The sequence below is a fragment of the Coffea arabica genome, chromosome 7c, assembly GCF_036785885.1.
Source record: "Coffea arabica cultivar ET-39 chromosome 7c, Coffea Arabica ET-39 HiFi, whole genome shotgun sequence".
In the NCBI taxonomy this organism is placed as follows: Eukaryota; Viridiplantae; Streptophyta; class Magnoliopsida; order Gentianales; family Rubiaceae; genus Coffea; species Coffea arabica.
Genome location: NC_092322.1, coordinates 10376028 through 10658013, shown reverse-complemented (window position 1 = coordinate 10658013; position 281986 = coordinate 10376028). Strand labels below are relative to the sequence as shown.

The following is a 281986-nucleotide window of genomic DNA, read 5'->3' as shown; positions in this document are numbered from 1 at the left end:
AGACAGAAATGAAAAACAAAATTTGGAAAATAATGCTAGTAGTAAGAGTAATGGTATAGTAAATGAGAATATTAATAGCAATAAATTCGATAATAATGACAGCGAGAATAATGAGAGTGGTGGCGGAAGTGGAAGCGATAAATCCCCGAGTCCGTTAAATAGCAAGTTGAAGAAATCGGTGCGGTGGAGCGAGGATTTGGTGTCGGATTCGCCGAGGCCGAGGTCCAGTACGCCGTCGTATTCTGAAGAACGTAGCGGATCCAATCCCTACGTCGCTTATTCCGCCGCTCCTTCCGATAGTAATTTGTCCTCCATTGATATCAAAAGTAAGATCTGTTATCTTTATCTTTTTCCTTTTTAATGTAATGTATATTACCTTTTATCATTTTTAGCGATTTGGATAGGAATATTTGTATTTATGTTAAATTGATGTACTTGAATATGTATTTCAGGAACCTGATCCTGGAAATGCAATAACTAGGGTTAATTAGGATGGAGAAGTTATTTTTTTAATGAATTTTTGGTTAAATTAATTGCTCAACAAGCAATTAATTGATTACGTATGGTGTTGATTTTGTTGAATTTGTGTACAGGTAAAATGGAGAGTGCAAAAGATGTGTTGGGGAGATGGGCGAGGAATGTTAAGGAAGCAACAAAGAAGGCGGAAGACCTGGCGGGAAACACTTGGCAACATTGTAAGTAGCTTGTCAGCTTTGTTGATCTTGTTCTAGGTTTTATTTTTGTATTGTACCACTAATTGTGTTGTTTAATTATATCTTTTTGTATGGGTTCATGTTGGTTTTTCTCTGGTAAATAAAAATTCATTTTCTATACGATTTATCAAATAGCCCTAGAGCCAGAGGTATTGAGGTTTATGCTGACGCATGTGCCCATGCAAATGCATGATGGATGCTAATGCAAACATGTTTAAATCTGTGAAGTATGTTAAAAAAGAAAAAAAAAACTCTGGAAAATTAAAAAGATGGTGGACTTTTTTGAGAGAGAAAATAATGCACACAAGGCAACCTGAATGGTGAGACGTGATTCTTGTGCAGGAAAAACATGTTACAATAATTAATGAAAATGAAAAGAGATGAGAAAAAATATCTAAGCCTTTTTTGTAGATAATTTACTAAAGTTTTATTAAAATATTAGTTAATGGTTAATTACTTGAGAGAGTTATCTACTTTTGTTTTGTACTATTATGCTCTCTGCCTTGATAGACATGGCTTTTCATTGGAACTAAGATGCCAAGCTTATCTCATATGGTGAATGTTTTGTTGATTTATTTCTTTTCCACTGATCATAGGAAAGAAAGTAACTTCAGAAAATGGAAAAGATATTCAATTCCATTTTATTGGTCAGATAGGTATCTCAATGAAATTATGCATGTTTATCACATTACCTTACTTATTATGTTTCAAATTTTAATGGTCTCTAGGACCATTTTGGGCCAACTATAAGGGTTCTGAGTTGATTTTCTACTGTCTCTGTTTATTTTTTATACAAGCAAAATTGAAATAATAGCATAGAAGTGCTTCCTCTCATTTCTATGGTATGACTTTTCTTGATTTTTTCACCTTGAAGTGGGTTTCCGGAAAGAAAAGGTAACTAAAAGCACTGCCTTGGAAAAAAATCCAAGTTGCAAAAATGTTAATAAGACGTTCAAGTAGTCCATTAGATAAATCATTGTTTGCGCTCATAAAATATTAACAGTGAAACTATTCTCGTTACCCTGAAGTTGTTAGGTTTTTGACATGGAAGATGATTATATATATAAGACATTCAACCAGTCCATTAATAAATCATTGTTTATGCTCATAAAATATTAATAGTGAAACTATTCTAGTTTCAAGTACGTGCCCTGAAGTTAGGTTTTTGACATGGAAGATGATTACATATATAAGACATTCAACTAGTCCATTAATAAATCATTGTTTATGCTCATAAAATATTAATAGTGAAACTATTCTACTTTCAAGTATATACCCTGAAGTTGTTAGGTTTTTTACATGGATGATGATTATATATATATACAAGGACAAAGGCCTCTAGGTTTTACCGCTCAAACTGCTAAAGTATGTTTTTCTTTTTTAATTAGTGAAAACTGGCCCCAGTCTTGCTGATGCTGCCCTGGGAAGAATTGCACAGGGAACTAAGGTTCTGGCTGAAGGTGGCTATGAGAAGATATTTCGTCAAACTTTTGAGACAGTTCCTGAAGAGCAACTTCAGAATTCATTTGCTTGTTATTTGTCCACATCAGCGGGGCCAGTGATGGGTATTTTATATGTGTCTACTGCAAAGCTTGCATTTTGTAGTGACAATCCTCTATCTTATAAGTCTGATGATAAGACTGAGTGGAGCTATTACAAGGTACAATAAAACCAGTTTTTTAGCAGAAAACAGTTTCTCTGTGTAATTCTATATGTAAAATCCGAATGAACCTCATTTAATATGATTTATTAGATCATCTCTGCTTTGCCTTAGTGGATATTCTCCTGCAATCTGACTGTGTTTTACCATGAAGATCAAGTTTATCACCCACTATCTTGGTCAGTTGGTATTTGTAACAGACTAGTATTTCAGATTCTTTTGCATGGTCATAGAAAATATTGGTCATAAAGAGTTTAAATCACAAAACTCAACCTTGGATATCCAATATGAGGGGAGAATCTATTAATTTCTGCTGCACTTCCTGTGTTCCTGTATGGGTAAAAATGCTTAGTAGCATCTTTCAACAGGTGATAAAAGACTTGATGAATAGTAGTATTTTCCTAAAACACTGAGTTTGTTTGGATGATTCATTTTAGATAATTACTGTAGCACTTTTTATGATATGATGTATGTGAGATAAAAAGATGATTGGAAAGATAAAAAGGTGATTGGGATTTGTGAAGTAAATTATTTTTTTTCAAATCATTTCAATCCAAACACACTCACTATCTCAATGATATATTTTGGTTTAGCTGCTAAAACACCCCAAAAAATTTTTAAAAAAAAATGTTGAGTATGGTTTATCTCAAGAGTAAGTCAAGCTTTAGATAAAAGTCAAAAGGTATAATGATGTGTTCAGAGCGTATTCGTTGTTACTTTCAGCACCTTTGATACTTGTTGAGTTTCACAGTGTATGTCATTGGATCATTTTATAGTTGTTTTCTGTCTTCCTGGCATAGTAATGCATTATGGAGCACAAAGTGGTCACTATTTATCTAAGCCAGTAGAACTTCAGGATAACTCTGAGGCTTGGCACATTACTTTTGGTCTGTGTATGACAGCATCCAATTTGAGATTATTATTGTTATTCGAGGTTTTCTGATCTTGGCAGAACTGTTTGTGTACCATGAATTCTTCGTGTAGCAAAGGGTTTTTCATTAAAAAGCATGACATAGTTGCTGATGTAAATTTTGGCAAGTTATTTGAATTCCGGATATTTTTCAATAGCCTTGCCTTCTCATGACTTTACATAAATTCACTATAAATTAAGATGCTGTTGGATATATTAGATATGATCTCTCAAGTATCAAGTAAATAACACTTGTATTATAGATTCCCAGATAAAGCAGGCTAATTGAAATAGAAAAATGACTATCTAGGGTGATGTTATAGTTGTTAAGTGGAAATTGGGATTTTGAGTTGCATGTTGTTTTAGATGCTAGTGGAAATGGGAAATGGATATATCAACTCAACAAAAACTATCTCCTATACCATAAATGGTTGTCTTCTGATTATGCTCATATAGTTCTGTCTAACATGCTGATCATTAGTCACTTGACAATGCTCCATATGACTTATTAACCTTTGGTCATCCTCTTCCATATTTTGACCACTGATAGCTATCAATTCGATCATGTCATGTCTGCACCAATCTTCAATCCATCTTCCTTTGAAGTCTGCAGTCCATTGCAGCATTGTTGATCTTTAGCCAAAATATTAATGTTCCAAAACATTTTTGCCTATCATTGCCTAGGTAAAGCATATTTTAAGACTCTGAGGGTGCTTCGATGTTCATTTTTGAATTGGTTTTGTATCAGAGTACTTCAAGGTGCATGTATTGGATTTTGCCTTTACTCATTCGCTTACATCTTATGCTTTGTCATATGGAAAATTATGAAGATACTGGTCTTCATTGGTTTTTGACCTGAACACAGTTCTTTTTGGAAACATTTTTTTTAAGAAATCCTAATATTATGGGAATTCTATTTAAGTGCATAAATCTTTTAAGGTGCCTACTGTTAGTAGGTAGTGCTTCTTTATTAGGAATGGTGTTGTTCTACAAAATCTCAGGTGCTTAATCTATTAGATTAGTAAAGAATATTTGCTGATCGTTTCCTGTCTCTTTGATCTTCATGTCTAGGTGGTGATACCATTACATCAACTTAAAGCAGTTAACCCTTCATCAAGCAGAAATAATCCTTCAGAGAAGTATATCCAGATTATATCTGTTGACAACCACGAATTCTGGTTCATGGGCTTTCTAAACTATGATAGAGCTGTGAAGTGTTTGCAGGAGGTATTACAAACGCACCAGTTACAAGTTGTATGATACAAGCTGTATGAATTCTGCTAATTCTGTCAATTTTGAACTACCTTAAAGGATGTAGTCCATATATTCGGTTTCATTCTCAACTTGAAGTGGCTTTAAGAGACAAAAAGCTTAGTGTCCTTCAGAGGATGGACTCGTCTGGTAAATTAGAAGTGAAAAGCAGTAGCTACAGAACTTTTTTCATGGAATATTTTGTGAGGAATGAAACATCTGAGGTACATGAACCATATATTGTTTGCTTCTGGTCCGCATGACTCCAGCTGCATGGAACTACTCGTTTGGCAATCACTTTAATAGTATCAGGAAGAAACAGATATCAACCTCACAATCATTTAAAGGACTTCTAAGTTTTCAGAACTTCGATTTTGCAATTCTTGATGCGGTTTTGAAGCTCGACTGATTTTTCTTTTCTAAGTTGTTAGATGTCACATGTACCAAAAGCGACGTTGTCATCACACAAGAGGTTAGTGCATATATGTGGCAGAGAAGTAAAGCAGAGCATTGCATCCCATCAATGCTCAGTTGTTGCCATCTCTAAACCCAAACTCGTTGGTGCCACTTCCGAAGGTAAACGATAATCAAGGATTCGCGGGGTACTTCCACTGCAGTGCAATTGTAGCTTTAGATTGTATTTCAGATGAAATTGTTCCTACTGTGTGAGGCATATAGGATTATCAATTCTGACATCTCGCAGACGGCCCACCAGCGTGTTGTCCGTCCTCTGTTCTTTATCATGAGTTTTCACTTGAAGAGATAGCCCACCTAAATTCTGTGCCTCCAGAAATCTGGGATAGGTCCCGTTGGGATTGCTCGGCAAAAAAAAACACAATTCTCTCGGGAAAAAAATAAATGACATGTTGAGTTCTGTCAGGGCTTTGGTGACTCATTTTATCAGTTCTTCATTATTTGTCTCTTTACACTAGCCTTTCTTACCCCCAATAATTAATCTGCAGAATCCTGGCGTGTGGATTCTCAAGTGTACGTGGTCCATAAATTTAAAGCGGTTTTTATCTCATGAACGTTGCACATCTAACTCTTAGCTATCCGTGATAATATATTACATCATTTAGGGAATACATGAAACCAGGGACAGTGGACATTTTAGTCGTTGTTTCTTCTGTCCACTAAACTCCACTCCTCATTTCTTCATCTTTCCATAGAAACCTCCAGACCCAATACTCAATTGAGATGGTTCGCAAGTTGTCTAATCCTAAAGGATTTAGAATTGAATTTGTTTGCTCTAAAGCATGGTTTGACGTTTTGGATTGTTTATAGGGGCATGAAGTCATGGAGTCCTAAGTAGAACACAAAGCGTGCTTTAGGTGATTTGCCCTTATCTTTTATTTGCACGCCTGATTGTCCATCAAAGCTCTGTGTCTACCTTTGTCTCTACCTACTTTTTAACGTTTCTAAGCGTATCTCTTTTTTTTTTTTTTTTTCTTTTTTTAGGGGGGTGGGGTGCTTGAACTTACATCCGAAAAATAGTCTCCTTTTTATGCCCTTTTGGTGTATGAAGTGACGTCATCCCACTTCCTCCATTTTTTTTTTTTTTTGTACTCCACATTAACAAGAAAATTGTAAAGAGGTTACGACAGAGAAGAAACACCGGAAAAAATTCCAAAAAAAGGGTTTTGGTGTATTTCAGAATTTCTTGTCTTTACAAAAAAAATCATTTCCTTATCCTTGGATTGTTAAAAGTTCGTGGTCAAAAATTCAAAACTGATGACCACAGCAAATGAGGTAGTATATTTCTAGACGAATCAATTTATTTTGTTTTTTGGTAAAAAAAAAATAAAAGGAGACAGGCTGGTATTATAAATATGTAGGTGAAAGTTATGCTAATGAACTACAATAATGATAAAAAAGGTGGGATGGGCAAATTATCGTGCGAATTGCAAGCAAAGATTTGTTGTATGTATATGGTCTGTGAGGATGACAAAGACTAGTTTCTGTTCGAGTGAAAGGTGGATGGTAGTGGAGGAAGCATTTGAGACTGTCAGCCCAAACATAGAAGTGTTTGATTCCTTGGCTTTGTGTGTAGCTTCCTCAAAACCCACACACATCACAAAATAATGATGGGGCCATACTATGCTAGACCACTGCAACTAACAAAATCTGATCTGACTGAAGCCTTCCTTGCTGCTACCCTGCAACACTCACATGCACCAATTATTTAGACCTGCATCAAGTCAAATGTCACCCTCACCTTTGAAAAAGTTCTATTTTTTAGGAGCAAGATTGTTGTGATACAGTATTATTGATGCATTATTTTCATTCGTCTAATACTCTACTAATTGTTTCAGAAATTGCAGGCGCGCATAGAGAAGTTATTAACAATTTTGATGATGTTTAACGACCAAGGAATTGGTTCAGTGATCTAAAAGGGCCAAAAAATGAAAAAAAAGAAAAAAGAAGGGTTTTGTTCAATGGCTAAGAAGAGCTAGGGCTCAAGCTGCTCGGTATGGGCCAAACCTACTGACTCCTATTGCTACTAAAGTCAATTGCTACTAAGGTCATTTCCTTTGGACTACTGATTCCAATTGCTACTAAGGTCAATTCCAGAAGTACTCTTTGCCAGGGGCAAACATTTCCTGCACATGTTTTGTAACCTATCTTGTGCCCAGTTGAAGGCCAGAGAGAGCTACCTAATAATAGGCTAATATTCACTACTATTTTGGCATTCTTTAAACAACTAGGTGAAAACCTAGCAGGTTCTCAAAGGCAGTGTTGAATGTCACCATGCCAAGTCTCTTGAGATTGTACCCTCCATTCCATAAACCTCCAGAAAAAAAAATATATATTTGCCATAGCAGGCGGGCAATTTATTTGTTTAATCTGCTGATGCACTTGTTTGTGTTGACGCAGTATCTCAAATGTGCTTGGAGATAAAATAGATAAAGTGCATTCGTCGAACGAGTTCGGCTTGATTGTAACTCAGCTTTCGCGAGATATAAAGTAATGCTACTTGTTTGTTAGCTTGCTTTGATTCAAACAATCAGAATTACTACTGTTTTTCTAGCTAGCTACCTTAGATATGGAGACCTGAGATCTAAAAATAAAAAGAGAAGAACATATAACACGAGCAATGATGAATAGAAGCTTTCTGGAATAAAGCAATGCAGCTTTGTCCTCGTTACATGCATCGTCAACCAAGCCACTGTCATTGGTGGGCCATTAAATCTCTCTCATTTTCCCTGTTATCTCCACCATATGGGATTGCATGCCAAGTGCCCCCTGATCTGGTATGAAAAATCAACCATGTAGGGTTATTTATGTTAACATCCATCCCGTTTGAGATTTTTCATGATTACGGTTTATAATCTTTATTACCCTTTGCTGTTTCTATTTGTGCTGTCAATTTTCCCCGTAACACTACTATTGTTACACTGCACCCAAAATTTTATTTCAGAGACATTACATGTTAAAGTTGCGTGTATTCCAATCTATTATTTTAGATGTTGGCCAGAAAGATCTTTTTAAAGTCCTAATTGTGTACCAGTTTGAGGGTTCAAGCCTCACCTGACGCATATACGAGAAGGTTTGTTTGGATTGAAATTTTTCAAGAGTTTTTGAAAAGAAATCATTTTAATACTTTTTAGGATGTGATGGTACAGGAGACGCAGATATGTGATTTAGAAACGTATTATAAATATCATGTGATGGTACAGGAGACGCAGGATATTGATATTTTTCCTTCATAAATATCATGTTTTAGTTCTTTTTTGTTTCCTTAAGACCCAATAACTACTAATTCAGTAATACACAAAATTTAACAAACTCAAAAAATCAAAATGCATAAAAAAAATGAGATCTTTTATGCATTTTCTGCTGTATTTTTTAATTTTCTATTATATATTGCTTTTTTTAAGCTGTTGTATTTATTTTTTACTGAATTAATAGTTATTGAATCGTAAGAAAATAAAAAAGAACTAAAACATGATATTTATGAAGGAAAAATAGTAATATAATAAAAAATGGGACAGAAAATAACACAAAATGTAGGACAGAAGATCCGTCGCGCAAAAGATATAAAGGTAAAAATAGTAAACTAAGGGTGCCTGGAATTTCATATTAGTCGTTTAACAGTTGTTACCAGTCATTTTTGTGGCAATAGTGATGAATAAAAAAAAGTTACATGTAGAAACAAGCAAATGGAGACAAGGACAAGAGCATATGATGGAGATGATGGTGAAAGAGGAGAGAATTGTGGGGACGGAGGCTGTGCCTGGGAATGGAAGAAGGATTGGAAATGGAAATCAGGGTCGCCCCCACTGATTTCTCGTCTTGTCACGATCATATATTGCCCTTTTTTCCCCTTATTCTCTCACTTTCTATCCTTTATCAACTGAGAGAAGGAAAAAAACACAGCACACACTGCTCCGATCTTTGTCTTTCAATTTACTGACTTATACCTGATGAACAACGAAACCCTGAAATCATCAAGAGTATAATTGCTCCAAACAAAAGATTTAAGCCCCTGAAGTATCGAATAAGATGGTTTTTGTGTCATCTTTCTTGTAAGCAAGTATGCATGCATGGAATTTGGTCAAGAACGATAAAGGAAACAAAAGTAACAGAAATGGGAATTGGGTCCTTGCGTGGTGCCCTTTAATATTTACTTTTGTCTCTGTGGACAATATGATGAACAGAATTGTATGCTACATTGGTTTCCCTCCAGCTGACAGAGTAGTGTGTGTCCGTCTGTTGGGGTAGTGTGTGCTGTGATTGCGTGTGTGTGTGTGTGTCTGTGTGTTTGGTTGAGGGGCTGTGTATGTATGTCAGCATGTCTAGTCATGTGTCTTTCATCCATCTCTGTGGTTGGCAGTTCAAGGAAACACATGAACCCCATTCTTTCTGTCTGAAAACAGGATAAAATTAGCTTCACTTTTTTAGGACCAAAAAAGATCTGTTTCATTGCTGAATATAATCACCTCTTTTCAGTTTTAACTCCACATTTTTTTTGGATGGCCATTTTGGTTGCTATTTTTTAGAGTTTTTGTAGAAAAAAACATATTATAGCAATTTGATACATATGAGATAAAATAATTATTGATAAATATATTCACGAAAAATATAAAAATTTTTGAAAAAAAAATTGGCTTTCCAAATAAGGTTACGAAAATGAACAATCAATTTTCTTGTTTTTTGTGTGTTTTACTTAATGACTTTGCCTTTTACTCAGCTGAAGGAATACAAGAGTCTTAGAGCCTATTCCAAAGTGTGTCTTACCGTCTATCTATTTGAGACTGCTGTATTTTTTTTTTATTAAAAACATACTATTGGATGATAGAGGTGCTTTTGAGATATTTGATGAACATCATTTCATAAATTTATGAGTAAAAATTAAAACACTGAAAGTGCTTTTAACAAAAACTCATATTTGGAACTTTTAAAAGTACTTGTTCAAAAATTTTGGGTCATTTTTTTTTTTATCATAAATTACGAACTGGATAAGGACATAAATGCATCTCAAAAATTAAAAATTACACATTCTCTAAGAATATAAGCACTTACCTGAGTGGGCATCCAAATAACATGCTTAAGTGCTTAATTAGTACCACCATTCAAAGTTCTATGACGTTAGTATTTTTCCATAAGTCACTGCAACCTCATAATGAGTAAATATTTTGATTGGTCGACTAAAAGTAGTAGTATTTTTAGTTATAAGGTGCAACAAACTTATGTGTGATTTAATGTGCTTGTGCTCCAAAGATCAGGAGGGTTTCGGATTTCTATTGTTTTTTTTTTTCTTTTGTTGGTACTTTTTTGTTTTTAATGTTTGAGAAGTTTTGGGTATTGGTTATTACATATATAGGTCAGAAGTTGTAGTAACTACAAGTCCATCTTTTCTCCTTTGAAGGAGACCTCAAGCATTAATACTCACATAATTTGCTCTAATCAACCCCATGGCATCTGCAAACCCTAGTGGGTACCCCTCTCATCATATTGTCATATCGTGAAAGCACATAAAAACAAAACATGCTGCATGATTGACTGATTGAGCATTGGGCAACCATTTAATACATAAAGCATATTATTGTACATTCACGATAACAAATCATCAGTGTAATATGTTCAACTTAGGCAATGGAAGTGACAACTTAGCAAATTGTTACTTCCTTTAGACAACGGGTGTCTAGATAAAGAGATTATTTGAAATAATTTTTCAAAATAATACTACTGTGATACTTTTTTTTTTTTGATGTAATATATATGAAAAAAAATTGTTAAAAATACTTTTATGATTTAAGTAAATAAATTTGTGTGAGAAAATGAAAATTTATTTTCTCACAATTCATCAGGAAACTACGATACAATAATGACTAGTAGTTGATTCTATACCATTAAACGCTTGTTCCTTGCTTCCTCGTACTAAATTCTCTTTCCAATAATCTGATAAAATTGCTCCCCTTAGGAGTTGTCCCGCATCGAAATTTATGGTTTGTTTGGATTGAGCATTATTTTCTTAATTTTATTTGCTTACATCATCATTACAATTTCCAATACACATTTTTATCTTCTCAATTATCTTTTTATCTCACATACATTACATCACAAAAAGTGCTACAGTAAAAATATCCCAAATAACTTATAATCCAAACAAACCCAATATGGGTGAGTAGCAACACTTAAAGGTCCTCAGAACTTTCCTCCAGTCAGCAATTGCCTGGATGATGAAGTTCCGTGAATCCCCTCTTAGGTTGAGTGAGACTCTCTTTGGTGTGCCTTTAAGTGTAGTTCAGCTTTTTCCCTGTTAAATGTTTATTGTTGAAAAAAAACAATAATCTGATAAAATCCTTAGCGCGTGAAAAACACCCTGACCATCACAACGCGTGAAATTTATCAACCAAACCTTGTATCGCACAGTATGTTTGCACCGAACAACATTAAATACACATATTTTTCAGCAAAAACGCATCTGTTTCTGTTGACGTCTTCTACTCGTCTTCCTCTCATTTTTTAACAGTGCAGAAAATTCCCACTTTTCAACCTTTAGACGCAACCTCGGAACACAAATTCCAGCCACCCATTTTCACCCCATTACTCACAATCACAAAATTGTAGGCTTCATTTTAATTAACACGGGTGATATTAAAGATGGTTGGTGACGTTATTGTCACAGTCTGGATTTTAATTTCTCAGTGATTTTTAAATAAATAAAAATCGTTCAAAACGTCATTTATTTTTAAAATGTTAATGTTATGTTTCTTACAAATTCAAATTAGTAAAATTATGTTTTAAACAAAATTTTCGACCATCTTTAAACATTAAATCAACTTGTGACCTACATGCAGTTATTTTTATGCACAAAAAGTTGTATCCCATTATTTGTTGCAAAAATAAATATGGATTGGATTTGATCCCACATTTTTAAGAGAAAAATATGGATATGGTTCGAGTTAGACGTTACCTTTTTAGAGCTAAAAATAAATATAGATTGAGTCATAAATGGAATCTAAATTTTTTGCCCTTAAATATAGATGATCATGTGCACAACACGTAATGAATTCCAGGCAAAAAGTGACAAAAAAAATTTACGTTTGAACCAAATTTTATTGACTTAATTTTGTAAGATAAGTAAAGTTACCATTTTTATGTGAATGATGAAAGAATTCATTTGGCAAAATATGAGAAACGTTTTGAACTATTTTTCCTTTAAATAATGAAAATTTGCCTTTCTTTAGTTCAAATGCAAGCTAGACTTAGGTCCCGTTTGATAACACAGTTCAACACTTAAATTTAATGGATTCAGATCTTTAATATGTTTAGACATGTTTAATACCAAAAATAAAACATCTAAATTAATTAGGTGGCATTGAATTGTTTAGGCAAAACTTGTCTCCAAAATTAAGTGATAAACTATTCACTTATTATTGAATGTGATATACACTCAAATGTATCAGATTTAGTATTTAACAATTCAATAATTTAATAGATTCAGACTTTAGATTTCAGTTTTCAAGCTTCAGTTTTATCAAACGCATCCTTGGACCTGTTGCACAATTGATTTTGCTTTTTATAATAGTTGATTTTTGAAAATTCAAAATTAATTAAAATTTGAAAAACAAATGTCTTGTGACTTCTAATTTTGATTTTTTTTGAACTTAAAACAAGTCAAAGTTGAAAGGAAAAGCACATCATATAACAAATTTTTTAACATCACATGAAAATTTTGTTGAGAACATGTCCTTAAAAGGAATAATTTTTCCATTTTATCACAAATTGCTGTGCAAAATAGAATGTGGGCAAATACATATTCATTTGCCAATAAAATGCATATAAAAAACAACTCTTGATTTCTTTACATTATTGTTCTAATTTTTAAATCTATTGTTCCTATGGTTCTAATATTCAATTTTAGTATTATAGTATTTATGTATGACTTAATAGTGCATTTTTTTGGGTAGTAAATAATGCGTATATTCTCTTGTATAATTATCTTGGATAAAAAATAAAAAAAATTCCTGTGGTAAACCTAATACACAGAAAAGCCCCCCTATAATTTCAAAATATACAATACGACACCTCATGCTTTGAATTAAATTGTAAAGGTGGCGGAATCCGATAAACTTAACGGAAATGACTTTTTGGAATCTAAAAAAAAAAATTTATACCTAATTTTTATCAAATATATCTATTCTAACCCTTAACCCTCAATTCTCTCTATTTAGAAAATAAAACAAATGATTTTTTTTGAGCTGTCTTTTACTTAATTATATTAGGGCATTTTGGTCATTTCGTCTATTTCCATTAAATTTAATGGATTCCGTTACCTTTAAATTTAGTTCAAAACATGAGGGGTCGTGTTGTATATTTTGAAATCATGGGGGATTTTTCTATGTATTAGATTTACCACAGGGGATTTTTTCATTTTTTACCCAATTCTCTTACATCTAAGAATTTATGATACCCATAGTTTCAAAAATAGGAGCAATAAAATTTGACATTTTTATTATTATTGAGAGGTTAATTTAAAACTTAAAATAAATAAAGAATTAAAAGCTAATGATTATATTTTATACTTTAGGAAATTTCTTGGGTAATTTAACCTAACTTTTTTTATAATACAACACCACTCCCTTAAATTCCAACAAAGTTTTACTGGGTAAATCCTGAGTTGGCTTCCTTGGTAACCCACCATGACTAGAGACACTATCACTAGGGTGTAAATGACCATAATGAATTTTATTATTTTAACGAAGTTAAAATTTTGTTCAATGACCATAATCACTAGAGCAATTTTATTATTTTAAAAAAATTGAAATTTTGTTCAATTTTAATTTTTTTTGTTGAATCAAATCTAAATGAATTTTTTTATGGAATTTGAATGTTATCAACCATAAAATATTATTCTTCATCTTTGATTTGAGTAATTAACAAACCAAACGCAAAATAAATTCTTATCAAATTGAACTCGACTTGAGTATTAAAGTAATTTGTTGCATCTCTCAACCCAACTTACCACCCTCTTCTTCCACGGCTTACTATGTATTTTGTTAACGCGCCGCTATCCACGCGCCTCCTTCTCCTGACTCCTGATTGTAGCAGTGTGGACCCATGCAGACGTCACTTCAATCGTTTGGTACGGAAATGCGTGCGCATCAGTTATGAACTTTGTGATGAATGATGACGCGAGAATGAGGAAAAGCGCGTGGCTTAAATTTCTTTTGTGAATTTTTTTTTTTTTTTTTGGGCTGCTTTTCTCTGCAAAACTGATAGTACTGTACTGCACCACATACTCTGTGTCTGCACTAGGTACTATTTTACACTTCGCTGGAAAGTGAGAAAAACAAAATGACTGAGAGATTAAAACAGTGTGGCAATTTTACTCCCTAATTCCCTACCGGCAGTAGCCGGTGACCATGGAATTCTTTCTGGAAGGAAAGACAGAAAGAATTAATTTCTAAGTGCTGGTTTGTGAAACAACCCAAAAAAAAAAAAAAAAAGAAGGAAGATTGAAGTAAGCTCATCCATGATCTATTATAAGGAAATATTAGATATTCCATTTGCATCACTTGATATGAGTATATGGTACATCGTAATGTTTAAAACGGTTAGATACGCTAAACAATCCATATATATTGATATATCAATATGATCTTCCGTAACGGTTGCATATATTAAACCAAATAATAGTTGTGTGATATTGATAATCTTTGTTCAAGTGAAGGTGAGAGCCTATCAGGTGAAAGATGACTTTATCATTTTTATTTGATAATCAATGACTGGTACTGGTACATCGGAGTACTATGTAGTGCACATAGTGTGTTTTCATGCACTAATAGTAGATTTTGTAATTTTTTTGGGGTGAAAGTAGAATCTGTAGTTCAATTTTCAATCTTCGATCTCGAATAGCATATTGGTCCGAACTCCTAAGCAAATGTTGAATTAGAGACATTTTGGTCAGAAGGCCCATGATTTTGATTGGCCGAATTTTGAAATTTAAAAATGTGATGTACATTATTTTCAACGTCAAATATGAAACTCGCAAATAAGTGTTTATGCTTAAATTGTGGATGGCCCCGTTTGATAAGTGAGTTTTTTGGATGTTTGTCTAAAAATTTGCTGTAGAAGTTTTTAAAAAATTTTTAAATGTGTGTTTTTTTTTAATATTTTGAAGTGTATAGTTCAAAAATTTTTAAAGATTGCTGTAATTAAAGTTTTTGAAAAATTTGTAGCAGACAAACTTGGTAAAAAACTTGTCTGCCAAATAAGGCCTATGTTTAAGATAATTTATACTATTAATGAAATAGAGTTACAATTTGTTCAAATGAATATAATCGCGCTGTATAGAACGTTTAAAACTGCAAAATATGCTTTTCATCTTACATTAAATACACTTGAAATAGTAAAAAAAAAAAAAAAAGAATACTGAATACTTGCATTACTTTTCATTTAAAACTAACTAGTATTATTCTATTACAGATCCCAATACATATGCGTGCTTTTCTTTTATTATATAACAGGATAAATACAAAGGCATTTAATTTAAAATACATTTAATGTAGGATAAACAGATTAGATAAGTTGAGCCCATGATGAAGAAGATTTTTGTCCACAATTTCTCATTTGTCTTATCATCCTAATTCCATGAGTTAAAAGATAAGGCATTTTCAGGTAGACGGTAACTCTCTCTCCTAGGGTTTAAGTTAGAGTAAGTACTGTCAACTATTTATACAGATACAAAAAAGTAGTGACTTGGGAGATAATTAGGTAGTCAATTTAGCTAAGAAAACATGGAGTTTGAGGATCAAGAAGAGAATGAAGGAGTTGAGATGGAGCTGGGTCCGAGTTACGACTCACTGGGCAACTCGAACTCCACTCGGGTCTCCAACAAAGTACCAAGCCCAGTGGAAATGTCAGCTGAGCCAACCTCCCAGAGAAAGCCCAGGTACCGAGAATGCTTAAAGAACCATGCCGTCGGCATTGGCGGCCACGCCGTCGATGGCTGCGGCGAGTTCTTAGCTGCTGGAGCTGAAGGAACACTCGACGCACTCAAATGCGCCGCCTGCAACTGCCATCGTAACTTCCACCGCAAAGAAGCCCTCCCCGGCCTGCCCCCCCACGACCCTTTTCATTTATACCACCACCACTACCACCAGCAACCGCCGCCGCCTCCGCCGCAACTTTTAACTTACCGTACCCCATCGGGGTACCTCCACGTGTCACCTCCCCAGCAGAATAGGCCGCTAGCCCTGCCTTCGATTTCCGGTGGAGGGGAGCACGAGGACATGTCAAACATGAACACCAGCGGCGGCGGCGGGAGTGGCGGTGGTGGTGGAGGGTTTGTGGGGTCGTCGAAAAAGCGGTTTCGGACCAAATTTAGCCAGGAGCAGAAGGAGAAGATGTCAGATTTAGCTGAAAAGTTGGGGTGGAAGATTCAAAAGCAAGACGAAGAAGTGGTGCAGCAATTATGCAATGAGCTTGGAATCAAAAGGCAGGTGCTTAAAGTTTGGATGCATAATAACAAGCATACCCTTGGTAAGAAACCCTAGTTAAAGAAAAGGAAAAAAAATGGTAGCTGAAGAGGGGAAGAATCATTATGGTTATCTATTTCTAGTTGGCCACTATAATGGAGGGTTTATTTTGTTACTCATATGTTATATATTACATATTGCTTGTAAGTAGAAGGAGAAGGTTTAAGAAGAGTTGAGATGGGGTTGTGAGGGAAATTTCAGTTCTAGTTTTAGTCTTTAATCAGTTTAACTAAGTCAGGACTTTCTTTAGATTTCATGTTGTATTCTAAGACTTGGTATCGTTTTAATTTGCTATTTCAGTTTTTTCTTTTTTGTTGGATTCTTTTTTTGTTTGATGTGTCTGGGTACATATATTACTAGCTATTATTGAGTTAAATGTTGGTGCAATCCTAATGAATCTAGTTGAAGTATTGAGCATTGGAAGACAAGTTTGCTTGTTCCGCCACAGGCAAAATGTGCTTTGATTGAAGCATGGAATGAATATAGTTGAAGTGTTGAGTATTGGAAAAGAAGTTTGCTTGCGCCACCACTGGCACAGTGTGCTTTGATTGTGCCATGGAAGGTGGTTCGGAAGCTTTAAGGTTAGGGAGGACGAGTCCTGAATTCCAAACTGGCAAACTCATGAGATGTTGGCCTGGGGTTTTATGGAATTCAATGTATGCACTTTTTTCTTCCCATCTTCAGACGCCGATCGTATGCTTGCATTCATTGTCGTGCTTCCTCGTTCTCCACTCTCAATCCCTTTCTTTTCTGTGATAATATAATGATTCATGAGAATGGCGTTGGAGCATTGGTTTGCTTGACTAAGTACAATGCCCATAAGGACCAGTGGGAGGTGGTACATCATCTCTAGCTAGTTCAATTCAGTGCACCATTAAATATCAAACCTGCCTTTCTTGACTGTTTCACTTGCAATGCTAGAGTTCTTGTAACATTTTTTCTTTCTTTCTTTTTTCAGTTGAATTGAATTTCATTGTGCAAGAATGCAAGTACTTATTTTTTCCTTAGTACACATTTTGTCCTAGCTAGCATAATATTAGTCCCGTTTGACGAATAAGTTTTTTTGGGTGATTGTCTAAAATTTTACTGTAGTTTATTGTAGAAGTTATAAAAAATTTTGAATATTTTGAAGTGTATATTTTTTAAAATTTTGATAAATTTTTTAAAGTTACTGTGACTAAAGTTGTTAAAAAACTTGTAATAGACAAATTTGATCAAAAATTTGCTTGTCAAATAGGCCCATTATTTTTTCCTTAGTAAGCATTCTTTCCTTGCTAGTATAATATATATATTTTTCCTTAGTACACGTTTTTTCAACTTATTTCTTTATCTTTATAAATAAATGTGCAAGTCAGAGAAGGTAGTTAATTATGTTTTTGAGGATGAAAATGGTGGTAGCACATGTAGTCCGATCCGAAGGATAAAGATATCATGATGATAATTGACTAATATGAAATGGCATTACATGTCTTTCGAGTGTATTTTAAACTGGTGTTTTCTTTTGTTTTTGTCGACACAATAATTTTTATTTCACTTCTACTCCTATTTTATACTAAGAGAAGGGGTGGATCAAAAAAATTAACGGAGAATTCAAGGAAAATTGAACTATCATCGTATCAGACGACGGGTGCTGCGCACTTGTTGGTTAAATTTTCAAAAAATCTAAAAAATATATATATAAGTCAAAGTATTTGATCCCTAACTTACGTCAAGGAGAGTTTTTAAATCTACTCCGTGGTGCCCAACTAGGTTCTTATGATTGAGTAACCTTCGATTCTGAGGAAGAAAGTAGAATCAATTAATTCTACTAGAAAACGTCTGGTGTTGGATCATGGATGGACGTGCATCTCGGGAAGGAAAGAGCTGAACCAGATTTTTGTACTATTAATTAGTTGGGAGAGCAATTAAAATAATGTTGTTGTCGAATCATCTCTGAGATTACCTGTTTGTTGCATCACTTGATTCTTTTCATTGGGAAAGAGAATAGCGTTGTCTAGTGTGTTGTGACCAGTGCATGGATACGTAATGTAACAGTAGTGTTTGTGCGTGTTCTTACAGAAAAATGCAGACTTTTTTTTTTTTTTGGGGGGTAAATAATCCAGAATTATTATAGGATAAGCTTCGTGTTCGAGAAAGTCGATAGATCCAAAGCTTGGATCGAAATTCCAATAATATTTCTTCTTCTTCCTCCCTTGTTTCTTTTCGATGTTCCAAAGGAAACATGCTGTGAAGTTATTTTCCTATTACCTATGCATATTAAAATGGCAAGGATTTGTCTTTACAAGAATTGTTAAAACCCCGGGTCCTAGATTTTCAACATATAATCAGATTTTTAAATAAATTTTCATATAGTTCTTGTGAGATTGAATAAGGCGGTCGGATTGTGCCCCGTGACAATGACAGTATCATAAATTATTCAGAAAAGAATTGGCATTGAATCCTAGCTGCTACTTCTTTGAGTTTAAGGGGAACATGACCACCATTAGGCTGGACCAAGTGTCAATTAGATAAGTAGCAGGGTGGTTGTGTGAGTTCTAGTCCCACATCGGGGAAGGGTGGTTGGGGTGAGTTCTAGTACCACCATTAGCTAATGCTACTTCTTAGTAGCAGGGTGGTTGTGTGAGTTCTAGTCCCACATCGGGGAAGGGGTTGGGGTTTGCTGGGTAGATAAGTCTCCTGGGGCTGCTCCAAGAGTTGCCGGCTTTTGAAGTATGCTCTGGGGTTAAAGTTTGTTGAGTCAGTAAGTGTCAATGACCGGTGGAGAAAAAGGTTTTATTTATTGTGCCTTCAAAGCTATGCTGGGCCCTGTGTTCAGTAGTATCTGTATGGGCTATTGTAGATTAACGGTGAAATGCACTTGTATATTTACGCACTCCTCGCTAGCTATCCACATTGACTTGGGGGCAATTTTACACTGCAATATCAGAGAATTTGGGGTGAAGGAATTTGGGCTTCATTTCGCAAGGCATTGAATGATGTCCATTTGATGAAGCCCATATCCGAATCAAGATATTTCTTAGATTATACTCATCATGCTTGAAATGTTCGTATTCTGCAAACTTTTCGTGCTTGAAGTTATTTATAATAACTATATATGATATTCATAATTCGCAGGCTCGATCCACCCAAAATTCTCCAAGTCAAGGTAGTTTATAAGCTTTTTCTTTTTGTATGTGGGGAGAGAACCCGAAGGGGCAAAGTTTTACCGGACAATAAGAAAACAGGAGCAATTTTCCGCCCTTGTTCTCTTACAATTGTTGATTGTTGCCCTAAAATTAAGAGCTTAAAAATTGAGAGCTTGAAGGAGAAAAGAAATGGCACCGGCCAATATATTCTTGCAATCAAAATCTTTACATAAAGGGCAACGACAAAATCACACTCTTAAGCAAAATATGCCAAGTTTCGACTCTCATTCCTTCCTGAAAATGTAGCACTCCATTCTCCTAGCTGTTTGGATAGTGAAATGATTTTCTTAATACTATATCACGCACGCACACACAAAGTTCCTCCAAACAATTACGTTATTTTCAAGTCAAGAAACTCTCAGAAAAACCAAAATCAGCTCAAAAGACATCTCATTTTTTCAAATTTTGCTCCAGCATTTTTGTCCTGACACCCATATTCAGCTTATGCTGCTGCTGAGAAGCACTTATTTTAGCTTTATTACCAAGTACTCTAGATTGATTAGAACAATCAACTCTAGAACCCGGACCAGCTGATCGAAGACTCTTGGCCCAGTCAAATTTCTTGGCAGAATTAGTAGCAGGCATGAATCCTCCTCGGGCAGTACTCTCAGTTTTCAGAGTGCTCATGCGATTTTCGCCAGGTTGTTTCTTGATTTCTTTTATCTCAATCTTTGTTCCACCTTCCATTCTGATATTGATGTTAACCTCAGACAGAATTCTGCTACTCACGTTACCTTGTTGATGACCTTTAATGCCAAGCTTAGATAATTCTTTGGCATGCCTTTCTTTTTGCTGCTGATATAGCCTCTGCAGCCTAAAAGCAAGATGGCATATTCCTTCTTTGATTTCTTCCTCTAGCTCTCTTTCGACATCCATCTCCAGCTCGCCGCGAATCTTGAGCTCCTCAGCAGACATTATGCCCGTCAAGCTTTATTGGTGCAGTTCTATGATCTCTGCAAAAACACTGATCAAAATCTTAAGAAATTTATAGGAAGAGATTGAACCATCTATAATGGACTAACTTTTTGATGCTACCTTTTGGAGATTATTCTGGGATTTGTTTGCATCATATGTCACTGAGCAGCTCCTTTTATATCTCGAAGGATGATGGAGACTTACTGGGAATTTTGGACCCCTCAAATGTTGTCTACTAGGATTGAAGATGACATAAATTGGAATGTTTAAGAAACAACTTGACCGTTAGGTCGTTATTTCAGTTGTCTGATTTAAACTTAGGCGCCAAATGTATGTGCCCAGAAAGTGAAATTAAATTGGGAACTGAATAGGGATTAATTGAAGAAAATTAGAGTTGTGTTTATCCGTGCTTTACGTGGAAGGCAGAAAATTTTTGGGTTGCCCTTAAAGCACAATCAACATAAGGCCTATTGGAAAGCATTTTCACTTGCTGATGTGATCGTCCATGGCAAATGGACTTTTGAACAAGACTGTGTTCGGATTATAAATGATCATTTTTGGTATCAAAACCAATAAACTTATGAATCCAAAATGGATATTCCGTTTCTTTTCTCATCGACAAAATGGATTCCCATTTATCCATTATATAACTCGATTATCAAAGATATAAGATTCTTGATGAGCAATTGTTCGAGACTTCATTGTCATTTTTACGATGACTAGAACGTTTGGATTGCATTTTCTATGATTTTTCATGAAAAATTTACTGTAACGATTTGAGTATGTGAGAAAAAAAGGTAATATGAAAATGTGATCACGAAAAATAACGCAATTTTCCGTCAGAAAATGACAATCCAAACAGGGCTACAAGAGGAAAGTTTTAAGTGTTTAGACATCAAAATCCTAACCTGTTGAAAAGATGCTCATTACTAGTATAATCGTACTTTCAAGGGTATGACTCTTTTCATCAAAAGTAAGCAGTAATCACTAATCAACGAATGAGTGGGATTAATTTCTTCCACCAACCCTTGCCCGCTTTTCCTTCCGGCTGTGACCGTTTTCTGGAGGCTAAAACCATGTGTCAATTACAATTCAATTGGTTAAGTAAATTTCTTCTAAGATTTTGCAATTCGAAATTTATACTTTTATACTTGCAAATAATTTGCTTAACATCGTTTTTTTAACCATTTCTTCAATTACCTTTTCTTCTAAATGTTTTCAACAAAAGTCTCATGGGTTTTGAAAAATCTTCAGCTTATAAGATGTGTAATGTGTATTTTTAATTTGTTTTTCTTCTTTTTTATTTTTATTTTTATTTTTTGTTTTTTTAGTATATAACAATCAAAATTATCATAGTATCCATGTTCCTTGCAAGAATTGCTTATATTTCGGCATTTATATGTAACCCCATTGGAGGTTTTGGCTGTTAATTAAACAGTATACCAAATTTATGCATCATCGGATGTTCTTTTGGCAGTTTTTCAGTTTCTTTTATAGGATGCATATATATTATGTTGAAATGATGAAATTATTTATGTAGTAACACCCTTGAAGTACATATGATCTCTAACTGTATTACGTAACTTGATTGGTTTCATGAATTTATTATTGTTTAAAGATCTTGATGCAGTACAAATTATTAAAAACAACATGCAGTGAATTTTTCAAAAATTAGGAAAATAATTGAAAGAATAGTGTTATGGCAAATTGTTTTCATTGTATGAAATAATAATTTTGAAGTGTTAAAAGTTATAAGTGAAAGTCATTAAGTGACAGGGACTTAATTGTCATATTGATTGTTAGGGTGTGGATTTAGGATATAAGGATGCGGATTTAGCCCCTCCCAATCTAGTTATATAACTCATCCAAATTTGCTTATTAATAAGTGAATTTGGCTACGTAATGAATTTTCAATGGGTTTAAATAGATGACTCCACTAAACCTATTTAATTGGTGAGTAATGGATTGACTTGCATTATCAATTTATATCCATGTAAAATAAATTGCACATTTGGATGTTAAGCTGATAAATTTCAATTTCTTACCAATCCAATAACAATAAAATGCTATTATTTTTTTGTCAAATAACATATGGAAAAACAAAAAAAAAGCAAATAAAATTTCAGGTTGGTCATAAATAGGTAGTTGAGTATATTCATATTGACTCATTTTGATATATTTATTAAATAGGTATAAATGGATTGATAAATTTGAATTTCTCATCAGCCCAATAAGAGTAAAATAATATTATTATTCTTTGTCAAATAACATTCGAAAAACAAAAAAATGCAAATAGAATTTCAAATGGGTCATAAATGGATATTCCCATATTCATTTATGTATACATGGGTTGACTCATTTTAATTCATTTATTAAATGGATATAAATATATTAACTTAATTATACCTATGATGCATTTTACGACCAACTGAAACCGCACAACTTACTCTTTTTTTTTTTTTTTTTTTGCCGCAACAATAACATTCATATAACATAATCTATCTTATTCTACAAAATGGGGTTAGCAAGTATTCAGATTTGATTAGACAAAATGGGTGTTTTGACACTTCTTTTGAATTTTTTTCATTACAGGTAATGTTCGAAATCCCGACCAACAATCCAAAGAGGGATTTGGCCCCCTTTGTGGTGGTCACTAAACTTTAGCTCAGTGTTTGCGCGAATTACTCATTTTAACACCTCTAGTTGGAGCAATAATAAGTTAGGAGCTTCGTATGGTCAACACTTTTCGACATGAACCCAAAGTTACAAAAAACCAAAAAAAAGCTCGTGAACACTAATGAAACTAGCAAACCATATTCGTTACTAGATTACTATTTACTAACGATCATCACAAAAAGAATAAGATGGGTCATTCCATAATTGGTTTCTTGGCGCTGAATGGTGGGTTGCCTAGTTAATATGAAGCGCATGCACGTGCCTGTTTGTCAACTTAATTAGCAGCTCTACTTGCAAAGCTTTGGTTGACAGCCCACTGAATCTAAACGGCTATATGTATGGTCCACTGTGCATGAAATAAATATATTGTTAGAATGCTTTTAAATCAGAAGAAGTATTTCATTTAATATTTTTATCTTTATTTTATTTGCTAAAGTGGCATTCATAATTTGTGTCACATAACATGATGCTTTCGTGTGATCAACAGCAGGCAACAGTTCTTTGTGGAAAAATATGAAGAGAATTAGTCAGTTTCTGCCAATACAGGGAAAGGGGTCCTATAATAATTCATTTTTGCGAATGCCGTGTAACTCGATAGACGCAATTGAAGAAGATGCGAATCTTTAGTTTTGTGGTTCCAAAATGTGCTTTTGCAGACATCGCCTTTCAATGCTATGAACAAGTCGGCCACGGCTTTACTTTGTGAGAAAATTTGGAAACTTCAATCCGCTAAATGTTGACAGAAGTATCAAACAAAAGGTCAACAACTCTTTTTGAAGGGAAACAAAATGCTGAACGGGGAGAAATCAAATTTGATGATGGTCCGTATCTTGATTTTAAAAGGCTAAAGTAATAATATATAGCATGGCCCTTCGAATTCGATACGAGAAATTTTTGCATTGTCATAAAAATTGGATTATGTATCAAAACGGTGGTATGAGAGAAAGGATATTTTCTAATTTTCTCTTATTTATCGGGAGTCCTCTTCAACTTCATAAACCTTTTTGTTAATTCCATTTTCACTCTCAATGTCTCTAACAATTCTCACTTTGTACTATGAATTTTTTTTTAAAACATTTTTCAATGTAAATTTATCAAATATCAGTTCTGATAAATACTTTTTTTTAAACACTTTGCGTACCAAAGTTACCAATTCCTCCCACATTACCATAATCTCATACGTAATTATTGAAAGAGTACGAGCGCTATGTACCTGTACAACTATGATAGAAATTAGCATCAACACTTAATTTTGGGCAAATTTGTATAGCGTCGAGTACTTCCATTCACAATATCAGTGGTTGGACATATATAATTTCAATTTTTTTTTAAAAACTTTAAGATTTAAATGGAAGATTAAATCAATGAAAGAAAATCCAAATTCTCTTGGGATGTTCCTCTAACACAAATTAATCTTACTTTCCCACCATAAAGATTTTGCCCTCTCGCTAAATTACTTTTCTTGAATTCTTTATTTTAAATTGGCCGGTATTGTTAATAAATTTTATGATAAACTTGCTCTTGTAATTAAGCATGCAGAGTGTAAGATCATCTGATCATTGTGATTTGTGACCAACTTCGAGTTATAAAGACATTTACCTACCAAAGTCCCAATTTACCAGATCATGTAGTCAAAATAGTTTAATATGGCCTAGTTTAGAATTTGATGTCTTACTTGGGGTACATATTAGACTTCAAGACACAAGTAATCCTTGACCATATGGCAAAAGAAAAAGAAAAGAAAGGGTTTGATAGATGAAAATTGTTAGGCAAAATGAATAAATGGGGTTGCTGAAAAAAGGAGTTCTCATTATTTTCTAAAATTTATTGTAAAAAAATATAATATAACGATTTGATATATGTGAAATAAAAAGATAATTAAAAAATATTTATATTAAAAATGTAAAAATTTGTTTTTGAGCTTTCTAAACAAGGCTGCCAAAGAATGAAAAAGAACAAGGAGAATTTTATAATGGAAACAAATAAGGAGCCCGCACGAGGGCAGGCGAGCGCTACTTTGGTTTCAAAAATCCGCTTTTAGAACTCCTGTTTAAACCCAAAAGGATACTGAAACCGAGAGAGAGCGAGAGACAGGGAGTCTGAGAGGGGAGGGGGGGGGGGGGGGGGGTTGGGGGGTATTGATTGGAAACGGTTCCTTAAAATAATAAAATGTGTTTTGATTTCTGGTACGCTACCTACCTATCAATATTATCACTTATGACCATGTACTATCAATTATGCAACTTAACACCCTCTACTCTAGCCTCCCTATTTCTTGTGCGCTCTTCCCCTTGTGCCAACGAGTATTTCTGCTCTCCTTTCAACCAACCAATCTAGAAGTACACACTACGAATTACAAGGGATTACACAAAGTTTTAAAGTAGAAGTTTCATTGGTATTAGTTAACTTTCAATTTTTTTATAGTAAATGTGCATGTGCATGTTCTATAATAATACTAATAGTAACAAAATTTTCAAGATATTGATTTTATAAAACAAATATAGACTTTTTGAACTTCCGAAATTCAATAAAAAAAAAAAACTCTGATTTCACTAGTCATTTACTATGGTCATTATTTGTATATTATGAAATTTATATTTTTTTCTCTTTAAATTTTTTTTTTTGTAACATGGATGCCATCTCAAAAAATTGAAAACCAAATTTAACCATAGAATTCAAATCCAAACGAAGGGGTGAGTATTAGTTAAGAACGGAAGATTGATCATTTCGATTCCCTTTATTCTGATAGTTTAGGCGCACACATACCATATGATGATACTTGAAGGATTGTTTTGCAATTAACCTAAAATCAAGGTGAAAACGACAGCTCGGTCAGCTCCCTCTTTTTCCCTCATTTTTCTTTTATAATTTTTATTTCTTTTCCCTTTTTTTCAATTTGTTTTTTGTACACAGTACAAAAATTTCCCCCCTCTCTTTCTCCGTCGCCACTCCGATCTCTCCTCCGACTTCTCTTGTTCCCTTATTTTAAATAACCATTTCGTCTCTTCTGATTATTTTCCCAACGTTACAGCGCATTTTCCAATGGACTCGCTCTCGCCGGTGATCGGACAGAGGCTGACACTTCCGGCGAGAGCTTCCGCTACTCCTCGTCTCTGTGATCGTTCATTTTTGTTCCGGTCGATCATTATCGGGGGAGCTTCCAGAAAATTCCCAAGAATTCGAGTAAAAGCAGTGACTAATAAATTAGGAAGTTATTCTTCGAGTATTGATTTTAGTGATCCGGATTGGAAGTCAAAGTATCAGAAGGACTTCGAAGCTCGCTTTAACATTCCTCACTTGACCGATGTCTTCCCCAACGCCGTTTCGTATCCTTCAACTTTCTGTCTCAAAATGAGGTGAGCTTTAACAATTTACCATTTAAGAAAATAAATTGGTCTGCATTTTTTTGGTGGTTTTGGTATTGAATTTAATCTAAATTTTGTGATCAGTGAAGAATTTTGCTTAGAGAATTCGTTTAGCAGTTTTGTAACTTGTTGCAGTACTATTGACGTTTGATGGAGCAAGTTATTGGAGATTCTATGAAAATCGAAAATAAAGTTGGAATCTTTTGGCATGCTGACATTATTTGTAAAAGGAAGCACATGTGGCCTTGTTTCTGAAGCTTGGGCTGAAAAGACGAACTAAGCAACTCAATGTTGGAATCGAGCTTGGATTCTTTAAGAGCTCGTATTAGATTGGTCAATAGTTTAATTATGATTGACTAAGATTCTAAGCTCTACTCAAGCTTAAAAAAAGATGCATACATAAACAAACTTGAAATTTACATGTAATTAAGTTGAGCTACTCGGTTCTGAAATTGTATAAAAGCTCAGTATTAATGCATAAATATCAAAGTAGGATTGACTTCTTGGCAGTTGCTCTGAGTATGAAGCCAAGCACTTAATTTTATGATAGTGTGCCTCTAACTATGAAGGAGAAAAATGGTCAGAAGGGAAGTTAAGATGGGCTTTTATAATCTTTTGAATTTGAATCTTTTGTCACAGGACTCCGGTGACTGAGGAATTTGCAGGAGGTTATCCATCTGATGAGGCATGGCATGGATACATTAATAATAATGATAGGGTGCTTCTTAAGGTATGTGTTGCTATTTCACTGACCTTTCCAAATCAGCTTCCCTCTAATTGTATGGCTTGTGGATGATATTGCATGCAATCAAAGAATAGTTTTTTTTTTTTTTAAATTGTTTTCCTCTCATATTAGGGGTAGCGTTCTTAGCAATTAATGATTTTTTCAGACTGGTGTAAGAAGGTGTACAAAACTGCTCAAATAATAAAAGGGTTGTACTGGAGATCTGGCTTAGCTTGCATTTAGAAGATTAGTTATTTTCATCTTTTCTCAGTACTTATTTTGTTAGGTTCTTTACTTAACTAACAGTTATCTGTTGAATATGCTAAAACTGAAAATTGACATATTTGGGTAAGGAACTAATTTTGTCCTGCAATTTCCACACATAGTAGTAAGAATTGGAAAAATGTATATTTGCAAGACAATGTTTTCCAAACAATTCAATTTCTGCAACATAACTTTGAAAATGCTAGTGCTAGTTTATTACCACCATTAGTTTAGTACTGCTATTGTCATTATATTGCTGCTCGCCAGGGATAAACCTTGAGTCAAATTCAATTAAGAGTATTTCAAAGGTCTTTTTTTTCCCCTTTCTGTTTTCGGGTGCGGATTGTGGAAGAGTTGCTGCTAGTGTTATAGACCCATAACAAGTGAGTTGTGTGTTTCAGATAAATTGGTAAGGGATAATGCACATTAAATGTATTTAATATACTAAGTTGACACAATTTCGTATCAAATAAGTTATTCTTGAGGCCAGATTTCAAAATCTAACATGGTAAATAATGCATATGCAATTGTTTTGTCAGATGCAAACTCATTGTGACAGGAAGCACAAAAAAAAACATAGAGAAGTTTCTGAACTAGGTGCAAGCTTTCTCACAAGTGCCTTGTTCAGAAGCACGTAGGTGCAACAAGTTTTTTGCTGTGCCTCAGTGCCTATGCATGCACCTTGTTAAACCTTTAATAGCTATTGTTGCATACCTTGCCTAATCATGTTAATTTTGATACAAGTGTATTTTTTTGGGGTCTACTTTAATCCTTGGGGGATATAGTAAATGAAGAAATTAGAATATACATGCATGTACCTGTACTTATACATCTGAGCCAATGGTTTGATTCTGTTAGTAAAAGTACTTAGATATGTTACTGTACAAAATTTTCAGGTGATACATTTTTCCTCTCCCACATCTGCTGGTGCAGAGTGCATTGATCCTGGCTGCACATGGGTGGAGCAATGGTAAATTTCTGGCATTTCCAGATTAAGAGGGCGTATAGTTGTTAAGATCTCTAGATATAAACTTTTACTATCTTTCATCGATGGAGATGTTGTCTACTTATAAAGCTTGGTGATTTAAGGATAGATTGCTGACAAACATGAATACTAGGCTCTCAATTTGTATTTCTTGAAACCTGTTTGGTCAGAAGGTGAAGTGGATGGGATTTGTCAGCAAAGATGGTGGTGCTTTTGAGGATAGGAACCCTCCGTTAGCACATCAGCAAGAGGATTCTAATTGTCTTCTTTGTGTGTTCTATGATAGTTGTGTAAAGTCTCAGTCTTGTCAACACAGAACTTCCTTGCATTCCATCTGGTTAGTAGCCATGCATAAAGTGGATGGAATTTGGTACTTCAAGTGAAACCAGTCATTGGTTCTGTCTCACCCAATTCCCAGTGCATTTTTAATTTCTCTTTGATGCATGTTAAGTTGAAAATCATCAATGGTCAAAGGGTACAATATTTTTCTGCACATTAGCAAAAACATTGGTAATGCTCTCCAGTCGAAGAAAGCTAGAAAGAAGCAATAACTTGATTGAAGAATGGATTTATAAAGAAGACACAAGTTTAGTTTTTTCCTTGTTTTTCTTTTTCAGCTTTATATGTCTTGGGCTAGTAGTCACAAACAGAAGAAAATTTAAGAGAATTAAGTTTTTTGCATGTAACACTGAAGGTGTTTATCCCGTTTATCCATTTTATTAATTTTTCTGGGAAATCAGTTGGGCAGCTTGATTTTCATCCTCTGCTGTCCATCAACCTTAATTGGTATTCTGGAGCATCATTCAGGATAGATATCTTACACATTTATGATCCTGTTTGACATTTTTTTTTTGTTGACATATTTGTGTTTTAAACTGATCTTTATCTCTATATAGTTGTTGGCTCTTGTATACTGGACAGGTGAAATGAGCATTGACCATATTATATGTTATGAATCTGGATTAAGATTCTTTTTGGTTTCTTTTCTCTATATAGTTGTTGGCTCTTGTATACTGGATAGGTGAAATGAGCATTGACCATATTATATGTTATGAATCTGGATTAAGATTCTTTTTGGTTTCTTTTCTTTTTGATCCCAATAAATACCTCTGTCATTTTGATGCAACGGATCATTATTCTACGGTAGAATCTTATCGTGTGGTTGGCACTGACTTATTTTCAGGGTGCACCGTGCTGGTCCTCGAGAGAAAATATACTTTAAGCCAGAAGAAGTAAAAGCAGCTATTGTAACTTGTGGGGGACTTTGTCCTGGGCTTAATGATGTCATCCGACAGGTAACAGGATCTTAAGTTCTCATTAAGTTTACTATGTCTGCTGAGATTATAGTGTCTTCATGCACATTAAATTGTACTAGAGCTGTGCAGCTGGCAAGACAACATCAAACCAAGAACATGTCCAATTTTGAAGATCAATTTTTTGGAGAAGTCAAATTCGTTACTTGTGTCCATAGTTAATTTATTCCTTTGAGATGTTTAGACAACTTTCCACCTTAATTACGGGACCTTTGAGAAACATTGATTGTAGACAGTTGCCAAAAGCTTTTTGTGAAGTCCTTTAAACCGTATAATGCTTCTTTATATGCAGCATAAGAACTTTGGAATTAATGCATGACTTCTTAGCATCTAACCTTTCTTTGCTCTAATGGTCTTAGGTTGTAATCACTCTTGAAATATATGGTGTGAAAAAGATCGTGGGAATCCCTTTTGGTTATCGCGGCTTTTCAGACCAAGATCTAGCTGAAATGCCTGTAAGTTCTTATGTTATTATCTCTCTTTTTTTTGTTGTCTTTATTTTTTTCCCTTCCCAGCAAGTAGCTCTTTCAATATGAGGAGAGATCTCAAAGAATATTTATAAGCAATTATAATTATGCAATGATTTCTTCTTATAACATGGATGTGGTTCATTCTTGTTAATCATTCTTTTATTTACAGACATTTGATGTGACAAGAACCTGGGAAGGGATGTGATGGTTGGGAATAATCCTCAATTTGCATATTTCTGTACCATTCCTAGATTTATTTCACTGGCTACTACATGTTTGCTAGAATGCTAGAAGTTACATGTCAGCCAGAAATGTGATTGCAGTTGTCAGTACAGACTGTGCATGTGCAGATGTGGCCTTGAAGAACCTTAGTACACTGACTCTAGTTTGTAGTCTGTAGAGTATTGTTTTAGGTCCTAAATTAGTGTGTGGTGTCAGATATTGATTGTGCCTGTGCTGTAATTTACTGGGACCTTGAGTTTTTGTTAATATGCTTTTACTGTCTGAGACATTTCTTGGGCTAACAAAATGCTTTTTCAATTGTGATTTTGTCATGTACCCATGCATAATGATGCTATAATGATGCTTTTATGTTATTATCTCGCTTGCTTCTCTGAATATGCTTCTCTAGTTTGGAATTGTCTTTGACTCTTTATTTACCTGTTTAGATATTTTTGTGAATTGTCAGTTATCCAGGAAAGTCGTTCAAAATGTTCATCTTTCTGGGGGAAGTTTGTTGGGAGTGTCACGTGGTGGACCTACTGTTAGCGAAATTGTGGACAGGATGGAGGTTCTCAATCAGACTTTGTTTTACTCGCATTACTATTTCACTTCATATTGCTTATACCAAATTGAGTTTGTAAGCAACATTTGCTGGTATTATCTCCAAATTAATTTCAGGACAGAGGGATCAACATGCTTTTTGTGCTAGGTGGAAATGGTACTCATGCTGGTGCCAATGCGATACATGACGAGGTTGTTAAACTTGTGACCTTTGTGCTGAGATGGGGTGTCTGCTATTACTTTGGTCTCTGTAAGATAGCAAATACGAGAAAACCTAAAGTTAACTAGCTAATAAGTTTTTGAAAACAAAATTCCAGTATAACTTTTGCTTGCCATTGTATGATAGATTCCCTCTGTTTGGATTCTCCATTTTTTGAAAAGCAAGTTTTCTATGTACAATGCTACAGTAATACATAAATAAAAACAACTCCAAAAACACCACATCCATATAATATATCAACAAGAACTCCAAATATACAAAAAAATTAAAAAATATACAAAAAATCTACACCATCTTCTTCTTTCATCTATCACCACCACTGCTGCCACCATCCCCTCCCTTCTCTTTCCTCTCCCTCCCTTTTCCTTCTCCCTCTCTTTCCTCGTCCCCTACTCCCCTCCCCTTTCCTGCCACACCCATTGAGGCCATGTACTAGAGGAGGGGAGGGGAGAGAGGGAAGAGGAAGAGGGAGGAGAAAGAAAGAGAGAGAGGGAGGGAGGGAGGGAGGGGGTGGTGATGGGTGGTAGTGTTAATTTTTAAAAAATATCCTAAAAATTTTTAAACTTTAAAAATATCCCAAAATATATCCCAAAAATGTCTTCAAAAACATCACCAAAAATATCTACAGTAAAAGTCTTTCATATACATTGCTACAGTAAAATATTTCAAAAACACCCCCAAAAACAATTAATCCAAACAGATTAAATAAAAACTGAAAGTGAAGTGTCTGCAGATATGCAAACCTATCTCTATTTTACTTTTTCAATCTTCTTAAAACTTGTAACTGTTGAGTAATATAAGTGTAAGCATTGACATATATCCATGTTTACTGTGTTCAGTGTCCTTACTTTTGTTTGGTGGCCTATTTTTTCAGTTACTTTTAGCATGTTAAGATTTAATATTGAGATTTTGTCTTTATCTGTGCTCTAGTGCCGGAGAAGAAAGATGAAGGTGGCTGTAGTTGGTGTGCCTAAAACCATAGACAATGATATCATGCTGATGGATAAAACATTTGGTTTCGATACTGCTGTCGAAGAAGCGCAGCGAGCAATCAATTCTGCTTATATTGAGGTATATATTTTAACTCGTTCTTTATGCATTTTAATTTCTGTTAGATTGCGATTGTGTTAACTTTTACCTTTATTTATTTATTTGGTTCTTAGATGAATTATGTATTTGAACTTGTTTAGTTTACCCTGTCCCAGTTACAATCATCTTCTTGTTCTTCTTGACAGGCTCATAGTGCTTATCGTGGTATTGGAGTTGTGAAGCTGATGGGGCGTAGTAGTGGATTTATAGCTATGCAAGCGTCTCTTGCTAGTGGACAAATTGACATATGTTTGATCCCAGAGGTATTTCTCCCACTGACAGTGAATTAACATATATTTTTGGGCCTTTAAATTGGAACCATCTGTTTTTGCATTCGTAAGGTTCCTTTTAATTTGCACGGACCTCATGGTGTCCTGACACATCTGAAGTATCTCCTCGCCACCAAAGGATCAGCTGTAGTGTGTGTGGCAGAGGGAGCTGGACAGGTGAGTTTAAGTTCTAGTTTCCTTTTAATACATTGGGACACATATTGCACTCGCATACAATTTTTGTCATAGCCTTTTGGGTATCCTCACTTGATGTTAGTTTAATATCTTGGAGGAATCTCTTCCCACTAGACTGCCAGGAATTTCTTGCATTTCTGTAGCATCACTACAGCGTTGGTGTGGCACGCAACTAATATACATGACGAAACATATACACTGTTTTCTTCCCTTCTATATTTTGGCAAAATAAGGTTTGTTGAATTCGACCTCATTGATCCAGGAAGCTCATAGTAGCTTTTAGGACATCAATGCCTTTTATTTTGATCTGATACTGACCTTCATATTAATTTTATACCTTGCTAAAAACAGTTGTATTTATATCCCTGCATCACGAAACATTGCAGAATCATCTGGAGAAAACTAATGCCAAAGATGCATCCGGCAACATTGTTCTTGGTGATATTGGTGTCCATATTCAACAGGAGGTCTGCTGCTTGATTTACTTTTATATGATTATTGGTTTTTGTATAATGCCTATAGTCCTTATTGACATCAATTAGGCGATCGAATCTAATATTCAAAATTTCCCTTGAATTTTCTCTTCCTGATATCTGTACGTGGGTATGTCCGTGCTCTCTTATTGCCAATAAAGCAGACGTGAATTAGGTTTAATGCTAACTAGGATATTTAAGAGTAATTAGTACTAAGTTAGAATCTTTGTTCCATCTGTCTGTACTAATTCCCAGATTAATTCAATTAATTGTCAGTGGAATATATGCTAAAGGATTCTTATCATGAAATGATATTTGTATATCCCAGAAAAGTTTTAAAGATGTGAGGAGCATAGTTAAGCCCATACTTGTTCATTCCTCATTGGGATGACTGCCTGTTGTCAAATATAGAGTACTTCATTTGGAAGACTTCCTTGCAGATAAAAAAATACTTTAAGGAGATGGGTGCTCCAGCTGACGTGAAGTACATAGATCCTACATACATGATTCGTGCATGTCGTGCAAATGCCTCGGATGGAATCCTCTGCACTGTACTTGGCCAAAATGCTGTAAGCCTATCTTAGCACCTTTTGGATTAGTGAAAACAACTCCTGGGAAGATAATATTTAGCTTCCTTGTCTACTTTTGGTGCAATGTATCCCTACTAGAACAAGTACAAACAGGAAAATGCCCTTTATGCTGCCACAATTGTTTGACAAAGAAGTCTTCCTGAAATGAAAATAATCTTGGGCTCATTTTTGGGCACTTCCTTTTTCTAACATCTACTTTCCTTATGTTACCCAATTAAAAATGTTTATGTCAAATTTGTACACTTGACTGGACCAAAAATGTCAATCATGAAATGTTTACTTGAGCTGTCCTTTCCAAGTGGGCAAATTGTTGTCAAACTTTTGCTCACATACAAAAGCGAATTTTATTTTTTTCAGCTGTCTCCTTCCTGAATAACAGTTTTCTTTTATTTCCTTTGTTGAAGCAAGTATTGTTCTTCCCCTTTTCTGGTTTGTGGCTAGTAATGGCTGTCTACCTGCAACTAATAGGAGATTTAATATCACTCTGATATTTGGGACAATAACCTTATGGTATACATATCCATGGATTACATCCAGGTTCATGGTGCATTTGCTGGATACAGTGGCATCACTGTGGGTATATGCAATACTCACTACGTGTACTTTCCCATTCCTGAAGTCATTTCTCAACCCAGGACTGTCGACCCCAACAGCCGTATGTGGCATCGTTGCTTGACGTCAACAGGCCAACCGGACTTTCTTTGAAGAGAACGAGGCCAATTACATTTTTAGGAGATGTAAGCATTGATTTTTCTGTAGCTTAGAGGTACAGAAAGCCAGTTCCAAATTTTCCCTGGCTAAAATCTGTTCACGGCCTTTTATTTATTTAGGTAATAAGAAGAGAAACAGTCCAAATTCTTTTTTCAGATATAGAAAATGACAGTGCCAGTTCTGAAGAGGCATGTGGATATATTACTCCAAATGTACTTAAGCCAAAGCTGATACACTTTGCTACTGTAGAACCCTGTTTATTTACGATAACACTTCTACTTGACCCAAGTAAGATCCATCCCTAGATTGGGAGCAGTATATCAATAATACTATTTCTTTGGGTATTTTCTCTATCAATATTGCTTGGTTTTGGAGTTAGCATTGATATCTGTATCACGCTGAATTGTATCCCCCACCTCCCGTCCCCCAGCCAATGGGGTATAGAAACTGTTTTAAACTGAATAGCTGCACGAAACTTCCATATCTAGTGCCAAATGTAAAATTTTCACAGTGAACAAGGTAAATATTGGCCTCCAAGCAGAGGTTTATCCATTGCAGTCTCTATTATAAACTGTTAAGCTTTAAGGTGCAGGAAACTTAATTATGTTTGTTTTATATACATTATGTAGATTGCCGGTGAATTGAAAAGAAAAAAAAAGAAGAAGAAGAAGGATTGAACGCCATAACTACTTGTTAGTTCCTAGGTTTGTGCTCTGGTCAAAGGGATGCACCAATCTCCTTGACAAATTATTATTATTTTATTTTCTCGATTTTATACTAAACGAGAGAGATTAAATAAGCACCTTTCATCCTAAATCTAAACTTCTAATACATTGATGACTTGTACCATTAGCATAGATAATTTATATTGCTAGTGTTAGAACTTTTAACTTGTACAAAGGGTTGATTTAGGATGCACATAACTCTAGTCTGTCCCTTTAGTTTATGTTCAAAGTGTGACAGACCAGGAAAGGAAGGGAGTACTCCAGGGGACATATATCATAAATGAGAACGTTGGCTTCACTGCTGAGGATCATATTGTAGGGTAGCAAAAGCTGGAAAGTGGAAACAAACTCTGTCAACAGATTTCTCAATAATTGCATGTCACTGACAAGTTATTGAATTTATAACATTCCTTTGCACTCCAAGCAGAAGAAAACTGGTGCATCATTAAGAAAATTCACCAACTCCAATTATGATGATCTAATATCAACTTGTGAAAAGAAACTGGTTTTACTTGGAATTGAAAAGTGATCAAGTTTTGCTTGTATGCGAAACCGAGGGGGAGGGTTAGGATGTGGGAACACTGCCTTATTCCAAATTTCGATATCCCACTTAGTTATGAATTTTCTGTAGCACTAATCAACTTCAAAGGTAATAAAAATGTATGTATGAACGTATATATTACTTCTTGATTATAATTACATTATCATCCATTGATATGCTCAGTGAAATGCAAACCATATCTACGCAACCTGATAAAAGTAAACTCACATTTTCCATGGCAATTGGATATGTTGTTAGCAGTTCAACTTGTGAAAATAATTCGTGTTTCTCGACTTATCAAACCATTTTTTTTAATTTCATATTTTTATTTGAGTTGTGAGTTGTCTCTTTAGCTGTTAATTTTTCACCAACCAAGACTGGATTGCGATGAAGTGACTACGACTACTATTTCTTTGCTTAGAAATGATTGAACAATTGAGTGATGGGCAAGAGAAAGAGAAAAGGACAACTGAGCTATACAAAGATCGCATTACTTGATACGCTGTCCTGGAAATAGACTCTTCATTCTTCACGAAAAGGGTTACGTCCATTCACTGTTTGTCTGTTCCCATGCATAATTGCATGGGGAAAAATGCTTACAATTGCTTTTGATGATCGACATGATATAAGTCAATGCTTAAAGCGGGAGCAGCGGACAACCATTTTGGCAATGTCTAAAACTTCACCAATGCGGTCAAGAGTCCCACCATTGGAATTTTCCAAAAGGGTTAGTTTTAGGTTAGTCTTTGTTTTAATTTTGTTTCATACCAAAAGTAAAAAGTTTAGATAAAATTTTTCCAATTATTGATTTACTACTACATGCACATTATTTTAGATGAGTTAAATTACTTTAATCGCAGCTTAGCTAGTAAGAACATTAGTCAGGTGGTAAAATCTGTGAAGTAACTCTTAAACTCTATGCTTTGGAGTTTCCCTTAGATGAAAAGGAAAAAGAAAATGTGATTGTTATCATCTTCGGTAACATATGACGTGTGACAACTAGTGAAATTGAACTTTGTTCTAACAACAAAAGGCCAAAACCGTTAATTCTGAATAAAATTTTATTGTTTTTGTTAACGGGAAATGGCATGAGACTAATTGAATATCAAAGTATCATTTATAGTAGTCGCAAACAAGGATTACCTAAACAAAAAAAATTAAAGAATAATAAGAAGAAATGTTCTATGATGGAGAACTAGATATAGCAAAGTCGGTAAAGTTTTTTTTTTTTTTTTCCTTTCTGTGCCTTAAATGAGGATCGAATTCTTATCATCTCCATATTCCCTCGCTTCCCAAGTTTTTCCTTCCAGTACCGTCCCTTCGAATTATTATTGTTAAAGACAACAAATTAAAAGGTTCCATAAGAACCTAATGGTTTTGAATGGGAAAACAGTAACTATTTGTTTCAAGTCAAGTAACATATTGGCCATTCCCACGCAACAGATGAATATTACAATCACAAAGGGAGGTTGTACAAATTTTTCTAAAGGCCTTTCTTGCTATTTCACTGGTGGCTTTGGTCACTGAAATCATTGCTTATTCCGAGAATTGGATTGGAGTTTGGTTCTTCCTTGGGAGGTTTATGGCGCCGTACAATGGCCTTATATAGCCTGGTTGTCCTTAAGAGTTGATTATGCTGCTGCTCCCTTGCTGTTAATACTTTCCAAGTTATGCATTGTACCTTCAAGATTGCGTCATTGGATCAACTGGTGCTTTGTCTTGGATCCTTCTGGATAAAGGTCGAGAAGTTGATACTAATAAAATATAGTATGAGAAACATATGACATTAAGGATGACTCTAGTTTTCCAATGGTTCTTGCACGGAATCCATGTGCAATGGCAAAAAAACAACCTTAAATCGGAATTAAATAGTTGCAGTAAAGCCTTTGAAAGTTATAATTAAGAACTACCAAATGAATGATTGACTAGTTCAATCTGATGCTTCCTTCTTGCTGTGGGAAAATGTGCTAATCCATTAGGAACCCTGGTAAAGTTTTTGAAAAACACCTCTAAAAATAACTAATCCATATGAAATCCTAGTATTTTCAATCTCTTGACATGATGTAAGCAGGACTTCATATGGGAAGGTAGTGAATTTTTTGTTTATCAATTAGCAAAAAGGTGCCAGATTCTTTAAAGGTTTAAACAGAACATCTGAACAGAAAAGGAATGGGAAGTTCAGGAAAAGTCAATTGAATACAAGACCATATGCAGTCGGAACTTTTATTGGCTAATAGACGAAGTATGAACAAATCCGTTGATCCTTGTAATCAAGTTAGTGACCTTAGATCTAGTAGTCACAACTCACATAAACTGACCAAACACATATAGCAAGCAAGAATTCAATAGTTGAAACCGACAAACGATGCCTGATTTTCTGGATTAATATTTTCCAGAAATACTCCTGTGCCACCTCTGTTGTTCAACTTGGGGATTTTTGGCCAGAACTTTGCGCATGTCAGCCACAATGCTCTGCCAAAAATTCAAAGTTTTGATCCATTCCAAGGTAAGTATAACCAGAATTTGGCCTTACGCTGATTTTGTTCACATCCAAGTGACTGATGGCTAAATGAGTTTTTATCCACCAATGAGTTCTTTGACTTAAATTTCTGACAACATTGACAGTAAACTCGTGGTTTGGAATGTGAACAGTTCGCAACCTTCACCCATTACAACTGTTGGTGACCACCGCGCTACATGCAAAGACATAAATACATATAGTAAGAAAATACTAAAGTCAGCTAAAAGAAAAGCAAGAAAGTTCTGAGAGTACTCTCTCTTCCCAAAAAAAACAATTTCATAAATCAACGTAGGAAAAATTCAAGGTGCATCTACAACACTCCACAGTCCATACATAAATGGTTCTCAGACCAGAAATATTCTCTCTCTCTCTCTCTCTCTATTCTCTCCTTCAGCCCTTCTTCACCTAGAAGAAGTAGAATACAGTGGGAGAAGTTGCGGAGAACCAAAATACCAACCTCGACAGTACAAGAATAGCCTTCAATCTTTTGTCTGAATCGATTCATTCACACAAATGGCTGTGTTGCATGAATCATTGCACTTAAAAAGAAAATTGGTAAAGATCTAAGCATAATAACAGCAGAAACAATTCAAATGAACTAAAAAACAGGCATAAAATCATGTTTTAAATGTGTAAATCTACCACGATCACTGGACCAAGTAAAGAAATTGCAACTAGAAGAAGGGTAAACACTTCAGCAGAAAAGACATATAAATCATACCTCACGACCAGCAAGTGTAAGCAAGACAGTACCAAGCCCTCCAGCAGTGAGCCATTTCTGGGTCGAGAAACCCGGCAATTCCATGAACAATGAGGCAGCAGCAACCCACACTGCAGTGTATACTGCTTTTCCCGCAAACTGGAAGCCCATCTGATGTTGGAAATATAGTAAATAACTAATCTAAACAAGACAAATGCAAAGACTTTGAGGCATGAAAACACTTTCCTTAAGATGTTATTTGCCTTTATATTAGACAAATTACCTCTAGAATATAACCAAATCTAAGAACTATCAATGAAAAAGTGATTTAATTCTGTCAAAATCCTACTATTTTAAAGAATAGAAACACCTCTCCAAGACATTATCAAAGAATGCAATCCTTATTGAATAAGTGTACAGGTAGTTAACCATTTAATAGGTATGTCTGTTAAATGTAACTGTTATTAACCACCTCTAATTAATTATCTAAAATAAATATTTTAGATAATTAATTAACACCCTACCCTAATCAGAAAGCCCCAAGGTCCAAGGTGTCCTCTTTCAATGTGGGACAATAAACTTCAACTTTTTTATTACAAACTATTACCAACAATCCCCCACTTAGTTTGTAATGAAATTAAATCAGCACTCATATTATCTTGCATAGAGAAAGGTGTTTGTGAACTTAAACCCTTCTCTTAGTGTAAATATTTCACTTGTTCTAACAAGTTAAGGTGACTACATTGCTTAAACCATAACTTTAAAGTTAAAACAGAAATAGCACACACAAGGTTATATCCTTTTCGGAGAATAGTTCACGAAATGATTTTTGCACTTTTACCGGTCATGTGCTCCACTTTAGATTCATGATCACTTACAAAAGAAAACCCCCACTTTTCCTAGGAGCGGCACCACTCCCATGATCATATAGGTGAAGTACTTTCAAGCCTTTATTACCAAGGCACTATGAAACCATATTTAACTTCATTAAGATTATGATACTCAGCCTCTTAAGTATCAAACTGCACTAGTACCTTGGAATGGTATAATACAATTTCTAGTGCTCACAACCACTTATTAGAAGCTTGTTATTACCCTTTAAACCTTTCATCTAGTGTTAGTGCTAGAAGAGAGGTTGGGTTACCATTACTAGTGGTTCTAGACAAAGGGTTTTAACCCCATTCCTAATGACATTGTTTTCACTATATCTCTTGAGAAAGTTTCAGTGATTGGATCCGCCAAGTTGTTGAATGATCTAACATACACCACTGTGACTATGCCATCATTCAATACTTGTCTGACATATTTGTGTCTTAGGCTTATATGTCTAGATTTGCCGTTATATATATATTCTATTGAAAGCTCTAGACATAGTGGCTTCGCTATCACAATGCAAAGAAATGGCTGGCATTTGTTTTGGCGACAACTCGATATCTAACAGTAAGTTTCTTAGCCATTCGGCCTCTTTGCATGCAGCTGCTAAGGCTACAAGTTCAGCCTCTATGGTGGAATAAGTTATAACAGTTTGTTTCTTTGATGCCCAATAAACAGCTCCTCTACCTAACGTAAAAATCCATCCAAAAGTAGACACTTTGTCACATACACTGGTTACCCAACTTGCATCAGTATAACCTTCAAGTACAGCCAAAAATTTGTTATAGGAAAGCTCTAAATCTTTGGTCCTTTTAAGATGTCCAAGCACTGTACCTATAGCTTTCCAATGTTCTATACCAGGACTCTCAGTGTACCTAGCGAGCCTACAAACTGCATATGAAATATCTGACTTAGTACAATGCATAGCATATATTAGACTACCAATTGCACTAGTGTACTCTAATTGAGCAATCGGCTTTCCAGAATTTTCAAACAACTTGAAGTTAGGATCATAAGGAGTGCTTACTTCTTCACTTTCAAATGTTGATACTTCAAAACTTTCTCAACATAATGAGATTGACTTAAAGAATAGCCCACACTATGTTTCTTAACTTTAATTCCTAAGATAGTATCTACTTCTCCAAGATCTTTCATATTGAATGTAGAAGATAAATACTTCTTAGTTTCTTCAACGCCTTTGTAATTGGTACCAACAATTAGCATGTCATCTACATATAGACAGATTATCACACCACATTCTCTAGTAAACTTGGAATAAATGCACTTATTAGCATTATTATATTTAAAACCATTAGAGAGTATAGCAGATTCAAACTTTTGATGCCACTGTTTAGGTACTTGCTTTAAACCATACAGAGATCTTATCAGTTTGTAAACTTTCTTTTCATTTTCTGGTAGAACAAAAGCTTTTGGTTGATCCATATGCACCTCTTCATTTAAGTCACCATTTAAAAAGGCCATTTTTACATCCATCTAAAAACGCCATTTTTACATCCATCTAATGTACACACAAATCAAACATTGAAGCCAATGTTAATAGTACTCTTATAGATGTAATTCTGGCCACTGGTGCATAAGTATCAAAATAATTAGTTCTCTCTTTTTGCCTAAATCCTTTTGCTACTAATCTTGCCTTAAAAGTTTGTACAGATCCATCAGTAGCATATTTCTTTCCAAATACCCAGTTACAGCCAATTGGCTTAGAACCCGGAGGCAAATTGACTAGGATCCAAGTATGATTACTTAATAATGAATCCATTTTATCATTAATTGCCTCTCTCCAAAACGATGCATCTCTTGATTCCATAGCTTCATTAAAAGTTTTAGGGTCATCTTCTACATTCAACAAGACAGGAATCTTGTCAAGTAGAAATTGTTTATCGCCTTCAACTAAGAAAACAATAGCTTGTGAATCTATAAAATCAGAGGATAAATGTTTTTCCTTTTACTGCCTTTGACTCCTCCTCAATTAACTTGGAACGTCCCCTGCATTCCTTTTATTATTATTAGAGAGTCTAGCATTGGAAATGGGCGGTGGCTCTTGGCTTGAATTCATACTCATTGTTGAATTATAAAAAAATTTATTTTCTAAAAATTTGACATCTCTATATTCCATAATGATGTTAGAATCTAAATCTAGCAATTTATATGCTTTTGAATTTTCAGCATAGCCTACAAACACACTTTTAAATACTCGATGTCTCTATTTAGTTCTTTTATGATCAGGGACTCTATAAAAGGCTATACAACCCCAAACTCGAAAATACTTCAAGTTTGATTTTTTACCTTTCCATAATTCATATGGTGATATCTTGGATTAAACGAAGTTACTCGATTATGTATATGACAAGCAGCCAGTAAAGTCTCTCTCCATAAATTTTTAGGCAGTCTAAAACTTATAATCATGGCATTTACCATATTTTCCAAAGTCCTATTTTTCTTTCTACCAAACCATTTTGCTGCGGAGTAAAAGGTGCGTTAGTTTGGTGTATAATCCCATTTTCTTCACAAAATTGAGAAAAATCAGTAGGCAAATATTCTCCACCTCTATCACTTCTCAAAATTTTAATTTTCTTTCCTAGTTGATTTTTCACAAGATTTTTGTAACACTTAAACATATGAAATGACTCATCTTTCGTTTTCATCATGTAAACATACACATATCTTGAATAATCATCAATGAATATGATGGAATACCTTTTTTCTCCCCTTGTTAGAAAGCCATTTAATTCACAAATGTCAGAATGAGCAAGATCTAACAAATCATTGTTTATTTCTGCTTTAGGAAAAGGTAATCTGGTCATTTTTACTTGTATGCACATTTCACATTTTTTCTCAGCATTATCTTTAAATGAAATCAGCCCATGTTTAGACATAAACTACAAAGTTTTATGATTAACATGTGCTAATCTACCATGCCAAAGAGAATATGAAACATCTACAACATATACAGAAATATTATCTTTATTGATACGTAACTTGAACATTCCATCACAAGAGTATCCCTTGCCTATAAATACACCATTCATAGAGAAGATAATCTTATTAGACTTTAGTACAACCTTTAGCCCCTTTTTGTTTAAGGCATCGGCCGATACAGGATTTTTCCTAATTTCTGGAATATGAAGTACATTGACCAATATAAGTTTCTTTTCAGAAGTAAACTGCAAGTCTACACTTTCTTTGCCAAGAACATTTGCTGTATTATGGTTTCCTCTCAATACTTCATGATCATCAGGAACTTCTTCATAAGTCTTGAATTGGGACTTATTATTACAAACGTGCACGGTGGCACCAGAATCATACCACAAGTCACACGATTTGGTTGCAACAGCTATATGTAACTCAGAAATCATGCCAATGTTCCAATGTGAAATCATTGCAACAGTCTTAGCAACTTCTTGTTCAACTAGATTTGCATTTTTGGCATTGTTTTTCTTTTGTTTTTTGTTGCAATCTACCTTGCATTCGCGCTCGTAATGTCCCTTCTTGCCGTACTTATAGCAGACTCTATTCTTCTTCTTGTCCTTAGATGTACTTGCTTCTGGAGACTTTCTTTTAGAACCAGAAAAATTATGTGAATTCTTCTCACTTAAGGTATTCACTTTAATATCATATTCTGTTTGCTTCTTTTGAAGATTTCTGGTATCTTCTTCAATACGCAAATGTTTCAAAATTTGATCTATAATGAATGTTTTATAGTTTGGAGCAATTTTTCTTATAGTCATTCCAACTGGTTGGAAGTTTCGCTATTATTGCTCCAACTTGCAAAGATTTAGATACCTCCACTTTCAGATCATGTAATTTAGACACAATCACTTGGAGATCATGAATCCGATCCATAAGAGAAGAATTCTCAGTGATATGAAAATCAAAATATTGCATAATCAGAAATTTGTCCGCACCTTATTTCATCGTATTATACTTGTACTCCAGCACATTCCAGATTTCCTTTGGCGACTTGACTGTAGTATACATATCATACAAGCAATCAGAAAGAGTATTCATGACGTGTCCTCTGCACAGCAACTCGTCATCTTCACGTTTCTTGCGTTGCACCTTGACTTCATTAGAATTATTATCTTTAGGCATTGGAATTTCAGGAAGTGAAGGATCCAGAACATAAGCAATCTTCAAAGCTGTCAGGAAAAATATCATCTTATCCTTCCAATGGGAGTAGTTAGTGCCGTCGAATTTGTCCAACTTGACGAAATCCTGATTCATCACTTTGAAAGAGGATTCAGACTTGACTCCATTGTTGAGAATATCACCTTAAGATTGTTGGAAATATTGTAAATAACTAATCTAAATTGAACAAACGCAAAAACTTTGAGGTGTGAAAACACTTTTCTTAAGGTATTATTTGCCTCTGTATTAGATAAATTACCTCTAGAATACAACAAAGTCTAAGAACTATCAATGAAAAAGTGATTTAATTCTATCAAAATCCTACTATTTTAAAGAATTGAATCACCTATCCAAGACACTATCAAAGGATACAATTCTTATTGAATAGGTATATAGACAGTTAACCATTTAACAAGTATGTCTGTTAAATGTAACTGTCATTAACCACCTCTAATTAATTATCTAAAATAAATATTTTAGACAATTAATTAATATTCTACCCAATCAGAAAGCCCCAAGGTCCAAGGTGCCCTCTTTCAATGTGGGACAATGAATTTCAACTTTCTCATTACAAACTATTACCAACATATGAAAATAAGCAAGAGATCCTCATTTGAGTGAAAAAACTAGTTTACATCACTAAGACAACTACAAATGCTTCCGTTTGTCTTTGGTTCCAGTATTTTCCATTAAAAATTATTATAAGTAGACATTAGAAAAGCTCATTCCATCTCCTTGAACAAAAATAATAGACCAAGAGGATAAAGCACACGATACAATAGGCAAATGATAAAATGATTAAGAAAATTTTTTGATGAACTATAGCTGCAACGAACATCGCTCACCTTGATAAACAATACCAAATGCCAAAACTATCGACAATGATCTTACAAAATTAACAGCCGTTGCTTGACAATTTGACTAGCTTCAGTTGGAAGAACAGCTGGATCCAATGCTCTGGAGACAAAGTCAGTATTTTCAGGATATTGCAGGTCATAATGTCACATGATTGTTTATTTCATCAAATGACAGTTATCTTCCAAGTGAATATCTTAACCTGCAAACTAGTAATACCCCTGTCCATAGCAGCAATGGTTGAAAATAAGAGGTCAAAATAGAATGTGTGCTACTCTTTTGCCGACTGTTATCACTCTTCCGCAAGATCATGGAATTTATAATTAACAATAGCCTGGCACAAATAGAAGAAAGAATATTGTGAAAAAGGAAGTAGAGATGAGTACATACGTCAGGAAATATATTTCTGCTTTGCTGCATAAGTGGCCTAAGACCTCATAATGCAAAAATGGCTAAACCAACTGCAGGAAACAACTTATTCACTAAAGGACTACCCTGTAAGTTGTTGCATGATATGCTTGTCAAGATCAAACAAAAATAGTTTGCCAAGTTTAACAACAATGAGAAAAAAAAGCAGTAAAAGACGTTGGCAAACTAACAGCCATTTATAAGTGTAATGACATTTGTCAAACTTTTTTCCAGTATGCAATATCCAACTTTTCAATTTCATCCAAATATACTTTGAACCAAACTGTCGCTTATGAATCTTCGAGAACTTCAAAGCACTTTTTTAGAAACACACAACTATCCAGAGGCACTAACCGTAAAAAGCAACAGTTCAAGTCAAAAATCAACACAATGGGATATGAGATAAACTAAGTCTAATAGACTAAAAGGAACATTTCTCTATCAAATTTTACTCAATATGTTTCAAGAACAATTGTTGGTCACAGCTAGCTATAGATCTGGTACCATAGCTAAAATTTTTGCAATTGAGCCTGAAGTACTGCTAGCGCTACAAACATACAAAGGAAAGTTGAGAATTTGCATCCGACTCTCTTTCTATTTGAATTTTACAAATTTCTTTGCTCTTTTACCGAACGGATGATACCATATGGATGCAAAGAGTTATAAATTGTCAAATAATTTCCTAAATAGATAATAGCATAAGCATGCCCCCAAGAGAAAAAACTAAACTACAACAAGTGCATCAATTTGGACTTTGAGGCAAAATGAAACAAAGTCCAAAACCAACAATTACATTGCTAGTGTTAAGGTGACATTCCTAACAGTAGAAGGAGTAGCCAGGATTTAATGAAAAGAACACTCGAACTGATGGTATTTGTAAGGGAGAGAGTTAGTCTGCCAACATAAACTAGTCAAAAGTTGAGGAGCCCAAGAATTCTGCTTCTATAAGGCAAAAAAGGTTAACTATTAGGTTTGCTCATGGCACAGAAAACTATCTCAATTTCATAATACAAATAAACAAAACCATGCAAGCCACAAAGATAGAATGCTGTGCCAAAAATTAATTATAGCAGATCATAACCCCAAAATTCAAATTGCATATAGCATAGGTTGCAATGAAATATCGAACAAAACCACCCCTCGAGTTATAAAGAATATATCCCCGCGAGAAGGAGGATACTACAAAGCAGAATTAGGGTTATGCCTCTAGTTGTTGGGCATTTATGGCTGCCAATTTGATCGCAACAAAGTATTATTTGAAGAATGGAGGGACCAAAAAATTGGTCCTTCTCTCGCATCAATATTTAGTTGACAAGGTGGTGGGTTCTGATCTCCCTTGGGAAAAGGATCACTATAGGGGCAGATCGCTCAGCTATGAAAATGCCTTTAAGTTTGTACAAAAACATGGATTGTAGGTACAATCCGTGTATCGTACAGGTTTAAGAGGGACAAAATAGAGAGATAGTTGGTGTGGCTTCCGCTGTTTTGAGGGTCAAAACATCAAGATATAGAAGTCTTAACCTTGAGGAAGCATATGACATTGTAGGGCAGGAGCCAGTAGCTAGAGTATTGTGTTATGGGAGTGTTTGCGCACAGTGGGAGGGCGAGGTATTCATGTCCTTTTTAATTGTGCATATTTAAATTGTTAATTCAATTTATTATTTTTTTGTAGGATATTATGAATGTACCCACTGGGAAACATAAGGAGAAATTGAGACATTCAAACATTCATAAAACGAATTATCACACTGTCCTTTTGGTAGCATCCGGGGAGTAAGACAGTATCAGATTTTTTGTGCCAAAGGGTTCCTATAGGTCTAATGGGAGAGAGTTTCAGGGATTTTATCCAATTTCAGTTGCCTTATTGGCTGGATTTCACCTAATCCATCTAAGTGTAATGAAGTTGCAAAAGAAAAGCTGTGCGATTTTGAATTTGTAACTCTAAGTTAGCTTTTGACCTATTATCAGCTTTAATACTTTTTCCACGTGATTTGTATCTGACTGCGAATTCGTAATTCTTGAGTCATTTGTTCTTTATAGCTTTTTCCCAGGTTAGCCTTATTTCTATGCCTGATCAATCTTGCATCTTAAAGCTGGAGAAGGAATAAGAAAATCAAAGGCAAAGGGTATGCAATATGAAGAAATCTTTAAGTTTCTTCCTACTGCATGCATCACCATATCAAACCAGTTCTAAAGATTCGGTTATAAAGATTCAGTTTGCATGCATCACCATGTCACGTACCCTTTCATTTGCAACTTCATTACACTCGTGCGAACTAACGACAACCCAAAATTCGGCCAACAAGCTAATTGAAATTCGATAAAACTCCTGAAACCCCCATTAGGCCCATAGGAACTCTTTGCCACAAAAATCTGACACCATCTTGCTTCCCAGATGCTACCAAAAGGACAATGTGATAATCCATCTATGAAAGTTCGAACGCCTCAATTTCTCTTTACGCGTCCCAGTAGGAATTTTCATAATATCTTATCGAAAAATTAACTAATGAATTAAGCTAACAATTTAAAAATGTAAAACTAAAACAAATGAATACCTTGCTCTCCCACCATGCAAAAATGCTCCCATAACACAACACTCCAGCTACCAGCTCTTGCCTTACAATGTCATATGCTTTCTCGAGATTAAAACTTCTATTTTTTGATATTTTGACCTTCGAAACAACGAAAGCTGCACCACCTATCTCCCTATTCTGGTTCTTCTTAAACCCGTACAGATACAGGATTGTGATACAATCTGTGTTTCTGTACAAACTAACGTCTTCATAGTTGAGCGATCTACCCCCATAGTGATCCTCTTCTCAAGGGACATTGGAACCCACTAACTTGTCAACTAAATGTTGATGCGAGAGAGGAATCAATTCTTTGGTCACTCTATTCTTCAAGTAATACTTTGCCGTAACCAAATCAACAATCACGAATACCCAACAACTAGAGGCTTAACCCTGGTTCCCAACCCGAGTAATACAAATTGGGAGGTGCCGCAAAATGCCATTAACCATCTTAGTCTGATGATTATTCCAAGGAAATTATATATCATTTAAAGAATTATTAGAGGAAAAAAAAGAAAGTAAAAAAAGGAGAGTTAATATGGCCAACTATGTAGATGTTTTTTTAAGTTCTCAGTTAATCAATACTATTGATGAGGCTTCCCAACACTAAAAACATTGACCCAGAAAAAACTAAGAATCTGCCTAGGAGATTAAATGCAGAATATCAAGTTCCAAGAAGGTCAATAACATTATTTTGAGCTAAAAAATAAAAGAAAACTAAAAAATAACTGATGGCCTTAAAATACACCAATAAAACGAAAATGAAGCTTAGTCTTTACCAGTATAAATGCAAGGTGCCGTTTAATCCTCTCTTTTTTCCTCTTTCTTCACCTTACACTTCCTTCAATGGATTGCTATAGAAACATTTGTTCTCCAATTGCACATCAAAATTATTAGAAGTTTCTTTTTAATAGTGAGCATCTTCTTAATCCCAATACACACCAATCCTCAGTAAACCTTCAAATTAAGACATCCTTAAGTTTATTCAAGAATTACGCTTTAGCGAAGCTCAATTTGGCAAGCACAAACTGAAAAAAATTACATTACATTCAAGAATTTACCATTCAATGAATTTAAAAAAGAAAAGAAAAGGTTTCCATATTGAAGATGGCTTTAACATAACTTTGAACATAGCTTAACATAAAAGGAGATAAACTAATACATCGTAATACTGAATCCAAAGGAAAGCATGGAGGGCGGGTAAGAGGGCCAAATTCATCCAAACTACGCAAATGTCACTTTATAGAATGATATTTACATAATAGTGATGCAGATTCCCTTAAAAAAGATAGTGGATAATTGATTTCATTAAAATATCTAACCTCAAAAAATGGTACTGTGAAGTCTGGGAATGGTGCACAAAAATCCACAGTTCATTTCCTACCACCTCGGGAGCTGGAGGATTTGCGGAACGCTGGAGCATTTTCAAAGATCATAAGATTTTATTGTTATTTGGATGGAAGCCAAAGAAAAACTTCCTCCCATGAGATAAGAAGAGATAAGATTTTGGATGGAGAGTAGGAAAACAAATACTATAAGATGAGAGTAGATGATGAATTGTTGGGATGGAAGGGCAGTAAAGCAACGTTAAGATGAGAATAGATGACGAACTATCGGCATGGAAACCAAAGGTTGTGAATTAAAACATAGATATGTTGGAAAACCATCACAAGATTTGCAACATCTAAGAATCTCTTCTTTGGAAAGAAGCCAGATGGGTAGAGGAAAACTTGCAGAAGAGAAGACTTTGACCCCAGAAAGGAAAAAAAAACAAAGAGAGAGAGGAAAAGAAAAGACGGGATTTATAGGAATGGCAACGGGCCCGTCTCCCCCACCCCGTCCCATTTTCTTTGCAGGAGCATTTGCGAGATTAATAAAAATTTGTCATATAATTTTATTGTAGTCAAATTTTAGCAAATAATTAAGTATTAAAATATCAATACATTAACAAATTATTATTCATTATAATTTCATAATTGAAATCATAAAAATAATCAAATAAAAACTATTTGAATACAATCCAACATGATAAAACAAATACAACTAAAGCAATCAAATTTTCACTTTTGAAATAAATACAATCACTAAATTATTATTGTATTTTTTTGAGAAAAAAGTATTATTGTGTTAAGTTTAATTAGAAATTAAGTATAAATGTATTAGTAAATTTAGTATAATTAATTGAATTAAATATTATATATACATATAAATATATATAAATATAACTATATACATATTTTAAAGGGTGTCCTAGCTCCGTTTCTTAACGGGAGAATTCGGCCCGTCCCAACTCCTATCCCATTAGTAGGCCTATCAATGGGCCGAGTCCGGGTCAAAATTAATAAATCCTGACTCGGACCTGCCATACTGTATTAATTTCGGACCTGATCCAAATACTTGACGGGTTTCCTAATCTCTCTACCAGACCCACACCTAACGGGTCCCGGATCCGGGTCGGGTCTACTCGAAAAAAGGCCGTCAAAAACTTGTTATTACTGCAACTTTAGCACCTGAAAATGCAATCTGATTTGTATCACATTTTGCGGACTGCGCAAGCCTTTGCGAAATCAGGGAAGCTAGTTAATTTGCCAAAGAAGCAGAATCAAACTTTTCTTGCCGAAAATTACAAATGAAAGATGTTTTGAAGTAAATTACAAAGTTATTCAAAACCAATCACAAACTTAAATCACAAACCACTCATAATAACCATTCTAAAGCCAACCACAAATCAATCTACAAACTACAAAGTCATATGTTAACAACAAAGCCAATATGACATCCAACAAACTACAATTTCTAAAAAATCCAATCAAACATTAAATATCAAATATATCAACCAACAAATGAAGTCTCACTGCCTTGTCGATTACAATAGTCTTCATGGCTCTCAAGTTTCACAATCTTCTGCAACAAAACAAGGATACAATATATTTGTAAACTAATTACTAAGTAAAACAACAAAAAATCAGATAAGAAAAGAAATCAAATTGGCCTTATTCAAATACATCACCCTAACTTGAGAACTTTAGAAGAATCACCCAAATCTTCTCCAAATAACTCTAAGAAAACAAAGAGAAAGAAAGTAGATTAGTCTTACTAGAGTAACTCAACCAAACAAACTTGTCATAACAATTCCTTGGAGTTCATCAGATGAAGCCTGTCCATGAGATCTCTCAGCAGTCACTCTTGATACCGCTAGTCAATCAACCACAACTTATTAGTTGAGCAAGTGTTGCTATAGAAAATTGTTATTTTTTTTTCCAAGAGGATCATACCATAACTGACTCGGTTAGGCTCCTTAACATCTCCTGATACCATTATGCTAAATTTCAAGTCCATCTTCAAGGAGCAAATTACATCTTATAATAACACATTTCCATATTGAGAGGACAGGAAAGAGGGAAGCTAATCTAAATTAGTTACCACGCAATATTGTTCAATGAAGGCTGTATGTCTTATGTATAATGCATTATGCTCCTTTAACCTTTAGGCAACCTAGCTAGACGACAATATCAAAGTCAAGATCTAGTGCTTAGACAAAGACAAAGTTCATAAAATACACTAGAGGTGAGAAAAAGGGGAGGACATTCAAATGGAGTAATTAAATGGGGAATATGTTCTGCTGAATTTAATAACATACAATATGAACAGAAGAGAGAAAAATCACTCAACATTTATTGTGCCTTAACATCAGAACCGATCAACCGTGACATTTTCCCTCAATTCGTCCATTTGTTCCCAGGAATTTCACAATTCAGAAGGAGAATCAAAACCCATCACTGAAGTTTCAATATTTAGCTCAATTTAGTAGACACAAATAACAAACTGCTACTCACATTCACGGTCCTTAAATTCACGGTCTTTGACAAAGACAAAATACCAGAATTCCGGCCTTCATCTCACCATGTTTTTTACAAACTCTTACAGTATTCAAAAATGTTTAAAAAATACTTGTGACTGTGAGAAAGAAAGCTGGGCTGCTAGAAGCTTGGAAGAGTTAGGCTTCTCTGGAGCTGCAACCGTCAGGCGTCAGAGATGGAGAGAGCTCTTTGGTTTCACGGTGGACTGGCGGAGGCAGAGCAAAAGAGAAGAGAGTGAGACTGGAACTGGAAGAGCTGGAACTGGAGGCAGGCAACGGGCTTCTCTGGAGCTGGGCTTCTTTAGAGCTGGAGATGGAGAGATCGTTGCCGGTTTCACGGCGGACTGGCCACTGGCGGAGGCGGGAGGCAGAGCAAAAGAGAAAATTCTAAAAGGGGAAAAAGGGATGTGCGGCGGTGGGTATTAGGGTTGGAAAAATTTGAGAATGAAAAAAGTAGAAATGTAGTATTGATATGAATAATTATGATAGATTGATATATATTTTTTAAGTATTAATTAATTAAAACGGGTTCGGGTCAAATACGGGTCGAAATGATATATTCTGTATTCGACTCGTAAATTTATTAGATAAAATGGGTTCGGATCGCGGATCTATATACCTATCCATACCCGAAAAATATTAATGGATCCGGGTCTATTGACATCTCTATCCATTAGCCCTCCGCGAGAGTACCTACCCTAATTGTCATCCCTAGACGGGAAAGCTGTTTACTGTAACGGGTCTAATCCAGGAACAGGATCCAAAAACAGTCGGATTTGGAAACTGTTCGAATCCGGGCTAAATTTGGTAATTGTGGACCTAGATCCAATTCCAGAAATTGACCGGTTCCAGGTTAGGATTGGTAATTGCAGACCCAAACTCGACTTGCCATGAAACTGTCTGGATCTGAATCCAGATTTGGCCAGAATCCAAATTTGGTCAAGTTTCAATCAATCGAATTCGGGTACATCGATTTTTTAGAATTAATTAAATACGATAAAATTTTTAAATAGTTTAGAAGTTTTATTTGTAAATAAACTTTATCAACACTACAATTAAATTATCTTTTTAAATTAAAATTAAGTATATTATCAATAAATTTTAATGATATATACATTTTTATTAAAATATTTATGCTAATTAGATCCAAGTCCAAAATGGGTTAAAACATATAAATTCATATCCGACTCGTTTTATCTTATATAAAAAATGGATTCAAGTGAACAGGCCTACTATTTATCCTAAATCCAGAAATCAAAAAAGAATCGGGTTCGAGTTAGGTTCGGGTCTGAAGCTGGTACATTGACAGTCCTACTCTCCGGAGACACATGGCTCACTTTTAGTATGGCACTTGGCCACATATGGAAAAAATTTTGCGTTATTTTCTCCCTTCTTGCATGTTAGGAATGAAACACTCATCAGCCGGTAATTAAAGCATTCAGTATAAAATTTCAAAAATTTGGAAATTAATTTTTCAAAACTAATATCTGATTACCGTTCAAACTTTAATTTGGTAAATTAAATATTGGTTTGTTTATCATATAGCTTTCGTGGATTTTAAATATTAAATATTTCGTTGATCAATTTGGATTTGTTGGAAAGCCATTGAATTGCTTGTCCTCGGGGTGCTGCAGTTTTTCATTTGATTTGTGGCTTTTATAAAACGGATCGGATTTGAGTTGGGCTTGGGTCTGAAGTCATGCCGTTGACAGCCTATTATCAGGAGCCTAAAATATTTTCAAGGGATCCTTCTACCATGTGGTATGCTATATCTGAGGTATCTTATCTCATGGATTTTTTCTTTTTCACCCTCTTGTTCCGACAAGGGGTCAGATTTATCCCGACGGGAGCAAGAGTAACAATACAGTTTATAATGCTACAGGAGGAGCAGGTATAGTAAGCAAAATTATACGTGTTGCAGAATTTCCTATTATATATTTTCAAGTGTTTTAGAACCACAAGAAATTTCTTTGCATTACTATTCTTTTTTTGGTGTAAATCAAGATAGCTTATGTAGCTAAGAAGCAAAAGCAAATATGTTGATTGGTCATACACACGTAAAATCATGTATGACAATGAACCTAACTAGCATCGAGGCCCTGAATGACCGTTTCGAATTCTTTTCAAAAGAAGACAGACGAGTAATTATTACTCAGGAACATGATAAACGACACCGCATTTGTCATTATCTTTGAAGAAACGGCAATTTCCACCCCAGATGGAAATGGAAATCTTTGAATCATGTAAATTGGCCTGAGGTCTTTATTAAATGCTCATAAAAATTCATCTTAACATGATTTTTTTCTTTTTTTTGGGTTAATTTAGGGGCACAATTGCAATTTCGCTCCCAATCGTTTTTGTAAGCTGATTAATAAATGTACAATTAAGAATAGTAGTAACATAAGATCTTGGTTTACTAGGAAGGGCAAATTGTACATTTTATTTCAATAGTTTACTGGATAAATAAATATCAATATAACAAATATATTGCCATCTGTATACTATACTGCTCTCCTCCTACTCTCTATCTCTCTCTCTCTCTCCTCTTTTTTTTTTTTTTATATATATTTGAAGCTACAAACAAAATGTATTATCCCTTGCCAATTACTGTATTGCCCTTCCAAAACTTTTTGTCATCCACATTTGCTATTCTGTAGTAGTTGACAGCTCCTGATTAATTCACAGCTGGTGACTATTCTTTTCATGCTAAAAGGATGAAAGTTGGGAGCTGTCTCTTCCCAACTCTTCCCTCATATTCTCTCTCTCTCTCTCTCTCTCTCTCTCTCTCTCTCTCTCTCTCTCTCTCTCTCTGGCATGGAAACCTTTTTCTTTTTTTTTTTTTTGGGTTTTTTTATAAGACCTCACACACCAAAGCTTCCATTCAACCAAAGTGATTGGACTGAAGGGACCTGGGTGTGAAGCCAAAATTCACATCTCATGACTTTTTTTTTCTTTCACTTTTGAGAGTTGTTGCCAAAAGGAGAAGTTTCTGTGTCCAATTTTATCCTATTAGCATCATCTGGAGTATTATTTGAAGAACTTGGACATGACCCAACTGTTCCTTCATCACTTCTAAAGTTCAAGGAAGCAGCTTCAAGTACCCCATTTGGGCTGTGGGGCACTAATGGGACAGAGGCATTAGCCATATTAGTATCTGTAGACCCACTCATCATCATCATCAATGTCAAATCTTTCAGCAGTTTATGGCACTTGAGCACTCTTTCCTGCAAATTTTCACCAGCAAACAAATAATTAATAGTAAATATCAATGATGCATAAATTTGAACAGAGTTGACAGGTGCAATATTATAAATTTATAAATTATAGCAGATTCTTGTATTTTTTTTTTCTGGTGGGCACCACAAATAATACCTTCTCTATTAGGATCAAACCAGACATTGCCTTCTCAGTATCTATTGCTTGTATGTTTTCTTCTGCAACAAATATTGCCACTGCTGCAGCAATCTCAGAAGGCTTGAATTCCAAGAAGTCAATGCCTGCATTCAATTCCCCCACCAGAACTGAATCAAACCCTCTAAAGATTTTAGGACCAATGAAGGTACAAGAGAATCAATTCCACAGCAGAACAAAAGATAGACCTTTTATGGTGCTCAAGATGAGATTGACTGCTTTTCCAATCAAAGCATCAAAGGCAAGCTCTTGATCATTACCATCACCACCACCAACATTTATCTTCCTAAGAAAATAGTCTATGTATGCATAAGGAGTATAAGAATGCATCCTCCAGTTCAGAGTGGTCAACACAATAAGCTCCATTCTTTCTATAGTATTGGCTTCAAAAACATATTTGGGGTCTCCAACCTATATTTTTAGTTTTAACAAAAATTTTACAAGGTTTGGTTAACATCTAAATGAGAAACAACCAATGATTAACAAATGAATTAACACAACCAGTCTTCCCCCCTTCCACCTGTAAATACTCAATTGGAGGGAGTCTGATTTCGGCCATTTTTGCTCCTATTGAGAAGCAAGCTACAGCTAACAGCTGCGCTGCCCAAGTAGTGCCTTCCTGCATATCCAATGGCAAAAATGAGATCAGTTACAGAAATGTCATAACAACACTAGAAAAAAAAGTGCTGCTGCATATGAATATCACTTGGCCCCTGTAGTGGACTTACAGGCAAATCAAACAGGGAAAGGAAGCGATCCAAATAATTCATAGCCAGATAAATTGTAAGTTCTCCAAAACCATAATGGGAATGAGCCTGTTAATGACAAAAACAATGTATCAGAAATCAGCACAGCAGAAAAAGAAGAAAAAAATAAAGACGAAGAAAAGAATGAAATTGATTAAGCTTCTATAAACGCATGATCGTTAAGGAATCATCATTAAAAGGGAATGGATGAAGACAAGCCAAAGAAGGAAATAAGATTCCGGTTAACCACTCCAGAAATGAGGCTTTGAATGACCAAAGACACCATCAATGCCTACTGATACCTTCAATTATGGCAACACAGTCGAAGTCATTAAAACTATTCAGACAAGAAAAAAGCTAATTTAAGAAGGTCAAATGAAGGGAAAACATTTAAGGAATTGATTACAACTCGATGCCGAAGACCAACATTTCCCAAAAAAGAGCAGAATAATTAAGAAAAACGATTTAAAATAAGAATGCTGATGAAAACAATATGAAATGTTAAAAGATATTACAATCATAGGAAAATCAGAGCAACTCTTTATCCTTTTTTCTGAAAATGAGGGGAAAAAATTCTTTTTCCAACTATTTAAAAAGCAAAAACCCAAAAACACCATTTGAAGAAATTAATTCATAGACCTTCAAAATCCAATCAAGGGCCAGTCTTCTCACGCTCATATCCAACTCCCCTGTCCTCAATCTCACGAGATAATCATCTTTTGGCAAATGGGATTTCTCTTCCTCAACCATCAAAACAAAGTTCTCTTCAGTCAGGGAAGGCAAATCAATAGGTACTGATCTGCGATAGCCAAAGCTTAAAGCTTCATCATTCCATGGATGGTCCATTTCCTCTGTAAGTACAGAGGCAATTTCAGGATCATCAATGGACAAGCCATTGCCCTCTGAGGAGTCAAAGCTGTTATCAGCCATTCTCAAAGCAACAAAGAACGTACTTTGGTTGATAAATGAGTCAAGACCTCATAAAGAATGGATTTTTATCTCAAAAAAATGGGATTTTTAGGCAAGAAAGCATTGCTGGTTGTTGATTGTATATAGTACCATCTAGATTTTTATTAAAAACCCTTTGTAGAAAAAGATTGACAGACTGTCTAGGGAGGGAGAGGACGAGGGGGTTCTTGTGTTGGAGAAACTGTGCCCGAGAGAGGGGCTTTATGTAGGAAGGCTCCATCAGTGCCTAGGGTAAAAGGGAGAAAGAGGGAGGAGGCTGTGGCTGGCGGCCCTGTGGTCTATTAGCAAAAAAAATTTAAAAAATTTTTAAAAAAAAGACAAACAACAGAAAAAATTAATTCAGACCATATCCTGGTATGAAACCGATGTATTAGAGATTTTATTGTAATTTTTGGGAAGGAAATTAGTGATATTCTTCTGAGAAATCGCAAAGGAAGAAGCAAAGTGATGAGCGCACTCTGAATGGATTGGCACAAAATGTGTGGAAAAATAAAGATCATAACGCCAACATTAAACCCTTTTGTAATTTGGGAAGATTTTGGTCAATTTGTGGGACAGTCAAAGGTGATTATATGGAAAGGTATTGCCCACAGCACAGCGAGGACTGAGGACAGAGATGATGCAATAATGATTTAATCGATGGATTCTGTCTTCATATGTTTGCTTAAATTGCAGCCTTACCAAAAAGTTTGTTTGAGAAAATTACTGCACAATCTCTTATTTACTAAACACTAAAGTCAAGTAACTTTTATGACAATTAAGAGTTATTGTTTTGCAATAAATTTGCAAGTGTCCTAATAAGTTTACATTTGTATTTTGTATTTTCTATTATCAGGATTTATATTGATTATTGGATTGTACATTATAAAAATACTTCTACATTTTTTATTATATATTTTTGTTAATATTTGTTTTTTTAAAAAATTTTTAGTCACGCTTTGATTGGATTTTAACATTATAGATGAAATTTTTTACATGAATAACAAGTAACTTTAAAGAATGTAAAAAATCTATTAAGAAAATATTTAATTGTTGATTCTCTATACCTAAAAAACCTATATTAGTTTAATTATGAGTTTATTAAAAAAAATCTTCTTATTACATGTCAAAATATAAATATAATACCATTATCGTTGAAGCATTAATTGTTCAGAAAACTTAGACTAATTATTTTGACTAATTAGTTATCAATCGTTTTATCCTTAACAATAGTGCAAGCATTTTCAAAATATAGTGAGGGAAAATAATAAACTTTTTGTTGATTATGGTCCAAATAGGGTTCAATAATGATTTTCTCTCAATAATAGGTGCGACAATATTGAAAAGTAGTCAGGCGAGTAATAAATTTCATGTGTCGATTCATTGGCTGAACAATCATAATTACCGATCACTTTTCCTAATAATAATTGTAGGAAAATTCCATATGAACTAGGAAACAGATTAATTTCATTTTATCAAGTTATGGACTAGACAAACTTAGTTACAAATTTTATTTGGGCGTATCAGGAAGTAATAAGAAAACCAAATGCTTAATTTGGTTAATTTTATATTCTTTTTTGTCGGTTTATAGTCCAATAAGACTTATTTACCCATTTTATTTGGGCATATTAGCTACAACAACAAGGAACAGTCAAAATATTTAATTTTGTAAATTTACGTTGTAGATACACTTATTAATGATCAATTTTCTTATTTATAGTGTTAGAAATATCTAAAAGCAACGAGAAAGATGAATAAATATTTTGTTGTCGTTTTATTGTCCAAACTACTTAATTGTTGATTACAATTAGACATTGTAGCAAAAATTATTAGGGGACTAATAAATTTAATTTTCTCTATTGATGGTACTCTAGATAGACTTAGTTAGCAATAATTTTTCTTAATTACAACATAGATCATATCAAGAAATGTATCACAAAAAAAATAAAACAATATCTTCTTGCCAGTTTTTGTTAAAAAAAAAAAAGAATTGTATTTGTATCAAAAAAAAAAAAAAAAAAAAGAGCAGAAGAACCAGAATTATGGTATTTACATTATAGAAGAGACAAATTTTCCATAGAAAATAGTTTATTATCTAGACATCCAAAGACTAAGCTACTTGATTTCTAGACATAAAGCATAGTTTATCATCTAGACATCCGATGTTTAATCTACTTGAATTGAATCTATGTGATTAATGAGATTGTTGCATGTTGATACTACGTTTACTAAATAAACATAGAAGTAGAAAAGCAAGAACATACGCTTCTTTTGATAGATGGAAACCATGTGACGTAACTTCAGTTGCTAAGATAAAAAAAAACAAAATTAGTTGCTCAATGTAATATTCTTTTCGGTAAATAAGCCAAAAACTGGCATTAATTCTAATGTTTCATCTTTAGAGATACTTATCATGCTATTTTGAAAATTGATCTAAAATATATGTAAATATGTCACGTGCATATACAATGGTCCCATTTTCATAGAGTATGTCAATGTATAAAAATTAAATGTTAAGTTGACCACTATCAGAACGAATACTCACTAAAATAGGTTTTTTATAAATATCAATTATTCTCATATTGAATCGCAAAACTAAAGCATCTTATTCTGTTATTCATAGATTCCATATCATTCGTTCCCTTTTGGCTCATCAGATCTAAAATTAGAGCTGGCAAATTGAGAAAAGCATACAGATTGAGTTAGAGGAAATTGACATCAATTTCTTACCTCCTAAATTGGATGACATAACTAGTAAAGGTAAGCCATAAGGTACCTTTAAGCACCTCCAAATCCTAAGATTGAAAGATAAAACCAACCAATCACAAAAAAAAAGGGGGTGGGGGGGGGGGGGGGGGGGGGGCGGGGACGATGGTGCATAGGAGTTCAATCTTCCAATTAAGGGTTAGCCCCAAAAATTCTGGTAAGACCAGAAAATAGAGTATTAACATGTTTGGTCACTTTTGCTACAAACATGGCATTACCAGTTTATCACGTGCAGATCAACCCAAAGAAAAAGGAAAAAAAAAAAAATCAACAGCAGCCTTCTCTCAGCTTTGTTTTTTTTGGTAATTAAAGGGACTATATATTAAACAAACTTAAGGTATAGGTACAAAACGCGGGAAACAAATTCCCTTAAGATCTGCATCTACTAGACCTCTCAAAGCATAAGGGATACTTTCATAGCATACAAAATTCCCGTCTTGTTGAGCACTCAGTTTCGCCAATCTGTCAGCACACTAGTTTGCTTCTCGGTAAACATGTCTAAGTGTGACTTTCGGCAGAGCAGAGATCAGGAACCTGCAATCAAAGATAATTGAAGCATACTCATGAGTTGAGGTATCTGCAGATTTAAGCAAGTGTAGAGCAGTTTTAGCGTCAACTTCTAATTCAACATTTTGCAAGTTTAGAGAGGAAGCTAAGGATAGTCAATCCCTTATCCCTTCTCTCAGCTTTGTGTTGTAGCAAATAAATGGTTTCTTGTCTTGGGTGCATGCACAAAAGAAAAAAGCTCTGCATGGACGTGCATGCATTAACCTGAATTGCAGTGGTCCAAACCAACTCTTGAAATTTTTAATCAGAGACCAAACAAGAAGAAAATAAGACCATATTCTTTTATACGCATTTCTGGGTCGAGATTCGAGCTCTTGAAGGAAGCCCCTTTTCTCTCCCTATCCGTTCCCAGTTCCCACCCAACAAATCAAATTTATTTTAGTGTCTATAAAACATTTATGTATCTCCATTCAACGCCGTGCCTCGGCATCAAAAGCATCCAGAACATCAGCCACGGTCTCTGCGACTCCACATTAAGCGCTGAGATTTTTGCGTGTAGCACATATATAGTACTTATATAATACTGAAATATGTCTCTTCCTGAGCTTTTCTGGCTCCATTTGTCTCCCTCACGATTCGGCATAGATACTCTTTGAGTCCAAAAATATTTTGTTATGACCATTGGTGTTTGTGCACGGTCAAGTACTCAGAAGTACAGATTTCTAGCAACTTTGCTTCATTCAAACACTCGATCTGTATATATATTTCCATTTCTTGCTAGTTGGGCTGTTGTTCTTTAAAAAAGAAAAGAAATTGGTTAGGAAGAGAAGTAATTTTTCCATGTCATTTAGAAGAAATTAGCTGTGGTACTTGAGCAAATTTAGTAATTAGAACATTAATTGTATTATTTTGATTTTTCGTTTTGTTTTCCTAGTCTCACATTGCAAACTAGTTTGTATGGGAAAATATATTATTAATTTGGAGGCAAATGTTGCGATAACAAAAATGATGTAAAATATGAATTACCCAAAAATAAAAAGCGATTAAGAATAGGATTAATCTTTTTATACACTAACAACGTATATACCATCACCATTGGATGTATGACAACTCATTTAAATTTAAAACTAAAATCTAAATTTTGCTCATATGTCATACATTCAATCGTGATAATATATGCACTATCATTATATGTAAAATTTACTTTTAAAGATTGTACTTCAAAGCGTGCATGGAGGAATTGCATAAGTGTTGTCGGCTTTAGGACTTGGTTGATGGTCCTTGATGGGCAAACCTCAATGGCATCCATAGTCATGAGCTCATGGTCAAAACATGATTGCTTGTTTGTTGCTCGTTAGAGGAAATGTTGGACTTGGACCATGACAGGGCTTTGTAATGTTTCAGTTACATTTGCCTTTTTGAGGAGTTTTGGCAATGCCTTTTTTTTTTTTTTTTTTTTCTGGTTTTTAGCATTTGACTATTCATATTTTGTTAATTTCTTGGTACTTGGGCCAACTAAATTTAGGATCCAGATTTAAGTTTAAGGTCGACCTTCGCCATGATAACTTGGCAGAAGATTAGTGTTAGAGCCAATTATTCCCCGCATCCCCATTGTTGCCTGAAAAATCCTACAAGCGCCTACTGTCATTTGGAAACATGGATTGGTGATTTTCACTATTTTCTTCATCAAACTGATGATAAAGTAAACAACTCCATAGTATTCCCGTGAACAATTAGAAAATATGAAGAAGATTAACTCAAAAAGGGTATTAGGGTCTCAATCTTGGAAAACCTTTCTGCTTCTCTCTAATATATGTGTTTTAAGTTTTCAGAACTCTCAGGTTTGCATAAATTTAACTATTCTGCACAACCCGAAAGCTTAAGCATTTCTTTTCTCTTCTTTTTTGGGCTATCAAAAGTTCAACAAGTAACTCTGATCAACTCTACAATCGTATATACAATGTCCAGCAGCAAGATTAACAGAAACTTAATCCTACAAATTGGAATCTCTGCATCTGATATTTTTACATAAGGTAGAAGCCAAAATATCATAATAAAACACTTTGTTTTCTGCCAAAGCAAAGGACGCCTGTTTTGTCTATACAGAAGTGCGTGGTATCCAGGCAATGATCACCCAAGAATTTATTTGCTTTTTTAATTCTGGGTCCATGAATCAAGGTTGGTATTAGAATGCTAATGTCAGCTGATAATATACATCGGCACCACTGCCTTTTGTCATCGTTCTACCTATCATCACATCCCATTCCCTGTGGAATTCAAGATTCCTGCTTGTCCTCTGCAACAATTTCCCATCCCTAAGGTACAATGTACTCTTAGTTAAGCATTCCGTGACTTCTCAACCTCCTTGCTGCGTGGCTGAAGTAAGGCAAATTATATGTACTTTGTAAGGACTCATGCAAAGCTGTAGAGAGAAGACCTTGCTAGGAGAGATCATATCCCATTCCCCTCCCTCCCTCTGTTGAGGCCATCTAATTTGGTAATCACAGACTGGCTACTGCTGATACGGTCGTGCTTTTCCCTCTGTTGAGGCCATCTAATTTAATAATCACAGACTGGCTACTGATACAGTCTGTGCTGCGTGCGGTTCAGTCCGATTATTTTACGTGTTCAAATTTTGTATATACAATAACATTTTACTTATATACATTATTTTTTTTTACGAATGCAATAAAACAATGTAACTATATGTCTATCATGAACAATAATTGAATCGAACTGCACAGATTCGTGATCGTATCAGCTCCATCCTGTAATCACTTTGACGAGGACCTCTCTAACCTATTGCTGTGCCATTGACTTGAATTCCTGTGATATGTTCGTCGTTAACTCCTTGGATAGTAGGGGGGGGGGGGGGGTGTTAAAAAGCACTTTGAAATTCCCCAACCGCCAAAAGCCTGCATCCATACGTGGATCAAATTGTCATATTTTGACAAGTCACTGCCATGAATACTAGGGTTAAAGTGACATTGGCAATTAAGATCTTTTGTCATCAAGATCAAGAGATGCATCGACCTGAAATATCATTGCACAGCCATTTTTGTAAAACTATGGAGCTTCCATCGACTACTCCTTGATAGTCAGAATGGTAACCTTCTCTATTATAGACCACAATACTTGCTTAAATATTTTCTGTAGATTGCCAAAATCTAGTCTGTGGAATTTGTTCTCTTTGTTGGAATTTCAAGCTTGTGTTTATCTACTGCTGGTTTTACTCAATTTCCATCTGTCTGTTGTACTTGTTTACTTAGTAGTGCTACAGAAATCGTTGGCGGAAACTTTTTTCATGCAAATATTGTTTGCTGTAACTTGTCATCCGTTCAAATACCAATTTATGCAATCTTGGCACGAAAATCATGCACAACATAAGCAATTCTAACATATATAAAAATGTATGCAAAGAGAAGGAAAATAAACATACAAATAAATACTCAACAATTTTATTAATACAAAACTGAACAATAATAATATCAAATTGTAACCTTTCACTCACGGTAACTCACAGCACTCAACTTAGAGACTTTTCCTCAACTCAACAAGAATCGACTCAGCTCAACTCTCTAAAACTCGGTTCAACTCTTTAAAACTCCACTCAACTCTTTCCAAAAATAATGTATTAGACTAATAGTATTTGTAGATTACAAAACTTTCTAAATAGACACAACTATAAATCGAAACTTTCTTGAAATTGATTTGAAATTTCCTAAACTAATATAGAAACTAAATAAACAAGACCAAAACAAGAAATTAAAAGAATTTGGAAACTAAATATTAAGATAGATTGGTTTAATTTCCTTTATTATCTCCTTTAAATCAAGATCGTTATTATGGTCACTTCCAACATCATATCAAGTTTGAATCTATCACAGTAAACACAATATTCAACCTGAACTTATGATTGGTCTTCAACTTCATCTAAACATGTGGCAGTAGATGAAACTTATACTTCTCAAACAATTCTTGGATTGATCACTTCTGTCGAAAAATTCAAACATATCCACCCTTTCTTCATCCAGTTCTCTATAATTCAATTGATCCATATCACTAATAAAATCTCCCAAAATCACAAAATCATAATTGCCACCACTAATATTTTTAAAATTCCCAAACTTGTTGACATGAACAATCCTATCACTTAAAGTAGTGTCACAATTTTCAATTGATTTATCCACTCTACAATTAATCTCAACCAACTCCGATGTTTGATTTGTCTTTTCAAACAAATTATCAATTCAAGTCAATATTTTTTTACCTTGCCACGATCTTCTCACAATTTCAATTTCTCGAGTAAATTTGTTTCTTCCTCATTTACTTGCAAATTTTTTTTGAACAAATTTCTCATCTTCATGTGCACCCACAATTTTTTATGTTTTTTTCTTTATTTGACTCATCCAAAAATTCATTTTCTTCTTCCTCATTACAAATTTCTTCCTATCATGACCACAATAATAATTTATCAAAAATTTTCAAGTCTTCTTTGCCGTCTTTGCATGCATGAATTTTTTCATCATATGCAACTGGACTTGGGTGCTGAGATATGAAATGTTTTGTAATCCAACTGTCTATTCCTTTCAAAGTGCTTTCTACAGGTTCCATGAAACCCTTTTTGGATAATATCACAAAGTCCAATAGTTTGAAAAACATCTTCATCATTCAACCCCAAACATCAAAATCATTTTATTATTAAAGATAAATGTAAAACCCACGATTTTTGGCACCGGTTTTATTATTTTATTTTTCCAATTAATTAAAAAGATAAAATTTGCTAGGTAAAAGAAAAAAATAAAATACAATAAAATGACCGTAGGATGGGATAAGGGTTCCTAATAAACTATAACTCTTACCCAAGTCACCTACTAGTAAGCAGTGCTAGGTTGAGGATTTTATTGAAACCCTAGACAGAAAAATAACCCTAGCCTTACTTTCTTTCATTTGCCTCCCTAGAATAAGAGCCGTCAGAGAGGAGAAAAGGAGGAGCAGGCGACACTGTCAATCGATCCGACGACTAGGCATCTAAACCTGTAAGTCTCGAGTTTACACAAGAAAACTTCTCTTTTAAGGTTTGATAGTGGTATTAGTTGTTCTAGTAATTATATGGACATCTATTGTTGCTATATAGGTATATATGTTTTGATAAGATTCGTATCTGGGTTAATAGAAATAGGGAGTTGATTTTAATCTAAGATTATAGGGTGATTGAATATATTTAAGGCAAAAAAAAAAAAAAAAAAGAGAAAGGGAAGAGCAGCGCTCTGTCTTGGTTGACGTTGCAGAAGCAGCCAACCCAAGACTAAAAAATAAAAAATAAAAAAAGGAGCAAATTCATGGTTGGCCGAATTGAAGTTTGGGTCGCCAGACCCTCTGGCAACCATGGTCAGACGTGGTTGGCCTTTGGCCAACCATGGGTCCCACTCGAGAAAAATAAAAAAATAAATATAATAAAAATAAAAATAAATAATAATAGTAAACACAAAAAAAATAAATAAGTAAAAAGGGATGCAATGTAAACTTGGATCAAACTATAGTATAAAAATTTAGTAAATGTTTAATAAATAAATTTTAAATATAACTAGCCCATTTTTATAATATATCGTGAATATTAAAATGCAAGACCCAATTTAAGACAATTGTTAGGATGGAAGGGTTAGTCATGTAAAGTTATACTTAGTTAATTATGTATAAGATATTTTAATGGAAACCTAAAAACATCTTAATCTAGTTGTATTAAGTCAAAGTAGACAAGGTAAGATAAGTGCTAAATTCTTAACCGAAATGTTTAAAGTCACAATAATAATAATAATAATAATAATAATAATAATAATAGTAATACTAATAATAATACAATAAGGATAACAATAATAATAGTAAATAATAAGGTTGACGATAACATTAATAATAATAATAATAAGAGTAATAAATAATTATCTTCTTTTAAATTAGGAAACTTTACAAAAAGAAGAACCTTCTCAATTAAGGAATGTTCTAAATTAGGAAACCTTACGCTTTCCAAATTAAGAACTTTCTAAAAATAGAAACTTTCCAAAAATAGAAATCATCCGATTTGAGGGAAATGCTATTAGGGTCCATACAATGGTCTAGGTATGAATCTTGTACTTACTTAGAGGTTGTATATTTATGCATCTATAGGAAATAACAACTAATTAGGGAACTCATGCATTTGATAGGTATGGTACAAGAATCTAAGGTAGTTTCACTCGAGCAGCTAAACAAAGGTAGGTGGTACTTACCCTTCTGAGATTTTAAAGGTGCAAAATGAAATGTTTGTTTTCAATCCTATTTTGTGGTGTTGACTCGAAAGGTGTTTGATTAAATGTTTTGCTTGGATATTTATGAAAGTTATATTCTACTATACAAAAATGGACCATGTGACTTATTTGAAATGTGTTGAGATGTTTCTTATATACAAAATGAACTGAATCTTTTATGAAAGCAAAGATTTATGTATACGATAGATGAAATGTATTTTGACAAGTAAAGCTCAGAGCAGTCATGGAATAGACGATAGGGGTTATATGTGAGGCCCCAGTTCGTACTACATTGATATATTCATTAATTTGGCGGTAACGTTTGGTTTTGGGAGTATTTCGAAAACCCTAAGTAGGGATTAAGATTTAAACCCTAAGTTCCGGTTAAGATTGAAAACCCGTTTTTTTTCTACATTTTCTTTATTAGAAAATTCCCCAGATAATTTTTATGAGTAAATATAGTTTTTAGATGATTTTTCTAGTATTGGTTAGATTTTGAGAAATTAAGAACGTATATTGGACGTGGGACCCACTAGTGCGAAAAGTTCGGAAAAATTCGGCCAATTAGGTTAAATTCCGGATACTGTGTAAAATTTATCGGGTGTTAAGAGATAAGTAGAGAGTGAGATATGATTGATGTGAGAGAGAAAAGAAAGGATAGGAATGCATTAATGGTGGTGACAAGTGTCACCATTTCATTGGAGAAGACTTAAGAATTACTATTCACTTTCTTGACTTTTTTGACCAAAAGATTAAATATCCAAAAATTGCTCAAAAATCACCATTTTTCTTGCACCTTGTGGCCGGCTCTCTCCTCTCTCTCTTTCTCTCTCTCTTGCTCCAAGTACAAAGAAGAAACACTTCAATCTTGTTCCAAATCATCAAACCAACCATCCAACCTTGATTTTGCTCCATAAAACATCTTCAAGTGGTGGTTGTGAGTTGTTTTGTGGATTTGTTTGGAAGAGCTAAGGTGGTCTACAACTCCTCTTCCCTTGTATACTCGGTAAGTGATGATTTAACATACTCTTGCACTTAATGAAGCTTAAGTTATGCTTATTAGTGATTAAAGTGCGGAAATTTCTGGTTTTTATCTTGGTTTGGAGTGATTTGGTGAAGTTTTCCATTTTATGATGAATTTCCTGGTTTAATATGAATGGGATGTTGTGGCCTTGTATGATGAATGGTAATGGACTATAATGACTCTAGTAGGTGTGTTTGATAAGAATTTGCAATCAATTTTGGGTTTGGAATGAATTGAGAAAAGTTAGGGTTTGATAATCCCCAATTCTGTCCGGTTTTGGATCATAGGGTTAGAGGCCGAATTTGACTTTGCTCAAAACATGAAAGTTGTAGGTATTGATGTGTTTGAGGTGCCTATAAAATTTCAGGTCATTTGGTTTAGTGTAGAGTGAGTTATGACGGAATTACTGTAGCTGTTCTGCTTTGGACAGAATGCGAAAACTGCGATAGTAATTGTCCATTTTGACTGATTTTGGTTTGGATTTTGAAGTTGGTTTCTTCTGATGAAATGTAGCTGGATGTCTTAGCTAACATATGCCTTTGGAATTTCGGCATTTGGACCTGTATAGACTGAGTTGTGTTCATTACAGCATTGTGTGATTTGTAAACCTGTTTTTGGTGGTTCTGGTGTAGTATTTGGCATATTTGACCTAGTTGTGCTAGGATTTGGATTGAGTGCCCTTCTACATTGTTGTAGCCCTGTTTCGTAGCTTCGAAACGGTGGGTCTTGCACCTTCATCCGACAATCATAGCGCATTTGGTACCATTACCGCAAAATGACGTCAAAACTGTTTTTCTGGTTTTGAGTTTAACCTTCATTTCCGGACTTTTCCCTAGCTTGACTTGTATTAGTACTACTTGGAGCTTGCTGAATGGCTATGGATGAACTTGTTGTTGTGTGTGTACCTTTGGGACTGGCTGAGGAAATAATGAAGCCATGATGGCTGGAAAAGTTAGCAAATGTAGGGGAAGTGCTGTCCGAACTTTTAAAGGATTTGTTTGCATTGAGTTTGTGATCTAAGACTTGGGTTTGAGCAAGGCAATGATACATGATGGATGATTTCTGAGCCATTGAGGTGAGTGACCCTAAACTGTTTCCAAAGTTACTTTTGAAATGTTCCTTGCATTGTTTCTTTGGTTTGCATATCATGTGTGCGCGCGTACGAGTTCTTGACATGGTTTGGCTTTAATGAGTTCTTGAGGAGTCTTGTGCTGGACACCAACGTCTCCACCACTTTCGTGAGTTTGTGATATGATCTGGAGCACCGATGCTGCTTCCCTTTAATGTTTATGGTTTCGTGATCTGTTTGAGCGTTGGATGTTTAGTTTCAATGATTTCACTGGCTCACGAGAGCAAAAATACGTGCATTTGATACTTGAATCATGACATCAGGACATCATCGAAATGAATTATTGTGAAAGATATTTGATTACTGGTTTTATTTGGTTACTCGCTGAGCTTCTAACTCACCCCAAAAATATTTTATTCCCCTCCACAGGGCTCAAGGCGAAGGCAGGACTTGTTGTGCTTATTCATGTGACTGGATGGCTTATATCGTGTACAGTTTAAGTTTGGATCTATTTTATGTACGAGTTGGTCTTGTATAAATATTTGAAATTGATATGGATGTAAGTATACGTTCCACGATTGGAATCAGTTTCCGCTGCATTTGTGATATGTAATCATTGGAGAATTTGATGTAATTTTGAGATTTATATTGTAATTGGGTTCAGGACTGTAGTGTGCGACTGAGTCCCGGCTAGAGCTGGGCAGGCGGTCCGCCGAACCCTCTGGTTCGCCTTAGGGGGAGGTGGGGCCGTCACATTATAGTCCTGTTTAATCGCCATGGTAGCCTGGTATAAACCCAACCGATTGGTGAGGTCATGGTAGCCTGGTATAGAGTCCAGCCGATTGACCCAAGAATGAAATAAGACCAATCGGTAGTCATGAAACCAATTGGTCGCCCACCTAGAATGGGTAAAATCTCTAGGCTGAGTACTCAGTAGCCGGTCATTGCATGTACTTGTTATAAGCTGAACTGAAAGAAGCTTTACGAATGGATATGAAACGATTTATGTACTGCTTTGAAATGATCTATGAACGGATATGCGACATTTTATGGGATGATTCATGAATGGATATGAAGAGACTTATGAATTGTTATAAAGTGGTTTATGACATTGCGATTTCTCATGTATGGGCATCAATAAAGTGCTTTTAAATTCCTTGTCATTCTTTACTGCTAATTGTTTTATAAATGACGTTACTTTTAAAACTATGGATGTGAATGATTTGCAAATGATTTGAATTATACTTACATATATATATATATATATATATATATATATATATATATATATGTATAAAACTAAGAGTGCATGGTCCAACAGAGGGGTAAATATTACCTACTGAGCGATGTGTCGCTCAACCTACTTCTTACCATTTTTGCAGATTCGGAAGAGTATGAATTGGTTTACATAGAAGACCATGAGAACGACTTTTATTAGTTTAGGTGCATAGAAGTTGGCAGGCTAGCTACTTCTAGTTATTAGTCTTATTTACTTTTGTTTCCGTGTTTCAATTGGAGAATAAATGTACGAACGTCTTGAATATTCGTAGACTTCTTTTTATATGTAATTCGTACCGCATTTTATTTAGTTGAATTATTTAGCGCTGTTATTAATGTAACCTTGTATTCTTGAGTGAGACTTGGGAGTACGGCGAATGTCATGTGACGGGCATATGCGGGTTCGGGGCGTGACAATAAAAACGTCAGAACATTGTAAATAATACGAACCCATACTTTAATTTCATGAACAAACATTAGGACCAAAGTCTAGAATATTGATATCACTTGTTGGCTCAAAAAAACATGCATAGCGGAAACAATTCTAACACATATAAAAATATGTGAGAAGAGGAGGAGAACAAACACACAAATAAGTACTTAATAATAATATCAAGTCGTTACCTTTCGCTTAAGACAATTTCATTTAAGGCAATTCACAACTCTCAACTTAGAGACTTTTCTCTCAACTCAACTTAACAAGACTCAACTCAATTCTTGGAAACTCCACTCAACTCTTCAAAAAATAATGTACTAGACTCCTAATATTTATACATTGCAAAACTTCCTAAATAGAAACAATTGTAAATCGAAACTTACTTGAAATTGATTTAAAATTTCTTAAATTAATATGAAAACTAAACAAAGAAGATACCAAAACAAGAAATTAAAAGAATTAGGAAACTAAATACTAAAATAACTTGGTTTAATTTCCTTCATGCCAGCATATACCATTGCTGAGAAATTCGTTACTGCAATTGAACTGCCTTGTCTCAAAAGGAAAAAATAAAGAAAAAAGTGTGAAAATGAAAGAAAAAAAAGCTTTGTTGTTAACTCTTCCTATTAAAAAACTGTAACTCACAATCCTCAATATCTAAGAAGAAGTTCAAGGCTCCTTCCAAAGATCGAGATTATCTTGGAGTTGTTGCATCATATGTGTGCTTTCCTGGTAGAGTTCTTCAGGCAATGAATTTATGTCTGCAAGAGCATCCCTTAAGGCCTGCAAAAAAAGAGCGAACAAATTCAACTAGCTCATGTGAAGAAGCAAGTACGTTCAATATGTATAGAAGCCTAAAAAGAGCAAGTAAATGCATGTCACATTCTCAAAACTCAAGTGTGTATTATTGCATTTAAGAAGACACAGCTTATTTTCTACCAGTTACTTGTGCATATTTGATATTTTGCTGTGTGTGATTATCTGCAGGTAGAGTTATGATATTAGTTTGTTCAAGAAGAGATCAAATACAAATATCCAGCAATGTCATCGACTGCATATGGTTATAATTAAGACTTCTTGGACGCTTCCATCACAAACACTGAGATTAAACTGACCTTTATTTTTCAGAAAATTTTTTGAGCAACAATTTATAAACAGTAAATTTAAAAGATTGCAATGTTATATGTTTTTGGATCGGATTGCATATTTAGCTCTAAAAACTAAAGCAAACTTTTATCGAAAAAAAGGTCTTAAGTAACTCTTTTATGGTACTTCCAATGGCTGCATATTATTGGAACAGTGGGGAATAAACTTACCAAACTGGCCGTGCTAAGAGCAGCTTGCGATGATTCCAGGACATCATAGTAGAAAACCGACAAGTTGATAGCCAGACCCAACCTTACAGGATGCGATGGACGAATGCCAGCCAACGCAGTTCTCTGTTCCAAAGAACGAAAAAAGTGAATAAAGCAATTTATCAACTTGAAAATATTATTATAAACAATAATTAGGCCCCTAAAAATGATACATTAAATGCTTAAATCTTTTCATACAATTTGCCCTCTTTTACTACTCTAATTGAAATAGTGCAGAACATAAACATAAGAAACATCCATATGAGCAACATTGTGCATGTCAGCCTCCACATTGCCTTGATCGATTGGGAGATAATTTACTTGTTTAAAACTTAAGCCCAGTAATTTGGACTCCAGCGAGCAATCAAGTCTGCCATGCAACCCTAATAATCTTTTTTTTTTCTCTAGCAAAAAAAAAATCTATATAGGGAAGGGATGCCAATTCTAATTCTCCTAATAATAAGAAAAAGTTACTAGGGGACACAAGTCAAACCCTAATAATCTCATTCCCCAAACAAAAACATCAAGAAAAAGGGACCTGTACTATTTAGCTTGCCTTTTAATATTACCAAAAAATATGTGTATGTATGAAAAATTAGACAACTTTGCGAGTTCTTAATTAATTCGGACATAAGTAATTTTTGCATGCATAAGTTTGTGAAAACTACCTCTGCAGCATTATAAGATTCCATGGCTTTTTCAGAAGCCAAGTTAAAATCATCACCATCCTTAATTTCAGCCGAGTACCTCTCGTAATCTCCCTTCTTTGTGAGGTAAAAAACCTGCGACTCACTCGAGGAGGCTGAAGGAATCAAGGATTTATCCAACAACTCCAAAATCCCATCACAAAACTTCGAAATTTCGGCTTCAATGCTGACTCGATACTGTTCAACCAGTTCCTTCTCTTCCACGGAAGCCACAGATCGCCATGCAGAACGAAGGGAGCCAATCACCTTCGTGCAAGCCAAGAAAAGTAGCCTTCGCTCCTCCAGGGTTAAATCGGAAGATGGAGAAACCTCTGTACATGCAAGATTTTTCATGTAATTCATCATGTCATTGTAACGCTCGGATTCATGGGCTAGTTTTGCCATGTACTGGTTTTGCTTTTGAGTTAAAATTTGGGAATCAGCCATTTTTGATGCAATTAAAGTAAGCTAAGCTCGTACACAAAAATTGTCTCAAGAGTTTCAGGTATGCAGGGTATAAACAAGGGGCCTGTTTGGAATCTGAGTTTTTTGAGAGTTTGTCTAAAACTTTACTGTAGTGCACTGTAGAAGTTTTTGAAAAAATTTTGTAGAAAATTTTGAAAGGTGAAAAAATTTTTTATAGAAGTTTTTGTAAGGTAAAATTTTTGTAGAAGTTTTTGTAAGGTGAAATTTTTTTTCCTTTTCTTTTTTTCTTTCTTTTTCTTTTTCTTTTTCTTTCTTTCCTTTTTCTTTTCTTTCCTCTCTTTCTTCTTCTTCTTCTTCCTTCCCCCTCCCGCCACCCCTCTCCTCCCTTTCCCCCCCTCCTCTCCTCTGCCTTTCCCCTCCCCTCTGCATGCCAACCCCTCCCACCGCTGCCCCTTCCCTCACTGCTCCGCCACCCCCTCCCCCTCTTCCCCCTCCCCTCTGCACAACCCCTTCCCCTGCTACCCCGCCTTCCCCTCCCTTCTGCACGCAACCTCTTCCCCCGCTGCCCCGCCACCTCCTCTGCCCTACCACCCCCTCCTCCACTGCCCCTTCCCCCCTCTCCCTCCCCTTGTTTCTTGGAGCGCCGACCACCACCTCCGGCGCCTCTTTGATCAGAAACGCAGGTGCGCCAGAGAGCCTGGTGCGCCGCCGACCTCCTCCGCAAGCGCATCAGCCAGCCCAGCTCCTGGTGCACCTTCTTCATAGCGCGACCACAGCGCACTCCAGTCATAATGCGCGCGCAGTCGTTCGACCTCCATGCCCCTGCTTGGTTATGTTTTTTTTTTTTTTTTTTTGGCTCCTCTCCTCTCCCCCCCTCTGAGACTGAGACACCTCCTCCTCCTCCCCCTATTCCACTTCTACTTCTAATTCCAGTTCCTCCCGCCGCTGCAATTCCTTCCATGCCCGCCATGGAAATAACGGATCCCCCAACCCTAACTCCACTTTGGGTGATTTGTAAAAAAAAAAAAAACAATAAATAAAGAAAGACAGTCGGGCCAACCCCCGGCATAAACGACAGCGTTACTCCTCTTTCTGCAAAGGAGAGGGGGTGAGGGTGAAGGACAGAAAAAAAAAATTTTTAGATGACCGGCGCCGGTACAGGTGGTGGAGGTGGTGGCTGGCATGGTGGGTTGGATGAGGGAGGAAAAAAGAGAAAAATTTTTGGAAAATTTTTTGTTTATTAGATTTTTGAAGTGTGTAGGGAAAAAACTTTAAGAAGTTTTTTGGGATTCCTGTAGTAAAAGTTGTTAAAAAACTAGTAGGTAAAAAACTTGGTCAAAAAACTCACTTCCAAACAGGCCCAAGGTTTTTGAGGGTTGACAGTTGTCGTATTTGGATTGAAATTTGGAAGTTTGGAATTTGTTACGGAAGGAGGTCTACTGCAAAACTTTTGGGCTTTGAAATTTAGAAAAAGAGTTCACAAAGTGATTAATTATTGGTTTTGGGCTTTTAGCCCGTGCATTAGTACATGATTTTTTTTTTTCAAAATTTGGATTAGTTATAAGCCAGGGGATATATTCCAAGAAAGAAATATCAATGACACTTTTACATATTTATTCATATTTAATTCAAAAAATTGTTGTATTCTAAATACTTAACTAATATACCAATGCTTAAAATTTTTTATATTGTCGTGAAGTAATATTCAACAAATATATAAAAATGAAATTATAGATTTTCTTTGAGATGGCCATTCAAACTTTTACAATGATTATACACCTAGAATACATATTTATTTTTAGTTAAACACAAAAAATTACAGCAATCTATTTTCTCACGAACAAACAGTTTAGTTTCTAACGAAATTAATAAATATCCAATCTAAGAATCAAACAATCCACTAAACTAAGGAACTATATATGGATTTAGCAAAGTTATTTAACTTTTTAATAGGCAATAAATATTATTAGAAGAGAGAAGAATTACAAAACTTTTTCGAAGAAGGTTAAATATTAAATTAGAATCCAAGTATCTATTGATCTATTCACTCTCTTCAATTAGAAGCCTCTACACACACACACACACACATATATATATATATATATACACAAGAGGGGGGGTGGGGGTGGAGGGAGTTAGTGATTGAAATTTGAGAATCAATGAATTTTCAAAACCACAAAAATAGAAGATGGCAATCAATGAATTATTCTATTTTCAACCTTTTTGAAGGACTCCCTCCCATGGCCCCTTTTTCCTATTTTTTTTGACCTCAGAATTATGGAAGAAAACATATTAGTAATATCTTTCAAATCCAACTCATTTTCGTTTTTGTTTTCCTTTAACGACAAGCTTACTTTTCAAAAAAAAAAAAAAACCCACACCATTTATTATTTTATTTTCCCCTCTTTATCTAGTAAACCAACGGTCCACCAATTACGTAACACGTGTTGCTATGTTCTTCCCCGCCGCTAAACCCTAGCGTTCCACATTTTCACTAACATTCCTCCATAAATTCCCCCAGTCTGAAAATCCCTAATCATATTTAGGGCTTAATCGAGTTAAATTAGCTGAAAGAGGGAAAAAAATGGAGCTTTGCACAGCTCGATCAATCTCGAATCATCCATATTGCAGGCTCTTCACTGCCGGTGCTTCCCCAATAGGTCGATTTCGGAAACTTAATCCCAAATTCCCTGCTTCAAGAATCTCTCCGTCCCATTTCAACCCTTCAGGTAATTGTTTCAATCCCAAGTCTTATTTATTGTTAATCCGTGGATCATTTCTCGATGTTTATTGTGAATTTATCAGGCGTTTTTTGTGAATGGAACAATGGGATTATTGGGTTTAGCTTGGTGCAACGGGTTTCTCAGCAATGAGGAGATTTTGTTTGTTTTGTTGTTGTGCAATGGCATGGGGTTGGATTTAGAATAAGAAATGAGATTATAAACCATGTTATCAGGGGATTTGGGCAGGTTGAGTTCATTGTTTATGGGTTACTGATAATCAAATTATTAAACTTTTTCATAAAAAATACACAACATTGATGATTTAATGGGAATTTGAAAAATCGAGAAATTGAATCCTTAAAAAAAATAGGGAGGCGATTTGCAGCTGCAAAATTCATGGTAGGCCTGAAAGTACTGCCGCCATCACCTTATAAATATTAGTGACCACCTTCTCCCCACTGACTTGTGAGCATGACCACTACAAGGCTGGAGGAGAGAAGGGTACAGTAACTTTCATATGGAAGAACGTAGGAAGAGCAGGAACCTTGACAAGAGGCGAGAAAATAAAGAAGAAGTCAAGAAATTGATTTTCTATGCTTTGAATCCAAATTAAAGTATTAAAATTTATTTAATATCGTGAAAAAAACCTTCGATATTTATGTAAATAACCCCGTTGTTTTTTCTGGTTTGGTCAGTACAGATATGGTTTAGCTGAACTGTGATTGGTTGCTTTAAAGAATCAATAAGTTGATTAGAAATGGTGTTGAAAATAACACCTATGTGATGTCTGTTTACCCTTTTATTATAACGTGAATAGTCAAATGGAATGTGTTTTTGTAAACACTTCCTATAGTAGCATTAGGAAACTAATTTAGAAATTTTTTGTAAGGGTTAAAGAAAGAAAAAGAAAGAAATTCAGGAACAGTTGCGACTGATTTTTATGTGTTCGCTTCAGGATTGCGATATTGCACCAACTTGTCTCTCAGATCATCACTCTCTGATGAAATTTCAACTGGGGCTAGTAAATATACCAAAGATGGACCAGATGGTGTGGTGACGTTGGAAGAGTCCAGGTCAGTTGAAAAGAATGTGTATGGAGAAAAATTTCCGAACGAAGCACCAAAAGAAGATTCTTCTGAAGAAAAACAAGTGCAGGCATTTGAGTATGGAGAAAAATTTCCAAACGAAGAACCAAAACAAGATTCTCCTGAAGAAAATCAAGTGCTGGCATTTGAGTTTTTAGAGAAGCTCAACATAAAGGTTTGTGTCTAGTTCTTTGTATTTGCTTATTGTGTTTGAGCTGCTTTTGATCATCCTCATTTTCCTTTTAGGATGTTCTTGTAAACAATAATATTGTGTGGTCTTTGTTGCACAAATAACTATCTTTAATGAACTCAATTGAAAGTGAAGAACTCCACTATGACTCCATAGATAGTTTTGCTCCTAGCAGCTTACATTTTTAGTGTTGCCCTCTCTGTTAGTCTTAATTCTTTTTCAGGACAAATTCTGCCAAACTGTTTATCTGTAGTTTAGAGGCTGAAGCCATGTCAGAAGGCTATTTACAAATTTTTTACTTGGTCAGTTTGAAAGATAGGATGCTGATTGCTTGGAGTGTCATCCTATTTTAAGCCATTTCCGTTTGGAGAATAAAGGACCCTTTTTGTTTAAATGAGGATTCACTTTGTCCATTCTTTTGATCTAATAACTCGTGGTCTGCATGAATTGGAAATTTCTGTCCAAATGTTGACAAATTTCCACCTTTATTAGTTTGAATTTTTTTACCTTAGCATTTTTTATTCTTCTAGACCTGAATACAGAGGACTGAAACAGGTGGTTTCTTCTTCATGTGACACCAGCTGCAAACTTTTTCCTTTCCTTTATGGATGATCCATCTTCCTTGGTGCTCAGCCAAGTTTTATAGGCATCAGCTGTATGAACTTGCTTTTTGTAATTATCTTACATCTTTTATTTTGCAAGAATTACTTGGTTGCTATGATGAAAATCAAAACTTATTGAAAGTTTCTTGATGAGACTTCGACAATTTGTGTCGATCCTGAGCGGTTACCTGAGCAGCCTTTCATCATTTTAAATCAATTTTGTCCAACACCCGTATTTTCCTGTTCTTAGTAAATGTTTTTGTGAATATTCTGTTTTCCAACTCTTCCTAATTTTTTGTCTGTGCATTTTTCTTTTTCATCAAGGAACAATCAATAACTAAGCAGGTTGCTATGATGACTTTTTTTTGTTATGATATTTGGAAAGTTATAGATGCTTGATGATATGTCGGCAATTACGTCGATCCTGAGCGGTTACCTGAGCAACCTCAATCTTGTAACTTTGATTTGCATTCTTCTACTTTCTCACTGTCTCTATCTTATGAATCCCATGGTATATCTTATGATGCTCCAATTGAAGTTCTCTTTGCTAATTTTCCTTTCTGTGGCCTTCCGTGCCTTTGGTTTAAGTTTCAAGCTTTAATGTAGTCCAAGGTAGCTGGGTGTATGGGGGTAGTAATGCAGTTTTGAAAGAGGGGAGAGGTAGAATTGTTGTGTCAGTGGTTTTGACTGAGTCAGAAACTTTTGTTATCATGATCAAATAAAGTTTCTGCATTATTTTGGTTCCTTTTCCTTTTGCTCCGTCTTTTTGCTGTATTCGTTTTGAAGAACTTTCTCTGTTTACTTTTTTTTTCTCACTGAAGGTTTGTGTGCTGATGGTGATCTAATTTTTGTTCCTGATTTCTTGTTTCGTGATTTGTTGACACTGGTAATTAAGTGGGGTGGCCTGTCAAAAAGTTACTTGTGTTCATCTGCGAGGAAGAAGAGTGAACTGATTAATATGTACTGTTTCTTTTGAACGTGGCAAGCACTTTTATCAGAAGACTTCTTCGCCCACCTGAAAAAAACAAAAAAGCTTAAATATGCTAAAAGAGGTCAATTCAAAAATAAAAAAGGGAACAAAGTCTCGTGAATGAAAAGTAACAAGAAATTAAGCATGAATTCTCCAGATGTAGTCCTTTCTTATTGGAATTGTTTGTTGATTATTTTGCAGTTTGATTCGGACGATAAATACCCAATCCTCTTATTTGGCGGTGGTGCGCTGGTTGCCGTCTATATAGCAACTGCAGTGGTTGGCGCAATTGATTCGATTCCTTTGGTATGTACGAGCGTTAATTTTCTCAAACTCATTTAGTCATGTTTTGAGAATCGTTTGGGGCTTTATTACTGACACAAGGGACTCTATCATTTCAGGTTCCAAAGTTGATGCAAGTCGTGGGACTTTCCTACACAGTATGGTTCGGTACCCGCTATCTACTTTTCAAGGTAGTTTCCCTGTCAAATTGGCGCCCCATTCTTCATTACCTTCCTAGTTAGCAATCATAAATTATTTTTGTTTACCTTGGTTTCTGCAGAAAAGTAGGGAGGAGTTGGCTGCTAAAATTGAAGATATTAAGCAACAAGTCCTTGGTTCAGATGATGATTGACGTGGACTCATGGATATGGCTATGATTTTGTTGCAATTAGATATATAAATTGAGTAAGGTTTGTCAGAAGAGATGGTCAAAGTTTAATGACTCAGTTTTGGTTGTCAATATGTGGATAGTAGGATCTTAGGTCGATGTATAATCTGAAATAGAAGATCAAAATCTTTATTTACTGATAATATTTTCCTACTTGCCAGTTTTTGGACTTTCATTTGTTTAGGCAGATGTGGCCTAGATGAATCTGCCCTTTTGAAACTTTAACTAAAGAAAGCAATATAGAAGCTGTTGGCGCTCTTCCAACAGAATATTGAAGACACCCCTTAAGCCTGGTTTGGTTTCTTGCACGGTTTTATATTCACAAAAGGATTCATTCCTGAAGAACTGTTTTGTGTCCGAAGACCAGCACGGTGCGTGCTGTTCGGCAGCCGTGTAAAGCTGTTCCAGTGAAATGATTCCAATGAGAAAGGAGACTGTTTAACATCTTTTAGCATAATTACCCCCAGATTTTTTGTCCTCTAATTGAAGGATGATGCGCCCAAGTATCCTTTTAACCAATATAGTTTACTATCTATCATAAACTGTTAACCAAATCTTTTTGTAGTCCTCAATTACTCTCATGTCTTCTTCTTTTTTTTTGTTTTTTTTTGACTCACGCAAGGAATATCTTAATTTATATCAGACTAATTTCTCTGCGACTATGCAAAGGTCGCCCCCATAGGTGCACCACACGGTAGACAAGCTAATTGAATCAATTATCCTGTCTTCTTGTTTTTTTTTTTTTTTTTTTTGTCGACGGAGTGGGTGTCCGGGTCAAGTCCATAAAGGCGGTCCGACTAATCCCACTTCGGCCCCGGTCCAGCGCCCCAACTTAGACCTAGCATGATAACAGCACGGAGAAGCCGATGTTGTTGCGGAGATTCGACCCCAGGATCTAACGGTCCCGAGGAAGAGACGCCAACCACCAGTCCATTCACGTGGGGCTCTTGTCTTCTTGTTCAAGTGGCCCACATTTGCCAATTGTGTTAATCATTTGCCTGCTTGGATGGTGATAGATTACTGTTATTTATTATACTAATAATAATGATATGGTTCTTGAATTATTTTCACATGCTCCTCTGTTTTGTTGCTTTTGCTTTGCTTCGAGTACCCTTCAACATGTTCATTTGGAAGATGGCGGTGGACAATTTTGTCAGCCAGTGGAAAGAGATGCTAGTTGTAAACAACTACTAGTCTACTACTTAACAGCTAACGCTTTAGAATTCTAGGGCTTCTACTTTAGACCCCCAAAACCAAGAAAATAAACCCTTTTTCAACGTTGTCAAGGTCATATGGTATGGTGCACTTTTGGGAACCATCACAGTCAAAAAGTGTTAACTAGCGCCTAGGAGACCAGTTACTGGGCCAAAAGCATAGCCGATTAGATTTTGACATCGTCATTTGACCGAAAACACTACTAAGTAATTATGAAAATTTTTAAGGAAGGCTTACATTTAATAGAAGTTCATGCACTTCTTCAATTGTTTACTTTAAAAAGGCAATTTCATCCAAGATATCAAAACTTTTACTCGGTATTGTTTAGAAGATTAGATTGTCAAGTGAGAAGAAATTCAAAGAATCTGCTTTGATCATTAACTTAGCCCTCAAGCTATAAATTGTTTATATACGGAAGTAAAATACAAAATCAAAATGAAGCAATTAAGGGTCTGTTTGGATTGTAAGTTATTTGGGATTATTTGAGATATTTTTACTGTAGCACTTTTTGTGATGTGATGTATGCGAGATAAAAAGATATTGGGAAGATAAAAAGGTGTATTGGAAATTGTAAAGATGATGTAAGCAAATAAAATTGGGAAAATATGAAGCAACCCAAACAAACCCAAAGTACGAGTAAATTTTATATATATTATTGTCAGTATATACATTATCACGATCGGATGAATGATATGTGACTCTGATATCAATATTATTTGAGAAAGGCTTTTTCACACCAAAATCTTGTTTAACCAAATCAAGGATGGAAGTGAATATATATTATAGTACAATACCAAATCTTTCCATTTCAAGATTAACATATTTTTTGCCCCTTTTTTGCACCTTACACATCACTTTCTTAGTGATTAAGCAGTGCAATTAACAAAGGACACAGCAGGCTCCCACTTAGGTTAGATTTCCAAGATGGCACACAAACAATTTTCTCTCTCACATACAAACGTGTCTAGAGAGAGAGAGAGAGAGAGAGAGAGTGCCTACAAGCAATGAAGCAAAGGCAGAAAGGAGGCAACAAAATGAGTGTGCACCAACTGGTAATCCAAAAAGAAACGCCCCAAAGACGCGCCACTAACGACCGGCCGTTATCAAAAGACAGAACATGCGGGTGCCACGTCATCCCCTCGCGTTAATTTCTGCCATGCGAACTTTTGATTTTTAACGTCTCCTTTTTAGTGCTAATCCATCCTTTGCTCATTAAACCTTAAAAAAAAAAAAAAAAAACCTCCAAACCCGAATTCAAGAACTCCATACTATATTAATTTCCCCAAAATGCTAAGCCACATTTGTTAACTAGCATGTTTGGGACTATAATCCAGATTAAGGAAACCAAGGCTAGTTTAAGCCAAGTAACTGTGAAAACCCATTGAGAAGACTGCAGAAAAAGTGCAGCCTCTACAGCTTCTTCTCACACACTGGTAAGTGCATTTTTACATTTGGTAGCGTGTGTCACTACTGTTGCATAGCAAAAGTTGCCAAGAATTCCTTTTCTTTTTCCTTGTTTCATTTGTGGGTTCAATGTATATGGAGAGTGATCTTTTTTTGTTCTCTTTAACGAATTATTGGATCAAAATCGTATCTTTCTGGTTGCATTGAATTGGGATGGGAAAAAAAATGGAAGCTGATTACAATCTTTCTCAGATTCTTTAAAAAAGACAATTTAGGAAAATATTGAAAGAAAATAAAAGTGGAATCCTTCTAATTTGATTTCCAAATTAATCCCAATAAGGAAAAGGGTGTTTCATTTGCTATCTTCCTGCTGCATTGTGTATTAATAGTGGGCCTTCTGCTATATTAATCTCTCACACCATTGAATTCAAGTAAGGTTCTTTTTTTTTTTCCCTTCGTTTTTCTTCTTGGTTTTAGGCAACTGATGTTCTGATTTTTTTTTTTGATGGATTAGGATATTATACTGCAAGGAAGCGGAAAAGTTGATTTCATCAATGCCGACTCAGGCTGATCATGTTGTCGGTTTGAGGAACCAAAGCCGGGGAGGTCGAGGCTTTGGATTGCCTTCTGCAACTAGATTTCAAAGTGGACACCTGCCATCTGGGATTATCCCGGTGTCCAGAGGCATGCCTGTCAAAAATGGCGCTGGAATCGGTTCAGAGTCGGACATGGATACCAGCTCTGACTCGGATAGTGAGGCTTACGGTGGACGTTATTCGGTTGAAACATCGCCCCAAGATGATAAATTTGTGAACGGTGTGTTGTTTTCAAAAGCAGTGAATTCTTTTTACGGAGAAGATAATGTAACTGTTGGTGCTTTCATTCTGAATATTGTACATTTTGCAGGCAAACATCAGAGTAATTTTCGAAGTTTAGGAGCACAAGGTATCAGAAGTATCGATGCTAGTGTGCCAGACCTCAGGAATGGAACTTCAGAGGTTTACTACTTCAATGGAAATCTACAACCAAATGCTAAGACACCAAGACAGGTTTTTCGTCTGAACTTACCTCTGTATGCTACATTAAAGCCGTTGGATGGCTGCTAAATTAAGTCCTAGCGCAGTCACCTACCTACGTTGCCTTTTCCTCCTCCATGCTCAAGAGGCACCTGCAATAATTGATGTCTATCAAGTGGTAGTAGTGCACAAAACTGCTTGTAGTGCTGCTATGTGCTGCGATTGTTATTTTCCTTTCTTGAATCAAATTTTATATGCTACTATTTTTCTCTTACAGGTTCTTCAAGGTGCAGGAGTCCAGAATTATAAGTTACCTGATGATGTTCCAAGTGCACCACCACTGGCTGGTTCTGTCTCAGAAACAAACCAAGTTTCGGGGCAACCTAGAGCAGATTTTTTCCCTCACCCTACAAAATTGGATGGTTCTGCAACCGCAGATATGCCAAATACTGGCAATGGAACCCCATTAAACTCTACTGCCAAGACAGCTTGTGATGCATCTCTTAGGTATATTATTTTGGCAAGTTTTGTTTTTGGTGAGCTGTTTGTGCAACTGCATGTGTTTTAAATTATCTCTATGTAAATTCATGGGAGAATTTCAAGTGTGATGGTTATATATCTAATTGATGACAGGGCTGCTGGTGTGTCTTTGCATTCCTTACCTGCAAAAATCCCTACTTTCCATGCAAGGTAGCTGAAATCTGCAAGTTTTTACATTTATTTTCCCTGATACATCTATGTTTATAACTCTTGTGGTGACAATAAAAATTGTAACACCATTGAACCTTTTCTGTCTGTTATCTGAAACAATACAGTGGTCTAGGCTCTTGGAATGCTTTCATTTCTTATGATGCATGTATTCGGCTATGCCTTCACGCTTGGGCCAGCGAATGCATGGAAGCTCCCATCTTCCTAGAGAATGAGTGTGCAGTTCTGAGAGATGCTTTTGGGTAAGATATTGTAAAACTCCTTTCCCTTTATGCATGTAGTTGTATCTCTGTTGTGTTAGTTCCATGCATTCTGATACATTTTACATCCAAAATTGAGGACTTTATGTGGACGTGTGTAATTTTTTTCTAATTCGTTGTTCACGAAAAACAAATGTATGAGGGGTAATTTAATTGATGCTAAAAGAGTGTATATTTTGTGGGCAACTACATATTTAGTCTCCACTACCGTGGTGTGGTAATGATCAGAAACCAGTTTTTAATTAGATCAGCAAGCAAGAGAAGTTCATGGCTGTTTTAGTGAACTGAATTGTGTCCTGGTGGTTTTGCAGAAGCATTAACACACAATCCAATCAAAATTAGTGTAATAATGTGATTACTTTCCTTTTGTTGTCAGTATGCCCAATGCAGTGACCTGTTGACTAATGATTTTTGTTTATTATGCAAAAAACCACGTATGACATGACCACTGTTTTGTTGTAGATTGAAGCATGTGCTGTTACAATCGGAAGAAGAACTCTTGAGGAAAAGGTCAGCAGAACTCATCAGCGAGGGAGCTTGTGTAAAACCTAAGAAAATTATTGGCAAGATGAAAGTGCAAGGTATTCTTCTTGATCCTTGTCCACAGTAGGTTCTCTATCTTGGAAATATGTTTGAATATTAAATCTACCTAGATTTTTCCAATCACAGTTCGTAAAGTAAAAATGGTTCTGGAGCCACCAACAGGCTGTAGCCTTTCATCTTTGAAACCACCCCTAAAGAAGCTGGAGCCTTTTCGAGTACGGTTGTCCAGCATAAAATCAGCTCTCTCGTCTGAGTGGGAAACTTACAAAAAAGTACGTGTGAGCCCACGTATGCCATCAAATGGATCTCTTTCACGCCAGAGCTTGGCTTATGTTAATGCTGGAACTCAGTATGTAAAAGAATTGCCTGAATTGGTAAAAATTGGCATTACTGCTTTGCGCAACCATTCGACATCCTATGAAATGGTGCAAGGTATGTATGCCCTCACAGCGTTTTAAAAAAAGGTTAAAATCAAAAGTTGTACATTTGTTTTACCTTCTTAATTTTGCATATTCTTTCCCTTAATTTACCAAAATCAGTTCCTCATTATAGTGTCATCCATACTACATGTCACTTGTACTGTTCATCAAGATACTTGAATGGACACATATAAGAATGTTAAAGGTTGTTGAACCTTTTATTGTTAATTATTTGCTAGGAATCGTAAAAGAAACATGACACCACATTTACCAAATTGAATCCAGTACCTGAAACTCATTTTTAGCACACTGCAACTTCTTTCTGGTCCTTGTACTTATTTTGTCTTTTGTCACTAACCACATTATTAATCAGGTTGTTTTGTAACCTTTGTGCAAGAGGATACAACTTACCATGGGTGCTTGGCTAGGCATAGCTAAGACACCCATAGGAAGCTTCTAGCACCTCAAGGTCTTAAAATGCTAATAGCTCAGTGTGTTCTGTTTTAGACTGTGATCCTATTCAAGGAATAAGTTAGTAGGAAATTCTCTTGGAAGTTCTTCTGAAGATGTTTGGTCTAAACTGAAATAGCAACTTTGATGGTTGTGAAATTCTCGGCTGTAAATACTTTTAGTGATAGCTAAAAAGTGGAGCTCCGAAACTTGAAAAACCACTTATAACTGAAAAGCAACCACATTACCCATCACTAAAATCTTTGAGAGATCTTAATGTTGCTATGTTCTCACTACATTTAGTTTTTCCATTAGATAGTGAAAATTAAGCCAGAAAAGTTGAACTCTAGCAAACATGGTACAATACCCTTTTGGATATTTTAGTTTCAGTGTTTATAAGTGTATCATATTTTAGTTTGCTTGCTAAGGTAAACTTTTTTTCAGTGATTGCATCCTCAGACCGCAGTAGATACATTGAAACATTCTGTTCAGACATATTACTGAAATGATTCATTATCCATCTACAGAAACATATTCTTGTTCATTGAGATTGAAAAATTCATCTGAAGAGGACACAGTTAAAATGCAGCCTGCATCTGGAGAGACTCATGTGTTGTAAGTTTTTGTGTTCTTCTTTTCTCAGTCTCCTATCGAATAGAAGAATAAACTGATTCTTTTGCTTCTGGAGTATAGCTTGCCGGATGGGTTAGGAGATGATCTAATTATTGAAGTCCATGATTCAAAGGGGAAGTATTGTGGGAGGGCAATGGCTCAGGTGGCTGAAATTGCTGATAATCCGGTAGGATATTCAGATTACTATTTGTTTCTCAAATTCTAGATACAGATTTCTTTGCTAGATACATGAAGTATTGGTTGGATGCAGGCTGACAAGCTTCGCTGGTGGTCTATATATCAAGAGCCAGAGCATGAACTTGTGGGGAGAATACAATTGTATATCAATTATTCAAGTCAAGAAGAGAATAGTCATCTTAAGGTCAGTAAGATCCTTGCAATAGATCTTTTCTAAATTTTTGTTATCTCACTGTTGATACACCAACATTCTGGTGCAGTCTTAGTCCGGCAAATGATTTTTTTTATTTTAATTTTGACTGAAATGGTTGAACTCTGTTGTTTAGTTGTGACATGTCTTTTAATTTTTCATGTCCACAACTTAACTCTAAGTTGCAGGCGTGCATTGTCATAGTGTTAGAAATTACAATCTTAAGGTTCTATGTTCAAATGTGAGAGCAGCCAGTTTGCCATAACTGGTTTTTTTTGCTGTTCACTAGCTTTCAATAGATGTTTAAGTGATCCTATTTGAATCTTTTAATGTTTTATGATTTGAATTGTTATCGGTTCTTTCTTCTCCATTTTCTTCATTTTTTCCCCACATTAATTGTTCTTTGATGTAGAATCAGAAAAGGGATCAGTAGTTTTAGCTACATATTTAATGTCTCGCTTTCTTTCTAAAGATCATCTGATGGTATTTTCAGCTATCATGTAAGCTTAAGGAATTTTCTTTGTGGTTCAGTAGATGTGCAATACAATAATGGTGAACAAAGGAAAAAAAGGGATTTTATATTATTTTGACTATCATATGAACTCTGCTATGCATTGTGAATTCAGACTTCATTGGTTTATTGAATGACTTTAGTTCTACTTTTCATTTCTATGTAACATTTATCCATTTAAATGTTAAAATGAGGTAGTTTCATGGTAAGGTGTATCCTTATTTTGTTCTTTATTTCAGTATGGTTCTGTTGCTGAGACTGTTGCATATGACTTCGTTTTGGAGACCGCAATGAAAGCTCAACAGTTTCAACAGAGAAAGCTTTTGCTGCATGGTTCATGGAAGTGGCTAGTGACTCAATTTGCTTCATACTATGGAGTTTCAGATGCATACACTAAGCTGAGGTATTCAAATTCGTTTAAATGCCTATTTACAGATAAATTGTTTCAAGGTGTGGTGTGAAATTACTGTGTAGGTCTATAATGTTTGATTACTTTGCAGATATCTTTCCTATGTTATGGATGTTGCTACACCAACTGCAGATTGTCTAGATTTGGTGCATGATCTGCTCTTTCCTGTTGTGATGAAAGGCAAAAGTAAAGAGGCATTGAGTCACCAAGAGGTAGGAGGGATTTAACTTTAAAAAACGTGAACATTTATTGTCCTGCTCAATTTTGCACAGTATCTTATGCATAAAAATGAGACAGTAAAAGTATCCCACCTTTAACATGGACAATCTTATTTGATTTATCTGCACTTGTCCTTCAGCAGTTATATTCAATGATACCATGTTTCATGGACTTTTTTTGACTTTTTCAGTTATGCTGAGGTCGTGTTGTACACATCTTGCGCCTTTTCATCTAGCATCTTCCATTAGCTTCATATGCATTTAGTGCTTTCTTCTGTTATGATTCTTTGAAGTTTTTATACCAAATTTTCAACTAACATACTGTTCTTTCTTATGCGTTCCCCACCAGAATCGTATGCTGGGAGATGTTTCTGATCAAATTGAGCAGACCATTGCGGTGGTTTTTGAGAATTACAAGTCACTTGATGAGTCATCTCCATCAGGGGTCGCTGATGTGTTTACACCAGCTACTGGATTTGCTGCTTCTGCTCTGATACCAGCCCTAAAGCTGTACAAACTTTTGCATGATAGTCTCTCTTCTGAGGCACAGTTGAAGCTTTGCAGATATTTTCAGGTATTGAATGCATACATACTTTCTTTCCCTGCTGCACTCCATTTCATTAACCATTTCTTTTTGGTAGACTGCAGTGAAGAAGAGATCCAAGAGGCATCTGTCAGAAACAGATGAGATTGTTTCTAACAATAATGGGAACGTACTAATGGACCCAGTAACTATTTCTGCAGCATATCAGAAAATAAAATCTCTTTGTTTGAACATCAGACGAGAAATCTTCACAGACATAGAAATTCACGATCAGCATGTACTCCCCAGGTAAAAAGGAAAGGAAGAAAATGAAAAAAAAAAGACCCATTTTTGCTGAAGTGTAGATAGCTTGATTGTGCCATATTAGATAATTAGAGATGTTTGTAGTTCCTATAATCTGGTTTATGCAAGTCTTATTTGCATTCATTTCATGCAATGGCTTCTCTGTTATTTATTCGAGCATGATCTCTTCCAAGGATAGGATTTTTGTTCATAGAAGTCTCTAACTCTGGTTTTTCTCTTATCTGTCTTTGCATAGTTTCATAGACCTTCCAAATCTATCCTCATCCATATATAGCACCGAACTCAACAGTAGATTGCAGACATTTCTTGTTGCTTGTCCTCCTCCTAGTCCATTGCCACCTGTGACAGAACTCGTTGTTGCAACAGCTGATTTTCAAAGGGATCTTGCCTCCTGGAATATTAAGTAAGTCTGATATGTGCTTAGTTTACACTTTAGTCTTTTCTAGCATGCCTTAATCATATCATGACCTTTTGCAGAGCTGTTAAAGGTGGAGTTGATGCAAAACAATTGTTCCACTCATATATAACCTTCTGGATCCAGGAAAAGCGTCTTACCTTGCTGGAACTATGCAAACCTGATAAGGTACTCTTTTGTCTACATGGACTCACTGGGTCAAGTTCATGGTCTATGTTATATTTCTTCAATTTCCATCAAGCATTGTTCAGTGGAAGTCAGCACCATCTTGTGTTGGATATGCACATAAAATTACCTGGTCTGAATTCTTCTGAGCTATTAGGCTGAACTGGTTATGTGCACATGAAAACTTATTTGGTAGTTGCCTCAGTTGATTTCTTGAGGAGATCATTCCAATGGGAAGAAAGTTTATTTGACTTCAAAATACAACGTAGGTCGTAGCTTTTCTGCTATAGACTAATATCTGATCTGTCCCAGTTTTACTACCCTTACCTTTGTAGATGAGAAGCCTGATCCTTACTTTTCTAAATACAAGCTTTAGGTTCAACAAGATTTCACCTTATTTGTCTGCTCATCCGCAGCTTAAACACTGAGCAAAGCAATAGAAAGAGATACTTTACCTTAAGTTTTTTCTTTGTTTCAATAATATATCTATGGACCATTGAACCTTTTATAATGTGGCACTTGCATCTTAGGCATTACTTGATAAGAGTGGGTTGCACTGGAGGCTGATAAAATAACTGGCTCTTAAGGCATCTTATATTGATATAGAAAGGTAAAATTGTTCCTATGGAATTAAAATAGGGAACAAGAAACTCTTATTTCAAAAAACATCAGGTTACTCATCTGTGTAGGTTTTACTGTTTGTTTGTAGTACATATATACATAATTAATATGATTTGACATATCTGTTCTTCTTGCTTCATTTTATGTTTGGCCAAATACTGATGCTTTGGATGAATTTGTCAGCATTTGCTGGTGTGTTTGTAATTTCCCTATTGCTGATTAGTAGAATTTACATGCCTCCAGGTAAAATGGTCCAGCTTCCAAGCACTGGATCTCACAACCCCTTTCGTGGATGATATTTATGATCAACTGAAGGAGACACTAAAGGAATATGATGTTATTATAAGTCATTGGCCAGAGTATACCATCCAGTTGGAAAGTGTAAGTAAAGTCTGAATTTTTTAATTTCTATTGCCTTCATCATTTTAACTCTTATTGGGGTTGGCAGAAACCGGCTAGTATTCTATATGTTACTTTCCAGTTTGAAATTTTCCTTGTATGCATTTGGGAAAGGTTTTAGCTAAGTGGGGTATAGAATCCCAATCTTCTGCTATGATTCGATTAGAAGGTCTTCATTTGGTATTACTGCATCAATGGATAGACATTTAATGATTAGTTTGTATGATAATGGTACTTCTTGATGACACAGTAGGACCCAACGGATCATGGTAGCTAGTGTATTTTCTAACTTTATGGAGTAATACACACAATGCTTGACATCTAATTCTTGTTTGGATACAGGCCATAACAGATGTGGAAAAGACAGTTATAGAGACTATGGAAAAACATTATGCAGATGTTTTATATGCACTGAAGGAGAACTCAATTCCAATTAAATTAGGCCTCAAGTATGTTCAGAAATTTGCTAAGGGCACTGTATCTGCCTATTCCGTTTGCAGAGAGGTCAGATTGTTTGCTATCTTTGGATTTTTGTGAACTTGGTATCTCCCTTCTTTTGACCATAAATTAATATTTTTGCTCTAATTTTTCAGTTGGGAATTTTTCTTAATTCCTTGAAAAGGATTCTTGATGTTTTGCGGCCCCCAATAGAAGCACAGATAAAGGTATGGGGTTCTTGCATCCCTGATGGTGGGAGTACCATCCCAGGCGAGCATCTGAGTGAAGTAACGGTTATGCTCAGAGCCAAATTGAGAACTTATTTGCAAGGAGTTACAGAAAAGCTTGTGGAAAATGTAGGTGTACTAACATTTAGGTTATGAATTTGGTCCTTTAAAAAAAAAAAAAAAAAAATTCTTCCTGCATTGTGTTGTGCTGATTATCCAGCAAGATGCATTTGGATGGAAAGCATGCTTTTTTTTTTCATCTCTTGGTCATTTATTAATGCAAGGTTACAAGTTGCAGAAAAAGTCATTATGATCACCATTACAACTATACTTTGTGGTGTTCTTAATGACATTTGGATATGCACTATCAAGTATTGATTTCGTTTTTTATACTGCTTTTCTGGATTCAGACAAGATTGCAACCGTCTACAAAGTTGAAGAAAATAATTCAGGATGCAAAGGAAAATGTTGTAGAATCTGATGTTCGAAGTAGGATGCAGCCCTTGAAGGATTTGCTTGAAAAAATGATTGATCAACTTTACAATTTATTGGACCCTCAGGTGTTCATAATCGTATCAAGAGGTATTTGGGATAGGATGGCACAGGTAAGTTTCTTGGTAGAATGTTCAGCAAAATGCTTCATAATTATTTTTTCATTACGCATCTTTTATTTTCTTCTTCTTTTTTTTCCTTGTTGTTTGATGTTTTGTGACAGGATGTGCTTAGATTTCTGGCAGAGAGGAAGGAAAATCGGTCATGGTACAAAGCTTCACGGGTTGCAGTATCTGTAAGTTGAGCTAATTCTTCCAGGATTCAGATAGTCACTTTATGCAGTAGCCATTATTTGCAAATGTTTAAAAGATTAAAAGCCTGACGTTTTTAACTGAAATTCACCCTATACGAAGTTGAGTGTTAAGAAGGAAAGAGGGATAATCTGATCATCCTTTGAATCTTCTATGTGATGCAAGTCTTTCATCCTTGAAATAGTTATAGATGTTTGCAAGGTAGTGAAAAATGCAGGCTGACTTGGTAACTTGGCTCGAGTTATACTTTTGCTGGCCAAATCGTCAGTGTTTCACATTAGAGTGGTTGTGATGATTTTCTTTGTTGTTTTGAGGAGGAATTTCACAATTTTTATTCCAGTAATTGAATGGTTTCCGACTGATTTGACCTTGATTTATGGAAGTAAAGATGAGAGTCTAATAAGATCCAGTAATATGATAAATACTACCATGACAACAAAGATTCGGATTTGCAGGTTTTAGATGATATTTTTGCCTCACGGATGCAACAATTGCTCGGGAATGCACTACAACAAAAAGACGCGGAACCTCCCGGATCGATTATGGAAGTGCGGTCGATGCTATCCTAGGATGCTTCTACTAGAATTGTAAAGAAATACACAGACATAGAAGGAAAACTCCAAATGATGCCCCTTCGATTTCTCATACACCGATAACGATAGAAGAATTGAGGAATGGCTGCTTCGTTGCAGCGCATTTAGCTAAATTTACCCACACCCACCTATGAATAGTTGTATATGGGTATCTTTAAATTTTGACATATGGATATAAATGGTAATAATATCCATTTATTATCAAATCTAATTAATTCATTTAGAATTATCTTTTTCAAGCCTTCCATCCATTTAGAAGAAATTTGAGCTTGCTTTTGATTATTGAACTTATTGTTGGGGACTTTCATGCATTAATATTGCTGAAACCTTGTATGTATTGGAATGTTTTATTTTTCAGCCTTAGCAAATATTTGATGCATTTTTTGACCACCATTGCTATACCAAACCCAAGCAGCAGCTGCATTAAAGCAAAGAAATGGCAGCAACAGAAGGAGCAATTACAGCAAGACTAACTATCAGGAATAATTGTCGTCATTCATCCATACATGCAAACATATATATTCATGGCCAAACTTCTGGGTCAGACATCAAGAGCGCGGATACATGAGCCTTACTTTGATTTGTTGCTCTGCATGAATGGCTATGCAAACCAATAAAATAGAGCATAACTAACATTAAACATCTGCAAAGCACCCGTGCTCTGATGCGCAATTCACTTGCTCAATTATTTGCAGTCTAGTAGAGAACTCAATAGGAAAACGAGGAAAGGGCAAAACACTGGGCAGAGAAGCTAAGAAAAGAATAGAGAAAAAAGATTGGAGAATGAGGAACGGAAAAAACGCTGGGTAGAGAAAGTCAAGAAAAGAATAAGAGAAAGTAACGGAGACAAGGCTAAGAAAACAATAAGAAAAAGTAATGAAGATTGCAATACTTTGAAGCAGCGCTTGATGCATCCAGCTCAACTCACCGCTAAACTTGTTGCCGTCCGAGAACAACACGTGGGGACGGTGAATTTCCAGCAAAACCACTCCCACTCGACTCCAAAAGACCATAAGGTCCATAACACCCCTCAGGCTCACAAAAATCACAGCATAACCGGACCATAGGCACTGTTCACAAGCGATTCCCGGCTAAGAAAACAATAAGAAAAAGTAATGAAGATTGCAATACTTTGAAGCAGCTAAACTTGTTGCCGTCCGAGAACAACACGTGGGGACGGTGAATTTCCAGCAAAACCACTCCCACTCGACTCCAAAAGACCATAAGGTCCATAACACCCCTCAGGCTCACAAAAATCACAGCATAACCGGACCATAGGCACTGTTCACAAGCGATTCCCGGCTAAGAAAACAATAAGAAAAAGTAATGAAGATTGCAATACTTTGAAGCAGCGCTTGATGCATCCAGCTCAACTCACCGCTAAACTTGTTGCCGTCCGAGAACAACACGTGGGGACGGTGAATTTCCAGCAAAACCACTCCCACTCGACTCCAAAAGACCATAAGGTCCATAACACCCCTCAGGCTCACAAAAATCACAGCATAACCGGACCATAGGCACTGTTCACAAGCGATTCCCATTTTATATATGTATAAGATTTGTTGGTTTTATCTTATCATTTTATCTTTTCATAGTTTATTAATTTGTTCATTTTTTAGCATTACCAATTTATGATAAGTTTTAGTCTCCTCTCCTACCTTTCCAAAATGAAATTTTAAATTTACATACAAAAAAATTGTAAGCGGTTCAAAGTTTTTAGATTAAGTTTTTATATTAACTTTCATGGTAATTAGTTCAAATTTTTATATTCTTTTAGTAATTAGGCTTATTGATAATGATGGATGCAAAGAGTGGTATCAATTGATAATTTAGTTTGCAAAAATAAATTTAAATGAGTTTATAAAAAGTTAAAATAAATGGGATATAAATGGTAATTGAATTACCCAATTCATTTTTTGAATTACCCATTTATACCTATCTAATTAAATGGGTATAAATGAATTAACTTATTTATACCCATTATCTATTTCAACTCATCCAAACCCGTCCAAATCAACCATTTTGACACCTCTAATTTCTTCAAGTAAATATCAGCCACAAACAGGAGGATCAGATGGGGGATAATTTCAGAAATTTCCCTTGAAGTTTTTTATAGTTTCACTGAGTACTCTTAAAGTTTTAAAAATATCACTTTTCCCCCTTATTTTCAAATTTTTATCACATTCCCAACCCAATTCTAATTATATCATTAAAATACTATGTTTAGGAAAGAGAAAGTTATTTTATTCTAAAGTTGCTCTTTTATTGTGATCCCTTAGCTGTAATGACAAATCAATTTAAAATCCTTTTATATTTAAAAACTTGATGGATGTGTTTTTTAGTTAAAAAAAAAATTACAAGTTTAGAGTTGAGAAATCTTTAACAAATCTTATCTACAATTTGGAGGCAAAATTTTAAATTGAAAAATCATAAATAATTAACAAAGTATGTGAAAATTATTTGCAATATTGTAAAGATGTGAAAAATAACTTTTTTTTTGTCTTCTAAACAACTCAAATAAATTCTCAATGTAATTTAAAAATTTTTCCCTTTTCTAAATTTTCAAGCCATTGATTCAAATAAATAAAAATTAAAGATTCTAAATAGTTCATAAAATTTATTAGATTCAATCAAACCATTTTACATAAAAAGAAAGATTTTTCTCATTCGATAACCTAAGAGCATGTGATAAACATATGGATAAATAAGGTTGGACAAACACTGAAGTTTTTAAATTATAAATAGTCTCCTAAATTACAACACTTTTGTAGAAGAAATCTACATTTTTGTCAAAAAAAAACAATAACAATAACTCCATTTGGATTCCTCATTTTTTCAAAAAAAAAAAGTTTTTCATATACTATGTTATAATAATACACAAATAAAAATAACCTCAAAAATATCACATTCATACAATGTATTAAAAACAACTTCAAATATCAAAAAAATATATATATACCACCACCATCAACAACAACAACAACCAATAAAAACACACTACCACCCGCTGTTCCTTCTCCTTCTCTCGTCTCTCCCCTTTTTTCTCATCCTCCCTCTTCCCTTCCCCTTTCTTCCTCTTCCCTCCCCTGCCCTCTTCCTCCTCTTCCCTCCTCCTTCCTCCTCATGACTCTCTCATTGCCCCCTTCCCCCTTCCAATTGCAACCGAATTTGGTCGCAAGCAGCGTCCATTTTCTAGTTGCAACTCACGACTAGAGAGGGGGGTGGTGAGAGAGGGTAGGGAGGAGGGGAGGGATAGAGGAGAAAGAGGAAGGAGAAGAGAGGAGAAAAAAGAGGAAGAAAGAAAGACATGAAAAAGGGGAGGGGAAGAGGGGGAAGGAGGGAGGACGAAGAAGTAGAAGGAGGATAAGGGAGAAGAGAAGGGGTGGTGGGATAGTGATGGGTGATTATAAAATTTTATAAATATTCCATTAAAATTTTAAATTTTAAAAATATTTCAAAATATATTTTCAAAAACACTATTAAAAACATCTATAATAAATATTTTTCAACTACATTGGCCCCGTTTGGAACTTGACGTTCTTGAAAATTTGTCTAAAACTTCTAAACTTTACTGTAGTGCACTGTAGAAATTTTTGGAAAAATTTTTTAAGATGAAAAACTTTTTTTTCCTTTTCTTTTTCTTTTTCTCTTTCTTTTTCTTTCCTTCCTTTTTCTTTTCTTTCCTCTCTTCTTCTTCTTCCTTCCCCCTCCCCCTTCCCTCCGCCGTTACCTCTACCTTCCCAGCAGCCATGGTCCTACCATTTTTTTTTTCTTTTCATTCTTTTTCTCTTTTTTTCTTTCCTTTTTCTCGTTCTTTCCTTTCTTCTTCTTCTTCTTCCTTCCCTCTCCCTCTTCCCTCGCGGTACTAGATGAACCAGCAACCATGGTCCCAATTTTTTTTTTCTTTTTCTCTTCCCCTTTTCTCCTTCTGCTCCCCTCTCCCCCTCTACTCCCCTTCACCCTCCCCCTCTCCCTCCAGAAGCTAGAGAACCAGTAGCCATGGCGTGCACTTTTTTTTTTTTTTTTTTTGCCTTTTCTTTTCCCCTCTTCTCCATCTTCCTCTCCTCATCTCCTCCCCTTTTCTACTCTCCTTTCCTTCCCCCTCCCCTTTTGCCCAATCCGGTCGCATGACCAGATAGCAGCTAGGAAAGGGGGAGGGTAGCCAGGGAGGGGAAGGAGAGAGGGGAGGGAAGGAGAGGGGGAGAGGGAGATGGAGAGGGAGAAAGGAAGGAAAAAAAAAAGGGGAAGGCCGGCGTCGGAGTAGGTGGCCGACGCCGAAAGCAGCGGTGGAGGTGGTGGCCAGCGATGAAGGTGTGGTTGATCGGGACGGGGGAGAATGAAGAAGAAAAAATGAAGTTTTTTGTGTATTAGATATTTTGAAATATGTAGGTTAAAAATTTTAATAAGTTTTTTTGGATTCCTGTAGGTAAAGTTGTTAAAAAACTAGTAACTAAAAAACTTGGCCAAAAAATTCGATTCCAAACAGGTCCATTGTTACAGTAAAATATTTCAAAAACATCTCTAGAAATAGCTCATCCAAACGGATCATATTTCTTACCATGTGACTTTAGAGTACCAAATAGACAAACATTAAAGGGAAAAAATTACTTTATAATTTGAAAACATGTTAAACAAAATTTTATTATTTGTTTGTATTTTAAAAAAGTTTATTGTTTATGGTTGCAATTATTATATGTTGTTCCTTTAAAAAAAGAACATTTTCATTTTTTGTCCTTATTTTTAACATATGATTATTATTCTTACAATTAAAAAATTAAAAAATGAAAGGGCATTATTGGAAACAAATTATTTTCTCTTTCCTAAAATGAGTATTGTAAACATATAATTTGAATTGGTTTGAGAATGCTACAAAAATTTGAAAATAAGAGAAGTAAATGATATTTTTAAAAGTTTAAGGGTGCTAAGTGAAATTATCAAAAATCTCAAGGGAGGTTTATGAAATTACTCCATTAAATGGAGACGCTAATGTTTTCCAACTAAGAAAGGAATGCAGTAAATGGTGTTTATCAACCTGGAGCAAATATTTTCTCTAATGAAACTACAGTGTTTGGATTGTAAATTATTTGAGATAATTTTGTGAAAAAAGCATTATAGCACTTTTTTGTTTTGTGTCTCTTAACAATCAGTAACCATGATGTTTTGTTTAAAAGAATCAATGCCTGTTATAGCAACTTCACTGTTGCTTTTAGGCAGTGGCGGAGCTAGGAATTGCAATTAGGGGGGCGAGTCTCCGTTATTTGGACAAAGTCCAAATAACTTTCAAACATTATTATTTGGGTCCTTAGGAGGGGGCAAAGTGAAAATTTTTATCAATATTTTGGGGGGGCAAAACAATATAAGAAAATTTTTTTTTACTTAGAAATTTTTTTATAACAATTGGAGGGGGGGCAAAGTGAAATTTTTTATCAATATTTGGGGGGGCAAAACAATATAATAAACAAATTTTTACTTATAAATTTTTTTTTAACAATTGGACCGCCCCCCTTCCCTCCGCCCCTGCTTTTAGGCCACCTCTTGACCTTTGATGATCTCCATGAAGTGCTTTCATGGTTTACAATTTTGTCAAGTGTAACCACAAGATTGTATTACATTAATTGAAATTTTTTATTTTGCTCAAAATCTCCTTGGTTTTATTTCCTCATTTCGTATATAAAATTCCCTTTTGAGTTGAAGCATTGGAAGGACCTCAAGAGTTGCCGGCTTTTGAGGTTTCTTCTGGGATTAGGTTTATAAAAGCCGAATTTCTAGACTTCAGTTTAGAAAAGGTCAAGAGTTGAAGCATTGGTGTTAAACTAAAATGTTGCAGTTGAATAGTAGCCTATTTTAGGCATTAGACTGCTAGTGGCTTGGTGGCTCCTAGCTAGTTGACAGCCTTTCTAAGTGGAATTTGGTATTCATTCTAGTTTCTGGGTACAAACCAAACATCCAATAACAGCATACAATTTTTTTTCCAGACAGAAAAAGATGATGGGACAATCATTTGACTGGTTGAAATTATAAAAGGGACAAGACAAAGGAATTCTTTGGATGTTGTTTTCAGGATCCAGGCAGGTACATGCATCTAATATCGTGCATGACATGTATTCTTAGGTGAATGATTGCTCTGGGAATCAAGGCACCTCCCGGGAGCCATTTCCTCCATGAATTCATGGGGCTGTCTTATGCACAAAAGTTCCATTTCCCTAGAATAAATCCTCTGCGCTCCGTCCGCCACTACGCTCATTTCATGTTACTTGTCCAAACTACTTTTGAACAGCATAGAATTCCTATTAAAGAACAATTATAAAAAACCAACCCCCTCTAAAAGAGTTAGTCACCACATTAATTGTGAGGTGGGAGAACCTTACCTCCCATCAATGCACCTCTATATGAGTATTGTTCTAAATTCATACGGATGCGTGGTGTAATTTGGTCTGATGGTGGTTCAGTTTTCATTAGGTTCCCTCGACTCAGTTGAACCATCTCCTAGAATAGGCTCCCCCCAAGTAGGAATAGGACTGTAGGAGTAGATTAGGTTAGATTCGATGTGTCGTTAAGACAAAGAAAGTAACTATAAAAATTTTTTTCCAAAAATAGTAAACTATATATTAAATGTGAAGCTCAAAAATTTTTTTAATATATAAATGGTCTGTTTGACAAGTGTCTAACGGGTACTAATTAAGAGAGATCAATATCGGTTTTGTAAACAACTAAAGTTAAATAGGAAAATTATTTAAATATAAGGCAACACAATGCATATCAGCATGTGCATTCATATGTTAATTTGGTATAACACATACATTTGAAAATTTTCACTTTCACAAATAGTTTGTATGTATTGTTGCACAGAATGTTTACTCATTCGCTCTTATAGTACCCAATTACAAAGTTATCTTAAACCTTAATACAAAATGTAATTAATTGAACACCTTTGGCCAGCCCTCTCCTAACATGTTTGGATAGCCAATTATTTGTCAAGATTTATTTGCTTGTATCATTAACACATTTTCAATTACCTTTTTATCTCACATATATCACATCATTCAAAAAAATTATCCCAAATAACCAAAAATTATCTCAGAAATTTCCTATGGCACCCCTCGGAATTTCATTGGAATGAAGGTTTGATTCCCGAGGGCTGGAGCCTGGCAAAAATAGGATCCACAGGCAACAGCTTCTAGCGATTTACGACAAAAAGAAACCCTCAACGTGCAAACACGCTTTGGCCACCAAACTACGAACACTAATCAGCATTAACCCTACTATTAAATCTAATATAATGAGCTGAGCACTCTATTTTCTTTGTGATTAGCTTGATTTTTGAGACACAATATAATTTGGGTCATGGTGGCACTTCATTGTCCATAGCTATTGAATTTTGAAGAGGCAAAATCGTCCAACTCATTTTATAAGCAATGAGATGATAATTTTCTTTTTTTTTTTTTTTGATAAAAGGGTTAATTTTATTTTAATATCTGCAACGTAATTTGGATGGTTTCAGTTTGGAGATACTAAATGCACATAATCAAGGAATCTTTAGTCAAGCACATGAGAGAGAGAGAGTTTTTTCTTTTAATTGGTGGCTTGTTCTTAACTGATTTTTTGAAGTCAAGATGCTTTAAAAGAGAAAAAAAAAAAAAAAGAAGTCAATATGACAAGTTAGAAGATACATGCTTTATGGGTTTCTTTGTAAGTAAAAAAAAAAAAAAAAAAAAAATTGGTTTTTTCAAAAATTGAAAATCAAACCCAAAAATCAGAAATAGTTGACAACATGCTACAAGACCGACCCAAGGATATCGGATCATAGACAAAAATAATTAGATTAACTAATCAAGATTTAAACAGGAGTAGGCCTACATGACTTTCTACTCGTTTGCAATTAACAACTATGTCCAATAGCAGCCACTCAACCTCAATGTAATTAACCCAATTTTTAACCACTTGACGTTGGAAATCAAGCGAGTTTCTCCACTTGATACTATCTTGCCAGTCATTTTCAGCCTGACGGAAGTTCTTCAATACAGGGAACGAAGGAAAGTTGGCCACCGGTCTATTTCACCTGGAAATTTCTGAATGGCATGCATGATTCAGGTCCTTGCTTTTCCTTTGCGGCCAAAATAAGCGTATACATCCCGTATATAGTTGTTCTGTCGTTACGTAACTGGTATGCAAGTTTTCCTTTTCCATTCTGTTCTAAGATTAAACTCCTAGCATCCTGTCTCCTGCCACATACCATTTCTGTTCTCATGAATAAAGACATCTCTCTTCCACAAAATTTTTTCCAGAAATTAGAACTAACATAAAAGAATCCTCCCACCGATGTGCCTACAGTTGTGTGGCACTCCCATCTATATATGTTTTTTCTTTCTCTTGAATCAACTATTAAAGCTAAATAAATAATTTCTCATTTTACCAGATATCACATTAATCCCTCGTATTTGTCTAATGAATAGCATTTGGGTTTTTGCAAAACCAATGTGCCTGCATTTTTGCATGACTGATACAATTGTTAGATGATGTATTGTTAATACACTATCACTTAATGGAATGGTTGAGATATATATTTGGTGTTACTTTTTTTTTTTTTTTTTCAAAGTTTAAGTAGGAAGTCTCGAAATCCGATTCCTCTCGCTTACACCGTCTTCTACGACCCATCCTTCCCCTCAAAATTAGTACGTATTACTTTTTGTGAGTGACAAGTCCAGGAAAAACTTAACATAACTACTATTTACCAAATTCTTATATATAAGAAAAGAATAATACCTTCAATTTAACACCACCCAACGTGAGAATTGAATTACTTCTTGTGCTGGACCAATTGATCCTCCAACATGGTTTGTCGTAGCCACGATTACAGCCAATTCCAAGAGTTGCTGCCCGTTGAAGGTGCTAGGTTCCACATCTCCACTTTCATAAACAACAAAAAGAAATAATTCCATGGTTCATATGATTATCTCATCTTGACAGGTCGGCAGCATTTCGACATTCATCGTTTGGCCTATTGGCCATTCACATTCTCATCTTGACAAGAAATTGCAAAAAATAAATAAAAATCCATGTCCACAACCTTTCATGTTGTCCTACGTAAACGCCAAAGACTCAGGTAAAAGTTACATTTAACGTCTCTGTTTGATAATACCTTCATTGCATGTGAAGATCATGCAACCCTTTTTTTTTTTTTGTTCTTTTCCTCTTCACTTATTGAGAAAGAATTTACCTATACTTAAATACATTCGTTTTTCATAAAGTTTGTTTGAAAACATAAAAGAATAATTATTATTGATCCTTAAATAACTTCTTAGCTTGAGAAAATACATATCTTACAACGATCACTTCTAGCTAAAGAACTTTTTTTTTTTTTGGCACATAAGAGGTGAGATTCAAAAAACAAAAAAGACTTTTAATTTCTGAAGGTCTCAATTTTAGCCATAACTAAAGAATATATACATATCTTATAAGAATATACCAGCACTTTTTAGCAGCGCATATGAGCTTCGAATATTCCACTTGAGTACAAAGTCCAACTGAATTCAACAATATAATAGGTTGTGTTTGGATTGCATTTTTCTGGATTTTTTGTAAAAAAATTACTGTAGCGATTTGATTTGATGTATGTGAAGTAAAAAGATGATAGGAAAATGTGTTCACGGAAAATGTAGTAATTTTTGGACGAAAAATGTCTGTCCAAACACAACTATATACTATTGCTAATTTGGAACTGAATTTTGCTTAACAAAGAAACCAAAATCAAGCTTGGGATATAACTTTTTGCTGATATTATATGTAATTATGGGACTACAAAAACAAGAACATGAGACTAATACCGCTCATTTAGAAAAAAGGAAAAAAAGGGTAAGTAGAAGCTAGAGCCCCTAGCTCACATGAACAAACAATTAGTACTAATTGCAGCCACTCAAATTCACCTTTTGTCAAATTGCATCGACTTTGTTCGATATTCGGCCAAAAGTAAAAGTTAATTTGTTCGTCCAAGAGACAAATAAGTTTGCATTGATTTACGTATTCTCCCACGACCTTTGAAAATAATGAAAAATAGAATACTTTAATTGCGTTGGTTTCAAGTTTATAATTCAAATTAAAAAAAATTAACCATTTACTATAAATCAAAGGACATGCAGTATCTGACAGATTTCTTGCTATTCAAACTCCCAGATCTCAGGAACATAAAAGAAGAAACATAATTTTCTTTTTATTCTAATTTCTTCGTCATCATCCTCAAAAATCAAAATTCCTTGAACAATTTCCGGACTTGTTCCAGTGTGACAAAGAGCACCACTGTGAATGGTCCCTGCCTTGAGATTGTGGGAATAAACCCCTTGTAAAGGGCCAGTGGGCCCTCAGCCTTGATAGTTTTCATAGCACAATCCACGGCTCCACTGTAAGGTGGGGCCATCCCCGGCTCGACCTTCATGTTCATCACCCTAGTCTTGATCACGTCCACCGGATTCGACGCCACCGCCGCCACGAACCCCGCGGCGAAGCTGGCGGTCACGTGGGTCCCAAGCCCATCCTTCATCAGACCCGTTTCCAATATCGATTCCTTGATCTGATCATATGATGCCAGCTGTGATGCCGTCACCACCATAGCGCGGTTCACCGTAAGGGATGAACCGCGCCACAGGCTGCCAACTCCCTCGGTTTTAGCCATTTGACCAATCGCGTCAACCACGCTCTTGTAATTGCGCCGCAGATCCACCGGGAGCCGACCATCGGCTTGCATGCGGACCATGGCCACGTCAGCGGGGTTCCCGACGGCCGCTCCAACCGCGCCGGCGATGAGCCCAGCAGCGATTTTTCTATCCAGAGGCATCTTGTTGGTATGTGGGTCGGTCCATTTTTGCTTCAGAACATCATAAAGTCCCATGCGGGTGGTGGAGTAAAGAGTCTGGCGGAGGACGGTGGCGGAGACGCCGGAAAACAACGCGGCGACCCCTTCTTGCTGGACAATCTTGACTCCCACGGCAATGGGTCCCACGCGGGGCGGCGGCGGACGAAGAGATGGAGAAGGGACGTGAATGTGAGGATGAGAAACCTGACCAGCTGCAGGGTGGAAGGCTAGAGCTGGTCGGAGCGCTTGAGCAGCCGGTTTGGGGACGGGGGATTCTCCCTGAAGTTGCATTCGGACCTTGATGAGGTCCAGCGGGTGGGTGGAGCATCCAGCCACTATTGAAGCTATGCCTCCTTCAAGAAAGCCTTTCAAACCCATATTTTCTTCTTTTGTTGAACTCAGAAAAAATGAGTAGCGTTTTTCTTGATTCCTTTCTTCTCCTTGTTTGTTTGGGTTTAGTGTGTGTGTGGTTTTTAATTTTTAATTTTGTGGGGTATTTAAGGAAAAAGACTAGGTGGTGGAATAGCTACAAGGTACGAGCAGAAGAAGACCAGTTGGAATTAGAGGACATCTCACTGGAAACCAGGAGATGGGAATGGAGGCCGCAGGCGACGGAGGAGAAGTGTGGGACGTTGGGTCTCTGAGACATGTGCTGGTAAAAGGGGAAAGAAAATTGAAGTGATTGATGGTTTGAGGGGGAAGGGAGGAGAAAGGTTTACATATATATAGTGGGGGAAATTGGAACTATTTTTAGGAAAAAGGAAACGAAAGGAAAATGAAAATGGGAAATGAAGGAAGTTTCTTGCGTAGTAGTAGAATTTAGGTTGAATTTGTTTACGCGGTTATGGGGTCAGAGACTAATTGTCTAATGACCTAATAGAACGCTACCACATCCTGCGCTTTGCAAATTGGCCAACTGGCGGAGTTCTAAGGTTATTGGTTACTGTTAAAGAAGAATAAGGGGGTCAGTACGAGAATTCATGAATTCGTGTTGTTGCGGGCTGTGGCCAACAAAGTTTTTTCTTTAATGCCTTTAACACTTTTGTAACTTTTTGCTTTTTGCAATTTTTTAAGGATATATCTAACGGGTGTCCAATAGGCACATTTTAAAATATAATTCAAGTGTTAAATTTTTTAAAAAATAAAATTAATTAAAAAATATATATAAATAGGAGAAGGGAAGGCAATAATTATCAATATATACATGCACACGCGCGATATGTTAGATGAAATTTAGATGTGTTATCGAGTATCAATGAATGTCTTAGAAAACTTCAATTTTGTATTCATTTTTGTTGTTTTATTTTTTTTTATTATTATTGGAACTCGTGAATTGTGGATACAACGAGAGCTAGAAAGGTAATTAGCAAATATTTGCACCATTTGCTTTGGCAACTTACCTATTTTGGCTCTTTTTCCTTAAGATAGTTTCCTTGCAAGTTTTCGAGTAATTATGGACATGTACAAGTTTCTCAACTTGAAAAAAGTAGACCAAAAAAAAAAAAAAAGTAAACCTCTTGCTTAACAGGTAGAGAAAGTCAGAATAATTTGGATGCTTCATTTCTCTTTCATACACTAACTTCCAAGCAAAGTAAATATAATTCTCAATTTCTCTCCTAAACCCCAGAATAAAAAAGAATAAAGTGTCGCACATTCTTACCTTTAAATCCCTCTTCTATCCAAATTAATAATTTTGGATCGGAGATTATTTGAAATATTTTTTTTAAAAAAAATATTGTAGCACCTGTTATATTAGCATGTAAGGTATGTGAAATAAAAAATAATAGTTAGAAAGATAAGAAGGTAATTGAAACCACAACTTTGTTTAGCTCTCCATAATCTGGAAGGGTTGCTAATGATTACATGATGAATTACGTCCACAAAATAGAAATTGTTGTCCAACAAGTTGCTTTATTACGACTTGGAATGGTTGGAACAATACTGCGTAGTCTACACAGCGCAAATTTGACCAGAGCAGAGTTCCAGCTGAATAATGGATGCCTTTGGGAACCAAGTCAGAGCGTGACGCATTCTTCTTTTATTTTTCATCTTTTCTTTCCTCCCCAGACCCAAAGCCTGCATACCCGCTTTGTTATCATGCATACGATTCTCTGCCAAAAGAAAAGAACAGAGAGTGGAATAATATCGGATTCCCACCTTGGCCCAATCAAGATAGAAGAGCCAAGAGTCAACAGCATGTTCTTCTGACCTGCCCTAAAGATATTTTTGACCAGTCAACACACACGATCGAGTTTCTGACTGTTGAATGTATGTTTTACACGTAATAATTTCTCGAACAATTATTTTTCAATGCTGAATAAAGTTGAGATTTCAGGATTTAGAGATATTGAATTTAAATTTTTCTTTTTTCTCCGCGCTTTTTAAATTTCACCATTTATAGTAGCTAGCTGATCTTTTTTTTTTTTCTTAAGATCTTCCAGTTAATTACTAGATCGTCAAGTAATCTTCTCTACAATAGATATCTGAACCTGAAAACAATAACGTCTTAAAAGCATTTCTCTAGTAGAAGTTAAAAGTCCAATTCCTGTTCAATAACTAATTGCTACTTATGATAGCAGGCAATCCATGAAAGACTGCCCAAAGTCGCATCATAATTAAATTCATGCATCTGAATATGTTCGTTATAGACGAAAAATATACTGAGCACCATGAAGAGAACTAATTAAGGCCATTATTTGGCATCAAATTTCCATCACTGATTTAAAGTTTCTCCTCAACTCCTGCATCTAGATGACGCGCCCGGTCCTCCAGCCACTACCTAAGATATTACCTCCCTTGAGCAAACCTCCGACCTAACCTCAACGAGTCCATGCTGCAAATCAACAGCTTCAATATTCGATTCATTTTTTTTTTTTTTGGGGTACCCTAATGTCACTATAACGCGTGATTAAGGAATTTTTTTTATTGGATTTGATGAAAGAATAATATGCTTATGCACTTAATCAATATTAATCAAGAGAACTTTAATATCTACCCTTCAGTTAACCACCTTATCACAAGGATTGGAAATACTGAATACTGAAAAATGTGTCGACTGAATAGGTTGTTTATTGAAGTATTCTGAACAATTTGAGGGCATCAAAACATATGCATATAGAGTAATTCAAATAATGGTTTTGTAAAATTTCTGCTCATGTAGATACACAGATCGCTTGATGATTATTTGCCATGCTAACTTAAAAAGGTTAATTTAATAGAGACGATTTATAAATCATGTAAATAAACAAATCTTGGGTTTAAATCTCACTGAATGTGAATTTATTAGTTACCATCCCACATTTTCTAATGTTATTAGCTGTAATGTTGTTGATCAGTTTTAATCTGTGTGTGCTCAGTATTGTTGTCATTATTGTGTGTTAATTTTAATCATATAATTAAAGAAAAAAAATTCCCAAGTAATTGGCCCATGGAAGAAGAAAACGTCACTTGACCACGTTAAAGGACACCAATTCCATCAGGTAGATGAGGCTAATGGCAACTGTCAAAAAGTTTGAGAAAAAATGAGGCTGATAAAATATGTTAGTCGTTCACATTATCATTGAAATTAAATATGGTCATAGACTGACGGGGCCGTTAACCCTTTGATTGCAGCCAAATGTTAAGCTTGACTCCACCGTGTTTGCTAACCTAATTCATCACTTAAATTTAGTGTATTCAAATTTTAACTTATTTCGACACGTTTGATAACTAAAAATAAAATATTTGAACTAATTAAATGACGCTGAATTTTTTAAGACAAAATTTGGATAAAAAAAATAAGTGATAAGCTATTCACTTATCACTTAATGTGACATACACTCAAATGTACTATTAAATTTGGTACTTAATAATTTAGTAATTTGCTAAATTTAGATTTTAGATTTCAAATCTCAAATTTCAATTTTATTAAATGCACCCTTATTTTCCAATTCCCATAAGTCACTACTCCAGACTTGAAAGGAAATGCAACCTTTTTCATGAACAACAAAGGCTATGTCAACACAAGTTGGTCCAATTAATAAGAATGAATCACTTTTTTACACAAGTTGGTCCAATTAATAAGAATGAATCACTTTTTTACAAAAGATTATGTATGCGAATCCCGCCGCCAATGTGAAAACTGTGTTGGTAGGCGATCTGTAAAAATTTCTGTAAGCGATCTATGGTTCGGGAGGTATACACCAGTATTGATTGGAGCTGAATGTACCCAAACATTTTTCTTGAAAAAAAAAAAAAAGAAAATGCTACGTGTCAAGAGGGTGGACCTAATGCATTGGACTTATTGATTGGTGAGTTGTTGTTGGCTGGATTGCCCAGTTCACCAAACTGGTTGGAGGGATGGCCGAGTCACCGCGTTAGGGTCGGTCTTGAGACAATTCAAAAGTCAGAAGAGGTATATATGGGGGAGGGGGACAGAGCCACAGAGGGAGAGGTGGTCATTGACTTTCTCCGGTGAGGTCCCCTTCCAGTTCCCATTTCAGGTTCTCCGATTAATGTGGACGAAAAGTTGTCTTGACTTGAAAGCCGGAGAAAGAACAAGTGTTTAACGGTCAAAAGTGAAGAACTACTAGAAAGTAGTCGGTGAGATTGTAAGAGCAAACGGAAGCCGAAAAGGTAAAAGAGTCGTCGCCTGAGAGATTCGAACTCTCGCGGGGAAACCCCATGTACTTAGCAGGCACACGCCTTAACCACTCGGCCAAAGCGACGTTGGGGATGGAGACAGCGAAGCGAATAAAAAATTATAGTTTTCAATAGTATTAGAAAGCAAAAACAATTCCTTGCATTTGTGCTTGATTTACTAGGAAAGTGTGGTATTTTGCTTATTTTGGCTCATCAGCACATGCAAAATTTTTTTGTGAAAAATTTACTTTTTTCACATAAACTTGAATAGATCATGTTTTTATAACTTATTTCTAGTTCTATGTTTAGTACAAAATGAAGGTTCGAATGAAAAGACCATCATCTTAGTTTGTTTTTTTTTTTTTATTTTCATATTTAGTATGAGACTTTTGGATTGAAAAGGGGCATTTTTGAGGAGTGCCAATCCAATTTAATCATGAAAAAACCTTTAGTTAGCGAATCACATCTCTTAACATCATATTGATCTTTTACATTTTATTTTGCAGTAAGCCTTGATAATTTAATATTAAAATTCACAATGACATATTTCTTTGCATGGTGGTCTTCTTATTTTGGCATGGACATCATTTGAATATGTATTTTCATACTTTTGTTGTCCTTCATTAAAAAACCTAAGAATTGCTCGTTGACAGAGGAAATACTACTTGCATAACTTGAGCAAAAGGAAAAGAGAAATATTATTTGCACTCATTTTTTGTTACTTGCACTAGCATAATTTGTTTTATTATATGTTCTAACAAACAAAAATTATATGATTAAAATAATAGTGGGAGTGTAATTAACAGAAATGGCGCAAATAACATTTTCAAGGAAATTCTCAAAATGTAGGTATTTAAGCCAAATTATGCATATGTCGTTCTAGGCTAACTTCTTAAAGTTACTTTTTAATGGATGGAAGTGCATTTTCCAAATTTTGTCTATTCGAGTAACAAATCACAAATGTGGGGTAACTTTTTTTTTTTTCCCCCAAATATCCCCATCCTTTTGCGCCCTCAATCTAAAGCGTCCCATATAATACTCAAGAGTTCCACGCCTCGATGTTTCTAAAGAATATTTTGTTGCTTGCATATTTTAAAGCGTGCTCTATAATCCTAAAGACTATTTTGTTGCTTGCATATTTTTCTGTCCTCAAAATTGAGCATAAAAAACAAAGAACGAAACCTTAATCGAATTCCACCATCACGACAACGTTTTAGATGGAAAGAAATTAAGGTTTTTGCTGATGCAGGCGGCTGCTTCTATGCGGATTCTCTCAATCCCTTTCAAGAATCTGAACAAAGCCCTTCTTCTCCATCACAATCTTCAGAATCACCGTCACCGTTTTCTTCCCTCGTTCTCCGTAATTCAGACAAAACCCTGTATTTATCTAACGCCAATGGCCACCATTAGCAGCAATAGCATCACTGCGTCTGATTCTAATCCCAATAATAATAAAAAAGGTGGTGCCTTTACCACAATTAAAGAAAGGGTCACATTTCAGACAGAGATAAAGAAGAGTAAATTTATCGCCATTGCTGGCACCATCTCTAATGAACGCTCTGCTCAGGCCTTCCTCACTGAGGTATTAATAATCACTCCTTCCTCTCTTCTTTCTTGCATTTTACTTTTGGTTTTTTTTATTTTTTTATTTTTGCCATTAAAGACTTATTTTTTGTTTTGTTTGGAAATAAGGTTCGTGACCCCAAGGCTACTCATAATTGTTGGGCATATAAGGTACAAAATTTGATCTTTTCCGGTATGATAGTTATTAGTGATTCTTGGGGTACTTGAATCAATTATGAGGCTTTTATTTCTCTTTGCCCCTTTTGTTTGTTGGTTGTTTTCGACGCAAATGCAGTTATTTGTGAATTCTAGGTTGGGGATCAGTTTCGGAGTAATGATGACGGTGAACCATCTGGTACAGCAGGCAAGCCAATACTTTCTGCAATTGAATCTTCTGGGATTGATAGAGTTATGGTAGTCGTGATCAGGTAGACAAATGTTGCACATTTTTTGGGGCCATGCTATTGCTTTTTTCCCTTTGGCTCTGATTCAAATGTTTCTTTTGTGAATGAAATGTAGAGAGTGTTGTTTTTACGTAACAATTTTCATTTTTTGATACATGCATTAAGTTTTTGACATCCATTAGTCTGTTATTTGGCTTTTCTATCTAGGGAGAGAAGCTATTCAAGATGTTCATCTTTTTGCATTTCATAATTTAGGTACTTCGGAGGTATTAAACTTGGCACCGGAGGTTTAGTCAGGGCTTATGGAGGGGTTGCTGCTGATTGTTTGAGAAATGCCCCCACTTGTCTTGTCAAGTCCAAAGTAACAACTCATCCTTGCTGGCTTTTACATTCTCTAAAACTTGTGCCTATTGAATCAATAGTAGTCTAATTCTATAAGTTTCTTTTCCACTTCGTACTTTGCACATTGAAATCTGCTTCATGAATTAAATATTGTGACAAGGATCTTGATTTGTAGGTTCCAATGGGCTTGGAGATTCCATATGACCTTTTGGGGGTTCTCTACCATCAGGTAAGATTCAGAGGATTTATAAGTTCTCTTCTGGTTGTGTTGCTGGCTAATTAACTGTCAAATATTGTCATGACAAATCATGTTTTGATTGTCATTTTGACATGTGGAGCATACGTCAGTTTTTCATATATTACCAGTTTGCTAAATGTCATCAATGCATTGACTTGTTTGATGAGGTTGTGATTAGTGCATCTCAACATCGTAAACAGTTGTCTCACAAATACACCATTTGTGTATCTTGCAGCTACAATCATTTCGGGCTGAAGACATTAAGCAAGATTATGACACTGGAAAAGATGGTGTTACCATGGTAACCTTCAAAGTTGATTTTGATCAGATGGAGAGTTTGGAGGAAGCTATCAAAGTTAGCTGCGGCAGAGATATTGTTTTTTTCAAGCGCTAAGACAAGGCTTAAGAACTCTTCTGGTTCTTTAGTATGACCCTTTTTTCTGAAGAGACTGCAACCTCATCACCCTTAAGGCTCGCATCATGGGTAATATTCTTTCCTTTGCCTCTTACTATTAAACGATCTTATTTATCTGATGCTTCTTCTTGTTTAAATTGACTAAGCTTACTTGCAAGTATGGTGTATTTCATAAATATATCTTGCCGTGTTTCAGTTATTTAAGGACTAATTTTGTGCAACTTGTTCATTGGCATAGACTTAACTTATAGTATAAATTTCTTTTCTTAAATTCAATTATGGAGTGAGAAAATTTCTGGATGTCTTTCTGCTGACTATTATAGTCGAATAACATTTTATGAACTAATTAAAAGAAAAGCAAATAACTTCAGCAGGAAGATCTATCAAGTTTGTTATGTTTCTCATATTCAATCGTACTTGTAACCACATTTCCATTGGCCATCTTTTCCAAATTTTGTGTTTTCAAACCACTCCTTTTGATTTGATAATCAGCCTTGAGTTGTATGATTCTCGTGACTAATTGGGATGGTCAATACGACTGGCTAAGTATATAATGTGCATTTAAATGCGGATTTAACTAATGCAATCTTTGGTTTCTCAAACATATCATCCGGCACCCTTTCTTAAGTCACTTTTGCAGAAATGCAAGCTTACAAGTAGTGTCGTTGAAGTCTGATGTGAAATCTATTTGTTTTATGCCTCATTTTAACTATTTTTGGTTGCCTTTGACTGTTGGATTTTACTTAAACAGCTGTGATAATGGTATTTCTTTGTCTAAGAAGACCACCATTTGAGTGATGAGTGACTCTCCAGTCTTCAGCGACGTGTCTGAGTTCCATTTTATCTTCTGAGAGCATCGGGCATCAAACTTTAGTAGCATGACTCCTGAGACTGTATACATCTTGTTGTAACACATGCTTGTACGGATGTTCACCGACCCAATGCAGCAAAAATGTTTTTGATTTGCGTGTAACTGTTCTAAATGTGAAATACTAAATCTTTGTTTTCAGGTTAGTTTCATATTCTTTGCTTCTGGATTTCTTTTGCTGTTGTATCCTGCTTTAAGTAAATGATGAGTCAAAGCCTGCATTTCCTTGTCAATCTTAGAATGTCAGCGCTACTTGGAAGAAGTGACATTAGCGATTTGATTTGATTTGCTTACTCGAGTTTGGTCCAATGAGATTATAATTGCAGTTCGACGAATTTGTGATTGAAGATGTTGAACCGTTTTGTCATGAATTTCAGCAATCACAAAAGTAATCTCGCTGATCAACTTCAAGGAAAGTGTATTCTGCCACCCACATTGGAGGACATAAAAAGTCTGTAGCACCTTTCTTCATCCATCGCCCATTTTCTATGTAGGTATTAGCTCCCGAGTCCTCCCAACTCCCAAGTCCAAAGATGTGCACTTGCATTTGTCAAACCTGATGATGCTTTAGTTCTCTTGTTTCCACGAACAAGCAGAACATTTACTGTGAGAAATTACTTACAACTCTATATGGTCATAGCCCACAAAGCCAGCAATTCCTGCAACTACATTGCCTCCATCAGTGGCATGAATACGTACCCTGCCAATTACACTCGATTTAATTTTTTTTTTCTGATTTTATGTGGCTTTCGTTGTTTTTTCTTTAATCGAGTGTACTTTCCAATTATCTCTCTGGCTTCCTACTTCCTACTTCTATCATGAATGATTGGTCTGGTGTTGCTATTTTTATTTATTTCACAAATTTACTTAAATTTTGACTGGAGCATTCAAGTGCAAATATTAAGAGCAAAGACAAACATGACAAGTAGCAGATGTCAAATTTAAAAAAAAAAAAAAAAAAAAAAAAATCCAGGCATGGGATTGAAGGACACTTGTTGAAATTCACATCATCAAATGATGACTGAAACTTTTTATTCCTTACATATGTGCTAAGCACAGAAGCACATGTACTAAGTATTTTATTTTTGTCATAAGATCAACATTCAACCATGTAGTTATTCACGCAAACTTGTACATGGAAGTTTCCTTGATTTATGGCTTGGCTCAGTTCTCATTTTGTACAAAAGCTTGAGCTTCTTCAGGGTTGTAGCAGCACCTGCAATATTTGCCATAGCCACCACAACAGCCGTACCTGCAGTGCCCACCATATCCACCTCCACCACCATGACCACCTCCCCCACCATGACCACCTCCGCTGCCACCACCACCACCTCCATAGCCGCCGCCACCACCATGTCCGCCGCCACCACCTCCATAGCCGCCGCCACCACCATGTCCACCGCCTTCATTGCCATTGATGTCAGCGTTTACTTGGGTTGCTTCAGCTTCATTAGCTACATGGACAACACAACTTTTTAAGTTACAAATACTGTTCACGCATTTAAATCCTGTTTCTTTGAATGGTGCAACTATTACCTGTTCTGCAGCACTTACTACAACCATAGGGGCCCCGACGACCACAGCAGCCATAACGACACCGACCTCCATATTGTTCGGGTTCCTTTGCCTTGTCCTCTGCAAACAATAATTGTCAACCAGGCAAACATTTGTAATTCATCCTATAATCCATACTATTCATTTACGGAGATCGTATGATATTTCTATTGAAAAATAAGAAAATCAAGTTAATGACCGATGGAAATCTTGCAAAAACATAAGCATAGCTACTTGGTACTAGTATTTTCTTACCCTTTGTTCCATCCTTGGGTGTATCAACAGCCATAGTGGAAGAAACGAGAAGAAATAGAGCACATAGAAGTGCAACCAAAATAAACGCTCTGGACTTCATTTTTCCTGTGCTTTCTGGCTTACAAAAGAGATACTGAAGATGTTAGGAAAATACTAGTTCATTCAAGCTCTATTTATAGTGAAGGAAACCAGAAGGATTTCATGATATGTGCTTGAAGAGCTTGATACATTGATTAGAATATGACGTTGGTGTCTAGATTATCAGTAGAAAATTGCAGTGCGGTGGGTTCTTGGCATTTTCTCAATCTGGACTTATGGTTTCTCAGGTTTTAGATGAGTTTTTGAGATATGATTTGGAAAAATTTCATGGCGAAGGGGCTGAAATGGTGACAGGTAGCAAAAGTGCTGTACACCTGGAAACTGATTTCGCAATGGTAACACTACATTGGGGGGGTTTTCTTAGCAACTGCATGCGTGGAACTCGTCAGCTGCTTCAAAGTCCCCTCTTGTTTTCGGCTTTTACTTTTCAAACACACACATACCATAATGGGAAAGTTAAGACCAAAAATTCAAAGGATGATGTACATCCGTTTGGATTTCTTTGGATGAGTTGCGAAACTTGCTAATAATAGTTTAGCATTTTTTTGTAGCTCCTTTCTGATGCAGATAAAATGGAAATGATGCAAGTACCATTGCGGTAGGTGCAGTTCTATACTACTGTATTTGTTACATAATTTTTTGATGCAAGTTTACATCATGTGATTGTACATGTGAGCCATATTTTATTTTTTCTGTACGTTTTGTTCTTTTGCACTCCATCTCGTAAGAAATTCAGTGCAATAACTTGTGTAAATGCATACCATATCATATTATGTAAAAAGTACAAAAATCGACTGTGATAATAATATCAAATCACACAATACATACATGTACCATATCCTAATGAATTATATAAAAATCGTTGAAGTGGTCAACATAGTTATTTTATGTTAATGAGTTGCTTGCACAACTACGACCAAACAGCTCTAGAAGTTACAACAATTAAGAGGACCCAAACTCGTCATTGCTTGAACACACAGCTTGTGTATATTAACTGGTGAACAAAATTCTCATTTAAACCAAAAAACATAAAAAATTTTAATCTATTTCAATTCACTATTGTGATATAAACAGCATATTTATCAAAGATGTGATGACAAGATTTACATCCAGACTACAAAAGTGCATGAAAAGTAATATTCCTCTCATGTTTTGCTTGTCTATCTCTCTCTCTCTCTCTCTCTTTTTTGGGGTCTCCAAGATGAAGTTCCATCAACTTTCACATGAAGCCTGATTTCAATCTAGACAAGTATGTTGCACCTGAATGCTTGGATTGTAAAAGGGACTGAATTGCTACTGCCCCAGTACACAGTTGTCGGTGATAGTAGTCCTTAGTGTTTTCGTTCACAGCCTTAGATTTGCATTTTATTTTCGTCTTTCAGAAAAAAAAGCAATTAATTCAAAGAATGTAACCAAAGAACCGCTTTTATGTTGTTGAGATTAGATTTCTGATGGCTGTCGGTCAAATCTTAACCAGATACTCAGACCCCGTGAAAGAAAGGTTTCAAATAATACGATCATAGTATGAGTAACAGATATCCAATAATACAATCATAGTATGAGTAACAAAGATACAACGCCGCAATCATAGTACGAGTAACATACGAATATGGCTGGAGCCACCAAAAAAAAAAAAAAAAAGAAATGATCGATAATCTTCATGGATTTCCAGACTTCCCAGTAAAGAGATGATGATAAATAATCCAAGTGCTTCGTTTTCAATGTCTAGCTTGATGGTGGTGGTGAGGGGAAAGGTAAAGTAGGAATTGTAGTAGGAATAGAGGGAATGGAAGGGATGGTAGGCAAAGTTGGAAGCTGAGTGCTTGGCAATGGCGGAAATGTGGGCTTTGGCAGTGATGGAAGATTTGTGGGTAATGTGGGCAAAGGGGTAGCTGGCATTGGTGGCAATGTGGCTGTAGGGAAGCTTGGCATGGTAGGCAATGGAGGCAACTTGGGCAACGATGGCATTGTAGGTATTCCTGGCGTCGTCTGCAGAAGGTAGCGAGCTGCGTTAGAAACCTTGATGCTTGAAAATGATAGAGCTAGGATCAAGGACAGAACAAAGCAAACTTTGGAAGATGTAGCCATTGGTAAATGATCCTGTATTGAAATTCAGAAATTAGCAAACACTTTTTTAAGTGTTACGGCAAGTACAAGATGGGTATTTTTCTGGTTTCGAGTTGAGGGACTCGCATATTGTTTCTTGACTCTTATTTATAGATAGCCATAGAGGTGAAAGTGTTTGATCGAATGTAGTTGGATTAGTAGAATTAGGTTTAGTTGGCCTTTCTCAACTAAACTTGGAATTAGTTTGGAATTAGAATGCTGATGAACTACCAACAGTTTATGGTGTGCAAGTGTACACTTGGTTATTAAGAATTCCCCCACAGAGTCTGAAATGGGGTAAGGTCAATACAGGAGAGAAACTTGAGAGAAAAATCCAATCCAACAGCAGCGATACTGAGGCCAACACTTGACGAGGAGAAGGAAAAAAAAAAAAAAAAAGAAAGAGTAGTTCAACTGTATTTGTGATGTGAAGTTGTCCTCTTAAAAAAAAAACAGCTTACTTTTCTATTTTTTTAAATTTTTTTTTTAATAATAAGGGAAGGTTGGAATTTAAAAAGAGGTAGGGGTACATTTCATGGCATCAAAACATAAGTATCCCTCTGTATCTTGAGAGCTTCTCATTTCATACTAATCGATCTCCTATTATTTAGTCGAAGTAAAAGTCCTTGTATTAATACTACTGCAAGTAATAAAAATGAAAGGGATTAAAGGTCAAATTAAAGCATGAGCGACATTCCATGCAAATAATGTCGAGAACGTACATATAACTTGCACGAAATATTCAAATTAAACTACAAACAGACATGAGCAGCCCTTGTACTGCAATGCACTTTGGTTTATTTCCTATTATTTGCATTACAGACTTGGTCACAAGATGCAAAGTACAACAATTGACTTATCAAACATTTATCTGAACTATGTCGAAATTGAGGATTTTATTTAGATTTTTCATGTAGAGAAAGCAGATCTCGCGTTTCGATTCCAAGTTCCAACCATGAATTATCTCGAACAATCACTTCAGGGTTTGAGGCTACACCTGCTGGCATACTTTTTTTTTTTTTTTTGGAATACTGCATCACAATCATCATCATCTTCGCATATTGGGTTGTCAACAACAAGAGTGATTACTGCATGTTCAATCGTCTGCAGGGGAACTTCGCATTCAGTCTGAAGTAATTTTCTTGAGATAATTGTGGCCATTTTCACGTCCATCCCTTGAACCATTGGCGATGACAATACTGCAATTAAATCCCATAAAAAATCGTCAGATGAAAAGCCTTTTTACCAGTCCTTTTTTTTTTTTTTTTTTGAATATAGATTTGAACCCGTCACTTCTAGCTAAGAAGCAAAATCATGTTACCCGAACCTACCCCAAAAAAAAAAACAAAAAATCTAGTGTTACTAAATATATCTGAAGGGTCATCACGGCTGCAACGCATCTTTTAGTTGTTTTAGAGTTTTTCGTGTGTTTTGTTTTCTTTTTAGGTTAAACTTTTATAGTTTATAAATAGGTTTTTCCAGGACTTTTTAACAAGTCTTTTATCAACTATTAATGAAATTTTAATTGGATATTCTAACTGTTGAAAGTTATCTCACATTTCTTATGAATCACTGATTCATACCTAGATTTCATTCGTGTAATAATTTTCTGATGGAGGGTGTTCGTGTAACCCCTTTATTTTTCACACTTTTGCTATGGCATCACTTTTTTTTTTTTTTTTTTTGCAAAATATGTTATTTATCTCTTTAAAACGAATCTTTTGGGTTGTTCGGATGAATTCAGCTCTTAATGCAAGTGGTTTAGTAGTGTTGTTTCACTACTAAATCAAGATTTTATTGGCAAGAGAGACTTAATAAGGTAATTAATCATCAAAGACTTTTAATTTTTTTTAAGTTGAAAGTTTAGACAGCTGGTGAATCTAATCTTTGTTTTTTTTTTTTTTTTTTTTGTGAAGTGAATGTAGTCTTTATTGGATAGAATTTTCATTCTTTCAAATAAAAAAAAACACAAATTCCGCAACATTTTCCCAAATGTCTGTACATTAACACATCATGAGTTTCCAATTTATTTGTGCAGATGATAGAACTTACATATTGAAACTCTTCATTATGCCCATCCCAAAACTTCTTTCTTTTTTTTTTTTTTGGGAGTACACCATTTTAAGCGTAGATGTATTCTGGTATAACGGTTGCTATAGATCCCAAAACTCAAAACTAAAAACTTTTGTCTCCCACATTCATATCTATGACTTAAAGTTATGTTTAGAGTTGGCAAAAGAAACAAACATACGTAAAAAAGTGCTCGTTCATAGTGTCAGAGAGCTCATCATAATTCATAACATAAACAATCCGAATACAATCTCCAAGGCACAATACATGAAATCCAAACTCCGTCTACTTCATAAGATCCCTAGCTAGACGGACTAATGAAACTGTAAAAATTTCAAGTACAAGAAATCGTATCGATAAGCAATCTGAAGGAACGACAAATATGCAAATTCAAACACTGAATCGTGTTCATGTCTAAAATGGTCTAGTTGGATGGCGGTGGAGAGAAGAAAGGAATTGAAGGAAATGACGTTGGGATATTAGTTGGGATAGAAGGAATTGTGGATGGAATGTTTGGCAATGAAGTTGCAGCTGGAATGGGAGGGAGGGCCACCTTAGGAACTGTGGGCATAGTTGGCAATGTGGGCTTTGGCAAAGGTGGAAGATTTGTCGGTAATGTTGGCAAAGGAATACTTGATAATGGTGGCAATGTGGTAGGCAAATTTGGCAGGGTTGTACGAGGCAATGTTGGTATTGCTGGTATCACTGGTGGGGAAGTTTGCAATAGTTGGCGAGCCGCCTGGCTTTCTTGGATGCTCGAAAATGATAAAGCAATGAGCAAAGACAGAAAGAAGCAGACATTGGAAGAAGTAGTCATTTTGAGCACTTGTTTGATTAATGCAGAAGGTAGAAGCTTCAAATTGAATCCGTAGGGGATTAATTTGTTTTGTATTGATTCCGTAGGGGATGAGCGGGTAGATGATGCTTTTTATAGGAAGCAATGGTTGGTCAGAATCGTCAGATGTAGTTGGACAAGTTTGAAGAAGCATTGGTTGGTTTGCCTTCTCAACTAAATTCACTTCTTAGAAACTCAGATTCCTCAACAAAAAATCTACCAAGTAAATAATAAGTACATGTGTTCTACCTGGGATGGAATTTAGACCGCAAATTTGAATTGGTAATCCAAGTTTGGAAGAGCGAGTACAAGTTAGGAAAAGTTCATAGAAAGAATGGGTTTCAAAAAATTGGCAATTTGCATTATGGGCTTCTAAGGTTAATTAACAATCTTGTTCGACTGAGAAGTAGCAAATTTCAGCATTTCTGTTTTATTATCTGAAAATTTGCAACCTCGTTTTATTATTTTTTAAAAAAATTTTGGGCCACTAAGGTTGTTTCAGTTTGCTTTTTGGATGATCTTGGATCACAAATAATCTACAATCCATCATTACTCCAGCAGGTCAGTCTCGTATCATGGGTATCGAACTCAATACAACATTTATGTGAACCAAGAAATATAGAAATTACCAAGATTTGGCCTATACTGATTAAATAGAAAGAGAACATCTTCTGGTTCAATCTAGACCAGAAGTAAATCCAAACATTGACAATGAGTAACTAACACACCAACAATCTCATCCTACTATCAAACAAGGAGAACATGGATTACCTAATTTGACTAATTGGAATAAGGCTTTATTGTTTAAATGTATCTGGCACATAACACTTGAAAAGGATTCTCTTTGGATTGCTTGGGTTCACATTGTGAAACTCAAAAATAAATGTTTCTGGTCTATTTCATTGCCTCAATTTTGTTCTTGGGTTTGGCATAAACTCCTTCAAATCAGATCTATTATACAGCCTTTTATTGTCTCAGTGATCAAAAGTGGAGAAAATACTTCTTTGGTATGATAATTGGCACCATAGAGGGCCATGCTTCACAGCTTATGGACCCAATATGGTGCGATAGTTTGGAAGTACGCCACAAGCTAAGGTTTTTTCTATCATTGAAAATAGAGAGTGGAAGATCCCTGCTGGTAGGAGGAGACCTGTTGAAGTTGATGATTTTGCACAATTTTTTCCTTCTGGATAGTTACTAAGCGAGGGAATGTCAAATATAGTGAAATAGCTGCCCAGTAAATTAGATTTGTTCTCTGTCAAATCTGCAAATGAAGTGTTGAACCATTTCGCTACTGAGGTCTATTGGCATCATCTTGTGTGCTTCAAAAAATATATCCGAAACATTCATTTATCTTGTAGTTGTTGTGTAAGAACAAATTAAGCACAAAGGACAGGTTGGTTAAGTGGGGCATTATGTCTGAAATGAGATATGTATTATGCTATACTGGAAATGAATCTTGTAATCATCTCTTTTTTTAATGTGAGTATGCAACTTATATTTGGTCAAGAATACAGCAATGCTGCTTGCAATACGCGGAACTTATGAATGGAATACTGAAGTTAAATGGCTCAGTTGTCATTGGAAGAAAGAATGTTTTATAAACACAGTAAAAAAGTTGGCACTAGAGGCAGTTGTATATTATATATGGAAGGAGATTCGCTATTATGTGGCATAATGGAGGAATGTATTGAGTACAAGAGACAACTAGTTATTTTGTTTTAGTTGGGATTTCCCCAAGAGATTTTTCTTAAATGTTGATAGCATAATCGGAGTTTAGTTCATTGTAGCAGTACTATTGTATAGCTTAATTGGTTTTAGTCGTACTTTTGTGTAGCAAATACCTCTGCACTTGTGTACATTCATGTTCTATTCAATAAAATCTCTTTTTACGTTAAAAAAAAAATCTCATCCTACTATCTTTATTACAAACAAACTCTTACTACCAAAGAAACCAATAACCAGTAGACAAAACCTTTAAAATAATTGTATTACACGCCTCTTATTGTTTGCCACAATGCTTGAATTTCGTCCAGGCAACGACTAACTTGAATACAATTACCATTATCGTCACATCCCTCTATGGGAGTCAGAGCACAACTAAAACCTATGCATGTGCAATCCGCATCAGAGCCACAAGGAATTGCACAATCCTGCTGAAGTTTTCTTGAGATGCTTGTTGCCAGTGACTTTCACTTCCATGGCTTTCATCACTGGAAAAGATAATACTACAATTAAATCACATTAGGGGAAAAAAGGTTTTGTTAGATGAAAAAGGGTCTTTTTACCTGTACTTTTTTCTTTAAATGGAAAAGGAACAATGTTTTAGTAGGGGAAATAAAAGTGTGGATTTTTAACCCGTGACTTCAAGTTCTGAGGTAAGAATCCTAGAGAAACTCACAAATTGGAAGAATGAAGAGAGCAAATAAGAGAGCGGGCTTGATTGAAGCCTTCTCCATCTAGTATCCACTGTTGTTGATGAGCAGTAGAAACTAATTTTTGTATGCATGAAACTAGTCTATTTCAGGTGAATTTATAGGGGATAAACTCAAACTGGAAATGGATTCGACAAATGAGGTTTGATCGAGAATATGCCAAATAGGTCTTTCAAATTCGGTACAATATAAAAGTTTCCATAGCGGGCAGAATCTCCCGTTAGGAACTTAATCCACAAGAAACCATATAATGTTAATATGTCAATAAATTTAATGTAAAGAAAACACACGAAAATTGAACAAACCGCTTCGCTTTTGATTTTTTTTTTTTTCCCAATTCATTGGCCAGTTTCAACAAGTCACTGCTTGAACAAAAGTACAACCAGATAAAATCAAAACCAAAGAGTAATACAACCGCTAGAGACCAAAATAATAGAGTAAGATGACGGATGTTCACGAATCACAAGCACAAGTTTCTGATTCAGATTATCTTTTTTGTTTGTTCGGTCTCAGAATATGAGTAATTAAGATTTCCACATTTGATGATACTTTATGATACACAAACATATCAAAAAGTGCTTACCACAAAATATACTCCTGGTCCAGCGACTTTTTTTTTTTTTTTTTTTTTTTTACTTCTACTACGATCCCACCATTAATTTAATCTTTACTAAAAGGAATTTAGGCTACAGTAACTAAAGTTCCAATAACCACGTACCTAAACAGGCAAACTTAAGGCTCCTGACAAAGCATTAAGCCTTTAACCGTATAACAAAGTCAGATAGAGCTTAAAGAAACTCAAACAAAGTGTATGATCATATAAGCTTGAAGAAATTGAAACCAAGCGACCTAATAAATAAATAAATATTTATATATATATATATTGAATCCAAGTGTGGGATCATACATTTGGCTAAACGCTGACATTTTAGTTATTTGGAGTTTGCAATTATTATATCCATGTTAATACTTTTTGGTTTTATTTTTTGGACGTCTGTATCAAATTGCTGAAACCAGCATAGCTTGGTTGTCTGTCGTCTATAACTATTGTGGACATTGATTAGCAGCATATTTCCACCATGAATAACTAAAGAAAGAAGTATACCCCTTTGGGACTGGAGCTGACTCCATTACTTTTCAGATGTTATTTGAGAGAGGGGAGGGATTGAGGTATATTGGTTGAGGAAACCAAAGTAGCAAAGGATTTGGGCAGACATGCTTGATGGCAAAGAGGGAGCATATCGTGTGTGTGTGTGTGTGTTTTTTTTTTTTAGGTTTTTGGGCTGGTAGATTATGGCTTGGGTGGTGTTGCAGCATCTCATTCGAAATTTTTTTTTTTTTGGGCAGGTAATTTGAGAAGCATCTGTTTGCCATGCTTCTGGCAATGATGGTAGTGATGGTGGTAAAAATGGATAAAAGTACAATAGTGCTGACAAGAAGACGGGGAGTGTTGGGGAATTTGGGTGAATAATTTTCTGGTTTTTTCTTCTGTAAACAGCCTGTATCTTAGAAAAGGGTTATGATACTCAATTGAAGTTAGCAATGTAGGTGGGTTTAATTATCCAAATTACAAGAGAGTACTGCCTGAAATCGTTAAAAAATTTAAGGAAGGTTTCTAAAATTGACCTTAAATTAAAATTTTACATTTGATGAATGATAGCTGAGTGGTGAGAATGTAATTTACAAAATAAAAAAGATCGTCTGATTTATGTTATATTCTTATTAGACAAACAGTTAGATTGAGATGTGTTGCATATAATCATGGATAAGAATCCAAGTTCTTTTGATTAATGTGTTGTGGGGATGCATGTCATTTTAAAAAGTTGAATAATAAAGTGTAACGAGAGGTGTAATATAAGGCCTCAAGCCAACGAAAGATAGATAAATAAACGAAAGTATCAAGAAACAACAAACAAGAAACTCCTACATGGTATCAATTAAGAACTAGTTATAACATAAACAATCGCAATACAATCTCAAAAACAAACCAAACTCCGTCTACTTCATAAGATCCCTAGCTATACAGACGGACTAATGAAACTGTAAAAATTACTTGTACATGAAATCGTATGATAAGCGATCTGAAGGAACAACAGATATGACAAACTCAAACATTCAAATATCTAAAATGGTCTAGTTGGATGGCGGTGGTGAGAAGAAAGGAATTGAAGGAAATGAAGTTGGGATATTAGTTGGGATTGGAGGAATTGTGGATGGAATATTTGGCAACGAAGTTGCAGCTGGAATGGGAGGGAGGGCCACCTTCGGAACTGTGGGCATAGTTGGCAAAGATGGAAGATTTGTTGGTAATGTTGGGAAAGGAGTACTTGACAATGGTGGCAATGTGGTAGGCAAATTTGGCATGGTTGTACCAGGCAATGTTGGTATTGCTGGTATCACTGGTGGGGAAGTTTGCAATAGTCGGCGAGCGGCCTGGCTTTCTTGGATGCTCGAAAATGATAAAGCAATGAGCAAAGACAGAAAGAAGCAGACATTGGAAGAAGTAGCCATTGGATTGAATACCGCAGAAGGAAGAAGCTCGAAACTGAATTTGTAGGGGAATTCCCAAATATATGTGTTAGTATGTTGTCTGAGTTGAAGGGGGAGGTAATGCTTTTTATAGGGAGCAATGGTTGGCTAGATGCAGTTGGACAAGTTGGAAGAATTACTGCAGGTTGGTTTGCTACCTCAACCAATTTCACTTTTTCGAAGTTCAGAATTCTCATCAACAAAAGTCCACCGAATAAATAAATAATGTGTATATATGATGATATGGAATGACCTGCCAGTTGCTCATTTTTGACAACTGAAATAGATGAGAGGATTTTGATGGACAGGACGTGGTTGTGAGAAGCCAGCATAGAAAAATGTCGATGAACTAACTCCAGACTAGGATGATGACGTGAATCCTTCTATTTACACTAAAAAAAAAAATTTTTAAAAAAACTTCAAAATTTTTAAAATTGGTAACATGATTGATTATAAAATAACTTCGAAAGCCACTTTCAACAAGGAACGCAACCATCTCATAATCTTAAAAATATGTTACAACAAAATATATAGTCGTTGTACGCATATTACCATAATTACGTAGCTAAGAAAACATGCATTTTTAAATACAACTAACTCATCATTTGCCAACGTTTGTTGTGAGTTTGAAGTTAGTAATTTAGGGCCAGCAGCCTGAGTACTCGTTGGGAAAAGACCTGGACGAGTGGATGGGGGGCTTTTTTTTTTTTTAAAAAGGTAGAAAATTAGCGCTTTGGGTTTTGGGCTTGTAAAATAATATAGGGTATATTTAACTAGTACCGAATGGATTGTCATTAAGATAGAATTTAGGAGTTCATATTTTTTAAAAGTAAAAAGTTAATTAAGAAAAATATATATATATATATATATGTAAAATATAAAGTGGGATACCATTATTGTTGGCCACCTTGGTTAATTAAGATTGCCAAAATTGATTTGAATATAATAACCATTATCATCACATCCGGGATCGGAGCACAATAGAAATCAGTGCATTTGCAATCCGCATCAGAGCTACAAGGATTTCCACATTCAAATATCTGAAATTTTCTTGAGATGCTCGTTGCCATTTTCACTTCCATCATTGGGAATGATAATACTGCAATCAAAGGGCCTGTTTATCTTTTTTTTTTTCCTTTTTTGTGAACAAGAAACAATCTTTTAATAGAAGAAATAAAGTGATGATTTTCAACCGGTGAATTCAAGTTATGAAGCAAGAATCCCTTCACCAATACACATTCTAGTCCTGTGCAAGTGTAAATGAGAGATCAAGAGAGAGAGACTAACAAATTGGAAGAAGAATGAAGAGAGCAACTGAGAGAGTGGACTTGATTGAAGCCTTCTCCATCATCTGGCAATCCACAGTTTTGAAACTGATCAGCAGAAATTACGTTTTGATTGCATGAAACTGATCTGTATGGCGGGGTGAATTTATAGGGGATGAAATGGAAATGGGAATGACTTGGACAAATAAGGTTTAATCCAGGCTTCGCCAAGTGTTCTCTTCTCCGAAAGTCAGACACGTGGAATATTTATTTGAGCGGACCAACCTCTCAAACATTAGGGAACTTTATCCCCAAGAATCATCATATTTGTATTATCATGCGAAGGGAATTAAATGAACAGAAAATTCAAGAACATAAACCCCATCAGTATTGATTTCATTCATGCGGTTTTGTTTTGATTTCATGATCATTTGAGAGGCTATTATAACTGTTGTAATTTATGCTGCTTTTATATTATTGGCTGCTATTCATTAATAACTCTTAAAACTGAATCTAAATAGTACGTACGTAGCACCAAAACGATACTAACTGAAGGAAACCCTGGTATCAATTAACAAGTATTCCTATATATTAAAGTAGGGTTGCAAACGTCACAATTGAACTACTCATAAGGTTGTTCAATTAAAACTCGAATTCGATGTTGTTCCGATGGAGCTTGAACAATTTCATGAATTCGAGAAAAAAAAAAAATGGACGAGTTCAAACTTGAACATTTGTATGTGATGAAACCCAACCTGAGAGTTTGTCAAATTTGAGTTCAAGTGCTTTAATTCACGCCGAGCTCGAATTGTTCACTAATTGAGTTCGAAGTGACTTCATTACACCATATTCTTAAAACTGAAAGTAAATACAAACTGTTGCTTTCCCAATCGCAAGCAATGCAACTTGAAAAAGGTCGTGGCTGTTCAATTTGGCCATCATTGTTATTATTTTTCCTCAGAAACTCAGAAGTGAAGCAACAAATATTAAGATTATAGCAGATGCAAAATTGTTCCTTCTTAAAATTACATGGTAGATCTGACTTTTTTTTTGTTAAAGTTTCCGTGTCATTTTTGGCAAATACCACATGGGGACCAACTCGGCGCGAATGTTGTTCCCATCATTGAAACACAACTCATAATTCAAGAGACATATCATCAAATGGAATGGAATTAGCAGAATAACAGAGCACGTAATTCCAGAAAAATCAAATACAAAAAAAAAAGAGAAAAATTTAAGATGTTGCTCTTAGATAGTATAAATATAAAAGGATTCATAACATTAGAAATGGGAATACAACCTGCAGTGTGCAATACAGGGACTCACAATATAATCCAAACTCCATCTGTTTCATAGGATCCCTACAAGGACCATTGTAACTGTGAAAATTTCCCAATTATATGGAAATCATTAGGCTATCACAACGAAGCAACAGATACGGCATATTCAATGATTGAAACAAGTTCAGGTAGAAAATGGTCTAGTTGGATGGTGGAGGTGAGAAGAAAGGAATTGAAGGAATTGACGTTGGGAGATTAGTTGGGATTGAAGGGATTGTGAATGGGATGTTTGGCAATGAAGTTGCAGCTGGTATGGGAGGGAGGGCCCCCTGAGGAATTGTGGGAACTGTTGGCAACGCGGGCTTTGGCAAGGATGGAACATTTGTGGGTAATGTTGGCAGAGGAGTGGTTGGCAATGGTGGCAATGCTGCTGCTCCGGTGGGCAAGTTTGGCAGGGTGGGCAACGTCGGTATTGTTGGTTGTGAGGTTTGTAAAAGCTGGCGAGCCGCGTCTGTTACTTGAATGCTTGGAAATGACAAAGCAATGATCAGAGATAGAAAGATGCAAAGGTTAGAAAAAGAAGAAGAAGCCATGCTGATTGATTGATGCAGAAGATTGAAGCTCCGCTTTGAGTTTCCAAGGTAGTACGATTTTTTTGTGTATTTTGATCAGCTTAAAGGGGAAGACTATGCTTTCTAAAGGAAGCACTACAAGGTTAAGTTCAAATGTAGCTGGACCAGTTTGAAGATGTATAGGTTGGTATGCCTTCTCAACTAGATTTTAGTTGCAAAAATTTTGACTGAGATAATTAAATCCTAAGTTCCTAACAGCATCCACCAACTGAAGAACAGATGTTGCAGCGGAATGACATAAACATCAAAGTGGCAACTGGCAAATGAACAAACAATTTGGATCTTTAGTCGCATGGACAAAGCTACTACAGGGGAATTTTGATCAACTACCTCTCGACTTATGATGAGATCACAAAGGTTAACAACTAAACATCACTTCTCTCTGGCACCTGTATACTCCAAGTCTCCAACAATGGTAGAGTCGGCAATGACGAAGCCAGAAAAAATTCTCAGTGAGGGTAAAAGCAACACTAAAATTTTTTTTACCTACTCTTTTTCTAATTTTTTAAGTAAAAAAATTCACCAACAAATTGAAATGAAAAGCCTTTATTCACCTTATTTCAAATGAAACTTTGTGACCCACATATCTTTTTAAAATAGTAGTTTATAAATCAACTTAGAAGACCATATAATTCTTTCATAAGAAAACTCTCGACGTACATTTGAAATTATATCAAAATTTTATGGATACTATAGGAAATTTAAGGGAGCAGTGGAGGTACCTTAAATCCGCCACTGGGAGTCGGTATTTGGCTTATGCTTAGATGGAGAATAATTAACGAAGAATCATGTTACATTCATCGTACTTGTACTAAAATGCAGAGGATGCTTAGATTTGAATGTATGTGTCGCCATTCTAATGAGTCTCCTGACTAAGAAGAACTCCGTAGATTAGAAACTTCCCCGGGAATTTGGGGACTGAAAAAGGTACTGAATTAGGGTCTGATTGTTTCGACTGGAAAAGTGGGGAGAACAAGATAAAAAAGAAGTGGACATTTTGTCCATGAGAACAGTGGGGGGTTTTCCCAAGGCATTAAAAAAAATCAAAAAGCATTTTTACATTGCCCTTCTAAAATCATTTAAAATTCTTGTTCGAAAGGACGGTTACATCATTCATAATTGAGCTTATTTCAGATTCTTAGTCCATTTCGGATATTATTAGACTACTGTTATTGGATTATTGGTTTTTTTACTTTGATTCAAAGGAGACTCTGACCTTATAAGGAAGAAGAAGGAAAGGAAAGAGCATACGCTAAATCCTCTTTAATTGCAAGGTTTGAGATTAAAACTACAAACTTATACCCCAAATTAAAATTTTGAATCTCTATTAACGACCAACTTGTCTTTGACAAGCTGATTCTAGTGTCATAACACCTCTTTCCAGTAATAGCATGCATGGAACCATTTTAAACCCATCTTTTTGTGTCATGGGTGATTCTCTTTCCTCAATACTAATGTAAATATATATATATTTCCTTATAATAACTTAGTTTTTGTATCCCTTAAAAAACCACGAATTAATTGTAAAGAAAATTAGCCAGGACCCATCATCATCGTACACATTTAATGTGAGATTTTATGATGATTATCATTTATTAAATAGTCTCCAATGATCTCATGCTGATAAATAAGTAAATCGAGAAGCAATAATAAACCTATTCCTAGAAAAGCTATCATTTCAATAGCCGATAGAAATTCAGTGTCAATCTTTTTCTGCTCCTATCATTGCAAATCAAAACGCTTCAGTAGTTGTTCTTAACCAGTTTCAACAGTTTCGTAATCGCAATTATAATGTCAATCTATTTTTGTTCCTATCTTAGCAAATCTTCAGCTATTGTTCTTGTAATCAGGCCAAATTGGTCTTGAAAGTGGAAGACAAGATGGAATGGGAAGAACATCGGCTTTGAAACAACATGGTGTTACGAAAGAGAAAATTCGTAGCATTTTGGTTTTGGGCCTCCAAAATTATTAAGGGACCCAATTGGAAGAACAATTGACGGATTTGGTCCCTTTCTTCCCCCCCTTCAATGAAAAAGTTTGCAACCTAAAGGTCATCTGAATTTGGATTTCGGTTGACATGCAACCCCACCAAAAAAAAAAAAAAAAAAGTTAAATTTACTTCACTTTTTTTTTTTAAAGGTTTTAAAGAACTGTAAATCACCGGAAGAAACAAGGTAAGCTCTTTTAAGTTTATAAGAGTGCTAGCTATGATGTTTACAAGTACATGCACAGCTGGTCAGCATAGAACAAGCAAGCTTATTGTTTATCAAAAAATATTGATTCGTAAATTTGATTTTCATTAGAAATTACAAACAACGCTAAAGATAATTCATGTTGAGGGACGTCCATTAACATGAAAATGAGTCTTCAACCTAAGGTTTAGGGTTCAAGACTTTAAATTCTTAAATTCAAATTTCACTATATATGAGTTTATAATAATTCATATGAATTATTGTACAATTATCATGTACTTATTATGCAATAATTCATATGTTTTCATTTTTATTATTATTGAATTGTAATACATTAGGGATTCCGTTTACTGCATGCGGTCATGGTTTTTGGCAGGTTTTACATGGAATTGTCAAGCACCAAATCCAACTAAGGTACCCAAGTAACGCTTGGCATTTGCCCCATTTTGCATTCAAATTTATTCAACATTCCTTTTTCACCCTATTGTGGAGGCGATTTCCAACGTATGTTACAACCCTCTGATTGATGATTGATGAAGAGTGTCAGGCTAGAATATGCCCTCCAAATTTTATTTAGACTAATTCTTTAATCTACATTCACAATTCATTTGAAAAAAAAAATAAACAGGTTTATAACCACAGAATGAAGATGATATAAACGAAGATAAAAGTTATTTTTACTAATACCCTAAAATAGATCTACAACACACGAACGCTCCAAGAATACAATGGATGAATACAGAAATGGAAATGGTTTACAAATCGCCAAAGGACAAATACATGTAACCAATGCGTAAAAACGACAGAAATACTACACCAAGCCATGAACATAAGATCAAACCGAACAGCTCATGAATCTACCAATATGGCGTAATGAAACCAAATGCAAGAACTCGAGTCTCCAGCACTAGTGAGATGGTGGTGGTGCTTGGACGGGGATTTTTGGAATGGATGGCAGTGGAGGTAGAGTGAACTTGGGAACAGATGGGAAAGATGGTAGAGTGGGTTTTGGCAAGGATGGGAGCGGAGGTGTGCTTGGCAAAGTGGGCTTTGGCAGTGGTGCAGCAGCGGCTGGGATTTTAGGCAATGTGATGCTTGGCAAAGGTGGCAATGTTGCCTTAGGAATGCTTGGAATTGAAGGCAATGGAGGCAACCCAGCGGGTTTAGGCAGCGATGGGATCGTAGGCATTGTTGGAATCAATGGTGCCTGCAGCAGGTGGCGGGCTGCGAAACTCATTTGGAAGCTTGAGAAGCAGAATGCTACCGTGAAGGAGAAAAGGAGACAATGGTTCAAGGCAGCCATTGTTTGATCAAAAGCACAAAAAGAGTGCGGCTAAAAGGGTTTGTACTTTCTTTTGTTTTGAGTTGAATGAATTGATTGGAACTGCATTGGCTATTTATAGTGAATTATAGATTTTGCGTGTTTGGAAAGTTCAAAGAGTTGGATAAAATGTAGTTGTGAAGAAATGGAGGATTTCTATTGTTAGTTCAACTTCTCAATTGATTTCAAACATAGGACAACATTCTTGATGAAGGTATGTGTATGGCTTGGTTGAGAAAAAACATGGAGTGGGTCTTACGTAATTTAAACAAACAAATGAGAGGGAGTGACTGCAGTCGCGGGTCAAATAAGAGTTAGAAATTGGTAATACATTTGCTCCAAAATTGAGAAAAAGATAAGCTAGTGTTTCATATGATTAAACTACTAAAGGCTAAAAACATGTGCCTGAAACAGTATAGTCTAGTCTGATAGGAGCAAATGTTAATGATTACCTTGGATTCTAAAGTCCAAAAACAAGAAATCAGTGATTAGGCTCCCCCAACCCCACTTTTCTCTTACTCTAAGTCGAAGTCAAACTTTTGATTAGAAAAAGGAAAATCATTACTAGCTCAACCCTGTTACAATTTTTTTTTTCCCTTCAAAAAAAGGAACATGTTAGTAACTCAAGGAATCATTAGAAACAACCTGCAAAACGAAGAATTCTACCAAAATAATTTAAACTTTTACCCCTTTCATAATTCACTCAGAGCTCGCAATTTTGCTTCTCAATTAAAATTAAAAGGAAACACGAATGAAGATCTCGCAGCGCAGGCAGTACTACTTTTTAGATTCATAGCACCAGCTGGGAGTTTGACATTCATACATAACTAGGATAAATCTTCTACCAAATTGACACTTCAAATTCTCCTACCTCATCCATGATCACCTTAGCTCACTTTTCAATTTCCATGGGGTCATTGGTCCCCATCCCCAACATTAGTATGGACCATTTTAAACAGGTGGCACCGTCAAGATTCAAAAAATACAAAACCCTAAACTCATATATTCAGCAGTGATAGAGACGAGGCCGCTTGTTACCCGGCAAAGCCTGGCCAGGAGTAGGCAACATGATAGACCTGTCTACAACCACTTTCAGTGCTCTCCTTATTGTCGCCAGCCCTTCTTCTCCAGCTGCTGAAGCTTGCAGCCAAAGCACAGTTTTTGTTCTTCCCCCAACTGTTGCCATTTCTGCCTTCACCACCTTAGCTTTTACTGCGTTTAATGCCCTCTTTAACTCTATCATCATCTCCGGTCGGTCCTCGCAGCATAATGTTGCCTTTATAGTCCTTGAATCTCCATCATCATAACATAACTTGAGTTCATCAGTTTCACTAGGAAACATGAGTTTCATTGCTGTGTTGGACTGATCATCACCTTCTGTAGCTGAGAGTTCTTCTGTTGACTTCTTTAGCTCTCTTATGCACCGGACAACCTCAGCTAACAATGATGCCTTGTCTGCCTATGTTCATTACATTTCAAACTTATTAACCAAGAAAAGAAGAATGGAGGGTCGTCTTTTGAACATGGAAAAGTTGAATAGGGCAATAAAAAGAGCAACTAGATGAATGAACAAAACTTACTTTGATGGTTTTGGGAAGAAGGTTGCGAAGTGTAGCAAGATGACCATTGATACGCTTTCTTCTTCTCCTTTCAGCTTCACTGTGGCTCTTGTTTGCTGCAACTGCTTTTGCCTCAGCCATTGAAATGGCATTAACGGTTGAATTGTCAAGGTGCAGTTGCTCTCTTGAGTTCAAAATTTCGTGAAGGAAGTTGTAAGACTCTGAACAGCTTCCAACTTCATAGAAACTTGGCAAAGTATGCATTTGCTCCTCTCACTTGATATAAAAAGAGTCGACAAAAGCAAGTAGAAGTGAGGCATCAAAAGTAGACAAATGAATAATCCATCTCGGTAAAAACAACAAAGAAGCACAAGAAAAAAGAAGAATCTTGGCGTTTAAGGCATATGTTTCAACGGGAACTAGTAGAAGTGAAAATGATTGAGGAAAATTGCAACGTACTCAAGGTGAAGCATTTATAGTTAGAATCCAACCTGCTTCTTCTGGTACGCCTCTGAGTTTGAAGATTCTGTAAATCTGAAATATCGCACAAAAATCCCAGAGATGATTTCTCCTGTTACCAAGACAAAAGGATTGTTTTCGTAAGAGTTGGATGCCAAGATTGCTCTATCTTCATCAGGACATCAGCCAATTTGAAGTGAAAATGAGTGATGCTTTTAGTATGTCTAGTTGGACTTGTTAGTAAGGATGCGGTGTGACTATAAGGCAAAGGTTCACTAATAAAATCAAGCTATTTGTACTTTTCACTTTTCGGTATATTCACTTAAGCCCCCAAACTATGATCCCTCTTTGAAAAGATCCCTTGACCTCTTAATGGTTGTAGCTATGCCCTTAATTTGGACAAACAGTCACAGCGCTGTGAATTTCAATTTCACTTACACAACATAAACGAAAAATCATGAGAGTATTCTCTTTTTAGGAGTGAATGTATCTAAAATTTTGGAATAAGAATAGGATAATATTATTGAGATATTCATTTATGTTAGAACACCATTAATATTTTATAAATGTCTACAACTCTAAAAATTACAGTAGTGTGCTTGTCATACAAAAGGAATAATCATTACAACATTCACCCGTCATTGAGTTCTTGACTTCTTGTTAGATCTTATGGCAGACAGGAATACATGCAAAGAAACTTTGAAAATTGTAATAGCAAACTTCTAGACTAGATAGAAAAATTATCAAAAATATATTTCAATTAAAATACGTTTATCAAAATTGACAAATCGAATGGAGGAGATCTGCTTCTGCACGAGGTCTAGCAATAGAGAATCAAAAGGTGCACGTATGATAACCAAGTGATACTAGTACAATTCATAATTTTTTTTATTCCCCCCCCCCCCCCCCCCCCCCAAACAAAACATGAAGTATAGAATTCACAACGTATAATGCTGCGTTTGACATTATTGGAATATGAACAAAACACAGGAACAAAAAGGTGAGAAGCGCAGGGAGAATATTTATCACAAGATGTGCTTTTGGTTTGGCCAGTGAATTCTAATGGAGAAGTTCAAAAGAGCAATGATTTTCCGGCGCAGTTGATTACGGCATTGGCATGCAGCAGAAGAATTTTATTTTTGGGGTCCCAAGAAAGAAAAGGCAGAGGCAGCCTTGCTGTTTGTCCATTTGTTCCCACACACCTGCAACTTCAGAGCCCCACAGTCCCCTCTTTGACCTCAAACTTGTTCTCCGCAACAAGGACCGCTGGCTTGTTTTTCCTGTAACCGTTAGCCTCTAACACAGACCAATCAGCAAACTGTTCTGTTCTTGATAAAAAAAGTTTCTAATTTCTTCTCTTTTAGTTGTGCTTTAATCAGTTCCCTTTGTGCTAAAAGTATGGAGGTTGGTGGTAGGATGCTTTTGTACCTTGTAACAAAGAACACAATATTAAGTTATTCTAGATTAGGATAGAATAGATTATATACATGTATTGTTACTGACTAAGCAAAAGTTACCCTTTCTCTGAAAAGATTCCAAGCACATTTATATCATTGATGATGTTTGAAGCTTTAAGGCTTAAATTAAGCAAGCATGAAAATCAAGATTGCTCCAGTTTAAACTGCTTTTTCTTTGTCAAATAGGTGTCCGTGAAAATCAGCATATGCAAAATTAGTCCTAGGATAAACAGGACCAAGAAATACGTGTATTAGCAAAACAATGCAAAATCATTTGGGTTTCAGACAGATTGAAATGGAATGGAAAAAGATCCCATTCACAATGAATGAAAAGTTGAATTCAATCAAATACAGCTGGGACGGTCACCTCACTAAGTTCACGGTATGAAGAAACATAGGGTGTCCTCTTTATCCAGCATCTACAGTTTGGATCTTTGCTTTGCTTTGCCTTTTTCACTTTTCGACTTAAAAGATGCAAAGGTTGGCAACAACTTTGAAACCAAGCCGTTTGGCATGCCAATAAATTTTTTAGGTGTTTGTCTAAAATTTTACTGTAATTTACGGTAGAAGTTATTGGTAAAATTTTTGAAATGCGTAAATTTTTTGATATTTTGAAATATATAGTTTAAAATTTTTGAGAAGTTTCTTGAGGTTATCATAGTTAAAGTTGTTAAAAAACTTGTGGCAGACGAACTTGATCAAAAACTTATTTACCAAATAGGCCTGTAAACTCTCAGAGATGGTCGGTTGCCATGGATAAACTTCCAAGGAGGGATTTCCATGCCCAACAACTTAGTGACAAAATGTGAAAAATCCCCTGTTTAGGCAACTATCCTTGTGTGTGTGTGTGTGTGCCTTGTGTTTTTTTTTTTTTTTTTTTTGGGTTTTGGAAGTTATCCTTGTATGCATATTTGGTGTGAAATTCTTTTGTATTCGTGTGGGATTGGGGGAGGACTGAGGAGAGGCAAGGAATTGAGTGTCTTTGCCCACGTGGGTGTGAAAAGAAAACCCAACTTGAGAGAATTGAAGTTCTTTAGTCCTCAGCTTTGACAAAAATGATCACTTTGATTCAAAAGTAAGCCAAAGAGCAGAACAAAAGGCAGTAGTGTGATTTTTTTTTCCCCTGGCACGTTCAAGTTTCTTTTTGTTATCTTGATTTTCCGCTCTCGGCCAAATTTAAATGTCTCCTCCATGTTCTATTTTGCATCTTTGCTTCAACGAATTGTGCAAAAAATCAACTTAAATCTTCTTCCCTCCACTTCGCAAGCTTGACTTGATTTGTTAAATAATGCAACCAGAAAGAAAACCCCACATTTTCCCCACTACAAAAAGAGGGAGATGACAGAATAAACCATTCCAAAAGACTAATTCTTTTGCTGTTAAAGATATCCCATGAAGCTGCTTGTAACAAAAAGTTCTGTTTTCTTCCTTGTAGCTTAGGAAACAATAATACATGCACAGAGCAATCGAACATGTGCAAAATTGGCCCATCAGGAATCCCAGATGGATAAAAGTTAGGGGTCTCGACTTTCAAGTTAAAATCTGCTTCCAAAAAGTTGTTAGTATAGCCATTGGATGACACCTTAAAGAAAGAAGCATCTTTCTTCACACTGAAAAACTGTTTTTAGTTGAGCCTGATCGAAGTTAACATCAATCTTTTTCTTAAGCAGTCTTAATTAATCTAATATATAAACTCAATCAACCTGCAACAAGCTAGTTCCTCATCCATCTCAAAGTATGAACTCGTACGCGGCCTAAAAGAGATCACGCTCTATCTGATCATACATTATCAAATGGAAGAAACATAAGAAAAATCAAAAGCAACTAAGCAAGAGAGAGGGAGAGAGTTGGTGAGGCAAGAAAATGCAGAACCAGAACCTGTGGGAGCGGCTTTAAGCCTATGAAGCTGTTTCTCTGCACCTAGGTAGTTTAGAGATTTTTTTTCTTCTCATTCCTATTCTCAGCACAATTTAGGCGAAGAATGACATGACGACTTGAAAGGGAGGAATCTCTATCTACATGCATCAGAAGGTATGCAGTTCAACTGTGACATCTAAGCAGAATAAAGCAGAACACGCAAGACACAAGCAAATCAAGAAGAGGCAAAATCTATTCTCGTTGAAAACACAATTAAAAGAAAAAGAAAAAGCATTCGCAGGGAAGCTAAATGCTCAATATGCAAACGCACACACATGATATAACACAATCTCTCTTCAGACTTGTTAATAGCAGTCAATATAGGTAAAAGACCATCCAGTCACAGGGGGCTAAACTGGAAGATAAAATTAGGTAGACATGCTAGATTAGTCCGGACAGGCCCTTGTAGGGATGTCTGCCCCTGTTCTGCCACTTATATATCATTCCAATTCTCTTATTCTACTTAATGCTAAAGAGACAGAAAAGAAAGGGGCCACAGGACAGGACTAACGATGCTTGATTACTAGATTTCTGCATACTTTTAGTGGTTCAAATTAACGCAGTCGCTTCTTGATTTATACACACAAAACATTTTCAAAGATGCAATAACTTCTTTATTGCTTCCTAGTACTAGTGTGTCACCCTAATCAAATAAACATAACACATAATTTCCCATTGTTGACCTGAGTCTTCAAAAACTAGTTTGTCAGAGCTGAACTAGTCCATTATACTATCCCAGTATCTCATTAAAAGATAACCCCATATTGCAGGATATCCCTTGATGCAATCCAAACCTAAATAACCAAAAAGTTACAATGGACCTTCCAACAAGAAGTAGAAGAAGATAGATAAGCCACCACCAATTTATTAGAATCAAGGAGAATGCACCAAACCTCAGGACAGAACCAAAATTCAAGTATAATGTAAATACTCGACAGTTTTAAGAGTTCATGTCCTCTTTTCTCAACTTGACAAGTCAAATCCCCATCAATTTAGCATCCTAGATATACAGCTACACCAACATTCAGACTTGTCCAATTTAGAGAAATTTAGGCTAAGATTTTCAGACATTAAAGATCCTCAGCATCAGCACTAAAAGGATGACCAGAAACATAAACAATGCAATTCAGCAAAGAAAAAGGCAAAGGTAAAGAAAATCTAAAATATTGACAGGAAACGTAAGAAAATTAGACACTAAAGCAGAGCAGATCAAAACCCAGCAATCTAACTAAAGCAGCTAGAATAGTATAAAAATTGACAGGAAATATAAGAAAAATTGGACTTTAAAACAGAGCAGATTCAGATCCAATTTGATTGCTGAAGAAATATTGGCGGGAAATGTTAGGGAAGTTGGACGGCAAAGCAGAGCAGATCCAAAACCCAGCAATCAAATTAAAGCACCTAGAATATTTTAATCTTGTTTCCTTGCTTATGACTTAATACTCGTATGCCAATAACAAACTATAAACAAAAAGATAACCAATCATATGATCCATTTCTCTGTTTTTTTTTCCAACTTACTTTTGGATAAAACCAAGCATACTATTGGCCATATAACTGTTTCAAAACATCAAATACTACCGGCAAAAGAATCCACATGACAGCCACACAAAGATATCAAGAACCATATTCAGGATTACTTCTTCACTTCTACCAGTTCTAATGATTATCAACATGATTCTACCAGTTACAAAACTTTACTGGCCATTTAGTACACCATCATGTCCAAGGCTCCCAGCTAGCAAAACAGTGCATATAAACAGAGTTCAAAATCCCCAACTCATCTCTCATCAATTCCTAAGCTTTTCACATCCTAAATCAGCCCAAGGATTCACAGCAACAAAAATATCATCATCTCCAGCACAAAACTCCAATTCCTCCTCATTACAGCCTTCCGTTACCCCTCCACTTGTATTTGCATTTGCTTCATTCCCTGGACTTGTATTCGCATTTGCTTCGTTCCCTCCAGCTTTAAATCCTATTCCTTCACCACCCTCCGCTGATAAACTATGGTTCCCAACAACTCTAATCCCTTTTCCCATCAATTTCTTCTTCCCTATAGCAGCCATTTTTTTCCTCTTCATCACCACCTTCCCATTATTAACACCGTTTCCCTGTCCCCCTCTTTCAATTTTCTCTCTACCTGCAGTTTCATCATCGGAAATTTCAATAAACCCATTACTCTTTTCACTCTTTGAGTCCACATTAGTCCTCACATCCACCTTTTCCTCATTGGCCCGAACTGGACCCGGATATTGACCCATGGATACAAATGGAGCCCACCAACTTTTCCCTCTCTCTTCACCAGAGTCACCACCACTTCCATTGTTAGGACCCAGCGGCGAAAACCCATAACAGGTGTACTTTCCTTCCTCCACCAACTCCGGTGGCGGCGCGGCTGAAGCAGCAACCGCCACCGCCGTGAAAGCCCTCCTGCATTTGGAATTCTGACACCTCAGGACACAATCCACATACATTTTCTCGTACTCATACATAAAGTAACAGTACGGACACAAAGTCCAAAAAGTTCCGCCGCCATTTCCACTATTTTTTTGCGTCATTTTCAATCCGTTATCATACTGGGCTTTCGCGTCCGGGTCAAACAAAACAGATTCTGCTTTGACAACCCAATCACGGGCTTCGGCTGCAAATGGGTAAGGGTTTGTGTCAGGGTTTAAGAGGTTGACGAGCGAAGCACAACGGGTCCGAATCAGATTCTGGTCTTGAGTAAAACGAGGGAGGTTGATGATTAAGTACCATTCTGGCTGTTCGGGTCGGGTCGAGGACGGAGTGGCCGAGAGAACAGTGGATATAGCGAGGATTTGGGGCGGACCAGGGTGGTTTGGATTGGATTGTTGGGCTTTGTCCGCGTATTTCAAGCTCTGGGAAAAGCTCCGGTGACAGAGGAAGTATTTGGAGGCGTTCAGTAATGGCTGTATGTCGGGTTCGAGTCCGGGTCCTGGGGGTTTATCCTGGCCGCCCATCTCTCGCGTCGGTCTGGAGAATTGAGAGACGCCGGATGCTTGGAGGGAAAGAAAGGAACTTTACTGCTGTGCACGGTGACGAGGAGTCTCTATGAGTCAAAGCCCAGAGGCTTTTCCAATCTCTCTTTAATTTCCACTCCCAAGTTCCACACATTTCCTTTCAAACATAGGTGTTCGTGTTTTTTATTTGTTAAAAAAAAAAAAAATTTAGAGGGATTCGGATTCGATTTCGGGGCATACCTCTAGGATCATATATAGATTTATAGTCATCAACACAGCAGCTCTGACATCGTTTAAAACATGATGGTTTTTGTTTTATTTATTTATTTTTTGGTAAAAAAATGTTTTAGACGGATTCGGATTCGATTTCGGTTACTCTTACTAGTCAAACATACCTCTTGGACTATAGGTGAATTTATACAGATTACTCACCGACGTAACTCTGACATCAGTACCAGCAGTTACAGAATTGTTCAGTAAGGATACAGATCGCTCATCAACAAAATTCTAACATCGGCACCAGCAATTACAGATCATCCAGTGAGGATACAAAATTTGACATCAGTAACAGTAGTTACAAATTATCCAGCTAGGACACACATCACTCACCAACACGTTTTTGACATAGGCAACGGTTACAAATCGTCCATCAATGACACGTGACTTTTTTATAGGAAAGTGGCTCGTCGTTGCCAACTTCTATTAGCATAAGGTGTTTGTATAGCTCATCACTTAGAAAAAAAAAATTATTACAACATTATAGATGTATGTAATTATGTGAAATAAAAAGATAATTTAAATTTTAAAATATAATTAAGAGATATATTTATAACGTAAGTAAAATATTTTTTTCAATGAATTAGGTATCGAAATATCCTTCTAGAGTACATATAAAACTAGTAATCTGACCCGTGTTATGCACAGTTTATATCTAAGATGACGATGATGATGATGATAATAATAAATGAATTATTTATAATAGTTACATTTAAAAAAGATTAGAAACTCAAAAGAGCACTATTATCTAATTTATATCTTATCTAGACCTTAAAGCATATAAAAAAAATATGAAAAAAGATAAAAAAAAAAAAAAAAAGCACACTGTAGTGGGTGCAATCCACATGTGACACTCTGGCACACGCGAGGTCGGCAATAGAGGTCTCCCATCTCGGACGCCTCAGTTCGGTTTAGAGAGAGGTCAGCCCGGCCACTGCTGCCGCCTCTCCCTAGAGTGGGTCTAGTGGGCCGCCGCCTCCGAACCTTTAGGGATTGTCATACGAAACCCTAAAAGGACTCCGAACCCTAAGGGGACTCCTACTCCTATAGGAAACTACTACCCTGAAACCTATAAATATGGCACCACACGACAATACAAGGTACGCCATCCACAGTACTCTTTACTGTTGTCCTACTTTTAAACTCTACTGATTTGATCGTCGGAGCTATTCCGGAGACTCTAGTCCCGCCTTCGTTCTTTCTTCGCATAATATTCAGCTCGGCATTCCCCTCTCAGCTAGGCAGCTCCCAACCAGCTCGATCTGCAGCAACTCAGCTCAGACTGTGTTCTTGGGAAACACGTAGTTCTTTTCTTGCGAATCATGCCAAGAACTAGATTTCAGATGAACGCTGACGGATCTAAGGAGAACCAGAAAAGTGGCCCCTAAAACCCCACTCGGGGTTCGACTCCTAGAGATGAGGGAACGGGACCGTCACAAATCCTACCTGAACAGTTAGTTCAAACGGTGGCGAAAAATCTACCTACTTTCGAGGCAATCATGGACTACCTCAAAGGGCGGACGGGAGGTCATCATGACCAGGAGCCTAAGGTCCAAGGGGTGGAAGGAGTTGGCCTGACAGAATCCCGAACAGGGAACCCAACCCCCGGCCCAAGCGGATGCGCCAGGAGCTCACGTGTGAATAGATCGAAGTTATGGAGTCATCCCACAAGCACTACCGAACCAAGCATCCGAAGCCCTTCCGGAGGTACTCCAGGGGAGAGCTCTCCCCGCGAAGAGAGCAGCACCAGGTGCAGAACAAGTTGGACTTGCTGTTGGATCCTGAGGCAGATAGGTATATTGCTTCCTCCTTTGTACCTGATATTGAGGACTACCCGTTGCCCGCGAAATTCAAAATACCGAGCACGAAATCTTATGATGCAACCACGGATCCGGAGGATTACCTGTTCGCCTTCATGAGGCAAATGCGCTTGCAAATGGCCGCGGATGCGGTCAGGTGCAAGACTTTTCCAATGTTCCTGGAGGGAAAGGCACGTCAATGGTTCCAGGGGCTTCCCCCCAGGTCTATCCGATCCTTCACCCAACTCGCACGATTATTCTCAGCACAGTTCGTTTCGTCGCGAGCCTTCTCCAAAAGCACTGCTCACCTGATGACCATCCAGCAGAAACCTGAAGAATCCTTGCGCGAGTTCATGGTACGTTTCAATAATGAGTCCCTCCAGATCCGCGATCAGGATGACAAGGTGGTCATGGCCGCATTCATCAACGGGCTGCGAAAACAGAAGCTCTACACCAAGCTCGTGGAAAGACCTCCCAAGTCAGTGCGCGAGATGCTGGACCGAGCTCATGAAAAAGCCAACACGGAGGAGGCCAATCGCCTGAAAAGCGCGCAGGAAAAGTTAAGGGATGATAAGCGCAGAAGGAACACTGACCAGATGGACGCGCGACACAGCCAGGAACGGAAGAACGCCTACGATCGCCTGCCCAGGAGTCGCCCCATGGGAGGAGATAAGTTCTGGACTGCCCTTACTGCACCTCGAACTCGGGTACTCGCTGTGATGAAACAAGAAGAACTCTCTCGACCTCCCCGACCCTTGATCGGGGACAAGAGCAGGCGGGATCAGGGTTTGTATTGTGCGTATCACCGAGATGTGGGACACGATACGGAGGATTGTCGCCACCTCAAAAAAGACATTAAAAAGTTGATCAGACTGGGCCACCTCGGGTAGTTCATACGTAATGAGCGAACTGACCAGCGACGGGGAAGGCCCAAACCAGAGCACCTGAGCTACTCCCGTGACGGATCTCAGGGGCCCCGTGGCCGAACTCTCGAGCAGGAGGGTCAGAATCTGGCCGGGGTGATCAATACTATTGCGGGAGAACCGGTTGGAGGGGATAGCCATACAGCTCAGCGTCACAACCGCCCTCCTCCCAATGGGGAGAGTTCAAGCAAACGATTAAAGATGTACGAGAAAATCATTTATGGACCTGAAGATGCAGTCCCTCTGGCCTCTAATAACCACGAAACCATCGTGATAGAGGTCATTACCTGTGTAACAGCCCCACCTTCCCCTAAGGCGAACCAAAGGGGTTAGCGGACTGCCTGCCCAACTCTCGCCAGGACTAACGGATCAGTTTACGTCGATCTAATACGTTCCGGAACTTACCAATGCGCGCAACCAAGTCAAAATCACAAAATAAAAAAAATGAAAAAAATCGAAACCGATGATGAACTGTACCGGCCACGTCCGACTCCGGATACTAGGCCGAGAGTAGCCAAATTTTTCTTTTGCCGTTTGAAATACGAGTTGATCCGAAATCCAACCAAATATCAACCAAACATACATACATTGAAATGTAACATTTACAAACCAAAGCGGCATATCAAAACGATTCATCATGGATATACATGTTCGGTTTGCCAATCAAAAGAGAATGAACCCAATGCACATTAGGGTTTCATTCAAAGAGCTATTCAAAAGACATTTACATAAGCTCAACTTGACAACCAACTAACACAACCTTTTCCAAAAGTGGTCATTTCCTATAAGAAAAACAAATGGAACGGAATGAGCTTAAATTCAGTGAGTTACTACCACATAAGCAACAAAGAGCATATAGCATAACCTTTCATTTCAAGTACACAATTACAGAGTAAAACAAGTCGGTAAAAGGATACGGACGGCTCTCAAGAGCCCATTTCCACGCTTACATTCTTGATCCAATCTCATTGATTCTCCGTCAACGTTTAAGAGTACCAACCGTAGAACCCACTTCACTCCCATCCCTTCCACCAAACATACCCCAACCAGGCCCGCACTCCAATCAGTAGCTTTTGGTAATACTCGAGTTTACCGAAATCAAGAGTTTCAATACTACAAGATTCCCCAATACAGTCCCCGTGGCATGTCAATTTTCACGACCAAGCCCTCGCCGGCTCGATTCAATTGACTACCAACGAGGTTGAGGTCAGTAGTACAGTAAGGCCGTTGGATACTCGTCCAAACGACATCAAATCAGTTTTTCATGAAGTGAATTCAATATCTCATATAGCAAGTGCAGTATATCAGTGAAGCGGTAAACAGTCATTAACGGTATCACAAGGGATGAGGACGGTCAAGTACACCCTCACCTCAATCAATTCCAATAGCCAAATAAGCTTTCAAGGCATCAAAATCACATATAGCAAAGCCACATTGTAACATTCAAGTGAGTAGTATACTCACTTATCAATTAAGTGTTGTTTCATGCACTTCCGTCAAGAGAATGTCGTGAACCACCGTCACGCCCTAGAACACGTAAACAAGTACAATGAGACTCGATAACGAGTCATAAAGCAATGCCAATCACAACCCCAATAGGGTTTCATATGCATATACAAGTATCATAGGTAACCAGAAAATCCGGAAATGCAATTAACTTTGGTCCTGAAAAAAAAATAGTTTTTATCCTCATTTTGCGGTAATGGTACCAATTTCACTACGATTATCAGATGAGGGTGTAAGATCCACCGTTTTGAAGCTAAGAACCAGGGCTACAACAATGTAGAAGGTCACTCAGTCCAATTCCTATCACAACCAGGTCAAATATGCAAGATACCAAACCAGAACCTTAATTGCAGGTTTACAAATTACACTATGCTGTAATTAGTCCAACTCAGTCTATACAAGTCCAAATTCATTGATTCCAAAGGCATGCGGTAGCTAAGACATCAAGCTACATTTCATCAGAAGGCCTCAACAACCAAATCCAAAGCAATTCCAGTCAACACAGCCAATTACAGGCGCAGTTCTGCCATCCTGATGAACCCAGAACAGCAATAGTAATTTCGACATTTCTCACTCTACACTACTCCAAATGACCTGAAATTTTACAGGCACCTCAAACACATCAATACCTATAACTTTTATGTTTTAAGCAAAGGCCAATTCACCTCTAACCATATGATACAAAATCGGACAGAAAATGGGGTTATGAAACCCTAACTTCTCACGTTTCCTTCCAAATCCAAAATTGGTTACAATTACCAATCATTTACATCTAATAGAGTCATAAAACATCATTTCCAACCATCATGGACAGCCACAACCTCATGATCAAATTAAACCAGAAAAATCACCATTAAATTGAAAACTTCATCATTTCATCCAAAAGCAAGAAATAAATCACAAAGGTCATCACTTTAGCTTCCACTAAGCACAACTCAAGCTTCATTAAGTGTAGGAGGAAGTTCAAACACCACTTACCTAGAACACAAGAGAGGGAGAGTTGTAGGACACCTTAGCTTCCTTGAACACTTCCACAAAATCACTTACTAGCACCAAATGGAGGGATTTTATGGAGTAGAAACAAATTTAAGCAATTGTTTTGGAGGATTTGAGTTAGTTGGAAGCTTGAAAATTGGAGAAGTTTTCTTTCTTTTCCTAGAGAGAGAGCCGGCCAAGAAGTTGAAGACAAGAATGAATTTTGTGTGATTTTTGAGATATTTAAGCAATTGGTCAAAAAGTCAAGAAAATGAATAGTTGTCCTACAAGTGCCACCATTCACCAAGTGACACTTGTCACTATATTTAAAGCATTTCTATCCTTTAAGTCTCTCTCACATCAATCACATCTCAACCTCTACTTATCTCTTAACACCCGATAAATTTCAACCAGTATCCGAAACTTAACCTAATTGACCGAATTTTTCCGAACTTTTCGCACTAGTGGATCCCACATCCGTTATATATCCTTAGTTTTTCAAAAACTCTCCAATACTAAAAAATCATCTAAAAACATAATTACTCATAAAATTCACCAGAAAAATTTTTCCTAAACCAGAAAATGCAGAAAACATGCCATTAAAGGGGATAAACCCTAAGAAAATTATTAAGAGAAATTTATGGGTTCTCACAACCTGCAACTACAAAGTGAAGAAGGTATACATTGATAATGGCAGTGCCATCGATGTGCTGTACTACAAGACCTTTAAAGAGCTGTAGCTGGAGGACAGACAGCTCATCTCAGTCTGAACTCCATTGATCAGATTTGTTGGTCCTCCGGTGAGGCCGAAGGGAATGATAACTCTCATGGTCATGGTGGGGGTGTCACCAAAGTGTCGAACTGTGCCAGTGAATTTCACGGTGGTAAGAGGGCCCTCATCGTACAATATGATTCTGGGACCACCCACCCTGAACGTCCTCTGGGCTGTCTGCTCCACCTTGCACCTCAGCATGAAATTTCCTACCCCTATTGGGGTAGTTGAAGTGCTCGAAGATCCGGAGGTGGCTAGAGCCTGTTATATTGCAACTCTCAATGGCAAGGAAAAATTGGTAGTTCAAACAACTTGTTTGGAGCCCTGGGAGCCCATGGAGAAAAGAGAGAGACTGGAGACGGATAAGGGGCTGGTTGAGCTGCCCGTCCGCCCAAACCGACCTGAGTGTACGGTTAAGGTCGGCACCTGCCTCAGCGAGTTGACCCAGAACTCTATAGAATCCCTTTTAGAAGAATATGCGAAAATATTTGCTTGAAGTGCTGATGACATGCTTGGAATCCCCACCGAGCTAGCGGTTCACAAGCTATACGTGGACCCCAACGTCCGACCAGTAAAACAGAAATAGAGGAACTTTGCGCCTGAACGAAACGAGGCCGTCAAAAGTGAGGTAGGCAAGCTGTTAGAAACCAAGATCGTGAAAGATGTCTATTACCCGACATGGCTGGCCAATCCGGTGCTGGTCAAGAAGGAAGAAAGAGTTTGGAGGATGTGCGTGGACTTCACTAACTTAAATAAGGTCTGCCCAAAGGACTGCTACCCCCTCCGGCAAATTGATCAGCTTGTGGATTCAACCTCGGAATATGAGATTTTTTATTTTTTGGACGCCTTCAAAGGGTATCATCAAATAACACTGGATGAGGAGAATCAGGAAAAGACCTCGTTTATGACTGAGAACGAAACTGACTGTTATGTCACCATGCCGTTTGGGCTAAAGAATGCAGGCGCGACCTACCAGACGCTGGTCAATAGATTGTTTAAGGATCAGATCGGTCGAAATATGGAGGTCTACGTGGATGACATGTTGGTGAAGAGTCGGACTCAAGAACAGTTCATTGCTAATCTTAGGGAAATCTTCGATGTCCTTCGGAGCTCATGGATGCGGCTAAACCCTAAGAAATGTACCTTTGGGGTTAGGTCGAGAAAATTTTTAGGTTACATGATTTCCAAAGAAGTGGTAAGAGCTAACCTGGACAAAATCAAGGCCATCATAGACATGGCTCCTCATCGAAATGTTAAGAAGGTACAGCGCCTGACTGGAAGGATGGCGGTTTTGGACAGGTTCTTGTCTAAATCAGCAGTTTGGGACTCCCATTTCTTTAAAGCTCTAAGAGGAGGTTCGCAATTCGAGTGGAGATCGGAGTGCCAAAAAGCGTTCGATGAGCTAAAAACCCACCTTACTCGGTTGCCGGCCCTAACTTCTCCAGAGCATGGTGAAACCCTGTTCATCTATTTAACTGTGGGGGAGGAGGCCGTTAGCGCGGTGCTGGTACAAGAGGAAAACAAAGTCCAAAAACCTGTATACTATGTTAGTCGCGCCCTACAGGGGGCCGAAGTGAGGTATTCGACGGTAGAATGATATGTCTTGACATTAGTTCATGCAGTTCGGAAGCTCAGGTCGTGCTTCCAAGCTCATCCCATAATAGTGGTGACGGACCAACCCCTGAAACAGATCCTCTCTAAACCCGATGTCTCGGAGTGAATGGTGAAATGGGACGTAGAGCTGTCAGAGTACGATCTCGGATACCAGCCGAGGACGGCCATCAAATCCCAAGTCTTGGCAGACTTCATAGTAGAATGCGTTTTCTTTGGATTTCCCGGGACTAAGGTTGACCAAACCAAGGAAGCAAGTAAGGCCGGGAAAGTCAAAGAAACTGCTGAGAACGCACGCACCAGACGAGCAGCCAAAGCCTTACAGGTCCAAGAAACTACCAAGACCACACAGACCCAAAAGGCAGTTGAGATCTTGCAGGTTAAAGACACTGCCAGGGTCGCCCAGGCCAATAAGATAGCAGAGGTCGAACAGGTCGGAAAAGCAGTTGAGGCCAAACAGAACAGGCCAGAGAAGTAGCTAAGGCCAGGCAGACCCGAGAAGCTACTGAGGCCGAGCAGGCCAGAGAGGCAACTAAAGTCGGACAGACCAGAAAGACTGCTGAGGTCGAACAGGCCAGAGAAGTAACTGAGACCAGGCAGACCCAAGAAGCTGCTGAGGCCAAGCAGGTCAGAGAGGCTACTAAGGTCGGACAGGCCAGAGAAGCTGCCGAGATCGCGCATTCTGGAGGAGCAGTCAAGGCCGAGCTGGCCAGATGGACTGCTCAAACCAGAAAGGCTATAGAGGCTGCAGGACGAACAGGTCCAGTCTGGACGCTGTACGTTGACGGTGCATCAAGCAAGGAAGGATGTGGAGCAGGTCTTCTTCTAATCAGCCCAACAGGAGAAGAACTGGCCTACGCCTTGAGATTCGATTTTAGAACCTCTAATAATGAATCTGAGTATAAGGCCCTGATTGCGGGGATGGAGATAGCTCGAAAATTAGGGGCTGAATCAATAAAAGTCTACAGCGATTCGCAGCTGATAGTGAACCAAGTATGGGGGAGCTACGAGGTTATAGAGGGGCCACTGAGGAAGTACGTTGCCAAAACACATGAATTAAGGGACCAGTTCAAGCAGTTCATTCTCGAGCAGATCCCACGAAACCAAAACAAGAGAGCTGATGCCCTGTCCAAGCTGGCATCTACCTCGTTTAGCACTCTAAATCGAGAGATATGGGTGGAGGTCGTTAAAAGTCGGGCGTATGAGCAGTTAAACGCCACAGTCATTCAGGTGATGAGCTCTTGGATGGACCCCATTGTCCAATACCTAGATCATAGAGAGCTCCCCCGAGCAGGACAGAGGCCCGCAAAATCTTTCTCAAGTCACAGAAGTACATGCTCACGCAGGGAGTACTATATATAAAATCCTACTTGCAGCCATGGCTAAAGTAAGTAACGCCAGAGGAGGGGAGCATGTCTTGCGCGAGTTGCATGAGGGCATCTGTGGTAATCACGTCGAACCAAGGGTATTGGCCAAGAAGGAAATGTTATCTGGATACTATTGACCCACCATCTTCCGAGACTCAGCTAAGCTGGTGGCCAGAATGCCAGATGTAAGTCTTGTCAGTTGCACGCACCAATTCACCATGCCCAACTCGAGATGATTCCTCTCCATATCCCGTGGCCGTTCTTCCAACGGGGGATTGACCTGCTAGGCCCATTTTCCCGAGCTCCAAGAGGTTATGAGCATCTTGTGGTAGCTGTTGACTACTTTACTAAAAGGATAGAGGCCGAACCACTTAGCACAATCAATAGCAGGTTGATTCAGAAATTCCTTTGGAAGAACATAATCTGTCGATTTGGCATACCCCGGATCCTAGTCTCAGATAATGACCGACAGTTCGTGGACAGTTTCTTCCAGAAGTGGTGCTCTGAGCTCGGCATCTAGCAGCACTTCACTTCCGTGGGGCACCCACAATCTAATGGACAGGTCGAGAATGCTAATAGAACCAACCTGCACGGGTTGAAGACACGAATAGAATCTGTTCGAACAGGGTGGTTGGATGGGCTGCCCACCATACTGTGGGCTTACCGGACTACACCTCGGACAGCCACCCTGGAAACCCCGTTCGTCCTGACATATGAGATTGAAGCAGTAATCCCGGCAGCAATCGGAGTACCCTCAAGCAGGGTGCAACATTTTGTGGCCCAGAATAATGAGAAGGAGATGCGGTTCAACTTAGACCTGCTCAAGCACCGTAAGGAAGAAACGTGCATAAGAATGGCTAAATACAAGGGTCAGGTCGCGCGGTACTACAACGCTAGAGTCAGGCACCTCTCCTTCAGACCGAGGGATCTGTATTACGCAGAAACTCCGTAAGTCGAGTTGGGGGCACGGGCAAGTTAGATCCAAATTGGGAGGGGTCCCTACGTGGTGAAAGAAACTGATCGTGCGAGGTACTGTAAGCTAGCTCATCTCAATGGGGATGAAGTCCCGCGCACCTGGCACAATTCAAATTTAAGGCTCTTTCGTTAGAGCTCTGCCCGAGCTGGAGAGTGTGAACTAGGTAGTCTTTTACTTAGTAACAGCTGAAGAGGTCAGCTCGGCATTTTGATAGCTCGATACTTGGAGTCGTAAGAATGTATTCAAAATCCTATGAAGAAATAAATAATTTTTACTAAGTGTTTGATGAAAAGACCATCTATTCCATTTCAAAAAGATATGTACATAAGGGGGGCCATACAAAAACGAGTTGGCCAGTTCAGTTCCTACCCTGCTCTAATCCCTATCTACGCCTATGCTAAGCGCTCCCTAATTTTCCCCCTGCTGCTCCTACTCGAGCTCAGGAGAGGTCGCGGCCAAAGTAGGGTCGGCGATCAGGATGGTCAGGTCGCACCCATGCACATAGCCCTCCACGAGCCTATCGATTTGGTGGATGGCTTGAGAGTTGTATTCAGGCTACCTGCCCAAGTCAAACTCAAGCAGGTTCAGGGACTGCACGTCGTGCATTGCCTGAGCATACCCCACTTGCAGGATTGGCCCGTTGAGGAGGGCCAGGTCTTTCAGGAAGCCCTCAGATTTTTTGAAGTCCTTGATGCCGAGTTGGCGACCTTCCTCACGAGCAGCTTCGATCTGACCAGGTAGCTCAGCAAATTTCCTCTACTCAGTATCTAGCTGCGAGGTCAGTTTCGCTGCCCTTTTCTTCTCCAACTCGCAGGCAGACTAGGTTTCGGCGAGCTGCTTCTTCAAGGATTCCAGCTCTGTTTCAGCTGCCTAAAGCTGACTGGACAGCCTGTCCTTGGCCGCATCAGCTTGGGAGAGATTCTCTCCCATGTTTTCATACCTCTGTGACAGCTCAGCACCAGCCACGTTAAGATGCCAGTTAAACTCAAGGTGAGGATCAATAGGTCAAGGAAATACCAATAAAATGCCGCTAGTTGAGGAGTTACCTGAGCCGCGCTAAGGTAGTAGTGCTCCAGCAGTTCGGAGTTGGACGCAAGTCGAATGTAGTGATGATCGCGCGGGAGCATTGTGCCCCTGAGGAGCTCTCGAGCTGCTTCCGAAAATTGAGTTCGGTCATTCACCGATAACCCCCATTTAGGGCAAAAATGTAGGGGGTGCGGATGGGCACTCAGCTGGGAGGGAGGCTTCAAAAGAATCACGTTCCCCTGGCGCCACATAGCAGGCGGTGACTCTGACGAGGCCTGCTGCTCGACTGAGTTTACCCCATAGTGCTCCAGGAGGCATCAGTGGACGTTGGTTGCAACGCTTGGGCAGGGGAAGAGATGATCTCGATTCGAGCTCTCTTGGCCGTGGATTTCTTCCTCTTCTTCTTGGCCCCCTCAGTAAGAGAGGACTGAGCAGGGGCCTGGGGGGCTGGAGCAGGAGGGGGAGCGGCAAGGCCCGAGCTGTCCGGCGCAGCAGGCGGTACGGTGGCAGGTATACTAGAGCTGCCTGTTCCCCCTATATTCAGTAGTTGGGAGAATCTATTCACTACAAGACGAAGAAAAAAAGTCAGCACAAATAACATAGTCGAGCTCGCAGAAAAAGAAGAAAGGATGATGAGATCAAGAATTTACGAGTTGCCAGCTCCTCGGATGTGAGAGGTCGGAGATCGGGGTAGGGTCGTTCACCTCTGCCTGAATCAGCCCCGCAGACCAGAGTTCGGGTGTTGTTAAATTCCTTCACCTTCAACCTAGCTCCCGAGCTAACCAGGCGATCTAGCTCGACCGTTGGCAGAGGTGAAGGAATATGGTCGGATACTTGGGTCTCCTCCCTCCAGGTCAAGGAGGAAAGCCTGTGTTCTTCACGTAAAAGAACTGAGCCTTCCAGCCCCTAATGGAGGAAGGGGCTTGCGTGAACAGCTCACGGGTCGAGAGCTCTCCCCCGCTCCTACGAGTTAAGTAGAACCAACCGTGAACTGGTCCACTGACCTTCATCTGAAAGAATGACCTAAACAGGTCCAGGGAGTAGGGGATCTCAAGAAGGCGGCACAAGATGAAGAAACCTAGTATCGATCTGACTGCATTGGGGACGAGCTGGATTATTCGAATTCCCCAGAAGGTCAGGATTTCGTAGAGGAAGTGAGGAATTGAGAGACGGAGGGCGGCTACGAGCTGATCTCTATATATGGCCACAGACTCAGGAGGAGGTCGACACGCGTACTCCCCTGGCCGGGCAGCCCTAGCCTAGAACTGGGAAGGAATATCATACTTCCCCACCAACTCGTTTTTGTCCTCTTGGTCCAAGAGGGGGGGATGATCTCGACTTCCCCGAAGTCGATGTCAGGCCCCCTAGAGAGACCTGCCCTGGCGCGACCTAGGACTGCTTCCAGTGGAATTACTGGGGCAGCAGCTCCAGTGTCAGGTTGGGCAGGTTGGTCCAGTTGGTCCATGTTGTGGGTTGGAGAATGTATTGGGAAAGGTAGTACTCAAACCCAGATGAACTAGAGGATGAGGAGCTAGAAGAAGAAGAGATTATATCTATGGGGGCAGGTCGGACTACTCTACGCCTAGGTGTCGAGCTATTGAAGTCTGAGTGTGTGGAAGAGGAAGACATAAAAGAGAAAGAAGACTTACTAGCGGATAAGGGAGAAGAGCTGGTAGGTGCTTAGAAGGAGATGCTACTCTCTGACGAACTCACTAAGCGCGGAGCGAGCTGATGGAGATTTAGAAGGAGAAAAAGTGAGGAATGAAGCTTGAAAGTAACGTTTGATGGGGTCTATTTATAGGCTATCTGGACGGGAAGACGAAGAGTCCCGAATTGAAATTTCAAATTTATTGCTAAGAAACTGTCACCTTGGAAGACGGTTGAGCTGATAACCGCCATTGCAAGAGGACATGACCTTTGAAGCGACAGTTACGACAGTAGACGTGGCAGTTATTCGAACAAGAGGCATAGCTATGGGATCGTGGACCCTACGCCGAACCGACCCGACGCCTCGTAATTTGGTCCAGACTCACTCGACCTCTCGGTGACTCTAGATTCAAAGGGGGATAGTGTAGTAGGGCCAATCCACATGTGATACGTGTCAACTCGGCTCTAGCACACATGAGGTCAGCAATAGAGGTCTCCCAGCTCAGACGCCTCAGCTCGATTTAGAGGGAGGTCAGCTCGGCCACTACCGCCGCCTCTCCCTAGAGTGGGTCTAGTGGGCCGCCGCCTCCGAACCTTTAGGGGTTGTCATACGAAACCCTAGAAGGACTCCGAACCCTAAGGGGACTCTTACTCCTATATGGAAACCACTACCCTGAAGCATATAAATACCGCATCACACGACAATACAAGGTACGCCATCCACAGTACTCTCTATTGTTGTCCTACTCTTAAACTCTACTGACTTGATCACGTTCGGGCTGACACGAGGTCACGGATGGGCACTCAGCTGGGAGGGAGGCTTCAAAGGAATCACGTTCCTCTGGCGCCACATAGCAGGCGGTGACTCTGACGAGGCCTGCTGCTCGACTGAGTTTACCCCATAGTGCTCCAGGGGGCATCAGTGGACGTTGGTTGCAGCGCTTGGGCAGGGGAAGAGATGATCTCGGTTCAGGCTCTCTTGGCCGTGGATTTCTTCCTCTTCTTCTTGGCCCCCTCAGTAAGAGAGGACTGAGCAGGGGCCTGGGGGGCTGGAGCAGGAGGGGGAGCGGCAAGGCCCGAGCTGTCCGGTGCAGCAGGCGGTACGGTGGCAGGTATGCTAGAGCTGCCTGTTCCCCCTATATTCAGTAGTTGGGAGAATCTATTCACTACAAGACGAAGAAAAAAAGTCAGTGCAAATAACATAGTCGAGCTCGCAGAAAAAGAAGAAAGGAGATGAGAACAAGAATTTACGAGTTGCCAGCTCCTCGGAGGTGAGAGGTCGGAGATCGGGGGCAGGGTCGTTCACCTCTGCCTGAATCAGCCCCGCAGACCAGAGTTCGGGCGTTGTTGAATTCCTTCACCTTCAACCTAGCTCCCGAGCTAACCAGGCGGTCTAGCTCGACCGTTGGCAGAGGTGAAGGAGTAGGGTCGGATACCTGGGTCTCCTCCCTCCAGGTCAAGGAGGAAAGCCTGTGTTCTTCACGTAGAAGAACTGAGCCTTCCAGCCCTTAATGGAGGAAGAGGCTTGCGTGAACAGCTCACGGGTCGGGAGCTCTCCCCCGCTCCTACGAGCGAAGTAGAACCAACCGTGAACTGGTCCACTGACCTTCATCTGAAAGAATGACCTAAACAGGTCCAGGGAGTAGGGGATCTCAAGAAGGCGGCACAAGATGAAGAAGCCTAGTATCGATCTGACTGCATTGGGGACGAGCTGGATTATTCGAATTCCCCAAAAGGTCAGGATTTCGTAGAGAAAGTGAGGAATTGAGAGACGGAGGCCGGCTGATAGAGTGCAATTTAGTCGGTCTTCTCACGTTCTTTTCCTATTTATTTGGACTAAATACTGCACTAATCGGTGGATTTTACTAAGATTTTGTGTTCTATGCGAATTGCAGCATTTAGGGGCAAAAGGAGCTGAAAAATTAACTTTTGAAGCCTTCCTGTCAGTTAGACGTGGGCACGCCTAAGTATGATGTCCAAAGCCGGATTTGCGGGATTGTTGGCCACGTGCAAACTTCCAAATATTTGGAGATTCCTTCGCGGGTGACAATTCTGGAACAATGCTGACTTAGCCAATTTGCACGTGAAGAGTCATTTGGCAACAAGACTTCAATTGGATTTCACTTGATTGGGTTCCTTCTTTGACTAAACGTGCTGGCCCACAAAAGTAGGAAGACTACTGGGTCTCTTTTGGAGACAGCCGCACGAGGACTCTATAAATACAATCCCTTCGCTGGCTTCAGGGGGGGCTCGCTCTCTCTCTCTCGGCATCTCCAATTTTTAGTTTAGGCTTTTATCATAGTTTTAGATTCTCTTTTCTTAGCTCTTTCGCATGGTTGTTCTCCATTAATGGAGGACTAACCTCCTACTGCTAGTCAAGGGGACAACTGAAGATTTGGTTCAACAATTACTGTGAGATCTAATTTATTTTAATTGTTTCCTCCATTTATTGGTATTCATATGTTTCCTGCTTTTAACTGTTATAGCTCTTGTGTATGATTGATTAATGCGCAATAATTAATTGTTCACATAGACTATTTTGCTAAATAGGGATAATTGAATCCGTAATTGTTCGTTATCTCTATCCCAGTAGCAACTGGCGTAATTGGATTTATGTCAGGGGAACATATGATCTAATTTAAACAAACCCTCGTAGCGTGTTTGTTAATTAGGATTGGGCCTTTCTAATTACTAATGCAAACCAGAAAATTAAATCCTACGGTCGTACCTAGGGTTGTTTTTGGGTTAGGGAAATAGTTAACGGTCGTACCTTAGCTATCGATAAATTAAGGAAGGGTTGGTTGTTTAGCGCGTGCGAGACAACTATAATCACTCTATTAATAAATGTTGGAATTACCTTTGAATCAATGATCAGTGCATGAACCATTTCTGAAGTATACCCTTGGCTAGAGTTTCTCTTAGTTATTTCTTTTAATTAATTAGTTTCTGCATTTAATTTGTTCAGTTGGCTTTTGATACCAAAACCCCCCCATTAATCTTGATTTGAAAAGAAACAAATATCTCTCCAGTCCCTGAGGAGACGACCCTGCTTATCACTGTCTACTAGTTAGGGAATTCAGTTAAATAATTAATTCAGGTATATCGGATTAAGCAAACTCTTCGGGAACAGGGTGAATCAAGTAACCCATTGCACACCTAGAGTCCCTGCTCCAGTACTCGAATTGATTACTGACTGTTTCAGGTGGTAGTTAGGATTTATTTATTATTATTGCACAGGTTCGGCACCTGTCAATTTTTGGCGCCGTTGCCGGGGACTGGTGCCAGATTAATTTGTTTCCTTTTGAGTTCATCTTGTTTTCATTTTTTTTATTATTTATTTTTCTCTTATTTTTTTTATATAGTTTATGGCTTCTAACACTCCGTATTTTGGTGATATAATGGATTTTGCTTCCGAGGAGGGCGATGAGACTAGTTTTTGGGCTAAGTTGGCATATGCAGAGGCAGTAAACTCTATTAGAAAAAGAATGGCTGCTGCAACATGTAAAATTTGTTTTGCCAAGGATCATTCAACTGGTGTGTGCTCCGAATATCAAGATGATCTGAGTGTCCCATTCGATAATTATGGAGAATTTTCACCATGGTCTCAAACGTGGTATAACCCTAATCCAAATGGGTATGATCAAGGATGGTGGGATAACTCCAGTTATAATTATACAACGGGGCCAATGAATTTTCAGCAGTATGAGTCTCAAGAACCGTCATCCATGTCAGGTATGTCTCTTGAAGAAATAGTTGAATTAATAGCTACTAACACATATCAAATTCAACAGGTGGTATATCAACTTCAACAGGAGGTATATCAACTTCAACAGGAGACACAAAAGATGAGTGAAGAGATGAAAGAAGGAAGGCGTGAATGGGCATCTAAAATGAGCAAATTGATTTCTCCAGTTTATGAAGAATTGCCCTCACTGACTATTATCGACCATGAGGAAGATGAGAATGCAATTATTCTGACAAATGACATGGTACTGCAAGAGTCTCAAGAAGAAGAATCTAAAGATGTAGTTAAAAAGAAAGTTGAAGCGCAAGAATTGAGACCCCAACATCAAATGGTTCAAGTGAATGAATCCAGTGAACAATCTCCAAATGCGGTGACATCTCCTCCATTCTTTAATCAATATTTTCCTGACTCTTATTTTTTAATTCCTGTTAGTGAGATTGATTTTATTATACCAGACGATTTTGAATTTCATGCCAGGAATAAGTTAAGAGTCATGATGGCAATATATCTCAAACCAGTAAATGCTTGTGATGGAGGAGTGAGTGAAGATTTAAGATCATCACTTGTTTGTTTGGCGCCATCTACTAGCCCATGGAAGACCGTAGCTCGTGTGCTCAAGAATTACTCTATTTACGAGGGCTATCAGGATTACATAGAAGATGAAGCACTGAAGCGAGCTACACGATTTTATCCTCCATGAATAAATATGGCAATGTCTAGCCAAAGACATTAAAGAAAGGCGCTACTTGGGAGGCAACCCAAGACTATTTGTTTCAGTTTTCATGCATTTTTGAAGTTTTAGTTAAGTGTTAGTGTCAATTAATAATTTGATGTTTGGTGGCAGGAAATTAGTAGTTAGACGTGCCAACGCCAGGTGGTCACGCCTGAGGGAAAGAAATTTTCGTTCAAATTCTGCGGACTCTATAGCAGTTAGACGTGCCCATGCCAAGTGGTCACGCCTGAGGGAAAGCAATTTTTGTTAGGATCTGCGAACTCCATAGCAGTTAGGCGTGCCCACGCCTTAGCCAAAGGTTACTTGACTCCAAAAAAAAAACAAAAAAAAAAAAAAACATAGCCCTACTTCTTTTTTCTTTTCTTTCTTTCTTTCTTTTTTCTTTTCTTTTTCCTTCTTTTCTTTTTCTTTCTTCTTCTTCCTTCTTTTCTCTTTGTCTGCCGCAGCACCTTCTCCTCTTCATCACCCAAAGCACGCCGCCGCTTGGCCAGGCTCCACGGTCGCCACAACTCTAACTAGCTCCTCCTCCAAGCCCGCGAGCCTCGTCTCTGTCCCTCCACCAGACGCCGCCGCCACCTGCAGCCCACAGTGACGTGCGCCGTCCAGCCCGCAGCTCCACTTCCCCGCCGATCTCCTTCTCCAGCCGGGCGCCACCAGTGTTGACCCATCCACTCCGCCAGCCCACGACGCGCGAGGCACCAGCCCACGACGCGCGAGGCACCAGCTCGCGCGTCTCTCTCTGCATCAGCTCCGCCTCACCTCGCGCCAACGACCGCAGCCGCGCCACCACCAGCTCACGGGCCCGCCTGCCCGCGTCTCTTCCACCGCCACACGCGAGCTCTTCTTTCTCCACCTCTCAGCTGCTAGCTCCTCTTCCACAGCTTGGAGACAGCTGACATTCGCGCGTGCAGCCAGCAGTCAAGCGCCACGCGCAGCCGCAGGCATGTCAACCTCCATTGGCACCACCAGCTCCATTGCCGCACGTCGCCACCTGTCCAATTAAGACAGGTGGAGGTATTGTGATTTCTTCCCCAATTAGTTTCACTTTCTGAAATTTGGGTTCAATTGCTGCTATGTGCGGGAACATTCTCTGATATTCATTGATTTGTTGGGCATTTGATTTAGTTTTTTTTTTTTACTGCGCGTCCACCAGTGGTACTGGTGTGGGTGGTTTCCTGCATATTTGTTACTCCTGTGCTGTTGGTTGTCTCATTGACTACTGGGCACCTGTATTGAGTCGTTTTTGTCAACTTCTGAACTGCTGCTGCTGGAGTTGCCATTTTCTTGGGTCAATTGCTAATTTTAGCAGGTTGAAGTGGGTAATTGACTGTCCAATTAGAGACAGTTGTTACGATATTGGGTCCGATTGTGTCTAATTGCTGAAAGTTGTTGATTTATTAAGACACTAGCACAGTTCCTAGTTTGTTCGAGTTGTTGTTCTGTTGCATTATTCGGAGCTGTGCTCTAGTATTGTGGCTATTTTCCTGCGTTTATTTGTTGAATTGGGATATGAATGAGCCGTTTGCATTTGTTTGTTGAAGTCGGTTGCCTCTAATTGACTTGCTTGGGGTATTTGGAGCAGTTGTTGCACTTTGGACAGCCTCAATTCTGAATTTGACTATATGGGGTCCATATGTATTTATTGATTGTATTTGCTATAAGTGTTGGGGTCTGGTTTGATCTGTGGGAGATTGAATTGTGCATTTTGCTCATTGGGATGGCTTTAAAAATTGTTATTGCTTTGAATTTTCGGTTTCCATTATTTGTTGGCAATTGTAGTCTCTTGTTGCTTAGAGTGATATTAGAGTTCATGGTGAAGCCGCGAATGGCACCAGCTCCAGATGCGAGTTGAGAGACTAGAGACTCGGATGACCCGCATTGACGTCACTATGCAGGTCTTGATCCACAATTTCCACCTGAGCTGCCATTGTTTTGATGACTTCAGGGAAGTGTCGTTGCCCCAATATCTCTGTTTTGCTCTTTCTTTGCTTACATTGAGGGCAATGCAAGATTTAGGTGTGGGGGGAGTAGTATATTGGCATTTTATTGAAAAAGTGCAGGTATAGGCATTTTTGTTGGAATTTTTGTTTGACTTTGTCGAATTTTGTCCGATTTTTGCCTATCTTTGTGCTTATTTGTGATTATTCCTGATAAACGATGGTTAGATGTTTCAAATTTTTCTATTGCTAAGATTTTACACTTTAAGGTGTTGAGTATGACATGGTTGAGTTTAAGGGTATCTCTTTGGTGAATATTTGAGATTTTGTGACTTTTGCACTTTTTGGTTAACTTTTCTAAGTATTGTAAATATTTGTCTAGCATTTTTTTTTGTGCAAATTGGTTCAGCTATTAATCTTAGTTCTCCATGTTTAAGAAATGAAGCGGGTTTGTGTGGTATTTAATTTTATTTTTGGTGCTTATTTCTGAATAGTATTCAGCTATACTCCGCTGGTATCGTTGTCTAGTAACCGGAGGTTTTCACCACAAGTGTCGACTTTCGCGTCAAAAAGCGACGATAACTATGAGTATGTGGTTTTTAAGCGATGATGGCTGAGTAACTGGGCTCCTTCATGTGGCCAATGTTGGAGTTCGCGTCAAAACGCTTGAATGGCTGAAAACTAAGCATTCCCCCGAGAAAAAAAATCAATCAAGTGGAGATATTAAAAAAAAGGTGCTAATAGTGGAAAATATGAATGACTTGCTAGCCCGCTGACCCATGAATTTTATTGTTGAGATTTTGCTTAATAGTCGAACCATTTGCTTACAGATGTTGGTTGAATATTTTATATTCTTAGATTAGTTAGTCATAAATTGAAAGAGTCCTTGATCTTGAAAGCTAATTGGAGAGATATTTCTTGCAAATTGCCACTAATACTTGACATGTATTTTAATTGTATTTTGGCAATAGAAGATTTGAGCAATAGCCATTATTTGAATTTGATTATTTGATTTGTTGTTCTCATACTTGAGGACAAGCATGATCTAGGTGTGGGGGTAATTGATAGAGTGCAATTTAGTCGGTCTTCTCACGTTCTTTTCCTATTTATTTGGACTAAATACTGCACTAATCGGTGGATTTTACTAAGATTTTGTGTTCTATGCGAATTGCAGCATTTAGGGGCAAAAGGAGCTGAAAAATTAACTTTTGAAGCCTTCCTGTCAGTTAGACGTGGGCACGCCTAAGTATGATGTCCAAAGCCGGATTTGCGGGATTGTTGGCCACGTGCAAACTTCCAAATATTTGGAGATTCCTTCGCGGGTGACAATTCTGGAACAATGCTGACTTAGCCAATTTGCACGTGAAGAGTCATTTGGCAACAAGACTTCAATTGGATTTCACTTGATTGGGTTCCTTCTTTGACTAAACGTGCTGGCCCACAAAAGTAGGAAGACTACTGGGTCTCTTTTGGAGACAGCCGCACGAGGACTCTATAAATACAATCCCTTCGCTGGCTTCAGGGGGGGCTCGCTCTCTCTCTCTCGGCATCTCCAATTTTTAGTTTAGGCTTTTATCATAGTTTTAGATTCTCTTTTCTTAGCTCTTTCGCATGGTTGTTCTCCATTAATGGAGGACTAACCTCCTACTGCTAGTCAAGGGGACAACTGAAGATTTGGTTCAACAATTACTGTGAGATCTAATTTATTTTAATTGTTTCCTCCATTTATTGGTATTCATATGTTTCCTGCTTTTAACTGTTATAGCTCTTGTGTATGATTGATTAATGCGCAATAATTAATTGTTCACATAGACTATTTTGCTAAATAGGGATAATTGAATCCGTAATTGTTCGTTATCTCTATCCCAGTAGCAACTGGCGTAATTGGATTTATGTCAGGGGAACATATGATCTAATTTAAACAAACCCTCGTAGCGTGTTTGTTAATTAGGATTGGGCCTTTCTAATTACTAATGCAAACCAGAAAATTAAATCCTACGGTCGTACCTAGGGTTGTTTTTGGGTTAGGGAAATAGTTAACGGTCGTACCTTAGCTATCGATAAATTAAGGAAGGGTTGGTTGTTTAGCGCGTGCGAGACAACTATAACCACTCTATTAATAAATGTTGGAATTACCTTTGAATCAATGATCAGTGCATGAACCATTTCTGAAGTATACCCTTGGCTAGAGTTTCTCTTAGTTATTTCTTTTAATTAATTAGTTTCTGCATTTAATTTGTTCAGTTGGCTTTTGATACCAAAACCCCCCCATTAATCTTGATTTGAAAAGAAACAAATATCTCTCCAGTCCCTGAGGAGACGACCCTGCTTATCACTGTTTACTAGTTAGGGAATTCAGTTAAATAATTAATTCAGGTATATCGGATTAAGCAAACTCTTCGGGAACAGGGTGAATCAAGTAACCCATTGCACACCTAGAGTCCCTGCTCCAGTACTCGAATTGATTACTGACTGTTCAGGTGGTAGTTAGGATTTATTTATTATTATTGCACAGGTTCGGCACCTGTCACCGGCTACGAGCTGATCTCTATATATGGCCACAGACTCAGGAGGAGGTCGACACGCGTACTCCCCTGGCCGGGCAGTCCTAGTCTCGAACTGGAAAGGAATGTCATACTTCCCCACCAACTCGTTTGCGTCCTCTTGGTCCAAGAGGGGGGGATGATCTCGACTTCCCCGAAGTCGATGTCAGGCCCCCTAGAGAGACCTGCCCTGGCGCGACCTAGGACTGCTTCCAGTGGAATTACTGGGGCAGCAGCTCCAGTGTCAGGTTGGGCAGGTTGGTCCAGTTGGTCCATGTTGTGGGTTGGAGAATGTATTGGGAAAGGTAGTACTCAAACCCAGATGAACTAGAGGATGAGGAGCTAGAAGAAGAAGAGATTATATCTATGGGGGCAGGTCGGACTACTCTACGCCTAGGTGTCGAGCTATTGAAGTCTGAGTGTGTGGAAGAGGAAGACATAAAAGAGAAAGAAGACTTACTAGCGGATAAGGGAGAAGAGCTGGTAGGTGCTTAGAAGGAGATGCTACTCTCTGACGAACTCACTAAGCGCGGAGCGAGCTGATGGAGATTTAGAAGGAGAAAAAGTGAGGAATGAAGCTTGAAAGTAACGTTTGATGAGGTCTATTTATAGGCTATCTGGACGGGAAGACGAAGAGTCCCGAATTGAAAATTTAAATTTATTGCTAAAAAACTGTCACCTTGGAAGACGGTTGAGCTGACAACCGCCATTGCAAGAGGACATGACCTTTGAAGCGACAGTTACGACAGTAGACGTGGCAGTTATTCGAATAAGAGGCATAGTTATGGGATCGTGGACCCCACGCCGAACTGACCCGATGCCTCGTAATTTGGTCCTGACTCACGCGACCTCTCGGTGACTCTAGACTCAAAGGGGGATAGAGTAGTGGGGTCAATCCACATGTGACAGGTGTCAGCTCGACTCTGGCACACACGAGGTCAGCAATAGAGGTCTCCCAGCTCAGACACCTCAGCTCGATTTAGAGGGAGGTCAGCTCGGCCACTGCCGCCGCCTCTCCCTAGAGTAGGCCTAGTGGGCCGCTGCCTCCGAACCTTTAGGGATTGTCATACGAAACCCTAGAAGGACTCCGAACCCTAAGGGGACTCCTACTCCTATATGGAAACCACTACCCTGAAGCCTATAAATATGGCACCACACGACAATACAAGGTACGCCATCCACAGTCTCTATTGTTGTCCTACTCTTAAACTCTACTGACTTGATCGTCGGAGCTATTCCGGGGATTCTAGTCCCGTCTTCGTTCTTCTTCGCAGGATATTCAGCTCGGCCTTCCCCCTCTCAGCTCGGCGGCCCCCAACCAGCTCGGTCTGCAGCAGCTCAGCTCGGACTGCGTTCTTGGCTGTCGCATCACACACCAAACACAACATTAATACCTCTCTCTCCCATATTCTCCCTCTTAGTACCATTTTCTCCACCCTATCCCTCTACTCTCCACTATCCTTTTCCTCACCTTTCTTATTAGCCAACTTTCTCACAAGTCACAACTCTCTAATACTTCATATTCCCCAAAATTCTATTTTCTATTTGCTCTATCCTGCTCCTACCTAATTACCCTATATCGTACTCAATTTTGCAATGCACTTGCCTCCTGTGCTACTATTATTTTTATTTATTTATAAATGTAAATGGTAACCTATTTACTTGACTCGCCCATCAACAAATAAACAAGTGACCTAATTAAACCCAGTAATTAATGGGTATTAAATTGACATGTTTGAATCACTTATTTTGACATGTTTATATCATTAATGGGTAAATCTAAATCACTCCAATAATTATATTCTAATTATTTACAAAGACATATTTTTCATTTTTCCTCTTTTTTAATTTCTATTCTTTTATTTTTTAAAATTTTATCCTACTTCCTCCCTTCATTTCATAGAAGTCTAATAAATTTCCTAAGTGTTAATTGATTAATTGCATTAATACATAAGTTATTTTTACATTCTTGAAAAGTGATAAAATTTGAAATTCACTATGATCACAATTTTAGGTTCCTCTGCGAAATTTTTTATATTTGTTCTCTTTCTTTCGATAAAAATTGATTTACTAATTTAATATGTTGTTTTCTTTTGTTTACAATGATATACTACTTTGTTGCTAAACAAAATATGGAAGAAAAAGTAAAAAAAATTTAGTAGTGGGACGTGAATGGGTAATTAGATAATTCAAACCCATCTAAAACTGTTTTCATTGATGATTCGTGCATTTTGAACCATTAACTAAGTAGATATACATATGTTAACTCAATTATAACTCGTCAAAACTCACATGAATCATCCAGTTCTATAGCTCTTCCCCAACCTCTATCCTCTCCAATCCTATAGTCTTATCTTCCCACTCTTTTCACTATTTAGGATTCATTACTTCACTTTTTAAGTGTTTTTGGACATATAAACAGCTAGAATAATCTTTCCATTTCTTTCACTGTCTAGGGATGCATTGCCTTATTTGTTAGAAGTTAGAATTGCAATCATCGAGAAAAAGTAAGCTTTTGGGAGTTTGGTGAAATACTACACTTTTCATCAAAATTTTGCTAAAATACTGCCAAAAACAACCATTTAAGTATGCCTTTATTGATTTAGAATTTATACATAACTTTGATATGCATATTTTGATGCACATATGCTATATGAAAATCATCTAGATGCTTGCATGATATTAATATTGAGTTTATTCTAAGTGCAAATAAAATGTCATCACGATTAGGTACATACTCCAAATTTAATATTAGAGTATAAATTTCAACATTAAAATTTTAAAACTTTGAAAAAAAAAACCTACTAAATAAAGTCTAACATAAAAAATATTAAACTTAGAAAAGCAAAGCTATCAAAATGCCTTAAACTCACTAAATACAAAAAAAAATTAAGATGAGTTTAAGCCCACAAGAAAATTGATTTAGTGATTATGGATAAACCATTAAAAAATAGGACTAATTGAATATATCACTAGAAGAGATTGACAAATGATTATAGTACCTAGAATATAATTGGGTGAATAACTAAAAAATAGGAATAATAGGGTGAATAATTTTAGAATGGGACTAATCAATTATCCCTTAGAATTTAGCATGACAAATGTATTTTCTTTAATTAAGGAATAAAAAGGGTTTAATGTTTAAATAACAAACCGTAAATGGTTTATGAAACACTCAATTGATTCATCTAAGGGATAGTGGGAAAGTTTTAGATTTGAAATTTGATTGGTAATAGGATTAGTTATTGCCCGATATTTTAAAGTTTATATAAATATATATATATTGTTTACCTCACTGTAGTAATGCAGTAAAAATGTAATACAAAAATATATAATTGTTAGTAACACAGTAAAATTAAGATGCTCGCACATAAATAGTGGAGTATGGATCAAGAGTTACTAATAATGCAACTTTTGTGGCCTTTCCTGTGTCACAATTCGAATGCACAATAATCTTGTTTTCTTGAGGTGGATTAATTTTAGGCCTAAAATTAGTAAAGATAAATTAAAAAAATTTAAGATTCTTACAGCTTTGGTAGGTTAATGGAACTTATGGGATGTAAAAGACTTTTACATTACCTCGTTCGTTAAAAAAAACCCCCAAAACATGGTTTTACTTCGAGGACGATTTTATGATAATTTTTACTTTTGGCATAGTATATGTGATAAAAAATTCACAGACAAAACTTCATCTTATAAAAGAACTCAACCTGGTGCAATTGTACCTATCCCAAGACCCTCTTTTTAACAAGGAGGAAAACAAACAGGTGGGGATCTTTGCCAAACGCCAACAACAACAGGTGCTTCTTTTACGAATTAGTACAAAGGATTCCTCAAACAGGAGCATGTCCGATTGCCTTTATTGAGAAAGAAAATTAAGAGAGCACTGAATCAAATCATTAACCAATTAATGTATAGGCGTTTATAGTCATACATCTTTGTCCACTTTTGAAATGGAACAAGCAAGTGTTGAATGGGAAGGGACTATCTCTGAGATTTTTTTTTTTGGAAACTTTTGATACGTAAAACCTGAATTAAATGTGCCATAAATAAACCTTTCCCTCTACGCCTAATATCTCACTTTGCTGGATAAATTAATTACTCACTAATCACATTGTTCTTTATATTCTTTTAAAGATCCACACTGTTCCATTTTCCCTGTTAAAGATCCTATATTAGTCACCCTATAAGCAGACACATTGAGCATGCCTTAACCACAAAAGTCTACCAATAACTCCACAAAAGTGTACCAAGAACTAGGGCCCATTTGGCAAGCGAGTTTTTTGGGTATTTGTGTAAAATTTTACTTTATCGTAGAAATTGTAGAAAAAATTTTTGAAATGTGTAAATTTTTGGATATTTTGAAGTGTATGGTTTAAAAACTTTGATAAGTTTTTTGATGTTACTGTAGCTAAAATTGTTAAAAAACTTGTAGCAGACAAACTTCGGCAAAAACTTACTTGCCATTACACAAATGTTTATCTTTACAAAAAAAAATGCAAGTGATAATATAAGCCTAAAAATTCTTGAACTAAAGCAAAGAAACACAAATCCAATTCCCAGATTACTAGGTAACTCTGATTCCTTACCTGAAAAAGTTTGTCCATGGAGGAGTTTTAGGTGCTTATCTATTCTTAGTGATTCTTTACGGGTTGAATGCCAATATCCCCTTGTACTTTGCCAAGAATACATGGAATACGAACATTGTTTTCCGCTCCGCAACAGTGAAGTAATTTTCTCGAGATGGTTATCGCCTACATGAAGCTAGTAATCGCGGATCAGTCATATGACAGTGAATCCGTTCTCGGGCCTTAATCTTGCATCATTCCCAATAACAAAATTGGGAATAACAAATTGAAAGTATCAACGTACAGCAATTATGCCTTCATCATGTTAACTTCTAGAGTTGCAGATCACTAGAATTATTTGACTGCATGGGATTATTATCGATCCTGACAATAATTTCTGCCCCTTCTCTTGCATATTTCCTCGTACATAAAATGTAGCAAGAATTTGGACGTGAGCAACTTATGTACGAATATTCAGGCTTGTACAGCATATTCTGGGTAAATAGTAGCTGGAGGCATATTCTGAAATCACTCTGTCGGGTACAGTTGTTCCTGGCTACCTATTTCTCTCGTCGGATTAGGAACAGGAGGACACTAGTCAGTGTACAAGAAAGGGACCCTCCAGCCTTATTTTAACTCATTCGTAGGTTTTTCTGCTTTTGTTTGTACACATATTGATTTTTGCTGCCATAGCCCAGTAAATGTCTGGTTTTATTGGATCTTTCGGTTCAGTCTTGAGAGTCTACTCGTGGCTGCTGGATACAGGAAACTAGCAAGAAGGGTCTTTAGGACCAAGATTTTTTAGCTGTGACAATTGCACGAGTCTGTCTAATATGTAAATAACAAACAGACTAATCCATAGTAATCAGCATTTGGCTTTGTTCATCAATTCTCGGACTGCATGGTAGAACAATTTAATTTTGGGTCCCTGTCATAAGGGTGAGGGTGTCAATGAGAAAAAACCATTATTGTGTAATCATATTTTCTCCACAGGAAAAATCACCGAATTTACTACAATCACTGATGTTCAGAATTTACTACGCTACAGAATCAAATAATGTTTACAAAACTGCCATTTGATCCATCTTTCAAATGAAATGAAGAATTGCATTCTAAAATGCACTGCTCTATTTGCTCATAGCACGAGAGCAGTAAGCAAGAAATCTTAACCATCTGATAAAATCTGTTGGCGAACACACTCTCTTTCAAGTCAAAATCAGCATGTATCTTCAACTTCTTCGCAAGGCAAGAACCCCAAAAGAATATACCACTGCTGAGGCCACAATAGAGACACCCAGAAAGATACAGATGGTAGTGGCGCAGACATACAGGTACCTGGAGAAGCAAGATGAGTCATTCAACTGCAACAGCATGCAGGATAATGAAATATAGAGTAGTGGACTATAACTAATTTACACTCTTTTTCCATCTATCAAATCTAGAGCATTCTATGCAATTTTTTAGTTATTGCACCCTGCTTTGATGTCCTCGTTAAGTTTATGATATCTCAGGAACCAAGAGATTATTTATGGAATTCATTTAGACCTTAGCTAGCTAAAACAGTTGGAGAAATTAAGCTCAGAGGACAAGCTCGCTAAAGAAACGACAACTTTCACCCAAAACGGGGGAAAAAGGCATGCGAAGAAGAATTCTATCATTCCATGACTAATCAAGAAGTCCACTTGGAAATATTTTGGATGAACTAGCCTTTTTCCCTTTTTCTGTGTGCATGTGGACCCATTAGATGCTATCAATTTGATTAGTGCAGTGAATGCTTCAAAATTACAATTTGTGCTTATTGAAAGCAATCGACTCCAGCAAGTGGCACAAGACCCTTAGACTTTCTGTGGAAGAACTGTGTGGCGTTCAGATTCTGGAAGAGAATCTGGGATTGAATTGAAGACATTTATTTTGCACAAAGAAAGGGAAGTTAGGGAACTGGAAAATCATGATTCTGATTTTTTTGGGCAACTATCCATCTGGTTAATCCACCTATGATTAGAACGAAATTGAGCATCTTTCCTTCTGTGCAGATGCATGTTGTCAGATGCCATTCATTTTTTTTATAAACAGTAAAGAAATCTGAAGCATAACAAGATCATTTGTTTCTTGGGACACAGCAAAATTCTTTCCAACTGCCAGAGCTCAATCTACAGTTAGGGTGGGGAATGTGGTCTAGGTACACTGCATAGGCATTATTGGCTCAGTATGACTTACTTTGGAGAAAAGACGCTCCAAATGAAGAGATGATTTCTCATTAGTAGCAAGACGACGGTGTATGCAATCAGCAACATGGAATTTATACCCAGCGGAACCAGACAAGGAAAGCTGAGATTCCTCTTTAGCAGATCTCCAATATCTACTTCCTTGGCTTCTAGGTCACCACCTAGATCCTTCACAGATATATATAGCACCATGCTAAGAAGAGCAAATATCGGGGAAGCATATGTGATCATGAACATTAAGATGCCAGAAAGTAAGGTGGACTGGCTTGAGACACCCTGGCAATATTGAAATCAATGTCACTGAAGATGTAGCCAAAAAAAAAGTTAAAAAACCTCAGACACACTAATAGAATAACTTTAGGCATCAGGATGAAATCAAAAAGCTTTTCAGGGGAGAAGTAGTACAGTAAAAGCACCAGCAACATCAATTGTAGCTAGATTGTTGGTGTTACCAAGACCAAAATGGCCAGCCATTCCCAAATAGTATAGTGCAGCCACCTGAATGTTCAAAAAATATTCAATTAATTGCACATCTAGCATCAGTTTCATTTAATATCAACAAGAAACCGTTAAGAAGGGCTTCAGCTAAATGTATAGAAATACACAGTGATCTTATTTCAACAAACTACAGAAAACAAAACAAAATTCCTTAACTGCATTTTTCCAGGTTCTTACTTATCAAGACAATTAACTTTAAACTCATGCTACTCTTCTTCTCCTTTCATGATTGTTGATAGTGGGTGGGTAGAAGTAAGAAAGTTGGGCAGAAACTTTGGCATCATGACTCACCTCAATGAACTGGGCATCACCACCAGAAGAATACCACATGGTAGCTAGGATTTGAATGAATAGTAACAATAAGGGCATTGAATTCACAGGTTGTTGCAGCAACAGCTGCAGAAGACACCAGCTGAATATGAAACTCCAGCCAGTTATAAAGGTAGAATCTTTCATCCCTTCAAGCAAGAGATTCCTTCTAAATTCAGAAGAGATATCACGGCATAAGGTGAAATCATTTACTGGGCTATTAGAATTCTGTAAAAGCATAAACATTGGTACAGAAACAACAGTCCCAAGTGTAGAAATGCCCAAAATTGCATAAAATCTTTGAACCATTTTGGTGGCACCAAAACCAGTTGTCCCTAATGTGCTACCTTGATGTATAATCATAAGGTACACAATCATCAAAGATGGGCATATATTGATCAAAAGTATCACCACAGCAAAAGTTCTCTTTGATCGTAATGAAAAAAGAAGAGTAAAAATATTTGCACTGATAATTAAGACACCAGACGTCAGCTGCAGCGCATTTGTATAACTGCTTCCTGCCTGCTCAAGCCATTTTGCCATATCAGGAAGATGAGCCCAATTGACACCACCTTGATGCCAGCCTCTTAAAATTCTTCCAGAAACAAGAACTACAATAACAGAAAAAATTTGAAGAAGACCTCTTTCCCTTTGTTCCTTAAATACAGTTGAAGAGTTTTGCAGTACCCCAAATCCAAATGTGATGGACTGCAAAGTTTTTCGGAGTAACACCAAAAAACATGAAGATGTCAGAAAATGCCATATATATTGTTCTTCTTCTACCATAGAACTAGATCCCATACTTAGCATAACGATACAAATTATGGCCAGTGTAAAAGTCTTATCCAACTGCCACACGTGCTTGGTTTTCCCCAGGTGAGAATGAAGCTCCCTTTCCTTGATATAGGTTTCACGGATAAGGAAGAAAAGAAGGCCCATTATTATTGAACAAGACACCAGCATGGCTGCAAATCCACAAGCAAGTAGACTGAAAGGTCTCTGTAAGGATGAAAGACAACATGTTAGTCCTAAAAATCATTGAAGAAGTGAAAGAGAGAACTGAACGTTCAGCAATTTACTATTGCTCTCTCTCTCTCTCTCTTCCCCCCCCCCTCTCCCTCTCTTTGCACCCTTTTGGCTGCGCTGATTGGTATACCTACAATCCTAATTACAACCAAAATGTTTGTTGGAGCATAATGGTTATGACTATTCAACTTTCACCTAGAACATCAACTCAAGTCAACGGGTAAACCATCATATGGAACAATAGTATTTATTCCTAGACTTACGTCAGTTGCTCTGTGAGATAGCCATTGGCCTGCCGTTTTCAGAAATTCACGGTAAGCCAAAAAGGTGCTACCATATTCATCTCCCCCAGGTGAACTGAAAACAAGAATTATGTAATTAAGCAGTAGTTCAGCATTTTACAGAGAAGTGAAAATCCACCACCTAAAGGCTTACTCAGATTTCATAGATTTGTGGACAGTTGCCGCATGTAAATATAGACAACAAAACATCTCCTCTACAGTGCTATAGTCTTGTCTGATCTCAGATCCATTACCATCTCTATGGACATTGCATTTGGAAATTTCACACTCTAAACCAGGCAATTGAGCCTGAAGTAATTGGAGCAACTGCCAGGCATTTAACTCCATTAGCCTCAGCTGTTCATCATCTGCAATATTAGAGAACCATGTTACCAAATGAAATACAGCACACCCAGAACAAGAAAAAGATTAGCTTGAACTTGCAAAGCATGTAAATCCATTTGCTTATGCTGTCTATTGAGACGAGGAAATGAAACTTCTCAAATCATCACCACTCTACTTATCCTAGTCAGTCCAGGAAATTCATACAATGTAAAGAAGTACCTAGGCCAGGCAACTGATAGAAGTTCAAGAAAATTGGCATCTTACTCGAATAAGAATAAACCAAAACAATGTAAGGATTTTCACACACACACACACAGCAGTGCCTGCACCAACCCACATGCTTCTTGTAGAATTTGCAGTTTTCCAGATTATAAAACATACGTTAATGTAACTTGTCAAGGCTGTACTCTACAAGCTTTTAGCAAACAGTAACTACTTTCCAACATAAGAGGCGAAAATCCCATTGTCTAATTTCATTTGGTGTATTTGGCATAGATTATTTGAACCATAGCACTCTAAACGGCTATGTTAACCATTTGTACATTTTGTGCTACTTGAGTTAATTAGATGTTTATAGAACAGTTAAATTGTAGGCACTTCTTCAAACAGAAACCAGTTGATCTCTCAATCCAATGTCATTATTAGACTTTAAAAGCAAACATCTGATCCAGTAGCTTTCCAACAGAAATGGAAGAAACATTTAACATGGTTAAACCTGTCAATGACTTGAAAACTTCCACCATAACGATGCCAACATTGTTCTTTGGTATTGGGACTCCATAAAGTAGAGCTAATGTTGGAGCAATATCAACCTGTCTTACAAGAGCACAAAACAAAGATTGAGGGGCCAAAGAAAACAATAATAAGACATACACATGCACATACTTCACTACCCACGGAAATTATACAAAATACAAATATAGCCAAAAGGATGCTCTGACAGAATACAGGCATATTTTCACAAATCTGACAAATTGTTGTCTCTTCAGTTGCTATTCCCATATAGGATTACAGTCAATCCACAATCATCCTTTTCCCAGATGAGGAAGATATACACTTCTAAACTGAATTATAATTATCACATGACAGCTACATGTGTTTGCTGTCTTTGATTGCAAGCAAGACATAGGCCACCATGCAACTCTCTCTTATTATGTCGTTTCACCAATATGGATCATCATTCCATTTTGTGTTATAACATTTGTTTGCAAAATTGAGACAGAAAATGGCGCTTCATTTGGTGCTCACCATTTACATTGCTCAATGATGTACTTTATAACTTGGAAATGCCGGGTAGATGGCAAAAACAGTTTTTTCAATTCAACGAAATTGGAGAAAAAGAAAGAAAATAAGAAAGCACAGCCAAGGAATATACCAATAGGTCCTCTAAACTTTCTTCTCAAAATATAATTATATAAGCAATTTTGTTCAAGAACTGAAATTTACTTTAATATATATATAGGATCACTCATTATAATTTGGGAAATAACAGATTTGCTGTCCAAAAACTCCTTAATGTTCTTTCATTTAGACTACTATCTTAACTCCCATCCTATAGCAGTCATCTAGATTCCAATGGCAAAGATAGCACTAAACTAATATGTAAAACATTAAAATGCATGGTTATGATTACAATGGCAGTCTTCAAAATTCAAAAGTATAACAGTATCAAACTGCAAGCTCAATCAGCCTTGGAGGCAGTTAATGTTGTCAAATGTTGCAGCCAATGCTACCCATGTGAACTGTCTTTCCCAAGATGGTAAACATATTCAAAAGAGCCTAATCTAATGCCCTGAGAGAATAACTAAATCTTGTCTGGGACCCTTGTGATAGATGATGATAGCAAACAGCACCAAAACAAGACATGCAAACATCTAGACATGCAGCTTATTCAGTTCAACAGAAATTTACAACTTCAATTGGCATAATGAAGAAGAACATCAATACTAATTGATTATCCATTATAATGCAAATGGCCTACTTCAGAAAGCTTTCTCAACATATTTTGAGCACGGAATCAGGAAAAACATAAAATGCCTATATCATTTATAAACTATCTTCTCAACATATTTTGAGCATGCAAGCAGAAAAAACATAGAACGCTGTACCAAAATCCATAATGCAATTTTCTGGATGCCAAAGTATCATTTAGAGAGACAGACAGACAGAGAGAGAGAGAGAAAGAGAGACTGCAAGAGAGAGAGAGAGAATATGCCCAATCAAGTCATTCCACATAAAGAAACAACAAACCCATGAAGAACACAACAAACAAAAAAACTGCTTCTCTGATTAAAATTTTAAAAAATGATAAACTGTCCTACTTATGATTCAAAAAAACATCTCAGGGGTTGCCCCTGATTGTTTATTTAAACATGCTTGGAATATGCCCCCAGAATGAAGATACTGATAAAACCAAAACTAAGCCCCTTTATGTAGCAATATTTTGTGAAACATATCCATTCGTTGCTCAACCAAGCAGCTGTAAAAGGAATTTAAAAAACAGACAAATATGAAAAGGGATAAATGACACCCATACGGTGGAAATCTGGATAAACATCAATTGCAAGAAATATTCAGAGCCCAACCTGGTTGGCTATGTTATTGGTTGTTGAAGAATCAGTAAATTCTCCCAGCCCAATAAAGAGTGCCAAAGAGTCAATTTCCTCATAGGATGATCCCCCATGATTGCCATTTTCTGTCATGCCATGATCACTTACAACCATCTGCAATTACAAAAATCAAAAAACAAACTAAATCACAACATTTTCTCAAGTACTTTTCTTAATAAAGCAAGTCTATTACAAGACAACTTAGTAGAATCATAGCTATCATCACTGCTGCTATGAAACATATTTGGTATTCCAACAATAGGCATTTTATTGAACACTCGCTCTCATTACAAACCCGCTATTACTATGCAATTCTGAAAAAATTGGATAAAATTACAATTTCAATACTTTATTTGATATCATACATAGTGTCATTTCTCACAGTCAAATTGCTGTCAACCTAAAGGCAATCTCTTAAAAGTTGAATACAAGGATTATTGAGATCAAATGACTCCATCCCAAAAACAAACTCAAACATGTTAAAAAGTTAATGAAGTAAATCTTAAACAGAGAAGAGTCCACTGGATTGTTATAATTCACAAGCATAACAGCCCATGTATATCCAAATTAAAATAAGATATTAAAAGTAAAAGTCAAACAATGTCTAAGCAACAGGAATTAGACTAGAAACCCACTTCCCAAGAAACTCTGTCAGAGGAATGAACTTGGTAACAACAATAGGACACCAGCACTACCATTAGAATGAAGCAGCACCAACCAGAAGTGTCCTTCCTTGATTGTATTTTTGACTTTTTAGAGTAGTCAAATCAATCATTTTAATCACTTCATCCATCTCCTTGAGTTTTGGTCCCATCAACAAACTGAATCATCAGGTGATTGAAATCAATGGCTAAGGCTTGTTCTTCTTCACCGAAATAACAGCAAAGAAACACAAACCTACCTATTGCGACCTCCAATGTGTCCAACATGATCCAAACCAAGAAAATGAAGAATCTGCATGGTAAGTGCCAAAAAAGGGGATCCAAGCACATAGTTTAGACCTAATTGTAAAGAAAACGGGATCCCAGCACGCAGTTTAGACCTAAATAAGAATCATAAAATTGTAAAGAAAAAGGGGCAGGAAACAAAGGAGTAAAAGCCAAACTGCTTCACCAAGGTAGGCATTCAGCCAGAAAGTAAAGGCTCAACCTTTCCGCAAACATTCACAGACTCTGAATCATCATATAGCATATGGATGCATACAAACTCTAGCTAGTGCCGTAATAAACATCCAAATATGAACTATTAAGCAAATACCAGAACATTCCAGTCTGTCCTGTTGAGCTCAACATTCAGATGGCGAGAGACATTGTGATCCACTTGCACAGTGTCTTTAACCTGTATCAAGAATATCAGAACCAAATAAAATAGTGCTTAGAGAGGAGCATGCTAAAGGAACTATCATACACCCTGCTTCCAAAAAAATGGAGTTTTCCTAGAGGTGGCAATTTGTCCCAAGTCCCAATGGGCTACCCATGCCCAAAGGGACTTTGGGCGGAATGGGTATTATAATTTGATATTGGGTTTAAAATGGGACATATCCCAATTGTACCCATTAATTGATGGGAAATATTGGGAAATACTTGGGTACCCATTGGGCCCAAATATCTTCCCAAAAAATTTCATTTCCGACCTGGTCCACTCCTCTCCCTGAGACGCTTCAGGAGCAATTGCCGGTGAGTAATGCATATGAGGCTCGTCCTGAACAGATGATTGAGGTAGAGATTGAGAAGGAAAAGACTCCAAAAATAAAGCTAGACCTTGGACGGGGAAACAATTTGTGTAGCAGATGAATGCATATGTTCCATATGCGAATGCATGATATAGTTTAATATAAAGGTTCACACCAAAGCTAAAGAATGGCCTAAATGGGTTCCAATAACCAAAAACTTTGGTTTGGTTGATTATTTGAAATAATTTTTTGAAAAAAAATATTGTAGAGTGTAAATCATTCTAGAGTGTAAAATGAATTCATGAAAATATAAATTCACAATAAGACTAAAAGAAATTTAATAAATAAAAAATATTAAAGTTATTTAAAAAATAAAAAATGAATTAAAGGAAAAAAAATATGTAGAAAATAGATTTGGGTATTGGGCGGGATCAATCTAAACCCATCCCAAAGTGATCCCGCCCAAGTTAGTCCCAAAACACATGGGTAAGGTTGGACCCAAACCCATATGATTCGGTTCCATCTCAAACCCAAGCAAATCCCGCCCATTTTGCCACCTCTAAGTTTTCCTATTAAATGGAAATTGAAGAAGATTGTTACTGCAAACCATGCAAAAAAAAAAAGTTTATTGTCATCTAGGCGTGTCAAAATCTTGTTGGCTCCCCTATTAGTTTTCTGATTTCATGCTGCAGACAAAAATTTTATACCTTTGAGTTTTACAAGCACTTATTTTCAGCTTCTCTTTCCCATCTGTTTTTCTGACTTCTGAATTTTATTGTATCAATATCAGATGCAGATCTGCTTCAAAATATTAAGTTGTTTCTTCACTTACTTTTTCTATTCTAATAGGAAATGATTTTATCCAACTAGCTCAGAGGGTAGAAAAGTTCCCATCTATAGACCAAAGAAAATAAAGATGCCTCTTATGAGGAGGCAGAAGCACTCAATGTTTATTTTGCACACATTCCCCTGAAGCGAAGCAACTATTTTGTAAGTTCACGTAACTGAAACTAAGAAACAGAGAATCCAATTCATCTAGCAAGAAATTGCTGCCAGTTTTGTACACTCAATGCCTTTGTAGTTTTTGACTAAAAGCCAAAGCTTAAGCTAGTAATTTTCTTGATTTTTTGTTTTTTCTAGTTTTGTTTGGATTAATGTATGCAGTATAATGTTTACAAGTTTGAACAACACAGGAATCAAGCAACAGATCAGAGACATTATACAGAGGGTACTCTATTCACAAGAAAAAAGCTTACAAATGACAGATGTTAGCCTATAGAATATTTTCTCAGAGTAATTGTTACAAGGATGTTTATGTTTCTCAGTAATATCTGCTATGATTGCATAAATAAACAAGATAGACAAAACTTTCCCTCGGCATGCACATTAACAAAAAGTATTTCCTGCAGAGTTCCTACTTTAGTGGAACAGCTCTTGCAAAATATGTAATTCCATTGCAACTTCACTTGTTATTCCTCTGATACAGGGAAATAGCACAAAACAGAATTTCCATTATGTTCATTAATTAAAATGTATTTAGACAGTGCGTTAAATCTATAAAATCTTCACCTCATTGTTCTGGTGAAGACAAGTTGAACATTCTAGAAAGGTACTATATCAAAGGCATTCAACCAAAAGTGCATGTGTAACAAAGTAACACCCATCATCAAAATACAGATACCAGAAAGGCAGAAAAACTAAAACATATTCAAGTAAAATGCTTTAAATTGTGAAAGCAAAAGAGGCTCACAAAGAAACTGCTAACACCGTCATGCCTTGTGAACATCCCAGGAAACAGCTTAAGCCATGTGTCATCACCCAGCATTACCATTTTCCAGCCAATTCTAGAAAATTGTTCTGAAAAAGAGATGGACGAAAATTGCAGAAGTTGCTAAAAACACTCATATAATTAGTGAGTTCACTTTAGCAAGGATAACCAACTGACCAATAAGATTATCATCTAGAAAGGCTTGTGTGTTGAAATTGAGAGCAACATCCAGATATCCTCCAATTGCACCAGAAACCATGGCCTACTATACACAAAAACAGGACTAAGAACAGTCAGACTACACAAATAGCAGCTTCAAATTTCACCCAAATAACCAGTTTACAAACCTTCAAGCGAGGCATTGTCACGGTAGGAGGAGCAGCCCTAGCATGGTATCCAATTGCCTTTCCCTTAGCCAATAATGATTGTGTATATGGCATAGCTTCCATATAAACCTTAGGAGGAGGCTTGCCATCCTTCCCAAGCACAAACTCAGCTGGCAGACCATCAATGACCTAGAACAAACATCACAACAAACAGGGTTCTCCCTTACGAAACTAATTCAGCAGAAGCAATTTTTACACAAATTGAGCAGCGTACCATTAGTATTAGCCGGTCAAACAAAGGCGGTACACCAGATAGTTGCTGTAAAGGAAGACAAAAATAACCCACTTTGCATGAAGAAATAAACTTTAATAGCTAAAATGAGAAGAAAATATATAGCAAAAATTAAGTGAGTATTTTCTTTTCCATAATCCAGTGTGCTGTAAATGATGAATCTTTTCACCAGGGTCCCAAAAAAGCTTTCAACAATTATTATCCTAACCAACAATGAAGCACATTACCAGTCTTAAGCTACTAAATATTTTCCAATTGCAACAAATTTGAAAATCCAAATTTAAAAGAAAAAAAAAAAGAGAGTAAAGAACAGGGTAAACAGTGGTAGTCACCTGATATAGAGATTTAAGCTGATGAGGAGGTAAAGTTGTACTAGCATTTCTATCATCACTTGAATCGAACCCAGGTGGATAAAAACTCTCCAAACCACTGAAATTTTCGTTAAAAGAAAAGATGTAAAACAAACAAGAATAAAAATGAAAAGGGACAATCCTTGATACAGGATGAAGAACAGAACTAAAATGAATCAAGCGGGAAAACTGGAAGGTTACCTGGCCCCTGAGAGAGTGGTTTTTACTGGGAAGAAGCCTATAACGAAGAGAAATAATCCAGTAATTTGCATTACAACTGCTAATATTGTCAATATTGTTAATCTTTTACATGTTAAGGAAGAAGAAGATGAAGAAGAGCCCATCATTTTACTTGACGAGAGAGAATCTAATCCAGCTTGTTTGAAGATTTTTCGCAAAGAATCGGAGTGGGAATAAAGGGAAGGAATTTATAGGCAAGGTAAAACCCCAGAAGCAAGGAGCACAAGATCAAGGAAGGGGTTTATGGAATTTAATTCAAAACGAGAACAATAAAGAAGAAAAAAAAAATTTAAAAGGCACTGCAATGTATTTAGGAAAAGAATTTTAAAAAGGTAAATATGTATGAATTTCCCTTATCGGATTTTTTAAAGAAAAATAGGAACTTTAAGCTATTATTGGCAAAAAAAAAATGGTGGATATGTCATTGAAACTTGGGCTACTTGCAACTTGGAGTTAAATTAGCAATTGTTGATAATTGAGGTTTAAAAAATACATTGTTTTATTCTTAGAAACTATATAATAGCTCATAGACAGGAAAAATACTACTTCATTGCAAAGTTATTTAACTATTTTTTCTCCTTAGCAAATTACTAAAGCTTCTTGCCAATTAAAAGGCTAGATCAATTTGTAAGTTACTAATTTTCTTCCTTTAAAGTCAATCTTCATTTTTTTTTTAATCTTGTAAACTGTGATATGTCTATAATCAATTTTTTTTTTTTTTAAAAAAAAAATCTTCTACACTTTTAATTTTGTAAATCAAAATTCATTTCTATCTGAATATTGCCATTCTAGTTCATAGCACTCTTTGCAATAAAGAAAATAACAATTAGAGAAAGCCTTTGAATTAATACTTCAACTTAGAATACCTTAAAGTCTGAAAATAGCCTACTTTTTTTTTTATTTTTCTTAAACGGTGAAACTAACCTACTTATTAAATTACAAAACTTATTATTAGGGTTAAGAGACGTACATTTTTTGTGGCCATATGCCTAGTAAAGTACCAAAAGCTGAATAGTCTAGGAAATAAGTGTACCTGTTTTGTTCGGACTGAACATTTTTAATTAGGCATGTAGTTGAAAATTTTAATCACTTAATTGGCACACCCAACCCAAGCTAAGTTTCGGAAATACTTAAACATGTTTGTAATCAAATAGCTGTTGACCATTAGATTTTAGGGTTTTGTGAGTTTGTTTAGGTAATTGCGTGAACTAAAAATCAATTCCATCTATGTGACAAGAAGTACTTAACTTGATTAAATATCTTTAAAAATGTGGAAGATCATGTCTATAAATGTTCTTAAATTTATGAATTTTGCGGTTTATTGGTTTTAATAATTTTGAAACTATTTATTAATTATATCATCAGATGAGGAAGGACTACTTATGCTTGAAGAGCAGGAAACCCCTAAGCCTGTGTTATTTAGAACAAAGTCTTTGATCAACAAAGCATTTTTGTGCCTTCTTAGTATTGTCCCCAAAATCAATGAGATGACTGAGAATCATTTAAGAGTCTTGTATAATAGTCTCCAAGCATATTTTTCACCATAATTACTCTCTCTCCTTTTTTTTTTCTTAGTCTTTTTGGACAAATTATTACCAAAATTTATTTCAAGATGTTACCCAAATCACACCTTTTAAAATATTTTTTCTACTACTACAATCCATCCTGACCTTTTTTCATTACTACTGTTGAGCGTTTGCAAAAGTTTCATATTTTCATTACTACTATAAGCTCTGACGCTCTTGAATGATTTCGCGTGTGCCGTGATAAGTAGAGATGGCCAGCCTCAGCCCCCACACGGGGGAAGGCGGGCAGATTAGGATCAACTGCGGGGTAATCAAATTAGTCATTAGAAGTATCGGTTCATTTTGTTTCTTAAAAAATGTTCTTGCTCATGCTGCTTCCTCGACAGCAGGCTAAAGGAAACATTGTCTGGATCCAGGAGACGTAGAAGACATTTTTGTTAGAGGGAGTGGCAAACACGGGCAGGATTATCAACTATTAAGTGATTCGCACGACATAGGGAAGGGAACCAAAAAATGAGGGTAGAGGAAAATAACTTGAAAATGTAGCAGACAAAATACTTATTTACAAAGTAAATCACAAAACTGGCTTAATATCCATCAACTTACCATCAATGCAAATAAGCCGCACACCATAGACCAAAAACACCGGCTTAAATGACGTCATCCAATAAATACCACTCAAAATTCAAACTTCAGAATCATTTTGCAGTGAAAAGACAGCAGCACAAAGATAATCAGGACTTTACATCCTTCAGCACTCCCCCTTTCTCCAGTTCGTTTACTAGGTCCCTCAAAGCTGGAACCTTCATAGCTAAAGTCCTGTACAATCTAGAATACCGAGCTCGAGTACCATCTGCTGTCCTAGCAAGAGCAAGCAAGCTCAGAGACTCGGGAAGTTGAGCGAATAACTCTTTCATTTCCTCCAAGCTCATGTTCTCTAAAACAGTTGGTCTTGGAACAACTCTAACTATCTCGCTGCCCTTGGGTTCTTGAACCCGGGAATCAGCTTTAACCACCAATTCAGAACTCGAGTTAGCTCCACACTTTATGATGAATGGGGTTGTTGAGCCCGTGTTGAACTGCAAAACATTCCACTGTCCCACATCTGTTTCAACAGCAGACCCCATGTCTGCTGAAAGTTTTGAAGCATTTGCCGCATGATGAAGCTGGTCATCCTCCTCAGCAACACACTGTCGATCAAGCAAAAGAAACATATAAACAAAAATCGCATCACAAAAAGCATTTACCCCAAACTTCAACTTCTGATCAAGGATGAAATCCCAACAAAACTTGAAAACGAGTGCTATCAAGTTAATTTGGCACTCTCAGACAAATGTAACAAGCGGTTTTTCTAACCAAATATCAACATCAAAAGAAAAACAAACCAAAAGAAATCTTCAGTCCCAAATAAAACGGAAAAACATGCATACACATGCATGTATGGAAGCGGCAGACAGATTTTTTCTTTTTTCTTTTTTCTTTTTTTTTTTGTGTGGTAGAGGTTTGGGGGGTTTGAGAGAGACTTTAATCTAACATCAAAATCAGGTTGACAAGAAGTAATTATTGTAGCTGAGCAACTGCAGACCAACTGAGGTTTGAATTTGAACAGAAATACTCGAAAAGACATCTTCCAAACTACTTAAACCTACACATCAAAAATTCACATGTTCCCTCACAGCATGATTTACAAACCACAGAATTCAAAGGCTGGGCTTCCAGAAGTAACTAGAAAGATATAATTTTACCGCACCTCTACAGCTTTACGAGCCTCTGTAATGTGTTTTCGCGCACAAGGATGATCAATATCAAGTAGAGAAGGCATCCGATCTGCAAGTTCATCCAAAGATGAAAGCATCGATCTCTTCTTACTCTTACTCAGTTTTCCTGCTGAAGACTGCCTCATTATATCCTGTGAAAACACAGCCTGTTAGTCTTGCAACCTCATTCATTCACTGCAACCTCGCCTTTCATCACTGAATACTGGAGGCACATGCCTGTCTGAATCTGTTATGTGTGTTTGTGTGTGTGAGAGAGAGAGGCAGAAAGAATTTAAGAACCTTCACTTGCTTCAGTATGCCATCAAGGGAGACTAAAGAAGCTAGTCGTGCATCCTCAGCTGCAGTTGAAGGATTCCTGATGGGTGAACCACTGTCCCCTAGAGTCAGCAATGCTATGTCACTTCTCATTTGTTGCAAAATCTAGCAAATGAAACAATGCAAGTCACTTAGATTTTAGATGACAAAGGAAGTTTCTCTGGGAACCAAATTTATAAATCGAAAGGAATGTCCTCTAATTTCAATTTTGATCTTGTACATCAATAAACATCCAAATACTCCATGTTATAGATGAACACAATAGAAAGACAAACCTAGTGTGACTAAATGCTGACAAGTAATTTGACGGACACTGTCAGTGAGAATGAAGTTGGGGCACCATGTATTTCTATATTCTCTTCAACAAAACATTGCACTCTGAAATGGGCCTAACACTTCCACATTTCCTCAACGGGGGGGTGCTTGGGACATAAAAGTTATCAATTTTTCAATTTAAATTTCCCTCTTTTCCCACGATGTTCACGTAATTTGGAAATGACATAACATTATACTAGCACAATTTAAATCAGAACCAGCGACTGTAAAACCTCAATATCCTACAGATTCAAAACATTGCATTAGATGGGCCTAACTCTTTTAGTGCAGTAAACAATCTGTAGGATAAAATCTATGGCTAACTGATTAAATGCGGGACAAACAAGAATATGAAATGAAGATACCATAAACAATAATGAAATGACTATTCTACCCATGATATGAACAAGAAAAATAAGTTTCAGAAACATCACTTTTGAGCTATTAGGTTCTTAGGAACTGAAAATTAAGCACTGTAACACAGGACAATTACATATAGCTTGTAAATTCAGCCAAAATTGTGATTGGGAAGATTATTAGCATCCTTTACAACTACGAGCCAGTTAAGATTTGTATAAACTTGACAATGAACTGCAGTCTGCAGAGGTGCCATAGATTTTAGAAATTGACTTTAGAGTTTATCTACTTATTTGCAATAGGAGAAAAAATAAGGAGAAAAAAACCTCAGAATTTTGAATTTTCTATAAGATTTTCCCCAGAAATTTTCATTTTTAAATACAGACCCACCTTCTGTTAAATTGCCATAAAATAGTCAAAATTGGTATAGATCTAGCCGAAAATTAATGGGATAAGTACAACTTTTACTCTCAAAATTTATTGATAAACAAATGCTTCTAATCACTGAACACTAGCTAAGTAGTTCAGTAAGGTTTTATATATATATATATTACAGAACTTGAATTTCTGCTACCTTTCTTCTCTTGTGATCAACGGACTCTAGGGCTGATCGCAATTTAGCTACTTGAGCAGAGTCCTCTGCTATTTCAGTTGCCAAGGTACCAGCAATATCCTGGCAAGGATCAAAGTTACATAAGCAAGTACCAAGAATATTTTAGAAGAGATGCAACATGGTCTTATTCTGCTCTACTGGAATTTATTAACAAAAAAAAAAAAAAAAAACAACAACAACAACACTCTTAGCTGCCAATCAACAGCAGCAACCCCATTAAAAGGTGCATCCACAAGAGAAAACAGGAAATTTCTCATCATAGACTATGATGGAAAAATTTTACAAGCCAAGGAATGGAACTGACACAGCTGAGCTGACCAAGAGATTGGTTGGCTACCATAGGCAGAATAGTGGTAAAAACATAATCCAGCTTTGTCCATGGCACAGAACTGGTAACTTTGAAAAGAGCATTTGCTCATGCAAGTCACAAACTTATATGGCGAGAAGAACTAATGGAAATGGAAAATTACTCATGCAGTTAGGTCATCGCTTTTAGTCCATTAATTTGTCATTGGGATTCTGAAAAGTACTTCAGAAATGGGGAGGAAAACCAAAAGAAAGTGCAGGGATTATACAAATTAGCAGTGGATCATAAGAGTAATCATAACTCTCAAAAACCAAAAGAAAGTGCAGCGATGATACAAATTAGTGGTGAATCATAAGAGTACCATAACTCTTATGAGTTCGAATGCAAGCAACTAGTGGTAATAGACTTGACACAAGGAAAATTGCTCAATACACACCTTCAAATGCTGCAGTTGAGAATTATAAACTCGTTTTGCATACTCAGATAAGAGCTGCCCCAGAGCATCAGTACTAGGAGGTTGAGCAGCACCAAGTCCAGCCATCCAACCATCCATTATTGCAGTAGAAAGAAGCTCTAGCTGACCAGTTGCTCCTCCAACCGTATCATCAGTCACAGAGAGAAAATCAAAGTTTTCAGCTAGCCAATTCCGGATCTGACGCTGCAACTCACCAGCTGGAGTATGAACAAAAAGCGCTGCAAGAGCCCTATTTCCAACAGCAAAACTTTTGGCTTCTTCAGTTATTTCTCTCAGCTTTCCACCAGTTACATGTTGTCTCCAGGTTTCCTGCACAATTATGTCAATCAAGCCCACGGATCATAAGCAAATAGCTGAATCTGAAATGTGTTCATAAGCAAAAACATAACAATTAAATAGCACAAAGAATGCATAGCCTATGTAAAAGGTGCACCGGGAGAACATCCTTTAGAGCCCCCATTTGATGGAAATCAGGATTATATTTCTCTTTGTAAGAGAGGTTAGCTCTATGATGTCTTGTTATCAGTTGCAGCACCAAATTTCTATTTATTAGCAATTTATGGACAGTAGCAAAGACAGTATAACCTTTTGATGAGGCCTTTAATGTCTACAAAGTATAATAAATGATGGCAAAATTAATCATGTGGGTCCTACTTGATGGCAGATTTGGCCACCAATGGTCAGGAAGCATATCACCTATTCCATTAGAAGAGATATTAACACACCATGTCCCAAGGGATGTGCAATTGGTATCTGTAGCTGTTTATGCATCATTTCACCAAGCCAACAGGTTAATTGGCAATGACAGTTCCAATTAGAAAAGAAAAGCAAGACAGACTTGACAAGATTGCCAAGCACCATTACCAAAATCAAAAGAAGAGGATGTATAACAGTGCCAGATGGAATTCTGATTTGAACTTGCACCAATTAAAATTGTCAGATCTAGTGGAAACATAAACCAAGTATACATCATGTTAACAAAGCATTCACACTGGGTCCGTTTGGTTAGCATAATTTGCCAAAAAATAATAATAATCATTCAAGTGTTATGCAGCTTGCATCATAAACACAATTTCCAAACACCTTTTTACCTCACATAAAAGTATACCATCAGTGGGAACTTTGCTTTCTGGTTGGAAAGTGTCTGTCATTTTTACTTCTTATTACTCTTTTCATTCACTCTTTCTAACATTTCTAGTACGAATTAATTCATTCGGGCGAGACATCTTATGATGTCATGATGCGCCCATTCCTATGGCCATTCCTTTAATACTTCTGGCTCTCGGGAGTCTCTTTGTAGGATACTTGGCCAAAGTGTGACCTGTTAGCCCATAAGTAAGTACTGTAACGAAGCGGCTGTTGCTCACCTGACACCATCGTGCAAGGTCACAATTCACCCAACACAATCATCCGTTTGGCTAGCATAATTTGCCAAAAAAAAAAAATAATTCAAGTGTTATGTAGCTTGCATCATAAACACAGTTTCCAAACACCTTTTTACCTCACATACATCACATCGCAAAAAGTGCTACACTGTTATTCCAAATAATTTTTTCAAAATAATCTCCTACCCAAACACAGGCATAGGTTTTATGCATAATGGCACCATTATGCTGTATAACTTACAGGCCAAACCCGACATCCTACTACCCCTTCTGGACAAGGAAAACTAAAAGTTGGAATCAAAATTGATCATAATTAAGAACAAAGTAAAAAGCAGAAACACCCAAAAAAAAACAGTATTCACCTGATCAATACCGCGTATCTTCAAAACTACTGATGACAATTTTGACTTCTTTTCTGGCTTAATATTTACTTTAAACCCTTGAATTTGATCCTCTACAAGAGCATTCCTCAAACCAGAATCATATCGGACGGGAGATCTTCCAGGGCTGCTACCACGACTAGAACTTCTGCTTCTTCCACTATTTGCTTTCTCCAGAAATCGCTCAACTGGTGGAACCTAACACCAGTTTGGTACAATTAGACAGGAAAAACCTTCAAAAAAATGCAGATTCTAGCACATTTGTGTAAGAATTCTGAAAGGTGAAGGCAAAATTCTTGAATACCTTGATAGACTGCAGCTCTGGTGACCTAGCAAGCAGAGATCTGATATACAGAATTCTAACCCGAGAAACCAACATGGTGTCCATCACCCTTTTTGGCTCCATTTTACGAATAAAACCAAAAACAGCATCTCGTATTTCTGCCAGTATTTCATGCTCTCTAGAAGCGCCAGCTTTAATGACAGCAGCCAAAACCTGCAATGTTGAACGTATAGTCATTAGCGCAGATAAAGAAAAATACTGGAAACAAACAACAATTCAGCAAATTATAACTAACCCGAGGAAAGTTTTCAACATCATGGGAGAGTTAAACCACAGTACAATAATTACAATAACTGAGTTGCATCATCAAGATTGGGTTCAGAAAGGAAAACATGCAATAAGATATCCACAAAGACAATCAAGGAGCAATCAATGCATCAAAAAGCTTCTCAATGCACTCAGTTCTAATTCACGCTCAAAGAATGCATATAAAGTCGCAACAATATCAGCTTCAGCATCTGCATGGTTAATTTTATACTTCTCAATTCAGCTAACAGATAAAAACTTTTAACTTGATAGCTTATCATAGCCAATCCAAAGCTAAGGCACACTACTAAATGTTGACGACCAGCATGAAGCACCTCAGATGTGCAAAGACACAGAAATAGTGAAGTGTCTAAACACTAAACCTAACAAAGCAGGGGAATACACACATCTTTCAAGTCACAGGCATGCTCATAGAAAAATAATTTGTATTCATGACCACAAAGCAAAACAATGTTATACCCCTTTCATAAGCGTTCAGCAAAAGCTACACAGACAGACAAGAGTGTATGAAGATGAACACGGCAAGAGACCAGATACAGGACACCCTTCCAGCAACTTCCCATTTTTTCTGCATCGTCCCAACAATCTCGAACAAGGCTTCTCTTAACACAACTTATTCCAAGCCAGCAGAACCAAAGAATTTAAACAAAATTCATGATTTGCCTCCTCTCCTATTATAACTTAATAGTAATGCATTCTCTGAGGCATCCTTCTGTATTTAGACCCAATAGGCCCAGGAATGATTGGTTGAGTATTTAGTAAGATACTTGATTTAAAACTTATTGTAGTCACATATCAACAACACTGCATATCAAATACTTTCTTCTTTTTACTAAAAATGCTTGCCCAGGTTTTAGCATTTTTGTTAGGATTAATAACACATTTTACAACACCCAAAAGATAGCTGCCGGAACAATACAATTGCCTGACTGGTTTTGAATCAATAGAAAGTAATCACAACAATGACAATTAAGTAATCATCTTGAATGTAAAAGATCCTTCAACTCCATAGTCCACTTCAGACAGCAGTCACAGCAAAATGATTTGTATCTTACCAGCATCAAAAGTTTATTTGCGCCATCTGAAATTGCAGCTAGACTGTCATACTGTTCAGGATCAAAATCGTTCAAAGCAGAAGTAAGATATTCACCAGCTGGCGTGGTCTTTACTTTCTCAACACCTGATTTAACCAAGGCAACTGTGCCTTCAGTCTTATCTGAGGCCAAAGGTGAAGGAACAGCTACAGATCGCCCTTTAACATTATTATTATCATTTCTGCAGGAAAATTTAGGAAAAGTTAAAATTTTTAAAATGACAAGAATCAACAAGCTTAGTTACAAAAAATGCTTAGTCAATTACATAATAACTCTGAAAACCAGTTTCAGACAAGTACCTTGCCATGTCACGAGATGTAACCTCTTGTCCTCCAGGGGATGGGCTTGAAACCTAACAAAGATGGACAATGAGGTGAGGTAAGATTTTCTGGCGTCAAGAGTAGCAAACACTAGATGTCCAGAGGTCCAAATATTTTTCAGTGAATAGGATATAGCATGTCAGGCAGCTAAGATTACTTCCATTTCTGAAAGGGGCAGCATTCAGCCATTCAAAATAGCTGTCCCATTTAAAGCTCAAAACTAACATAAATTAATAACAGCTAGTTTGATGATCAGCCAATGACTACAAAAATCCATCTCGGTATCAAGAAGCAGGAATTCAAGCTAAAAAAATTCAGTCATAGAAGTCCACCCCCAAAATAACAAATTAAAGGATGGAAAATTCAACTTAAATTGCAAGATGAATCAGTACCTGCAGTGAACCAGCTGAAGTCGATTTTTCAGTCAATCTGTCAAAAAGTCTCTCATTTTCTTCATGCAACCTCTGCAAAACCAGAGAATTTAACCAATATGCAGGTGACGTGATTTCAACAAGAAAGAGGATCACTCATTCGAAACAAGAAATAAGTATAAACCAAATTGTGTCAAATGTCCAGAGGCAATAAATAAATCGTGTCAATAACAGCACAAGGAGACAAAATTCAAACTTCCAGAATACATTCTATGACACTCAAACTCAATTTCTCATATTTATTCTTTTGCATCTCAGTATTAACCTAGACTTCTGTAGCTTTCTATTAACCATGCATCTCACTATTACCTATTTCTGTATTTTTCTTTTCACCATCACTCAACATTCAGCATACTTCCACTTTTCCCCGTTTTGGAGGCATCTCTTTCCTAAGAGCTAGAGCAGCAGACAGGTCCTACATTGATGGCTATCTGTTAGCCAATATAAAGTTTCAATATGCTAGACCATTTTGGACATTTTGACTAGCACACAGCTCAGAAGTATTTAGCCATGGAACTACATTTTGTATTTAACTTCCCTATGTTCGCACACAAAGTTCATATTGAAACAAATTTAAGTTCCCAATCTCGACCCCATTTCGTGTGACTTGATAAAAATAAGCCTTAAAATGATTACCATGCCAAAGCAAATGGAACAAACTACATCAGCTCTACAGATTTGAAAAGTATGAAATACCTCAATAAGTGCATCCCGTTTCAGAAGTTCCTCTTCAAGTCTTTTAGTAACAGCTGCAGAATCCATATTCTCTCCAGTCATTTGGGGACTTGTTTGCATGTTGGACTTTGATTCTGCACCATTTGTTGGCCTAGCCTCACGGTTATGGAGTGCTTCATTCAGCTGTGACTCAATGCTCTTTATTTTGGCCTAAAACAATCAATTACAAGAAAGACAGAGCAAAATCAGCAGCATCCAATATTTGTATAGCTTCTGTATGCATGAAATCAGATGATTAACCAGTCTATGCATAACTGGAGTCAGAATATCAGAAATAAGCAGACTTGGCTATGAGGCAAAAACATATCATTGACACAGAGTTACTGAAAAATTAAGAAACCGTAGAGCCCCTGTTTCAACTAAGATGCCAAATCATAAAGAACTAGGCAAAAAACAAAGCATTCTGGTCGGCCATAATCCATGTAAATTGAAGGCAAATTCCAGGTGAAAAGCAACTGCCTTGAGGGAAAGAGGAAATTTAAACGGGACTAATCCATCGACCTGTAAATTTTGAATGGTAGAATCCCGTTCCTGTATCTGTAACTTCTGATCTTGCTCCAACTCTAACAAGTGAGAAACTTGATTCCTAAGCTGGGTATTTTGCTCTTTCTCTATTCTGTGCTTATCAGCAAGCATAATATTCTCTGACTGCAAGAAATAGGAAAAATGAAGCAGTTCAGTGAAAGAATTTTTTGGCATGGAACAAAAAAAAAAAGCTAGTAAGAATAGTTCAAAATGGAACTTAAAAAGTACGTAATTAAGAAAGATACTTCCCACACCACTAAATGAACTCATATCGGTCATTTCAACAGAATTAACAGGCTGAAAACATCACATTGGAAAAGGAAATCATAAACTTCTAAGAAGTCATTGTATTTAGAACGAAAGAAGAAGAGCACCATCCCATGGCCAACCCTAACCACTTTCCGACCGGATGTTAAATTATTGTAACAGATACAAATCTCCTATGCCCATAATGTAAACTCTATATGAACATGAGTTAACATAATGCAACAGATTACATGACTACCTTTCCTGTTTTATTAGGATAAACATAAGTGAATCAAGATCATTCTTTTATATTGCAAGATCAATTAGGACGTGTTGCATAAACATTTCAGAAAGCTAGAACAGCAGCTGATTTTCTTGAAGAACTGGTTCACAGTTTTGAGCAAACAGTAGTTTTTAAAGATATCTGCAGCTCCCAAAGGAGTTCAACGGACCAATTAGGCGAAGGCAATGGTTGTTACTATGTTAAAATTGGAGCATATTTTAGGAGGTTAGGCCCTTCGTCCCCACCTTGTAACTTCTCATTCGATTTGTTAAGAACAGGTAAGGCTCCCTGCCAGAACCCCCACCCCCCTGGGGAGTAACAGGTGGCATTTTTCTGTTTGTCATATTCTTTGAAAAAAGGAAAGTATTAACTTGGACTGATTCCTCTGCAATTTTGTTGCACTGGCCATAAATCCTGATTCATAACAACATATCACCAGCATATATCATATCCACTTTGATCAAGCGGGACAAATCATTCAAAATGAACCAAAAAACTGAACAAGAGTCTTGAACTTAGTCATTTTACCATTGCATATTTCACATCTAAGTCTCCCCAGAATGAGTTATACAATCAGGTGTAGCAATTTTATCCAAATACAAGAAATCTTATGAATCGGGTCAACTTGGAACCTAGTATAATTCGAGAGGCAAATAGCAGCAATTAGGGCGCTAAGTTTTAAAAGTGGCATAAGTATTGACACAAAGCAGGACTAATTCCTACTTAAACAGTACATCTTATTTGTGACATGACATTGAAGAAGAAAGTTATTATCTTCAATAAGGAATATGAAATAAGACAGCCATGGACATCTGACGACTAACCACCCATTTGGTTGGGGGGTTTAGCACCTTTCAATGGGAATGAGAGGGTAATGATTGGCATTGATGGTGTTTGGTACACCGCTATGGGTTTTTTCATTACCCACTTTAGGTCTTTCATTACCCAATACTCATTATCCACTTATTTGGGCACTTTCACTCCCATTAACAATCAAGATAAAAACAAAAACAAACTAAAAAATAGGGAAGGAAGAGGACGAACAGCAGCATCTAATCTCCAACTTCTCCTATCTTGCCTCCCCCCTTTTGTTTCATCCTAATCTCTCTCTCCTGCCTTCTTTCTCCCTCTCTATACCATACAATTTCTCCCCCTTTTCTCTCTCAGAAGAAGTTTTGGTGTGATGAGATTTTTTTATTTTTTAGTAACAATTTTGAATTTAAAGTTTGTTGGATTGTTGTGTAATACCAGAGATCATTGTATCTAGCAGTGTTGAAGACAATGAGAGGTCGGATAGGTGGAGGTGGCAAGGGCAAAGGGATGAAGAGGACCACAAAAAACAAGGAAAGAAGAAGACAGAAAAGGAACAAGAGCAGGAAAATGAACAACAAAGATTGGGAGATCGGTCAGCAGCATGCAAGAAGCAAAAACAGAGAAAAAAAATGGTGGTGGTCAAATGGGCTGGAGATGAAGAAAAAGAAAGAAAAGGACAATAATTTCCTTTTCTTATGCAAAAAATCATTGCCACCAAACACAAGATTCCATCAAAAGGAATCTTCACAAACCCATTGTAATTGAGGGTGTCTTCCATAATGATTGTCATTGTCATTCCTTAGTAGTGACCAAATGAGTGGTAAATCTCCATCTTGTTTAAAAAGCTCTGGCGATATGCAACTGACAGGAATAATAGCCGTCCATATGAGCAAAAAAATTTCCAAAAAAGAAAAAAAAACTCTTGATCCTCTTGGTCCTGCTGTCCCTTGGTTTAGTTTGGTGTGGGGGAAAAGCATGTGCCTAGGCTCTCCTTTATTCTATGGTTGACATGTAAAAGAAGAATAAACATAAAGGATAGACTTCTCTCTTGGGGTATTGAAGTGGATGTTAGGTGTGTTTTGTGTGGGTCTGCTCCTGAAAATACAGATCATTTATTTTTCTATGTCGATATTTATGCAGTATGGGAATGTGTTCAAAAAAGCTGTTTGCTTTATAGGATTGCAGCTCATTGGAGAGAAGAGTTAGCATAGTTCATGCAGCATTGCTCAGCAAACTCTTTTTGTTTTGTGTTACTGCACTTGCAGCAACAGTCTATCATTTGTTGACGTGGAGGAATAAAAAGGTATTCAGGGATGTGCTTGTTCTTACTGAGCATGTGTTTCATGAGGTGCTTGCTGATATTAGAGGTATAGCAGCCAGATGGAATCGTGTAGCAAGGATACAGCCAAATGTGGACTTGTGTACTGCACTTGGGATTCACTTTAATGTTTTCCAGTTAGCTAGGTAGGTACTGTATATGTTTGGGTTTGTTATTGTATTCCCGGTAAGAACTAGATGTATTGATTGGGGTACTCCCCCTTCTGGGTATACTCTTTATTGCTGATCAATGGAAAAAAAGGAAGCTTACCAAAAAAAAGACAAAAAACTGAATATAGGTGGCACTGTTTTTTTTGGGTCCTATTCTTTGGAAAAAAAAGAAGAAAAGATTAACTTGGACTAATTCCTCTGCATCTTTGTTGCACTGACCATGAATCCTGATCAGTGACAGCATAACACCAGCACATACGATATCCACTTAGATCAAGTGGGACAAATCATTCAAAATGAACCAAAAAACTGTACAAAAATATCAAATTTAGTCCATCACACTTTCCACATATAAGTCTCTCCCTAGAATGAGTTCTACAATCAAGTGTAGCAATTAATCCAAATACAAGAAATCTTATGAATCAGGTCAACTTGGAAGCAAGTACACTTTAAGAGGCAAATAGCGAGAAATTGGTTTGCTAAGTTTTAAAAGTGACACAGTATTGATGCAAAGCAGGCTTAATCCCTAATGAAATGGTACATCTCAGTTGTGTGATGATATTGAAAAAGAAAATGATTATCTTCAGTAAGGAATATGAAATAAGAGAGCTATGGACATCTGACAACTAAATCTCCATATTGTTTAAAAAAGCTCTAGCAATATGCTACTGGCAGGAATAAAAGCCTTCTATGTGAGCCAAAATTTTCCAAAAACCAAAAATTCCACCAACTATACAAGTAAAAAACACTTGAGTTCCTCAAAGATCAGGTTGATGAGAAGCTCTATAAGACATGCTAACAGCAATGATGCTAACATTTGAAGAAATAAACTGCACATTTTAGCATTTGACATTTTTTATGATTTCTCAACAGGTTGAATACTCTTCCAAATACGGTTTCTGAGAGTGTGTACAGGATTGAGGACTTTTGGCAAGAAAAAGATTTCATGTTGTATTTTGGTGTTTGAGTTACACGAGCTTTTGCTAAGGACCAAAAACCAAAAACACCTTGCCATGGAAAAGCAATTTCCGCCTACCAAGTTATTTAGCTCTTCCTAATAAGTTTGACATTCACTTGATTGCATCAAAACAAACCACAAACTTCCAACCAGTCCCTTTATGTGCTTTCACTTTTGCAGATAGTAGTCACCAAAAGGAGAAAGTTATAAATAGCTCATTTTGTACAATAAGCCAAAGTTATTGCTAAATGGCAATGAGAAGTCTTAAATAGAGAATGGAGAAATGTGGGGAAGCATGAGAACGAACCTTTAAATCAGATTGAAGTGTAAAAGAAACTTTCCAAGCTTTCTGAACTTCATTAAAAAGAAGGACGCACTGATCATTTGCATGTTTTAGAGCTTGTTTAAGTCCCAAAACATCTTGCTTCAAGTAGCTGATCTCCGTCTCTTTTTCATACAATTCTTTACGTGCATCATTTGCCTGCATGCACATTGATCAGAAGAAGAAACTGTATAAATATGGATTATCGTGATCCTGATACCAGTTCTTGTACAAACCACAACTATTAGATCATGGTATGGTCATGCTTGTGTTTAGGCATGGAGTGATCAAACTTGTCTTTGTATCATGAAAGGTTTTCCCTTTTCCCTTTCTCCCCTCCCCCGTTGGGTTACCAGATGAAAATCTAACTACAGGCCTTCCCATTCTCTACCTCTCCCATCTTCAAAGATGACTAACAAACGGTTAAAGCAATGTTAAAAAGCAACACTTTGTCAGTTCAGAAAACAAAAGAATATTTGAAGATGTCTTACAATATCCCTCCATTTCTTAATCGTATCTCGATTTCCCAGGCTGAGAATAGAGTTTCGGGCTCTGGCAGCAAAGTTAAGGGATGATAGTGTCTCAGTCAAATTTGCAGCATTTGGAGAGACGTTAACAATTACCAAGCTTTTCGAGCTTCCACCTAGATTGTCAGCATAACATAAGTTAGAGCTGGTCTAACATTGATATTTCATGGGCAGACAGATAAAAACTCATTGTTGCAGCCCAGTAAACAAAAGTGCTAACTATAATGTACAATTGTGCAAAGTATCTAAATTATTATTAATTACCAATAAAAAAAGTCACAAACAAAATGTTGGATATACATATTGTCGAGTAACTCAGAAGGTTATCAAATATTAGCAGAATAATTAAGATGTGCAAGACACATCGGTGGAAAAAAGTTAAAGAAACAAAAAGGTGTCTTTATAGTGATGTTGGTTCTCTTGTGGACAACCAGGAAGAACCATCATGAGAAAGAGAAAGTAGAAAATATTGATAATATATATTCAAATCCATCAGGCAATTTTGTCATGCAGTGAGAATTCTTCACCAAATTAGTTCCACAACAATGATTAAAAGATACTCTCCAGATTATTTTATCCGCTATGATGTGGTACAAACTTAGGCAATTTTGTGCAATTTTTGCTCAAAAGGCTCTACTTGACTCTGAAACAATCACTGGAGTGACACTTAAATGCTTGTCATGGTAGAAGTCCCAAAAGCACTTGGATCAAATCTTCCATTCATTCTGAAATGTTTTTCCATATACACACTTCAGATATACCTTTAGATGTCATTTTCTGCTTCATGAGCTCTTCCTGTTTCCTGCCTATATTTGTACTTCTGATAAGTGTCCTACAACCTCTACACCTAAGATGAGCCTCTTAATACTATTCCTTTTTGAAGGCTCCAGAATGGCAAGCGGTTTGGTGTGCTACTCATTCATGTATATATATGTGATAATTACCAGCCCCATGGTAGTGAAAAAACACGTCTACAACATTCATGCCTTTTACAAATCGTCATCATCATATCTTATTCAACAGTTTGACAGCAGACAATAATCCTTGACCTCAATACTGTGTCCCAGGAGTATCCAAGTGTTATATCACAGTATACCATGTTAATTCCCGTCCAAGTTTATGTTTCCTGTATGATTCAAGATAAAGGAATATCTTTCAAGATCAAGGAATATCTTTCAAGATCCTCCCTTTCTCCCTCCATCTCTCTGATTGACTTGTATGAATACTATTGGTTTACCCATCTCTTCCACCTAGGCAATGCTTCTGAATAACTTTCAGAAATTTAGACAGTCCAGCAAAGTGTTTGATGAGATTTCAAAAAGTTATGCAATTTGGGGGGCAGTTATGTTCTCCAAGTATGCTTAGGCAGGTTGTGTGGCATTTATGAGGTTGTCATTAAACAGTTCTCAGAATTGGTGTCTTCTAGTCTCCAGCAGGAACCCTATATGCCTGTAAAGAATTCTAATTGAATGATATGAATTATGAAGAGAATGCTTGCTTTCGGATACGCCTTTTGGAGTAAGTTTCTCCTCATGGACCTTTTCTGGAGTGGAAATCAAAATTAGGGGTTGGTGGCAGAGGTCAATGGAGATGGCAGAAGTGGGCAACAGAGATTACCATTTGCCATTGGTAAAGTCAGAAGCTAGTTGTTTTGAATTGGCATGGAGGTTATCCAAATACAACATTCATTTTGCTCATAAGTGAATAGATTGTATTCTGCTTACTTTTTCTGAGATGCAATCTATACCCTGCCAAATTCAACTAGAACAGCTGTTTACCAGCCCAGGCTTATCAGTTGTGCCAAATAAGGACTTTGCTACAAGCAAATGTATTATACAAAAGAGAAAAAATACCTAGTGAATCTGCAAGTAATTTTGTGAGCACTGAATTTCCATAAGGAACTGTTTCCTTATTGGATGTTAAAGAAGCCAAAACATCTCCCAAACTGCACAAACAAGGACAAGCATAAGAAAAGCTGAAATGCGTCAGTTTTCCTAGAAAAAATAAGTTTATGGTAACAACCAATAAACCCTCTGCTCTGTAAGAAATAATACATACGCTAACTAACAACAGTCTTTGTTATCTCAAGCACCAAACAGAACAATCACCAGTTATCAAGAGTCCTGCCTAACCCAGTGACCAACAATACATGCAGACACAGAAAAGAACTCAACCTAAGAATTAAGTTACCATGAAATGTGTACTTGTTCACCAGACAACATACAAACAACAACAAGGAGAGAAGGAGCTAGTTACAACTAAAGATAGTGAATGCAGGAATTAGTTTAGGACATCAAAATTTTGAAAGTATAATGTAAAACATTGATTTTAGTTTGATCCATACATGGCAGAGTTGATAAGCAGCAAGGTTGCACGTTAGATGTTCTTTCACAAGGGAGAATTGAAACAATGAGGTTATGCTGAAAACAAGGCAACTAAATATACGAAGTACATACGCGGAGAGTGATTTCATGGCATGCAGCAGGTCTGTCACACGTTCTCCACTATCATCTTCAACATTGGAACTTGCACTTCCAGCCAAATCAACAAGAGAAAGCTTGCTATATAAGTTCTCACCCGTAATCAAGTTGTCATAATATATATGCACAGTGATGACCCTGAGGAAGGAAATGAGAATTCTCAAGAGAAAGCTAGACAGTAGAATACAACTGAACATAGATGTTTCCTGAAGCCCCACGTAATTCATACATCAAATACAGCAACAAAATTGCATAAGGATCGAAAGACAGCTTTTTGTAAGTCCAAGAAGTTTCTTCAGGCCAGTCAAAGAGTGCTACACTTAATCATTACTTAAGAAGCAAAAAGGGAATGATTTAGTCAACACATCAAGAAAAATGTTCAAAATACCTCAGGATTATCAGTAGAAGGAAATTGGACCCTAACATACCATATTCCAAAAGTACTGTCTAAGTGGAGAAATAAACAAATCCTGGTTGAGTAACACGTTATTGCTGCTGACCAATTACTCATCAGAAGGGATGATAATGGGCAGGGGGCCTTCTTGAATCCCTTTCCCTACTAGTAAAGTGCGTGACACCACCTAGACAACCCCCCCCCCCAAAGGGAAAAAAAAAAGCACTCAGAGTTGACAACGACCCCTGAGTTTTGGTTGCTGGATACCATCACAGTTTTGAATATTGGATATGATTATTTAATATTTCCAAATGTGAGTCAAATATAAAAAAAAAAATTCTGAAGATCTAATGCCAAATTTGCACTGAAAAACTTTTAACTCAAAATGAAAAACAACATAAAATAACGAGCAAGCATATATTAACACAAACATGCAACAAATAGAGTGAAACCGTTACTTGTACAACTTAAATGTTAAATATTTCTACATACAGATAAAATGAGGAAAATCAGCCCTGATGCAGAGACCAACAACCACTCCCATACCCCTAGCCACTTAAAAGTGGAGAGTTTTGGCTCCTAGACCTGCCCTAACTACCAGATGTCAAAGAATTACATAGAAATCAAGCAACAATACCCAATGTATCAATTTTGTGCTGTTCCTTCAATAGTAAAAGCGTCTTAAAGTGCATATTTAATCATTGGTCACTAATCGTTCCAGGATTTCCATAATTTATGCCAAAAGAGAATTGATGGCTTTTAACAAATCATTCAAGATGATCTTTGATTTTTTTTTTTTCTTTTTTCAAAAAAAGGGTAGCAAGGGGAAGACCATGGTGAGTAAAAAAATCAAGCCATAAAAGGAGCATGCATTGGTAGGGAAATAGAACTATCACAAATTTGAAGCTAGACCATACAGATGAGAGACGTTAAACTTTAATACATCGGTTCCTCGGTTCTGCAATGCCACTTTGAGGACTCGGGTGAAATCAATTGGATTCTCAACTTTTTCCTGCACAAGTTCAGCAACATAATCTGTGGAGCCCATCTGGATCTTTGGAAGACCACTCTGAGATTCCAAAAGCAAATCTCTAATCTACAGAATAATGGTTACTGAATGTCAAGTATTGCTAAATAGAAGTCAATATTTAAAATAAGCAATCCAGAATGGTCAAGGAACCTGTTCATTGAAAAGCCCAAAAGCCGTGAGAGAGAAATTAAATTTTGAGGTAGAAGTTGTATCTGAGTTGGATAAATCAAACAGCTCCTCAAAGCATCGAGCATATAGGCCACGATCATGGCTAGATCCTTCCTGCGGACAAGACCTTGCAATCAGAAAGCAGTTCATCATAGTATTAACCCCCCAGGTAGTGCTTTTCAGCACAAAAACATCAGGTTACAAACATCTTTATGCGGTCATGTTTGTTCAACATAAGCATACAACAGTATGCTTAATCAAGAAAGTGTCCTTATAGAATTATTTACAAGTCAAAGCAATTTAATGATGATGTGTACCATGTATGGATGAAGAACCCGTTAACCCGAGATTTAAAAAAAAAAAAAAAACACAGGGTGAGACATAACTGCAATACCCTACACAGAGAGAGAGAGAGAGAGAGAGACCATAGTATGTGTCTTTCCTGACTGCGTTTGTCCATAAGCAAATATAGAAACATTATACCCATCAAATGCCGACTGCACAAATGGCTGAACATCAGCGAAAAGTTCAGCTGCAGAAAGGAACATCACAGTGACTTAACATTCCAGAGTGTTAGACGAAAACAAATAAAAGCTAGTAATAAGGTCCACTACCTTGTGCAACATGAGGACCATAAACCCTGTCAAACTCAAAATCCTTCTTTGGATTGGAGACGTTATCATCACCAGTATTGACACGAACAGTACAGTCATCCGGAAACTCAACAACTGATGGACCTTCATCTTCAAAAAGTGGTCTTGCACGACAATATACCTTAATGCTTCCTGAAACAGTACATCCAGCCTAAATCTCACATCAATTTAGTAAAATATTCGTCCTATTATATTTCTTGTTCCCATTTTTTGTGCATGTGTGCCCACAGGGAATGAATTGTTTGTGAATAATGACATCTCTCTCTCTCTCTCTCTCTCTCTGTTTGCCTGTCTATCTCAAAAAGGAGTCTGCACGACAAAATACCTTAATGCTTCCTGAAACAGTACATCCAGCCCAAATCTCACATCAATTTAGTAAAACACTTCTCTCATTTTCTGTCTTTTTCCCATTTTTCGCTTTTTTTGTTGTTCATATGTACCCACAGGGGACGAAATTGTTTGTGCACGCGTGTGCATGTTTGTGCCACTCTCTCTGTATTTATCATTTTCGCCCATCTTCCCCTGATTTTGTGCATAGGCGTCAGTGACAAAAGGAGTCCAGAGGCCACTCAAAATCCTACCTTTAGCAGTCAATAAGTCATTAAACAATTTTTTCTTCTCATATATCAGAGGAGACATTCTAGCTTCCATTTCAACCGCAGCCTGATCTGAAAATAATTCATGATTAAGAAACCAAATCACCCACGAAGATATGCAGGCAAACAAGAATGGATAAGCTACAGCTCTGATGTAGAAAATATGCAATCAGATGAAACAAGACCTGCCAAAGCCTATGAATAACCATTTACCTAGTTTACGAGTTTTATCAGCAAGTACACCTAGATATCGCATCAAGCGATCCATTTTTGCATTTGAGTACTCTTGAAGATCAACGGCTTCTTGTCTAAGCTCCATGTAATCCTCTCTCACATGCTGCTCAAAAATGTTTATGTAGATTGCCAACAGAAAGTATTAGAATATTAGCAGAAGCCAACAACATATTCAAGCTGAAACAACACAATCAGAAATGCAAGATTTTAGAACATCACAGATAGGCCAATAATTGTTTCAAACATGCACTTCATTAACTAAATTCCAAGCCTGACAGAAGGTATATTACTTCCTCAACAGCAGTAACAGACACTAGCATTAGCTTAGAGTCTTTAATGCTGTTTTGAATGCCAACAAAGAGAAAAAACCAGAATTCCAAAATATTACAAACTAGAATGTCCGTACTAGTCCACATCAATGCATGCCATAAATTACTGGCTTAATATTAACAGGTCTTGCCAAGTCGAACTCCAGCTGAATGCATACTAAAACTCCAATTGGTAAAGTTGATATTGCAAAGGAGAGAGCTACTTATATTTTTCCTTCTGCCAAGCTTCAAATATGGTCTACATTGTAAAGCAGATCTAAACTATTTTATTCTTTTGCAACCACAGAAAAAGTAAAATTCTTTGCTGAAAGGAAAATAAGCAAAGATTGCAAGAAATAGATATTGCCATTATAGCCTAAATTTCCAATTATAGAGAACTAGATAAGGCAAATTGACAGAAAAAAAATCATATAACTCATGCCTACCTGGCAATGTGTTATAATTTGTTCTGAATTTCTCTGTTATAATTTGCTATAGTTTTTCTATGAACAAAAACGAAGTATGATTTTCCTACTTTGAATTTCCTTTCTCACCAGTCATAAAAATTCTCCATTTGTTGTTTCTGCAAACAAGTCATCAAAAGCTTATAGCAGGTTAGATGATTTGACTTCCAACACAACCATTACTGCCCAACAACTTATATTCAACTTCCTCAAGAGGAAGTTGATTTTCTCTAGTATGTACAGACTTAGTTGATTTTCTCGACAGCTACTAGGGTTGGACAAAAATGATTAAAAACTATTGTTCCAGGTCAATAACCTCTTCTCTCATCTTTGTGTGTGACACAGTAAAATAGAGATGATATGTATGACCTTATAGATTTTAAGCATTAAAAGTAAATGAAATGTCACAAACTCATCTATTCCACCATGGGCAAACTCCTTCACCACACCCTTCTATTCTTTTTTACAAGTCTTTTCATGGTGTAAGGTATAGTTTAGCCTCATTCAAGTTCAAGAAGAAGAAAGGGAAAAAAAATCTGTTGATGAGACATAATGATCAAAAAGACTAACAACAATTGTCTAAAGTTATTAGGCTGAGAACATCTATATCTCTCAATAATGCATCAGTGGAGTGTGTATCGTATCAACTGCAAAATTACACAATAATAACCAATGTTTACTGGTTCATTATCAGTGGTATGGACTTGTCTGTGATCTTGGCTTTCCATTCTTTAAGAATACTAGACTGAATGTATTATGGAATCACTTAGCTGAAACTACAGTAGTGCAAAGGTATTCCTATTTCTTCTTGTTGGAGTTTTCTGATATTTGCAATCCTTGCTTGAGCTATCACTCCAGCAAATCAATTAGAACAGAAATTTCTATTGTGAAAGGACCCATGCATGCTTTTCACCATATTTACCATGCCAAGCTTTGAATGTTCAACTATATCTAAAAAAAAAATTGAAGAGAATGTCAATCCTGCAACACAGCATTGCCCTTTAAGAAGTTCAGAATTTAGTACCAAATTCTATTATTAATAAAGTATTTTTCTTATAGGAACTGCAGTACATTTTAGCAATTTCTTCCCTCTCCCTTTCTTTGGTTAGATTCTTTACATATATGATATATCCAACACCCGCCAGAAATCTAAAAGAGAGGGAATATCCATATAGTTGTAATCTTCCTAATGAGTGGGCCATTCAATTTAATTTGGAGTGCAGATTCTCTATAGTATAAGAGATGCGCTGTGTTATGTCACCCAGCAAGGAAATAGATTAAAGATTGCTGCTGGAACAAATACCACAATGAAGATCAATTACATTTCAAGTAGAACTTTGCCAGATCTGACTCATGTCCAGATTGAAAAATAATGTCTTCTGACCATACAGCAACTTTTGCCAAATTTTTTCTTGAAATGGTTATTAAAAACATTGCAGTCCTTTCAACTAACCGAAAAAGTATATGCCACCGCCAAGATCATCTCATGGCTTAACCATGAACAATCGCATATTGAAGTGAGGTGGCAACCATCCAATCCTGCAAAATTCAGCAGCAACTATCTACAAATGGGACACCCCCAGCTCACAACAACCTTTAAGCATTAAATGAAAGCCAAAATAGATAAGGCAAAAAAAGAATTACAACTCCCCAGTGACTGCTATTCCCAAGTATACAATCTCCAGCCAGTTTTGATAATGCAATATTGCTATACAAGGTTGCTCGTACTATAATTCTTTACTAAGACTACCAGGGCTACAGCCATTGCTATGAAAATTACATGAAACAAAAATAGTAAAAGTATTTCACAAGCAGTTGCCTCAGTCCCTTTGCATCTAAACTATCTCCAGCTGCCTACTGCAGCCATGCTGAAACTAAAATTCACAACTAAAACCAGGTAAAGTTCGTCATTTTGGCGCCTTAAAGAGAACTCTAAAATCTTCCCCAGTTGCCCCATCACTGTTTGGGATAATCGTCACCCTACACTTCATCTCAATAAGAAAGAATTCTAATAACGTTGTCAAATCCTATATGCCCACACACTGTTCAGTATCAAACCACCACTAACAAGTTTTATTTTCCTCACTGTTATCAAAAAGATAATCAATTTCTTGCTACAAACTGAAAACCTCTATTCTCAACGACTTCTCCTCCAAATTAGCCCAAAAAAAAAAAACGCATCTTTGGTACAAGAACTCCTAGAAATAACTACTAGCATAACGGAGTTAACTACTAATTTGTCAACACAACAACTCACTAGATGGACAAAAACAGCAACAAAATCACAAATTTCCAAGTACATTGCCGCAAATCGTCATAAAAGCATTAAAACTCGCATAATCTTCATCCATTATTGAACGTGAAAAACAACCGAAAACAAAAAAAGTTGAACTAAAAAAGTGAGACCTCGACTTTATCCTTCAGTTTGAAAAGCTTGGAGCTGAGAGCATGCTTGGAGAGCTCAGAATGCGTCGAAAATGAAGACGTAGAAATCGAGTACCTCCGAGCCAACAGCGGAGGTCTCTGATAATGATCCTCCCGCTCCGGTGACTTCCTCGGCGGCTCAAACCCCGTCACCTCCCAGTTCCACCTTCCTTTCTGCTCCGCCATCCAATCCAGTTCTAATTTACACCAATAATTTACAAATTCGAATCAAAAATTCACAAATGAAGTTAAATAAAAGAAACAATAATGAGAGATTGAGAATGTGGAATTCTCTCTCCCTCTCTCTCTCTCTGTTTCTCTCCCCCCCTCAGCACTGCTCAGTTTCTCTCTCTAGCTTTTGTGGAGTATTACTGGTCACTCAAATGAATTCCCTCTTTGTGAATTTCGATTGCTTTTAACTCTTTTTTATTTCATTTTATTTTTTTGCCCTTTAGTTTTAGAAGACGTTGAAAACGACGACGTAAGAAGTTCGAGGAATTTGCATTTTTGTTGGGCTGGGCATGAAAAAACGACCGCGTAAGAGGAGGTCGAGTGATTTGTTTAGTGGACACTTTTAAGCTTTGGTAGTCACAAAAATTTTAGCGCTTCGGATAATTTGAGGACTCGCTCTCAATCTTTCATCACCGGGATGGTACCTTTTGCTGCATGTGGTGTACCTTTGTGCTTTGCTTTAATTCTTGTTCCGAGGGAGAGTTTTTTTTTTTTTTTTTTTTTTGAAAGTTGTTCCGAGGGAGAGTTAAATTGGAGTACTTGATTCAGAGTTGATGAACAGCAAGCAAATTTCCTCTCAAGCAAGTTTGACTAGCCTCCCCAAGAATTTGAGTTTTGGTCTTGTTTGGATTGCTATCTTCTGAAATTTTTGTAGAAAAAAATACTGTAATGATATGACGTACGTGAAATAAAAAAAATATTTAAAAAATATATTCATGGAAAATATTTAAAAAAATTTTGAAAAAAAAAAAAGGCTTTCCAAGCAAACATGATTGGATGTTACAATGTGTCATAGCAAACCATAACGTTGCTTAACTATCTTTCTGCCACCTGCTTTTATGCAGATATCAATAATGTGCCTTGAACTGTCTCCGTTGATGTTATCATTTCTTGACCAAATTGCTACAATTTGAAACGCTAATTGGAGGTTAAAAACATGTTAATCTAATCCGGGATCAGATTTGAGGAAATTTTTGTATTTGTCAAAGTCTTCGATTTCTTTTAATCTCTGTATGAAAACATAATAGGGGTTGTCACCAAGAACAGATTTGAGTTGCTAAACAATAGACTCTCTGAACTTGCTTGAGAGAGCCACTCCATTTTACAATTCATCATATTCCGTATCATATAAATAGAGTTGCAGATTTGATGCCTTTCACCATTGCAAGGCCTTAATTATGGACTGACAAAATGATACATCTGTTGCTGCACTCAACCCGTTTAGATGCCATAATGTTTTCCTGCTTAGCTCTTTGTCATTGCTAACTCATAAGGATGTAATTAAAGCAAACATATTGTTATAACTCCTGATACATTGCCTAAATTCCCTAGATTTAAGAGTGTTTGCTTTATAAAGCTGCAAGAGTTTATCTGGCATCTTTTTTTTTTACTGCCAAACGGACTATTTCTGAATGCACAACAAAATCTTGACGGTTTCGTATAAAAGCGTTTAGCATGGCTTGATTCATATAATGGGCAGCAAGATACTTGGTTGTGCTGAAAATTGGCCACTGCAACTTCAGCTATAATACTGATGGTGGAATAAATGAAACTGGAAACATTCATTTCAATAGTTGAGTGTCCGATGGCTATGGAAAACCTATACCAATATGAATAGGAGAAGACAGCTACTGAATAATGATGTCAAATGATGGTGAAAGTGAAAATGTTTTCTATGACTGCATCATTTCTTGCAGGAAGGCAGATTATATGCCTAACAGAGTCAAGATTTTGATATTCACTGTCTGAATAATAAACGTAGAGAAAAAGATACGTGAAAGGGTGAAGGATAGCAGCACTACATCTGTTGTATTAGAAATTGGCATGACAGGGCAAATGGAAACAGGAGCAAGCAGACTCTTTTTTTATTAATCAATAATACTAGTAGTATTTTGAGCTTCATCGATCGAAACAGACTCTTTTTTTGTGTCTGGCTACGTCTGCAGCATATCTTTCTCGTCGTCGTCCACGATTTCTTTCTATACAGCTTTTATCGTGGGAGCAAAACTTGCGCTTTCGAGACGTATCAAATAAGGCTAGCTCATATGGGATAATGCATTTTATAATCAATGCTATTGATAGTTGCATATGTTACTCAAGCAATAATTAGGTGAACAGAAATGGTGGTTACGATAATACGAAGGGTTAAAAGCAAATAAGCCCCCTGTGGTATACATAATACACAAAAAAAATCTTCCGTGGTTTCAAAACATGCAAAACGACGCCTCATGTTTTGAACTAAATTGTAAACTAACACAATTCGTTAAAGTTAATAGAATCCGATAAATTTAACGGAAAATTTAACGGAATTCGATAAACTTAATGGAATCCGGTGAGTTTAACGAATTCTTTTAGTTTACAATATAGTTCAAAATATGAAGTGTCGTTTTGTATATTTTGAAACCATGAGGGGTTTTTCTGTGTATTAGGTATACCACGTGGAGTTTTTTTGTTTTTAACCCTAATACAAATGACAATCATTATAAAGCCACAAAGCAATGAAAGGAATCTTGCATTAGTAGCAATAAAGGAACCTTATATCAAGTAATAATTGTGACATAAAATGATATGGAGTTTCTTTTACGTGATACATACAAGGTATAAAGCATTGAAGGTAGCAGTAGAGGGCACAGGAACTTCAATAAAAATGTACAAGCATTCATAATAAATCCAGAAGAGAGAAATAGGTAGGGAAAAAAAAACAAGAATAACAACAATGCCCACGATTGCTAGAAAATAAACTACGATAAGGTGATATGTTTTTACATATAAAGAAGGCATACATGCAAATACATGCAAGCCAAAAAAGAATAGAAAGGACAAAGCAATCACATGCATCAGTGATCTACGATAAACAGATGGTAGACATATTCATTAGGTAACAGGGCAACTCCAATCCTGAAGGTAAATAAGTAAGTATTTTATGGTGATCAAGAGGATTTTAAGAACTGAAATGAATAGCCACCTATACAATCCCAAAAGAAAAAAAAAAGGAAAAAATTTACAATGGAATTTAGCTGCAAAACTAAAATGGTAACATAGTGAAAAGGCTTAAATGCTGCTGGAAACATGTTTGAAATTTAAAAACAAAAATGGGAAACAAAGCAAGGTGTTCATGAAAATGCGAGCATTCATAAAAGTTAAAGGAAGAGGGGGGGAATATGCATACTCAATATTTTTGTTTCCTTATGTAAAGCAGGACACATGAAAGACTAGCAAAGGTTGTCAGATATGATGGTCGAACTCTATTTGGCAGTCAAACAAGAAAATGCAGTTAGGAAGAAAGGCGCGGGAAAGCAACGGTTATATCGAATACAAAGCAAGGGAGTACTGTAAACAAATAGATAGACGAAGGAATTAAGGCAAAAATTGCGATGCAATATTGCAACATGAAGTAAAACTGAGAAAAGAGATATAAATGCATGATCATAAACAGAAGAAATAAATAAGGGCGGATAATCATAGGCTATATATGCATCTCTGATCAGGTAATAGCAGTCAAAAGGAAGGAAGAAGAAATAAGTCACTAATGCAACAAAAGTATAAATTTCAGTAGTATACAAACCATGAAACTAAATATAAAACAAGTATAAAGCAAAACAAAAAGATTCTTACAGATAAAAGTAAGAATCAGAAAACAGCAGCTTACCAACTGGGAGATACAGAACAACGAAAGAGAAGATGAAAAGTGAGCAGCAGTGAAATAAAGTACAAGAAAGTTAGGTGAAAATATATAGATACTGTAATAAGCAATAAGAAACGTAATTATGACCAATGAACTTTGAAATCTGTCTCTAGCAGAGACCCAACAAATGAGAAAGAAGATGGAGCGTATTTAACTATGATCAATGGCCATAAGATAATTTGAGTACCAAATAAGCAAATGGGCACATTTGATGCAGATTATAAATTAAAAAGAGTTGATGTAAGAAAAGTTTTGAAAGAAACGGTGCACAACATTTATTTTTTGTAAATGGAAGGTTTTAAATTCTAAAAACCTCCTATTTATAATTTCTCTAATCTTACCGTTCAAGACTCAATCCTTCTTCCAAGGGTACACAATGTAATTGCATGGGAAAGACAAACAAAGCAATAATACTGGGTCAATAGAGCACACACAAATATAGGGAAGAAATGTGAAAATCAAACAGTAGGAAAAGACTGTGCCATAGAAAACTAAAGTACAAAAATATATAATTAGAGTCAGAGAATATTTATCTATATACCAAAAAAATCCATACAAATAACAGAAGGGGACGTAGAGGCCCTTGGAAAATATATTAATACCATACAGTATATTTTTTTTTTTTGAAATGTTCACATAATTTGTTGGTCATGGGGCTGGAATTGGAGTTGTGGTAAGAGACCATCAGGACAAGTGGAAGCTTTAATGGCTGAGAGGCTTTCTGAGGCCCTTAATGCAGAGCATGTGGAATGCTTGGTTTTTCTTAAAGCTTTACAGATTGCCAAAGATTTTGGTAGTTCTCATCTTATTCTAGAAGGGGATGCCTTGGGTATTGTCCAGAGAATCAATAGTACAAGTCCTGTCTGACCGGTGTTAGGTAACTTGATCAGAGGCATTAAAGATATGCTGAAGGATTTTTGTTACATACGAATTTCACGTGTAAGAAGGAAGAACAAATATGTTCCTACTTATTTATTGATTCATTTGTCTCTGTCACTTGAGGGAAGTCATGTTTGGTTTGTAAACTTTCCAAAGGAGATTATGTAGGCTGCAAATGTAGATTTACTTTAATGAAATTTCATTTTTTATTATCAAAAAAAAAAAAAAGGACCTGCACTCTACTTTTATTAGGTTTTCCTTCTCTAACCTAATTTATGGGATGTCCAATTGGACCTAGGAGTCGACGAGAATACTGTTGGATCAGACAATTCACTGTTACCAATAGTTGGCTAATGCTTCTGTGCTTTAAGATAAGAAGAAGAAGAAGATTAGGTCGAGATAAGATAACTAGATAAGGAGAGGGAGCTTTTGTGGACCTCATTAGTTAGTTGCTGGATCATTCATTGGCTGGTTGTGCACGGGCTGGGATCATGTGACTGGTTGGAGTAGGCCCTGTTGGTGGAGGTCTGGAATTATATGGTTAATTTCAGTTTGGTCATTCAAAGTAATCCAAATTCTCAGTTTAATCACTCAAACTTAGGAATATGATTGTTTTGCACATCAAAAAAATCATTCCAACCAAATGGACCCAAAATTTTGTTTAGTGACTTCATATTTGGTCTTAAACTTGGGTTTGCCTCTCTTCTTTTTTCATAAAGAATTACCATGCACACAAAATCAGTTACAAATTTATTAGTAGAATAAAGGTAATTAAGCTATAGAAGAAACCTCGAAATTATTTTGTGTGGTTAAAATTTGTAAGTGACAAAAAAAGAAAACCGGGGACTAAAATGTCTCAAACTCTAATTTGGAGAGTATGCTTGCTCAAGATAGATCTGCTGTTACTTTTCCTATTTTGTCTCTACGTTTCAGAGCATATCCTATGCATTAATTCCTACCATTATGGAACCAAAATTTGCGTTTCTACTACGGAATAAAGTATTCAAATTAATTTTTTATGCATTGAATTCATCATTTTTGTCTCTTTTCTCACTTTAGTCTGCATATTTTACAATAATTCAACTCATTTAATTTAGAAAACTATAAAAGATAGAAGTTTAAAGTTTTAGATTTTGATGAGTGCAAAGTTTCCTACTCTTTGGCCTTTACATACTTTTTGTGCTTCGTCTCAAAGAACCTCTTCTTATAGAAAACCATATAAAGGAAAGAATCCATGAGTAGTAGACATACTCTTAAATCCCTTGTGTTGATACCGTTATTTGTCTTGGTAACCTGTAATGCATTTGAAGATTTTCTTCATTGCATATCCACCAGTTCCAAAGAAAACATTGGCAAATATGTTCACAAGCCTAATTCTCCAGAGTACTCATCACTCCTGAAATATGCCCAAAAGATTTCAAGATGGTCAAATTCAACATCTGCGTTCCCTCTTTTTATCGTCACACCATATCATGAGGCCCAAATAAGAGCCATTATTCTTTGCAGCAAAAAGCTTGGTTTACAAATCAGAGTCAAGAGTGGGGGACATGACTATGAAGGCCTCTCATACCGCTGTCGATCCCCGTTCATCATGATTGATCTATGCAATCTCAAATCCATTAACATTGATCTGGTAAGTGAAACTGCCTGGATTCAGACTGGGGTAACTCTAGGCCAACTTTACTACGCAATTGCTCAAAAAAGTAAAACCCATGCATTTGCTGGTGGCCTATGTCCTACAGTTGGATCAGGTGGGCACATAAGTGGTGGAGGCGTGGGGACTTTGTTAAGAAAGTATGGTCTTGCTGCTGATAACGTTGTAGATGCAAGAGTTATGGATGCCAATGGACAAATTCTTGACAAGAGAAAAATGGGCGAAGATTTGTTTTGGGCTATAAGGGGAGGTGGAGGAGCAAGTTTTGGGGTAATACTTGCATGGAAACTCAAGCTATCTCGTGTTCCTGAGCAGGTTACAGCTTTCACAGTTCGTAGAAAGCTTAATCGTGGCAATATAAAATTGATCCAGAGATGGCAAAATATTGCCCATCAATTTCCTGAAGATATTTTCGTGAGAATGATCCTTCAAAATCCAGCACCAGTTATAAAAGGAGGAGAAAAGATTGTTCAAATTTCCTTTCAAGGTTTGTATCTTGGGACGGCTGATAAGCTTGTTACTTTATCAAGCCGATACTTGCCGGAATTTGGGATAAAGGTTAGAGATTGCTTTCAAGATCCCATTGAAATTAAAAATTGCAAAAGGAAACCTTGCATCAAGAAAGAATGCTATCAAGTTCCGTGGATCAAATCAGCACTTTATTTTGCATCAAAAACACCTAAAAGTTCGTTGAACTATTTGGTGAGCAAAAGTAGCGCGCCTGCTTATTACAAGGCAAAATCTGATTTTGTTACACGACCAATACCAGATAAGGCATGGGTATTGCTAAAGAAAATGTTTCTTGAAGAAGACAGTCCCATGATGATATTAGATCCTTTTGGTGGAAGAATGAGTCATATTTGCAAGTCTGAACTTCCATTCCCACATAGGAATGGGACATTGTATAACATACAATACTTGGTAAAGTGGAAACACAATAACCAAAGTGAGAGCAACAAGCATATTAAATGGATAAGAAAGCTCCATAAGAAAATGGAGCCATTTGTGTCTCAATCTCCTAGAGCTGCATATATCAATTACAGGGATCTTGATTTGGGGGTCAATGGAGAGGGGTACAAGTATGAGGAAGCAAAGACATGGGGAGAAATGTACTTCAAAGACAATTTTGAAAAGTTGGCAAGGATAAAGAGCAAGGTTGATCCTAGCAACTTCTTCAGGAACGAACAAAGTATTCCACTTTTATTTTGAGGCTAAAACAGCACAAATATGCATTTGCGTAGTTTGCCAACCATGCTAATAGCCCTTCACAGTAGAGCAGTTGCTTTTCGAAGTTTCTTTGTTATTAGTTCGTATGTTGTCGTCCTCCATGAGCAGTGCATGTGATAGGATGCTTGCGAATTGGGCTCTGTTGTGCATTTACGAGGTAACCACTCTCGTCCATTGTCTGTCCTTTTTTTTCCAAAACACGCGGTGTTTCTTTTGGGCAATGGGTTGGAGGCCAGAAAGTCGGAAACCGGGTGCTTCTCTCTCTTTTTGTCTTGATTCTCTCTCCTTTTCTTCTCCTCTGCCATCTTCGTCTTTCTCAGGTTGCAAGACTAATCAAGGATTTGGTAAATCGGGCTTTTGAGGAAGCATTAAAGGTAAACTGTTTTGAGTTGTAATTTCTCAGAATTATCTAGTTTCTTAGGTTTTGTTTTCGTTTAAACTTTTAGTGGATAATGATAGGATGCGCAGCTGATAGAGAATATTGCACAAAAATCCCAGGAGCAATCGTGTCAAAGGTTAGCGGACATTTCATTTCTTCTTGCTGCTTTTGTTTCTTTCTAAGCTTATCTGATGTTTTATACTAGCTTGATGGTAAAATACCGTAGTTTCTTACTTTGCTTTTTGTTGACTGTGGAAGGGAAGCGTTACTGATGAATGGAAAGTTTGAGAGATGCCATCACAAGTCTTTGGGATTGTGGTGGGGAAAAAAGTTGGGTTAGTTTTAGGACTATCATAGTATGAAGGACATATTAGGTTATGAGATGTTATGTATTGGTGTGGTTTTGTACATAAATGGTTTAAGAAAGATTAAAATCAACAAGATTTTTGGAAGTCATTTCACTGCAATGCTTGCCCATTAGAGATACTGGAATGCATATGGATCCTCGTGAAAATTTTAGGTAGATAAAGTGAATCTCATTAGTTTTAGTTCAGCTCAGTTTTCTTAACTGCAGAAATCTTCATAGTCACTGTCTGCCGTTCCAAAGCTGTCCCTAAGATCGTATATTTCTGCTGCTAGTTGAATGTGAATTTTTCAAACCTATCCCTAGAATCATATAATTCTGCCTCCTACTTTACTTTTATTATTATGCCTCCTACTTATAGTTTCCCCTCTTTATGATTTAAGTTTTAATCGGATTCTATAGCTATTTCCATAATAATTATAAAGAGACGGTTCCTTTTTTTTTATTACAATTTGTTGATGTCATCAAATTGGGTGTTGAAAACTGGAAATTTTGCTTGAGTTGGATGGTTCGGTGTAGTAGTTACGGGAAATAGGACAAATTGAAATTTTAAAGTGTGAATTTTCACTTTTTCATGTTTCCGAAATCATTCAGCTTTACAAATCAGTTGAAGAAATAACTGGAGAATCTTATTAATGTTTATTTTTCTTGTATTTTCTTTGGCTTTGTACGTGATATCATGCCTCTTGAGTCATTGCGTAATTTTACCAATCTAATCGTTCAGTTTCGATGGTCAAATTTTTCTTATTGGATGGGATAATCTGAAATTTTTAAATGGTATGCAGACACGGAAGATACTTGGCAATGGATGGACTAAACTTGTAAGAGTTGTTTTAGGGAATTATCTAGTGTTTTATTTAGTGTTTTAATATTTGTCTTGCATTAATGCCTAGATATTTCAACAGCCATTTAAGCCATTGGCAATTTGCGGTTGATTAAGCAAAATCTTGTGCAAGCTTAAAAACTAAGTTTGCAACTCCTTTTTTTTTTTTTTTAAGTGCCATGAGTCTATGATTATTGATTCTTTCTAACTGTATAGAAAAAAGGAACTAATAAAATAGTTATATTTGCATAACCAGATTGTACTTTTATCGAAAAACTAATTCACCTGGAATGTGAAATTTGGGCGGGGCGCGAATAATTCTTTAAGTAGCAAATATTCTTTGAAGATTGGAGAAGCCTTTCTGGTTTCTGGAAAATCATTGCCACGCTTGAAGCCTCCACCTTTTTAAAAAACTTTGTTGTTAAATGTGCATCTCTCAGTTGTCAGATCTCTGGAAAGTTTTTCTTGTTTGTATTTTATTTGTCTGGTTTTTTTTTTTTTTTTTTTTTTTTGTCATTGGACAAAAGATAAAGAATTTTTGTTTTTTTTTTTTTTTGGTGTCACGTTTATTTGGATTTATTTTGAAAGATAAACTACAAACATTTTTCCTCCAATCTAATTTCACCTGTCAGGGAAAGGAAGAGAAAAAAAAAGAGGATGCAACGTCTTACAGTTAAGCACTGGGGCTACGTTAGTCATTGGTGTATTTTACTTGGCAACAGAGGTATGCATTGCTAGTATCTATATTCATTTATGCTCACAAGAGTACTTTTCATTCCGCATATTAGCAAAGATTTTGTATAGTCAAATGTAATTAAATAAAAGCTAAATTACATCTTCTCAGATGCCCTTCTCATTTTGTCCCACTCCCACCTTCTGCTGGGAGTGGGAAAGCAAAGAAGGGTTCTAAAGGTGGTGCGGCTGCCGATGCTCCAAAGGAATCAACCCTTAGCAAAGAAGTCAAATCCACCACGGTTGTTGGTGCCAATATTCTCAAGGATGGAGCAGACCCGAAGATCTTGCCAGACTCGGAGTATCGTGAATGGCTGTCACACCTGCTTGATAAACGCCCGGCACTAAGTGAGCTAAGAAGGAAAGACCTGGAAACTCTTCCTTACGAGGACCTAAAACGTTTTGTCAAACTGGACAATCGAGCAAGGATCAAGGAAAATAATTCCATCAAAGCCAAGAACTGAGGTTACTGAGCTGAGCTGCTGCTGTTTACAAAAGGTCCATGTACCGTACTCCTGTTAGAGATTTAAAGTCGTTCATCTCAACAGAGGTTTCCCCTGTTGGTAGTTTGTTTGGGTTTTGCGTTTATCCTGATGCTGTTCAAACTTTGATAAGGTCTGCCGGAGTAAATAACTCTGCAAGTTACTGCAGCAAATCTGGTTATGACTCTTAAAGCGACAATTTTTCTCTATTTCTACCCAAAAAAAAAAAAAAAAAACTTCTCAGAGAATGCAGAACGGTTCCGTCATTTGCTAATAAATGGTGGAAACCATTTAGATGATTCAAATAAATTTGTTTTGAAATATTTCGATCTTTGAAAATTTAATGTAATTTTCTTCTTCTTAAATTTAGTTATGTGCATTAAGTATTTTCTTAGTTATGGCTATGTAATTTAATGTAGTTTTCTTCTTCTTAAATTTAGTTACATTGATGATGCAAATTTAGTTTTGTGCATTAAGTAGATAGATCTTAATATCCTTTATTCTGATGTCTCTTCTGTTTTTCTACAAAAGATGTTCTTATCCTCTTGAACTTCTTGAATTTATTGCATGAGAAAATAATTCAAACTTCTTAGCACGATCAAGCATTGATCTATAGGTCGACACAAGTAATGTTTAGTCAATTGAAATTGTCTTTATTCTATTTATGTTGTGGTCTTCAGCTCATTTTCTTTTTCTCTATGCCTGAAGTTTCAGCAAAAGTAGACTTTTGATCTTATTAGTCAGTCATTCTCTGTCCGTTTTCATAGCTGCTCTTTTAAAGACTTCTCAATGTCTAAGAGCCATGGGCAATTAAGACTAAGAAACTTGTTAGAATTTTTAGTTTTAGGGGGCAGCTATTCACAATTACGTAATTCAATTTTTGGTACATTTTGTCTGGGCACTTTTGCTTTTGTTTACGAGTTCATAATATTTTTTTTTATTTAGTCAAGTAGGATTTTGTGAAGGGTAAGTTTAGAACATGACTCCAGAACCTGTCACCAATAAATATAAGAAATTGGATTTTTTTAGGATAGTGTGGATAAAGGTACAATTAAAGGAAAATTAATTTTACTGTAAGTAAGAGTAGCAGCAATGGCCTAACAATCGATTGGCCTCCTTACTTATTTGATAATTCTCTTGTCATTTTTGTTTTTCATTGGAGTTTTGTCATTTTAATCTGAATCATGTGTTTCTCGAATTATCAAATGTTTGGTTTCAAAAATTTATCAACTATTAGATAGCATCATCCTTAACTTTCATAATAAAATGTGAAGCTTTAAAATTTATCAACTATTAGATAGCATCATCCTTATTTTTCACCATAAAATGTGAAGCTCATACGAAAGTTAAATTCACGGTTGATTTTGGCACACACAAAAGCCATGGTGACAAAGTACATTATCACACTCGTATAAATGCAAGTCACATACCAATTGAGGATTGATATTGCTTGTATATATGCATCATAGCTATCAACTCCTTAAATAATTAATGCAAAAATAATTTCTAATTTGATATCATTACGCAAATTTGCATTTATACATTGACACCCTTTTAACTCATATGACTCTCATAATAATATATTTTTCTTTTTTTTAGAAATAATACAAACTTAGTAGACATAATCGGGCAACTAACTTATACAATCTCACACCGCACATCGCACGGTGATGCCCTCCTAGTCTCAATAAACAACGCTCAGAGAGCATATCATGTAATATATGACTGACTGTTCATGGCAAATCCGGCATTATAGGTAGTTTTTGGTAAAAGGGGAAAAGAGAAAGTTATGCTTTTTAGGGGCAAAAAAAGGGCGTTGGTTGTAGATGGAGCTTATTGTAGTTTTGAACAGGATGAACCCATTGTCGCATTTTACTTTGAGCTTGAGGGCCGAAGTTTATTTGGGCTTTCTTTTTAACATTTTCCCAATATGGACGATGCCTACGGTTCAGCAACATTTCCTGGTCCAAACACACACGGCCAGGCAGTCGTTTGGCATTAGGTCATGGGCCAAGACTTTAGACTCCATCAAAGGAATACAATTAAGACCGTCACTTATATTGTAGCAAATTTTGGTGAGAGACAAGAATTGAACCTTGACCTTCCGCACCACTGAGTTGGTGGTGACCATCAGGCCAAGGCCTAGTGGCCATAGGCCGAGATTGGATAGCCCAAATTGAGAGTCTGTCTGGCTTTTTCTGCAGTTCTTATAAAAAATATACTATAACGATTTGAAATTTAAAAAAATAATGATTGAAAAATATATTCATAGAAAATCTAAAAATTTTTTAAGAAAAAATGACAATCCAAATATGACTTAAATGTTTCATGTTTGTTAATCTTCTGTCTCGTTCTGACTCAAAAATAAACAAATTAAAAGTTTAGTATTAAAACCAAACAAATCAGGATTTTGCATTAACCTAAGAACACCATGCATAAAAGGTCCATCACAAACTCTTCATTTGATACAGCTTTATTCGCTGAAATTATGAAACTAATATTTAATACTACTGAATTACGGAGTTCATTTTGTGTAGAAAACACAAGGTCAAGGCCTTAATCCAGCTGAATTTATACATACAATTACTTTCTCAAATTAATCATAACTGGAGGGGGGAAAAAGTGCACAAATCCAAACCATTCCACATGTTTTGCTGGCTCTATAATGAAGTGAGAGTTTTAGACCTTTCAGGGACTAGTGGGCGAAATGTGTCATATGACATTAACAGATCAAGCAGAAAACCGGGAATTCCAATGCAATGGTGGTGAGCGAGTTTGAAGACGTGAATTGTTGAAGTCATAAAAGCCTGAGAAAGAAGACTGGGAACTGAGAAGAAGACGTGACTAAAGCTGAGTCAGATCTACTGTACATCATGCTCAGCCGGGATTAATCCGTACTAAGTAATTCAACGTGTCCACTAAAATTCAACTATTTAGGGTACTGTACTACGTTGATGGTAATCAAAGGTTGAGCAGGCAACGTGCAGTTGATTAATGAGCCCTCATGCTGACGGGATAATAACCACCGGAGAAAACTCCCCAAGCTACGGATTCCATTTGTCCATTTCCCTATTCCTTTCTTTCTGGCTTGAACCTTGGACAACTTGCATTAATTTAGCAATTAGTGCTAAGTACACGGCTTGAATAAGCGTGCCACTTGGTTGTGATGAACTCTTCATTTATTGTCCTTTTAAGCTTTCTGCCCCCTTTAAAAAGTACACGTTGATTTGATTTAATGAGGGTATAAAATGAAAAAAAAAAAGATAAAATAGTTCAAAACGTTGGTCATTTTTTAAGAATTGAATTTTTTCATCTTTTACTTTTAAGATATTAAATTTGTGTTAGTTACAAATTTAAGTTAATAAAATTTGATTCTAATTTAAGTTTTCAATTACTTTTTAACCTGAAATCACCACGTAACTCGTATGTAATCATTTTTTATGCACAAAAATATTACATGCCACTTTTTTAATAACAAAAATGAATGTGAATTTGATCATATTCTACCTTTTTAAGAAAAGGAATGAGGTTCGGATCAAATCAAACTTTGTTAGAAACAAAAATGAATATGAATCGGGTCAACTGATTAACTACAAATGGGATCTAATTTTTTTTTGTCTCTTAAAAAGTAACTATCTATGAGTCACGTTATGGACTTAGAGTAAAAGTGGTCAAAATCTACATTTGGACCAAATTTTATTGACTTGTTTTTGTAAGAGATATAAAGTTGCAATTTTAAAAGTAAAAAATTAAAATTTTCATTTAACAAAATATGTGGGACATTTGAATGATTTTTCCCAAAAAAAGGGTATATATGGCATTAAGTTACATCAGTTTCAAAAGTAAGAGAGTATATTTAACAGTTTCTCACGTCATTTAATTGCATTTAAATGCGAAAATAAATGTTTTGCTTTGTAAAAAGAAGCACATAGGGTAAAACACAGCCACTTGGTATTTATCCTTGAACTCGAAGTCAGTGGTTTATTCCTTCCTTAGAGATATATGTACTAAGATAGTGTAGTTGGAAATGACACATTCAAAGAAATGTAAATGTTCATGTCCTGTATTCATACTGATACATGAGGGGTGAAATCAACTTTCTTGATTTTGAAATATACCTGGTTCATTAATAATTACATTGCGTTTGATCTACTTATACGTGTATATCAACATTTGAAAATGATAAATAAGTGCAGTTGCTTGGATTTGAGTGGTTCTTTAGCATGCTAAGTACTCATTTACGGTTGCAGTGATTTTACCAAAATGTTGAGTAAATGCAGTTTGAGGGGTGTTCGGCGACAAGCCAAGGCACTCCAAACTTTACCCCAAGTTTGTTCGACATGTGATATTTTATCTGAACTAAAAGGGAGTAGAACTGTAGAAGATGAAGATAATGATCTAATTAATATACTTCTTGTCCTTAATCCTTGTACATTTTTTTTTTTAATTTTTGTACTCCTCTCTTTAGCTTCCTCCTCTCTTTGCTCAATTATTATACTTACAAATAACACTAACCTTCACTAACCTTTATCATAATCAACAGATAGCTTCTAGAGGCTGTTAGAGTAGCCTTCCGGTAACATTTTTCAGTTACTTAATATTTTTTTCGTACTATCTAAGTATAAGATTGAAATATTATTTGAAATAATACGTGTTTACGTTCCCTCTATTTGGTATATAAGTGGCACAAATGGTATTTGACTGGTTACCTATTGAGACGCTATAATCATGCTGCAATATCCATGCACTACAATAGTCTAGCTAATGTAGCGTGGGTGGTCCAAGAATGTACATATATTACTTGACAAATACTCCTGTCAAAGCTAAGATCATCATTGATTGGAAAAAAATATCATATATAACTAGATAAAAGTTCAAAGAAAATTCAATCAAATTTCAAAAACTGGGAGGAGGTCTTCATAATCACCATAAATTTAGGGGAAGCCAACATAATTTGGCCTTTTTCATAAGCTGCAAACCCCTCGGGACCTAAATTCCCTTTGATTTAACACTTTTGGGCAACTGTAGCAAAAGAAGAGCCAAAGGAGAGGGAACTTGTTTCGCCTTTAATAGCTCTCGGTAGTATCTCTTTTGGTTTTCCACCCTTGAATTCCAAAGCCCCTTTCTTTTCTTTTCTTTTCACAAACAAACCACTCATGTCTCTGTCTGTGTCTTTTATTCTCTCTCCTTCTCTGCACCTCTTATTGGTTGCGTATTTTCCAACAGTCCCTCTTGAGTTGCTCAAATAGGTGGGGAGTGGTGCCAGTAGTCCAGTACTACTTGCACTAACACTTAATCACTCGTGTCACCAAATCCAACCCAAAACAATTACACACAGTAATAGTGAATGGCAGACACAGACAAATGTACAAATCCAAAGTCCAAATCAACCAACCAAGACAATCAAGGCAGCAATAAATTCTTTTTCAACCAATCCAAAAAACATTTGTCTATCCTTTTACTCCAAAACCTGATTGGTGATTGGTGGGTCTTTCTCAGACAGGTCTTCTTTCTACTCATTTTCTCTCTCTGCCTGCTGCTTCTCTCTGGATCTAAAACTAAACCAATAACAATGGCCGCATGAACAAGTGTCTGTTTTTCCTTTTTCTCTCTCATTAGGGTTTGTTCCCTTATTCCCCCTCTAAATTTGGCAACATGCCGCCATTTATTTTCTAACCTTGTCTCCTCCACCTTTACTTCTATCCCTCTATTTTTAGAAACCCTTCTTGTCCTTTTTAAACTTTGCGTTGTATGCTGGTTTATTCCTGGATTGCTCAAGGGGTTTGGATACCTTTGACTCTTGGTGACTTTTTGATCCCATAATATCCTTTTCTACCATGGCTAGAGAGAAGATTCAGATCAGGAAAATCGATAACGCAACGGCCAGGCAGGTGACTTTCTCAAAGAGAAGAAGAGGACTTTTCAAGAAAGCTGAAGAACTTTCAGTTCTCTGCGATGCTGATGTTGCTCTCATCCTCTTCTCCTCCACTGGCAAGCTTTTTGAGTATTCCAGCTCCAGGTAATTGATCGGTTAATCTTCATCAGCTAGCTCCTGTATGTATTTCTGGTCACGAATAGTTAGTTAGCATATCTAGGCTCTTATTGAATTTTGTGTTAAAGAAATGTAGGAGGTGGTGGAGCATTCATTGGAGAGACTGAGGAAAAGAACATATAGTACTATTTATATTGATGTTGGTATTCTGAAAGGGTTATAATGATTGATAAATTTTGTCGGGGAATCATTCCTCTAGTGAATCCGTGGTTACTGGTTTCAGCTAACATGGGCTTTTGATCTTATGGTGCCAAGTGCCAGCATGGTCATTTCAGGTTTTCTCATTGTCTAGGTTATTTTCTGCATATCTATGTTCTTTACGTTTTTCACTTTTATGCTATAGCACGAATCAAGATTGCTTTTTTGCTCGTTTCATGAAAATATTGTTGTGTCTGTTTTGATTCTCTAAGTGCAGATGATGGTGTGTAACGAGAAAAAAGCTACTTTACTTTTTTTGTGTCGTTGATATATTGTTGTTTTTGTTAGAAGATGTGGAGAGAAAATAAGACAGAGAGACACCGAAGACATTTGCTTAGTTAAATATTGGTTATGGAAGAAAATAAATATATTAAATTATTCCTTTTTTTTTCCCTTTTTTGCTTTTATATACTGATCCAACTGAGGAAGATTAGGCAATAATTGGGCCGATGTCTGCGTTACATGACGCTAGAGATGACAAATTTGCAGAATTCTGATAATTATCGCTCGTGCCCCAAAAAGATAAGGGTGGTTTCTGCCAACTTTAAAGATAAGGGAAAAATTACTTCAAAATGTCTTTTTTATTTGATTGTCAAGTACGTTTTTTACTTGAAAATGGTTTCAAGTACGTTTGTTTTTTATTTGATTGTTGTTCATTGCAATGTAATGAGTGAGTTCAGCTCTCTCTAAGGATGCTAGATCTGATAGATGTGAATTGTTGGATGCTAAATTATTGGACACTGACTGGGGAAGGAAAGTAGGTATAATTGATTAAACAATAAGACAAAAATTTCCTATAAGCTAATCTAGTATAATGTTTGTTGTCTCGTTAAACTTTTAATTTTCTTTTCTTCAAAAATAATTAGGAATAATTCCTTTTTTCTGTGTATAATGTCTTCAAAAATAGTTGGGAGTTTTCACATGTGATATGCTAGTACTTCTTATCGAACACATTTGAAACCAAGTGATTTTGGGGAATCAATTAAACTCGTTGTAGAAGATCAATTTCTACGGATAAACTACTGTTTCAAATAAACACATTTCTGCAGATGTACGTTTATGAGCAGTGGTATGCTTTAGTGTGTATCAAGCACGAAGGCAAATGTCACTAGCTGTTTTTGCTGGTTTCATGCACCTACGTTTTAACTGATTCATCTACAATCAATTTGCAACATTTCCATTGGTTGATTCTGAATTAGATGTGGTTTTTAGTATGAAGGAAATACTCGAAAGGCACAACTTACACTCGAAGAATCTTGAAAAAATGGAGCAGCCGTCGCTTGAGCTGCAGGTGAGTTTCAAGTGGCCAAGCAGCTGATGCTGTATTTGTCATTCCACGATGATTCTGCACCGTTAGAAGTTATGTATGATTAACATGAACGATCCTCGCAGTTTATGTGAACAGTCCTTGTAGATCAGTCTAAAATGGTTCTTTTGAAGGGTTGATACTACACTTGGCAATTTGGTTCCTTTTTGCATAGATTTGATTTGTAAAGGAACGGAAATCTTATTTGATGCAGCTGGTGGAGAATAGCAATTGCTCTCGATTAAGCAAGGAAGTTGCTGAGAAAAGCCATCAACTGAGGTCTGTTCTTCTATGTGTTCAAATATGTTTTCTCTTTTTGATGTTCACTGGCATCTATGAAAATTTAACATTGCCAATTCAGGCAAATGAGAGGAGAGGAGCTCCAAGGATTGACTGTTGATGATCTGCAGCAATTAGAGAGGTCGCTTGAAGCTGGATTGAACCGTGTGATAGAGAAAAAGGTTACAACTTCTTTCCATATATATTAATGTTGAAGGTATTATAATTTTGATCCTTCATTTCCTAGTTTGGATACATATGCCTTACAGAATTTAGTTCATTTGTTCAGGGCGAAAAGATAATGAAGGAAATTAATCACCTTCAGCGAAAGGTGAGAAAATTTTTGTGCTTCCACCATTAGCTTTGACCAGCATTTGCTTTTGGTACATTTCCTTTACTCCTATATTTGGTGTCTCTGCTTCTTAAATTGCCCTTAAAAGAGAAACTATCCTCCGTACAGGGAATGCAACTAATGGAAGAGAATGAGCGTTTGAAGCAACAGGTAAGTACAGCCATGGACCTCTGGGATCTTATCTTGTGGATTTCTTCCTACCCCATTACCTCGTTTGTTTCTCTGGTGCACGCCCATTATGGCAGCTTCGATTGTTTGCCTGAAGGTGATGGAGGTATCCAATGGAAGCGGGCAAATGGCAGCAGATGATTCAGAGAACGTTCTGTACGAGGAAGGCCAATCATCTGAATCGGTTACTAACGTCTGCAGCTCTACCGGCGGTCCACAAGACTATGAAAGTTCTGATACCTCTCTCAAATTGGGGTAAGGCCATGATTCCTACAAGCTATTGACAACACAAATATCTTAAAAAGGATTCGGGGACATGTTACTGTCATATTTGTCTTTTTGTTGTTTTGGGGATTCAGAATGACTTTATTTGCATCACAGATTCATACAGATCAATGATTAAATGATAACAGCAACAGCTATCTTTCCTAACCTTCTCAGTCCAAATTCTTGGAATTTGGTTTTTGCAGGCTGCCATACTCAGGTCGATCGGAAAAGTAAAGCAGTATGTAACACCAAAACGGGCGAATGTGTTGTTGGTGGTCACATTGCATGAAATAAGATGTAAAAGCTAACCAGCAACTTCAGATTCTTGATTCAAAACCAAGCAAGCATATTTAAAGAGAGGGAGGGAGTTGATGAGACTGTAGATGATGAAACCATAACTATCATTGACAGTAAAAATGGGATGCATTGCTAACCAGTATTTCGAGACTTTCTCATTCACCGCTACTATTCAATAACTTTAATAGATATTGCATTTAATAAATTGAGGCCTCTGCCATGGCTATTCTGTGCTAGCTACTCCTTTCATTTGGTTTTATTGATCTCACTTTTGATAAACGCTTGTACGTTGCATAATATGAATTTCAGGGAGCCATTAGTGATGGAATCTATAGAAAAACTTAAAGAGTGAAGAAAGTTTCACTTGACGGTAAATTGCTTAAATAGAGTTCATAGAGGTTAAGGCTTATCTTCTTCTTTTTTTGCTCCTTTTAAGGACACGTTGCTTGATTAGGGCTTATTAACCCATAATAAAAAATACATTGGAGATGCCTTTCATCTTAACCAAGTTTTAAATCTTAAAATCCTAACAGGGATGCTTCTTAAAGATACTTAAAGCATGTCTAGGTATTTTTTTAAAAATTTACTTGGAGTATATGTTTTTTTTTATTACTGTAATTTTTGGAATTGAAGAGCGTGAATGGGAATGCCTTTCATGAAAATGAGACTACAATATAGAGCATGAATTTAATAGGAGGTTATTTAGAATAATACTTTGACAAAAACTGCAACACTTTTTATGATATAACGTGTGTCAGATAAAGAATAGTTAAAAATAATTAAAAAAAATGTTTGTAATGCATTCAAATAATTTATTTTTTTGCAAGTAAAATCATATCGAACCAGTTACTTTTCTAGGAGTTGGCTTCCTTATGTTAGCCATGCCTTGCTAGTTGCCACATCTCCATGCAGTGAAAACTGCGAAATTCAGTGCTTGCTACAAATATTAATAAACCCTTCTGATTTCTGAAAGTTGTTGCTTCTGTGGTCAAGAAGAAAGAAACCCTGCATCAGCTTATTTCATTCCCTGATAATGCAAGTACCACAGGTAACTGCCAAATCTGTAAAACTGATGAAGTAACCATTGCCATCTTTTTTTGACCCCAAAAAAAAAAAAATTTATTGCCATCTTTTAATTCGTTGCTGTGTCACTGAACCTGCAATTGCTGATTTATTAGGCAGTTTTTAGCCTTTGCCTTTGGGGAAGTGTCGACTGTGTTGGAAATAAATTCGACTGCAATAAGTGTAGCCTGCGTTACTGAGCCCGTACCCGACGTTATCCACTTGTCTTGGGGACCAAGAAAATAAACAGCAACGAATAATGAATGTACAGTTATATAAGTTCTAGTGGGGTACAGGGTTCACTTTTTGTTTAGATTCATTTGGAAGGAAGAATCAAAGGGCAAAGAGTTGTGCTTTAGGGGGTATAGAAATTTAGGACTTCTCCCTCCATATAAGCAAATCCATCATAGCGAAACTGTTCAAGAATTTAGTGATTCCGAATTGAACACAATGAATCTAGAATAAAAGAACCCTGGTTTGGGACAAAAAGAAAAAGGATAATTTCAGAAACCTCGGTTTTTGATAATTGCAGCCACCTTCGGTAAGGTTTGAAAACTGATAGTAGAAATTTCTCCTTAAAAAGTATGTTTTGGTAACAATTAATGGTGTAAGTAAAAAAAAAAAAAATCCAATAAATATCGAATATCATCCCTATGTGATATGTTAAAACAAATTAAATGCTAAAAAGTCAATTATTACTATTATTCGTTAGACGAAAACTTCAATTTAATTTTTTGCAGGAAAATTTAAGTCATGTTCCGAAATCTTTCTTTTTTGGTACTTCATACATTCTTTTTTGGTACTCATTTTCAACTTAAAATTTGTTCCATAAAGTTTATCATAGTGTGTTTTCATAATGAATGTTAGAAAAGGTAAGTGTAATTTTTCAAACTTTAGAGAGGGTGGCCACAATTGTCATCAATATCAAGGGAGGTTTCTAAAATTATCCCAAAGAAATAAATGTTTAGGGTTGAAAAAATAAAATTCAACTGCGGTGTGGGGGACGGTGCTGGTCCCAATACCAATCGCACGAAGAAGAAAAGGAAGAAGGAGCCTTTTAGAACTGTTTAAGCGCTTACTCTGGTGGCTGGAATAGATCGATCGGTCTTCTTCGTTTCGTAATTTATTGCGCTTGTCCACAATTGTGCGAACATGCTCGTGAGAGGTGGAACCAATATGGGATTCGTTACTCACACTACAAATCAATTAGTAACAGAAGTGTGATTTGTATTAATCGGCTCAAATCTATCAGAATCACCTATTTTAATACCTCCACTCCCCCGGCCATGTCACAAATTTAATCGACTTGGCTCTATGTCACAAATTTTTGTTTTTACAAGGGCTCTAGTTCACACGAATCCATCATCAGTACATATCAAATTTACGTACCGTAAAAAAAAGATGTGCTGTTCCCTTTGCACCGACAGGTTCCTGCCTACGATGTAATTAAACCAGTGACTTTCTAAGGATTCTGAAACGTCAAGGACTATGAAGGTGACTTCCCCTCTGTTCTCCGTGCTTTTGTTGTACATGCTTCATATATAGATTTGACTCCACTGGCTGTGCTGTGGCTGTGCATGTCTTCGTTTGCTTTTGTTGTTTTCACACGTTTCATATGGGAGTTTTAGTGGGCTAAGCTTTCGGCTAAAACAGCTTGGATTCAAAATGGACGAATGTCGTTGAGGTGAAAATTCTTTTCTCTTCTTGTAGCACATGGCTTGATTTTACGTCCCTGTTTAGAATGGACGTTGTCTGAGTCTGCTGAACTCACAAAGCCCATTTGACATCCCAGAAATTTGAACATTAACAACATAACTAAGCAAGGGAAGAACTTCAAAGCTTCAGGACCTGCTGGGATTGGCTGCCGGAAAACTGCTGTTAGAATTTAGAAATGGCGGTTGATTTGGTTCAGGAATGGCACAATTAGGAACTGTAACCATTTGAACGACTTCAACCATAGATGGTCTTGAAGTAGCAGAAGCTTGACCGCACAAAAGCCCAATTTTAAGCACATTCCATGCCTCTAGCGCTGGAAAATTCCCTTTCAAACAAGGATCGACTAATTCCTCGAGTTTATCCGTTTGGTAAAACGTCCAAACCTGGGCCAACAGTAAAGAACAATTTTTGTTCATCTTGTCTGAGCGAATCTGAACCCTTTTAGGCTTTAGCAAGTTGAAATGAAATGTGGTGATAAGAGAATTGGATCTTTACCGTTTGCAGAAGTGAGCCAGAGTCGTCCTTGGAAGCATAATTATGCTTTCTACCACAGACGATCTCAAGAACCAAGATGCCGAAACTGTATACATCAGCCTTCTCCGTGAGCTGTCCTTTGACAAGGTATTCAGGAGCCATGTATCCTCTGTAAACAAAGCCAAAATCAAACGTTCATTTCAGCAAATGATTAAAATTTCAAACATGCAATCTGGAGATACGATGATGTTTCCTTGTTCATCTTGATTGCATTTGTTGACAGTGGAGTAAAATGCTAATCGCAGTAACATTTTCTCTTACAAAGTCCCTGCAAGTTCAGTGCTAAGGTGAGTTCTGTCCTCGGCAAAATGCCGAGCCAATCCAAAATCTGCAACTTTAGGAGAAAAATCCTCATCAAGAAGCACGTTGCTGCTTTTTATGTCCCTGTGGACAATTCTGATCCCGGCTCCTCCATGAAGAAAAGCTATCCCTTCGGCTGTTCCAATTATAATTTGGAATCGCTCCTTCCAACTTAGAATCTTAATTCTGTTTTCATCTGCAGAGTGATTTGTAAGTCTACCATGTTAAGGTGCACGCTGCATTGCTACACAAACTTGTTAACCAGAATATATGGTCTAATAATGTTACTAACCAAAGAGGTAGTGATCGAGGCTCTTGTTGGGCACAAACTCGTAAACCAGCAAGCTCTCAGGACCTTCAATGCTACAACCCAAAAACTTGACGAGGTTTTTGTGCTGAATTCCATTGATCAGATCCACCTCATTGAAGAACTCTTCAACCCATCGACTGGTACTAAAGAACAACCTCTTTACAGCAATTACTTTTCCATCCGGAAGAGTTCCTATATATACGGAACCAGCTCCTCCTTGGCCTATTTTCATTCTGGGATCGAAATAGTTTGTTGCCTTCTCTAAGATTTCATATTTGAAGTACAAATATGACTTGTTGTATGCATGTGAAATTCGGGCTAATTTTCTCTGTTCTGCATCACCACAAAATGAAACAATTTGTTACGTTTAGTTGAAAAAAAAACACTGCATTAGAAATCATCTTTACTTACGCCTTGGTTATCGATCATCTTATCATACCTTGAATGGATTTTTTGAATCTTGCGTAGAATGCATAGGCAGCGAAAAGAGAGAGCATAGAGAAGGCCACAACAGACGAGCCTATAGCCACTCTTTTTCCCCATGTTGAGGGTCCTGAAAATAACCAGAATGTCAACAGGAACAAAACAAGCGAAGCTGCGAAAGAAATTGCTGAAAGAAGAATAATTCTAACAAAGTTTTAATTCTGAAATTTGATAGCTCATAAGACTATTGGTTAACACAAAAATGTAGGTTAAGGCAAAACAATTGGATAGTCTTGGCAAGAAACAGAATCGATAGAACACTTCTAACTGCAAAGATAACACCTTTAATCGAATAGAATATATTTGAGCAACTCTAAACTCAATTTGGGATCAATTCTCTCTTCATCACAAACTTTTTGTACTGCATACAACAGGTGCGATAATTCATGGTACTTACCTGCAATAGTCTTAGGCGGGTCATTATAGAATTTCACAGTCGAATACCTCAAATAACAGCCAGCATCCATCCCACGGCCTTCCCGGCTAGGCAAACACCCTATAGCATTTCGACTTGCCTTTGTTAAACATTCTTTACACCCTTGTTCGCTTAAAGTCTTCCAACACTGCGCCAAGCCAAACACTCCATTCAACCCCTTTACAGCAAACCCTCCATTCTTCAAAGCAACTGAAGTTACTTTATCAATCAACTTTACAACATTCTTTCCAAAATTCTCTACATCTTCGACACTCAGAACACCAGCTGATCGGCTGCTGCAATTTGATATACCTTTTGTTGTATCAACGCTTTCATCAAAGAAGTTGTAGTTGTCAAAACGCAGGAAACATCCGTCCATATAAACTCGACCTGATGCTGCACGGCCGCAAGCTTCATGTCTAATACCTCGACTCGTTAGGTAGCAAAAATAGCAATCAACCGGAGCAAGATCTTGGTAACATTGGGCTAAGGCATAGAAGGATATATTTGTCTTGTTCCCTGCATAAAGACCCCAGCCGTTTTTAATCACAAGAGATTCTATCTCGCCCATCACTTCAGATTCTATCTCTTCCACCACTTCAGAAGAACGGGGAATGTTGTAGCTGGTGTTTATCGGTGCTATATTCTGGCCACAAATCAGGCCAGCTTCGTGAAATTGAGGATTAGCAAATGAGAGGAATGGGAAAAATTTCAGGACGAAGATCAGCCCTGAAGCCAAATAAACAGAATTTGCGCTCGAGAACTGCATGTAGTTGATGAACTTGGATAGTTTGATGATTATGGCGTCGAGAAAGAGTTTGGTTTGCAGTTAAAAGATGTTTAATTAATTGCACTAGTACACAATTAATCTAATCACGAGGTCTCATAACATTTGCTGCATACTCCTACCGCATTCAAAATGAAGAACGAAGAGCAGAGCAAAGCAAAGCAAAGTGGAAAATAATCCTACAGCATTTAAATGAAGAAGGAAAGCAAAGGCAAGTCAATAAAAGCAAGTCAGCCTAGTAAACAAAATTTTCTTTTTTCGAAGTTTATTAAATTTCTGCTCTTAAGCCTTACCTAGTTGAATTTTCAACGTATATGAAGTATTTCTCCGTTCGTCCTTCCAGCTTAAAGCAGGAAACTGAAACTGCCTTTTGTCTTTATTCCCGCATTCTACTGATGAACCTATTTTGGTATTCATGCTTGGAATACCTACCAGTTTAATTAGGAAGGTGCCCATTCCATTCAAAACCGTGTGTGGAAAAAACTCAAAAAGTAGGTAGGGCAGTATTCTGCTACAACTGTTTGAATTAGTTATTTTTGGAGTGTTCTTAAAAAATTTTATTGTAACAGAGTTTTTAGAATATATTTTGCGATATTTTTAGAAAATATTTTGAAATATTTAAGAGTAATAGAGTTTTTAAAATATTTTTTAAATATTAAAAAATTTTAATTTCCTTTTCAAAGTACTTTTAAAAAAATTTTATAATATTTAAAAAATTAGTTTTTGAAAAACTCTCTAGATCCAAACAGAGATGACCGAACCTCAAAGTGACTGAACCAAAACAGATAAATAACGGGCCACCCACGCTAAAAAGTCTTCTTTTCCTTATTGTGTGTGCAAGGCAAAGTGCAGCCGACCATGACTCGTCGACGCAATCCAGCAGACACGTCTCTCATCTCACTCGCAAAGATGGTATATTTAGCTCACAATTCGGGGGGCTGGTAGCTGTGTGTCGGTGAGGAATTGAACCCCCAAATCTTTAGCACCTATTTATAGCTTTGGACAGGCATCTCAAACATCTGAAAGAGAGAAGGCGAGCAAGTGCAATTTGGAGCCAAAGGGGCGAACTTTTTCTGATTGAGGAGCCAAATTTCTAGTTATGAAAACTAAGCTGAAAGAAACAACACCAGAGTGTACTAGAAAAGGGGAAAATACCAGTTTTCATCCCCAAACTTTGGAGTAAGGACACATTTCATCCCCCAACTTTTGGGAACGACACATTTGATGTCTGAATTAATAATTTTTGACCAATGTCATCCTCAAACGGCAATTTAGCTAATTTTTAATGGAACTAATCACGTAACATACCAACTCTTTATGAGAAGTTGGCAGGTTTTGTAGTATGTTTTGTACCAGCTTTTTATAGAAAAAATTGATTAAATAGCGCCCAAAGGAAAACTAGTATGTTTTTTATTTAACATAAATTAAATATGTGAAAGTTAAAAAAAAATATATAAATTGCCCATAACATACCAGTTCTTTATGGAAAACTGGCAGGTTTTGTAGTATGTTTTGTACCAGTTCTTTATGGGAAACATACCAGCTCTTTATAGGAAAAATTGGTTAAATAGCGCCCAAAGGAAAACTAGTATGTTTTGTATTTAACATAAATTAAATATGTGAAAGTTAAAAAAAATAATAAATTGCCCATAACATACCAGTTCTTTATGGGAAACTGGCAGGTTTTGTTAAAAATGTGATTTAAATTTACTTAACGGTCATGTGATTTTCACGTGACCAGTTCCATTAAAAATTGGCTAAATTGCCATTTGAGGATGACATTGGTCAAAAATTATTAATTCAGACATCAAATGTATCGTGCCCAAAAGTTAAGGGACGAAATGTGTCTTTACCCCAAAGTTTGGGGATGAAAACCGGTATTTTCCCACTAGAAAAGACCATGCGAACTGTGTCAATTGCCAAGGCTATTGTCGGACGACTAAACTTAAAAAAAGTGTTCTGAAGTATGAGAAAGACAATTATCAGACCCAAAGGGCTCATATGGTAATTAATCTTGCATCAGGGAAAACTAATAGTATGATTTAGGTAATGGGAAAACGAGGGAATATATTGTCTCAAACTTCCGCGTGACAATTTAATAGGAAAACTACATTCAGTAAGTTGAATAGATGTCAAAAAAAAAAAACATAGATAATTCTTGTAAAATCATAATTTAAAGCATATATCAGTTCCAGGAATCTACTCCTTTTTCGATTTGGAGAGAGCTTTCTTCCTTTGCCCGAGCATATAGGTATACATGTGAGGACTGCCTGCATGGGACAGCAGCGGTTGTTGATTAATAACAGCAAAGAGAATACAAATTGATCTTTTGTTTTTTAACTTTGATGGACCAGTATTTGGAGCCAATAGAACAAAATAAACAATCTTTAAGGAAGGAAAGTCATGCCTGGTACATAAACACCAAGAACGACAAATGCAACATAATAGTAATCAAATGAGAAGTTCCACTTGTTGGGCATCAATACAGAATATTTTGCGGATTCCTGCAAAAGAGTTCACGAGGTCAAGAAAGTCGATTTCTTTTAAGAAAGCTCTCACAAACTTCTACAAACTATTTCAGCAGTACATGGCCATGCGTGAAGCATCGTAGAAATGAAATACCCAGAAGCATGGAATACAGCACATGCTGATTACAGTAAATAACAAGATGAACTTGCAAAAGGAAGTATTTCAATAGTGAGAGACTACTTTACAGGGATTTCGACTACCAGGAAATTATGTCTTATTCTGTTAAAACAGATGCGCACCCAGGAGACATGTACAACTGATTAGGATATCTGTTTATTGTGTTCAATGACAGAGATTTGATAATGAGTTTGAAGCTATAAAAGGGAGTTCAAACAAACTGTCAAATTACTGCTGCATGGCAAAAGAAATTTAGATTTGGGCAATTATTTTAAAGTGCAATACAATTCAACGGCTTAAAAAGTTTCTAGGTCTGCTGTCGTCCAAATTTTTAACCACTAGGCAAAGTGAGCTTAAATGTTCTGCAAGAGACTTCACCATAACCACTTAACGATATTGCAATCCATGTCTAGATTAGGAAAATGTTCTGCTGAATGCTAAAACTCTCAAAAAGTCCATCACTAGATGAGCAAACTGAGAACACAGATGATTCTACAGGACTGCATCATCAACCTTATGACAATCACACAAACTAAAATGTACAAGTCATTCATTCTATGACAATCGAGAAGTTCTTTCCATTGGCAAAAATGTAATTCTGTAGTATGGTAATATGTAATAAGAGTGCTAGGGGCATTCAACTCCTGCTGCACTGGATATCTCCAATATTAACTAGCCAAACAAGAGACATTAAGGGCAATGATTGACAGTAGATTAGCGTAATTTGTTACAGGATTTAGTTCATTACCTTGATAAAAGGTAAGGCATTGTATATTAAACCGACCTCACTCGTGATGCCCGTTGGGTACAGCAAGAGGAAGGTGCTATACCTGAAGCACACAGTTGAATAATTAATGAGACTGATAAACACCATGGCTTCCATATCACAGTTGCATGGTTCATACCTAAGCCACAAAAGCCATGAAGGTGCAGAGCCAAAGGCTTCCTTTGTCCCAAAAAATGAATATCGGATAATCTGAAGTGTAAGAAAGTAAATCATTCTCAAGTGAGATTGATTTTCCAACAATAAATAAAATAAAGTGAGGCAAGAGATTCTAGAGTAAATGCAAACTAAACGCACATGAATATGAAAGGTTTACCTCAGTGATAGACCAGCTAATGACCAAACTGCTAACAAGTACATGAGTCCTAACCTGTGAGGTGAAAGATAGATTTTTGTAATATAAAATTCTCTCACCATTTAAGGGAAAAAAAAAGAGGAGAAAACCTATTAGCATCAATGGCTCAAACCTCAGGAAAGCTCCACAAAATTCCCCAAGCTACATATAACCTTGAACCAATCTGTGGCAGCGTCGCAGAAACTGGAGATCTAACCAAGCCTTTTGAAGGAAAAACCATCAGTTTGTTTTGATACAAAAATCTACAGTGCTATTATTAGCTTATCAGTGAGTCCACTTACCAACTAGACCATGAATTATCTGCTCCATATAAAGCATACAGGATGAAAAGGACAGAAAACAGAAGTTAGGTACATATTAGATTTGACAGGTAAGAAATGGAATCCCCATTTGTAAACTAAATTTCATCAAAATTGTAAAGTTACAATAGACAAAAGGATGGGAGAACTGCATACTATGTACCGGGGCGTACATTTATCATATCATCCACAGAAAACAGGTTGAGCATTTGTATGAAATTGCTTATCTCATAATTCTAGGATCAAACAATATTCTTTCTCATATGTACAAACCCACTATGAAGCCCCAGAGAGTCTCACATCGACAAGAAGATTTTTATCCAAATACTTCTGAGTAATAATATGTTTTCTCTAGTGGCATAATAACTCTTTGATCAAATTTTTATGATTTCAACTCCTCTAGTTACTGAAAATCCTAATAGTCTACTAAGCACAAACACTCCAAGACAATACCTCCTCTGACTAAAATGCATTTGACAGCATTGACAGTATACAGCAAACCAAAGTAATTTGCTCTCAGCCTCCATTACTCACTTTCTCAGTACACAACCACCACACATGGAGCAAGTGCCTCATCCTTAAATCCCAGAAGCGTATCTGATATCAATCAGCTCAAGTATTTCACTAGTACACGAAACAAACTGCTCAAGAGGGCTGCGTAACGTTCTGCCCGACCAATACAAGGACTTAGCTCTGTCCACTAGATGGCATTTTATTTATAAGCTACATTATTCCACTAAGTTTCAAAGATCATACATTCCCATGCCTCAAGGAAATACTGGGTACTAGACGTGGGCAGCCAAACTCATTCAATTTTACATAAAGGTCAAAACTTGTAGATATCCTAGTAAAATCTTACACCAGTAATGTCTCCGCATGCCCATTTAAATATAAAACAAGACCAGAAGTTTCAGAAAAGAAAATAAAATTAAGAAACCAAAGGAATCACCTCTAAGATGGCAGCAGATTGAGCTAGAAGCAGAGGCTTCTCAACGGCATCGTAGACGTGTTGGTGCCCCGACTCCTTGAGGGTCTTCACAGCTAGAAAAAACACCTGCAGCCTGGTAAAAAAAAATCAAATTGAAACCAAGATTTAATTGCAGAAAGAAAATTCAATAACCGAAGGAAATAAGATCAACTCCGAAGAAGCGAGTAAAAGAAGAATTACCATCCGACGAAGACGGTCCAATTGTAAATGGTGAGGTATAGGCGTTTCAGACCTGATAAAACCCCTGCCATCGGACAATATACAGCCTGCTTCCTCCTCCTCCCCCTCAATCTAGAGAGCTATAGATACAGAAGAAGTTCGGAGATTCCAGTGTAGGACGGCGGAGAAACTGAGGGAACCTTATCAACTTCTCGAGGTAGAGAAATGAAGAATTCTACTAGTAATAAATAGCAATAGTAATGGAGGACTGCCGGTTGGGGCGGGTGGTGAATACACAGAATTGGTGAGTAGTTCAACTGCCAACTGAACATATAGAGACAGTTGAGGGCTGGGATCTGCTGCAGCCTCCTTGCTTCGTAGTCGTAAGCTTCAACTGCCAACTGAATCTGTTTGATGATTTGAAGCCCGTACTAAAATAGTACTAGCATCGCCACTAGGAAGTTGGGTCAAAAGACGACGTCGTTTGCAAGTGTTTCTTTCTTTCTTTTTTTGAATAAAAAACTATTTTATTACTCAAAATGCTAAAAATTGTCAAAAATATTTGCTGAAAATATTTTTTTTGAATCTCGTACTAAATACGATTTACTTGACAAAAAATTTTATTACTCAAAATGCTGAAAATAGTCCATGATTTACTTGGCATGACAAAATTGAGTGAGAGGTTTTCGCATAAATATGCAAATTCACGTTCAACTTTATTCGCTTCCCTTGAATCTAATTTATACTGCATTTGAATTTTAGGACAGTATGGGCTGTGGCCCAATTAGGGATGGATGGGTTGATATCTCGATTTTTGCTTTCAATTGTCAGTATACTTAGATTGAGGCCCAAGCGATTGTGTGTGAATTTGGGTAAACCTAACCAGGAAGTGAGTAAGAATGCAGAAGTGTACAAATTATATTCCTCCAACGCTGCAAAAATACTTTTCAGGCCTGGTCTAAAATTAATCCATACATCCGATTTTAGTTTTTGATTAGAAAATAGCTTTTCTTTTTCTCGTATTTTTAGTATTCTGAATTAGTGTAAGCTGCTTTTGGCATTTTTGGGAGATTAAAAAAACCAGGGTCTTTTCTCCTTCAAGAGCCTCCCCATCCACCACTTTGGGGCATGACGGAATCGGAATTAGCAAACCTTGACGACTGCAATTGTAATGGGCCTAAAGCCTTCCGAATGACCCCAAAAAAAAGGTCCGAAGCAGAAAAATAAGCTCTTTTTTTTTTTTGGATTATGATTCTACTCTAAAAATCAGTAATAAAACAGCTATTTGGTTTGGATGAGACTGTCTTCCTTTTAACCCCTTATACAACTCAGCGCGTGTTTAATAAAACTGAAATCTGAATCTATTAAGTTATTGAATTGTTAAGTATTTAAATCTAATACATTCAATGATAAATGAATAACTTATCACTTAATTTTGGGAACAAATTTTCTCTAAGAAATTCAGTGCTACTTAATTAATTTAGATGTTCAATTTTTTGTTATCAAACGGTCCAAATATGTTAAGATTTAAATCTATTAAATTTAAGTACTGAATTAAGTTATCAAATAAGATCTCAATTGAATTTTTCCTTCTATGTAAAATATGATAGTATAGATGTTGCCAACTAATTAAAAAAAAAAAAAGTAAGTATATTAGCCATATAACCATAATACCGGATAGTGTAGATGGAAGCTAACCAGGTTGCTTTAGTTTCTTTTAAAAATATATTTAAAAAATAGTATAGATGTAAACTAAATCGGTTGCTTTAGTTTTTCTTAATTATTTTTTTTTTAGTAAAAGAGGGTGGAATTTAAAAAGTGAGGAAGGTAAAAGGAGGATTTGAACCTAAAACATCTTATTTCTCATATCTGAATCTTAACGACTAGACCAAAGGCTCTTTGGTTATGTTGTTTTAGTTTATTATTGTGCCACAATCATTAAATGAATAAGTAAATTGTGTAAACCTTTTGTCACAAAGAATCTGCATTGGAACACACACTTTCTTCCTTTTTGTGACACAATCCTTCCATAGCATAATTTTGCAATATTCAAAATAGCATATAGGATATAGGTTGTGTTTGGATTGCATTTTTCATGATTTTTCATGGAAAAATTACTGTAACGAGTTGATGTATATGAGAGAAAAAGATAATAGAAAAATATAATCACAGAAAACGACATAATTTTCCGATAAAAAATCGCAATCCAAACAAGGCTTAACATTCTTTTTTTTTTTTTTTTTACACCAATCTTGTTAAAGATCCATCATGATAAATTGTTGTGCGCTCTATGCAACTCATGGGACATTAAAGGGAAATGAATCTAGACTAGGGTTTGTTTGGATAGAGGATTATTTGTCAAAATTTATTTGCTTACATCATCATTACAATTTCCAATACACCTTTTTCTCTTTTCAATTACCTTTTTATCTCACATACATCAAATCACAAAAAATGTTACAATAAAAATATCTCAAATAATTTACAATCCAAACAGTCAGAATAAGCCAAAATCTACAGCGATACGATGGAGGCAATAAAATATTAACTCAAAAAAGTAAGTAAATGTCCTTTTCATGATTGGATATCGATGATAAAAATATATGTACAATTGAGAGAAATCAGGAGGCGCATCATATTTTTAAGAGATTTTGTGATCCAATGCTTTACGCCAGTGTCCTTGTTTTGCCCCCTCAATAAGCTTTTAATACGATTTCCTTTCGTTTTCCAGCTTGTTGCAACGTGGGTTGAAACGGAGAACTTTTCTTGATGCATTGTACGTGCCTCTTTTCTGAAGGGTGAAAATCACGGGGATAACTTAAGTTTAATTAAAAAATCACAACAAGTTTAATGCATTTTATTCTTTTCATTAACTTTTAATCTTTCTTCAATGCGCAGAGGACAACTGTCACTTCTACGTCAATTTCCATCATTTCACATCTGGCCAATAATACAGAAGAAATGGGAAAGAATGACAGCATCCAATTGTGAATTATTTGCTCATCGTTATCTCCTACGTGAAAGGGGCGGGGCATCCACCTATAAGCTTATTGCGTCAAGAGCCAAAAAATTTGTTTTAAAAATGTAAATCCTGTGGCAATATTCTATGTGCATTATTAGTACAAATTAATTGACTTTTCTAGGGGAGGGTTGGGTTGGGTGGTACGGGGGAGGGAGTGTAAGCAAGAGGTCTCGAATTCGAGTCCTTCCGCTTGCAAAAAAAAAAAACAAAAACAAAAAATTGACTTTCCTAGTAATTTGTCAGCTTATTTTTGCTTGAGTATGTCACTTGTCACATTCCACAATTAGTCATCGGTGGAACATATTGAGGAGCATCGTTAATACTACTAGTACTTAGTAGGACGATAATATGTACGTGTAAGGCTGTACATTAGCTTGTAATCCTTGCGATTACAAACGGTAGAGGATGAAGCTTTCTTTTATTTACCTTACTTGTGTTTTGTGGGGGTTGGCTTGATAGTTGTTAAACAATAATGACATCACGTATTGCACCGCCATAAAGAACACCAAACAACGATTCTATTTCGATCGTCACTACGAGTCTTTCAGAACCAACGATGATGAGTCGTTTAAAGAGATTTTACAAATTATCAATTAATATAACCTTCGCAATAGCGATGTGCCACGGAAGTATTATATGAATAAAAGGCACATCTCATTATTGCAAGACCAAGACACACGCTGTCAATGTATCAAGCGGATGATAATGGTTCTTTATATTGCTTACCTTGGCGTTTTAGCTGGCATAAAAGAACTTAAATCATCCTTTTGTGATTTGATGAAATGCTAAAATTTGTTAAATCATTAACTTTGTGTAACTTTGATTTTTTGGTGTATGAAATGGGATTTATAGGTAAGTAGTATTCTATGTTTGTTGACAGTCAAGCATCTTTCTTTTTGTTGCATTTTTTTTTCGATAACGATAACAATTGTATAATTTAATCTATCCTATTTTACAGGACGAAAGAAGCTAAAGAGACTATGTAAGAACTAGCAGATAGGTATACAGACCTAATTAGATCAAAGAGATACTCTGATACCTTTATTTAAGTTTTATTCACGATAAATAGGGTTCAAATTCTGACCTACAATTCAAAAAAAGGGATTTTTCACTGATTAGTTCCTCCTTCGGATTTTTGTTGCATATTTTGTCGTAATGTTTGTTTGTGACTCTGAGGCCGACTAAACCCGCCAGAATTCTTATACAGCAATTATAACCCTGTCCAATCCATGGTTGTTGGATCTTCTAAAAAAATCCAAACACCACCTTAGGTAGTTTTTGGGGAGGAAGACGCAGAACCATTAATGGAGGATGATAGCTGCCCGCCTGCACTAACTAGGGTCCGGTCAACAGGGTCTGGAGAGAGTCTTGACTCTGGAGTGACAAAACTGTCTTTCCACGTTAGTTCAGGGATTGGCTTAATTGCCCTTTCAGTACGGCAAGTCAAAAAGTTTCACATTTCTCAGGAAAAATACAGAAAAAAGTACTTTCATGAATTCTGCCCCCACAAACCGGGTATCTTAAATTCATCTCAGCTCTCAAACCCATAGATACAAGTGGATGGCTGGTGAAGTCACATCCCCGTTAGTACCATTAACACAGTTTTATAACCCCATTTATGGTTGTTGAAAGAGAGATTAAGTGGGGAATCACTTGATGCATTTGCAATTATTCCCTCCATTCCACTTTAATAGTTTTGTTTTTTTTTTTCGTCTGTCCCAAATTATAATCCAATTTTCAATCGAAAAATGTAGTTATATTTTAATTTTCTAAAATACCCTTATTCAATGTAAGTTGTTGTTACTATAAACCTACCCCATTTAATGAGAGTTGATTTTTTTTTTTACCATCAATTCAAGTTTCCATAAAGTTGTACTCTAATTAATGTGAGGGTAGTTTAAAAAAATAGGTACATAAATTGATTGTTTCAACAAAATTAACTATTTTTTTTAAACTGTGTGAAAAAAAAAGCCAGAACTATCAAAGTTGGACGAAGGAGTAATATTGATGTAACTAATTTTGTGGTGGGAATATAACCTATAAATATAAGTGGATTGACTATTGAAATCACATCTCTATTAGTGCCTTTAACTTAGTTATACAACCCCATTTATGGTTGTTGAACGAGAGGTTGAGTGGGAAATCACTTCTTGCATAATTGCATTTGCAATTAGTGTTGATCTAACTATTGAAATCACATATCTATTAGTGCCTTCAACTTAGTTTTATAACCTCATTTATGGTTGTTGAAAGAGAGGTTAAGTGGGAAATCACTTATTGCATAATTGCATTTGCAATTAGTGTTGATGTAACTAATTTTGTGGTGGGAATATCTAATTTTGCTGTTCATGGCTAGAAAACATTAATTAATTAATGTGTTTGGATAATAGTTATTTGGCAAAAAATTATTTGCGCGCATTATAAACACATCTTCCAACATACATTTTTATGTTCCCAATCATATTTTCATTTCACATACATCATATAGACAATTGAAGTGATACATTAATTATTTTAAATAATATTTCAAATAACCCACCATCCAAATATTTCAAAATGTGTTTGGATTTCAATAATTTGCTAATTATTTTTTTGCATTGCAAACACATTTTTATATTTTTAATCACTTTTTTATTTTATACGCATCACATCATCACATTGCAAAAAACACTATAGTAATTATTTCAAATAATCTTTTATTCAAACACACAGGATTCTATGTACTAGCATAGAGTAGAAGGTTGAGAGTATTATGACTTCCTTAATATACAATCCATGCTCTGGAAATCGGATTTTGATTCGACTTATAGATACTTACTATATTCCTCTGCATGCATTATTGAAAAATAGGGAATGGATATACTTCAAATTTAGATATTCGAAATTCAAAATGAATATAAATTTTATAAAATAAATTGTTACTATTATGTACTTGAAGGGTGCAAGATAATATTTTATCTTACTACGCGGTAATTTACAACGAAGTATGCATTCTAATAAACCTAACAAAGGAAAGTATAAGGTTATTTACTTATTTTACTCTTTACGTTCGAGAATATTGGTTTATCAGCAAATAAATTGGACTTGTAATTATCCGTGCCCCTGATTATTCTCAACATGCTTCCCTCAACTCCCTTGATGGATCTGAATCGGTCATTGCAAGTTTAGAGAAAGAAAATACACAATAATGACCGATTATCCCAGCCAAATTTATCCCAATTTTGTAGAAAATATACAATTAGATGGTCATGGGAGTGGTAAAATTGATCCCAACATCATCTAAACCTCATCCAAACCAAAGTATTTCCAAAAATGTGGGATAAAAAGGATAAAAGTCATTTGCACATTCCTCTGTCAAAGCTGATTTTGAGTACTATACCCATGAGTATTAATTCACCATAGTTCCTAAATGATTTTAAGAGTTTGCATGATTGAATGATGTATCAAGAATTTATTAGATTATGATCATAATACATAGCAGCATTCAAATAACGATGGTAGAATTTCTCCTAAGTTAGAGCCATCCTCATTGGATGGTACCATCCACCTTACGTGATAAAAAAGAAGTTTATGAAATCACTTCACTTATTCCAAATCAAAAATCAAGCAGGGTACTAATCTCAGAACCAAATACACGGGACTCAAGAATCATGATGAAATTAAACCCGGGAGATGTGCCAAAACCAAAAGAGAAGTTTCTTGGATGATAGATAGGTTGTTGGATTCCTTGTCTCCCATTTTATACAAAGGACCACACATTCCAATGCAAGGATTAAAAGATGCAAAAGTCTTCCTACAGTTCACACCGGAACATAGGAGTTCTAAACACCGATTTATGCATTTCCGATTCACCACATTTACACCAACTCCCCCCCAAAAACACCAAATAGTGAGCATTAATGATTAAGGGCACCATAAATCTGGAGGTATTATTCTTCGGATCACTCTAGCCCGTCCAAGTGTCGGTGGTGAACCGAAAGGGTCCAAATCCCATTGTCATTTCTGCAAAAATGATGTGCTATTGCGATAAAAGCCAATGAATCCAAAGCAAAAAGTAAACCAGCCAACTGAGAAAGCATACCTAAGCTCGAGGACGACAAAAGACACTGTGCCTCGTTCTATTGCTGCCACGTACCCTCCAAAGTTCGGTGGGCTGTTTTTTTCACTTTTCGGTTTTCACTCCCAACCCATATGACAGAATCTAGTGGAAATAGCAGCAGAACTAGTCTTTGTTGTTGTAACAAATTATAAATCTATCCGTTGGGAGGCTGGACTCTCAACCTGAAGAGGACGCCATTTACGTATAAACGTTTATCACTATCATTAGGCACAAGCAAAAAGGAGAGGAACTCAATATATTTTTTTGGCAGCTGGTGCCTTTAAGATTTGTGGGTTTTTCCCTTCAATATACACAAAAAGAGAGATGTGGAGAGAGGTGCCCATGTGAGATGCTTTAACCACAGCTGCTGCTCTCGCTGAGGTTGGTAATGATAATGGCCCCTCTTTACTGTGGCTCCCCTCCATGAGAATCACTTGGGTAGCGGTTCAAGATTGTGACTTGGTGGTTCCTTATTTATCAAAATCAAGTCTTGAGCTTGCTTGAGCAAAGCCACTGCTCATATGGGACGCTATCCCCCTCGTCAGAACAACAGAAGAGGAGCTATGCCTATTCTTTTTGTGTTGCTTCTTCCTATTTTATTTCCTAGTCTTTTTGCCCCTTTGAGCCATGCTTCACCATCCGTTATTTCGGTATGTTCTATTGAAGTTTTTATGTAATTTGTAGGGGAAAGTAGTTTTTGTTAAGCTAATTCTTATTATTCTCAGTGGTGGATTGCTTGTTCAGACTTTTTTGAATTGTGGTCTCTGTTGAGTTGTGGTTGAAGGGAAGTTTTTTCAAGCCTTGCCTTGTCTGTTTTTGGAGGAATAATTACGTGAAAAAGACACGATCGTTTATGTAGTGTTGTGAAATTTTTAGAAGGGAAGTTTGTTTATTTGCTTATGAGTTTAGGAGCGAGTAGGTAGAAATCTCGGTTTTAGAATGAATACCTAATCAGAAGTTCGGTGAAGCCTTTGTTTGTGGATACTGCTATTATCATTCATATCTGTCACTTAAAAGAATTTGATGGATTCTATTACCAAAGTGGCAAGTCGTGAAGAGGGTCGTTAATTATGGTCATAAAGTTCTCAAGGGAAGGAATTTTGCCCCGTTGCTGTATGGTAATGGATTATTTGCAACTCAAATCAGATTTCTGGGCAAAAGTATTTTGATGTGTTTGACTGAATCTTTCTTATGCATTTGGTGAATTGGATGTGCTTGGCTGGGATTGGTAAAATGTCAACTGATTTGTGGTGGTATGGAGACACAATTAGTACTCAAAAATGAGAAATGAGTTCTATCTTGGGAGGGGGATTGGGTTGGAGTTTTCATTTTTCTTTCTGTCTTCCCCCTTAGTTTTAAGGGGTATTACATGGTCTACGGAAAAGGGAGACTCTGCTAGCTAAAATCCTCCTTAGTCAATAGCCCCCGGAGCATTATGTCATCCAGGATAACATGTTTTAAGTAATTTGCCTAGTTCTTTTGTAGGTTACTTAACATAGGTTTAGGAGAAGTATAATGAGTTTCCGAGCTAAGTTGGCAAAGCATGAAGGGGTGAACTAGTTGTTGCTTGGCTTGAAATGACGTAATTCTGCTGGTAATGTCCTATAGCTTTTCCTTTGATGGCATAATTAGATAATTGTTACCAAATGACATTGAAAAAGACTTAGCTTAATCCTAGTACGCATGCCTGTGTCCTTTGGCACATCTCTAAAGCAACTAGATCAATAGGGTATGCCATAGTATAGAGTTGTTTGCTAAGTGATATTTAAATTCACATCAAACCTAGATTATGTTCGGAATTATGGAGTGATGGCCATATTTGCATATTAACCTGTTTTAGTTAGCTCAGTGTTTGTACTTGGATGTTTAAACCAATTGAAATTCACTTATTCATTACTTAATTTCTTTCTGCAGGAGTGGAATACTCCAAAACCTAGGCATTCACGTCTACTCAAGGGTGCTTTGCAGCGTGAAACTGTAAGCCTTTACTAAGTATACTTGAAAATTTCTCTTACTAGAAATGTTTATTTAGTATTTTATGTCCTTTCTTGTTTAGTCACTTGAGCAGCAGTCTGAATTATGGACACCATTGCCTAAACAAGAATGGAAAACGTGCAAAGTCTCGGGCATGGCATCAAGTAAGTGGTGAAAAGGGTTTTTTGACAGAATTTTGAAGTAGCTGTACATTATTTAAGATATTTGTTTAGGGGTGAGATTTAAATTTGTGGCATGCAATACGTATATAAAGATTATTCCGTTGATCTTCCTTGATGGACTTCATAATTTTTGTTTTTAAAACCAGGATTGCCTGAATCATCAGAAGGTTACATTCAGGTGTTCCTAGATGGCGGACTGAATCAGCAGAGAATGGGGGTAAGCTTTAACAGTTATCTCACTAGCTCAGTGCAAAAACAAAAAGCACAACTTATGCAACTACAAATTTTTTTTTTTCTGGGATTTGCATATTCCCTAATACTTTTTTTGTTGTCTAGAACAGATTTGTGATGCTGTTGCTGTTGCAAAAATTCTGAATGCAACCCTTGTTATCCCTTATCTGGAAGTCAACCCTGTTTGGCAAGATTCAAGGTCCTTCTAAAGAAATTGCTTTTGCTGTAAATTTGTTCTTTTTTTTTTTGGAGATTTTTGCAGTAGTGTTGCTATGAACTATTTAGATGAAATGGCCCACACTCTCTGCATTCTTCTTGCAGCACATTTATGGAAATCTTTGATGTGGATCACTTCATCAGCGTACTTAAAGATGATATTCGTGTAGTTAAGGAGTTGCCTGATGAATACTCATGGAGCACTCGGGAGTATTATGCTGCAGCCATTCGATCTACCAGAATTAAAACAGCTCCTGTTCGTGCTTCAGCTCATTGGTATCTGGAGAATGTCTTGCCTGTCCTGCAAAGGTTGGTGAAAAACTTGAAGTTTTTCTTTGAAAATTAGAGCAACAAATGGATTTTTTATCACCAAAGAATGCTGTTTATTGTAAATTGTTAGTTCATTAAGGTTTGAACTATGCAATTCTTATATGATTTGTTTGAAACTGGATATATTTTGTTCCCCTGATTTTTAGAAGAATTGGGAACAAAAAGTCTGCCCATTTGGATACTTGTGTTCAATTTGTTTTCTGACCTATTAGTTGTATAAGTAGCCGTCACTTGCTTTAAGAACCTCCACTGACACACTGAAGCATTGCTGAAAATCGTCAGCTACGGGGTTGCCGCAATTGCTCCATTTTCTCACCGATTGGACTTTGACAACATGCCTATGGAAGTCCAACGCTTGCGCTGCAAAGTGAACTTTCAAGCCTTAGTTTTTGTGCCTCACATCAGAGCTCTTGGAGACGCTCTTGTCAGTCGCCTAAGGTATTCCCCTAGCAGGAATGAGATGGTGGGTGATAACTACATCAGGGAGGTTAGTGGTTCTAGAGACGACCAGGCAGCAGGGAAGTTTGTTGTCCTACATCTTCGGTTTGATAAGGTATCGTTGAATCTTCAGGCAAATAGAGATTAACATCTTTATCAGATAATAGTTTGCAACATATCTTTTTGGCCGAGGATGTCTCTGCATTGCATTCCATGTCTTCACTCCTCCTTGACCGGCTTACTTTTGTAGGATATGGCTGCTCATTCAGCTTGTCATTTTGGAGGGGGCAAGGCTGAAAAACTGGCTTTGGCAAAGTATCGCCAAGTAATATGGCAAGGAAGGGTCTTGAATTCTCAATTTACTGATGAGGAGTTGAGAAGCCAGGGGCGGTGCCCATTGACACCAGAAGAGATTGGACTTGTGCTTGCAGCTTTGGGATTTGACAACAATACCCGCCTATATCTGGCGTCCCATAAGGTTTGTATTATTGGAGCCATCATAATATACTAAACATTATAATTACCGCTTGAAAGCTTAGATTTACTTTACAAAAGTATTCATCCATGGTTTCTGAAGTTAGCCGTATCATCCTTTCCAGGTCTATGGTGGCGAAGCCAGGATTTCAACCCTACGAAGCTTGTTCCCGCTTATGGAAGATAAGAAGAGCCTTGCGTCTTCAGAGGAAAGAGTCAAGATTAAAGGAAAAGCTTCCTTATTAGCTGCGGTTGATTACTATGTCAGCATGCATAGCGATATATTTGTTTCTGCTTCTCCAGGAAATATGCACAATGCCATGGTAAGATGTACAGCTAATTGCCACTATATAATTTCGCTTCTGTGACCAAAATTCTTTATTAGAGATATTTCCTTTGCAGGAGAGGGTGGGTTAAAAGTAGTTTCCATGGAATTTGTTGAAAAGTAGTTTCGGCCAAAATTTACTTGCAGAATCTAAGTCTATAATTACTACCTGAGGTCATTCTTATTATAGGAAAGTGCAGTTTAGTTGAGGAATTTACTTGCAACTTTTATTACAGCTTTCATTTTTTGTCTGATAACGTTCAAAATCTGCTATTTCTGCTGATTCTGTCCTTTTTAAGTTCTTCCAATACACTCTGATTCTAATAAAATGTTGAAATTGTACAGGTGGGACATCGAACTTATATCAATATGAAGACCATAAGGCCTAACATGGCATTGTTAGGCCCTCTCTTCCTAAACAAAAACCTGACTTGGCCTGAGTTCCAAGAGGCAATAATTGAAGGCCATAAAAATAGACAAGGGATTATCAGACTACGCAAAAAAGAGCAGTCCCTTTATACCTATCCTGCTCCTGATTGCATGTGCCAAGCATAATACTACTGCTTCTAGTGTTCTTGGATTGAAGAATTAGCTGCCACTGATGCCTGCCCTCTAGTGTACATGCATCTATTAGCTGTGTTGGCTGATGTTAGAAGGAATAAGTGATTAGTGGGAATAAAGTGCGACCCCTCCTCTGGTATAATCCATACAGCCATTCGTGTTATTTTCACTTGTGAGATATATATGATAGGGAGTGAGAGAGACTTTAGTAGAATGTGGGGTTGTGCTCTGTTTGGTCAGAATTGATAGCAGAATCTTGAATAGCCTATCAAAGACAAAAAGCTCTCTTGTATCATGCTACCATTCATTTATGTGATTGATTTTTTTGTCCAAGGGAACACACAGCTCATCAAGGAAATTGTCATAGGCCCACGACAGTTCAGCATTGATTGAAATGACATAAGGCCTAGAATTATGGACCATTCTTGCTGGTGAGATGTGCTTTTCTTGCCAACCTGGATTGTACATTCATCAAGAAGGTCCTTTAAACTTAATGGTTTGTCGAGAAAAAGAATAGTAATTTTGGAAAAAGCTAGATCCATTCCTAGTTTTCACATGATTCTTGAAAATCTCGTTGAGAAAATGGGAACAGCAAAGCAAAGGAACTAATGATTAATCATAATCATTAAACCTTTTTTGCTTGCTTATTTTTTATGCATGTGTTGCATCTATGCTTTTAGCCCTCCGTGACCTGAAAAACAAGCGGAAAGTTTTGTCGGCTGAGAAATTGATGATGAGTTACCCTTTGAAAAAGGTTGGTAGAACTATAATACTAAGAAGTTCGCAGTTCGATGCTCCTTTTTTTTTTTGTCTTTACATTATTATTGTTACATGCGAAAAGCTATTTGTGATGTGTACGCGTTGTTGCTGCTAAATTTTATAAACTCCATTTAAGGGTTTAACAGAGAAGATTTGTTATAATGATTGACCAATAAGTAAAGCAATAAACAAATAGAAATTTTGAGCTAAACCAAAAGAAAAGGAAGATGTGCAGCGTAGTTATTTTTTTTTTTTAAATAAAAAAGGAAAATAGTTGTATAAATAGTTATCAAAACATGTACTATATAAAGAGGAGGAGCAGACGTCCCTACATCAGATGAGCAACAGCTAAATAAAGGCATCCTTTCACGGGGCACCATTCTCAGTCAAATCATCTAGGGAACAAGGCTGGAACAGAGATTTGAAGTCGAGGAATCTAATGAAACTCTCCGATTGTAGCTGGCATACAAGAGGATGAAGAAGGCTGTGATCATTGAAGACATTAAATTAAAGACCTGGAGTGTATTTTTTTTTTTTTTAAATGCTCTCATAGTTTTCTGTCATAAGGTGTGTGCAGCAGTCTCGTTTGTTGATGCAGCTCCATGTTTCAGTGCCTTGCTAGCACAAATTGTAGGTGAAAAGCATGTCCTCATAAGACAACATCTATCATTGATCTACAATTCTAAATTAACACAATGACGAATGAACGAACACAAAAATTGATGCCAGATACCAGGTACAGAGAGAGAGGAATATCAATGGAAAAGCTGGGGGGGTAAGTTGCTCAAGTCAAATTATCAAGACAATGCTGGGAGAAGAAGCAAGTGCCTATCGCTTCCACTTCACAGGATTAAAGCCAAAAGATAATAATTCAAAAAAAATAAAAATAAAAAGACAGCAATAGGACGCAGCATCGTGCTAATTCTTGAACATACCATTGCAAAACCAGCAGCTGACATCAATGAAATAGCAAAAATATTCACACTGATGTATAGTTGTTCTCTATTATTTCACTTTTAAGTATTTTTTCTATTCTCTCTCTTGATCCGAATACTGTTTAGTATATACAAGCGACTGGATAACTGCAACGAGTTCCCTACTAGTGATCTACACAGAACAAAATGTTTAATCTTGCTATAGCGACTAACAAGTCAATGAGAAATGTAGCCTCATACAAAGGAGGGCTTTGCAACTTCTGTTGATTAAGCCAACAATAGAGCAATCAAAAGCCCATTACTCTTGCTGATCCAACTGATCAGAAGCGGACTTAGCACTCTCTGATTGTACAATCTCCTTTTTGTCCTTGTCTACCAATGGAGTACCGTTGCCACTGTGACATTTAGCCAGTTCCTTCAGTTCCGAAGAATTTGGTTGGGGAACCATGCCTTCTTCAATTGGAAGCGTTCTCTTTGAGCCCTGTAAAGCAACGCCGAGAACAATATTCTCTTCCATGACAGGTTTTGTTGAAGATGGCTGTGAATGGGGTGGCCTATCATCTTCTTGCTTCAATTGCTTGGTAGAGGATGTGGTAGCTGGTTTCTCGCCTCCATGCTCTGGTAAGTAAGTTGATGCATTTCCAGCAGCATTGCCCATAGGACCGCCCTGGACAGCTTTTGCAGGATGGCTTTTGTTGGAAATTTTGCTATCAGCTGACAACTTTGAGTCAACAGTAGGCAATTCAGTTGACTTGCTTTCACTCTTTGTTCCAGCTGATGACGTTTTGACTTGAAATTTATCACTGACTTTTGGATCCGCAGAAGGCTTTGCTTCAACTTTCGAGACCCCCTCTTTGGAATCAGGATTCGACATTTCTCCAACCTTGGTATCAGCTTGCAAATCAGATGCTGATGTCTCTTTTGCCTTAAATGAAGGTGCCTCTTTAGATTTAGAATCAGAACCTTGATTTGTTCCACCTCTACCCTCAGCCTTAGTATCTGGTATTCGCCTCACTGTAGCCTTGCCATCCTCTCCACCACTTCCGCGAACTGATCGACCATCTATTTTCTTCCTTTCTTCTCCATTGATGATTTTATAAGGGGGCTCAATGAAAAGCAATGGACGCTTTGGTGCTGTCCCCCTGTCAAAGAAGGAATCCCCATATGGTATATTTTCCATATCAGCATCGTTGTATATTTTTTGAACTGTACGGATTGGAGTGGCAAGTCGAGCTCGGTGATGCCGGATGACTTTAAGCAAATCCAACATTATAGTCTCCTGTTTCTCATGAAAAATGAAACCAAGTTAGCTGATCTTTGCATATTTCCAACTTAGAACATGATGTACTCCCATTTGGAGTCAAGTTGGAACAACTTCTGCTTACGTTTTTAGTTAATAAATGCATTAAAGGTAAATAGCTGAGCTATGTTCAGTCACACAACCAAACATTACTGCAGGAGATGACTTTTAAAAGCAGCTGCAGTTTACTAGCACAGTTGTATTGTAACTAATCAAGCTATTTGCTTATCTTTTCTGTATATTCAGTTCCCTAACATGTATCTCATGCCTTCCATCAATGCCAGAGCTCAACTGTGAGTAACAAGAAATTCAATAATCCTCATGCTTGTATTTTAAATAACAGTGCATCAATAGAACAATACCGCACCACTTTGACCCAGTATTGACTAAATGGAATTCTGACAAAATTTTCGTCTCACCTTCACACATAGGTACTCTTCAAAATGAGAGGTTTTCACGAAGCATGAGACAAAGATCTGCAAAATGGAGATGATAGATCAATTAAAGTTTTCAAAATCTATAAAATTGAAAGAGTCCTGGTGAACACAAAAGCTTCAAATAACAGAAAACATGAGTATTTAAGTATTTTCAACCTCTTGCCACAATGTCAGCAGGACTTGATATGGGAAGGTAGTAAATTTTTGGTTTATCAATGAGCAAAAAGGTGCCAGATTCTTTAAGTGTTAAAACAGAACAACATCTGAACAGAAAAGGAATGGGAAGTTCTCATCTTAATAGGCATGGAGGAAAAGTCAATTGAATGCAAGACCATATGCAGTCAGAACTTTTATTGGCTAATAGACGAAGTACAGACACATCCGTTAATCCTTATAATCATGTTAAGCGACCTTAGATCTAGCAGTTGCATAAACTGAACAAACACATACAGCAAGTAAGAATTCAAGAGTTAAAACTGACCAACAAGGCCTGGTTTTCTGGATTAATATTTTCCAGAAATACTCTTCTGTGCAACTTCTGTTGTTCAACTTGGGGATTTTTTGCCAAAACTTTGCGCATGTCAGCAACAATGCTCTGCCCAAAAAAAAAAAGAAGAGAAATGTCAATTGTCAAAGTTTAGAAAACAACACCAAAATTCAAAAGTTTGGTCCATTCCAAGGTAAGTATAACCAGAATCTGGCCTCACGTTGACTTTGTTCACATCCAAGTGACTGATGCCTAGATGAGTTTTTATCCGCCAATGAGTTTTTTGACTTAAATTTCTGACAACATTGACTGTAAACTTGTGGTTCGGAATATGAACAGCTTCGCGATCATCACCCCTTATAATTGTTGGTGACCACCACCCCACATGCTGCAAAATGTCAAAGACGTAAATACAGATAAAAAGGAAAAATTTACTAAAGTCTGCAAAAAGAAAACCAAGAAAGTTCTGGGAGTATTTTCTCTTCCCAAAAATACAATTTCATAAATCAACTTCGGAAAAATTTAAGGTGCATCTACAGCACTCTGTAGTCCGTCCATAAAATAAAAAAAAAAAATCTCAGAACAGAAATATTTTCTCTCTCGATACTCTCCTTCAACCCTTCTTCACCTAGAAGTAGTAAAATACAGCGGGAGAAGTTGCAGAGAACCAAAATACCAACCTCGACAGTACCAGAAACTTCATAGCCTTCAATCTTTGTCTGAATCCATTCATTCACAACAAATGGCCGTGTCGCATGAATCATTGCACTTGAAAGAAAGTTGGTGAAGATCTGAGCATAGTAACAGCAGAAACAATTCAAATGAAGTACACAAGAAGCATAAAATCATGTTTTAAATATGTGTAAATCTACCAAGATCCCTGGACCAAGTAAAGAAATTGCAACTAGAAAAAGGATAAACGCTTGAGAAAAAAAGACATCTAAATCATACCTCACGACCAGCAAGTGTTAGCAAGACAGTACCAAGCCCTCCAGCAGTGAGATATTTCTGGGTTGAGAAACCCAGCAACTCCATGAACAATGAGGCAGCAGCAACCCATACGGCAGTGTATACAGCTTTTCCCGCAAACTGGAAGCCCATCTGCAAATAAGCAAGAAATCCTAATAGTTTACATCACCAAGACAACTACAAATGCTGCCTCCATTTGTTCTTGGTTCCTGTATTCTTCATTAAAAATTCTTATAAGCAGACATCAGAAAAGCTCATTCCGTCTCCTCGAATGAAAATAATAGAGTGCAAGACTAAAGAGGATACAAGCACATGATACAACCAGATCGTATTTAGAAAACTAAAAAACCATGCTCCAGCAGGAAAAGCCTAATAAACTGACAAAAGCATAATCAATGCAATAACTGGCATCAGAAAAAATATGGATACATTTCCTGCATAGTGATTTAGTTAGAGTACATGATGATTGACTAGCATCTTGTGATTTCTGCCTATTAGTATTCAATTCAACCAACCTGCCTAGGAGGAAAGGCATGCTACAGAGAATGTGCAGCAGGAGATGTTACTTAGGTGCACGAATAAAAATTCCACTTGTTCAAGTTGTACCTCAAGACTTGTCTAGATTGATGGCACCTAAACTCTATGCACTATAAGAAAGCTACATGAGATTTGATTACCAAACAACAGGAGTAACATGGATGATTTGATGAATGAAGGGGAAAAAAAAATCACGAGCACATCAAGTCGGACAACACAAAGTTGAGCAAAATTTTAGAGGATTCTCAAAAATATGACTACTAATTTTTTTAGATATCCACAACCGGAACTGTAGAAATATAGAAGAGAAATAGCCTCAGTTGTGATGAAATTTTGGTCCGGTAAATTCAATCACTACAAGAACTAAAAGAGTAAAATCCATGCTGTTCTAGTAATGTTTGCTAATTTGTCTTTGAGAGGATTTAAAAGTAAAATTGAAGCATGTTGCAATAAATATCATATGTACATACATTTCTAGTATCAGCAGGTTCATTTGTCTCCATAAAAAACTTCTGTGCTTGCTGAATAACACTGCAAAAAATTATCAATAGCTGCTTAGTTCCATAAGAAGCCATCACAAATGTAGTGTCAGTTTGACCTGAATTGGAAATCCAATACAAGATAAAACAAGAAAGAAAAATAACTGGCACCTTAGAAAGCAAGAGAATGGTGCCAAAAGAAGTTAAAATTCAGTTCTACAAAAACATAATACACAAATTTTTACACATAATTACTAGAATTTAGGTAAATTGACTAAAAATGTAAAGTGATTCAACACAGATCTTAAACTATGGTCCAATGAAGCTCAAGAAGAACCAATATCATCAACTCTACAAAGTCCCAGAAGTGGGCCAGAAATTTATATCGACACATTTAGAGCAATTAAGAAAATTTTCAGATAAACTAGAGCTGCAACGAACATCACTCACCTTGATAAACAATAGGCAAATGCCAAAACTGTTGACAATGATCTTACAAAATTTAACAGCCGTTGCTTGACAATTCGACTAGCTTCAGTTGGAAGAACTACTGGATCCAATGCTCTGTAGACAAAGTCAATATATTCAGAATATGCCAAGTCACATGATTGTTAATCTCATCAAATGATAGTTCATCTTCCAAATGAATATACTAACCTGCAGACAAGTAAAGCCCCTATCCATAGCAGAAATGGTTGAAGATAAGAGGTCAAAACATAACACGTGCTACTCTTTTGCCAACTATTATCACTCTTCTGCAAGATCATGGAATTTATAATTAACAACAGGACAGCACAAACAGAAGAAAGAATTTTGTGAAAGGAAGGTAGAGATGAGTGCATACATGAAGAAATATATTTCTGCTTTGCCGCATGAGTGGCCCAAGACCCCATAATGTAAAAATAACTATACCTACTGCAGGAAACAGCTTATTCACCAAAGGACTACCCAGTAAGTTGTTGCATGACCTGCTTGTCAAGTTTAAACAAAAATAGTGAGGAAAAAAAAAGCAATAAAAGACATGGTGGAAAACTAACAGCCATTTAGAAATGGGGTGACATTTATCAAACTTTTTCCAGTGTGCAATATCCAATTTTTCAATTTCATCCAAATATACTTTGAACCAAACTGTAACTAATGAATCTTCTAGAAACTTAGAAGCACTTTTTCAAAAAACACACAACCATCCAGAAGCACTAAAAAGCAACAGCTCAAGTAAAAACTCAACACAATGGAATATGAGACAATGTATAATAGACTCAAAGGAACACTTCAGTATCAACATTTACTCGATATGTTTTTAAGTAACAATTTTTGTCACAGCTGACTACAGATCTGGTACCATGGCTAAAAATTTTTGCAATTGAGCCTGAAGTACTGCTAGCTCCATAAACAAATAAAGTGACCATGACTCTGAGTTGCATTCATTTTCCAATTTTACTTGCATGTTCAGTTCCCATACCTTCACGCTGTTCATACCAAATCTAGGTGAAAACGAAGGTAAAGATCAGATTTTATGGATAATGATAGAGTGCCCTAACAAATCTAAAATTGATGCTCCTATTTCAATTAATAAGCATGTAGTTAAGAGACTAAGGTCCCAAAAATAATATGTATATTTCACACAACCTGCCTCAATTACCGCCAAGCAATGTTCTTTGGAACCACATTAGGATTTAGCCAATGATTGATCTATCAATCATACTACATTTTCATTTATGTCAAGTAGTTAAGGCTACATTGATGAATCCGACTCCCTTTCTATTTGAATTTTACGAATTTCTCATTCTTCTACCTGAATAGATGATAGCATATGCATGCAAACAGTTATCAATTATCAGAATTTCCTGAACAGATGATAGCATATGCAGGAAAAAAAAAGTCTACAACACATGCATAAATTTGGACTTCAAGGCAAACATGAAATGAAGCCCAAATCCAACAATTACCTTGTTAGTGTTAAGGCAACATTCTTAACCGTGGAAATGTCAAAGGAGGGGCCAGGACTTAGTGAAGAGTAACACTTGAACTGATAGTATTTGTAAGGGAGAGAGTTAGTCTGCCAACGTAATCTGGTCGAAAGTTGAGGAGTCCAAGAATTTCGCCTCTGGAAGGCAAAAAAGGGAGACTGTCAGGTCTGCTCATGGCATGGAGAAGTATCTCAAATTTCATCATGCAAATAAACAAAACCATGCAAACCACAAAGATAGAATGCTGTACCAAAAATTAATTATAGCAGCTTATAACCCCCAAAATTCAAATTGCATATAGCATGGGTTTCAATGAGATACCAATAAAATCTCCCCTTGAGTTATAGAGAATATATCCCAGCGAGAAGGAGGATATCAAGAGTCAGATTAGGCAGCTCGATAAGTTCAACAGAACAGTACCCAAAGCTTAATTTAAAACAGAGTTTATAAATCTGCTGACCCAAATTAAGCCAAACTTCTCCTTCTTCTTGTTCTTTATTTTTTTCTTTTCAATTTTTTTTTTGGCTATGGTAAGAAGGTTTAGCAATAGGAGCAAGTAGAAAAGCAAATCAAGTCAGGGATCAAATAATTCTCCTTAAGAAAGAAATCATTACATCAAAATTGCATTCTAGTTTCTTTCCAACTCTGTCAATGACGCTCCTAGCACAGTCAAAACTAAAGTCCACAGGAAGAATTGAATAGAAGTCAATCCCCAAGTAAGCTCACCAGTATAAACCAACATAGAAATCATAACTAAATTGCTAAATCCATCTTTGTAGTATTCAAACATTGTAACATACAAATGATCCTAGACAAAACGCCCCCTTTGATGAACCTACACATTCAACTCCAACAGGTAACACCACCAATAAAGCAAAGCATAGAGTAAATTCGCAAAAGCAAGAAAACAGTACCAAAATAAGTGATGTAAAATTGCTGCCAAGAAAGTAAGTTTTGCATCCTCCAGTTACATTCTGCAGCAGAGCACATTGATACTATTATCCGTAAGAGGAAAAAATTAAAAATAAAATAAAATAAAAAACAAAGTTAGATCAAACTATAACGGTGACTGAAAATAAGCATCTGTACCAGCGACTGCTTATTGCATACATGGTTCCTGCAAATTTCCAATTCATGGGAAAGTTGCAAAGAACCAGCAGCAGCCATTAGTGATCAAATCTAAAAACTTTGAAAAACAGGCAGCATAAAAACGATCCGTCTTTATTAACAAATCCTCAGTATTCAATGAATAAATCTTCACAGCCCCTTTTCCCAATAACCTGCAAAAGACCACAGAGAATAAATCCATCAATAATTCCACCTTCAACCCATCATCAATCTGAAATTTATTCAATTTCCCATAAAAATGCCTCAAAACCATAAACCACAACATTCCGCACATATCCAAAAATACTTCTCGGTCATTTACAACAGTTTTCCCTACCTGTTCTCTCAAGAAGGTTTGTCAGTCAGACACAGAAAGAAAAATAATCACTTACAAGAAAAAAAAGCCAAATATGAACCTAGGGTTTTATTTCCTCCAATAAAAAAGTAGGGAAATCCTTATTGATGGTCAATAAACATTTCCGTAGTTAGTAATTAATCTAATCCTTGAACAAGAAGAAATTTAATTGAAGAAAAAATAACTAACTTATAACTTTTTTGCACTATAATTGAAGTAAAACTAAAAGAGGGGGAAAAAACGACGTCGGTTGGTACCTGGCACTAGATAGCTGTGGAGTTAATGAAAGGGGTGGTTGTAAGGTGTCTCCGGCGGAGAAAATAGGAGTCAGATGGCGGGGGAGGCCGTGAATCTTTTTTTTTTCCCCCCTTTTTCTTAATGAGGCCGTGAATATTACTCCGGGTTGAGTGGGTCCCGCGGTAATGCCTGGGCATATTCTTGCCAAGTGGAAATTGGAGAATTTTCCTTATAGTTTATGTGGGTACCAGCGCAGGAGGACTTGTGGTTACATACTGTTTAATATAATCATTTGAATTCTCATTTTATTCTTCTAAGTAGTTGTGAGTTTGTTTATACACATTTCCCAACCCACCTTTTTATATTTCCAACTATTTTTTTATCTCGCATACATCATATCACAAAAAGTATTACAGTAATTATTCCAAATAATATCTCAAATAATACACTATTCAAACAAACCCAGTATTATTTGTTTGAAACTCAAAAATAGCTTTTATAAGTTAAAGGTATTTAAATAGTATTATTTCATATATTTTTAATTTCTCTAAATTATATGAGTACTAGTTTATATGAAAAAATAAAAAACTTAAAAGACATTAACAAATAAATGACATGCATTCAAGATTTAAAAAAAAATTAATATAGCCAATTATATGTCATAAATGTTAGACAATAGTTAATATATAATTATGGAGGAGAGAGATAAATGAATAGAATAAGACAATAATTGTTAAATTGTCTAATTAATTGAAGATAATTATGCATGGGTAATTGATAAACTATTAAATTTGAAATGTCATTGATGAGATTAATTGACTAAATTCAAAATTGTTGGTTTAATTAATGTTGGATGTTGAACTGACTAGTTCTCACAAGATCATTTCAGTTCAACCATTGTCACAAAACCATTTCAGTTCAACAGTTCAATGGTTGAACTAAGTGATTCAACTAGTTTAATGTAAAATTGATGATAACTAGTTTTTAAACTTAATCTAGATCGAAAAACAGGCCAATCGATGGTTCAATCGATCCGATCGATCGGTTCAAATTGGATTTTAAAACAAGGAACAAAAAACAAGTTATGCTTTAATTATTCTTAACAAAAAACAAGTTGATAAGGATTTATTTTACGTATTTTTAAGTGCATTTTATTAGTTAATTTGGTTTGATTATTTAGTTTTATAATTAAAATAACTAAGGTTTTGGTAAAAATATACATTTTTGGTAAAAGTGGCTAATATTGCATTTCTATTGATTTTAATAGGTAAAACTTCATTTTTATGCAGGAATGATGATTTAACCACCAAAGGATGTCAATTGAAGTGAAAAATAGAGATTTGGTGATGAATTCAAAGTGGTAAAAAGAAAAATGAAGTGAAAAACGTTTAAGTAAGGAAATGCAAGTCAAGACAGTTTTGACACTCTTCAGGATTTTGACTATATCTGGAGCTATACTGATCGGATTGAGGTGATCTTTATACCAATTTAAAGCTAAGAAAGAGATCTACATTTGGTATGAAGACATCAAAGTACAATTCAGCCGTTTTCATAGCCCAAAAGTTGACATACCGAAATTCAACTCAGCTGTCCAAAGTGGAAAACAGAGCTCTGACCAGTGTTTAGTATTTGGATCATATCTCAGGCTACAAAGATCAGATTTGGATGATTCTTGAAGCATTGAAAAGCTAACTCAAAGAGCTACAACTTTTGTGTTTTTCACAAAAGCCAGTTCGGCCTTGATGATAGAGAAAATCGCAGATAAAGTAAGGCCAAAGTGAATACGCGAGTGCACAAAACGTGACTTGTAACCGCGTTTTGTGTAGGCGCGTTTTCTGGCCGAAATTCTGCAATTTGTTCAGTCAATTCTTTTGTGTTCAGACTACTTTCCAGCTATAAGTTGCAAGTGAATTCGGTGCACATGCTTCAGAAGACAAAAAGAGCACACAATATGGCTTATTCCAAGTCAAAAGTCATTGTTTTTGACTTCCTTAACAAATGGAGATTTGAGAATCATTAGAGCAGAAATTTTGGACTAGAAAGGAGATTTTCATCAGCTTATATGCAGAGACATTTGGGAAGAGAAAAAAAAGACATACGGGGGAAAGAGCTTGAAGTGCAGAAATGTAGTTCTTCCATTTCCTTTGTGTAGGATAGTTTAGCTAGTGTAGTTCATCCATTCTTGTATATTGCTAGACTAGGATCAAGATGGAGATGAAGAAGTCAAGGTGATGAGCTCAAGTGACATGGGTTACATTCCTTTCCAACTCTTTATCTTTTGTACTTGATTCCAAATTTAGTTAATATGCAAGTTCTGGATTTTGTGTTATTTATGTGTCTCTAAAGTTTATGCCTTGGGTTTGGTTGAACTTCCTATGATTGTTAGTATTTATTATTTGGCTATTTGATTGCTAGTATTTGAGCAAGTTATTTAGCATTTTAGTTCTTTAAATCATGATTAATCTGGTACCATTAATTGTGATTATTTAAGGTGTTATTTCTGCAATGAAAATTGAGATTTAACATTAGTTCAATAAGTGCTAAACATGGGGAGTACACTCACGAGAGTAGAGGTGCACCTATGGGGTTTTGGTGATTAATTTCATGTAATTTCATTGAAAAAATAAACTTGTAGCTAATTTCATAACCATGAGAATAGGTATGGATTAGTTATGAGTATAATTGATTCACTACGAAAGTAGGTTTCAAATGCATAAGGAAATTACACCATAACTAGCTTAGATGTAGTACTCAATGATCCAAAAATAGCACTTGCATGAGTAGTTAGGGATACCACAACCTAAGGAGTTTTTATTTGTTATTTTGTATAATTTCAGTAGGTTAAATTTGTTATAATTTATTGATAGTCTAAATAATAGAGAAGCTTTAGTAATACCGGTAATTGTTCACTCTTCCTTGTGGGATCGACCTGATATATACCCTAAACTACTAGTTGATCTGTATACTTGCAGTGAACGGGTGTAATTCGGTATTTTTTAGCTTGCACGTATGTAAAATATCCGTCACAAGTTATAATTAAATGTATTCTTAACAAAAAAAAAAAGTATTCGTAATCTAGATACCGCACTATTAAAGAAGTGCTAAGATAAGAACAAGGAAGGACACAAGAAACACTAAATGCAAGTTATGCGACAGCTGAAAAACAGAATATATAGAAGTTGACATTTGACAAAAAAAAAAAAAACAGCTGAAAAACAGAGAAAATATTAAAAAGAATATAAATTACTACCCTTTTTTGGGGTAATAAAGAGTGCCAAAAAAAATATTAAAAAAAATCATTGCTATAGTATAGACAGTAGCCTAAAATGTTGGAAACTTCAACCAATGAGAATGAATATAGTCAAATATCAACCAACAAAACCGCCTCCACAGCACGCCACCAAACATTGATCAAATAAGCCACTTTTCTGTCTCTTTCCTCTGGGCACGCGAAGCGGGCAGAGAAGATAGCAATGGCGGATGACAAGAAAGTGAAAGAAGAGGCAGACCAAATCCTGGGACTTCATCAGAAACTTCCCCGCCTTGTTGTCTTCGATCTTGATTACACTCTCTGGCCTTTTTACTGGTATATATATGTTTTCTGTTTAAACCACACCCTTCTTGTTATTCACATCCATCAATACAAACTTCTTTCGCCAAAAAAAAAGACCTTTTTCAGCTTAAAATTCATTCCAGCTTAAACTTCGGATTTGTTTGGATTGTGGTTTAGTGTCCTATGTCTAATTTTTTTTTTAATCTTTTTGGTAGGTTTTTCTCTTTGTAATTGATAGTTGCAGTGCATGCATATGCTAATCAAAATGTCCGTGGTAGTGAAGCATTGCCCTGCCTATTCAAAATTTGTTCTTTCCAATTCATTTCTTTTTATGCATAGTCATTTACAAATTGTAGTTGATTGTTTTTATGTTAGTTCTAGAGATTGCTTCGTATTGCAGAATGAGGAAAGAAATTTTTAAAAAAAAGAGCTTTTTATGCTTGTCAGGTTCATTATCTACAATTCTTTGTGCATTTAGCTCTTCCATTTTGTAGCCCTATGTACTAGCTTACGTGGGTAGAGTAGAGAGCAATCAAATTGATGTCTGGACCCTCACTTTACCACTGTCTGGTTTTGATCAAATCAGCAAATTCTTCAGATGGGTGTATAGTGAATGGCTATGTATAACGAAAAATGTTCAGCAAGTAGATCGAGTAACCAAATAAGATGAGTAAGAATTTGACTGCTTGGAGAAGAATATTGGGATTTTAAAATCAAATATGCAATCAGTTGTTAGCAGTTTATTGGCCCATTGAATTGCAATGCTGGATAACAACACATATATAGATGATGCTGGTTGACCTTTTGTTTGGTGTAATCTTACTCGTTGGTCATTCATGGCACTAATAGTTTGTGACTTCTTAGTGAGTGCTGCTATGAGAGTGATTCCCCAAATTTGTACCCTCATGCAAGAGGAATAATTCAAGCTCTTAAGGGTCGAGGAATTGATGTTGCCATTGCTTCAAGATCTCCAGCTCGTGACATAGCTACGACATTTCTTGAGAAATTGGGTATAAGATCCATCTTTGTTGCCGAGGTAAGCCAACTGAAAATGCATTTTTCCTTCGCATTTTGGCTTCTTTCAGCCTATAATGGTAACTGCTTATTTTCTTTTCCATGTCCTTACTTTACAGAAGTAATGTTTTTACTTGGCCTCAGCTGAACATATTTATAGTTTTTGCTTTGAATGATTCTAGGAGTAAAAGTTTTAAAGTATTATGTACAATAGCATCCCAGAAGCAAAACTATAAAGGGGAGTTTGGAACTTGTGCGTGATTGTATGGCCTATCTAAGTTAGATAAGGAATAAGGTCTGAATGTCTCCACTTCCTGCACTCACTTAAGAAAGGAAGACAGGAGAAATGCAACAAGAACTATACCCCTCGTGGTAATTCTGATGTCTATATATCACCCTTGGCTCCAAAGAGGCTACTATCAACTTCTGTCTTGCAATCTCCAAGTTCTATTGATGCAGTTAAATGAACTCCTGAGGTGGATGCAGGAGGAATCCTATTTATAAACCTCTTACGAAATGAAATTTGAGAAACACAATAAGAGCTACAAATTTCATCTCCCCTGTTGAAAAACTTATTTTTAAGTGTTGAACGCATGTTACCCCCACCAGAAGATACAAATTTCCAATTACAGTATAATCATGTTGTCTCTGGAATGGAAGTCATAAAAGTTTGTTTTCTTTGTCATAAAAATTGTCTCTGACATGAATTCTTAACTATTTAAGTGCTGGAGAAATTTTTGTTTAGCCCAAGTAGTCATGCTGTCCTACTGAGAAAAGTAATTTCTACATCTCCCCAGACGCATGGTCCGGAGGTACTCTATCAGAATATACCTGCAAATTATATTCGCAATCCTCATTGCACACTGGGAAACATTTTCATCAGCAATTTGCAACATGCTAGCATGGGAACACAGACTAGTATATTCTTTCCTGATGTTAAATACATCTACACTTTCTGCATGCATTTGTTTGCTCATAGTTTTAGAGTATTTGTACGATAATCCACCATATGTATCCTAACATTCAGATGGTCTGAGTTGACAACCATGCGTACTCCCTGCCGCATGCCTTAGTAGTTTGAATGTGTATCCTATACAGTAGCTTGTTGAAGTCATACTTTGTATCAGGATCTGATTACAAAGGGGTGCAATGGCTTTGGGTTCCTTTTCTCTTACGTTGTGTCTTCCTTCTTTTTGAGAAAAGAAATGGCAAGGAGAAGGGTAGAAAGATAAAGAAAACCAGGCCATTTACCTCTAGGCCTTAGTTAATCCTTGATCTTGACGCATGTCTTACTTATGAACAAAAGTATCAATATTTTCTCGTAATTCTTTTCTTCTTTTCATGCAGGAGATTTTTTCTAGTTGGACTCACAAGACACAGCATCTGCAGAAAATTCAACGGAAGACTGGAATTCCATTTGATGCAATGCTGTTCTTTGATGATGAGGATCGAAACATAGAAGCGGTAAGAGTCCTCCTCACATGCTAATTAACTCTGAATGGTCAAATGTGCATGATGCATTACACTGCTTTCTAACTCATAAAATTGTTATTCAGGTCTCAAGAATGGGTGTCACGAGTATTTTAGTGTATAACGGAGTTACACTAGAAGCTCTCAGGCAAGGACTTGTTGAATTCTCCCAAGAATCAAGTTCATATGGAACAAAAAAGACAAAGTGATTTTCCTTATTCATCCCAGAGCTAAGACATCCCGTCTCTGCAGTTGCGGCGACTTGTTCAGTGAAGCTGACATTTGTTACTTCAAACTAATTTGTCTGAACATGAATCACCACCCTAGTTAGTTATCTAGATTAGTATTTTGATAATAAGTAGAATGTGTAGAGCATAAGATACTGACTACAGAATTCTTGAGGCTGCATCAACCGTTCACATAGGACAGGTTCAATTTATTTGACATTGAATTGAAAAAGGCTCAAGGCTTAAATCCTGTTGGTACCGGCTTAAACTGTGTTTGGAATTTGATCAGAGCTTGATCAAAATGAACATTTTTCTTTCAAAGTTCTGTCATATTTTTTCAGGCATTTGATATAAACAAGCAATAAATTTTAGTATCTTTATAACAAGCTTTTTGTTTCCCTTGCCAACAATTGCCATACAGCTTAACCTTTTGAGGAGAGATATGCCGAGGAGAGATATGGCGAATAAAATTGCATGCTAACAAATAATTTTTCGATGTATTTGTACCAAGCTTTGCTATTTTGCTTTGCACTCGAATTCACCTAAACTCATAATACAAACAGGAGAAAACAGAAACAATATGTGATATAACCAAATAAAAAAATGGGTTCTACAAAATTATGTAGCGAATACATTACATAATCCGTTTGTTGAAAAAAAAAATTGATTACATAATCTACAGGAGCAGTCCACTGTTGACAGCTCTCAACGGCAGTCTTTCATCAAGAATGACTTCAGCTTTTGTTGTTCTGGGAGATGCATAATGGATTTTGTTCTCTTTCACCGGGTCAAAATATTCATCCTCCCCTCTGAAGTCTATTCCTAATTCAGTTGAATTGAAGTTGTGCAGTATATTTCTCAAGCCTTCCATTAGCTGCAGATCATCCATAGACAGCCTCTGCATTCTTTCATACAATCCCTCAAGAGTGTCCAATAAATTCTCCCTATCTGATGACAACTTCACCACATCTTCAATTATCCTTCCCTTTTCCTCATTAAGCTTCTGAATCAACGCATCTGACCTACTCTGCTCCTTTTCAAGCTCATCCCTCAATATCTGCACCTCTGATTTATTCGCCAGTGAACCAGTTTTCAGATAACTTAAGTCATTTTCCAACTCAGCATTAATCAGGTCCTTCTCCTGGATTTCCATCTCTTTCAAAAACAAAGTTGTTGCCATCTTGTGCCAAAAATCGTGGAACATTTTAATCTCCACCTGCATCTCCGATAGCCTTGAGGAAAAGGAGCTGGTTGAACTCTCAAACTCTTGTTCCAATGACTTCACAAGCTGCTGGAGATGCTCTATTCTCTGGTCTCTCTCCTCCACAAGATGGTGAAGGCTCTCTCTCTCATGCTCGTGGTTCTGCTCTGCATCGACTTGTGCAAAAATTGCACCTTCAAGCTGTCTTTTCACCCACTCTTCCTCTTCCTGTGAATAATCTGAGCTGCCATCTGGACTTTGAAGACTGGTTCTCGAACTGTAAAACTTTGCATTCTTTGTCGAATCAGGAGCTGCGTCTTTTTTCGCTCTTGTCTCAATTTCCTGATTCAAAAAAGTGATCCGTTCACCCAATTCTTCTAATCTCTTGTCTTTTTCATCTAGCTGGTTCAGGAGTCCATCTCTCTCTTGTCGTAGATTGACCTGAATAGATATTTCTGCAAGAAGAGAAGCCTCTACTTCTCTACGCATGTGATGATTATCTTCAAGGTTGGCTTTCAGCTGTTCAGCAATGGATTTCCATATTTGCAACTCAAATTCAGCTTGGTTTCCTTCACAAAATCTTGCCGCCAGTTCTTCATTTGCCCTGGCCAAGGTCTTACGAACCTTTTTCAAGTCACTTTTCAAGCTCATCACTTGTGCATGAAAAGAGGCCTCCGCTTCTCTATGCAATTGATGATTTTCTTCAAGGTTGTCTCTCAACCCCTGGGCAAAAGGTTTCCATATTTGCAACTCAAATTCAAATTCCATTCCACGGGAGGTTTTGTCATCCAGTTCTTGGTATGCAGCATTCAGGGCATTACAAACTTCTTTGAGCTCAATAGTCATGCTGAGTACCTGCTTCTTTAACCCATGTTGACATGTATAAGATTCACTGAGCAGTTTTTCTAGTCTTTCAAGCTCTTTATGTTGCAAAAGCTGCTGTTCTTCAATGTAAGTTACAGATTCCACCTTCTCTGATAAATGGGCCACCTTCTTGCGTTCTTTCTCAGTATCAGAGTGAGCTTTTGCTAGAGCAATATTCTTCAACTCCAATTGCTCTAGTAGAAGTGCTTGGCGGTCTTCACTTTTCTTTTTTGTCTCCTCTAAGTCAACATAGGATTCAGCAAGCTTCATTTGGGCCTCCAGAAATCCTGACTTCAACAATAACAGAACAACACCTGCTGCTTCATTCTGCAATGTTAGCTGTTCTATTGTGGAATCATGAGCTTCTGCCTCCATTTTGAGTCGATCTATCAACGTGCTCTTGCTCTCCAACTCAGAACTGCAGCAATTGAGCTTTTCCATCAAGCATTCCACTTTGGAATTCCATTCAGCTTCTTTAGACCTGAGTCTTTCGGAGCAATATTTGTGCACCCGTTCAAGACCTCTAAACAGAGAGAGGCTTTGTTCACTTTTCTTCCTTTCATGATCTAAGTCAACATAAGCATCAGCAAGCTTCATTTGGGCCTCCAGAAGCCCTGACTTCAACAATAAAACCATCAAAGTAACTTCTTCATTATGCGATGCTAGCTGTGCTATCATGGAATCCTGAGCTTCTGCTTCCATTTTGAGTTGGTCTATTAATGTATTCTTACTCTCTAACTCAGAACTGCAGCTACTGAGCTTCTGCATCAAGATTTCAAGTTGAGAATTCCATTCAGCTTCTTTAGACATCAATCTCATGGAGCAGTCCTTGTGCACCTGTTCGACACCTCTAAGCTTGTTCCGAAGTTTTGTTAAAGAGGAAGCGCTTCCTCCTTCCCGAATTTGAGCTTCCTGGAGTTCTCTGAGAGATATCATTAGTTCCTGCTTGTCTTGGTCGAGCACCCTGACCTGATGTTGCATTTCCTTGTAAATGCTCTCCTTTGTACACAAAGAGTTCCTCAAGCTAGCAATTTCTTTATCCCTTTGACCTGTCAAGCTTTCGATTGTGGACTTTGCCTCCTCATAGTCAGCAAAAACATTGTCAAAATTGGTCCTTGATTCGGAAAGTTGAACTTCCAAATATTTTCTCTTGCTCTCTTCATGAGCAAGAGCCTGGTTACACATCTCCAGGCGGCTTTTAAGAGATTCTGAAATTCTGGTTTGCGAATCTAAGTTTGTCTGCAATCTAGAGATCTCATCAAGCAATGAAACTCTCTCTTTCTCCCACTCTTTCTGACAGACTTGAAACTCATGCCGAAGCTTCTTATGGGCTTCTTCTAGATGACCAAATTGTTCCTTCTTCCATTTCAGCTGATTTTCATACTTACTTTTCTCATCTTCTAACTTAAGAAGCACATCTTCTCCCTGTCTCACTTCTTGAAGTGCTTTGTGCTTTCTGTCTGCTTCTGAACACTTGTTCTGAGACGCAGACACTATTCCCTTCAGCCCTTCAACTTCTACTTGCAATGAACGGATCAGTTGCTCTTGATCCATGTTCTTGGCATTAGCCTCATCTAAAGCTAGTGCTAGCCCTCTATTCTCTTCCTCAGAACTTTGAAGTTTCTCTTTGTAATCAGCACGAAGCTTATCATTGGCACAAGTCAAGTGCTCGATAACAGCCTCTTTCTCTTTCAACTTTGACTTCAGTTCTTCATACATCTGATTTGCAACAGATATTTCTTCAGCCTTTTCATTTAGTTCCTGAGAGAGCTTACCGACTTTCAAATTTACCTCCTGAAACTTTACCAGCTGCTCGTTGTGTGCTCTTTTCAGGCTTTCAGAGAATTCCAACTTTATCTGGTAATTTGCTTTGAGCTTTTCAATCTCAGCTTTAGCATCATCCAACTCTTCATAAACAGTACCCATTTTTCTTTGGCTGCAAAACTCCGTATGTTCTATCACGCCTGTTCACCACACACAAAAGATAGATTTAGCTTGACTGTTATTTGGACCACCTAAAAAGCAAAACAGAACTGAATCACAAGCTAAGCAAAACGCCTAAGATAGTATTGAAGAAACAAAATCAGAAGGAAAGCTTAAAAAGAGACTTTGTCAAAACTGTTCATTAACATTCCATAAGAACTACTAGCATTTTTCACTTAGCCTGAATGTTGCAAGGTTTTATTACTTTTATTAAGTCACATGCAAATAAATCCGCATTGCCATGCTCTCTTTCTGACCACCATCACAAACAAACATCTAAATCTAAGATTGCCTGATTAACATAAACTCTTAAATTAAAATTAGAAAATAAATTTCTGCAAAGCTAGAAAAATTCAGGAATACAGTTCCAATAGCAAATACTTCTTTTCGTTGAAAGCTGGATTAAATCCTTTAATTTAAGCTTCATTTAATTATTTGTTTATTTCCCGGGGGAGCTCAGTCAAAATTGCTCCTTAAACACTGTAGATGTACAGATGTACTTAGATAGAAAGAGGAAGGAGAACTGATTAAACGAATTATAAACATGATGTCCATCCCAGGATAATGAATATGCTAGGAAAGCCCTTTGTAAGACAACTAAAATTAGATAGAGAGCCTTTTTAGGAACTCAGGATAAAGAAGATACCAAGCTTGCTGATATTGTCCAAAATTAGTTGCCTCTTCTTAAACCTACTAGTTTGCTACTGTCACTGAGTTCTGAAACAACTAAACTAAAAACTTCCCACAACTACTACAGACCCATGGATGTCTCCCAGATTAACTTAAATCAGCAACAGATAGTACATCAGTTGTGTCCCAAGAAATGACATCATTCTTCCATCTTCCAGAAAATAATGATCTTTCCATGATTTACAGTTCAAAAAGATCATAACTTGGGGTGCCGAAAGCTTCAAACAAGACAATATATATAACAGGAAAGCTTGATACGAACCACTAACAAAATGTGTTAAAACAAACCTAAGAAACGTATGGTCTCTAACAACAAATTACAAATATCTGAAATGGGTATAAATATGTCAATGAAAACAAGCATTACAACTACATCAATCAAATATCACAAGTCTATACAATTTCTTGCATTTACACAGCATCCAAACAGAAAAAAAAAAAAAATTACCTGAACATAAGATGTGGGTTTTTCCATTAACTGAACTAAGAGTTGGAAATTCTTGATTAAGAGTGCGTTTGCGCTACTTATTTCGATGATTCTTCGCAAAAGTTTAAAGAAAGGGGAGAACTGAGGGGTAAAAGTGGAAAGAAAAGTAAAGAAGGATGATTTTTCAGTTCTTCGCAAAATATAGCCGTTGGAGACAGTGGGCCTTGATCATCCTTTTGTACCGATTTGAATTTAGCTTGACGGAGTCCGGAAGGGACGGGGAATTGCCGTTTGTCTGTTAGTCCCGGATCGAAAATGCTTACTAGCCGTTGAGGTCTTGGGCCTGGCCCAATGTTTACCCAGTGTTGTGCTTTTCTTTTCTGGAGTAAAACTTCTAGGCCCAATAAGTCTGGGGCTTTTCAGAGATGGGAGTCCAGTGATCAAGCGAACAGTAGTGTATTTGATATTGGTATCATTTTTTTTGAGAAAGTTTTTGATTTTTTTTAATAAAACAGGAAAAACAAATATGAATATACATCTCTTCAATTGACAAATTGAAAACTTTTAGCTTGAGGATGAACATATGTTTTTCAGAAATAAAGAAAAATGAGAGGAATATACATCTCGACTGACTGAGTTAATTAGCAAGTTGGAACGAAGAAAGTATTGCAAAAAAAAAACAAGAGGCAAAAATAAAACTCTTTGACCCTAGCACTCTGGGCATCTAGGACATTTTGATCATAAGAAAAATGATATGAATTTTGTCATTGGTAAATTTACCACTAACTAGATTCTATCTTTTGTTTTTTTTTTTTTTAACTACGCATAGTGATATTCTTGCTACTAACCAAATCGTTCAATGACCAGGCAATGTCTCGTTATTAACATTTTTGTACGTTTTCAAGACATCCCATATTTTTTGCAGATTCGTGTATATTATTACGGCACTTATTATGTGGTACCAACACTTGTAAAACTCAGGACGCCATTGAAATGATATTGACCTTACGTACTCTTTAAACTCGGTAAGAAATACTCTTGGAGCTGCTCTTCTCAGGTAAGTTTTGCTCCTCAAAACTTTTCAGAGACAAATGCAGTTTCTATGTTGAATGAAAGGGCTCCTCTATAGGACAACTAAAAAGAGCAAATGCAGGCCGATAGAAATCTTATGAATCATAAGCTTATAGAGGTTCTTTTCATCAACTCAAATCCATCACAAGCCTGTTGCAATCACATGTTGCCTCTTCGCAAAAAAAAAAAAAAAAAAAAAAAAATGTTGCCTCTTGAAGTTATTGTTCTGTTATCTTTCATTTTCTAAATCTGCAACAACTCTCAAGTTAATTTAAACACGAGACCATAAAGCAAATTACATGTGGTTGTATGTATAGTCCCCTCGATGCCACATGTATCTTATCTTTTACAGCTAGCTTTTGATATTCATCCTCTCATATGTATCGTTCATATGATAAGAACCACCAAATGCATACTCTTCCATATATATATGTATATATATATATGTGTGTGAGTTGTAACATTGATACGTCTTCTTCAATGTGTTGGCTCCTGAAGAGTGCCTATCTTTATCCTTTCATGCGCCACCACCGGCATCGAATTGTCTTGCGACGTTTTTTCGAGTTTCTTTGGCTCGTTTCACTTGTAGGGAAAGGGCATGCATGTGTGATTTGTGGATGAAATGTCAATAGTAGTTTTAGTGGTTCAAGTGCCATGAAAGGATTGGAAACTCGAATGCCATGTAACCTCTCTCATTTTTGCAAGTGTTAAGACAAAGAGAATATTAATTTGTTTAGGAGACGGAGAAATTCCTGAAAAAGAATTGTTGAGTATAGCTTTTGTTTTATTTTAAGATTCAGGTTTGATAAAATGTTATTTTGGACAGTTTTGTGGCATGTAGTGGAAAAACGAAAAGAGGGTAGTAGTTTTGAGATTTATAAAAAAAAAAAAAAACGAAATTATCAGCTTATGCTTTGTCATTAACTTAAAAAGACAAAGAAAAAAAAAAGAAGAAAAGAACAGAAATTTAAAAGGCAAAAAAAGGGCCATTATTAGAAACATATTATTGAAACGAATCCTGAGAATCGTCCAATCTTCTTGAATGTGATTTCGACTCATTCCGGCCTTTGCATGCATGTCCTCCAACCAAATCTTCTTGAAGCTAATTCGGTGAATGTAATCATATAGTTTCGTTTAGGACGGCTGATCATTCTCGACCAACAAATTAAGAGTATCAGAAATTGCATGTGAAATTCCAAAGCAAAGACTAGGGCCCCCTGCCTTGAGACTCACTCAAAACCTTGGAGTTTTCTGCTGATGAAAAGGATGGCATAATGCCATCTGGAATTTCTTATACTCCCTCCGTCCCACTTTGTTAGTCTTGTTTTCCTTTTTCGTCCGTCCCAAATTATAGTCCACTTTCCCATTAAGAAATATAGAGTGTGTTTGGACAGCCAATTATTTGGCCAAATATATTTGCTGACATCACCATTACAATTTCCAATACACCTTTTTATCTTTTCAATTACCTTTTTATCTCACATACATCACATCACAAAAAGTGCTACAGTAAAAATATTTCAAATAACTTACAATCCAAACACACTCATAGTAATCTTTCAAATTGTCTAAAATACCCTTATTAAATATCTTGTTATTAATACATTGTTATTAAATACTAACCCACTACATTGAATACATTGAGTTTTTCCAATAATACATTGACTACATTGATTAGCATAAGGGTATTTTAGGAAATTATTAATCTAAATTTATGTTTCCAATCAAATTAATTACACTTTCTTAATCTGTGTGAAAAAAAGACCAAAACTAAGAAAACGGGACGGAAGGAGTATGTTTTTTCCAATTTTGCGGCCAACATAATAATCAAGCACTGTCAGACAAGCATATAATAATTAATGTTTGGGAACCTACCTGGAATGTACCTGGTAATTAAGGGAAAAAAAATAATTCAGTCATGAGTCAATTTTTCGTATGTTTATCTGAATCTAGGGGGCAATGTAATGAGAGAAAGTGTTGAGAGTTGTAATTGGTTGCAGACGTGAAGTTTTATTTTATATCCAGCAACAGCAAGCAAGCAACACATATTAATTAAAAGTTCCATTAGCTGTCTATGTTGGGCCAACGAGATTGCCGACCGTCTGGTTGGCAGCTTTCTTTCACACCAAGATCACACTACACAAATTCCCAGCTAAAAAGTGGAGTTTGAGTAATTTCCAGGGAAACCATAGCTGAATCTTGGGACTTTTTGTCAAAAAATAAAATATGGGTTTTAGCGGAAATGCAGGCACAAATTGGAATTTTATGAACATGGACCTAAATAATTTAGGTGGGATTTAAAAGAACATTTACTCGTTCAACAAAAGAGGTTGTAATTCATCACAAGTCACAGCTCAGGTAGGTGGATGCATAACATAAAGAAACTCCACCCACATTTCACATGGTGCTAAAGATCGTTGTTGATCCATAGATCTCTTGAAATGAAACAACGAAAAAGAAAACACAAGATGAAGCATAAATCATGAATCAATTAAATTGCAAATCACACGCACGATGCAGGCACGTGAGATCGAGCCTTGAAGCTATGTGAAAAAACAATTAGCTATTTTTTGGAGTGTTTTTGAAAAATTTTACCGTAGCAGAGTTTTTAGAGTATATTTTGAGATATTTTTAGAATATATTTTGAAATATTTAAGAGTTTTTAGAATATATTTTGGGATATTTTTTAAACATTAAACAAAATTTAGATTACTTTTTAGAGTATTTTTTAGAAATTTTTATAGGATTTGAAAAACTGAAAGATTCAAACAGAGCAACCATAAGCTTGGATTATGATCGTAGGGTTCTTTCAAGAATATATTGTTGGTTAAAGGTAGTCTTCTGTAAAAAAAGCGTGATTGACTAATCTTTCATTTTCCATCTAGATCAAATTATGCGTTACTCTTGTCTTCAACATCAAAGAACATTTGCAAATCTGCTTTTTGTCTTTGTGATAGGGTAGAGCACATGCAGATGCCCAGAGGCGGACGAAGCAAAGTTAACCTCCTCAAGGATATTGGGCATCATATATTTTTTTCGTACGTCCTAACTTTTTGGCCGATCCATTGCTTGATTGCCTCCCACCAGGCTTTTTTAGTCCTTTACTTACCACAAGTGGGCATTTTGCATGTTATTGACTACACCATCCGCATTGACCAAATCTCTCTCACATATTCAAGTAAATAAATTCAGGGCTCATAGGTCCCATGCACATATCGCAATCAATCTTGATAAGATATATTTGCTTGCATTAGCCATTAGGCGGATGGATCCCAACTTGTCATTCGTTTTATTAGGCACCCCCTAGCCTACAATTTGATATTTTCGCTTCTTTGTTGTGATTTCTCTATTTTCACAATTAATATTTAGTCGATCGCAGTTACGTGTCCATTTTTCACGGTTTGTATCTACAGCTCTATGGTTTGGAAAGTATTCTTTGTGGTCTCATCTAATTCATGCCTCCAATGCCTCGAAACTTCTTAAGCGTCAATTTATAATTTTATAGTAGGCGACAACTATGACAGTTCTGCACCCCATTTGCTTGCCAAGTTCAACTTTTGAAAATTACGTTTAGCAAAAGATAAGATGGTTTCAGGAGCAATGGATAAGATTAATCTGTTTGTTTCTGACTGAATTGATCCGCGACTGTTATTACGTGCCAATAAACCTTTGAATTGCTATTTTTCGGAGTTTTTGTAGAAATATGCACCGCAGTAATTTGATGTATGTGAGGTAAAAAGATGACTGAAATAAAAATTACTTTTGTTTTGCAATTCGTTTCTTGCCGTTACAAAAGCTGCTTTTGGTTAATTGAAATTTTATGAAAAGAAGCGTCTTACGCCAATCTATAAGGCTAGAGAGAGAGAGTCTATAACAGTAGTTTTTTCAGTGGAAGGTGACCGAGAAATTGGATCAAAGATGATACGTCTGTAACAGTCTACTCCCTCCCTTTTTTTATAACCGACGTTTAAGATTTTGCACATCAATTAAGAAAAGTTTTTCATTGTTTAAATCTATACACTATTTTCCTTTTGTACTCTCATTAATTATCCAATTCACTCATATTTTCTCTTACTAGAGTATTAAATGATGCTGTTTTACTAGGCCAAAAGCAAAGAGAGAAGTAATAATTACTAGGAGTAGTAATTAAGGGCCCTGTATTGGTAAAGAGAGATAAAAGGGTAAAATTATAAAAAAATAATTAATGTTGCATGGGGATAATACAACGACAGATAAAAGTACTTAAGAGCAAATTTCTTAAACGTCAGTTATAAAAAATGGGAGGGAGTATTAAACAAAGCATAAACATAAAGAGAGAAGAATAACCTCTTAAAAGTGTTAAAGCAAATGGTGACAGGCCAATTATCTAATCAAATGCAAACTTCTTCCTTGCTATGAGCTTTTCATTTTGTCCAAGTCAAAGGTCACCAGATGCCCACTTCCATCCTTAATTATGAAAGCAAACATATATCACAGTTTTAGATGAAAAAAAAAAAACAAAATACTTTATCATATTATTGTCTTGTTAGTTGTTACCAATCCCCATGTTATTATTCCATTGCAGCCTTTTTTTGGAGGCTTCTATCTTACTCCTTCGATCGTGCTACACTATAGGCCTGTTTGCGAAAAATGGAATACGAAAATCACGTAGCACTATAAAGTGAATAAAAGGGCCATCATTTCCAACTTTTGCAATTGACAAAAGCAGCAGAATCTTTAGCTTTTGTAGCTAAAATGAGTGTATATCACTGTTCGTTTGTCTTTGTGATTATCCTTATAATCCAGTTCCATTTGGCCAACAAAAAAGAAAAAAAAAATTCAAGTACAAGGAATTTTGACATGATCATGATTAACTACCATGAAAAGTATGCAGTAATATAAAATGCATCCAAGTGTAATTCTTTAATAATGGGTAGATAATAATTCATCGATGAATAAAACATGAGTTTTTAATGGTTGACGAGAGGGGCTGGTGGTTGCGGGGATGTGGATGTGGATGGAATGTTTTCACTGCCCATAAGCCTGCCGAACCAATAAAATCCCACATTCGACAATTTCACGTTTTCAGCCAAAGACATCAAAAGATTTGTTTCTCACGATTGCGATGGATTCGTGAGTACATATATATATATATATATATATATATATATATACATGTTGGTTTACCATTGGTCAATCATCTGGAAAATGACTTCTTTAATTGGTGGGATTAAGAGGTACATAAAAAATGGGATAATTAAACACCCCTACAAGGCATGAAACTCATTCAGATTTTCCTTCTTTCTAGGTTACTAGTAGGCCTGTCAACGGGTCGGGTCTAGACCCGGATCCGGATCGAATCCGCGAAATTATTGCGGGTATGGGTAGGGATTTAATTCCGTTTTTCGGATCCGGATCCGTTTTGTCAAACAAAAAAACGGGTCGGATACGGAATATAGTATTCCGACCCGTATTAGACCCGGATCCGGATATAAATGAATTAATAATTTAAAAAATATATATTTATCAATATAATTTGATTAGGATTATGTATTTGAGTAAAGTCAATTTGATTTCTTTTCTTATTTGGTTTTTTCTTTGCATTAGTTAGAAATTAGTTTACAAATATATTTTTTTCTCATTTTTATTAGAAATTATAAATTTTGCTAAATTTGTGCGGGTAGACCCCACCCGGATCCGAGACCTGCCGGATCCGGATCCGGAACATAGAATAAAAGATCCATCGGATAAACGGATCGGATCCGGTTCCGGTATAGTAATTCGGGTCCAGGTCCGAAATAATGAATTCCGGCCCGTTGATAGCCTTAGTTACTAGGTGCATTGTTCTTCCTTCGGTTTGTCTAATGGACACTCATTAAGATATATTTAACAAAAGTATATAAATGTAAAAAAAATAATTATTATTAATATATATATATTAGATTAATTGTATATTAGGTGTGTTAACGCGTAGCATTCGTTCGAATAACTCTACTTTCTTTTTTGCTTTTTTTATTCTCAAATCTCAGTAGGTCATTTCCGTGTCGTTTGGGGTGGAATTTAGTGCGTAGGAGTGTTCCAAGTGCTCTTTCCAACCAGTCTATGATCCATTTTAAAGCTTTTGCGTACAACTTAATTGACTAGTTACAACTCAAGAAGATAAGGCGATGATGCATATTCCATATTCCAAGTCTTTGGATGAGCCAAGAAGCAAATGTCTCCTTGCAAGCTTTTCTTTTTTGGTTACTATTATCATGCACGGCAACTTCTTTTTTTTTTTTTTTTTTCACTCTAACCAACTTCAACCAGCTTTTTCCAGGAAGTCAGGTTACAAATGTCAACAATGATAACTAGGAATCAACGGCCAAGACTAGAATTAGGGGCAGGGAGGGTTGTAGGTTGCAACCAGAAAACATGGAGTAAATCATCATATTTAAGCGTTATCATGCGTAAGATTCACAAAAATTTGTTACATATTTACATTATATTGAAATTGATTTACATTTTAAATTTTAAATGAATTTATGTTCTATTAAATTGAGCAAACTGTTCTGAAACAGCAATTGTTCGTGCCTCAAGTTTCTAACCCTAACTTTTTTCTTTAAATAACCTTACCCTTTATCTTCATAGTTGTCACTAAGGTTGCAAACGAGTTCGCAAGTCAAAATTCAACTCGAGTTCGAGCTGGCCATAAAAAATTTTAAGTTTTAGTGAAATAGGAGATTAAGAGTTTAAATTTTATCTCCTATCACTTGTCACAATACGATTTTTTCAAATCATATGGATGCGTTGCATTACGCATCCATATGATTCGATGGTAGTTCAATTCCAATCGTTTTTCCTTTAAATTCAGTTCAACCTTTCCCTAGATTAGGTTAGTAGTAGTAGAGTAGATCAGTAATGAATCACAAAAAAAAAAAAAAAAAAATTACTTGCATTGATTGGATTGTTGACAACCATTCAATATACCAACAAATAAACATGTGCATGTACTAGCGAGAACAAATGTGCTAGTGACCACATGAGGCCATCTCGTAGTCATATGAATATATGGTTAGAAGAACCAAGTTCTGTTTCTTTTGGAGATTTTTCAACGAAGAAAAGGATATGTTAGCAACTCCCAACAATCGTGCCCCTCTCCTTTCTCTCTCTCTCATTAATTTTGAAAGAATTTCGTCTCTATTGTATCTTTCCAGCAATTTCAAAGGCAATGCAAAGTCCAGAGTGACATACGGAATAGGGAAACAGGATAGAAGTTCTATTTAATTAACCACACGAATTTAATTTTCATTTATTATTCCTCCATTGATATAATGACAAAACAAAAGCCATCATGTCATATAAACATAAACGCGAGGAATTGAAGATCGGCTTGTGACGGTGATAATCTTTGATTACTTGGGTGGACGACCACACGTTGACGTGTGTCCTGGGAAGTCAATTACTTGCTGTTGATTACACGAAATCGTTGGCTTCCTATGCCTGTGTAACCTTCCACGTGTCTCCTCCTCATTCCACAGGCTCAACTGCTTAATTACTTTTAAAATTGATGATTAATCAGTTAATAGTCCAGTATTATCTGGTTATGTGTTTGTCATACTCCAATTGGTTGCAATTGGACATCTTGGTGCTTTTTTGGTTTTTGGGTGGAGGATGTAAATTTTGAGCGGATTGGGCTCCAGATATTATTACGGGGTCAAAGCACGTTCTTGACCGCTTATGAAAATTCTTACAGATCGTTCACCGTTTTAAACACATGATTTTGTTACTAAAATGTAACTACTGATTTTCTCACTTTTTTGACCTTTTGCGGAAAAACGTTGGAAGAAAAAACGAGTAAACAACGGGGAGTTAAACCTCAAAACAATAAAGAAGAAACATTAGAATTTGGAGAAGTACATAAATAATCTGGACGAATTGGACTCTAATTACCCTCAAGAATCAGGACACATTTTTGATGGTTTATAGAGATTCTTATAGATCGTTTACCAACACACAGTTCCACCAACGCACAATTCTAATATCCACAGTATGATTTTGATACCAAGATTTAACTGCTGATTTTCTCACTTTAGAATATATATATATATATATATATATATATATATATATATATATATATATATATATATATAAATGATGAATGTAAATCATAACTCACAGTAATTAAGTAGCTGGGCTGAAGTCTGCACTAGATGCAGTAGACAAACTCAGCCAATTGATATCAAGGGCCAGACCGCAACAAAGAGGAAACAAACAAACAAATGGAGTAAAAGAAAGCAGAAAGTTAACTTAAATCTATAGATGTTCTAAGGACTCTAAACGAATTAAACAACTCTTCATGGCAAAAATATACCACATTCGTCAACATGTACCGAACCTGACTGAGTCGAATAGGAGAGGCCGCTTTCTCTATGTTTAAAAAATTGAATATGCCTTGCATAACTTTGGCCGTATACGGCATTTTCTTGAATGAAATAAAACACTTCAAAATAAACGTGATTCTTGCTTTTAGCAGAAGAAAGTTAATTATTTTAATTTATGTTGCACTTCTCATAATTTATCAAAACTGTTTTAGTTCTTTTGCTTTGTTGGAGAACGAATGTCACTAAAATTTAAAGACATCAGAGTTAGATTTTTGTGTATTATGCTACCTTGTTTCACTAAAATAATTTTTTATAAAAAGACATTGGATTTTCCGCCATTTTATAAATGTCTTAAATTGAAAAGGATAAAATAAACTAGCAGCAGTAATTTAACTAAAAAAAAAAAGTGACATTTGACTTTTGGATAATGCCTTGGGGGGAATTCGAAGAACAAGGCAAATATGATTATCATTGAACTCTTAAATGTGAACATGCATCTAAAGGGAAATTCAATGGAATCATTTTAATCAAATTCACGAACCCAAATGATTTAATTTGGTCTCTCCGATTATTTGAATAACTTTTTAATGTTGTCCTTCTTGTCTTTTTTTTTTTTTTTTTTTTCTAGAAATGATAGATGAATATATTTCTACTGAGAGAGAATTTACAATATATGAGCAAAGGTTCAAGTTTTGTTTTACAAAAGTGTACTAAGACACTGATGATCAAAGAACTCCTCGACAAGTTTTCTCACCGTACAACTTGATCAAAACGAATTAAAGAAATAAGGAGGAATTCTTATGTTTTAAAATATCAAATTACATGGGAAAATAAAATAACCAAAGTCTTAAGAATTAGGCAATCATTTGGTAACTTAAATAGAAAATACTCAAACATTAAACTCCAACCCCTTCAAAATTGGCTACATTTTTTTTTGAGTGACTGCATGGTTATTATTCTTGTATATTGCCAAAAAAAAAAAGAACAAAAAGTAGAACATCGATTAATAATTCCTACACTTGTAAAAAACTATCTACATGTGCAGGTATAATTATAATGTCACAAACGCAAAAGAGAGATTTTGAATTCGAACACAAATTATTATAATAAATATGTAGTTGTAAATAAAAAAGTTTTAAATTTAAAAAAAGGAAATATTAATTCATTAAAAAGGATTGATTGATGAATCAAATCACAAACAAATATTGAAAAATTAGTAAAAGTAAAAAATTAATGAAATTTGATGCTTTTGTTGATAAACAAAAGAAATATATTAGACCAACAAAAATTTAACCAGATACAAATTTAAAAAAGGCGGCATTTCTAAAATTTCCATAAATACTAAAACTAGGTGCCTCTTTCTTCCCCCTTCAATAACTTTTTTTTTTTTTTTTTTGGAGCAATTGCAGTTACTCTTTCCTTTTTTTTTTTTTGGGTCAATAGTAACTCCTCTTCGGTTAACTACTTGAATGTACAACGGAAATACCACTAGTTGCAGCAAACTACAAAATTCATATCCCATCATAGATTCCCCCCAACTGACACCCCGCTATATATACCTCAGACACCCTTCCTAACTAGTTTATTCCTTCTCTGTGTGTGTGTGTGTGTGTGTGTGTGTGTGTGTGGCGTGTGCTGGAGGGGAGAGAGAGAGAGAGAGACTCTTAGTGAGAGAAAATGTGGTGGTGATGATCGGCAGATGACAACATCATAGCCTGATTAACCATGAATTCGGGGTTCCTCTACCTTCTTCTTTCTCCTTTTAATCTTAGAACTCCTGCTTCTTTCTTAGTCCTCCTAGCTTAGTACTAAACCGGCGCCTGAGAATTCCGGTTTTCTTTTCTCCTTCCGGTCCTAATCACCGGTTTCTGTCAACAAAATCTCAACTTTGGTTGCTTTCCCACTGTCCCTTTTCCGGCAGTGGAGAAAGTTCACTTCTTTGGTGGCCTAATCGTCATCCTACATTTATTTCTCAGAAATTCAACTTCTAAGTTTTTATAAGAAGACATTTTTATCCTTCTGGGGGCCCTGAATTTTTGTTTCTTTTTGAAGAAATGGCCTTGTAAATTTGGGAATGGGATTTTTTCTTTGATGAAGATTCCTAGTTTTTGGGGGAAAATAATTTCTGGGTTTTGAAGTTATATCATTAATTGTTTGCTTAATTTGCTTGCTTGATTGATTGAGTGGTTACTTTTTATTTTTTTTAGTATATATTATTAATTACTAGCTCAAGTGTCTCTTGACATAATGGACGCACTCAAGTGATGCTGCTTAATTGGTAGTCATTTTAAAAGAAAACAAAGATCAGGGCTTTTGCTGAAAGAATCATCAACCGATGCTAGTATTAACGAAAAGTAAATTTTTGAGGTTTGTTTGAACTGATCATTCCTTGAATTTGTTTGGTCCTCTGAACCTGTTTCAGTACCAATAATTATGGGCTTTCAATTGGATTAAATTTTTTTGTCTCCCAATTTGCTGATACTACCTATATTTGATCATTCCCTTGAGCGTGGATTGGAGAAAGATGGCTGTTTCTTGGACTAGATTCTCGTGGTGGTGGTGGAGTGGTAAGGAGAAAGAGCCGGTTCCCAACGGGTCTTCTTCGATGAATACCTTACCTGATTGGGGATTTGGATTAAGGGAACCGGATAATTTGAAGTTTAGATCAGTTATGGCCGCAAAAATGGCACCGAGTAGCAGGAAGGTTAAGAGGAAATGGAAGAGCAGGGAGGAGAGGAGGAGAATTGATAAAGAGTATGATGTGGTGTTGGTGCCATCTGATGGTGTTTGTTTGTCAGGGTCTGAATCCGATGACTCAGACTGGTCAATTGGGTGGCTGGAACCACATGCCCCTGATTTCCAGAGTGAAGATGAGGCAGATGACAGTTTTGCTGTGCTTGTTCCTTGCTATAGGCATGCTTACACGGAATTGGAGAGGGAGCCTAGAGGGAGTAATCAGTTCTTGAGTGCTATTAAGAACCTCCCAAATGAGTACTCTGATGGTAAGATATTCTGACCCTGCAGATTTCTGAGATTTTTATTCATCTGGTTTTGAAAATTTTGCCATTTTCTGTTTTATGGACTTGTGCTCTGGCTCATTGTTTTCAGTCTCATTTTTTTTTCATCCCGTCTGCTTTTATATTGTTGGTGAACGTTTTGTAATTTATTAACTTTAAGTGAAACTCTTTAATCCTGTATATTTGAAACTGCTATTGGTGTTGGAGCTGCATCCTTTGAAGTTGGATTTAACAAAAAGAAAATGATCAGATGTATGGAAGGTTTTTCTCATTTTGTACTTATGCTAACAATTATAGCAAGGCTGTTAGTTAAAATGGTAAAGTAAAGGTGGATTATGTATTGTGGAGAACCTTTTTTTTTTGTGTGGGTCATTAATTACTCTAATGCATCTTAGTGATTTCCAGTTAATTCATCTTGTGTCATCAATGATTTCCATCATAATCATTCTTGATTTGATGAATGGTGTTTGCGAAATAGTGTTGGGAGTGGTTCTTCCTCTCACTCCGAATGATTGAATGCTTATCTAAGCAAATCTGTGGTTCATTTCTTTTGCAAGAAAGGAGGGTCCTCTATTTTTAAGGGTCCACAGATTTATTTTTTGCTGCAGCGATGAATATATTTGTCTTCTATGAGGCAGGAGGCTTTTCCTAGTCAGACAAAAAATGAAACCTTTGTTTGGGTCATGTTTGATTCTTGAAGTATTTATTAGTCTTGAAAAAGCGGGTTGTCGTTTCTTGTTAATGCTGCTTTGTGAACTTACTCTACCATCTAACTGGTTGGTTTTCTGGTTAAATCGCTTGAGTGCGGGAGAGACAGTTAACTGATTTTTCTGTGTCTTTGTAGTTTCAGATGGCAAGAAGTATGTGGAGCAGTGGCTTTCTTCACTCCAGAATTTCTGAAGCTGCTAAATGGCTGGTGAATGCTTTAGTTAATTATCTACTATCTGCTAAATGGCTGATGGAACTCATCTAATTTTGTGACGACTGGATTGTAGTTTAGAGTTCAAGAATGCTGCCTCCTGTTATTGGGATTACCAGGGCTTTGGTCCTTAGCAGTACAAGAGAGCATTATGTTATGTTCTTCCAGCTACTGGGGCTGTCCTACCGTCGACCGTTTCATGGGCAAACTTGACATCTAATGCTAACTCATTACTGTAAATACTCTACTATTGTGTATGCGTGGAAGTGTTAATTCTCTTTAATTGCTGCAGTTGTAAACAAACTCTTCCTCCTATCTCAACTGTTGAATGAATCTTTGGATCCTCGTAATTTATATGTCTGAATTCTATACCAATAGTTTGCTTCATCTCATCGAGATACTTTCAATTGCATGGTGATCTTCAGTTCTCAGTGTTTAGTCCCAAATTGACAGCCTGCATTAACTGTGAGAATACAAAGTGTAATGAAGCAAGAAAAGGACAAGTACTTTTGCATCGTAAATGATGAGGTTCTTCCTTGTTTTTACCTCACTCCTAGGTAACTGATAACTGTGCTCGTGGATGCATATGGACCATGGTCCAACTTCGTGGTTGATTCTACGCCCTATGACTTGAGGGGATCAATTATGTTTACATTTGTTGCATGTGGCCTTTGCCACTAAAGGGACAGAGAGCAATTGGAAAAAAGGTTGCAGGTGTATCCTGTTTCGGCCCTTGGAGAGCTTTTCTGATTGTCCATTTTAATTTGGTGAACCCAAAATAGTTATTGACCCCACCTACAGAAGTATTAGAGCCGCAATTAGAAACTTGAGAGGGTGGGAACTTGTGGAGCACTTCTATTATTGGTTTTTGGTCATTGTTTTCTTGTATTTTTGTGCTCATCTTACCCAAGCATAAACCATCACAAATTGAAAGTAAAATTAGTTTAGAATTAGGAGGGTATATGCTAAGTAATCAATGATGGAGCCAGGGGCGCAGAGGGGGCCATGGCCCTCCCTAAGTTTGGAAAATTTTAATTCATAATATGTAAATATGTGTGTAAAATAAAATTGGTCTCTCCTAAATTTTTACAATTTTAGTTTATATTATGAGAGTTGATATATATATATATATATGAATTAGTTATCTTTGAATTAATTTTTTTCTTAAAAAAAAGTTATTTATTTTGTATTGTACTAATTATTTAATTTTCAAAAATTAAACATATAATTTGATGTTCCATAGTAAATTGACCCAATGTGATGTATTAGAATAAAAAGATCCAATTCATAATTGTTAATGGGCTAAAACAAAAATAATTATTTTATTGGCCCATATACAAATACATTATGGAAAGACATTATGAAAATTACTCATATTCTTTATATAGCATTGCAACATAAATCTCAAGATATTTTGAATGCAATGCATCTTGTCTCAATCACAACAAAGCTACCGAAGAATTTTCAAGATTTGGGATGAGATGATTTCTTGGTGAAAGTTAAATTATTTTGTGAGCAATATCAAATTGATATCTCGGATATGAATGCTCAATATATTACAAGACGTGGTAGACCTCGAAGTCATCATGATGAGATTAGTGTAGAGCATTATTATCAAGTGGATATATTTCTTGCAACAATTGATTATCAATTGCAAGAGTTACACAGCAGGTTTAATGATCATACCGTGGAATTGCTTGTTTTGAGCACTGCTTGAGATCCTAGAAATGGATTTATGCGGTTCAAGATTGATGATATTTGTAAACTTGCAGAGAAACTCTATCCGAATGATTTTATGGAGCAAGAACTAGTACGTCTAAGAATAGAACTTCAACATTTTGAGCTTGACATTCCAAATCATCCTGAATTGCAAGAATTATATGGTATTCATGAGTTATGTTAAGGCTTGGTGAAGACAAGAAAATCAGTGATATATCTTTTTATTGACAGATTGATTAGACTTGTTCTTACTCTTCTTGTATCAACTGCAATTACAGAACGGACATTTTCAATTATGAAAATAATCAAGACAAAACTCCGAAACAAGATGAAAGATAATTTCTTGAATGATTGTCTAGCAGTGTATATAGAAAAGAAAGTTGTTGAAAAATTTAGCAGTGATTCAATATGAATTTAGTTCTATGAAAGAGCGTAGAGCTCAATTTACTTCTAAGAAAAGATGTTGAAATTTCAAATTATGTTAACATAATTTTTATCTTTTTTCAATTAAAAATAGTTACATTTATATTACATGGTTATACATATATATATATATATATATATATATATATATATATATATTGCATAGGTGACATATTGGAGAGCATCTTCTCATAATGTGCAAATTGGATGGTTTGTGATGTTATAAGATATTTAATCAAAGATTATCTTTTTTATTAATTTTTGTTATGACTGTACCGCATATTTATGAATAGACATACATTTATAATTAAATTTAATATTTGATATTTTTAGATCTCATATATTTAAATAAAAGAAAATTATTTTGAATATAATATATTAAAATAATTTTATTAGGAAAAAATTTTGACCCATCCCAAAAAAATATCTTAGTCCCGTCACTATCAATAGTTGTTTGATATCACTTATCAATGAAAAAAAATTGGTGATTAGTAGTAGGGACAAGGGAGATGAGAAAATTCTTAGTCCTAGTAGAGAGTAGGGAGTAGGGAGATGAGAAAATTCTTGATCCTATTAGTAGTTACATATGCTGTGGGGTTTCATTTTTCAATCAAGGTCAGCATTATTATCACTTTTCTCTAATCAAGTAGGTGGTGATGATAGGAAAGGATTTGGTTCAACAATCATTGCCTTTCTTTTTTTCAGTTTCTCCAATTCCATAGGTAGAGGAACTCTAGTCCAATCTACTCATTTCATTTTTCAGTTTCCCTAATTTCATAGGTCGAGGAACTTTGGTCCAATCTACTGGCTTTTGCAACGTGTTCACTACTGCTGTGAACACGTTTTTAAATATCCAACAAAGGATGTAAAACGAAGGGGAAAAAAAGGTAGGTATCCTGTTGAACCTATCTTATAGCATTATTAGATGAATGAATGTTTTACTTTATTTTTTAATGTGATTATTTTAAGTTATGTATTATGAAAAGATAACCATACGTAACTTGTTTGTTTGTTTAAGAATAAAAGAATAATGTTCAGAATTTCTATGTGTGGTCAAGGGTCAAATCTTATCTTATATTTCTTACTCACTCACTATATGTGATTTTTCCAAATTCATATGGGTACATTATTAATGCACCGTGTAGTTCGATGGTGATTCAATTCTCATCGATTCTTCAATAAAATTAGTTGGATCTCTCTTAGAATAAAGTAGAGTAGGAACAGAGTAGACGGTGACAATTAACCAAAAAAAAAAAAAAAAATTGAAGATAACAAACATTCCAACACGGATTGATAAGCATGCGCATGTGTGTACTTTTATAATTATCAGAAACCTACACTTTTTATGAATGCAAGTATGTGTTGTTCATGATAGTATCCACAAGGACCTAACGTGGACTACTTCCTTAATGAGCTGTCACTTACAAATAGGATCTTTTCTTGGTTTCTCATTTTTATTATTGTTCCACGCCCTTTTTCTTTTCCAATTCTTATCCTATTCTCATCCGTGCATGACTTTTGCCATTATGAAAAAAAAAATTTCTTAAATAAATCGACTAGTTCATCACACCCTTTATTTATGAGACACAAAAGTAAATATATTATTTGAGTTGGATAAATTAACGTCTACCATGTATCTTCGACCAAATGGCAAAATCATAAGTTAAAATGTTTCAAAATTTTTAATCTAGGAAAACAACTTTTCATATGTATGGGAATTCCAAACTGGCAAAAGCCATATTTGTATAATGGAGATGGGCAGATTGGCTGGTAACCCTTTTTTTGATGCGAAATTATCTCCCTTTCCTAAATTCACAAACTTGCATGTCGAATTCCTTAGGATGATTCCCTTATTCCAAGTTTTCTTTTTCCCCAACAAAGCCTAGCATTTTCACCCATTGAAAGTTGGAACTTTTTCTCTTCCTAAAAGGAGGAAAAAAAAAAAATCTCATATCAATTCTCTATACCTTGTAAGGAGAGAGAGAGAGTTTCATCAACTTTATCATATGTAACTGTTAAAACACAAGAAGAAGAAGGGGCCAAAAAAAGAAAAAGAAAAAAAAAAGGAGATATAAGATCAAAACAAGAAGATGTTGCAGAGAGCTGCAAGTAATGCATATTCATGGTGGGTGGCAAGCCACATTAGGACAAAACAATCCAAATGGCTTGAGCAAAATCTTCAAGGTAACATTTTGATTCATGTTTTAATTTTCTGAAAACTAATTCATATATGTTATGATGATCTTTGACGTTTGAGTTTTTGTCATTGAAATGAAATGATTATAATCTTTCTTGGACCCTAAAAACTTATTCGCAAATATCTGCATTCTTTCTAAATGTTAGTCGAGTCCTCAAGCAAACTTTAATCCCTTGATTGAGAGGCCATCAGGTCAGCATTGATGTCTATCTATCCATTGTCTAGCTGAATTGCAGGCAACCAGCAACCTGCATTGTAGCTTGAGCTAGATCGAACGTACATATTTAGGCCTTGTTTGG

General features: G+C 36.5%; 23 protein-coding genes, 5 long non-coding RNA genes and 3 other non-coding genes across 47 annotated transcripts in view; 15 read left to right on the top strand and 16 right to left on the bottom strand.

Annotated features, from left to right (window-relative positions):
- The window catches only part of LOC113698051 (GLABRA2 expression modulator-like), a 4989-nt gene extending 217 nt beyond the window's left edge, over nucleotides 1-4772 (top strand). The window contains exons 1-4 of the mRNA XM_027217719.2: nucleotides 1-326; nucleotides 594-695; nucleotides 2102-2373; nucleotides 4355-4772. The exon at nucleotides 1-326 is cut by the window's left edge and continues 217 nt beyond it. Coding sequence (XP_027073520.1) covers nucleotides 1-326; nucleotides 594-695; nucleotides 2102-2373; nucleotides 4355-4543 — 889 coding nt within the window. The 3' untranslated portion in view covers nucleotides 4544-4772. The remainder of the gene's footprint in view (nucleotides 327-593; nucleotides 696-2101; nucleotides 2374-4354) is intronic.
- Nucleotides 4773-15556: 10784 nt separating this feature from the next.
- Nucleotides 15557-16842, top strand: LOC113698694 (zinc-finger homeodomain protein 2-like). The gene has a single exon (XM_027218599.2). The coding sequence runs from the start codon at nucleotides 15781-15783 to the stop codon at nucleotides 16537-16539; it is 759 nt and encodes a 252-aa protein (XP_027074400.2). The 5' UTR covers nucleotides 15557-15780; the 3' UTR covers nucleotides 16540-16842.
- A 3028-nt stretch (nucleotides 16843-19870) lies between these two features.
- LOC113698070 (uncharacterized) lies at nucleotides 19871-20659 on the bottom strand. Its single transcript, XM_027217740.2, has one exon. It carries the CDS (start codon nucleotides 20619-20621, stop codon nucleotides 20097-20099), a length of 525 nt encoding a protein of 174 aa, XP_027073541.1. The 5' UTR covers nucleotides 20622-20659; the 3' UTR covers nucleotides 19871-20096.
- A 5516-nt stretch (nucleotides 20660-26175) lies between these two features.
- Nucleotides 26176-35092, top strand: LOC113698233 (ATP-dependent 6-phosphofructokinase 5, chloroplastic-like). Of its 2 annotated transcripts, XM_027217974.2 has the most exons (13): nucleotides 26176-26653; nucleotides 27302-27392; nucleotides 28547-28620; nucleotides 29819-29930; nucleotides 30308-30403; nucleotides 31107-31208; nucleotides 31319-31393; nucleotides 32352-32492; nucleotides 32657-32773; nucleotides 32852-32956; nucleotides 33361-33441; nucleotides 33888-34016; nucleotides 34575-35092. In XM_027217974.2, exons 1-13 carry the CDS (start codon nucleotides 26340-26342, stop codon nucleotides 34740-34742), a joined length of 1605 nt encoding a protein of 534 aa, XP_027073775.2. In that variant the 5' UTR covers nucleotides 26176-26339; the 3' UTR covers nucleotides 34743-35092. The 2 variants fall into 2 exon arrangements, with proteins under 2 accessions (XP_027073775.2, XP_071913852.1); XM_072057751.1 differs by lacking the exon at nucleotides 32852-32956 and having other exon boundaries at nucleotides 26199-26653.
- Nucleotides 35093-38235: 3143 nt separating this feature from the next.
- Nucleotides 38236-44182, bottom strand: LOC140010216 (uncharacterized). Its single transcript, XR_011817496.1, has 3 exons — nucleotides 44035-44182; nucleotides 39257-39406; nucleotides 38236-38707 (listed from the first exon to the last, which is right to left on the bottom strand). It is a non-coding gene; the product is annotated as an uncharacterized lncRNA (long non-coding RNA).
- A 44-nt stretch (nucleotides 44183-44226) lies between these two features.
- Nucleotides 44227-45449, bottom strand: LOC140010271 (uncharacterized). The gene is made up of 3 exons (XR_011817575.1): nucleotides 45315-45449; nucleotides 45103-45214; nucleotides 44227-44400 (listed from the first exon to the last, which is right to left on the bottom strand). It is a non-coding gene; the product is annotated as an uncharacterized lncRNA (long non-coding RNA).
- A 5300-nt stretch (nucleotides 45450-50749) lies between these two features.
- Nucleotides 50750-52402, bottom strand: LOC140010209 (uncharacterized). Its single transcript, XR_011817483.1, has 2 exons — nucleotides 51188-52402; nucleotides 50750-50994 (listed from the first exon to the last, which is right to left on the bottom strand). It is a non-coding gene; the product is annotated as an uncharacterized lncRNA (long non-coding RNA).
- A 1970-nt stretch (nucleotides 52403-54372) lies between these two features.
- On the bottom strand, nucleotides 54373-57522 carry LOC140010206 (cyclin-D4-2-like). Its single transcript, XM_072056721.1, has 6 exons — nucleotides 56746-57522; nucleotides 56089-56175; nucleotides 55881-55979; nucleotides 55549-55771; nucleotides 55322-55446; nucleotides 54373-55173 (listed from the first exon to the last, which is right to left on the bottom strand). Exons 1-6 carry the CDS (start codon nucleotides 57034-57036, stop codon nucleotides 54904-54906), a joined length of 1095 nt encoding a protein of 364 aa, XP_071912822.1. The 5' UTR covers nucleotides 57037-57522; the 3' UTR covers nucleotides 54373-54903.
- Nucleotides 57523-67416: 9894 nt separating this feature from the next.
- Nucleotides 67417-69749, top strand: LOC140010251 (uncharacterized). The gene is made up of 2 exons (XR_011817550.1): nucleotides 67417-67617; nucleotides 69134-69749. It is a non-coding gene; the product is annotated as an uncharacterized lncRNA (long non-coding RNA).
- Nucleotides 69750-75327: 5578 nt separating this feature from the next.
- Nucleotides 75328-79278, top strand: LOC113700126 (uncharacterized). Its single transcript, XM_027220597.2, has 5 exons — nucleotides 75328-75614; nucleotides 76564-76868; nucleotides 78657-78761; nucleotides 78857-78928; nucleotides 79018-79278. The coding sequence occupies exons 1-5, from the start codon at nucleotides 75470-75472 to the stop codon at nucleotides 79087-79089; spliced, it is 699 nt and encodes a 232-aa protein (XP_027076398.1). The 5' UTR covers nucleotides 75328-75469; the 3' UTR covers nucleotides 79090-79278.
- Nucleotides 77596-77681, top strand: LOC113700234 (small nucleolar RNA snoR128). The gene has a single exon (XR_003450578.1). It is a non-coding gene; the product is annotated as a small nucleolar RNA snoR128 (small nucleolar RNA).
- LOC113700236 (small nucleolar RNA snoR128) lies at nucleotides 77832-77929 on the top strand. The gene has a single exon (XR_003450580.1). It is a non-coding gene; the product is annotated as a small nucleolar RNA snoR128 (small nucleolar RNA).
- Nucleotides 79279-81634: 2356 nt separating the features above from the next.
- Nucleotides 81635-92025, top strand: LOC113698822 (uncharacterized). 2 transcript variants are annotated; one of them, XM_072057750.1, is made up of 23 exons: nucleotides 81635-81773; nucleotides 82259-82560; nucleotides 82651-82793; nucleotides 83038-83267; nucleotides 83394-83450; nucleotides 83576-83710; nucleotides 84191-84309; nucleotides 84398-84703; nucleotides 85668-85755; nucleotides 85834-85939; nucleotides 86024-86134; nucleotides 86891-87054; nucleotides 87152-87272; nucleotides 87628-87852; nucleotides 87920-88110; nucleotides 88361-88528; nucleotides 88603-88708; nucleotides 89570-89707; nucleotides 90068-90229; nucleotides 90319-90519; nucleotides 90801-90995; nucleotides 91106-91177; nucleotides 91649-92025. In XM_072057750.1, the coding sequence occupies exons 2-23, from the start codon at nucleotides 82299-82301 to the stop codon at nucleotides 91760-91762; spliced, it is 3414 nt and encodes a 1137-aa protein (XP_071913851.1). In that variant the 5' UTR covers nucleotides 81635-81773; nucleotides 82259-82298; the 3' UTR covers nucleotides 91763-92025. The 2 variants fall into 2 exon arrangements, with proteins under 2 accessions (XP_071913851.1, XP_027074570.2); XM_027218769.2 differs by lacking the exon at nucleotides 81635-81773 and adding an exon at nucleotides 82037-82175.
- A 9854-nt stretch (nucleotides 92026-101879) lies between these two features.
- LOC113699948 (mitochondrial uncoupling protein 5) lies at nucleotides 101880-103344 on the bottom strand. Its single transcript, XM_027220299.2, has one exon. The coding sequence runs from the start codon at nucleotides 103008-103010 to the stop codon at nucleotides 102027-102029; it is 984 nt and encodes a 327-aa protein (XP_027076100.1). The 5' UTR covers nucleotides 103011-103344; the 3' UTR covers nucleotides 101880-102026.
- Nucleotides 103345-107256: 3912 nt separating this feature from the next.
- Nucleotides 107257-107338, bottom strand: TRNAS-GCU (transfer RNA serine (anticodon GCU)). Its single transcript has one exon. It is a non-coding gene; the product is annotated as a tRNA-Ser (tRNA).
- A 980-nt stretch (nucleotides 107339-108318) lies between these two features.
- LOC113698054 (uncharacterized) lies at nucleotides 108319-111315 on the top strand. Its single transcript, XM_072057749.1, has 7 exons — nucleotides 108319-108834; nucleotides 108945-108986; nucleotides 109128-109243; nucleotides 109475-109580; nucleotides 109737-109790; nucleotides 110035-110283; nucleotides 110966-111315. Exons 1-6 carry the CDS (start codon nucleotides 108496-108498, stop codon nucleotides 110191-110193), a joined length of 816 nt encoding a protein of 271 aa, XP_071913850.1. The 5' UTR covers nucleotides 108319-108495; the 3' UTR covers nucleotides 110194-110283; nucleotides 110966-111315.
- A 759-nt stretch (nucleotides 111316-112074) lies between these two features.
- On the bottom strand, nucleotides 112075-113052 carry LOC113698055 (uncharacterized). Its single transcript, XM_027217723.2, has 3 exons — nucleotides 112892-113052; nucleotides 112619-112717; nucleotides 112075-112536 (listed from the first exon to the last, which is right to left on the bottom strand). Exons 1-3 carry the CDS (start codon nucleotides 112989-112991, stop codon nucleotides 112247-112249), a joined length of 489 nt encoding a protein of 162 aa, XP_027073524.1. The 5' UTR covers nucleotides 112992-113052; the 3' UTR covers nucleotides 112075-112246.
- A 6914-nt stretch (nucleotides 113053-119966) lies between these two features.
- Nucleotides 119967-124446, bottom strand: LOC140010185 (uncharacterized). Its single transcript, XR_011817447.1, has 2 exons — nucleotides 124253-124446; nucleotides 119967-120214 (listed from the first exon to the last, which is right to left on the bottom strand). It is a non-coding gene; the product is annotated as an uncharacterized lncRNA (long non-coding RNA).
- A 5899-nt stretch (nucleotides 124447-130345) lies between these two features.
- Nucleotides 130346-131934, bottom strand: LOC113698685 (transcription factor bHLH30). Its single transcript, XM_027218582.2, has 3 exons — nucleotides 131706-131934; nucleotides 131236-131490; nucleotides 130346-131114 (listed from the first exon to the last, which is right to left on the bottom strand). Exons 2-3 carry the CDS (start codon nucleotides 131476-131478, stop codon nucleotides 130662-130664), a joined length of 696 nt encoding a protein of 231 aa, XP_027074383.1. The 5' UTR covers nucleotides 131479-131490; nucleotides 131706-131934; the 3' UTR covers nucleotides 130346-130661.
- An 8027-nt stretch (nucleotides 131935-139961) lies between these two features.
- On the top strand, nucleotides 139962-140996 carry LOC113699515 (uncharacterized). Its single transcript, XM_027219882.2, has one exon. It carries the CDS (start codon nucleotides 139962-139964, stop codon nucleotides 140994-140996), a length of 1035 nt encoding a protein of 344 aa, XP_027075683.2.
- A 24391-nt stretch (nucleotides 140997-165387) lies between these two features.
- LOC113699412 (uncharacterized) lies at nucleotides 165388-176773 on the bottom strand. 5 transcript variants are annotated; one of them, XM_027219765.2, is made up of 17 exons: nucleotides 176338-176769; nucleotides 176119-176215; nucleotides 175769-175813; nucleotides 175516-175683; nucleotides 175346-175430; nucleotides 175151-175257; nucleotides 172986-173066; nucleotides 172630-172682; nucleotides 172447-172549; nucleotides 171705-171842; nucleotides 169835-169931; nucleotides 168929-169142; nucleotides 168757-168850; nucleotides 167450-168466; nucleotides 167066-167158; nucleotides 166653-166936; nucleotides 165388-165770 (listed from the first exon to the last, which is right to left on the bottom strand). In XM_027219765.2, the coding sequence occupies exons 1-17, from the start codon at nucleotides 176481-176483 to the stop codon at nucleotides 165665-165667; spliced, it is 2928 nt and encodes a 975-aa protein (XP_027075566.2). In that variant the 5' UTR covers nucleotides 176484-176769; the 3' UTR covers nucleotides 165388-165664. The 5 variants fall into 5 exon arrangements, with proteins under 5 accessions (XP_027075566.2, XP_071913847.1, XP_027075568.2 ...); XM_072057746.1 differs by lacking the exon at nucleotides 175769-175813 and having other exon boundaries at nucleotides 176338-176770; XM_072057747.1 differs by lacking the exon at nucleotides 165388-165770 and having other exon boundaries at nucleotides 166705-166936; nucleotides 167077-167158; nucleotides 176338-176773.
- A 1643-nt stretch (nucleotides 176774-178416) lies between these two features.
- Nucleotides 178417-201328, bottom strand: LOC113699080 (kinesin-like protein KIN-14B). 2 transcript variants are annotated; one of them, XM_027219165.2, is made up of 23 exons: nucleotides 200913-201328; nucleotides 197714-197837; nucleotides 197486-197572; nucleotides 196866-197036; nucleotides 196677-196783; nucleotides 196234-196365; nucleotides 195971-196149; nucleotides 194636-194797; nucleotides 194033-194124; nucleotides 192144-192295; nucleotides 191638-191811; nucleotides 187519-187665; nucleotides 186979-187167; nucleotides 186244-186315; nucleotides 185831-185883; nucleotides 185493-185712; nucleotides 184132-184323; nucleotides 183810-184025; nucleotides 182024-182371; nucleotides 181242-181340; nucleotides 179960-180100; nucleotides 179653-179811; nucleotides 178417-179092 (listed from the first exon to the last, which is right to left on the bottom strand). In XM_027219165.2, exons 1-23 carry the CDS (start codon nucleotides 201114-201116, stop codon nucleotides 178637-178639), a joined length of 3876 nt encoding a protein of 1291 aa, XP_027074966.2. In that variant the 5' UTR covers nucleotides 201117-201328; the 3' UTR covers nucleotides 178417-178636. The 2 variants fall into 2 exon arrangements, with proteins under 2 accessions (XP_027074966.2, XP_071913846.1); XM_072057745.1 differs by lacking the exon at nucleotides 200913-201328 and having other exon boundaries at nucleotides 195997-196149.
- A 5389-nt stretch (nucleotides 201329-206717) lies between these two features.
- On the top strand, nucleotides 206718-211821 carry LOC113699081 (uncharacterized). 3 transcript variants are annotated; one of them, XR_011817785.1, is made up of 6 exons: nucleotides 206718-208763; nucleotides 208927-208980; nucleotides 209066-209121; nucleotides 210135-210170; nucleotides 210805-210896; nucleotides 211017-211821. XR_011817785.1 is itself a non-coding variant. In XM_072057743.1 (6 exons), exons 1-6 carry the CDS (start codon nucleotides 208692-208694, stop codon nucleotides 211250-211252), a joined length of 546 nt encoding a protein of 181 aa, XP_071913844.1. In that variant the 5' UTR covers nucleotides 208584-208691; the 3' UTR covers nucleotides 211253-211821. The 3 variants fall into 3 exon arrangements, 1 of the variants encoding a protein (XP_071913844.1); XM_072057743.1 differs by having other exon boundaries at nucleotides 208584-208763; XR_011817784.1 differs by lacking the exon at nucleotides 210135-210170.
- Nucleotides 211822-216756: 4935 nt separating this feature from the next.
- LOC113699255 (MADS-box protein SVP) lies at nucleotides 216757-220541 on the top strand. The gene is made up of 8 exons (XM_027219477.2): nucleotides 216757-217405; nucleotides 218849-218927; nucleotides 219157-219221; nucleotides 219304-219403; nucleotides 219511-219552; nucleotides 219682-219723; nucleotides 219839-219996; nucleotides 220212-220541. The coding sequence occupies exons 1-8, from the start codon at nucleotides 217224-217226 to the stop codon at nucleotides 220240-220242; spliced, it is 699 nt and encodes a 232-aa protein (XP_027075278.1). The 5' UTR covers nucleotides 216757-217223; the 3' UTR covers nucleotides 220243-220541.
- Nucleotides 220542-222573: 2032 nt separating this feature from the next.
- Nucleotides 222574-227824, bottom strand: LOC113698108 (cysteine-rich receptor-like protein kinase 42). 3 transcript variants are annotated; one of them, XM_027217799.2, is made up of 7 exons: nucleotides 226206-227824; nucleotides 225108-225644; nucleotides 224667-224780; nucleotides 224210-224560; nucleotides 223879-224113; nucleotides 223579-223726; nucleotides 222574-223466 (listed from the first exon to the last, which is right to left on the bottom strand). In XM_027217799.2, the coding sequence occupies exons 1-7, from the start codon at nucleotides 226366-226368 to the stop codon at nucleotides 223209-223211; spliced, it is 1806 nt and encodes a 601-aa protein (XP_027073600.1). In that variant the 5' UTR covers nucleotides 226369-227824; the 3' UTR covers nucleotides 222574-223208. The 3 variants fall into 3 exon arrangements, with proteins under 3 accessions (XP_027073600.1, XP_071913843.1, XP_027073599.1); XM_072057742.1 differs by having other exon boundaries at nucleotides 225108-225888; nucleotides 226206-226313; XM_027217798.2 differs by having other exon boundaries at nucleotides 225108-226338.
- A 129-nt stretch (nucleotides 227825-227953) lies between these two features.
- LOC113700105 (very-long-chain (3R)-3-hydroxyacyl-CoA dehydratase PASTICCINO 2) lies at nucleotides 227954-231547 on the bottom strand. The gene is made up of 9 exons (XM_027220566.2): nucleotides 231165-231547; nucleotides 230946-231057; nucleotides 229979-229997; nucleotides 229810-229898; nucleotides 229659-229712; nucleotides 229464-229534; nucleotides 229307-229388; nucleotides 228320-228416; nucleotides 227954-228182 (listed from the first exon to the last, which is right to left on the bottom strand). Exons 1-9 carry the CDS (start codon nucleotides 231233-231235, stop codon nucleotides 228112-228114), a joined length of 666 nt encoding a protein of 221 aa, XP_027076367.1. The 5' UTR covers nucleotides 231236-231547; the 3' UTR covers nucleotides 227954-228111.
- Nucleotides 231548-238368: 6821 nt separating this feature from the next.
- Nucleotides 238369-243328, top strand: LOC113699973 (O-fucosyltransferase 31). Its single transcript, XM_027220354.2, has 10 exons — nucleotides 238369-238914; nucleotides 240179-240241; nucleotides 240321-240402; nucleotides 240567-240637; nucleotides 240762-240850; nucleotides 240973-241176; nucleotides 241480-241750; nucleotides 241886-242113; nucleotides 242235-242432; nucleotides 242780-243328. Exons 1-10 carry the CDS (start codon nucleotides 238786-238788, stop codon nucleotides 242987-242989), a joined length of 1545 nt encoding a protein of 514 aa, XP_027076155.2. The 5' UTR covers nucleotides 238369-238785; the 3' UTR covers nucleotides 242990-243328.
- A 1339-nt stretch (nucleotides 243329-244667) lies between these two features.
- LOC113699045 (mechanosensitive ion channel protein 2, chloroplastic-like) lies at nucleotides 244668-252725 on the bottom strand. Of its 2 annotated transcripts, none has more exons than XM_027219091.2 (14): nucleotides 252588-252725; nucleotides 251958-252148; nucleotides 251783-251842; nucleotides 250848-251005; nucleotides 249743-249866; nucleotides 249556-249653; nucleotides 249349-249462; nucleotides 248890-248950; nucleotides 247865-248014; nucleotides 247594-247704; nucleotides 247134-247301; nucleotides 246908-247021; nucleotides 246409-246465; nucleotides 244668-245968 (listed from the first exon to the last, which is right to left on the bottom strand). In XM_027219091.2, exons 2-14 carry the CDS (start codon nucleotides 252033-252035, stop codon nucleotides 244988-244990), a joined length of 2274 nt encoding a protein of 757 aa, XP_027074892.1. In that variant the 5' UTR covers nucleotides 252036-252148; nucleotides 252588-252725; the 3' UTR covers nucleotides 244668-244987. The 2 variants fall into 2 exon arrangements, with proteins under 2 accessions (XP_027074892.1, XP_071913842.1); XM_072057741.1 differs by lacking the exon at nucleotides 252588-252725 and adding an exon at nucleotides 252313-252450 and having other exon boundaries at nucleotides 244863-245968.
- A 3219-nt stretch (nucleotides 252726-255944) lies between these two features.
- LOC113698381 (uncharacterized) lies at nucleotides 255945-259099 on the top strand. Its single transcript, XM_027218190.2, has 4 exons — nucleotides 255945-256153; nucleotides 256985-257156; nucleotides 258482-258598; nucleotides 258691-259099. Exons 1-4 carry the CDS (start codon nucleotides 256041-256043, stop codon nucleotides 258811-258813), a joined length of 525 nt encoding a protein of 174 aa, XP_027073991.1. The 5' UTR covers nucleotides 255945-256040; the 3' UTR covers nucleotides 258814-259099.
- A 297-nt stretch (nucleotides 259100-259396) lies between these two features.
- On the bottom strand, nucleotides 259397-264246 carry LOC113699513 (uncharacterized protein At4g38062-like). Its single transcript, XM_027219880.2, has 2 exons — nucleotides 264018-264246; nucleotides 259397-262860 (listed from the first exon to the last, which is right to left on the bottom strand). Exon 2 carries the CDS (start codon nucleotides 262820-262822, stop codon nucleotides 259508-259510), a length of 3315 nt encoding a protein of 1104 aa, XP_027075681.1. The 5' UTR covers nucleotides 262823-262860; nucleotides 264018-264246; the 3' UTR covers nucleotides 259397-259507.
- Nucleotides 264247-274944: 10698 nt separating this feature from the next.
- On the top strand, nucleotides 274945-277698 carry LOC113699356 (uncharacterized). Of its 5 annotated transcripts, none has more exons than XM_027219667.2 (3): nucleotides 274945-276414; nucleotides 277280-277345; nucleotides 277430-277698. In XM_027219667.2, exons 1-2 carry the CDS (start codon nucleotides 275937-275939, stop codon nucleotides 277327-277329), a joined length of 528 nt encoding a protein of 175 aa, XP_027075468.1. In that variant the 5' UTR covers nucleotides 274945-275936; the 3' UTR covers nucleotides 277330-277345; nucleotides 277430-277698. The 5 variants fall into 5 exon arrangements, with proteins under 5 accessions (XP_027075468.1, XP_027075467.1, XP_027075465.1 ...); XM_027219666.2 differs by having other exon boundaries at nucleotides 277425-277698; XM_027219664.2 differs by having other exon boundaries at nucleotides 277274-277345.
- The last annotated feature ends 4288 nt before the right edge of the window (nucleotides 277699-281986 follow it).

What these genes read in the sequence shown, in the direction of transcription:
- LOC140010206 (XM_072056721.1), bottom strand. Translation starts at nt 57,036, where the DNA reads ATGGCTGATAACAGCTTTGACTCCTCAGAGGGCAATGGCTTGTCCATT. An exon ending in CCCTTGATTGGATTTTGAAG is followed by an intron (nt 56,176 to 56,745) that starts GTCTATGAATTA and finishes TGTCATTAACAG; the next exon opens with GCTCATTCCCATTATGGTTT. An exon ending in CATCTTGAGCACCATAAAAG is followed by an intron (nt 55,447 to 55,548) that starts GTCTATCTTTTG and finishes AATTGAATGCAG; the next exon opens with GCATTGACTTCTTGGAATTC.
- LOC113699515 (XM_027219882.2), top strand. Translation starts at nt 139,962, where the DNA reads ATGGAGTCATCCCACAAGCACTACCGAACCAAGCATCCGAAGCCCTTC.
- LOC113700105 (XM_027220566.2), bottom strand. Translation starts at nt 231,235, where the DNA reads ATGGCAGGGGTTTTATCAGGTCTGAAACGCCTATACCTCACCATTTAC. An exon ending in TTTTGTGGAGCTTTCCTGAG is followed by an intron (nt 229,713 to 229,809) that starts GTTTGAGCCATT and finishes TTCACCTCACAG; the next exon opens with GTTAGGACTCATGTACTTGT. An exon ending in ATGCCTTACCTTTTATCAAG is followed by an intron (nt 228,417 to 229,306) that starts GTAATGAACTAA and finishes ACTCTTTTGCAG; the next exon opens with GAATCCGCAAAATATTCTGT.
- LOC113698070 (XM_027217740.2), bottom strand. Translation starts at nt 20,621, where the DNA reads ATGTCTGCTGAGGAGCTCAAGATTCGCGGCGAGCTGGAGATGGATGTC.
- LOC113699356 (XM_027219664.2), top strand. Translation starts at nt 275,937, where the DNA reads ATGGCTGTTTCTTGGACTAGATTCTCGTGGTGGTGGTGGAGTGGTAAG. An exon ending in CCCAAATGAGTACTCTGATG is followed by an intron (nt 276,415 to 277,273) that starts GTAAGATATTCT and finishes GTGTCTTTGTAG; the next exon opens with TTTCAGATGGCAAGAAGTAT.
- LOC113699412 (XM_027219765.2), bottom strand. Translation starts at nt 176,483, where the DNA reads ATGATGGGCTCTTCTTCATCTTCTTCTTCCTTAACATGTAAAAGATTA. An exon ending in TGACAATGCCTCGCTTGAAG is followed by an intron (nt 175,431 to 175,515) that starts GTTTGTAAACTG and finishes TGTGTATAGTAG; the next exon opens with GCCATGGTTTCTGGTGCAAT. An exon ending in ATGTTGCTGGTGCTTTTACT is followed by an intron (nt 166,937 to 167,065) that starts GTACTACTTCTC and finishes CAATATTGCCAG; the next exon opens with GGTGTCTCAAGCCAGTCCAC.
- LOC113698108 (XM_027217798.2), bottom strand. Translation starts at nt 225,894, where the DNA reads ATGCAGTTCTCGAGCGCAAATTCTGTTTATTTGGCTTCAGGGCTGATC. An exon ending in CCCGCCTAAGACTATTGCAG is followed by an intron (nt 224,781 to 225,107) that starts GTAAGTACCATG and finishes GGTTATTTTCAG; the next exon opens with GACCCTCAACATGGGGAAAA. An exon ending in CTGGCTCACTTCTGCAAACG is followed by an intron (nt 223,467 to 223,578) that starts GTAAAGATCCAA and finishes CTGTTGGCCCAG; the next exon opens with GTTTGGACGTTTTACCAAAC.
- LOC113699045 (XM_027219091.2), bottom strand. Translation starts at nt 252,035, where the DNA reads ATGGCTGCTGCTGGTTCTTTGCAACTTTCCCATGAATTGGAAATTTGC. An exon ending in ATTTTACATCACTTATTTTG is followed by an intron (nt 251,006 to 251,782) that starts GTACTGTTTTCT and finishes TTTGCCTTCCAG; the next exon opens with AGGCGAAATTCTTGGACTCC. An exon ending in AAGTTTCTGGTACTGTCGAG is followed by an intron (nt 247,302 to 247,593) that starts GTTGGTATTTTG and finishes GACATTTTGCAG; the next exon opens with CATGTGGGGTGGTGGTCACC.
- LOC113698694 (XM_027218599.2), top strand. Translation starts at nt 15,781, where the DNA reads ATGGAGTTTGAGGATCAAGAAGAGAATGAAGGAGTTGAGATGGAGCTG.
- LOC113699513 (XM_027219880.2), bottom strand. Translation starts at nt 262,822, where the DNA reads ATGGGTACTGTTTATGAAGAGTTGGATGATGCTAAAGCTGAGATTGAA.
- LOC113698054 (XM_072057749.1), top strand. Translation starts at nt 108,496, where the DNA reads ATGCAGGCGGCTGCTTCTATGCGGATTCTCTCAATCCCTTTCAAGAAT. An exon ending in GTTATGGTAGTCGTGATCAG is followed by an intron (nt 109,244 to 109,474) that starts GTAGACAAATGT and finishes TTCATAATTTAG; the next exon opens with GTACTTCGGAGGTATTAAAC. An exon ending in CTTGTCTTGTCAAGTCCAAA is followed by an intron (nt 109,581 to 109,736) that starts GTAACAACTCAT and finishes CTTGATTTGTAG; the next exon opens with GTTCCAATGGGCTTGGAGAT.
- LOC113699255 (XM_027219477.2), top strand. Translation starts at nt 217,224, where the DNA reads ATGGCTAGAGAGAAGATTCAGATCAGGAAAATCGATAACGCAACGGCC. An exon ending in GAGAAAAGCCATCAACTGAG is followed by an intron (nt 219,222 to 219,303) that starts GTCTGTTCTTCT and finishes TTGCCAATTCAG; the next exon opens with GCAAATGAGAGGAGAGGAGC. An exon ending in ACCGTGTGATAGAGAAAAAG is followed by an intron (nt 219,404 to 219,510) that starts GTTACAACTTCT and finishes TCATTTGTTCAG; the next exon opens with GGCGAAAAGATAATGAAGGA.
- LOC113698055 (XM_027217723.2), bottom strand. Translation starts at nt 112,991, where the DNA reads ATGAAGTCCAGAGCGTTTATTTTGGTTGCACTTCTATGTGCTCTATTT. An exon ending in ACCCAAGGATGGAACAAAGG is followed by an intron (nt 112,718 to 112,891) that starts GTAAGAAAATAC and finishes TATTGTTTGCAG; the next exon opens with AGGACAAGGCAAAGGAACCC. An exon ending in TAGTAAGTGCTGCAGAACAG is followed by an intron (nt 112,537 to 112,618) that starts GTAATAGTTGCA and finishes TTGTCCATGTAG; the next exon opens with CTAATGAAGCTGAAGCAACC.
- LOC113698685 (XM_027218582.2), bottom strand. Translation starts at nt 131,478, where the DNA reads ATGCATACTTTGCCAAGTTTCTATGAAGTTGGAAGCTGTTCAGAGTCT. An exon ending in TTCTTCCCAAAACCATCAAA is followed by an intron (nt 131,115 to 131,235) that starts GTAAGTTTTGTT and finishes TAATGAACATAG; the next exon opens with GCAGACAAGGCATCATTGTT.
- LOC113698233 (XM_027217974.2), top strand. Translation starts at nt 26,340, where the DNA reads ATGGACTCGCTCTCGCCGGTGATCGGACAGAGGCTGACACTTCCGGCG. An exon ending in ATGATAGGGTGCTTCTTAAG is followed by an intron (nt 27,393 to 28,546) that starts GTATGTGTTGCT and finishes CAAAATTTTCAG; the next exon opens with GTGATACATTTTTCCTCTCC. An exon ending in ACATATGTTTGATCCCAGAG is followed by an intron (nt 32,774 to 32,851) that starts GTATTTCTCCCA and finishes TGCATTCGTAAG; the next exon opens with GTTCCTTTTAATTTGCACGG.
- LOC113698381 (XM_027218190.2), top strand. Translation starts at nt 256,041, where the DNA reads ATGGCGGATGACAAGAAAGTGAAAGAAGAGGCAGACCAAATCCTGGGA. An exon ending in GATCCATCTTTGTTGCCGAG is followed by an intron (nt 257,157 to 258,481) that starts GTAAGCCAACTG and finishes CTTTTCATGCAG; the next exon opens with GAGATTTTTTCTAGTTGGAC. An exon ending in AGGATCGAAACATAGAAGCG is followed by an intron (nt 258,599 to 258,690) that starts GTAAGAGTCCTC and finishes ATTGTTATTCAG; the next exon opens with GTCTCAAGAATGGGTGTCAC.
- LOC113699081 (XM_072057743.1), top strand. Translation starts at nt 208,692, where the DNA reads ATGTTGTCGTCCTCCATGAGCAGTGCATGTGATAGGATGCTTGCGAAT. An exon ending in CAGGAGCAATCGTGTCAAAG is followed by an intron (nt 209,122 to 210,134) that starts GTTAGCGGACAT and finishes AATGGTATGCAG; the next exon opens with ACACGGAAGATACTTGGCAA. An exon ending in GCAATGGATGGACTAAACTT is followed by an intron (nt 210,171 to 210,804) that starts GTAAGAGTTGTT and finishes TTCACCTGTCAG; the next exon opens with GGAAAGGAAGAGAAAAAAAA.
- LOC113698822 (XM_072057750.1), top strand. Translation starts at nt 82,299, where the DNA reads ATGCCGACTCAGGCTGATCATGTTGTCGGTTTGAGGAACCAAAGCCGG. An exon ending in TCTGGAGAGACTCATGTGTT is followed by an intron (nt 85,756 to 85,833) that starts GTAAGTTTTTGT and finishes TCTGGAGTATAG; the next exon opens with CTTGCCGGATGGGTTAGGAG. An exon ending in AACTATGCAAACCTGATAAG is followed by an intron (nt 88,709 to 89,569) that starts GTACTCTTTTGT and finishes ACATGCCTCCAG; the next exon opens with GTAAAATGGTCCAGCTTCCA.
- LOC113699973 (XM_027220354.2), top strand. Translation starts at nt 238,786, where the DNA reads ATGGGACGCTATCCCCCTCGTCAGAACAACAGAAGAGGAGCTATGCCT. An exon ending in GTGCTTTGCAGCGTGAAACT is followed by an intron (nt 240,242 to 240,320) that starts GTAAGCCTTTAC and finishes TTTCTTGTTTAG; the next exon opens with TCACTTGAGCAGCAGTCTGA. An exon ending in TGAATCAGCAGAGAATGGGG is followed by an intron (nt 240,638 to 240,761) that starts GTAAGCTTTAAC and finishes TGTCTAGAACAG; the next exon opens with ATTTGTGATGCTGTTGCTGT.
- LOC113699080 (XM_027219165.2), bottom strand. Translation starts at nt 201,116, where the DNA reads ATGGCGGAGCAGAAAGGAAGGTGGAACTGGGAGGTGACGGGGTTTGAG. An exon ending in TTAAGAAATGGAGGGATATT is followed by an intron (nt 191,812 to 192,143) that starts GTAAGACATCTT and finishes ATGTGCATGCAG; the next exon opens with GCAAATGATGCACGTAAAGA. An exon ending in AGATACGCGGTATTGATCAG is followed by an intron (nt 182,372 to 183,809) that starts GTGAATACTGTT and finishes ATAATTGTGCAG; the next exon opens with GAAACCTGGAGACAACATGT.
- LOC113700126 (XM_027220597.2), top strand. Translation starts at nt 75,470, where the DNA reads ATGGAGCTTTGCACAGCTCGATCAATCTCGAATCATCCATATTGCAGG. An exon ending in GTCCCATTTCAACCCTTCAG is followed by an intron (nt 75,615 to 76,563) that starts GTAATTGTTTCA and finishes TGTTCGCTTCAG; the next exon opens with GATTGCGATATTGCACCAAC. An exon ending in TAGAGAAGCTCAACATAAAG is followed by an intron (nt 76,869 to 78,656) that starts GTTTGTGTCTAG and finishes ATTATTTTGCAG; the next exon opens with TTTGATTCGGACGATAAATA.
- LOC113699948 (XM_027220299.2), bottom strand. Translation starts at nt 103,010, where the DNA reads ATGGGTTTGAAAGGCTTTCTTGAAGGAGGCATAGCTTCAATAGTGGCT.